This window comes from Syngnathus scovelli, chromosome 7, assembly GCF_024217435.2.
Source record: "Syngnathus scovelli strain Florida chromosome 7, RoL_Ssco_1.2, whole genome shotgun sequence".
Lineage (NCBI taxonomy): Eukaryota > Metazoa > Chordata > Actinopteri > Syngnathiformes > Syngnathidae > Syngnathus > Syngnathus scovelli.
Window position 1 is genome coordinate 10,306,447 of NC_090853.1, and position 231,054 is coordinate 10,537,500.

The 231,054-nt window shown below is 40.5% G+C and overlaps 14 protein-coding genes and 4 long non-coding RNA genes across 37 annotated transcripts in view; 10 read left to right on the forward strand and 8 right to left on the reverse strand.

The window, feature by feature from the left end:
- The first annotated feature begins 4,920 nt into the window (after window positions 1–4,920).
- Window positions 4,921–14,935, forward strand: bace2 (beta-secretase 2). The gene is made up of 9 exons (XM_049724881.2): window positions 4,921–5,439; window positions 9,894–9,982; window positions 10,214–10,430; window positions 11,084–11,215; window positions 11,405–11,539; window positions 11,721–11,822; window positions 12,114–12,263; window positions 12,348–12,516; window positions 13,304–14,935. The coding sequence occupies exons 1-9, from the start codon at window positions 5,143–5,145 to the stop codon at window positions 13,543–13,545; spliced, it is 1,533 nt and encodes a 510-aa protein (XP_049580838.1). The 5' UTR covers window positions 4,921–5,142; the 3' UTR covers window positions 13,546–14,935.
- A 79-nt stretch (window positions 14,936–15,014) lies between these two features.
- Window positions 15,015–19,763, reverse strand: LOC125971839 (transmembrane protease serine 2-like). Of its 2 annotated transcripts, XM_049724882.1 has the most exons (13): window positions 19,625–19,763; window positions 18,959–19,076; window positions 18,669–18,761; window positions 18,476–18,592; window positions 18,216–18,345; window positions 17,578–17,688; window positions 17,456–17,499; window positions 17,166–17,328; window positions 16,932–17,083; window positions 16,442–16,543; window positions 15,740–15,876; window positions 15,497–15,649; window positions 15,015–15,361 (listed from the first exon to the last, which is right to left on the reverse strand). In XM_049724882.1, the coding sequence occupies exons 1-13, from the start codon at window positions 19,637–19,639 to the stop codon at window positions 15,344–15,346; spliced, it is 1,353 nt and encodes a 450-aa protein (XP_049580839.1). In that variant the 5' UTR covers window positions 19,640–19,763; the 3' UTR covers window positions 15,015–15,343. The 2 variants fall into 2 exon arrangements, with proteins under 2 accessions (XP_049580839.1, XP_049580840.1); XM_049724883.1 differs by lacking the exon at window positions 16,442–16,543.
- Window positions 19,764–19,964: 201 nt separating this feature from the next.
- atm (ATM serine/threonine kinase) lies at window positions 19,965–41,718 on the reverse strand. 2 transcript variants are annotated; one of them, XM_049724879.2, is made up of 63 exons: window positions 41,581–41,718; window positions 40,639–40,753; window positions 40,399–40,517; window positions 39,934–40,079; window positions 39,645–39,809; window positions 39,365–39,530; window positions 38,998–39,236; window positions 38,613–38,782; window positions 38,354–38,523; window positions 37,903–38,274; window positions 37,066–37,245; window positions 36,870–36,971; window positions 36,533–36,767; window positions 36,328–36,459; window positions 36,129–36,254; window positions 35,923–36,012; window positions 35,653–35,830; window positions 35,309–35,502; window positions 35,142–35,221; window positions 34,878–35,033; window positions 34,722–34,797; window positions 34,398–34,540; window positions 34,183–34,294; window positions 33,932–34,102; window positions 33,321–33,496; window positions 33,003–33,246; window positions 32,737–32,852; window positions 32,414–32,540; window positions 32,080–32,303; window positions 31,778–31,952; window positions 31,295–31,453; window positions 31,044–31,176; window positions 30,866–30,961; window positions 30,631–30,802; window positions 30,405–30,546; window positions 30,045–30,221; window positions 29,780–29,957; window positions 29,611–29,707; window positions 28,806–28,964; window positions 28,524–28,632; window positions 28,236–28,324; window positions 28,059–28,161; window positions 27,737–27,885; window positions 27,558–27,662; window positions 27,362–27,481; window positions 27,058–27,292; window positions 26,537–26,707; window positions 26,298–26,417; window positions 25,944–26,161; window positions 25,486–25,693; window positions 25,244–25,369; window positions 25,031–25,171; window positions 24,448–24,586; window positions 24,214–24,296; window positions 23,507–23,647; window positions 22,791–22,907; window positions 22,272–22,421; window positions 21,814–21,979; window positions 21,529–21,615; window positions 21,295–21,409; window positions 20,857–20,920; window positions 20,576–20,718; window positions 19,965–20,394 (listed from the first exon to the last, which is right to left on the reverse strand). In XM_049724879.2, the coding sequence occupies exons 2-63, from the start codon at window positions 40,708–40,710 to the stop codon at window positions 20,214–20,216; spliced, it is 9,249 nt and encodes a 3,082-aa protein (XP_049580836.1). In that variant the 5' UTR covers window positions 40,711–40,753; window positions 41,581–41,718; the 3' UTR covers window positions 19,965–20,213. The 2 variants fall into 2 exon arrangements, with proteins under 2 accessions (XP_049580836.1, XP_049580837.1); XM_049724880.2 differs by lacking the exons at window positions 19,965–20,394; window positions 20,576–20,718; window positions 20,857–20,920; ... (13 more) ...; window positions 26,537–26,707; window positions 27,058–27,292 and having other exon boundaries at window positions 27,396–27,498.
- A 261-nt stretch (window positions 41,719–41,979) lies between these two features.
- On the forward strand, window positions 41,980–72,306 carry npat (nuclear protein, ataxia-telangiectasia locus). Of its 2 annotated transcripts, XR_007482685.2 has the most exons (18): window positions 41,980–42,183; window positions 42,387–42,505; window positions 42,600–42,660; window positions 42,739–42,811; window positions 43,075–43,115; window positions 43,758–43,994; window positions 44,065–44,134; window positions 44,247–44,370; window positions 44,459–44,550; window positions 44,642–44,723; window positions 44,787–44,883; window positions 44,987–45,100; window positions 45,190–46,788; window positions 46,864–46,964; window positions 47,038–47,131; window positions 47,765–49,050; window positions 49,620–49,786; window positions 71,946–72,306. XR_007482685.2 is itself a non-coding variant. In XM_049725431.2 (17 exons), the coding sequence occupies exons 1-17, from the start codon at window positions 42,147–42,149 to the stop codon at window positions 49,698–49,700; spliced, it is 4,308 nt and encodes a 1,435-aa protein (XP_049581388.1). In that variant the 5' UTR covers window positions 41,980–42,146; the 3' UTR covers window positions 49,701–50,254. The 2 variants fall into 2 exon arrangements, 1 of the variants encoding a protein (XP_049581388.1); XM_049725431.2 differs by lacking the exon at window positions 71,946–72,306 and having other exon boundaries at window positions 49,620–50,254.
- Window positions 50,030–52,110, reverse strand: LOC125972133 (uncharacterized). The gene is made up of 3 exons (XR_007482691.2): window positions 52,066–52,110; window positions 51,862–51,976; window positions 50,030–50,867 (listed from the first exon to the last, which is right to left on the reverse strand). It is a non-coding gene; the product is annotated as an uncharacterized lncRNA (long non-coding RNA).
- On the reverse strand, window positions 53,278–68,090 carry LOC125972089 (gastrula zinc finger protein XlCGF57.1). Of its 6 annotated transcripts, XM_068651458.1 has the most exons (5): window positions 67,933–68,090; window positions 67,378–67,502; window positions 65,499–65,900; window positions 63,093–63,474; window positions 61,945–63,013 (listed from the first exon to the last, which is right to left on the reverse strand). In XM_068651458.1, exons 2-4 carry the CDS (start codon window positions 67,475–67,477, stop codon window positions 63,353–63,355), a joined length of 624 nt encoding a protein of 207 aa, XP_068507559.1. In that variant the 5' UTR covers window positions 67,478–67,502; window positions 67,933–68,090; the 3' UTR covers window positions 61,945–63,013; window positions 63,093–63,352. The 6 variants fall into 6 exon arrangements, with proteins under 6 accessions (XP_049581413.1, XP_049581411.1, XP_049581404.2 ...); XM_068651457.1 differs by having other exon boundaries at window positions 63,093–65,900; XM_049725456.2 differs by lacking the exons at window positions 61,945–63,013; window positions 63,093–63,474; window positions 65,499–65,900; window positions 67,378–67,502; window positions 67,933–68,090 and adding exons at window positions 53,278–55,613; window positions 55,838–55,950; window positions 56,935–57,894.
- A 1,161-nt stretch (window positions 72,307–73,467) lies between the features above and the next one.
- vmp1 (vacuole membrane protein 1) lies at window positions 73,468–83,452 on the forward strand. 4 transcript variants are annotated; one of them, XM_049725494.1, is made up of 12 exons: window positions 73,468–73,529; window positions 74,036–74,138; window positions 74,402–74,534; window positions 74,754–74,844; window positions 75,161–75,271; window positions 77,575–77,742; window positions 77,935–78,066; window positions 79,266–79,346; window positions 79,434–79,550; window positions 80,269–80,330; window positions 81,915–82,014; window positions 82,558–83,452. In XM_049725494.1, the coding sequence occupies exons 2-12, from the start codon at window positions 74,060–74,062 to the stop codon at window positions 82,699–82,701; spliced, it is 1,218 nt and encodes a 405-aa protein (XP_049581451.1). In that variant the 5' UTR covers window positions 73,468–73,529; window positions 74,036–74,059; the 3' UTR covers window positions 82,702–83,452. The 4 variants fall into 4 exon arrangements, with proteins under 4 accessions (XP_049581451.1, XP_049581452.1, XP_068507561.1 ...); XM_049725495.2 differs by lacking the exon at window positions 73,468–73,529 and adding an exon at window positions 73,543–73,646; XM_068651460.1 differs by lacking the exon at window positions 73,468–73,529 and adding an exon at window positions 73,754–73,866 and having other exon boundaries at window positions 73,933–74,138.
- Window positions 83,453–83,907: 455 nt separating this feature from the next.
- On the reverse strand, window positions 83,908–87,077 carry tubd1 (tubulin, delta 1). 2 transcript variants are annotated; one of them, XM_049725491.2, is made up of 8 exons: window positions 86,784–87,077; window positions 86,340–86,427; window positions 85,687–85,903; window positions 85,394–85,625; window positions 85,085–85,249; window positions 84,546–84,674; window positions 84,281–84,464; window positions 83,908–84,148 (listed from the first exon to the last, which is right to left on the reverse strand). In XM_049725491.2, exons 1-8 carry the CDS (start codon window positions 86,932–86,934, stop codon window positions 84,034–84,036), a joined length of 1,281 nt encoding a protein of 426 aa, XP_049581448.1. In that variant the 5' UTR covers window positions 86,935–87,077; the 3' UTR covers window positions 83,908–84,033. The 2 variants fall into 2 exon arrangements, with proteins under 2 accessions (XP_049581448.1, XP_049581447.1); XM_049725490.2 differs by having other exon boundaries at window positions 86,280–86,427; window positions 86,784–87,076.
- Window positions 87,078–89,203: 2,126 nt separating this feature from the next.
- rps6kb1b (ribosomal protein S6 kinase b, polypeptide 1b) lies at window positions 89,204–96,927 on the forward strand. Its single transcript, XM_049725486.1, has 15 exons — window positions 89,204–89,380; window positions 90,576–90,619; window positions 90,694–90,814; window positions 90,892–90,960; window positions 91,821–91,968; window positions 92,706–92,763; window positions 92,882–92,982; window positions 93,419–93,509; window positions 93,622–93,712; window positions 93,807–93,914; window positions 94,005–94,067; window positions 94,510–94,587; window positions 95,161–95,268; window positions 95,358–95,470; window positions 95,853–96,927. Exons 1-15 carry the CDS (start codon window positions 89,312–89,314, stop codon window positions 96,106–96,108), a joined length of 1,518 nt encoding a protein of 505 aa, XP_049581443.1. The 5' UTR covers window positions 89,204–89,311; the 3' UTR covers window positions 96,109–96,927.
- A 33-nt stretch (window positions 96,928–96,960) lies between these two features.
- Window positions 96,961–102,172, reverse strand: slc33a1 (solute carrier family 33 member 1). 2 transcript variants are annotated; one of them, XM_049725479.2, is made up of 10 exons: window positions 101,938–102,172; window positions 101,787–101,818; window positions 100,890–101,357; window positions 100,647–100,800; window positions 100,211–100,406; window positions 99,936–100,135; window positions 99,674–99,858; window positions 99,488–99,605; window positions 98,956–99,171; window positions 96,961–98,867 (listed from the first exon to the last, which is right to left on the reverse strand). In XM_049725479.2, the coding sequence occupies exons 3-10, from the start codon at window positions 101,312–101,314 to the stop codon at window positions 98,694–98,696; spliced, it is 1,668 nt and encodes a 555-aa protein (XP_049581436.1). In that variant the 5' UTR covers window positions 101,315–101,357; window positions 101,787–101,818; window positions 101,938–102,172; the 3' UTR covers window positions 96,961–98,693. The 2 variants fall into 2 exon arrangements, with proteins under 2 accessions (XP_049581436.1, XP_049581437.1); XM_049725480.2 differs by lacking the exon at window positions 101,787–101,818.
- Window positions 102,173–105,762: 3,590 nt separating this feature from the next.
- On the forward strand, window positions 105,763–116,307 carry gmps (guanine monophosphate synthase). Its single transcript, XM_049725467.1, has 16 exons — window positions 105,763–105,920; window positions 107,478–107,650; window positions 108,049–108,163; window positions 108,841–108,938; window positions 109,316–109,419; window positions 109,588–109,781; window positions 110,451–110,616; window positions 110,742–110,893; window positions 111,041–111,214; window positions 111,528–111,633; window positions 112,018–112,133; window positions 112,274–112,399; window positions 112,990–113,105; window positions 113,207–113,337; window positions 114,327–114,499; window positions 114,718–116,307. Exons 1-16 carry the CDS (start codon window positions 105,894–105,896, stop codon window positions 114,817–114,819), a joined length of 2,073 nt encoding a protein of 690 aa, XP_049581424.1. The 5' UTR covers window positions 105,763–105,893; the 3' UTR covers window positions 114,820–116,307.
- Window positions 116,308–116,453: 146 nt separating this feature from the next.
- Window positions 116,454–123,403, forward strand: vmn2r1 (vomeronasal 2, receptor 1). 2 transcript variants are annotated; one of them, XM_049725457.2, is made up of 14 exons: window positions 116,454–118,380; window positions 118,739–119,030; window positions 119,324–119,566; window positions 119,667–119,858; window positions 119,927–120,052; window positions 120,155–120,330; window positions 120,460–120,580; window positions 120,746–120,973; window positions 121,056–121,179; window positions 121,385–121,545; window positions 121,614–121,809; window positions 121,901–122,133; window positions 122,379–122,578; window positions 122,665–123,403. In XM_049725457.2, the coding sequence occupies exons 1-14, from the start codon at window positions 118,133–118,135 to the stop codon at window positions 122,984–122,986; spliced, it is 2,862 nt and encodes a 953-aa protein (XP_049581414.1). In that variant the 5' UTR covers window positions 116,454–118,132; the 3' UTR covers window positions 122,987–123,403. The 2 variants fall into 2 exon arrangements, with proteins under 2 accessions (XP_049581414.1, XP_068507442.1); XM_068651341.1 differs by having other exon boundaries at window positions 118,770–119,030; window positions 122,665–123,400.
- A 1,693-nt stretch (window positions 123,404–125,096) lies between these two features.
- Window positions 125,097–174,153, forward strand: kcnab1a (potassium voltage-gated channel subfamily A regulatory beta subunit 1a). Of its 4 annotated transcripts, XM_049725497.2 has the most exons (16): window positions 125,097–125,287; window positions 125,601–125,711; window positions 127,409–127,856; window positions 158,507–158,550; window positions 162,571–162,608; window positions 164,136–164,215; window positions 164,472–164,516; window positions 165,351–165,395; window positions 165,479–165,522; window positions 165,935–166,021; window positions 167,564–167,649; window positions 167,952–168,072; window positions 168,156–168,250; window positions 168,492–168,612; window positions 169,673–169,761; window positions 169,918–174,153. In XM_049725497.2, the coding sequence occupies exons 3-16, from the start codon at window positions 127,597–127,599 to the stop codon at window positions 170,005–170,007; spliced, it is 1,245 nt and encodes a 414-aa protein (XP_049581454.1). In that variant the 5' UTR covers window positions 125,097–125,287; window positions 125,601–125,711; window positions 127,409–127,596; the 3' UTR covers window positions 170,008–174,153. The 4 variants fall into 4 exon arrangements, with proteins under 4 accessions (XP_049581454.1, XP_049581455.1, XP_049581453.1 ...); XM_049725498.2 differs by lacking the exon at window positions 125,601–125,711; XM_049725496.2 differs by lacking the exons at window positions 125,097–125,287; window positions 125,601–125,711; window positions 127,409–127,856 and adding an exon at window positions 132,598–133,372.
- Window positions 173,990–175,760, reverse strand: ssr3 (signal sequence receptor, gamma). Its single transcript, XM_049725526.1, has 5 exons — window positions 175,537–175,760; window positions 175,166–175,292; window positions 174,572–174,670; window positions 174,325–174,456; window positions 173,990–174,231 (listed from the first exon to the last, which is right to left on the reverse strand). Exons 1-5 carry the CDS (start codon window positions 175,667–175,669, stop codon window positions 174,165–174,167), a joined length of 558 nt encoding a protein of 185 aa, XP_049581483.1. The 5' UTR covers window positions 175,670–175,760; the 3' UTR covers window positions 173,990–174,164.
- A 4,503-nt stretch (window positions 175,761–180,263) lies between these two features.
- Window positions 180,264–195,007, reverse strand: LOC125972134 (uncharacterized). Of its 2 annotated transcripts, none has more exons than XR_007482692.1 (3): window positions 194,867–195,007; window positions 188,808–188,943; window positions 180,264–188,011 (listed from the first exon to the last, which is right to left on the reverse strand). It is a non-coding gene; the product is annotated as an uncharacterized lncRNA (long non-coding RNA). The 2 variants fall into 2 exon arrangements; XR_007482693.2 differs by lacking the exon at window positions 194,867–195,007 and adding an exon at window positions 194,318–194,457.
- Window positions 194,571–197,786, forward strand: LOC125972135 (uncharacterized). The gene is made up of 3 exons (XR_007482694.2): window positions 194,571–194,838; window positions 194,914–195,040; window positions 195,111–197,786. It is a non-coding gene; the product is annotated as an uncharacterized lncRNA (long non-coding RNA).
- Window positions 197,787–202,406: 4,620 nt separating this feature from the next.
- tiparp (TCDD-inducible poly(ADP-ribose) polymerase) lies at window positions 202,407–219,418 on the forward strand. 2 transcript variants are annotated; one of them, XM_049725466.2, is made up of 7 exons: window positions 202,407–202,719; window positions 203,631–204,612; window positions 213,167–213,356; window positions 213,626–213,813; window positions 215,213–215,512; window positions 216,847–217,104; window positions 217,816–219,418. In XM_049725466.2, exons 2-7 carry the CDS (start codon window positions 203,651–203,653, stop codon window positions 218,003–218,005), a joined length of 2,088 nt encoding a protein of 695 aa, XP_049581423.1. In that variant the 5' UTR covers window positions 202,407–202,719; window positions 203,631–203,650; the 3' UTR covers window positions 218,006–219,418. The 2 variants fall into 2 exon arrangements, with proteins under 2 accessions (XP_049581423.1, XP_049581422.1); XM_049725465.2 differs by having other exon boundaries at window positions 202,408–202,719; window positions 203,626–204,612.
- Window positions 219,419–221,708: 2,290 nt separating this feature from the next.
- The window catches only part of LOC125972132 (uncharacterized), a 65,844-nt gene continuing 56,498 nt past the window's right edge, over window positions 221,709–231,054 (forward strand). Inside the window, exon 1 of the long non-coding RNA XR_011087058.1 lies at window positions 221,709–224,999. This is a non-coding gene — a long non-coding RNA (uncharacterized lncRNA). The remainder of the gene's footprint in view (window positions 225,000–231,054) is intronic.

Sequence of the window (231,054 nt, forward strand, 5' to 3'; positions counted from 1 at the left end):
AACGACATGACACTGAGCCATGTGAACAACACAACTAGCTAGTCAATATTTTGTCTGTAGCTACAGGGAAGGTTGTGGGGGAAAAAACTTTTGTTTAAACAACCCAAAATAAAATAGTGATAGAAATTTTAGAGCGAAATCTTATACTGAGAAAAATAATAATAATACAGGGCTGTTTTGTGGAGTGGAGGAAATAAGATTGTGGGATAGGCAGCTGATTGATAAGAGAAAGGGGGAGCGAATTTAGGAAGGATGTGAAGTGGAATGGTTTTGATGATTTGTACTCTCTGTGCATATAGAATCTGGTCTCCATCCTCTACTGCTTAAAAACTAGAAAAATCAATATCCGCTGTGAACAGTGTTCCTACATGAACTACATCATTTAAAATATAAGACATCCAAAACATGATTTCCCATCCATTTTCTCAGCCTCATATTTCTGAACTTATGCACCCCCCCTTCTTTCAGCCTGTGCTCTGACAAAGACTTCAGCTGAAGAATCGAATCAGGGTTGTCGTTAAGATATCTGACTTTGCAGCTTCGCAACTCAATCTGACTCGGGGTTGCAGCGTTGCCTAGTAACGATAGCACAATGCTGACCTTATCTATGTGGTCATAAAAATGTATGAAGAACCCCCACCCCATCGCCTTGTCTTGAACCTCCTCCTTCAAGCTTCTGTTCAGCTTTTCCTTCAACAACGCTACCACCACCCTCAAAGCCCTTATCTCCCCCACCATAGAACATCTTGCCAAGGGATAAGCCCCCTCTACCCCAGTCATGGCAGGAGGAAGGGCGAAGACTCACACACTTGAGCCTTTTGTTAAAAACACAATCTGCAATATAGTTGAACAATTCATATGCACCCAGACCAGCTCAGAAAGAGCACCAGTGGGTGGACGTGGGAGGCAGAAGGATGGAGATTGCATGCTATGAAACTGATAGATAGGTGTAGGAAAAGAGGGACACACTCAAGCACAAAGGAGACAATAGTCTATATGCACCACTGCAAGGGCAGATTCGCAATACAAGGTTAGTTTTTGCAGTCATTTCCCCTAATGGATTGTGTTTATCAACGCACTAGTAAGACACAAACCTAGTTTCTATCGACATGAGTCCTTAAGGAGCCAAGTTCAGCCTCTCTAATTGGCTCTCGCCATGTAGCCCCTATTCTAATGAGGGAAAAAAACTCCAGGCGTTGCACCTGAAAGTCACAATGGGTGTATGAGTAGGTATGAAAGTAAATTGTATTTATAAAGCACTTTTCACAGAGAGAACTCACGAACAGTCGAGTGTATAAAATACACTATCACAGCAGATCACATTTTAAAGTTAATATGAGGAAAAAAACGAATCGATCAAATCAAAACAAAGCAAAAATAAAAATAAAAGATGGAATCATGTAAACTGAAGAGGCAGCACTTTGCTGAAATTTGCTTTCCAAAATTTGGTGTGGATGGATTGCAATGCTCTTTTGTTTTTAATCTTATGAGAAAGAGCTTTGTTGTGACACATTGGGCCCTATTTTTGTGCCCTGTGCATGTTAAGTGTGAGACACAGTCTAGAAAAAGTTTTGATAATTCTGCAGACGCAGTTAAGTACGTTTATAAGGAACTACAAGAAGAACTCCACAAGCAGATGATGAAACTTGGAGACCACCTGTCCCAATTGTGCTATTAAAACTCCAACAATGGAATTTGTTAGTCTTTCACAGGCGACATACAATGACATGCAAGCTTTTCTACATAATTTCATTAACAGCCTCATCTACATGTAGAAAACACAGACATTGCTCCTAGAGCAAAGAACTCTAATGAGGACAGTCACAGCTTCACAGTCCACTACAGCAGCAACATCTGCTCTGAGGCATCCAACGCATCAGGTGGGTATCTGAACAAACACAGATGGCATGCGTATGTGTGTGTGTCTAAGTGTGTGTAGCATTACAGTAACAAGGCAGGCTGGTGAGGGCACGAGTGGTGCCTTGAGGCAACAAGCAGCAGGGTGGCAGCGATCCTGACTCCCATGGCGCCGTGTTATGGTGCTAGCCTAAATGACTCATCTTCATGTCACTAATGCTTATCCTATGAATGAACAAACAGATACACAACAGAAAAGGCAACACCACTCTCAGAAGTGTTCAAGACTCGTGCTTGCTTACTCGGGCAAGCTAACAACAGAGAGGCATTGTTTTGAATTAATCTGTTAAATAAAGACTATAATAGCATGTGTTGCCAGTAATTGAGCAGGTGCACGTGATGTTTGGCCTGTCCTACTTGTATTCTTCCCAGGTTCTCATCATTTGAACTATTTACTTTCCGGCAGTGATGAGTACCAACGCCTTATTAGCAAGCTCGGGCTGTGGAAGAGACAGCTCGTTATGAACAACATGCAGTACCTCAATAGAACGTGAGGGACTTGGAATAAACATGACCCCCAAAATGCGTCTTTTTAACGTTTCACATGTAGACCACATACAAGTGCATGGGTGATAATTCAGTATGGTATTAAAATGCATATTCAGCAAATCTGAGATCTGTGTAACAGCTGCGATCGGATTTCTTGACAACCTTTCTGTGTGGAGCCTATCCCGTCTGATTTTATGCAAGAGATGGAGTACATTGTACTGGTTGCCAACCAATCACAGTCAACGTGCCGAAAAAATACTAACAATATGGTGGGACATTCGCTTAAAGAATAAATATTAGCATGATAATATTGTTTGAATCCACAGCAACTATGCTGTCCAATACTATATAGTCCATTATTTCAATGTTGCAGGAGTACAAACCAAGATGATGCTTGTGTACATATACGATGCCATAATATAGCCCACTCTTCTCCTCTCCCATCAACAGTAATGATGGCAGCTCAGGATTAAGCACCGATGTCCCAGTAAAGGAGATTTGCACTGGACCACTGCTTCTCCTAATCTGCCTAATTTCTTCATCCACAGATGATCCTGCAACACTTGAGGCCTAAGAATGGAGTAGAGTGCCTTGTTGTGGTCAATTGTTGAATTGCAAGAATGAGGGTCTTTTGTCAAATCGATTCATCATGATACTCTCATGGGGCTAATTGCACTCATATATTTCGACTTCATCATAATCCCTGTTTGGATTCTGAACAATGACAATTTGGTTGTCAATCGAATATGATATGGTAGAGAGAGACAAAGAGAAATAGCGAGAGAGACAGAGAGAGAGAGAGAGAGAGAGAGAGAGAGAGAGAGAGAGAGAGAGAGAGAGAGAGAGAGAGAGAGAGAGAGAAAGGGAGAGAGGGAGGGAGGGACGGACAGACAGACAGACAGACAGACAGACAGACAGACAGACAGACAGACAGACAGACAGACAGACAGACAGACAGATAGATAGATAGATAGATAGATAGATAGATAGATAGATAGATAGATAGATAGATAGATAGATAGATAGATAGATAGATAGATAGATAGATGTTGTGAACCAGCCCCCCACCCCCACTCCCTTAAAAAATGGACATTCATGATGAAACGCCAAATTATGTGTCCCATGCTCAGTAGCACAAGTAAGCGACACATCCTTGTTCCTCTTCATTATGATGCTTTCAGACCATGGAAACACGACAAAATATCACAAATTAAGCAGGAAGTACACTTCAATTCGTTCATTCACAAGACCCAATGCATGACAAGCACCACACGGGAATAATGTCACAGTATTTCCTTGTATTTTTGAGGTTATTGTAAACATGGTGGTTGAGTCAAGAGAGTGAGAAAGATGACGGTGAACATGTGACAAGTCTAACTGTGGATTCATGAGGAATTCACAGTGAAACAGTGGATGTCTCTGTGAGGAATAGACAGCATAGAAAAAGGCCTGTGACATTGATCTTGCTTAACCGCTTGCTGGGAGCCTCATTTACTTCCTTAGCATTTTCTTTACATCGGAAAAAAAAACTCTTGACAGATAAGGATGTGGATAACCACCATGTCTAAAGATTTGTGTAAAGATGAATGACAAGAAAACAAGTTTTAAAAAACTCAAACTCAAGATAATAGACACATGTTACTAGACATAACCTTGGAAATCATCAAACAAAACTTATTGTATGAAGACATTTAAATGTTGCTAACATACTGCAAGGCTTTAAAATGTGTTTCTTTGTGGAGCAGTTTTGCCAATTGATGAGCTTCCAATTTTTAAAGAGTATTTTTGTTGCCACCTTTTGCCAATTTTAGTGACCTGATTCTATCAATTGTTAGCATTTTTGTTGAGGCAATTACTGTTATACAACAAATTACAACTACTGCTATTACTAGTATATTATTTTCAATGAAAACAACCTCCAATAATTAAAATACTCAGTGTGAATCAGATAAAATGATTTTAAAAACAAAATTTAATGAGGTATGTCTTTACTGTTACTTATTGATTACATTATTTAGAAACGGCTCACATGTTTCAAATAGCAGGGAATAAGGACCGAAAATTGGATCAAATTCATTCATAAGACTCTTTAAACTAGTATCAATGGATTAAAGGGTATTTGTGTAACTTGTGTTGTCTGTAGGCGTGTCAATGGAACCATCCCGAGATGTGGCGTGAGTTCAATCACATGGTTTCGTTTACTGACTTAAGGCACATAAGCAATCAAGCTGGGCTAAATTAAGATCAGGAATTCCGCCTTTCTGACTACAGAATAAAACATATTTTATGGGGCAATATACAAAAACAACTTTTAAAAAACAAACGCACCCAGATTCATGATGTGTGTGTGACAAATATTTTTTGTAATTTATATCTAACCCACTTGTATGATTGTAATTACTTCTTTTACGTAAAGTCTTGAACTTGTGGATGAATTTATATGTTACCCTAGCTTTTGTTTTGAAGGTACACACCGGAAGTGTTTAATGTTTTAGTTAAATGCGTTTCTCCCAAAGACGCAAAGCATGTTGAAGTTTCACTTTCCCACAGTTGCAATTCTAAATATTGACTGCATAGTCACAATGAGGAAGTGAATAGTTTCTACTTGGCGTACGGATGTCGGCAATGATGGCGTTTCAGTAATGGCTGCACGACAAACTTAGGAGCCAAACTTTTGCACTTGGAATCTCTCTCACCCAGATCTGGCCTCTCTAAATTCGGGAAAACAGCAGTACCATGGCACACGGCGCTTACAATCCTATTTTTGCATTTGTTTGCAGCATTTGCCTAATCGGCGTGAGCAAGAGTTATTTGTCCATACCTCTGAAAATTTACCCGGGGAAGTACAACGTGTCCTCGCACGTGGGTTTGTCCGTCACTCGCCTCGTCGCGCTCGCTGCTGATGGGAAGGGTCTCTCTCTGGCTTCCGATCCCAGTGGTCAAGTCAACTTTATGGACATGGTGGGTAACCTGCAAGGGGACTCCGGCAGAGGCTACTACATCGAATTGTTGATTGGCACTCCCGCACAACGGGTAAGTGTCGTTTAAGCTCTCAATTAGTTCACGTTTCCTCATTTGATCTATATAAGTCAAAACCTCAATCATTACTCCTCTTAATGTTTGTTTTTTGTTGTGCCATCATCCTCAGAGGTTGAAAAAAAGCAACAAGTCTCATTTGACAAAGTAAGATGTAGAAACTACAACTGTCTGTTTTCAAATGCAGGAGTAAAAGTAAAATGTTATTAAAATAAATACTAGTACAGATCCCTGAAAGATGTACTCATTTCTCACTAGTGCAGGGAACACCTTTCATAACTTTATGAATTCACTGCCTGCCAGTCATTGGTAAAAATGTACAAAGAATTTCACGATGGTTCCAGGACTTGTCACAAAAGATCTCAAATCCAAATTACAAGTTTCCGCCCTTCAGTGTGGGCCAACAACAGAGATCAACGAGATCCTACAGTGTTTGTTTCAGAGAGTGCATGAGACAATGTAAATTGTGGACGTAACTTGTGGCTGTTTAACAATGCGTCTTCTTACAATGCTGCGTGCATCTGACAGTTCCTGGTCAAGAAGAAATCGCCATGATGGAGCAACCTCCCTTATAAACTGACGTTGCTCTGTGTGATTTTAATTAATTACTTAAATACATAAATGTTTTAACCTTTTCCGGGTTATCAGAAGGACCCATCTTGAAGATGTCTGTCTGCATGACCATATACCGCAACATAATAGGGCACAGTTATTTCCACTCTAAGTTGTGGAACCTGTTTTGTTGTTCCATTACGTGCGTAGTATAGTACCTGCCCCAAGAAAATGAGGAAGAACCACAAAAGCAATCCGTTGTTAATCGGAATTTCCAGATTTTTTTAACACCTCTACTGTATACATTTCTTACATTGTCTTGAGTAGTTTTAAATTAAAAGAAAAGCTAAAAGATATTTAGAAATACACAAATTCACACCAATTACAAATGAATAAAATTTCTTTCCACATACTACTACTCATACGTGGAGACTCAGCGTCAAGTTATTCCTGAAAATCAAACTTGAATATAAAGTTGCCAAAACACAGACAACACCCGCAACATTGTGCATACAAATAGTAAAACCTTGGTTTTTGAAAGCCAGCTGTCAGTGGCCTGAAATTGAGTTTACAACAGAGTTACAGTTTCCATTTTTCATGCTTGAAAACAGGAGTCTAAAAACGGAGGGCCTCCACGTGCCTGTTAAGCTATGGGATGAGCAAGTAGATCAAATCAGAGAATTTAGAACACAGGGCCCGGTATTATTCACAACACATACTGTGTTGATTTTAGTTGGTGTGCATGCGTGTGTGTTATTGTTGCTTTATATCGTAGATTAATTTGAACAAGAATTGTTTTGATGATCTGCCATATTATCAGTACAGGCATGAAATGGTCATTTCGGTAAAGCCCAGCTAAAACTGTAAAAACAGCTATGTTCTCTCTCCCTCCTACTTTTTGAGCCATGTTTTCTGAAAAATGTGGCTGCTAGATTTTACAGCCACTATGCCATTCATATTAGGACTCTCCACTGCATCAATCAAATAAATCATTTGTGTACATATAAATTAAGAGCAGAATATTATGTCAAAACCATAGATTTTAGATTATTTATATGCATTTCACATGCATTTCATGTTGTGCCGCTTGACACAATGCAAATGTGTGTACGCGAGCAACATGTGATGCTCTCCAGCTCTCTTGCCGACATGCTACAGATATCGTTTGATAATTTAACACAGAATATATTGTCTTATTGTTCTTTCATAAATCAGTATAAGCAGTATGGTGGGATAGTGTGGTGTCTGTGGAGTGCACGCAAAAGCTGCACTTTACAGCCTGGAGGTGTGTACGTAGGTAGACTCAGCCCCGCTCACATGCGCTCACATGATGTTGGCCTGTGAGAACCACTGTTTCTTAGCAGGCAGCTGACCGGGATTACGAGGCACCCATGAGCGCTGAGCTGCCCCGTACTTGCACTGAGCAGCCACTCTCTAGTCTTGGTTCTGCAATCTGCTTTTCATTGCGATTAGACAGAAATATGCTCGTTTCAACGACTTTGTTTAGCTTACTTGATATGTAAAGTGCCTAACAAGGTCATATTAAAGTTTAAGGGTGTTTAAATGGTCCCGGGCGGATTGGGCTATTAAAAATACATAATGCTTCAGGGTGTTGTAGGTTTAACTCTGTTTTCTCGTTCTGGCGAAAGATCTCATTAGTAATTTCACACAGTCTTCTCAACCGTGTCAAGTTACACAGATGAGAGCTTGTGAAGACACTTAGCACTTGAGCCTCCAGTGTTGCTGCCCTGCTTTGTCAACTTCAGAGCTGGACTTGCTTAAGTTTAATTTCAACACAACTGTAGGAATAAAATATCCACAGCAGGTATATTTGTGTTGGATGACACGATAATTTGTATAAACAGCTTTTGCTTCATCGTGGTATGGTTTGGGCCAGTATTGTTGGCTTGCATTTCAAAAGCGGAATGGCCAGTGCTCAGTTTGTGAGCAGTATTGCAGAAGAAAGTGTGCTGACAACAATGAAGAAATACTTGCAATCTGTTTTTTCTCAATTGTAATTTTTTCAAATCCAACTTGGCACACTTTCATATGTAATCCTAGATTGGAGACTTTTTTTTTTTTTTTTTTTTGCTGCAATGGTACCTTCGTATGATGACCCGGTCACCTTTGGTATCTGACCTTCATTTCATCCAAAGTCCTAAGTGCGCTATGCGTGGGTGGAAGGAGAGTGCTTGGAACTGGGAAATCAAATCTGCAAAGTTGTTTTGAGTAACAGTATTGACTTTGTATTTGACTTTAATTGCATCCCACTTAAAACATCTCTTCTCACGACACTCCTCTGGAGATATAAGAGGATAAAAATTAGCCACTACACGTTGGATCACATTTATAAATATAGCTATAAAACATCCATATGATTTCACAATATTGTGTTAAACCTTCAGTGTTATTAATGTGAAATGATAATGTGATTACGATAACAGCGGCAGTGTTAAATGAGGCGCTGTCTAAACGAGCCACTAATTGTCACATCTGTTAGCTTGTGGCGGCGACACGGGTTGAGGCGGCGGCGGTGGCGGCTGGAGAGCTCCGCATTCGCTAATTGCTACAAACAGGTGTCAGATGCACATTGTCGCCACAGACGCCACCAATTAGACAGTGAGAGATCAACTGCGTGTGACTGCAGGCCGCTTCAGCATCACAGTGGGAGTGTTTGCCTGAGGCGCAGTAGCCAAGCAGAGTGAGGAAAGTGCGACCCGAGAATACAGCACAGGCGGATCACCATGAGGAAATGCCCAACGCACTATTTCACTCCCCTGACTTGTTTGGCTGGTTAAGACCTATGGCAGTGATGCCATCCAAAAATCACAGTTGGTATTTTACATGACGCAGTTAGCGCATGTGGACCAGTGCCACTGCAGTGAGTGGGAAGCGATAAGCAACACATTGACGATAACAACCTACGTCAAGGAAGTTAAGGTGCCAAGACATTGTGTGACAATTGGACAGAGCATGAACCAAGGAAGAATTCTTTGCATTTAGGAACGATTGTTTAAAACATAGCAAGAAACTTTTTTTCATGGCCTTGCTGATTGAAATAACTCTTAATTGCGCTTTGTTTTTATACATGTTATGAATAACAAAGTGTTATTCTTACCTGAAATAACTCTTAATTGTGCTTTGTTTTTATACATGTTATGAATAACAAAGTGTTATTCTTACCTGAACAAGACAATGCGAGGAAGTAGTTGAGATTGTTCAAAAAATAGGCTATTGGCATATGCATTCTAAAATCCCCCTGGAACCGGAAATGTAGTCAGCTAAGGTTGAATTGAGCTGTGCCTGGTGTTGATGCCCAGCATTCTAATACTGTCACAGCCATAAATGAGGGTTGGCAACAGATGGGTTTTTGAACTTTTTTTTTTAATTTTATTTTTTTCCTGGCCTGAAATCAGCCAAGACTTTCTGCAAAGAGTGGCTTGTGGGTAAAATCTTGAGTAGCTCCGTGGCTGAGTTACCGTATTAGGTTAATGACCCCATCAGGGTAAAGGGACACTTGCATAAGGGTGTTAATGTGGCCTTCCATTTAGTGGTGAAGGTTAAAGACGTCACAAGCAAATTATTTCCCGCTCATTAATTTGATGCCTGGAAGACAGCATTATCTCAACTGCAGTTAGTTAGCCGCTTGCCACTGTGTGCATAACACGTACCGGGAGAGCTGGACACGTCGCACTCTCATGCCAGAGCCTGCAGTCTGTTATGGTTGACTTGAGGATAACATTGAAGAGTAACCCTTACAAGCAAGGTGGTTTGGTGAAACTTTATCTTAAATAATAGTTTGCCTGACCTGGCAATTTGTGTGCAAATTGAGGTGGGGCAGGGTTGTAGCCCAAAGGCAATGTTTGTTAACGCAGCAGCTCCTATTTGGTGTCTTTCAGCTGAACATCCTGGTGGATACCGGCAGCAGTAACTTTGCTGTGGCCGCGGCGCCGCACCCATTTATTACTAGCTACTTCAACACTGCACTGTAAGTAACTGGAACATCTTTGGAAATGTTGTTCGACTGAATGAATGTAGTGATTTGACGCTTGTGATGACTTAAGTCACAAATTTTATCCATGATTTTCTTGTGATGTCACCGATTTGTCCTACAGATGCAAATATTTATTTATACGGTGACATGTCGTAAAAAGTTACAGAAAATGAAATTTAGAACTATCGTAACGTCTGTTTGAATTTGGCTACTGTCTGTGTGTAGCTCTAGTTCCTTCAGGTCAGATGGCCAAAGTGTAGCTGTCAGGTACACCCAGGGAAACTGGATGGGGGAGCTCGGTGTTGACCGTATCTCCATCCCCAATGGCCCAAATGGTACCATCAGTGTCAACATCGCTACCATCTTGTCATCTGAAGGCTTCTTCCTACCTGGGATTAACTGGCAGGGCATCCTCGGACTAGCCTATCCCATGCTGTCTCGGGTAAGTCAAATAAGATGTGCTGCTTCGAAATTATCAAACAAAAACAAAAAACGATGTGATATTCGATTAATTTAAACTGGTCACAGTGTTTCATCATTATACAGCATATATAATGCAGCCTGATAATATACTCTGGAGACAGAAGAAAAAGCATGAGTATGCTTTTGGGCCATTGCAAGCTGTCCAATTTCTGTAAATTTTATGTTTGTGGGGGAGGAATACCTTTTCCATCAGTGCTGATTAAAACAACTTGTGTAGTGAAATGATACCAACACATAATGATATTGGCATTATTCAAATATAATAATAATAATACATAAAAAATATCAATTATACCAAAAAAAAATTATAAAAATAAAGCGTGCGTAAAATGAAATTTAGGCAATTTGAATGGATTACCTTTGCTGTAATCAAGGGTGCTATGTGATGGAGGAGTCGTTACAGCTTAATTTCGTTCCCGTACCACTGCCTTGTGGCCACATCGAATGGGAAAATACATGTCAAATAAAGCAACCGTTGTTGTTTATGTAATTTAAATGTTTGGGAAATGTCCTGGTTCCGTCAGGAAAATAGCATCACATCGCAAAAGCTAAATGTGCCTTGACTAGCACAAATAAGTGATTTTGTTTGCTTTTTTGTTTTGTTTCAATCAGCCAGATCCATCTGTGGAACCATTCTTCGACTCTGTGGTCAAACAGCTCGCTATCCCGGATGTCTTTTCCTTACAGATGTGCGGGACTGGAATTTCTGCTAGCAGCGTAGTCGACCCTCCGGGTGGTAGTCTTGTGAGTAGTCAGCAGGGTTTAGCGCACAGAGGAATTTGAGTTGGAAATGATAAAACATCACAAGGATGGATTGTTAAAAAAAGAAAGTGACTTCATGTGGAGGAAATGGAAGTGTTATTGTGCAAACAAGCCATTGCCAAATGTCTGATGACAAAGTGTGTTTTTTTTTTGTGTGTGTGTATGCTTCAGATCTTGGGTGGGGCTGAACCAACTCTCTATCGGGGGCAAATGTGGTACACCCCTATAGTTGAGGAATGGTACTACCAAGTAGAGGTTCTAAAGCTGGAAGTTGGTGAGCAGAACCTGGACCTTGACTGCAGAGAGGTGATTGTTGGATTCAGTGAAATAGCATGCACAATAAGTAAAACTAACAAACAATTGACATTTTAAGATGTAATCAACCTAAAGCACATGTTCAAATCAACAAAAAGAGCCTCACCAGAAGAAAATTGAAAGTATGCTGAACTGACAAGCTGTACTTGTCTGTCTCACCTTTCCTTTTCAGTATAACATGGATAAAGCAATAGTTGACAGCGGCACGACGCTACTGCGACTTCCCGTCAACGTCTACAACGCAGTGGTAGACGCCATCACACGCAGCTCTCTGGTACGCCAACATCTTTCGACAGGCAATGATGAAACATTTTGTCAGTGCAAAAGAGATGAAGGGGCGGGATGGCACTGTCACTCAACGATGCAGTTTCTATAGCACAATTCAGAATGTACTATACAGAATATGCTAAGGGGGGGGGGGGGGGGGTTATCCTACATTCTATCTTTATTTCTTATTTGAAAATGCCCAAAACATGATGGACTGTTAATACATCAATGCCATTTAATAGAGTATTTAGAGCTCTTGTGTTGCTAGTGGGACATTTTTTTTCCTTCATTCATTCAGATCCAGGAGTTTTCATCAGGCTTCTGGGATGGGACCAAGTTAGCATGCTGGATGAGGGGCGATACCCCCTGGCGATTTTTCCCCAAACTATCCATCTACCTAAGGGACACCAACACCAGCGAGTCCTTCCGTATCACCATCCTTCCTCAGGTACAGAGATGCAAGCACGGAGCTTCCTCAAAAGATTCCTAACCAGTCTATCATCATCACTGTTTTTATTTTTATTTTTTAAAGATGTACATCCAGCCAATCACAGATGTGGATGGCACGCTAGACTGCTACCGCTTCGGCGTGTCGTCATCTGCTAACGGCCTTGTCATTGGAGCGACGGTTATGGAGGGTTTCTACGTGGTGTTCGATCGGGCCAACCGTAGACTGGGCTTTGCCCTCAGCAACTGTGCCGGTGAGCAAATGTAGAAAGAATAGTTCCTGCAGTCGAATGGTCGCATTTCTAGAGAATTTCCATCACTGGAAAGCTATTTTTAGGACAAGCTCCCGGGCTACTCGTGAGGTCCTAATGGGCTACCTGGTGTCCGTGGGCACCACATTGGAGCTCAATACTATAGTTACTTTACTTTAAGGCACAACCTATTACACCATCAGCGATGCATTGCCAAATTTAAAGATTCAGAACCATTTTTTTAGTGTGCATATTTTGTTGAGGCATGAGAAGTAGTTTGGCTCCTGTGTTTGTGGTGTTTCTGCTTGAATTTCTTTCCTGTAGTAGGAATGTTTTCTTTCCTTTCTATTCTGCCCTCCCGAAACACGCCGTGTGTCGTTGGGCAGATAGCGAACAGTTCTCTCAATGAGAGGCTAAGTGTTCTTTGCTTTGAGCTGTTTCGTAGTCTCCATAAATCATGGCAATTATGCATCATTATACAGGATCTATTGCTTCAGAGATGGAATAACAACTTTGTTTAAGCATAATTATTGTATATATACTGTCTCATCTTGTACCTCTAATTGCCAACAAATTAGAGACAAAAGGCGTGGCTGAAGAGCTTATGGCCAATCATTCGTGCTGACCTTATATCTTAACCCAGAAAAGCTCATTTACCTTTACACTAAATGTAATTGTTTTGAAGTTTCATTTTTAAATAGGGACTGCCTGTATACTGTTATTGTGACTTTCAGCTTTTTCCAGTTGCTACATTTTAATAGTGTGGGCTTCCTCTGATGTTTTCCCACAGTGAGTGGTGGTGTGGCTCTGTCCGAAATCGACGGGCCCTTCTCGGCAGCAGACGTGGCGTCAGACTGCTCCGGCCGAGCGCTGAAGGAGCCTCTCCTTTGGGTGATCTCCTACGCGCTCATGGCCGTGTGCGCCATCATCCTCATCATCCTGCTGCTTCTGCTGGTCCTGCCTTGTCGACGGCGGGGCTACTCCGGGGAGATAACCGACCAGTCCTCTCTGGTGCGACACCGTATCAAGTGACTGAGAGCGAGGGCAACAGGCGCAAATGGGCGGGGTGCAAGCGAGCAAAGCGCCACCGCTGAGGTGGTGGGAAAAGAAGTGAGGCTGCACAAGGTTGATGTGGAAGCATCCACCTTCTCTGACAAGGACAATCCTTCTGATAAAATCTCAAAAGACACTGTCACAGGTGTAAGATGAACTTGTGGTCTGTAATTTAATTTTTGATTGTTCATCAGAAGTGCTGCGTCTATGTGGATGGTTGAACCAATCTTTGAATCATCAAAACATGCCTGCCCTCAGAACCGGATATTGGAAGAGCAAGCGGTGCAAAAAGCACTGAAACATTTAACAGTTGCACATATCAAAAGCTAGAATGGTCATAGTGCAGTTAAAGTTCATGCTGAAATTTTAAGCCCACTATGCATAACCTTTTGGGAGTGGAGTACATCACACATCATTAAGCAAACAAATCCGAATAATTTTTGCTACGTACGTATATTTAAATGTGCCTTTTGCCTGAGATCTGTCCTTTTTAAATCCACTCCCAAATTATGGTGAAATGCATGTTGGATAAGCAGGTAGGGCAATTACTGACACTTTGGTATTATTGGAAAATATGTTTACATTGCTTGTAGTGCCTTTGAAAACGCTTAGTGTTTGTCCACTTTTAGACAACAACACTGTCATGAAACAGAGTCCACCATGCTTACATGGCTTAACGCAGACCCAAAACTCCACAAGCAAGGGGCTTCATTTTTTCTTCTGGGAGTATGTCAGAACTGTGCCAAAATATTCTCTTTTATTTTTTATTTTTTTAAATAAACTGATCCGCCATTGTGGTTCCAGTCTACACTCATGGAACTCAGCTCAGATCAGTTCAGCACTTGACATTTTGTTACAAGAGTCATTATAGAAAGACTTGACAAGAGTGCCTCAACATTCTGACCTGAAAGGCACAAAATGGGGAGCTTCACCTTTCTCTTAACATGACCGGTTATGGTTTGCGGTCGTGAAGCCTAAATTACCATATGGATCTTCAGTCAATGCTGTGATGTAGTCTTAGTGTAGTTTTACTCATTCTGTCTATGTTCAATTTATTACTGAAATTATTTGAATGCGAGTTTAATCTGAATTTTGGCACACGCTGCACATTTGCCAAAAAAAAAAGCAATATTTCGTGACTCGAGCACAATCAAGGCTACACGACAGATCCGAAACATGGGTCTCAGCTTCTTTTCAAACCTAAATGTTCTTACGCCATCTAGTGGAAAAACTGGCGATTGCAAGCAACTGACTCGTGATGAACGCGAAGCCAAAGCCACTACGAGTTCTTGAAAATTATTTATATTATGTAAAGTGTATTTTTCAGTACTATAATTTCTGTAAATAAAGACCTTATTACCACGTTGAATACCAAGTTAATTGTAACTCTGTGCTTGACTGTGATGAAATAATGATCCTCATTCACAAGAAGAATGTCTAGCCAGTGATTGATGATATGAAACTCTGGCAAGGAGTATTTATTTTCTAATATGTGACGCCTGTCTACCTCACCTAAATTGAACATACTATCATTTCACATGTAAAGTTATGCAAGATATGCAGCAGTTGAAATGTGACATCTTTATCAGATTCAGATTATGGCTGCACCCACTATGTACTAAATTGTAGGTTTAGGAAAATAGCGATAACCATTAACTTATTCATAATAATTCCACATAAAGCACAAACAAAAGGATGCATTATGGAAATAACTTACATTATGTTGGCAATGAATAAGAACATTTAATCCAAGTGTAAAATTGATGAGGTCATGTCTTCAGTCATCTTGATTTTTCTGCAAATACAAAGAGTTAAGGTGATCATGAAAATTTGTCCTCATCAAAAAATAATAGGCTTATGTTGATTGATCATTTTGAGATATTGTCAGTCAATGGTGCTTTTGCATCGGTGTATAAACAGATACAGTTACCTTCATTTGATGGTATATCCAGTCCAAAAAATAGGTGACATTGCTATAAACACCAGGTTTGTTCAGGTCAGTGCAACCTTCTGGCCATATGTTATCCCCAACAAGCCACCATGAGCCATCCCTCTGGCACAAAAGAGGACCACCACTATCAGTCTGAAAAACAAAACACGAAAAAAAAAAAAGTCAGAATTCACATTATCTGATGATTATGAATCAAATATCAAATGGAACTGCAGCCCTTACTTTGCATACACCCAATCCAGTCTGCACCCTTTTGGCACACAGCATGTCCTTCGATATTTGTCCTTTGTAAGTCATGGAGCTGTTGCATTTCATAACATCCATGAGGGAGACCTGAGCCTCAATCAGGTATGGAGAATCTGAGGCACAACAGATGTGCAAATATGTCAACTTCACTAAACTGACTTGAATTACGCTATACAAAGCGGGTGACACGTAACTCTTGACTTTTTAATTGCTTGCATAGTTGCATCCACATAGTTGGATCTCCTTTGCCTTATTTTTTTAATGAATATATTTAAGCATTAGAATTATATTAGGAGAGTGAGTGTTTATAATTTTGACAGGTGTTTTTTTTTTTTTTTTTTTTTTTTTTTTAAATACAATCGCTAGATAAATCGCTAATTGCCTTTTTGAAAATAGTCACCAGAGGTCGAGTCAATAATTAAAGCGACGCGGTGTAGCTGCCAGCTTCGTGGAAACACCCTAGCTCCACCTTCAGTCATCATGGCAACAAACGCTCTCGACTCATCTTTTTCATAAAACAGAATTACCCGTCAAAACAGAAGAATTGCAACCGAAGTCAACATGTGGATGTTTTATGATTCTTGCTTTATGGTAGTAACTCTTGGGAAACCTGACCATCCTATTTCTCCTTTAAGACAGCTACATTTTGTGTATTTTCCATTGACTAAGCACTCTCACCTCCATCGGCTGAAACACCATATCCTGTTGTCCAACCATTTAGTGGGACCGAGATGTTTAGACCAACATTAGGAAGGCACACGGGACCAACATTACCAGAGGCTGCCAAGGCAAAGCCATACAGTACATCAAAAATACATAATTGAGCAAATTAATCTATTTGATTGAAGTGCAGTTTTTATTGAGAGGATATATTGAATGCTTGTGTATGGGTGAAACAATTGATCAGTTGATTTCTTCAATTGTTACTTCCATGTTACTTTCAATTATTATTTCCCTTTTGGTAATTCAACGTGGTTGATCAAAGTTTTGCACTTGCTTAGGAATGATGACCAACATTCTGTGGGCTACTTGAGGTTGCTAATGGATGGATAAATTCAGATAATTTATTCTGTATAGACATTGCCACTCGTGTTTAATGTAGTATTTTGGCAAATACTGTCAAGCGGATGGCGTATAAGAAACTCGGATGAGCTTTGCTGTCTCTTACCTGTGAAGTCCAAAGGTTTGCCCAGCCTCATCAGAGCAATGTCATTCCTGTAAGTAACTCTGTCGAAGCCTTCATGAGCAATGACACGGCTCACAATGCCCAAAGGTTTCACAAGTCCTGCATACACTGACCAGTCTCTAGGACTGGAAGCCCTAGTAGAGGAGATACCAAACACAACAGCATGGGTACAAAGGACGATGTCCATTTCGATTTCAGCTCCGGTTGGGGACTCACTTTACTGCACAATGGGCTGCTGTGACAATCCAGTAGGGGGAAATGATAACGCCACCACAGTGGTGGGAGCCCGCAAGTCGCAGGCTGACCTGCCATGGCCATGCTCCGAGGGAGCCGTGCTGGCCCCGAGAGGAATTGCTCGAATTTCCTCCACCTGTACAATCTGACACATTTTCATCCTTACATTATTTTTCTATACTGCTTGTCCTCATTAGGCTTGAGGCCGAGCTATCTTGTTAAAAATATTACAACATATATTACAACTACATTCCAAGTATTAGAAGCTATACCTGTACATCGCAGAGTCACCACAGTGTTGTTTGGGCACACGTTGCTGCAGAAGGTAAAGAAAACAAGAACTGAGATGTAGTTAGTTTATTCTGCATGTTTTTAAGTTACGCATTCTACCAACCTGACAGCAAGCTGCTGCACTAAGGGTAAATGAGGGTTCGGGTTGGATTTCACCATCACGAATGCATCATCCGAGTGTGCCTCATGTAGGCCTGATGTAACACTTGTGCTCCTGTCAAAATACATTATAGGAAACACAACATAATGCAAATGCATCCTTTGAGAACAAAACACTACATACCTTCTTACCATAATATGGATGTACTAACAGAGGGCAGCTGTCTTACGTTGCCAGTTACTGACAATTTTTGTTTGGTTTGTGCATGTAGCATTTATCCCAGACTTACCGGTAAAACAGTTTACCGCATATTGTGGAATTTTTGCCGTGAGACAAAAAGAAAGATGAAAAGGCCGAAAATGAATCAATGTATTCAATGCAAGTGCTTAGCGAGTGGCAACGCAAGATGAGCATCGGTGGCTTCGCTTCTCTCTATAGTGAGTAAGCGGCATTGTTAGTCCATCATATATGACGCTGTGCTTTTTACGAAGTCAAAGTCAAAGTCTGCTTTATTGTCAATTTCTTCACGTCAAGACATACAAAGAGATCGAAATTGCGTTTCCTACTATCCCACGGTGACAAGACATATTACACCCAATTGGTCCACGGACAAACAAAACATTCAAGTAACAAAACATTACCCGCTGTATCCAATGTCCCGGCAGCTTGCTTGGCCCAGCTGGGCTGTCCAGCCATGCGAACAAACAGTCCTCCATTGTTTGGTCTGAGTTGAGAAGATCTGAAGCAGGAAACTGGAACCATAAATCCTCACTGGCCACGGAAAGAAAACAAAGCAGAGTGGAAACTTAAATAATGGAATGAAAACATTTTAGAAATAGTCTCTCATTTTGAGTTTGCTAGCCTACAACAATCAGTTTTCATGATTATATTAAATTATTACCACAATGAGCTTCATCTTGGCCCCCTGGACAGTCCACCACGCCATCACACCACTGAGACTCCCACACACAGCCTGTATTACTACCGCATGGTATTCCATGCACACAGGTGGAGGAATCTGCAAGAAAGGAAAGCGTAGAGACTTGAAGTCATAAGATGAGTGTTTAGTCTACTGGGGAGGAGGACGTACTTACAGTAATAGGCCAGGAGGATACCCACTAGGAGCAGGAGCAGCAGCAAGCAGATGACGGCAACCACACTACACTTAACACACCTCTGCTTGAAATCTCTCACAAAACAAACAAATTATGATTAAGTTTTAGAATTTCCATCACAATATTAAGGATCATGAGCGCATTTGAAAGGAATTTGTGTGTTCAACTAAATAAACCTTGCATTCTCATTACATAAGTAAATCCGTGAGTAAATTGAGAAGAGATAATCATTATTTCAGTAGTTATACTTTGTTTGAAATCTCAAGTACCTTTTTGTTGTGGAGTCGTGAGGGTAATTTCAGGCAGGGACTTTGGGGCCAAATGGTGAACATACTGAGGCTTGATTTCTGACCGATTAGGAGGACGCTGCCCGTCAATGGCCACCCACTGAGTAGTTCAGAGGAAAACTTTAATCATGAGAATCTTTTTTTATTTTTATTTATTTTGTCAAATGCACAAGCCTCATGTTATACAGGAGCATTCTTTAGAGTCTAAAGAATGACCAGGAGGGCAACTAAGGATGATTCAGTATCAGAAAAGGAAGAAAGCAATGAAGTGGTGATGGATCCAACATACAGGTACACACCACACACTAGTACACACCACACACTAGCCCAATAGTACATCACATGATTAATTATTTTTTTACAGTAGTAAATAAAATATTGGTAAAATAAACTATTAGATGCATTTCTAAAGTTTAGTTTTATTTACCTGGCTCATTAATCTGAACAGAATAAATTATGAACAAGAGTTTGAAGACAGTTGTAACACAGAATTGATTAACAATTAAGTATTAAATGGCAGACATCTGAACAAAAAAGGACAAAAGGCATGTCAATAAGGAGGGTGTTACACAGCTTACGAGTTGTAATGGCATAATAAAAGCATTTATTTGATTTAATCATACACAAGACCTTATTAAAACAACTTACCCGATGGGTGCTCATTTTTCGTACTATGTCCGTCAGTTCAAGAATATTTTTCTGTCAGGATAGATTAAATGCCCCACATTCAAATCTGTTCAAAACTAACTATTGTTACCCAATGGAAAGAATAAAATAGTATTATTCTTGAATAGCGGCTACTTCTAAAAAAGGTCTCTCACTAATGTCACTGGGCTGTGTCACCAGAGTGACCAAATGAATGATGGTGAGGCTACGTGGACACGCCTTGTTATCTGACATCTAAAGTTTTCCACCTCAGCCTACAGAAAGCACAATGAGCTTTGTTCACTTGTCTAAACACCGGGCCACGCTCGAGTGCACAGTCCAAACACTCCAAATGTGTATTTTTTTTTTAAACTTTATTTTATCTGTATGTAATATAATTACTAAGTAAGAGGATCATCACTATGTATGACATTTAGCAAGGAAGTCAACTTAAAAACATTCAAAGTGCAGTAAAGAATTTAAAATTGGCAACAAGCAGCACCTTTGCAAACTTCATAATGAACAGCTTTCCATTTGTAATGTAAAAATGAAGGTACAGAACAGAATGTAAGAACCTGTTCTGGTGTACCATCTACACCCAGGCCTGCCAGCCCGGGTAGAGCCTGCTAAGGTTTTTGGAGTCCATGGCCTGTTGGATGAGCAGATTAACCTGCCCACCCACTGAGAGCACTGTGCCTGCCTCGACTCCCTTCAGTTTTTCCTGCAGTCGCAGCAGCACTCGCTCCGCCACTTTGTTGAAGCTCTGGCTGTCACTGTGAAAGGAAGAGCATGTGTGCCACATGGTGTAACACATTTATGGCCCAGGTGTGCCTTAGACTGTCCACCGTAATGTAAATGAGATCATATCTCGAAACAATATATATTGTACAAAATATATAATATTGTTATGACTGTTACTGCATTGAGCACGCAATAAAACAAATGATGCGGCACCTGTGTTTACGATGGTTGTCCAAGTCGTCCCCTCCCATGGTTGAACTGAGCGTGGCGTTAAGCTCCTGCTGCTCGTCATGTTGCAGGTTAAAGGCTTTTAAGGGGCTCATGGTCCAGTCGAACAAGGGGTCATAGAGCAGAACCTGCATGACGGAAACCACGTAGGGTCACACACAAGCACAACATTCACTGGACTTATATTTCAATAAAAGAAACATTAGACACGTTTTATGTCAGTGTGAATAATCAATCAGTTGGGTGTGAGGGAGTTTTTGAGGTACCTCCACAATGGTCAGCAAAGCTTCTTGAGAGCCTCTCATGACCTCCATGGTCTTCTCACAACATCTGAACAGGAGGGAAATTACAGTTAACAGTTGTTTGATTATTAATTCACAGCTAAATTAAAAGTGGATTGGCTATTTATATTAGATTTATAGATATTTGGAATCAGTTTATCATGAATCCAATGGATTTGAAGTTTTCAAAGGTATTTTAATTTACTGAGATGCACATGTAGTCATTATGTACAGTTTCCACTGGCTATTTGACTCATAATACCTCATGCTGTAAAAATGTACATTGGTATTTCATTCTGCACAGATAAAAAACAGTATTTCACTACTTCATTCTATCCCAAAAAAGGAACCTGCTAGAACAATCACCACCAGTCACATTTTAAAAAACAGTCACAGTTTCCCCCATCAGTGCCTCCTCCTAACCTTCTGAAAACTCCCTCTACTCCAGTGATGCCCATCCCATCCACAATGTCCCTGGAGAGCCTGAAGGGGACGGTCTCTGGAGTGGGCAGAATCTTGCCTTGCTCAAATGCCACACCTGCACGGAACCATAACGCAGCATCACGGTCAAAGGTCGTGGTCGTAATGATAGTCACTCAGTGTCGGATTTATACAATTTAATGATCCTCATTGGAGAATTGATGATGATGTACATACCTAAGTCAATGTGCACCAGTTCGGCGGTCTGCTCATCAATCAGGATGTTCTGAATGTGTCGGTCACCGAGGCCAACGATGTAGCCGACTGTTGGTAACAAAAACAGCCATATTATTCACTCGCCATTTCAAAACATTACATCTTTGCCATTGTCATGATAAAAACATAGATCTTACTGAGGCTACGCCCACATAAATGTGGGCTACTTATCATAAACTGTTCAGCATCCAAACAGCTGTTTGGACTTGGCGTATATCAATTAAAGGTTAAATTGTTTTTGAGTACCAATGGAGGAAGTGGCCACACTGCGGGTGTAGGCCAGCCGCTTTTCCATCCACACTGCGGGGTCCACGAAGCGTTCCATGCAGAAATATCTGAAAACAGGCTTGAAGTTTTTGCACACCTCCATGTAAGCATGCAGCTTCTCGTCAAACCCATGTGGCTGTGCTTCCTACAATGACAGATTAATTCACAAAGTGAGATTTTTTTCGTTTCAATGCATAAGAATTATGGTCATGGGCCCTGTCTTCCAAAAATAATTTCATAAACTATGAAGGGGTGATTCCCAACCACTCGGCAGCAGCACTTTTGTGTCGAGTGAGAGATCATCTTGTGTGCTTCGAGAGGTTGTCTAATTTCATTTTTGTTTGAAATGTTTGGTAGGCCGTGAGAGTTTTGTAAAATATGTGCCTTGGCTCAACAAAGGTTAGGAAACACTGTCCAGAGCAATGATTATAGGGTACCATCATCTTCTTGCGGCAGGCGAGGTTGGACACGTCCTGTGGTCGGTATCGCTTGTGGGCCCCTTTGATGGGGTTCGCCAGGAACTCTCCAAGGGGAACCGTACCGGAGCACCATTCCAGAACCCCGCTGCACTGAGAGAACGGCACCACCTTGAAGCAAGCATAAAATTATCATTCCTTTATAAATATCATGAAAGGAAATACAGCAGGAACTTCACTTATGACAGATTTCAGTCTGTACGGTGGTGACGTAACCTGAAAGTCACAACAAGCCGTAGTCGTTCACTAACTAGATGTACTAACGAAACAAAAAAGAAACTTCCTCGTGGTGATTGATTGATTGATTGATTGATTGATTGATTGATTGATTGATTGATTGATTGATTGATTGATTGATTGATTGATATAAACTAATTAAATGAAAATGAGTATGTATAACTTTCTGCATCTCATAGAGAAAGGAATTATCTGTCACTAATGTAGGTCAAAATATGAATCTGAGCTATGAAAGTATGAGACCTTGTATCTTCTGATGTTGAGCTTCCTCTTGCGAGTATCGGTGTTGCGCTGCAGCAACATGGAGCACATGGCAAACACCTGCTGCATCACCGCATCTTGCCGCAGGTCGTCTTTACCCTGTTCACAAAGAGAGACAATTCTGATGATCATGTGTTTTCATTGTTAGAAATTATTCTCATTTGTTCACAATACCAAACACTAAATAAACATTGTACAGTTATGGAAATTTACAATTGTAAGAGAAAATAAGTCACTATTCTATTATGACTGTGTCAAATAGTAAATGATTAGCTTTTAGGTTCTTCCACATACACACATTTAAAAACATACACTCCACTATTGGTGATAAAGGTGCAAAAAACTATTTGTCATCTACAAACTTAGTGTTTTCCTGCACAAAGAAACAACATTAATTATTAACAGAGGGCAAAATGAGAGACGTCACTAATCAAACAGATGAGTACCTGGGACTAAACCAGAATAAACATTTAAGAAAAAGAAAAAAAAAAACACTTTTGTGACTGGCACTCAGTATAACCAGAACATCAAAGCCAGATTTTGAAATGAGCTGGAAACACACACACACACACACACACACACACACACACACACACACACACACACACACACACACACACACACACACACACACACACACACACACACACACACACATACACACACCCAGCAAATACAGCAAATAAACATCCACCCACCTTTACCAACTGCCTTCTGAGCTTGCCATCAGAGCCGACACAGTCTATGATCTTGGGCAGGTTATTTCCTCCAGCCAGGTGATAATGAGGCATGAACGAACGGACAGTCACCACGTCATCATAGCAACCCGAAGGATCAACCTATTAGAGCAGTATAACAAATGGTATAACTTTTCCAAAATATTTAAACAAATCTGGTAAATATGGTGTTGCCATTTATGCAATACACGTGGTTACACTATTGTTGAAAATAATTCTTGAGTCAAAGATGGGGTACAGTAGACCCATAGAACTTGAATGTTTTTGTGGTTAAAAAAGTGGAAATCAAACTATAAAGCTAAATGAAAATGTAAAACAAACAAACAAACAAAATCATTTAAGTAGGGCAAGTTTGGACATCAGAGAATGGCTGATTTCACTTCTACGGAAGAGGATTAGGGCCAGTTTAGAAAAAATAAAGGCAGGGGTTTCTGTACATTCCTCACTCCAGGCATGTATTTTTTTGTTTGATAAAGTCTTCCAAGCAGGTCACAATATAAGTGCAGTATGTATAGGAAAACTTAACGGTACTCAATGGGGACTTATTTCCTTCACTGTGTATGTTTTATGAAAATAATATTTAAAAAAATAATTAAAATTAAAATAATCAATTAAAATTCATTATTTCAAAATTATCGGCCTCCCCGTGTTCAATTTCCGTTGAGCACCTTGATCTCAAGAGTGGGAATAGCAACGTCATCCAGGTCTTTAATTTGATGAATGGGCTGATCTGCAGGAATGGGAATTGCCTCTGTGATGAATGAAACAGAATTGAAATGAGTGCACTGTTACTAGACATTAACTGTACTTAAGTATTCCTAACGTCCAGTACAGTGAAATGCTGTCCACCTGAATTGTTTGTGGAAAATCTGTACTAGTTTATCTTTGACTATTTTACTCACTCTTCTCTGTCTTGTGCCTGCTGGCATCCAAATAAGCAAGTGTGATATAAGCATCACATAGTCGCTCGATATCCCGGATCATCTTGCCTCTCTTTTTCCTGATGGCATCGGTGATCTTCCGGGCCATATCTGAACGTTCCTACAAGTCAAAATATACTTTAAGTTGAACTGAATCCATGTATTTGTTTTTCTCAAACAGTTGCAAACAAATTCAATCTGAAAAGACACCACACTATAAAAACCAACCTATGAAATCTACCCAGAAAATTTAGTGTAAGAATTTGCAGCCACTTCAATTGGTTAAATTTAAATAATATATTTGGGGTAATGGGAATCTTGACTCAAGAGCTATGACACATTCTACAACTAAATTACTCATTAAAATTGAACAAAAACATTAAGTACTAAAACTGCCATCAATGAATTAGTCAGTTTCTGCTTCCGCCGTGTCAAAGGCCGTGCCGTACGCCTCTCATTCACCAAATATAAAGGGAATGAGAGGAACCACCTCCATGGGCCACAAAGATAACTATTGGCTATGTTCACAACTATGCAAAGCCCATTTCTAACTGCAACGTCCTACCATATCAAATGGCGATGACTGATGTGGAACACTCTTAGTTAGCCGACGAGTACAAAATTGTTCATCTTTGTTGGCGTTGACCAGGGCAAAGATGATAAACAGTGTATGATGTGGATGTTCAAGGCAGGAGCGGAAGATCAACTGTGAGGAGACAAAATAAGTGTAAAAGCAGTAAAGGTCACAACAGAAGTCATGCATGTTCACATCACTCACGTCACTAAGGATGTCATGGAAGCCCACATCGTCCCCTATGCCAGATGCCATCTTGGTTCCCATACGGGCAGCAAGCTGATACATAAGGGGTAAAAACTTGTAGGAGGGGATCGTCTTCACTCCTTTCTGCAACATGTGACAGAATGACGACGAGTCCAAACTGCAAACTCGTCAAATTGATACGTACACCAGACCATACAAGCCAAAAACTGCAGAGAAACATCAAATTTATAGTGACAAACCTTCATCATGTCATTGACTGGCATAATGTCAGCATTTTCCAGCCAGAGAGACGCCAAGCGAAACACCCAGGTGTCATGCTCCTCCCCTTGCTCTAGACATTGTATGTAGTTCTCTACTGCCTTACACAGGTAGAGCTGTCTGTCTGTCTGCAGGTCATGAAGGGCCCTCTCATCCAGCTCCAGCTCTCTTTCAACCTTTACTGTATACCTGGTGACAGAAGAAACACAAGTGCATTGGCACCAATTTCAAAAGCTTGTAAATTTGGGAGGATCTAAAATTAGCTTGGATTGCTAGTGGAGTGAGGGAGAGTCTTCCTCAGCGTGTGCATGTACACATACATAAGCAATAATAAACAATTTGGAGAGCATCACTGACTCATTTTTCCCCACTTTTCCCTATCTACGTAGAGCGCAAAATAAAACACAATGAAAATCGAAATACATGTATTGTTGCAAACCTGTTTTTTATGACGTTACGCTCTTTCATTAGATCCACTTCTTGTTTAGCTTTCTCCAGCAAGGCTTGCTTATTCTCAAACTCAGATGAAGTCATGTATTTATCAATGCTCTGGTACTGGGCGTCTGAAAAACGAGCCAGCGACAGGAAGGCCTCCATTCGTTCATTCTGAAGCCGGGCGTCCAGCACTCCAGACTCACGCTCAATTACCTCAACAGCCTGAGAGAATATTACAAAAAGACACATTTACAGCACTGGTGAAAGGTTTTGGATAAAATAGGACAGGTAGTTTTGGGGTTTTTTTTTTTGCTTCATGAGTTCAGATAAGTGGGCAAAAGTGCAGGCAAGCTCCTACCCTCTCTAAGTACTTCTCCAAAATGACTCCAGGACTTTCCTGGCATGTTTCAGCCAGCCAGTTACCACAGAGCCTGAGGCACTCAGTGTAGATAGGTGCCAGAGCAGGATTGAAGTCAATCTGTGAACAGACACAAAAAGACAACGAATAAGGATGACTTTTTTGCTTAAGTTCTTGTTCTCCTCTAATGACAGCAATGAACGGTTCAAGGTGTGAAGAGAAGTTTTGAGTTGTCTTACTTTTTCCTCAAGCTTCTGTACCATCTGTCTCAGGAGGCCAAGAGCCAGACCCTGTTCTCCCTTCACCCAGAACACTTGCGCTTCCTCCAGTTGCCACGGTGATACGGGTGATGCTTGTCGGTGTCCTTCAACTCCATGCTGCTTCATCTGAAACACTGCTCGCTCTGCCAACTGGACTCAGGAGGTGGCATGTTGACAAAAATGCGAGGGCTACAGTTACTCATACGATGTGAAACCTTCTTACTAAGAGTTAGTCTGGGTCGTGGAGCAATGAGAATGCCAATTAAAATTGCATTTTTGGGTAAATTGAAGTTGAACCACACCTACATGATTGATATTTTTGCCACTGAAAATAATGAATGAATGGATAAATACTCCGAACGCTAAGAGGTTATCAGAAAAGATCATTAAATGCATCAGCATCAGGTCACCCATGGTTACACAAACCAGATTAGGGTTTATCATCCAAAACATTCTATAGTGAATTACAATTCTCGAATGTGAGTTTCTGTGGACGTTACCTGCGTGTTCCCTGCTTTACGAGCCAGCTGGCACATCTCCAGTAAGTGGTCGGTAAGCACCAAGCTGAGATACTGAGCAATGTCGGGGTCCAGCGCCTTGGACATCAGAGTGTTGTAGGACACTGACCGAATGGCCAAGATGGGCTCCACCAAAGCAAACTCACTGTTGGCTAGCAGCTGGGAATGCTGCCGCCACTGGTTACACACATTCTTCACAGCCAGCTCTGAGAATGGTCTGATGGTGGTAAGGATTAAAATTGCACTTTTAACAGTTTTAAGACACACACTAATATTCCGCTACTACCTTGAGAACAGCAGTTTGATGCTCTCCAGCTCTCTGATGCTCTGCAGGTTCCTGAGGGTCGGGTACAGTGACGACACTGCCTCCAGACTGCCTCTGCAGAGCTCCTCTACTTCTCTACCCCTTAGGGGGAAAAAAGTCTAATTCTTTGACCATCTTATTTTATGACATCACATCAGTACCTAAAAAGGCAACTCACCTCGCCCGTTTGAGCGTATCATCAAACATAGAGAACTCCTTGTCCCTCAAAGCTTGCAAAGCAGAGAACATAGATTCGTGGAATCCTGGCTTGTGTTTGTCACCACTGACATTCATGAAGAATACCAAGTTATACTTCACTTCATAACATACAATTAAGGCCCATCTCTCTCCCCTCACCTCTCAGACAGATCACAGTCCCACTGGGTGTTCCTCCAGGCAGCCTGGAAACGGAGCTCTCTCAGTTCAGCTCCCCACTCCACCCCTTCACTCTCCAGACCCCTCATGTAAGTGGTAAGGATGCTACTCAGACCAAAGTTCTGCAGACCCTGTAAGAGTCATACATATGTGAGAGACAAACATAAAATAAGTACAATGCATGGACACACATCTTGGGCCAGAAACAATTTAAACGGCAACTGTGTGCTGATCTACATTTAAGATGAGTGAACGAGTGTGCAGATGATCTGCAAATTGACATGGGCTGGTATATTTAACTTGCCTCAACAATTCCCACTTGTCGAGTGACATCTGGCAGGGTTGAGTGAAGGTCATATGAGGTCAGAGCTTTCCCCCACATAGCTTCATGCTCGTATGTTCGAATCCTGCAAAATCGGTTTGACAGCAGCTGAGAACATGTCACATTGAAAGGGATGCCTGATTACATGATTTTTAATACCTTGTTAGTGGACTGGTCATTGTTTCTCCTCCACAGCCATAAAGACTGTCAGGCTCTCCAATGCTGCGGTAGACATCGATTAGCAGCTCCTATGATTATGTTAATAAATGTGTTACATCATGCTAAGATAAATACAGCTTTACTTCTCCTGCTAAAAATCTAATTCAGCCTTCTAATGTGATGAATTAATTTAATAAGCAAAAAAACAAAAAAAACAAAAACAAAAAAGTGACCAAAAGGAAACCTAGTAATGTTCCTCGAAAGTGTCGTATCAGACACATGGCTGACCTGCAAGCTGATATTGGAGTCCTTCATACTTTTCTCAGTCAGGCTGGCGATGGTGACATTTTGGCTGTTCTCTTCAAAGTTGATCTTGCGTGTTGCTCTTCCTTTAGTTCTGCTCATTCAATAGAGATCACAGAACACAACCAAAATATAAGTGTGAAAACAAGCAATGTAGCATCTCTCAGAAAATTATTAAAGCCATTGATAATGAAATTTATCAACCCACAATTTCCAGGGATTTTATCAAATGACTTCATGATAACTAATCTAGAGTACTGTACATACCTGCTGCTGTCCTCCAAATTAGCTTTAATCTTATCCACATATATCTCAGTGTAGAGCAGAGCAGTGAAGTGAGCAGAGCATGACTGTGCAGATTTGGCCACCTCCAGGTAGTTCAGGTCCAGCCAGAAATTGGAATCACACACTGTGCCACAAGACTCGCTATAAAATAAACATGCAAGTAATGGAATAAGTGTCTGCAGACTGACAGACCATTAAAGCGCTCGATACAAATTATTGAGTCTGTGCCCAGCTATAAAGTCTAATTTTCTATCATCTGAAAATGTATCTGTGAGCGAGTGGTTCTGAATTTGCCCACATGACCATGGAAGGGGGGAGTTATTTGTGTTTTCCAATGAATCTGCATAGATCTACTACAAATGATGTGTTAGGCAGCTGTTTGGTGACCAAGTGCTGTCGCCACATTGGAAAATACAGTCGGATCTTTATAGGTGCTTGACTATACAGTGGGCTTTGTGCAAGCATCTATCATTTACAGTCTAGCAAGTGACTGCTCTGTAGGGAGTCTCAGAGTTTCCAGTGGCTGGTTGATTTTTGGTTGCTCAACATATAAATATAGTGACAAATTCACCAAGTTTGCACCACTATAGGCCTCGCTTAAGCGCAACGCATTTGTTTAATCCTTAATCATCACCTAACACAATGAGCAACTTCAACCAGTGTGAAAAGAATGTCACCTTTGAGACTTTTATCACATGGGAGCTTTTTTAAATTGTGGAAAAAATATATACAATATATCTCTTTTAAATTAATACAGTTTTAGTTTACAATATATATAAATAAAAACCTCAAGGGTCTCTGCTGGTGTCTCAGATAGTCAATAACTGCCAGCATGGTACGCAGAGATGCCTTGTCGTACAAGCCTTGGCTGGCGGAGTCAGTCTCTGCAAGAATAATTTATGCTAATGACACAAAAATATTACAAATCACTGTTATCTGCTGTCAAGGCATTATACCAGAGTCAACATTGAGTGGTGTGGTGGAGCGGCTCGCAGCCTGAGCACTTCTGGAACAAAAACTGAAAAAGTCCTGGATATGGGAAGAAAGCATATCTCTCCAGGAGCCCTGATTGTCATCCAGGAGGATAGAATGAATGATGAGCGGAAGCAGCCTCTGGCAACAGTCCAAGTTCACCTATGGGCAGAGAAGGAGCACATCAACCAATGATGACACAAAGGTGGTATTAGAAAAAGTTGAAGAGTTGCTTCTCGGGCTGCTTACCAGACAAAGAGGTCGAGACAGTAGGAGAGCCTCACTCTTGACTCCTCCGCTGTCCAGCAGGGCGGTACATAGAGACTTCAGCCAGACTGTGTGGCTGCCCATCTGTGGGATCCAAAATTCTTGGTTCTCTAGCTTCTCCCTGCCCTGCGAACGTTCCTCAGCACTCACAGCAGCCGCCTGACAATGAGAACAAACAGGGCTAATGCATAACTACAACATGGTTCTGTTTGAAATATACGCAAAGGAATCAAAGGATGACAAGCAATAGATTTGTCATGATTCAAATAGTCCTTTGTGCAACCTTGTTAAAGCCATCAAATGAGCACATTCCATCTGTGTTTTCAGTTTACACAAACCCACCTTCCTGTTGGCTTTTCTAAATGGATTTAAGTATGCCAACATAGAGTCTCTACTTTGTTTGTGCTGCTCCCAAAAGTTGATACCAGACTGAGTGGCAAGGATGTCCTTCACAGATTGAGTCGCTGCTTTCCTCACATCAATACTGCCACCAAATCACAAAGTGGAGCAGTTATGCAATAGCTCCCTTCACTTTGACACATTTACAGACATTAAAGTTACCCCTTACCATTGGTGTGTGAGAGAGTCATTGATGCAGTTAAGGATGATGTAAACACACTGCGAGGCAGTGGACGGGAAGAGGCTCACAGCCTTTTCATAAAGCGGATCTCTGCCGTGGAGCAAGACGATGGTGGAGAGATCTACAGGGCCCAGTTCTCCCAAAATACTTCCTGTGGCCTCTGGAGGACATGTGATAGTTTGAATATGCAAAGCACAGTCCCCATACGCTTGAATAAGCATACCTAGAATATCAGCTCCATCAGGGTGGTTGGTTGCCATCTTACAGAGCTGCAGCAGGTTCAGAACCAATTTTACTAGGATACTGTTGGTGGGTTCCACTAAGATGGAGAAAAACAGAACGTATTAGAGATTGTGTCTAATAAACATGGGACATAACACTAAATGAACCTGGTGTCCTACCATGGCACTCTTTGAGTAACTGTTTTATCTCATCCTTGTGGTCATGTAGTTTTTGGGAGAGTTGCTCAATTCCCTCAAGTCTTGTCAGGGGTAATGAGTCAGAGGGCATCACAGACAGGAAGTGTGATATCTCCTGTTGATAAAAAAGTGAGGCAGTTATACAGAATATCACATAAATTATTATCAAAATATGTCTAACCACAAAGTAATCATTGCTGTCACCACAACATAAAATACCAGAAAATTCTAACCTGTCTCAATGTGAAGGTCCCAGAATTATATTTGAGATTGTTCTGGACAGAACGCAGCTCTTGGAATTTAGGTAGGTCAGGAAATGGCTCTAATTTGCAAATGGCTCCCTTCAATTTGTGTTGATTTTTAATTATAAGAAAGTGCAATACACCAAGCACCTAGAGGCCCACAGAAGAGACATCAATATGGTGAGGTTACGTCAAAAGAATATATTACATTGCATAAAAATTCCCCTAATTATAAATAACATATCAATGGAACATGTCATGATTCGAGGTATATTTCATCCTGTTTGCCAAGGCTTAAATTATCATTAATATTTCTTTTGACTTTTAAACATCCATTCATTATCTGAACCACTGCTTGAATATTCAAAAGGTTTAAAGCAACTTTCGGAACCTTGTGCAAAAATATGTAACAACTGAATTATTCTGTAAAGCATTGAGGTCAATGTGTGACTTCTTTTAAGATGAAAAGCTTACCTGCTGTGAGATAGCTGGCTGGCTGGTCACCTGTGCGGTGAGAGTACCAACAATGACCTTTAGATGGCAGTCTAGAGCATCATCACAGAACTGCAGAGCAGTCTGACACACCACAGTCAAGAGATCACAGCACAGGGACAAGCTTCGGATGGAGACCTCATCACAAGGAACTGGTCTGGGGCGGGGAATGTAAACAATTTCCTTTAATCAAAATTAAGCCATTTTTTGAAGTCTTGTCCTACACAACTAGCAAGATTATGGAAGCGTGAATAGAGTGTGCATGTGCAATACTATCAATTGACCTGTGTGTATCTGCATGCACCAGCCAGCTGTTGATATGGTGGATGAGCGTGTAGATGATGTCCCTGAGGACAAAGGCCCAGGCTCCTCCAAGACCATCTTTCACCTCCTTGAGCAGTAGGTTGACAAAGAGGTGATACATCAGGAGGATGCGATGCCGCTCGTAACCGTTTGTTGTCATTGCTGCCTTTTCACACACCGCCAGCAGAATGCTCTGTATAGATATCTGAGGAAGATAAGAATAAAAGGGATATCTTATACAGAACATCTTATATAGTACACAGAATCTATGATAAACAAAATAAGTAGTGTTATAATCAGACAAGAACATCTTACTGGAGTTTTTGACAGAATGGTCACCAGGGACTTATGGTTTGCGCTATGGCATTTGCTGAGATAGTCCAGTGTAGCTTTGATGACATGAGAGCTGAAGTATGGTGGGTTTGGGACAGGATCCAATTCCCTAAGAAGAAGTTAAAATTTGCCCTTTTTAGTAAGCTCTGTATTCAAACAGTCATAATATTGTGTTACGTAAGCCAAGTACTTGAATCCAAATTATACAATGAACAACTTAGTAATTGAAAAACTAAGTACAAAATGCAGGTCTGAACAAATGGTTAAAAAAATTAAAAAAAATGAAAAAAAATCAACACTCTTACCCTATAAAGCGTTTCAAGTCTCCTCTGTCTCCTTCAGCGGCACCCCCTTCATAGAGGGTCATTAGCAGTTCAACAACAATCTCTGGTAGATTACTGTGGATCAGGCTGTCAATTTGCTATGGAAAATATGAGGAGGAATATGAAACATAGTATGGTAAATGACATTCATTAATCATCGTATAACCCTGCATGAGAAAGCAGGTGATGTAGAATGTATCGCGACGTGGTTAACACGCAATGGGCTAAGGCTATAAAGTCAGCTTTACCTGTTTGCCCAAACAGTTTGCGTCTTTGAGTAGGTCATACACACGATGGGCCTTCTCCCTCTGCTGTGCTACCCGTTTCTCCGGGCCAGACAGCGCAAAGTATGGCAGAATGTTGACCATGATGTTGGGGAAACAGTCAGCTAAAAGCTCTCTCCAGTCCCTCTCGAGATACCGACCAATGGACTTCACCTGGTCGAAGTCATCCAGGAAGACAAGGTGCGGGATGAGAACCTGGTAAGAAGAGCTGCAAACAGGCAAAATTATGTTAAACAAATGATTGTTAATATTGAGAGGCATATTCAAGGGTTTTTTCCTAACCTATAGAAATCTTTGAGCGTGCCATGGTCAAGTAGCGTGAAAGGGAATGATTCAAGCGTGTAGCTGTCATCAGACTGTCTCTGGGAGAGCCACTCGGCGACCAAATAGTACAGGTGAGAGCTGACAAATGTCTTGATCTTGTTGTAACCGAGTGCTCTGGATACACTACACAACATCTGTGACAAAAACAAAATTGTTGTAAAGCCTTTTCATATATTTTTTGAAAGATTATACACTCAGTGGCCACAGCCTAAATAACACTAACACAATGTAATGAGGTACAAGAACTGTAGTAAATAAAATGTTCTCTTATGTCAAGGGGGTACGCATTTAAGTAGATGTTCACTTAATTTCTGTCTGATAGCACTACAAATTAGTACGATTACAATAATAAGACTAGTCATTCATTTATACTGTACAGCTTTTCTAATGTAATACCATTCAATTACAAGTTTTTATTAAACTGCAGCTTAATGGAGTTTGATGCTACGTTAAAAAAAAAAACTACCTTTTTGAATAACTATAATTTTTAAAGTCCTTGAAAGAGCTGCAGATTAAAGGGTTATGGTTAGGTAGGTTAATGTTATAACAAAGCATTTCTGGCAATTTACCTTCTTAATGAGGTGCTCCTCTATATTATTTTCCTTGTATGACTGGAAGAGGGCAAACAGGGTCTGCTTCTCACAGACTGGACTACAACACAGCACGACTGACAAACTCTTCAGCAAGGTGGCCTTACGGTTGAAAATCTCATCCTGCTCGTCATCGGCTGAGTTGCTTTTCTGAATTTGAAACCAACAAATTATTGCAAATTAAAAAGCATACAAAACAAAAGAATAATAGCGACAACCAAGTCTCATACCACAGGTTTCATGCCCTCTTGAGCTTTCAGGTAAATATTCTCAAAAGCTGCTTGTTGGTGCGGCAACATCTTTCTCCCGTCTCTGTGTTCTGGTCTCATGTCCAGAAACAACCTGGATGCAAACCACCACAATAAAAAGGCATTTATTGCCATATAATTATTTGTCACTAAGTGACTGAGTAGTACACTGAGCTAGTTTTACAGCTTTACCATACCTTTCCAATGACATTGCCACAAGCATGCGGACTTGGTGATGGGAATCTGCAAGAAGAGATGGAAGGATGACGGACACTGGACGGTCTTCTTCTCTTTCAGGCTCCCTGATGCTCAATATGGCCCACCTGCAACATGGGTCAGCCTGGCAGAGTACACACAAGATAATTTTAATCTTTACATATTGAGGAGCCTACTAAGCGGAAGCAATATTTTTCCCTTAAAAGCAAAACAAATTAATTGAATGAATTGTCTTGCAGTATATCATCTAGCATTTCCTTGGCAGGATTGTAATCTAAAAGCTAGCATCCATTCTAAAGGCTTACCTCTAATAACGTGATCAGACATCGCACTAAAGCAGTTCGGACAGTGGCCGTGCATTTCCCCGTTTGGCTCAGATAACTACAACAGAATACCAGCATAAATTTTGTTTCACAAACAGAAACACCACCTGGTGATAAAATATTTGCAATGATACAGACCAGAACCCTGACACCACTTGTAGCAGGGACCCCTGCACATGTTTCATCTCCAATTGCATGTTGTGGGTTCTCCCCAAGCTCCTGATGGAGGGCAATAAAGCCAAAAGAAGTCTAACACACATCTCTTGATCCTGACGATGCCGAGAGCACAGGTCCCTGAGAAGATAAGTAGAGTGTGTTAGTTAAAATACATATTTTATGTTTTACAGACAAAACTAACTAACAACTAGTTCAGAGCAAGTAAAGGCAAAAATGTTTCCCTACGCCATAGGACGGAGCAGGGAGTCAAACTCTTCAGGAGTAAGAGAGTCCCCAGCAGGAAGCTTCTTTAACAGGATGAGATACTACAAGGAGAGAAGAGAAACTTTTTTCTTTGAGTGCTTGTGCTAAAAAAAATTGCGGGAGAATATCTACACCATTATGATACCTACCATGTTGACATGGAGGGCTATGCTAGGGTCAATCTGCTCCATCAGCAGCAAGAGCTTACGTCGCACATCTTGGGGTTTAAAAAGTTGGCCATGGACGGGCTCGACTGAACCGCACTTAGACAAGAACTCCAAGATTCGGAGGAGAGCAAGATCCTGGTGGGCCAAATGCTCATCAGCCAACAGGCTTTTTGCACCTACAGAAAGGACACCATTGAATATCGGTTGGGGTTTAAACTCATTTTGTGTATGTGCTAATCATATGAATAATATGGTGAACGCTGCTTTGTGGAATTCATCCTTTATTTCTACAATTGATATCTAACTGTGAAGAGATTTTCTCTTACCTGGTCCACCTGACACTTCATTGTCATCTCGTCCCCTGAGTCTCTGTGTCCCACTGTGGGACTGCTCATCATCAAATAGAGGATCGTCGTCTTCATGCTGAGCTTTTGTCATTTCCAAGTCATTATCGGTAGGTTCGTCTTCATCCATCAATGCAGCTCTGGGAGAAACACTGCTAAGCTGAAGATATAGAGATCCTCATTAAATGAAAGTCTGTCTTACACCCTAAAACTACGCTAAGCACTTTACACAAAAAGGAGGTCGTCTCTAACCATGATTTTATAAATTTCTGCCAGCTCATTGATAAGGCTCGCTGGGAGAGTCATTATGAAGAGACGAGAGGAGATTGTGCAAACATTTTCCTATTGAAAAGAATAAAAAAAAGTTGCAACTCATAAGGTGAAATAAAAAACGTTTTATTCTCTTATAAAATATAAACATGGTAAACAATTGAACAAAAAAAAAAAAAAAAGATTACCTTGTTTTTTGTTGTGGCAGAAATAGTGCACAGCCTCATGACAGACTTCAGTGTGGTCATGGTTAACGCCTCAGTCATCTTCACTTTCACGCTTGAAATAAATCCACTTAACTCCTGCGCCAGTGTCTTCAAACAAAACATACTTTAAGGACACAAATCTAAAGGAATTGATCTCCACGTAAAGTCTTTGAATGCTCACTTTAGCTTTAGTGAATAGCTGGGAGCATCCTGCCTCATCCTCAGTCAGACAGCCTGTCGAGATGTAACCCGCTTGAACACTTGTCAGCAGGCTCAAACAGCGCAACAGGCACTCTGGAGGGGTAGACTGAGTCTGTGGAAGGTCCAACACGGTAAGTCTTACCATGACAACGGCATACAAACATGTACGCAGTTTCAAAACTCACGTCAGGAAAGTATCGGTTTAGAAGGTTGTCGGCGACACAAAGAAGAGACTGCTCCAACTTCTTTCTGAGACTGGAGATGACCGTGAAGTGCCAATTTGTTGATGTCACCTTGGACTCCTTGTCAGACGCTCTGCTTTGTGTTAACTGCGTGTTGAAGCTGAACTGCAAGTACAATCTCTCAACCTCGTCTAAATCCTCATCGACATTCAGTGATGTCGACTCTTTTGAAACAGCACTAAAGAAAAGAGCAACTGAAATCAGAATACTTCAATAAAAGATCATTTTCTGACATGTTTTTTTTTCTGTATTTGTTGTGTCACTGAACATTACTGCTCACCTCTCAACACCCTCAGAACCGAGAAGGAAATTCAGGCCAGTGCGGGTATCTTTTAAAGTCAAGGAGACCAGGATATTTGCGATTAGATTGTGAGGAAAATCACTGTAAAACACCAAAATAGAATGAGAACGTTAAGGAAACTGAACCATAAAAGCGTGACGGGAACTAAGACTATGAGGGGAAAAAAAACAGTAACCTGCAAATGATTGGATGAGGTCTGGAACTATCCTCCATCTCATCGCTCTGATCTGTCATCAACAACCAGCCTATGAGGGTTTCCTTGAGGTTAAGTGACCCTGATCCATCTGGGAGTCCCAGATGCTTCTTAGGGACTGGACACTTCAGAAGAGCCTGGGCCAAACAAATCACTGCACTTCTACAAAGAAACACACAGTCAAGAGCTACTCGAAAGAATACTAACATTTATAAAAAAACATAATAATAATAAATAAAAAAAAAAACATCTTGCTCCTCATGCCTACCTCATCTCATCAGTACAGCAGTAATACTATTATAATGCGAATACAGTTATATTGCTGCTGTATATGTTGATGCATTTGTATTCATTCCTTTGCCTGAAAGGTTAAAGCACTGCAAGATGTTAATTAGATTAGCATTTAGCTAGCGGCCTGAAATTGTTTTAAATACACAAAGTGCAATCGTTTTTGTTTTATGTTTAGCTTGACAGTAAACTTCAACCGGGAGAGGTGTTAAATAGCAAAGCTTTTCTTTTTTTTTTTTTTTTTATTAATTGTTTTTCTAAACTGCTACTACTATTGTAAAGTGTGTTTTGTCCACTGCCACCATAGAGTGCTCATAATCTAAACGTTGAGTTCACAAGTCAAAGAAAAAAAATTAGCTAAATCACAACTCGTATCTTGAAAAACCCATAAGTTGGGTCATTCATATGTCAAAGCCCGCCATATTATTATTATATTTATGTATTGTGGTCTGTTTTATGTTTTAAATCAAGATAGCAGTATAGAAAACAGACATGTATAATGTTTCAGGAGGACAATGAGGAGTGACTCACTGGGATGGTTTACATGCCGATTCTGAAAAGAGTTTCCAGAACTCTCTATCCATATTGACCAGTCCACCGTAGACAATGGAGACCAGCAGGTCAAGGCTGAGCACTTCTAACTGGGGTGAGCCCACACCCCGCAGTGACAGAGGCCACACCCGACTCCATAGTCTGTCCAAATCTGGCTTGTAAACTCTCATCCTTTCTGGCAAATGGGCTTGACACCGGGCTACTTCTCGTAAACAACGCAGCACATATGGCCCCCTTTCTCCTCTCCGGTGTTCGGCCAAGAGCTGGTGCAACACTGATAACAGTGGGACAATCACTCGGCTGGGCACCATAGATGGGTACTTTGATACGAGTGCTTCCGTGACCTGCAACCTGAGATCAAAATTGAAAAAAAAAATTCTGTCTCTCAATAAATCATTAACACGATAAAATGTGTGTTGTAATTTCATACCACGGGATGATATCAAAGTCGCTACACTGAGGTTGCAGGCGGTCCAAAAGAACATTCCAACTGAGGTCGATTCGCCGTCGCTTGCTTGGTGTTCCACTGAAGGAACTAGCCATCAGGGAGGAGGCATACGTCGCCTCTGAGATTTGAGAGTCTTTGTCAATACTGAAAAGCTACAAAATGCAGCAAACACATGAAGATTATAGTATCAATTATGCAAGTTGAATTTAATTGCTCAAATAGCGGCCATCATCTTTGTTACCTGGTGACAAATATCAGCTGTGAGCTTGATGATGTTGTCTTTGACGTCGATGCGTCTCATGCCAGTGACATACTTCCCTCTGCTACCAATATGACTGATTTCTCTCACTAATGTTTCGTAGAGGTTATACATCAAATCCCGCCACTTGGCCCAGTCTTCGGCATGCGCACCTAAATAGTAGAATAACTTTATATTTACAATTCATTTACTGTACAAGTACCCAAAATACAGAAACAATCAGGATCATATTGCACATGATAAGGAACCACAAGTTAAAAATACTTTCAAATATAAAATAAAAACGTTCAAAATACTAAGGAAACCATGTAGACTGTTTTCTGTGGCCAACATGCACATGTAATGCAACAAGTCTTCATTTAATGACCTGTGTCCTGGGTCTTTGCTCCTTTGGGATGGTGTACGCAGAGCTGCAAGTTGAAGAACTCCACAATCCCCTCTTTGAGAGAAGCACTGGGCCTCATGTTGGTCCAGACATACAGTATTGATGGTAGTATTTCCTCACCGAGCCGACACACCCTCATCCGACAGTTCTTTGCTACAGCTTTCAAGAAGGTGTTAAGCGCTGAGATGACATGCTCCAGAACAGTCAAGTGCTTCTCCTGCCTGACGAGAACAAAGTTACATTCAGATACAGTACCATATTTGCCAGCAGCCACTTAGTCGGGAGGAAAAGCCGGTCATATTAAACATAATACGTTTCATAGTTTCAAAAGGTTACAAAAGTTACTCACCTTGCATTGAGAAATGCTTTGGAAAAGAAGCCAAACAGGTCTCTGTTGAATCCATCAGTCTGCACGCACAAGCCCTGCACCACTGTGTTGATGACCCGACTTACAAGAATGCGGTTGATGGATTTGGATGAGGAGATGAAAAAGCCACTGAACACATCCAAAAGACCTTTCACAAACAAAAAACATCAATTGATCATTACCAGGCATAAATGCCTGTTGTTAAATTTCATAAAACTAAATATATCATTGTTAAATGTATTGTATAAATTTTTTCACTGACTGTGCCACTGCTGTGGAGTGATGTCACACCAGTACTTGCGAACAGACAGGATTTCCTTTAGGAGCAGGCTGCTGTAGTCTTTGCCATAGGCTGAACAGCTATATGAATTTTGAAGAACCTCAATCACATGCTTAAGAAGCTCACTGCACTTTAGCCGCGGCCCACCTGAATAGCGAAAGAAAATTACACTGTAGTACCCACCACACATTGAACAGAAATGTAACATACTCATAAGCTCTGCAAAAATAAAAAGGAAACGTACTACCTCTTGCAAACACAGAGTCCTTACGTTTGTTTGCGTAGCCGACAAAAAATTTCATCAAACTGCTTATTTCAGCCATCTTCTTCTGGCGGATGGCCAGCGTAGTGCTGGTGACGTTGGATTTACTCTGTTTCATGGCTTCGGTCTCCCGTTGGAGGTAACGTTGCAGAAATCTTCAATAGCAAAAATTAAAGATGTGCAGTCAAATGCTCGGATTAAGATTCAAGAGTTTTTTTTCAAGATTACATAATTCAACTAGTTTTGGCAAATCACAGCTACAATTTATAAATATCAAGTTCTACCCACTGAAACCTGGGCATGCCCTGCAGTGGTTTAGAAATTCAATTTTGACAAAAGCAGCTCTTTGCTGCCATCTCGCAGCATCTATAAGCAATTAAGAAATATGATTTGTGTTAGATGACTCCATTTAGCAAGTTTCAAGGGAATACTTAATTCCTTACACACTCTCAAGCAGAAAATCCAGAATAGTACCTGAAAACAGCATCCCATGTGAGCTGTTTGGAGCCTTTGGTTTTAAGCCCCGAGGTCCGATCAAGTTCTTGCACAATCTCTGGTGATCGAATGAGCTGTCTGAAGTGTTCCGCTTGTTTCTGAAGGCATAAATCATGAACACCAACAAACAATGGGTCAGGTGGACCTGGACCATAAATGCAGCTGTGGGGATCATACTGTAAATACGTATATTTTAAAATGCCGGTGTGACTAGAGTACCTTCCTCTCTGTAGCCTTGTCATTCTCCAGTCCCCTGCAGCACACCAAGAGATCAGAAAGAACCAGACTCATAGTGCCTCAAGTGGACAATAACACTGCAAACAGATGAGTCCACCTACAACGACAGGGTGTTAAGAATGTATCAGTCCAAATAATTTCTCGGTCTCAGGGCACACCACCAGACAAAAATGTTACAAAATGTGAAATAATGATGTTGTCGTCTTAGGTTTGTACAAAATTATTATAATAAGGTAATTACTCAGTGTAAAGCACAGGTGTCAAACTCAAGGCCCGGGGGCCAGCTACAGCCCGCCATATCATTTTATGTGGCCCGCGAAGACAAATTGTGCATCAATTCGTGTGTCATTACTAGAATTGCAAATTGTCTTCACTTTTAATATTTTTTTTTAAATATTTGACCAGTTTTTACTCATCTGATTTGAAAACGAGTTGTTTGTCAATTTGTTTTGCAGCTTTTACTGTATATAATATGAGGTGCTCATACATTTATTTGGGTTGACAGTCATAATGGCTCTCCGAAAGAAGCTATTGTAGTCATCTACAATGCGGCCCGCGAAAAAAAAAAAAAGAGTTTGACACCCCTGGTGTAAAGCCTCTGCCATTCAGTGGAAGAACGTGTATGACACAAGTATCGATAGATAACCAATATATATTTGGAAGTAAGGAATAATATTTTGTGGACGAATTAGGTGACGTTGGATAACTTCTGCAACACCCATGAAGAGCTCTCACCTCACAGCACACAACCATGACACGGCACGCTTTCCATGATAACGCTAGTCACTGCAGAAAATTACTAATGCACATAGAGATAGTTTGATTAGCAGTTCTAGAAAGAGTCATAACTTCTATTGGGTCTTGTCCAATCCAAAACCAAATTACTTCGAGTCATAAATTTGCTAAGCCGTGCTCTCAGCTCACCTTTCGTCTCTACAGACACTTTACCAACGCCCCGTCACATATTATGATACAGTTCAGGTGGTACAGACGAACTTGCTGTACATCCCACATCATTTCTATTTAACATGTGTACAAAGCACAACAGGAAATTCCCGCCTCTTGAACCACTGAAAATGAAACGCAATTTCCGGATTATACGCCACTTCCTAAAAATGACATTGACGTTTCCGTTTATTTTATGAATAACTAATTAATATTTATACAAATAAAACAATGGCAAGCTATGTATTATTACTGTATAGAAGAGTTGAGCAATTACACCAATGAAAAGGGCGGTAATCGAAGTCGAACGGCAAACCTGACGTAGAACTACAAACTAGGCTTGGAACTACAACTTCCAGTATACCACAATCTGGTAAGAATGACTTCCGGGTCCAATGAGCTTGAGTTCCCCGCCTTTTGAGTACAACGCCTTCCCAACAATACAGATGAAGTCTAAAGTTGGACGTTATAAAGCATCTTTCGTAGTGGACATGTAAATGAAGTACTGGAGGCGATTTACTCTTTGAAGCAATCTGCTGGCAGCCATGTTGCTGCCATCCGACGTCGCTCGTCTTGTTCTGGGTAGGTCTGATCAGAACGAACGAACAAGTTGTAGCTGTAGCATTAGCCAACATAATTATAAACACAAACAGGGTTGTCAAAAGCTTTCGCGCGTCAGCTGGGCTTTACAGAACTAACAAGTGTAAAACAATGTTCAACGTAGCGTTTTGTTTTGGGGGGATTATGTTGTGTCCAACTGTTAAAATATAGTTTTCTGTCATCAGGCTATCTTCAGGAAGAAGGTCTCTCCGCTACAAGCCAAGCATTCATTCAGGAGAGCCCGAGCCTGAAAGAATATGCAGAACACACCATGGGAGATGGAGCTCTCCCTGCTTGTGTTTTTGTAAGTTGCACGCATATATACAGCCATGAAGATAAGACAAGTTGAAATTAGATATGCTGTACATCTCACCATGTCTGTTATCTCTACCCCGTAGTCTGTCTTTGGAAAGGGACTAACAACGATTTTAAATGAGTATATGGCTGCAAAAGCAAAAGGTATTCATGCCACCTTTAATATAACCAGCTAATGTGTCATGTTTTATTTTCCTAATTTCCCATTCGATCTTTTTACAGAGACTTGCCATGAAGTACCTGCTATGTTGACATCATTGTGGAAAAAGCTGGATTTTACGCTCAAACAAATCAAGTAATACAAATTATTACCAGAGTATGGGTGGTTAGCAGTCAGCCTTGTTCCAGTGTGGTTTTGAATGTTCTTTCCGTGCTTGTGATGACATTCTGAACTTCATCTCACAGCCATAAAACATGCTAGATTTACTGGAGATTCGAAGTTGCCTTGTCCAAGAAAAGCAGTTCAGAAAATGCATGGAGGATGGAGTTTTATGATATTGTATTTATGGTTTATGATATCATCTTTCTCAAAACATAAACATTTGATCTTTATCTCAGGTCCTTACAGAGTTCTCCAGCTATAGCAGCAAGTCAGAGAGGTGAGTAACTAAAAATAAAATGGGAATTTCTGGACGCTTTGCATATACTTTTGAACACAATCTATCTCAGAACACTATACCACCTCCGTTTTCCACTTCCCAAGGAATTTTCCCAAAGGATACAATAAAAATTGAAATTATGTGTTCCAGCATCAAACCTTTTGTCTCAGAATTTATTCTACTGGGGAAGTATCGTTCTTACCTGTTATTCAAATAAAAAAAATAAGATGATCACTCTGTGATAAATCATGTTGACAAAAGTAATAATAATGGTGTCGAGAAGGAACTTCTGAAAGCAAGCCAGATTGGTGCATTGCACTCTTTAACACTCGTAATCATACAAATGTTTAAAAAACTGTTATACAATAAATTTGGTACTAATAGTAATTGAAAACAGCTGAATGGTGTCAATTCAGATTTTTATGTCTGTGTAATGGAGGTTTAGTTGTTGCTGCTGCTTTAGCTGCTTGTCGCATTACCAGTAGTCAAGTATTTGATAAGTTCCATTGCCAGTAGCCATTGTGCTGAGATCCTGTGTTTGTCATCCTATAATGATCCAAAAATGGTGTGATTGATTTTTAAACAAATTATAAGCCCAGACCTAAACTAAACAGTTATGTAACTGGTCTTTTTCCATAATAGCACGTTCACGCATTGGACTGGCAAACTTGGCGAAACAACGAGGTTTGACGATGACGTCAACGAGCAGTCTTGTATGTTCTTCGGAAGCATCCTTAATCAGCAGCCCGGCACTCAGCACACAGAGTACGCTCAGCCACTCCATCCCTGTGAGCTACAGTTCTCCCCAAATCAGAGCCCCTCCGGGTACTGCAACAGCTCAGCAATTCCATGATATTAGCCAATCACTCAATATACAGAGTAAGTGTCTCATAGCGTCTTGGTATGTAAGGAAAAAATAAATAATAATTACCATGCTTGTCTCTTTCAGGAGATTGCCCTATACTAGTTTCAGAACAGCGACCAAATCCTGGACCAATGTCTCCTGGGCGACGGAAATGGTAAAGAGAGCTGTTATATTTATATGCACGCTGACAAAATACTCTGATGTTTTTAAATAGAAAGATGTATTAGTAGTGTATTAAACACCGCAATCATGTGTTCTGCCCTCAGGGACACTCCAAGGAAAAGGAGCACTGCTCTGGGGTGCTCCAGTGGTCCTGGAAAGTCGAGTACACCTGCCAGCAATGTTACTGCTGAACCACAACCTGAAGAAGTCGTTGATGAGAACTTCCCTGTAAGTATATGTGCATTCCGCTTTTAACAGGAATAATGAGACAGATAGTTGTACAACTGCAAATTTCACACCAAATGTATGTCCACAGCAACTTGTGATACAAAGTGCTCGTGATAAGATTCTGGGAGACCGGTCATTACAGGAAAAACTTGCTGAAAATATCAACAAAATTCTTGCAAAGTAAGTGTTAGTTGTTTTTGCTTTTCAATGTAATGTGACACATATTAAAATGCATACAATATTTTCTTCTTGTTTTCCTGTCAAACTTTAGTGAGCCAACTCCCCAAACAGTAAAGGCGCCATCAAGTTCGATAGAAGAGGACCAGTCAATTGATGAGATCCTGGGATTACAGGTGCTCAGTCTCTGTCCTTAAATAAATCATATATTGAATATTAACCTGATTATTTTTATTCAGGGAGAAATACATATGAGTGAGGATGCAATTCATGATATTTTGGAGCAAACGGAATCGGACCCCGCATTTCAGGCCCTGTTTGACCTCTTTGACTACAGTAAATATATATTGTCGTCTTTGTTTTGACTGTAGTAAAACATTTCAATATATGGCATGGCTCTTCTTATTTACGAATGCATAACGCTGATTTTCCTTTGCAGATAAAGCACGAAATGATGGAGAACCAGGAAATATGGATATGGACAATAAGACAGGAGAGAATGATAATGCCGGACCACCATCTACAGTCGGGCAGCTTCAGAGTAACAATCCAGGTACGATGGTCAACTAATTTCAGAGCTGAACTTAAAATCCATCAGGTAACGACTAAGATGAATCATGTTGTACTCTTGTCATTTAACAGGCACCACAGTACAAGAGACATCAGATTTAACAGCGGCAACGGTGAAGAACAAACCTATCCAAGAACGCAAGACCAGAAAATCAAACACTCTGTTGAAAAAGAGTGTAATCGGGCCAAGCAGCAGATCATCCCAGTCAGACAACAGTACTGAAAATGAAAAAGAAAAAGCTTCACTCTTTAGTAATACTGTTGATGCTTCACCAATGGATATTGACAGCACAGTGGATACTTCAGCTATCTTGGAGCATACACCCACTCTCGGAGAACTGTGTGTCACTAAAGACAACGTAGCCACCACTATGTCCCTCATGGACTCAACAGCTGTCCTTTCATCGAAAGCCACTCCTACGGCGGAACCAGTCGTTCGTGTGGCAACTCAAAAGGGAAGTAAACAAGAACAAGGCTCTCGAGTTGAATCTTTGGCATCTTTATCTTCGCAGGGTGATGAGCCTGTGTTTTTGTCTCCTGATCAAGTTAAGATGAGTGGAAACCCCTCTCTTACTTCAGTTGCAATCAATGGTGGAGCAATTCAGCCTCAGATGAATGTCTCAGTAACGCCTCAGTCATCCATGAGCTCATTTTCTTCCGCAGACTCCACTGTTGCTAACAACACTGCAACAAATATAGTAACAGCTTGTCCCCAGCTATCTTCCTCTCTCAGCACACCTCATACGGGTATACTTGACTCATCCAGTTTTACCTCCGCCACATCCCCAATCTCTGGAATGCTCGGCGCTGCTCAATCTAGCTTGGCCACCTGCGATAACAACACCCCAAGAAAAGATATGACAGATTCCAATAATGTGGTTTCTTTGAAGATCATCATCAGTGATAACCCAGATGACATTCCCTCAAGTGATAAAGCTTTGAATCAGGCAATTTCCAGTATTTCTACAGAAAAGCTCCCCACAATCTACCTTTCTTCACCCGCCAAGTCCCCGAGAGAACCTGGCACACCAAGAGGCACTAACTTGGATGAAGCCGCACTGGCGGTGCATGGCTTACAAAGCTCAGAGGCACTTGCTAATTCCCCTTCCAGAGCTGGGCCACTTCTCCCATTTCATCAGTTAACCTCAGCAACACAAACACAACAGGCCAATTCAGTTAGTAGAGCCGGAGCACTAGTTCCATTTCATCAGGTCACATCAGCAACACCTAGTAGAGTCGGAGCACTAGTTCCATTTCATCAGGTCACATCAGCAACACCTAGTAGAGCCGGAGCACTAGTTCCTTTTCATCAAGTAACGTCAGCGACGCCTAGTAGAGCAGGAGCACTCGGTCCATTTGATCAGTTAACAGCAACAACACAAACACAGCAAGCTCATTCACCTAGTAGAGTTGGAGCGCTAGTTTCTCCTCATCCGTTACCGACGACGACACAAACGCAGCAAAGCTACATTATTCAGCTACCCTTGGACACTGCTAACCCTGCGCTTCAAGGAGCGGGTACTAGCTATTTCCTCATGACGGAACCCCTGACAGCAGATACTTCAAGCAGACAGGTGCAGGTGCCTGCAGGTTCCTCAAAAGTACCTCTTTTGCCCCAAAACAGCCATTATAGTGTTTCAGCAGCAACTCCTCCACAAAGCCTTGTCACTGGTAAGCGACGCCTCTGATCCGTTATCATTTTTATCAGCTGCATTAGCGAGTGCTGATGTTAAAAATTCTTCACAGGGTCACCACTCATCTTGCCATCACCTGCTAAGCCTATGATGCTTCCTGTCTCTGTTGTGGGGCAGAATGCGACTGGAAATGTCCAGATGGTGGCTAATCAGGTAAAAGAATATGTTCTGACTTCGATTCATTCTGCACAGAATGAGAGTATTGATTGGGAGTGTTGCTTTACAGGGTGTTGGAATACCAAACCTAGTGCCAATGCAGCACACAGTAACTTTGGATCCCAAACTTTCGATGGTTGCTGGTAACCAACCCACAACTGGTGGTAAGTACTAGCTGTCTTCTTTGGCAAACAGATAGCTGGTAGTGATATACAGTACATTGATTTCAGAATGGCTCTGAACCCCCATATGTTTGAAAAATAGCTTATCACCGTACCTGCTCACCGCAGCTATAATCCACGCTTTTCCATCTGTGAAAGCCGGTATGATAGACCGCATACTCTCGGTTCGGCACAAATGTTTTCTTTTGTTTTGTTAAGGTTTGGGCTTTAAAAAAAATCTATAATTTTTTTGTTGTATTTTTCCAATGCATTTCACTAGAAAGAGACTTTTTTTTACATGATCTAAGACCGAAATCAATATGGGATCAGGATACCGCGAGTACTAGGTACTCCAACTATTGTCACTGCAGTGTTTTGGTTCCTTTTATGGTGTTGTTTGGCCTGCTGAGAAGCACGCCTGGATGGTTGTTAATTGTCTGAACAGAAAATTGCCGTGTTACAACATTTGGAGGGACATGACCAGAAATGCAACAGTATTTTAACTCTGTCCTCTGGACAAATAATAATGTTTGACCACCCCAAACTGAGGTGACTAAAGTTTAGCTGGCGCAGTATTGCACAGTGGAAAAGCAGAATGCGTGCTCATTTCTCTGACCTAATTTCTGTGCATTCTAGGAATTATGCTCAATGAAGTCACACAGAATTTGCACAATGCAAATCAGCATCACGAATCAAAGGATTCTGGTTCCAGCCATAAGAGAATTTTATGTTTTGAGTCATCTACCAAAATTCAGCCAACAACTTCTAAACCAACAACGGCCACCTCTTCAGCTGGGAATGTGTCAACGTCACTGTGTGTCACGCAGTCTAAAAAAGGTCGTGCACAAACGACCCGCTATACAAGGCCTACCATCCTCGGTGGCAATAAGCACAAACGGAGAGTCGAGACCGTGAGGTGCTCGGCAGATCCCAAAACTGGTGGAAATTTGGATAAGAATTTCCCTTCACAACAACAAAATTGCGATGCTAACATCCCACATCAAAACCCTCAAATTGCAAGTGGGAGCAGAGTCGATGTGTCTCAGACTGAGTCAATAAAAAGCTCAGAGCCAAGAAACAAATTGAAATCTACAACAGGGAAACACAGTCCTAATGAAGTTGAGGTAAGTGATGAAACTAAGCCAAAGTATGATAGCTCAGAGTCGTCGTCATCCAATTCTGCACTAAAATCGGACAGTAAGAAAAAAGTTGACAGCAACAAGAAAGAGCCTGCGGAACAAACAGACGAGACCATGCATACTCCGCGCCAACCAAATGTGATAGCCGACAAAGAAAACAAAACAATGGGTTGCTCGCCAGTGCAGCAGCAGCAGGCCACTCACACGCCAGCAGACATAGCACCTCCAGCTGTCACACCTACGTCAAGTTCCCAATCCACAGCTGCCAAAATTCCCTCAAAGACCATCTCTCTGGCCACAAAGGCAGCGGAGCTTCTGCAGAACATTCAAGGGCTCAACTCTCCTCCCAGACCTGCTAAGAGATTACCGGTAGGACTCAACAGCCCAGATCTTACTGGTCCACGAACCCCAGGGACTGCTGGTAACCCAGAAGAGTCGATGAAAAGTCCAAGAACTCCCTTGCAACAGAAGAAGGGTAAAGATGCAGAGGGAACACCTAAGAATCTTCTTCCCCATAACACCCCAGACGTCCCAACCTGCAGCCCCGCCAGTGAGACTGGCAGTGAAAACAGCATCAATATGGCTGCTCACACGCTAATGATCCTGTCCCGTGCCGCCATCGCCAGGACTGGCACTCCACTCAAGAACAGTTTGCGTCAAGAGGCGGGCGAAAAGTCTCCTGCAAACTTGGAGAATTCCAAGAAACGGAAGCAGTCCCCTTCCACAGCAACTCCCCCTGTTAAGAAGTCTTTAAAGCAATCTCCCACTAAAAAGCAAAAAAAGGTAAGGCACGTCTACTGGTATTATTTTAATATTTATTTTTAAGTAGCCTCTTAAATAGATGGTCTTTCTGTCATAACTTGAAATTTTAGTCCTGCCATTTCAAGCGGAGTGAATGACAGAAAAATCTAGACTTCCTCCAGGTGGTGCAAGACCACATCAGAAGATTCTGGCTGTTCTCTGTAATATCCTGACTTGAAACAGTATTTGGTTAAAAAATGATCACTTTGCAAATGAGAAAAAAAAAAGACAAGAACAAAAAGGCCACGCACAAACAAGCAAGTATATAACACTATAACTATTGAGTTTGTCACACTCTGATGAAGGCGGAAGAAACCGCCGAAACATGTCAGGTGAATAACCTAAAACCATTTGTTTGATATAAAAGAAACCTGTGAAGTGATTATTGAGTTTGTTGTTATGGTTTTGAATTTTTTATTTATTTTTATCAGAAGACTGACAGGCAAAAATTGCATGTTCTGATACTGTTGTTATTAATGGCTGTTTGATGTAACCTTGGAAATGATTTTTTAAATTCTCATCTAATTCCCACTCTGTTTTGAATCCTGCAGCAAAAGAAAAACCTCATAAATTGTTTCCCACATGACTTGGATGTGGATAAGTTCCTTTCTTCACTTCACTACGATGAATAAAAGCGGAACGGGAAACGGCCGCTATAACATGAACTACTTGAGTTACGTCCAGGAATAGAACAAGCCATCTGATTCATTCGTATAACCTAACCTTGTCAATTGAAATCAATCTGTTTTGCTCAATTAGGCTTTATTTTTACCAGTATTGTTGACTTGCAGTAGTTAAGCAGGCATGGCACTTTTTTTTCCATCATCACGCTTGTTTATGATACTGTTTAGCAGCAGTAGTTGTATCACTTTGTATAGTTGTTCGTTCTCAAGGATGGTTCAGCATTTCTTTGGTCAATATTTGACTCCGGTTTGATTAAACCAACTGACAGTTAAACATGTTGCTGTGTACAAATACATTTTGTAATGTGTTTTCCAATAAATGTATTAATCTGTTTGAATTTGATTGTTTTATCTTAAAAAATGTGATGTAAATGAAAAATATGAAATGGAAATGCAACATTTTAGAATGTAAAGTTTGGGAGCAAAAATACAGTATATCTCGAGCCTGTGATATTAACTGATTGTATTTTTGCTGCGCAATAAAGTTGGCTTGCAGATTTTTATTTTGTGTGTGATAACAAATGTTAAAACATCTGTTTTTAAATACACTGGAATTATTTTATTTTTTTTGTTCTTTGCTGTAGTCTTAATCTGAATTGCAATGTGTTGCGGTTGGTTGATAAATATGGCAAGCAATGATTGGGTCATTAAAAATTTGCTAAAGGATCTAGTTAAAAATGACACTCGCTGAGATGCTGGCAGACATGTTTTGTTTTAGTTTTTTAGTTTTATGTTCTCTTGATCAAACGTAGATGCCCCTTTGACAAAACAAAAACTGTCAGTACACGATCATTGACCGCTCGGTGTTATTTGAGAAAAACACTAATAGAATAGAATTCGAACACCCACCCAAAATCCATATTGCTTAATTGTGGGTGCATTTGTTAAAAAATACAATAAACATGTTTTAGATCTTATTTTACAATTAAACTCGCAACCTCTACGTAACAGAGAGCCATGGCTTTGCAACAACAATGGATCCAGGTTTCAGGATGACAGCACTTGAGAACCACTGAAGTCAAGCACCTGACTGACTCACATTAAAGATACTTACCCAATGAGAGACACCATTTGTTCCACGATGTGCTTGCTGAAGGTGATGATAACAAACAGCTTCTGTTGACCAATACAACAAAATGCTGTAAAGCAGGAGAATACATCTCGCGACATTGAACTTTTGTATGACATCAGACCAAGGCTAAAATTGACAACAGATCTACCGATGTTTACTAATTGCAAAATCTAAATGTGACAATAAATTCGCTTTCAAGCTGCCAGGAACTTTTTGTGGTTTATAGTGTTAGTGGGGGGCATACTGCAATATTCTTCTCCACTCGTGAAAGTGATCAGCATTTGAAAGTGTGACACATAGACCCCCTGGACAAATCTAGACAGGATATGACTTGTAATGGCCTCCAGGCTCAAAGCATACACACAGACAAAGCATTTTAGTAGGCTAAACTTTCTTCAATAATGTCCACTTTACATCCTCTTGAACCCCCTGCTGTGTGACAGGACCCTTTGTCAGAAATTTGTGATGGTGAGGTCACTGTCTGGTACCACCCAGGGATGGAAAGGTATAAGACTATAAGACTGACAAACGGAGTCAATCAAAGACTTATCAGCCATTTGTGGAGAAGACTGAAAAATGATCTCTTTAATTGGCAAGCTTCTGGCTTCTTTTTTTATCTATTTTTACTGTTTGTACTCTTAGAGTCTCAGAGTCATTACTGTGCAATAACATCCTGCTCTCCACACCTTTTTTGAATTGTCTACACTGTTTGTACTATGTGTCCTCTCTGCATCCATTGCAGCCTAGTCATGCTAGAAGAGGGACCCTCCCATCTGTGGTCTCTTCTAAAGGGTTCACATTTCCTCTAGCTGGAGTTTTGAGTTTTTCCTTGCCCTCTTGGGAGTTTAAGATCAGGGGATATTTGAGAATATTTGCCATTTTTCACATGTTTGGCATGCTCAAACATGGCAAATAAAAACTCTTGAATCTTGAATCTTGTTATCCTGTCTTAGTTTTTTATCTACTGTGGGTCATGGTTACAGCACAATTAGTGTTTTATTTTGCCAGCTTCTGAGCAGGTTGAATGGAGGCACGAACCTGTGTGTACATCTTAATGATGGCTTTCCCAATGAGCGTGGCCCCAAAGAAGGTCCAAAAAGGAACCAGGAAGTGTCCACGTGATTCCCACCAAGTCAAAAAATGTATTTGGAATCTAAAAGGACAGATATCAAATGGTTTGAAAATTGTCCCCTACATAATGGTAAAAAAAACTACAAAAAGATGAACACAAATCTTTCCTACCGAAGCGCAAGCCAAGATCCTAAAGAATCCCACTTTCTGCACCATTTTTGCTCTGGTAACAAAATCCTGTAAGAGGAAAGAGGAAATTGTACATAATTAAGTTACAACATTGCTGTAACCAGATGTGTTCAATTCTCCTTGGGTGTGCCACTCTTCATAATAACGTATAATAAACAGCATTTTAAAAACGGTATGCTGATTCAGGACAAATGTAGTAAACACTAAATCTTTTTTTTCAACTTCACAATATCAATGCGAGTAAATTAGGGTGATTTAACCATTCGCTTTTTTTTTTATTTTGTGTATGGCTATGCAAAAAATATTAGTTTCAGTTGGAATAATGCTAAAATAGTTCAATTTAATATACATGTCGTATTTGTGTTTAATTTTTCCATTTTACTATACAAAATGGAATACGTTTCAAAATATTTTCACTCGCTTGTGCGTTATTGATGCTTAACCCAAGCGCAGTTTTGTCATCGTCGCTTTACTTCCTTCTACGTAATGATGACGTTATTTGAGAGAGGTCCCGGACGCCCTCTAGCGAAGGACCGTGGGACGTTTAATGTTGTTGTTGCCCTGCAAACAAACCAACATTGCGCGCAAACAAAACAATTTTGTGGATGTTCTAAAAAAAAAAAAAAAAAAAACTCAAATAGATTTTAATAGCATACTAGCGTGCGTTTGTCGTGCATGTTGTTTAACAGTAGTGTTGACTAGCCAGAAAGCTTGAAGCCGCTTGTGCGTCATTGATGATGATGATGTTTGAAGCCTTGAAACTTTCTATCCATGCGCTTCACAAAAAAAGTTAAGCTTGTGAGGTTTCATACGCAGACTGGCGGCCAAAGCCTTCATTGTCCAAATTAGGTCTGATATTTGATGGTATCAAATGAACTAATGATATGCTGTTTAGGATACTTACCCTACCTGTCGTAAAATGTTGGGAATTACTCGCATCTCATGGATCTCCATGACGCGTCATCTTTCGTCATCAATATCATTCTACATAATTCCATATGATTCAATACTTTTCCACATGTTTGTACTAAGTTCATCTTGTTTTTCCTTTTTAATCACTTCACTGGTTTCTTTTATATCAAACAAATTATTTTAGGTGCATTACCTGACATGCATGTCAGGTAATGCACCTAAAATAATTTGTTTATAAAAGTGAAGTGACTTTTCCACATGATTCCACATTGTTCAACGTCATTCTGTATCATTCACTCATTTTATTTAATTAATCCAAGGCATTCCACATGCTTTCATATTTTGTCATTCAGCATTTCTACACGAATTGCTTCATCTGCTTTTACTGCAAAATGAAAAGCATTGGCCTCAGTTTTGGAGGAGAGTTTTAATCATTGTGCATTGTGCATGAACATGAAAAGCTGAACAAAACTAAACCTTAAACATTAATAGAAACTAAGCAACTTGCTCTGAAAATGAATTAAAATTACAATTAGAATCCACAACTAAACACAAAGTAAACATCACTTATAGTGGTAGAGTGTCCGACCTGAGATTGGAAGGTCATGGGTTCCAACCCCGGCCGGGTCATACCAAAGACTATAAATATGGGACCCATTACCTCCCTCCTCGGCACTCGGCATTAAAGGTTGGAATTGGGGGGGATAGATCACCAAATGATTCCTGAGAGTGGCACCGCTGCTACTCACTGCTCCCCTCTCCCCCAGGGGTTGGATCAAAATCACATGGGGATGGATTAAATGCAGAGGACAAATTTCACCACACCCAGATGTGTATGTGACTATAACTTTAAGTATAATGAAAATTACAAAACTATTATAATCCCAAGACCAGTTAACTAGGTATATTATCACCGATGCAAATACCCACGAACAACAGAAGGTGAAAACATCACGGATCCTTGCTCATCCCCCCAACACACTCGGAATTCTCATTAGAGATTCTTTGGCAAGTGACTGAGCAGGCAACAGGGTTCTCGCCAGTGTGGATTCTTGTATGACCATTTAAGCTTCTCTTCGCTGAAAAACCTTGGCCACAAACTGAGCATGAAAATGGTTTCTCACCAGTGTGGATTCTTGTATGAATTTCTAAGGATCCCTTACGACCAAACATTTGGCCACAAACTGAGCAAGAAAAAGGTTTCTCGCCAGTGTGGATTCTTGTATGAATTTCTAAGGTTCCCTTCTCAGAGAATCTTTGGCCACAAACTGAGCATGTAAAAGGTTTCTCGCCAGTGTGGATTCTTGTATGACTTTTTAAGTTTCCCTTCTCAGAGAATCTTTGGCCACAAACTGAGCATGAAAAAGGTTTCTCGCCAGTGTGGATTCTTGTATGAATTTGTAAGTGTCCCTTACTACCGAATTTTTGGCCACAAACTGAGCATGAAAAAGGTTTCTCGCCAGTGTGGATTCTTGTGTGCCTTTTTAAAGTTCCCCTCTGAGAGAATTTTTGGCCACAAACTGAGCATGAAAAAGGTTTCTCGCCAGTGTGGATTCTTGTGTGCCTTTTTAAACGTCCCGTCTGAGAGAATTTTTGGCCACAAACTGAGCATGAAAAAGGTTTCTCGCCAGTGTGGATTCTTGTATGAATTTTTAAGTATCCCTTACTACCAAACTTTTGGCCACAAACTGAGCATGAAAAAGGTTTCTCGCCAGTGTGAATTCTTGTATGTGTCTTTAAGGTTCCCTTGTCAGAAAATATTTGGCCACAAACTGAGCATGAAAAAGGTTTCTCACCAGTGTGGATTCTTGTGTGCCTTTTTAAGTTTTGCCTCTGACAGAATATTTTGCCACAAAATGAGCATGAAAAAGGTTTCTCACCAGTGTGGATTCTTGTGTGCGTTTTTAAAGAGCCCCTGTGAGAGAATTTTCGGCCACAAACTGAGCATGAAAAAGGTTTCTCGCCAGTGTGGATTCTTGTGTGCGTTTTTAAAGTGTCCCTCCGGGAGAAATTTTGGCCACAATCTAAGCAGGAAAAGTTTTTCTTTCTTGTGTGCCTTCTCATGTGTTGTTTCAAACTACTGCTATGAGCAAAAAAAATTCCACATTGAGAACATTGTCTGTGTTTGTTTTGAGACTCATTATCATCATCATCAGCAGCAGCAGCAACAGCACCAACAGCAGCAGCAGGAACATGTGACAACATGTCATCATTATCTGATGATGGAGGTGCTTGTGATCCCCCACAGTGGTCTCCATCACCTTCTCTGGTCATTTGTAGACTTGAACTGCAGCTTGGAGGCTCCGCCTCTTTGCTCACCTCATGTTGACCCTCATCTAAACTCTTCAAATGGACACCAGTCAATGGCATCTCGCAGGCCTCCTCCTCCTCTTCCTTTTCAATGTCATAGGAGTCTTCTCTCTCGTTTTTAATGTCGCAGGAGTCCTCTCCCTCCTCTTTATTACAAGGCCGCTCCAGATCTTCCTCCTCTTTTATGGTGCAAAGAAACCTCTGCTCCATTTGTTCATTGAAGTGCTGGACCTCTTTGGCCACATCTTCCTCTTTAATGCGAGTGCGCTCTGGCTCCTCCTGCTTAGGACTAATAGCTTCACTAATGTCTGCAAAACAAGACAAACACACATGAAAGTTACAGTTGAAGAGAAACTAGTCAAACCTACTTTTTCAATCTGCCTATCACACATGATTTTGATCAAATTCTACCAACAATAAACACTGGAAGAGGATTTATAATAGAAAATAGCCATGTACTGACCTGCTCTGTGCAACACAACCTTGTCAGAGAATATTTGCCCACAAACTGAGCATGAAAAATATTTCTCACCAGTGTGGATTCTTGTATGCTGCAGCCAAAGAGCTTCCGGTCGTTGACGACTACGGTCCTTTTCCTCCAAGTACTTTGCTGCGGTCCTTGCAAACATTTTCTCGCTGCAACCACTGTCCGGTCTAAGTAGGAACATACATTAACTAACACACTAAAACAAAGAGAAAACAACTGGTACACTAATCTCTCGCTACTTCGCCCTTCACTTATCGCGGCCTCACTATCACGGATTTTTTTTTAAATTTATATATATAAATTTATACACGACAGTCGGCCAGCACGCAAGAGCAGAGAGGAGCCAGACAGGTTTACACTTCAAAAAAGGTTCATAAAAGTCTTTTGCGTATATTGCAACAATATCATATTAATTGTACTCATATTTTCTTATTTACGTATTTAAATAAATAAATAGGAATGTTTCTGCAAGTCAGTTTGACTTTAAAAAAATACAAAAGTGTTTAAAAATACAAAAATTATTTAAAAAAAACAAGTGTATAAAACTACAATAAAGGTTCATAAAAGTCTTGTGTAGATGTATATATTTACTCTTATTTATTTTCTTTCTTTCCCCCATTTATTTAAATAAAGAATGTTTATGAAAATCAGTTTGACTTTAATTTTTTTACTTAAGTGTTTAAGTAAGTATACAAAAACATTTTAAAGTACAATATACAGTGTTTAAAAATACAATAAAATACAATAAATGTTCATTAAAGTCTTTTATGGATATTGTAACAATATATTTTCTCTATATCGCGGATTTTCACCTATCGCAGGTGGTCCTGGAACCAATTATCCGCAATAAATGAGAGATTACTGTATTACTCTCGGTACAGGCAAGAACCAGCATGCGATGATGGCTCATTTGATAGCCAACATTCGTCGAGGACACTGCTCAGAGTGGCAGCCTTTGCAGCTACTTGACAATAGTCAGTTGTATGTCAACGATAATGGCAATAATCAAGCTAAATATCATAAAGTTAGCACTGTGGTAGCTACCTTGCTAAAAGCAGCGAGCCGCACTTCTACACTGCAACCAAGCAGTACTAGGAATAACAATGCTAACGTGATAACTTGGGTCCAGAGTCGTAACTTACCTCTTTCGTCGTTGCGGTTGTAGTGTAGCTAAGGTTAACTTGTCACCACATAAGTTGCGTGTTTATCTGATGCAGCCGAATAGAATGCAGTAAGCTTCTGTTTCAGTCCTTAAACCATCGTCGTGGGAGTCGCCGATGGTGTAGGGATGCACTTGCTTGCATTGTGTGCCGACACCATGAATTCGATTCCCACATGTGACTGCGTGAATGTGTGTGTGTGACTAAAAGGGAAAAAAACAACATTGTAGTCGATTTACTTCCTGTTACGTAATGATAGTCATTTGAGAGAGGTCCCGGACGCCCTCTAGCGAAGGGCCGTGGGAAGTTTTTGTGTTGTTGTTGCCCAGCCACAAACCAACATTTCGTGCCAAAAAAAAAAACCTTTTGTGCACTTTTTCCAAAAAAACAACAACCCACAACTCGAATAGATTTTAATAGCATACTAGCGTGCGTTTACCGTGCGTGCTGTTTAACACTAATGTTAACTAGCCAGAAAGCTTGAAGCTTTCCATCCACGTGCTTCGCAAAAAAAGTTAAGCTTGTGAGGTTTCATACGCAGACTGGCGGCCAAAGCCTTCATTGTCCAAATTAGGTCTGGCATTTGATCTGTTTGATTATTTAGAAGTTAATGCCGTGGTATCAAATGAACTAATGATATGCTGTTTAGGATACTTACCTTTTCGCTGCAAAATGAAAAGAATTGGACTCACTTTTGGAGTTTTAATCATTGTGCATGAATATGAAAAGCTGAACAAAACTAAACCTTAAACACTAATAGAAACTAAGCAACTTGCCCTGAATATGAATTAAAACTAATTACAGTTAAAATCCACAACAAACAAAACAAAATAATCAAGTATAATGAAAATTACAAAACAATTATCAACCCGAGGCCAGTTAACTATAGTGTCATCGATGCAAAAACTCATCAAGTCTGCTCAAATAGAAGGTGAAAACGTCACGGATCATTGCTCATCTCCCCACCACACTCGGAATTCTCAATAGAGACTCTTTGGCAAGTGACTGAGCAGGCAACAGGGTTCTCACCAGTGTGGATTCTTGTATGACCGTTTAAGCTTCTCTTCGCTGAAAAACTTTGGCCACAAACTGAGCATGAAAAAGGTTTCTTACCAGTGTGGATTCTTAAATGAATTTTTAAGTATCCCTTACGACCGAACTTTTGGCCACAAACTGAGCATGAAAAAGGTTTCTCGCCAGTGTGGATTCTTGTATGAATTTGTAAGTGTCCCTTACTACCGAACTTTTGGCCACAAACTGAGCATGAAAAAGGTTTCTCGCCAGTGTGGATTCTTGTATGAATTTGTAAGGTTCCCTTCTCAGAGAATCTTTGGCCACAAACTGAGCATGAAAAAGGTTTCTCGCCAGTGTGGATTCTTGAGTGCGTTTTTAAATTTGCCCTCTGAGAGAATTTTTGGCCGCAAACTGAGCAGGAAAAAGGTTTCTCGCCAGTGTGGATTCTTGTGTGCGTATTTAAATTTCCCCTCTGAGAGAAATTTTGGCCGCAAACTGAGCATGAAAAAGGTTTCTCACCAGTGTGGATTCTTGTATGTAGTTTTAAGGTTCCCTTGTCAGAGAATATTTGGCCACAAACTGAGCATGAAAAAGGTTTCTCGCCAGTGTGGATTCTTGTATGCTTTTTTAAGTGTGTCTTCTGACCAAATCTTTGGCCACAAACTGAGCATGAAAAAGGTTTCTCACCAGTGTGGATTCTTGTATGTTTTTTTAAGTGTGTCTTCTGACCAAATCTTTGGCCACAAACTGAGCATGAAAAAGGTTTCTCACCAGTGTGGATTCTTGTATGTCTTTGTGAGGTTCCCTTGTCAGAGAATATTTGGCCACAAACTGAGCATGAATAAGGTTTCTCGCCAGTGTGGATTCTTGAATGTCTTTTTAAGGTTCCCGTGTCAGAGAACATTTGGCCACAAACTGAGCATGAAAAAGGTTTCTCGCCAGTGTGGATTCTTGTGTGCGTTTTTAAAGATCCCCTGTGAGAGAATTTTCGGCCACAAACTGAGCATGAAAAAGGTTTCTCACCAGTGTGGATTCTTGTGTGTGTTTTTAAAGGTTCCCGCCGAGAGAATTTTTGGCCACAAACTGAGCATGAAAATGGTTTCTCACCAGTGTGAATTCTTGTGTGCCTTTTTAGAGATGCCCTCAGAGGGAATTTTTGGCCACAAACTGAACATGAAAAAAGTTTCTCTCCAGTGTGGATTCTTGAGTGCGTTTTTAAAGATCCCCTCGGAGAGAATTTTTGGCCACAATCCGAGCAGGAAAAGCTTTTCTTTCTTGTGTGCATTCTCATGTGTTGTTTTATATTACCACTATGAGCAAAAAAAAATCCAAACTGAGAACATTGTCTGTGTTTGTTTTGAGACTCATCATCACTACCTAATGATGGAGTTGCTTGTGATCCCCCACAGTGGTCTCCACCTTCTCTGGTCATTTGTTGACTTGAGCTGCAGCTTGAAGGCTCCGCCCCTTTGCTCACCTCACGTTGACCCTCATCTAAACTCTTCAAATGGACACCAGTCAATGGCATCTCGCAGGCCTCCTCCTCCTCTTCCTTTTCAATGTCATAGGAGTCTTCTCTCTCGTTTTTAATGTCGCAGGAGTCCTCTCCCTCCTCTTTATTACAAGGCCGCTCCAGATCTTCCTCCTCTTTTATGGTGCAAAGAAACTTCTGCTCCATTTGTTCATTGAAGTGCTGGACCTCTTTGGCCACATCTTCGTCTTTAATGCGAGTGCGCTCTGGCTCCTCCTCCTTAGGACCAATAGCTTCACTGATGTCTGCAAAACAAGACAAACACCTATGAAAGTTACAGTTGAAGGGAAACTGGTCAAACCTATACAAGACCTTTTTCAATCTGCCAATAATTTTGATAGAATTCTACTAAAAATAAACACTGGAGGAAGATTCATAATAGAAAAGAGCCGTCTACTGACCTGCTCTGTGCAACACAACATAAGGCTGCAGCCAAAGAGCTTCCGGTCGTTGACGACCACGGTCCTTTTCCTCCACGTACTTTGCTGTGGTCCTTGCAAACATTATCTCACTGCAACCACTGTCAGGAATAAGTAGGAACAGACGTTAACTCACACACTGAAACAAAGAGGAGAAGACAACCAGTACAGTAATCCCTCGCTACTTCGCCCTTCACTTTTTGCGGCCTCACTATCACGGATTTTTTTAGAAATTTATATTGGGGACGCGACAGTCGGCCAGCACGCAAGAGCAGAGAGGAGCCAGACACGTTTACACTTCAAAAAGGTTAATAAAAGTCTTGTGTGTATATTGTAACAATATATTTACTCATATTTTTTTTATTTATTTATTTAAATAAATAAAAATGTTTCTGCAAGTCAGTGTTTAAAAATACAAAATTATTTAAAAACAATTAAGTCTATAAAACTACAATAAAGGTTCATAAAAGTCTTGTGTAGATGTTCATATTTTATTTATTTTCTTTGTTTCCCCATTTATTTAAATAAAGAATGTTTATGAAAACATTATACGTATAATTTTAAAAAAAAATTAGTGTCGTGCGTACAATACAACTGTTTTGCTTTTATTTTGAAAGGCGTCGCACTTCCGTGTAGCGTACGTGTATGTGAGCTGTGCGTGAAGGCTAACAGTGCGAAGTAACGCTGCCCAAGAAACGTGTGCTGACCCTCAGAAAAGAAAAGTTGACAAGGAGCGCCGTGTTTTCAACAAGACATGGACTGCCAAGTATTTCTTTACAGAAATGAAAGGTAAAGCCATGTGCCTGATTTGTGGTACACAGGTCGCTGTGTTTAAAGAATATAATTTGAGTCGCCACTACACGACCAAGCATCAGAAAAAATACATCTGTCTGATAAACAGGGCGCATCAGAGGCTGATGCATTGCGAGCAAAACTGCAAGCCCAACAAGGACTTTTTATCAAACTTCACACCCAGAGATGGAGCGTCTTTGTCATTTGAGGAAAAGTTAATGAAGTTAGGAATAAATTGTACTGATTAATAGTTGTTTCATTTGACCTTCACAATTTCACATAGCTTAATATAAATATAAACAGAATAATTGTATTCTTCTAATTACGAGTACCAACTATTTAAAATAAATAATTTAGTGCATTTTACAATGGATGAAAATTGAGCAGGTTTAAGTTATCGTAGGTGTGGCCCTCTGACACAACTCAGGTTTTTCATGTGGCCCCTTGTAAAAATTAATTGCCCACCCCTGTATTTGACAATAGTCAGTTGTAAGTCAACGGTAATGGCAATAATCAAGCTAAATATAAAGTTAGCACTGTGGTAGCTACCATGCTAGAAGCAGCGAGCCGCACTTCTGTACTGCAACCAAGCAGTACTAGGAATAACAGTGCTAACGTGATAACTTGGGTCCAGAGTTGTAACTTACCTCTTTCGTTGTTGCGGTTGTAGTGTAACTAAGGTTAACTTGTCACCACATAAGTTGCGTGTTTATCTGATGCAGCCTAATAGAATGCGGTAAGCTTCTGTTTTCAGTCCTTAAACCATCGTCGTGGGAGTCGCCGATGGTGAAGGGATGCACTTGCTTGCCTTGTGTGCCGACACCATGAATTCGATTCCCACATGTGACTGCGTGAATGTGTGTGTGTGACCAAAAGGAAAAAAAAAAACATTGTAGTCGATTTACTTCCTGTTACGTAACGATAGTCATTTGAGAGAGGTCCCGGACGCCCTCTAGCGAAGGGCCGTGGGAAGTTTTTGTGTTGTTGTTGCCCAGCCACAAACCAACATTGCGTGCAAAAAAGACCCAATAACATTTTGTGCACGTTTTCCCAAAAAAACAACAACCTCCAACTCGAATAGATTTTAATAGCATACTGGCGAGCGTTTGCCGTGCGTGCTGTTTAACACTAATGTTAACTCGCCAGAAAGCTTTCAGCCGCTTTGCGTCATTGATGCCAGATGAAGCCTTCCATCTCATGGATCTCCATTTCTTAAGGTGTATCACATGACACGTGTCATCTTTCGTCATTGTTTAATATCATTCATTATTCCGTATGATTCAATATTCATCCACATGATTCCACATTGTTCAATGTCATTCCATTATTATTCACTCATTTTATTTCACGAATCCAAGGCATTCCACATGCTTTCAGTTTGTCATTCAGCATTTCTACACAAATTACAAAATCTATTTTCACTGCAAAATAAAAATAATTGGCCTCACTTTTGGAAGAGAGTTTAAATCATTGTGCAGCTCAGCTTTCTATTTCTCCCTGTAGTTGTCTTATTTCGCTTCGGATATGGTGTGTCAGGCCCCTTTTTGATTGGTTAGCTTTTTCCGGTGCAGAGTGCAGGGCTGAATCAGAACACAAGCGCCAGGGAAAAAAAGTGTCTTGCTTGCTTCTTATTTTTCTTCTTCAAGATTCAAGAGTTTTTATTCGCCATGTTTGAGCGTGCCAAACAAGGAATTTGACTTGGGTAAATCAACATTTAGGTGACTAACAACGCTCAGGACATGTGAAAAATGGCAAATATTCTCAGACATCCCCTGATCTTAAACTCCCAAGAGGGCAAGGAAAAACTCAAAACTCCAGCTAGGGGAAATGAGAAACCCTGAGAAGAGACCACAGATGGGAGGGTCCCTCTTCCAGGATGACCAGGCTGCAATGGATGCAGAGAGGACGCAGTACAAACAGTGCAGACAATTCAAAAAAGGTGTGGAGAGCAGGATGTTATTGCACAGTAATGACTCTGAGACTCTAGTGGTGAGTTCATCAGAGCAACAGCCTGGGGGAAGAAGCTGTCTCTGTCCGGAGGGGAGTAGTTAACAAGTCTTGGCAAATATGGGGGCAAAAACCTTAACATTAACAAACATGAAAAGCTGAACAAACCCCAAACACTAATAGAAACTAAGCAACTTGCCCTGAATATGAATTAAAACAAAATTACAGTTAAAAATAAAATCAACATCAAGTATAATGAAAACTACAAAACTGTTATCATCCCGAGGCCAGTTAACGATATCATCATCGATGATAAAACTCATTAAGTCTGCTAAGGTGAGAACTTCATTGATCATTACTCATCTCCCCAATTCTCAATAGAGACTTTTGGCAACCGACTGAGCAGGCAACAGGGTTAGGTGTGGGCTCCTGTGGACCTGTTGGGTCTAAATACGATTAGACATTAAATCACTCGCTGGAATGAAGAGGAGAAGACAACCAGAACAGGTTTACTCGCGAGGAGAACGATAGAGAAAGCAATCTCAGTTACAACCTCCATCAGTTCTGAGTCCTTCCTCCACGTGCCCCTCTTTTTAATGTTATGGTTGCCCTGGTTACAGAGGCGTTGCTACACTAAAGGGAGGGGGATTGTGTCTGTAGCAACGCTGATTAGCAAAAGAATGTAGTGTGGTGTGAATTAGCACTCCGCTGTTGGCTCTTGACCCCCCGCAGAGGCCGTCCGCAGCTGTCTTCCTTCACAGTTGGCTGACTTGTCCTCGAGGTCAACAAATGCCCTGACGCACGTTGATTGCCGCTTTGCTGTGGAACAAATGCAACTAGACCTTTGCTAACTTTATCTACTTGGTAATTAACACACAATAGTAATAAGTAACTTGTCCTATACATTTCAACACACATTAAGCAAACGTGAGGTAACCGGTATGCAGTTCCTTAAATAAACATTGAGTAAATATGGGATAACTTTTATGCAACTACTTCTAACTGTATGTATCCCTTAACAAAGAAAAACCGGTCTGATAAACTACAATCTATGAACCAAACCTATATCTAAATAGAAGGAATGAAGTTCCTGTGAATCAAACAAAGAACATTTCACCTATGCAAATAAGCCCTGCTCATTGTTAGTGAAGGCCTCTTACGGGAACCAAAACACACAGACAACATAAGGACAGGAAGGATACAAATGGCTGACAGGGATCAAAAGACATCCCTATCACTAAAAAGGAAGAACCTAGATAAAAGGAAAGATAAACTCGTAAAGGCGAGGCCTCCAGGTCTGGCAGGCCAAAGCTTCACTTAAAATTATTCCAACAATTACTCATCTCCCCAATTCTCAATAGAGACTTTTGGCAACCGACTGAGCAGGCAACAGGGTTAGGTGTGGGCTCCTGTGGACCTAATTAAGCTTAACTTGTGAGAGAATTTTTGGCCACAAACTGAGCAGGAGAAAGGTTTCTCACCAGTGTGGGTTCTTGTATGACTTTTTAAAGATTCACTCTGAGAGAATCTTTGGCCACAAACTGAGCATGAAAAAAGTTCCTAGCGAGTGTGGGTTAGGGTGTGCATTTCTACGTTTCTCTTGTCAGAGAATTTTTGGCCACAAACTGAGCATGAAAAAAGTTCCTAGCGAGTGTGGGTTAGGGTGTGCATTTCTACGTTTCTCTTGTCAGAGAATTTTTGGCCACAAACTGAGCATGAAAAAGGTTTCTCGCCAGTGTGGATTCTTGTATGCTTTTTTAAGTGTGCCTTCCGACCAAATCTTTGGCCACAAACTGAGCATGAAAAAGGTTTCTCACCAGTGTGGATTCTTGTGTGGCTTTTTAAAGGTCCCGCCTGAGAGAATTTTTGGCCACAAACTGAGCATGAAAAAGGTTTCTCGCCAGTGTGGATTCTTGTATGAATTTTTAAGTATCCCTTACTACCCAACTTTTGGCCACAAACTGAGCATGAAAAAGGTTTCTCACCAGTGTGGGTTCTTGTATGACTTTTTAAAGATCCACTCTGAGAGAATCTTTGGCCACAAACTGAGCATGAAAAAGGTTTCTCACCAGTGTGGATTCTTGCATGAATTTCTAAGTGTGCCTTACGACTGAATTTTAGGCCACAAACTGAGCATGAAAAAGGTTTCTCGCCAGTGTGGATTCTTGTATGAATTTCTAAGTGTCCCTTACTGCCGAACTTTTGGCCACAAACTAAGCATGAAAAAGGTTTCTCGCCAGTGTGGATTCTTGTATGCCTTTTTAAGTGTGTCTTCTGACCAAATCTTTGGTCACAAACTGAGCATGAAAAAGGTTTCTCACCGGTGTGGATTCTTGTATGAATTTCTAAGGTTCCCTTCTCAGAGAATCTTTGGCCACAAACTGAGCATGAAAAAGGTTTCTCGCCAGTGTGGATTCTTGAGTGCCTTTTTAAAGGTCCCCTCTGAGAGAATTTTTGGCCACAAACTGAGCATGAAAAAGGTTTCTCACCAGTGTGGATTCTTGCATGAATTTCTAAGTGTGCCTTACGACTGAATTTTAGGCCACAAACTGAGCATGAAAAAGGTTTCTCGCCAGTGTGGATTCTTGTATGAATTTCTAAGTATCCCTTACGGCCGAACTTTTGGCCACAAACTAAGCATGAAAAAGGTTTCTCGCCAGTGTGGATTCTTGTATGCTTTTTTAAGTGTTCCCTCCGAAGAAATTTTTGGCCACAATCTGAGCAGGAAAAGCTTTTCTTTCTTGTGTGCATTCTCATGTGTTGTTTTATATTACTGCTATGAGCAAAAAAAAATCCAAACTGAGAACATTGTCTGTGTTTGTTTTGAGACTCATCATCACTACCTAATGATGGAGTTGCTTGTGATCCCCCACAGTGGTCTCCATCACCTTCTCTGGTCATTTGTAGACTTGAGCTGCAGCTTGGAGGCTCCGTCCCTTTGCTCACCTCATGTTGACCCTCATCTAAACTCTTCAAATGGACACTAGTCAATGGCATCTCGCAGGCCTCCTCCTCCTCTTCCTTTTCAATGTTATAGGAGTCTTCTCTCTCGTTTTTAATGTCGCAGGAGTCCTCTCCCTCCTCTTTATTACAAGGCCGCTCCGGCTCTTCCTCCTCTTTTATGGTGCAAAGAAACTTCTGCTCCATTTGTTCATTGAAGTGGTGGACCTCTTTGGCCACATCTTCTTCTTTAATGCGAGTGCGCTCTGGCTCCTCCTGCTTAGGACCAATAGCTTCACTGATGTCTGCAAAACAAGACAAACACATTAACAATGAAAGTTACAGTTGAAGAGAAACTGGTCAAACCTATACAAGACCTTTTTTTTGGTATGGCGCTGATGTGAGTGGAAGCCTCCCAGCAGTGTTTTCTCTTTTTCTCTTTATTTCCTACTTTTCTCCTTTTTCTTTCTGTCTTTTTTTCCCATTCGGCAATGCTGGTGCCTTCTACCGCACCTCGGTATCGCTTTGGAGCGGATATTTTTTTTTACCCTGGGAAAAATCGGTCGAGACCGGCGTGACCCTACGACTGCTTCCTGCTTATCCGGCCGGTACTGACCGGGTCCCTCGCCTTGGCCTCGCAGCCGCGACCCCTGTGGTGAGTCCGCTCCCTCGTGCTCGTCGGAACCAACGACCTTTGCCGTGCTAGCCCCATGGTGACTGTTGGGTTGACAACATTTATCTGAAATCAATCTCAGAGGCGGTAGGTCTTTTTGGCTTAGCGTTTTCTCCTGCGCAGAAGGGCGCACCCCAGACACAGCAAGTGTGGCTGAGATTCGCACTCTGCTCTGAGTTTAGCCGTGCCTTTATTGAGAGAGAAACAAAGGGGCAAGTGTACATGGTCGAATAGGTTTCCAGACAGGAAGAACATTCCATAGTTATATCCCATTACCACAGAACACAGGGGGTACTCTTATGGACGGGGCAGTATGGACGTCTCATGACCATTAGCTCAACAAAGACGTAGTCTTTAGTGCCTCTGGGAATACATTGCTGTGCCGTACTCATGACTTCAACTTAAATAAGACCTTTGTCCGCTTCAGCCGTCCCATGACAATCTCATGATCTGCACATGTCTAGCTAACTGTGGGGCTTATTGTATAGCGCGGCTAATGACTGCCATATGCCCCCAAGTCATTTTCACGAGGCCAGATTGGTCACATACTGCGGAGAATCTTGCACACAAAAGTAGTTACATAGAATCCAATGATAAAAAGTATATTATTTCCAACAGTGACCATCTGCGCGCCCAGGACGCTGCTCACACGTTTGCCTGTTTTGTGATGTTTTCACCGATTCACGACCACGGTCCATTGAGAGCCGTTGAACTTGACTGCCCTTACACCTGTTTATGGACTCCGTGGAGGCTACTTTGTGTGTTTTGGGGTGTTCTCTGATATTGAGGGGAGCTGGATGGCCGCTGTTACTTTTTTTCCTTAGTGTTTTTGCTTTGCTTTGCTGGCTTTTATCTTTCGCGCTTACTGGCTTTCTTTGTGGCACTGTTGTGTGGCAGCCTTATGAGAGCCTATTGAGTTGTGCTCATGCCATCTGTGTGTCTTTTGTATACCCGCTCTGTGGTATGAATACTGCTGGGGCCTGAATTTCCCCACCTCCGGGATCAATAAATGTTCAATCAATCAATCAATCTGCCAATAATTTTGATAGAATTCTACTAAAAATAAACACTGGAGGAAGATTCATAATAGAAAAGAGCCGTCTACTGACCTGCTCTGTGCAACACAACATAAGGCTGCAGCCAAAGAGCTTCCGGTAGTTGACAACGGTCCTTCTCTTCTACGTAATTTGCGGTGGTCCTTGTAGACATTTTCACACTGCAACCACTGTCAGGTCTAAGTAGGAACAGACATTAATTCACACACTGAAACAATGAGAAGAAGACAACCAGTATTTATTAAACCCGCGAGTTTTAAAATCATCAGGCCTGACCTGCCTGCCTGCCTGCAACCATCACTGCTAATCTAATTCACACACTGAAACAGAGAGAAGAAAACCAGTATTTATTTAACCTGCGAGTTTTAAAATCATCAGGAGTATGCCTGCCTGCAATCCTCGACTTTGAGTATTCCCACGGTACAGTATTACTCTTGGTACAGGCAAGATCCAACATTCGTCGAGGATAATCAAGCTAAACATCATAAAGTTAGCACTGTGGTAGCTACAATGCTATTAAAGCGGACCGCACTTCTGTACTGCAACCAAGCAGTACTACAAATAACATTGCTAACATGCTGCTAACTTAGGTCTAGAGTCGTAACTTACCTCTTTCGTCGTTGCAGTTGTCGTGTAGTTAATGTTAGTGATTCGTCACATAAGTTGCGTGTTTTATCTGATGCACCCGAACGGAGGGCGATACGCTTTAGTTTGAGTGCGAAAACTAGTGTTGGGTCGTGAGTGAGTGATTCGTTTAAAAGAACGTACGTTTTCAGTGAACGAGAGTCAATGAATCACTTCCTGAAGTGATTCGTTCTTTTTACAGCTCATCGAGAGAATGGATTAGTGAGTGAAGGAGTCTGACTTTTCCGTTCGCGAACGAGACAGTAAGTGAGTTGTCTTGCTGTGCATCAACGGATCAGTAAGTGAACGTGTTGCGTCTCCTGGCGTGAGTGAACGTGAAGTATGTGAGCCAGAATGTTGATTTACAATTTTCCAAGGAAAGAAAGACCTGTTTGCAACAGCGGGGGGATTATGCTTCTCTTTGGGAAATCTTTATTTTATAATACTTACAGTAGTTTTAAAAACATATGTATGCATATATACGCCGAAATATTTTTATCCAATATATCTACTGCAATTTCACATTAGATTACTGGTTTGAAAGTTTATTTTACTATTATTATTATTATTTTATTTTAATAAACCTTTATTTTAAAACTTGCTTGAGTGTTTTCTTGTGAATGACTATTAGCAGCTAACAGAACAGTGTGGGGAGGGGATTCTTTTAAACGAATGGTTTGAGTGAACTGATTCTAAAGATTCAGGTCACTTAAGAACTAGAATGCACATCACTAATATAGACTGCCTCCAGGTGGTGCAAGACCACATCAGAAGAATCTGGCTGTTCTCTGTAAAATCCTGACTTAAAACAGTATTTGGTTAAAAAATTCTGACTTTGCAAATGAAAAAAAAAAAAGGCAATGAACAAGCAAGGATATGGTTTTGCTTTTGGTGCCAGCAGTCACCCAAATACCACATGTTGGCACTATAACTATTTAGTTTTTTTACGATGTTTTTTTTTGTTTGTTTTTTTGACTGACAGGCAAAAAATGCATGTTCTGTTTCTGTTGTTATTAAGGGCTGTTTGATGTAACCTTGGAAATGATTTTTTTTTTAATTCTCATCTAATTCCCACTCTGTTTTCAATCCTGCAGCAAAAGAAAAACCTCATAAATTGTTTCCCACATGACTTGGATGTGGATAAGTTCCTTTCTTCACTTCACTACGATGACTAAAAGTGGAACAGGAAACGGCTGCTATAATATGACCTACTTGAGTTACGTTCAGGAATAGAACAAGCCATCTGGTTCATTCGTATAACCCAGTGGTTCCCAAAGCGGGCGGTACCGCCCCCCTGGGGGCAGTGGAAAGATCTGGGGGGGCGGTGAGGACGAAGGGGGCGGTAGGGGGGCGGAAGTCCGAAGTCAGAAGTTGAAGGGGGCGGTAGGGGGGCGGCAGTCCGAAGTCTATATAGTCACTACATAGACAGCATAGACTACAAAAGCAAAAACTCAGGTTTGTAATTTCAAGCTTGTAATGTTCAGAATTTTATCTTATAATACAAACCGCATTCTGGCAGTCAACATCATCTTGAGTTCAAGTCAACATGAAATTGGGGACTCGCCAGAACGCGCCGTGTTGTGTTGTGTTGTGTTGTGTTGTGTTGTGTTTGTTGTGTTGTGTTGTGTTGTGTTGTGTTGTGTTGTGTTGTGTTGTGTTGTGTTGTGTTGTGTTGTGTTGTGTTGTGTTGAGCTGGTTAGGGTGGTGCATTCACTGATATATATTGTTACGAATGTACATATATGACTTTGTACCTGTGTGTGCATGTGTGTGGGCATATATGCGTGTTCGCGCGTGTGCCATTGTGTGGGTGGCGAGGGTGGCGTGCCTTAGATCACGTCCGCCACCATTTTCTGTGAGTAAATGGGAGAAAATGAATACGTGAGAGGGTAAACTTGCTTTTCATACCTTCAATGTTGTCATTTTTATCTTTAAGTAGGCCTATATATGAAATGCGATAAAATGCTGTATTTTACATGGTTTTTCTTTTTTGTTCCAGAATAAAGTATGGCCTTGGTACAGCAAACAAAAAAGAAGTGTCGGCGATATAGTGTGGAGTATCTGAAATATGGATTTGTCGCAGCACCACACAACCAACAGCAACCAATGTGTCTACTGTGTGATCGAGTGTTTTCAAATGAAGCTATGAAACCTTCGAGGCTTTTGGAACATTTGAAGAAAATGCACTCTGATAAAGCAGACAAAAACTTGGAATATTTTCAGTCACTCCGAGACAACGGCACTTTACAACAATCTACTGACGGTTTGCGAGCGTCATACAACATCTCTTTGCTGATTGCTAGATCTGGTAAGCCTCATACAATTGGAGAAGAGCTTATTCTACCAGCAGTAAGAGAGGTTCTACACACTGTTGTACACAAGTCACCTGACCAAATTATAAAAGCTATTCCTCTCAGTGATAACTCTGTTCAGAGAAGAATAGATGAAATGGCTGAAAATATTGAAGAAACATTGTTTGACATGCTTAGGACAACAGAATTTAGTTTACAGTTAGATGAGTCCACTCTGCCAGGCAATGAATCTTTGCTTCTTGCTTATGTTCGTTTCGTCAAAGATGAAAGCTTGGTTCAAGAGCTGTTATTTGCGAGACAGCTTGAAACAGACACAAAAGGGGAGTCAGTATTTCGTGTCGTTGATGATTTTTTCAAAGAGAAAGACATCCCACTTTCTAACATCCTTGCTTGTGCAACAGATGGGGCACCATCAATGGTAGGTCGTCATCGTGGCTTCATTAGTTTCTTGAAAAAAGCTGTACCTGGAGTACTTACAGTGCACTGTGTAATCCACAGGCAGCATCTGGTCGCAAAACACCTGAGTGGTACACTACACAAATCAATGAGTACTGTTATCACAGCAATAAATAAAATCAAGGCACATGCCCTCAATTCCCGACTGTTTCAACAGCTATGCACTGATAATGATGAAGAGTTTGAACGTTTAGTGTTGCACACAGAAGTTAGATGGCTGTCAAAGGGAAACTGCCTGAGACGTTTCTATTCACTGTTTGATACAGTTGTTGAATTCTTCCAAGACTCCAATTCTGTTCTGTGTGATGAACTAAGAAACATGAAGCATGACATTGCTTATTTGGCAGATATATTCACAAAGTTCAATGAAGTTAATTTGCAGCTGCAAGGACATGATGCTAACCTAATTAAAGTCAAATCAGCTATCTCCACCTTCCTGGCCAAGTTACAGTTATTCAAACGAAACATAGCTCGCCATGCACTCTCCCAGTTCCCAAGCCTCTCTGAATTGGATAAGGAAAAAGGCATACCAGACGATGACCTTCAAGTGTATTGTACACACCTGGATGAACTGCACAGAGACATGTCTGAGAGATTTGAGGACATTTTATTGCTTGAAATACCAGACTGGGTGATCAGTCCATTCCTAAATGTCGACGGTGAAGAAACTGGAGTGGCAGAGGAAGAACTGATTTCAATTCAAAATGACATTGAGCTAAGGCCAAAGTTCAAAAAGTCATATCAAGATTTTTGGTTACAAAAAAAAATCTCTGACTGCTATCAAGTGCTGTGGAACAAGGTCAAGATGTACTTTATTGCCTTCCCAACATCATATTTAGTAGAACGGGGCTTCAGTGCAGTCACCTTGCTTCTTTCCAACCAAAGAAACCGACTGAAAATTACTGACCGCGGGGATCTACGACTTCTTCTTAGCGAGTTCCAGCCTGATGTTGAGAAGCTTATGTCCCTGCACCAAGCACATCCATCCCATTAATATTAAGTGTGAGACAATGAAGGTTACTGGTGGAATGTTTATTTACCATTCTATGTTGCTGAAACAGTTAAAACTGCTAAAAAAAATAAATTGGTTCACAAATACACATTTGTGTTTAACCTTTCTCTTTTCAAATTGCAGCATACCAAATCTGGGGGGGGGGGGGGTACGCTAGGAATTCACTGGGGAGCCAAGGGGGCGCTAGCCTGAAAAAGTTTGGGAACCACTGGTATAACCTAACCTTACATCTTGTCAATTGAAATCAATCTGTTTTGCTCAATTAAGCTTTATTTTTACCTGTATTGTTGATTTGCAGCAGTTGAGCAGACATGGCACTTTTTTTCCATCACCACGCTTGTTTATGATTATGATGCTGTTTAAGCAGAAGTTGTATTACTTTGTATAGTTGTTCGTTCTCAAGGATGGATATTTGACTCCGGTTTGATGAAACCAACTGACAGTTGTTTGCTGTGTACAAATACATTTTGTAATGTGTTTTCCAATAAATGTATTAATCTGTTTGAATGTGATTGTTTTAGCTTAAAAATGTGATGTAAATGAGAATTATGAAATGGAAATAAAATTTTAGAATGTGAAGTTTCGGAGCAAAAATACAGTATATCTCGAGCCTGTGATATTAACTGATTATATATTTGCTGCGCAACAAAATTGGCATTTGTTGCTTGCAGGTTTTTATTTTGTGTGTGATGACAAATGCTAAAACATCTGGTTTTAAATACACTGGAATTATTATTATTATTACTATTGTTCTTTGCTATAGTCTTAATCTGAATTGCAATGTGCTGCGGTTGGTTGATAAATATAGCAAACAGTGATTGGGTCATTAAAAAATAGCTAAAGGATCTAGTTAAAGATGACACTCGCTGAGATGCTGCTGGACATAAGTATTTTGTTTTTGTTTTATGCTCTCTTGATCAAACGTAGATGCCCCTTCAACAAGACAAAAACTGTCAGTAGACCATCATTGACCGTCCGGGCAACAATGTGGCTTCCCACCCTCACCTCCCCTCTGAACGCCCCTGCTTCAGCCAACGTTCAAGCTTACAAGTCCACCCTGACCTTACATCCCAAATCTTACTTTGTTAAATCTGGCATCAAAGACATCATAGACCCATTTACAACAAATGAAATGAAGAGCAACTATTTTCATTGAGCGCCGCAAAGCATCGTCGCTAGTATCACTATAATTTTCACATTAAAAGCATATGATTTATTGATTGATTGATTGATATCTTTATTCCGAACATCCAAAACCAAAAAGAAAAAACAAAACAAATCACACTCTAAAGTGCCACATATAAGTCCATACAACAAACAAACAAAATATAAACCAACAAACAGAAAAAATACATAAATAAATAATAATAATAATACATAAGTAAATAAATCAATAAAGAATGCTCGAAAAGGAGTAGGAAGAAGCATAGCTTTTTAGATTCCTACCCCTTTCTCACTTTATCCATTAAACCAATGATTCAACATATACTGTAATTCTACAACAGAACACTTTCACACTTATTTTTCTGTTTCATTTTAACTTGTGTGTAGCCCTTTGGCACTTTTAGCCTTTGTACCCGCTAAACGCCATATTTTTGTACATTTAAAAAGCCGAGTGGACTTTTCTCAAAAACCAGAAGATCGCTTGAAAAGTAAGTACTAACTGTTGATAATTATTCCACCAAAAATTCTGTGCTTTTCTTTAAAAATATATTTATTACATATTTCTGTTCACGAGCAACCACATAAGGTTTTATTTTGACGTCCCACGTTTGTTTCCGGGTGAAGAAGGCAGGAAATAGGTATGGCTGTCATTTCATTTGAACAAGTACCACTCGATTATTTCCATATATAACGCGATTTGGGCAAAACTATATCTACCGGGAACATAGAAGCGTTTTTCATATCACGATTAAGAGGTTCGTTTTGACCTCTGAAGTGCATGTTTGGTTGTAGCGTTCAAAGGTCCCACTCTCACCGGGTTGGCTAACCGGTTAGCAAGTGGGGGTGAAGAAGTGTGTTGCAATCATGTCCCATAATGAACACTGCCACTGCCTAGCTTAACTAGCAAGGTTATTTCTGGCAAGTGTTGACGAAAGAGTGTGGTGGCACTCAGAAACCTTTCGTTTTCTTTTCCTAATATATATATATATATATATATATATATATATATATATATATATATATATATATATATATATATATATATATATATATATATTGTGGTTTTAAACACTGCAGTCGACTGACACTGTGGTTGCTCGAACAACTTGTAATGCTAATGTGTTCTCTGTCTTCCTTGTCGCAGAATTTCCAGGTAACATTGACTGACATGGCAGCCAATGGAGACAGTTGTGACAAACCTCAAAGACGCACAGGAACTAAAGAAAAACAGAATGGCAACTCCACAGGTTGGTGATTAGAAATATTCCGATTTATTATTGCGAAATTCAGTTCGTTTAATCGTTGTCACACAACTCCGCTGTTGTCACGTGATTGCAAATTGATGATTGCGCAAGTCAGCAAGCAGGTCGATTTTTGGTTGTAAAAGTCACAGAACAGAATTGGATCAGATGCAGTATGCATTCAGCATTGATCATTGAACATAATGTAGTAATTGGTGCAGATGCAAGTACAGAACGTCTGGATCATCAGAATTGTGGTTTGTTTGCAGATTCAACTATAAGAGAGAGGCGACAGAAAGATAAGGAAGAGCGCCTGTCTCTTGTGTTATGGAGGAGACCTGTTATTACACTACATTACTTCCTTCTAGAGACCTTAATCAAGCTAAAGGAGTGGACAATAAAGTAAGAAGCTCAACTGGTTTTTCTCCTTTTTTTTTTTTTTTGTCTTTTTTTTTTTTTTTTTTTTTTTTTAAATCATCTTTTACACACTTGACTTTTTACCCATGTAATGGCAGTTTGTTGACTTTGTCCTCCTCTTGTGTAAAATTCAAGAGTCCATGACCTAATGAAAAAGACAGAATTAAAATGTGACGATTTTTGTTTATGTGTTCTCTTTCTCAGGCTTTGGCAACGACGAAGCATTGTGTTCTTATTTTTGGTGTTATGTAGTTTCTTCTCTGCCGCCTACTCCATAGAAGGATCACATCAAAAAGTAAGGTTGAGTTTTGTCTGTGCGTGTGAGTGAAAGATAAACAGCACCATTCCTATATCACCAGTTTAAAGGTTACAGATAAGTCACCCTTTAAAACAGTTCCATATACTGGACACATTTGATTAATTATTTATTTCTTACATGTTTAGATCGTTGTTGTTAAATATTGTGATTAAATCATTAATACGTGCAGCGTTTTTACACATTTTTATACTAACCTCAATATAATTTGAAGAAATGTGTTATGTAAGAAGTGTGTGTCAAGATATTGGTATTCATTTTTCAAATCCAAATCATTGTTCTTTTTGTTTTTTAGTATGTCCAGTACCTAGAGAAGAAGTTCCTCTGGTGTGCGTACTGGGTAGGTTTAGGTATTCTGTCCTCTGTTGGCCTTGGGACTGGTCTGCACACCTTCCTTCTTTATCTGGTAAGATTCCAGTTATGTTTGGGAAAGATGGCACGCATGGTATTTATCTTGCAAATATGAATGCAGGATTTACTTTGAAGTTTGAACATCATGGAAAAATACAGTTGAACAACAGCCACTCTACTAATGGCTGATTTTCCCAGATTTTCCAAGCACTAGCAGCTAAGGTTGTTGATTGGGACTAATACCGTCACTGTGTGATATACTGATTAAATATAGGCCCTATTTGATAATGGGAAGCGGGAGGTTTTTCTCAATTTGGTGTTCGCCTGACATTTGTTTCGAAACACACTGCTAATGGACATCTAGACATACAACACAGCTCTCAGGTTTTGCAATTTGGTTGACTTTTGTTATTCATTTAGCCTTTCATGGAAGTCTGATCAGCTCAAGAACATTTTCCGTTCTTTGAAATATGGATGAATCACAGAAAACTGCTCTGCAGAAAGTTTTGACCCATCAAGTTAGAGCGAGAATCGTTTCTTGAAATACAGTTCTAAGAAGCCATCTTGCTTCGTCTTGCAGTGTATAATTGGATGGAACAAAGCGCTTTCAACATTTCCCAGAAGTATAAAAATGTTCCAGTATTTAGTCTTAGTTATGATACTACTAGTATATTCTGGTGACTTTTGATGCTGTCATGAAGCACATTTGTCTCCCAATGAGTGTCTTTTTATCCATTGTTTTCGTTGGACAGCGACTGGGTACTTTTTACTGAATATCCCTACAAAATATTTAGATTGGCTCCTCAGATTTCTGCTTCACTTCTAATTTGACCTTGATTTTCATATTCCGTACTCATTGTTTACCCCAGTAAAATATCATGTCCTTCAACAAGCAGTTGCTGAATGACCGCGCATAACTTTAAAGTGGTGGGATTTTTTTGTGTGTGAGGGTGTGTATGTGTGTGGTTCTTGGGAAAGATGAGGAATCCAGAGATGCAAGCAGATGGGGAGGCTATAAATTGGCTTGGTAATATGTGCTTACACTGGGCACATGATTCAGCTATTTCCATCCCCTTATTTTTTCCTTTTGTTGTTTCACACAGTTTCTAGCTTACAAAGCACACAAGGAGATCTGAAAACATCTATGTTAGTGGTCGTGTGATTCATGTGGAGAAGGTGACCTAATCTGGTCGCCCATCTCTGTGTGTGTGTGTGTGTGTGTGTGTGTGTGTGTGTGCGTGCGTGTGTGTGTGTGTGCGTGCGTGCGTGTGCGTGTGCGTGCGTGCGTGTGCGTGTGCGTGTGCGTGTGTGTGTGTGTGTGTGTGTGTGTGTGTGTGTGTGTGTGTGTGTGTGTGTGTGTGTGTGTGTGCGTGCGTGCGTGCGTGCGCGCGCACGTGCCCGTGTGTGTGTGAGGGAGGTTTGACCGCCAGTATGAAACATGGCTTCCATTATCTATTTTTTTGTTTTATTATATTATTGGTGGCAGTGAAGAATGTCAACCAAAAAAAAAACTGTTTTAATGGAGGCATATGTTTGTAAATAATTTTGTTGGGGTGTTGCTACTGGGCCTGAGAGTGATTTTATTTGGTGGATGGGGGGTGGTGGAGAGCATTTTCTCACCACCAGTGTAATCCCCCAAAGACAATGATGGCATCATTTTGTTCATGGAAAGGGGATTTAATCAGATGATTCTCTTATTTTGAATCACAGTCTTCATTTTTGGACGTTACTACAGATTCCTTTGAAATACATAAACACTATCAATGGCTAAATTGTTTGTTTGAATTCTTTCTTGTGTGACATAATAGCGCAGCTTCAGATTGCAGGACAGGTTGCCGTCATCACGGTGTAATCGTACACTGTCCGTCTTGTGTCAGAGTTGCTTCTCTCACTTGAAGGCGGCATAATGCAGTCGCTGTGGTGTGGCTACAGGTGGGCCCATTCTTATTGAAGCCAGGTGGTGAAGCCCAACAACGCATCTTTTCAGACATTTAAGATGACATGGCAGACTACACTTTGTGACTCAGCCACTGTCTGTCTCTAGCTTCAGGGAGGTGATACTGCTTGTGTTCAATAATTTCGTATTGTATGGATGTGCTGAAAATATTATTGAAAAATTACTGCACCGGTCCAAAAACATGACTTTTAAAAAAAGTTCCAAAGCATTTCAGCCATAAATGCCCATAATATATAATAATTTGTTTGATTTTTGCATTATATTTTTCAAAGTAAACTTACCATAGCCAGCACACAACTTTAGCACTCCAGTACTTCCCTTGCATTGTTCATTTTGTCCCCTAAGCTACAAAGTAACATACAGTAGTAGATTGAATGTGTTTATTTTTTTGTTTCTCTAAGGGCCCTCATATAGCATCAGTGACACTGGCAGCCTATGAGTGCAGCTCAACAGATTTCCCAGAGCCTCCATACCCAGACCAGATTGTGTGTCCTCAACTTGCAGGGGCTGAGGGAAGTATCTCCCTCTTCTCTATCATGTCGAAGGTCCGCCTGGAAGCCTGCATGTGGGTAAGTGGATGTTGTTTTTAATATTGGGGAAAAAGTGATGGTTAGTGCCAGGAGCAGGTCACACAGAATTGACCTCAGGCATTTAGGCCAGCATTTCTACCGGCGCAGAAATACGGCCAACCTTGTTCTTACCAAAATCTCAAGTGCGTGTTCCTCAGAAAGCTGCAGTTCATACCTCATGTGTCTTTTTAGGGTGCAGGCACTGCCATCGGAGAACTGCCTCCATACTTCATGGCCAGAGCAGCACGTCAGTCTGGGGCTGACCCTGAAGATGAAGAATATGAGGAGTTTGAGGAGATGCTGGAGCAAGCTGAGAACGCACAGGTCAGCGTTGCAAACAGGCATTGTTAGTGAGGTGTAGGCACTGTGAATATGGATTTATCATAACCTCAATTTCCTCTTTTACCTACATATTATGCACAACACATATGCAGCTTCTATCAAAACGGGTAGTCCTCATAATGCCAACTGACCATGAAACAATTGTCCAGTCATTGGTCCCATACTGCCACGTGACTTCAGTGAAGCCCCTCCCTCTTTACGCTTCCAGTAAATCCTTGTGTGTGCGCGTGAGTCACCCTGAGCACTGCTCCCCCTTTAATCATCCTCCGGGCTTTGTGCTGTCTGCATTTCTCCCGCCCTCCCGTCTCTTTTCACGGGTCTCTAATTTGAATGACAGACAGCTCTGTCAGGAAGCAGGTTCACATGACTGGACACTGCTGAGATCAGATGCTGACTCAGCGGAACGGTAATTGGAGAAACCTGGTGTACAGTACATTTTCACAATCGCCATCATCCCATCTCTCCTCATTAGATCACACTTGATTGCCACCATAAGAAAACTTGATTGTCTTATGTGTATTGTATGATGATCATATGTACCACCATTTTCTCACGACATATTGTACATTCAATGCAATACAATCAGTTTTAATGTGGAGAGGACATTGACCTTGATTGATTTAGTTATGAAAGATCAATTCAGTTAGATTTCTTTGGTTAATAAATGAGGAGTTACTTATGAATGTATGATATTTTATATTTAATATCTACTGTATATGACACTGTTGTTAGGGAGGGAAATAAAAATGTTTGACAGGTATTGGAATTTGAAATGAATTGAATAAATTATAGATTTTAAATGTGTATATTTTATGTATTTTGAAACGTATTCCATTTTGTATCGTAAAATGGAAAAATCGTATACAAATACGACATGTATATTAAATGTAACTACATATTTTAGCATTATTCCAACTGAAACTAACATTTTTTGCATAGCCATACACAAAATAAAAAAAAAAAGCGAATGGTTAAATCACCCTATTTTACTCGCATTGATATTGTGAAGTTGAATAAAAGATTTAGTGTTTACTACATTTGTCCTGAATCAGCATACCGTTTTTACATTGCTGTTTATTATACGTTATTATGAAGAGTGGCACACCCAAGGAGAATTGAACACATCTGGTTACAGCAATGTTGTAACTTAGTTTTGTACAATTTCTTCTTTCCTCTTTCAGGATTTTGTCACCAGAGCAAAAATGGGAGTCCAACACATGGTGCAGAAAGTGGGATTCTTTGGGATCTTGGCTTGTGCTTCGGTAGGAAAGATTTGTGTTAATGCTTTTGTATTTTTTTACCATTACGTAGGGGACAATTTTCAAACCATTTGATATCTGTTCTTTTAGATCCCAAATCCACTTTTTGACTTGGCGGGAATCACGTGTGGACACTTCCTGGTTCCTTTTTGGACCTTCTTTGGGGCCACGCTCATTGGGAAAGCCATCATTAAGATGCACATACAGGTTCGTGCCTCCATTCAGCTTTGTCAGAAGCTGGCAAGTAGATGCCAACTTCTACCAAAATAAAACACTAATTGTGCTGTAATCATGACCCACAGTGGATAAAAAACTAATACAGGAATAAAGGATGTATAACAGTAAAAACAGATTAAAAAAGAAGCCAGAAGCTTGCCAATTAAAGAGATCATTTTTCAGTCTTCTCCACAAATGGCTGATAAGTCTTTGATTGACTCCGTTTGTCAGTCTTATAGTCTTATACCTTTCCATCCCTGGGTGGTACCAGACAGTGACCTCACCATCACAAATTTCTGACAAAGGGTCCTGTCACACAGCAGGGGGTTCAAGAGGATGTAAAGTGGACATTATTGAAGAAAGTTTAGCCTACTAAAATGGCTTTGTCTGTGTGTATGCTTTGAACCTGGAGGCCATTACAAGTCATATCCTGTCTAGATTTGTCCAGGGGGTCTATGTGTCACACTTGCAAATGCTGATCACTTTCATGAGTGGAGAAGAATATTGCAGTATGCCCCCCACTAACACTATAAACCACAAAAAGTTCCTGGCAGCTTGAAATCGAACTTATTGTCACATTTAGATTTTGCAATTAGTAAACATCGGTAGATCTGTTGTCAATTTTAGCCTTGGTCTGATGTCATACAAAAGTTCAATGTCGCGAGATGTATTCTCCTGCTTTACAGCATTTTGTTGTATTGGTCAACAGAAGCTGTTTGTTATCATCACCTTCAGCAAGCACATCGTGGAACAAATGGTGTCTCTCATTGGGTAAGTATCTTTAATGTGAGTCAGTCAGGTGCTTGACTTCAGTGGTTCTCAAGTGCTGTCATCCTGAAACCTGGATCCATTGTTGTTGCAAAGCCATGGCCCTCTGTTACGTAGAAGTTGCGAGTTTAATTGTAAAATAAGATCTAAAACATGTTTATTGTATTTTCTAACAAATTCCCCCACAATTAGGCAATATGGATTTTGTGTGTGTATTCGAATTCTACTGTTCTTAGTCTGTTTTTCTCAAATAACCCCCACAAAAATACAACTTGCACTCCAGAGCACTCCAGAGCAACATGTTTTTTTTTTTTTTTCCCATGATGAATTTTTGATTATTGCGACTTAAAGTCCTAAAAATATGGTAACTGCGCTCACTGGAGGGGGAAGAGGGGACGGGTGTCCGCATTTCCCGCCAGACATTTGCATCTCTGCAGTATTGTTGGTCAGGCATGTGAGGTCCCATTCAGACATGTTGATATGACTCACACAGTTCAACAATATTCCCTAGCAGTGTGGGGAAACTTGAACCTCGACTTAAATAATTAAAACCGTCTGCCACAATAGCTACCTTATAGCTAATTTATCTTGTGTGTTTTGGACATCAAATGTAATATCCAAGTCATCTGCATTTGGACTCTAGTTGTAAACAATATTGCTTAAAAACAACGGTGCAAAATCTACCCAGTTAACAATATTGTCAAAGTGAAAACTGTATGATGTCAAGCCATGATTAGGTCATATGTTATTGGAAATTTTTTTTACGTATAATAAAAGAAAAAAACGATAGTATTTTGGTTATTTTCTGATCTAATCTCAGCATAGTATAACAAACACCACAGTATAAAATCATCTCAAATTAACCTTACGCCCAATAAATAACTTGTTACAATGCCCACAAAGAATGGATGGACTTTGATGACACTCAGACCTCAGTAGATGGCTGAATAGGGATCCCACTTCTGTTTTGGGAAATCAGTGACATTCTGATAGAATCCTGCTGACTCGCTGTGATGCACGGCCTATTGTAGAGTATAATAACATGACGCGGTAACAAGTCAGTCTAAGTGAAATCAGCCATCATTGATGTTGGTTAGTAGTGTCTAGTTTTGCTTGGTCGAGTCTAGACAGTAACCTTTTGTACTAATCCTATATTCAGTGATTCACTCACTTTTATTATTATTTTTTTTTAAATAAATAAATTGCTTTTAAAGCACATAAATCATGGGCCCATTGTGTTTTGCTCCGTCACCTGAAGAGATAGCATACCCAGCCTAATAAGGATGCAAGTATGCCTTGATTAGATGTATTTGCACCCAGATGGTGGTAAGGGTGATGACATCATGTCGAGTCACTTCCCGGTTGAAGCGGCTGACACAAGAGCCTGAGGAGAGCTAAGGAGTATAAAAGGAGGGCTGAGGACCAAGTGCTTCAGTTGCCTCTCCTCCTACTGGACTCACATGTAGGATGGCTGCTCTTGGAATCTTTGCTTGAAAATGAATAGAAAAAGTCTTTTTGTTCCTTTATAGATATCTGGGTAAGTACAAATAGTCATTCTGAGCTCTGTTTTGATTTGTTTTTTGCCAGGTCTATACCCAAAGTAGGACCGTCACTCCAGAAGCCCTTCAGCCAGTACCTGGAAGCACAAAGGAACAAGCTGCATCATGGCCAAGGAAGCAAGTCATCGGTAAGGACAACCTATTTCATTTGCACACAGTTATCTTTCATCTCACATGAAGAACTTTGGTTACTTCGGGTTAATTACTAGACATGATAGTTACATGGCTCGGCACTTGATTATGTCCAAAAGTATTTTAACACTAATGTGGGTGAGGCTACATTGTATTATTTTATTTTTTCCTTTATGCCTGTCATCACAATGGCGTTTAAGTACAATAAAAAGTTTAGATATATATGTAATTATAGACACAATTCCTCAATTTTTAGAATCTCCATAATGTTTGAGTTGCTATTAATGAGAAGCAACTTTTCAAGGCAAGACCAGCTTATTTGTATAGCACTGTATTTTAAACTGTGAAAACTCAAAGGTTGCTTCAAAATACCACAATATTCTGGAAGCGCAAATGCTGACTTGCATGATAGCTGGGAAGCATTGTCTAAGTTATCAGAAAAATGATTTGTCTTTGCTGCATTTGTATAATCATGAACCTTTCATTTTGCAGTATTCTGGTGTGGTAATCAATGATCTACTGTCACTGTTGCTTTCCAGGATGATAACTGGCTTTCCTGGCTGTTTGAGAAGCTGGTGCTGGTCATGGTCTGCTACTTTGTCATCTCCATTGTCAACTCCATGGCTCAGAGTTATGCCAAGCGGCTTCAGCAGCAAAGGCACTTGGTGGAGAAAACCAAGTGACAACAGGCGGTACAGACATCCAAGAAGTGACTGTGCACCTGCAGCCGTGTCCGCTCATGACTTGCCGCCAAACCTCACCCTCCACGCTCAGAAGGCTGCGCGCTCCAAAGCGGACTGTGTCCTTGGTATGTGCGTGTCTGCATTTGAACATCCGTCTCATCATTTTTGTAAATTGTCTCGTCTCACTCACTGTGCGCAAAGCACCCGGTTATCCTGCTAATTTAATGGTCTTACTTTCCGATGATTCCATACTTTGACCTCACACATGGAGTGTTCGGTGGTGGTGTCTTCTGTGTACAGGCACTGCCTATCAGATGCGATGCCTTATGCAAGGATGGGAAAGTCTTGACTTCTTCCCTTGACAGTAGTTCTTGACTTTTTATTTAATTTTGTAATATTAATGTATGAGTGGTTGTTGATTTGTGTGCGGTGTGCTGCCAGGATAACTGCTCTTTTCAGGGTTGGGATATTCATATTTTTGACTTTATTTACTGGAATTGTCAGTTCTCCAAAAAAAAAAAGGAAAAAGCAATATCAATGTAAATTGTGTTGTTGGTTTGCACATCGTGTAGATAACTTAATCATGGACTTTATGTATTTGGATTCTAATACTATATGGGCAGGAGACACCTTGAATCCAACAAATGACAGTTTGCAGTGACACTGTACTTTAAGGCAACTAGAACCATTTCTAATTCTGTTATGTAAAATTAGACATTGGATTGGATCATATATAAACTCAATAATGACACTGCGTGATTCATTGCTTTGCTTATTGTTAGAAATGTATATGTCTCTTGAAGAAATGATCATCTTGGAGGTAAGTGAACAAATTAGCACCGCTTTCCACAGATGGCTGCGTCCAAGTTACGGTTGGTATCAGTGGTTCAATGTTGGCCTCCTATTCTTCATAATTCTTGTTTCAGCCTGCCAGTGACCATCAAGTGTCCACCTTCTCAGCTAGCTTATCAGACTGGTGTTGGCTGTTAAGTCTCACGTGGCAACAGTGGTCTGTAAGCTGACTGAAGTTGTGGGTCATCATCAACTGCCTTTCAATTATTATGTAGCATGTACTGAACTTGGGGTAATGGACTGTCTTTAATATAACCCATGCTAAAGATGTTGTTTGAATTACTAGACAATAAATCGATTGACAATATGTGAGTGTTGTTCCTTTGAAATTGCATTCTGTTGTATTTCACATGCTTCGAGCAACAAAATGATTTATTAGACCTATAGATAAAAAAAAACTATGTACAGTATTTACAGCATGCATGCATTGTTCATGTGTTTTTGGAGTCCTTGAAGTAAAAACACAGCGGCCATTCTGTTTTATCCGTTACAGCCAAGTTGACTGTAGCTGGAAAGTATTTGCTCTACAAAAGCAAAGCTTTCAAGGAAATCTTCTTCTGAGATTCCAAACTTTGTGTACTGATGGATGTAGGCCCTGCAACAAAAAAATAACACAATAACTTCCACAAAAAAACATGACAAGAATGGTCATACACTGATATTTGATACTCTACAATATTTTTTTTAATCTAACCATATGAAGAACAACTAATGTGGTTAAACCCACCTTGCAGCAAACATACTCCAAGCTTTTCTCACTATGTTGTCCAATGGTTCGATCAGAGCTTGACTGTTGCTGACCAACGTAGCCGTTTTTTCGTACTTATTAAATGACACTGGACATTTCCAAACGTTGAAAGCGTCTTTCGGCGAGAGCCACGAGCTGTAAAGGGCTGCATCGGCAAAGTTACCTAGTGTCGTGGAGTTTAGGTTCACGTTAGTACTTTGAACAAAGGTGTGAAATGTGTACATGTTGAACTGATCTGTCCAACCTGTCTCTGCACTGAACACGTCTTTGCCTCTCAGTATGAGCAGATTGGCCAAGGAAGTGTTGACACTGGATCCAGTCCGAATCCTGTTCCGCTCTGAGACAGCCAATGGACGTACCTGCCAGTCTATACCTGTCAACGTATTATATCATATAAGCTTCTGACAGATGTGTTAACAATGTTAACAATAATGCTAAAATGGCAAATGTTTTTTGTAGGATTGTGACACTCCAGTTGCAAAGTCCTCACAGATGAGCTACTGCTGCTCCAATCACTACAATAACTTTTTCAATTCATTTATTCAGGAGTTTACATATTTTTGAGTGACGAGTCTCATTTGCAAAATTCATAGGACTGTTTTTCCATCTAACAAATTGTTAAAAGAAACTTAATAAATTGAGTTGGGCTGTATTCATATTGAGCATGTAAATTCATGAACATGAAATCCTGTTGCGACCCCCCCGAAACAATTCATGCATTTTACAGACTGGACTCTCAATTAGCCTTGAGAATTAACAGAACCCTTTTTTGGCTACACTTGCCTTCCTCCATCTTGGTGTTGGAGATGAGCATCTGGCGCAGGTGTTTGATCAGAGCTGGCCATCTGAAATTGGTGAATGCGATGGAGGAACTCGGCATCTGTGGTATGGTGCTCACACTGAGCAGCTTGTACTCTGGGTGGCACGCGAGGGCGCTCACAAGTTCACCTGAGGGCAAAGCAGAGATCAACTACTGTATGAATAAAGATCTTCAACTCACTTCATCACAGTTCCATGGCACCGAGATGTGTGAGTTCACTGTCATGTGTTAAGTCTTGGAAATGCAAATCAATCATGCAGTGTGTCTCTCACCAAGAGGATTCCTGCTGTAGACTCCGTTGGAGTCAGCAGTGAGCACAGGCTGAAGGATGGTGCCCAGCTGATGAGCGATCACCATGTTGATATCAGCAATGGAGATGTCTTTAATATGGAGCAGCTGACTGCAAATCCTGTGCACCGTGTCATTCTCGTGCACCAGGAGACCATCCGACAGCTGGTAGAGGTGACCCAGTGTCAATACCGAGTTGTAGTTCTGGACAATCACCTGAAAGCCACACAGTGGTTATTCCTTTTTAACAGCACATCTTCATACCAAGTCTTCATACCTCGCCTGTGCCGTACGGCCAGGTTAGGTGGTTGACAATGAAGGATTTGGGGTAGACGTCCCGCAGACATTGAGTGACGTAGGTGCCCACTCCAGAACCCGTCCCACCCGCCACACTCATCATGGCCAAGAAACCACGCAGTCCATCACAGCGCTCCGCCTCACGCCGCAAGATATTTTCCATCGCTTCTCTGTGACGTGGGCCCTGGATGTAAAACCTGGAGGCAAGTTTTGAGCTAGTCATGCAGAATATTACTGAGGATTTGTTTTTATATTTAAGAGTACATGACTAAAAATATATATGCATTTATTTTTTACAATTTAAAAAAACAATCACAGCTGCAAGAAATGTCCTAATTCAATTACAATTGATATTTAAACAGTCCTCTTCATTATGCGGAGTTGTCAATTATGTTTGGAATGTGGGAGGAAAGCAGAAAAGCCATTGTTCGGATTCAAAACCTAGTTATGCTAGGACACTATGCAGCCTGTGCCCATACCCACCTTTTTTTTTCTAATAAAAAATATACTAGTTAACTAGTTGTAATTTACAATTACACTTTTGACATAAATCATAAAACGTGGCCAATTCACCCGTTGGCCCAGTTGTTCCCACTCCCCTGCCACTGGTTGAAGCTTGATGCATCGTCATACTTCCACTTGCCAGATTTGGCAGTCTTGCTGAAATTCTGATTGATGACCTTTGGCTCCATGTCAATCAGCACTGCCCTGGCAACAAGATCTAAATCAAAGATGGAAATAAAAAAGTATCAATCTGTGGTTGTTGTCACAAATAATATACAGTATTTAAAATGCAATATTTGAAACTACAAATCCCCTTGAAAATAATCCTGCTGTAGCTTGACACTATTCTAGCCTTCTCTGCCACTGTCATGCACTCCCGGAGTTATTCTTCCGGGACCCTCCGCATCTACTTTCGGGTTGTGACATCACGTGTGTCTTGCGACTTTTCTGACACAAACAAACATGATTCGACGGTTTGCAACATTGCTTGTTTTGAAAAACGTAACAGTACAACTATCAAGGGAAAGTGGGTAAAAGTCGATATAAAATGACACGCAATAGGAGACGTGTTACCTGCATCCTCGGTTTGGTAGAAAAAGCGTTCACAGCTGGCAGTAGCGTATGTTTTCTTCTGGCATGCTTGAACGTCATTGTAAAGGGTATCAAACAACTCCAGACCTACTTGATTGCCGCACTGACCCAACTGAACCGTAACCACTGACATCCTTTTTTCAATATAAGATGCCTATTTTTACATGGAGGCAATTGGCTACTGATAACAACTACAGTTGGTCATGTTTAGATTTGGAAGCGAACCCGGAGATGTGTTTCACGGTTGCCGCCACTGCGACAGCGGAATTTCCGTCACGAAAAAGTTGTACTTTCAAACTAAATGCAAAGTAGGTCAATCAAAGACGCGATCCATAATTGTACTAAGTTCATTTTGTTTTTCCTTATTTAATCACTTCACTGGTTTCTTTTATATCAAACAAATTGTTTTAGGTTATTCACCTGACATGTTTCGGCGGTTTCTTCCGCCTTCATCAGTGTCACAGATGTGATGGTGACGCGTCTTTATCAGCTGATGGATGAAGGCGCGGCTCACCTGTCAGATTTGACAGGTGAGCCACGCCCTCTGCTGTCCATTCACCTCTCCAGAATGCTGTTCCAGGTTTGAGAGAGCATATAGGCTCCCTCATCCCTGTTGATGGTTCTCGGGCCCCGCTTGCGGATCTCGATAGCCTCCCTGATCCAACGCTGATGTTTATTTTCTTCAGTGCGGATGACTCTGGCCTTCTCCCAGTCCATGATGTGGTTTTCTCTTTTGCAGTGATCGGTTATGGCTGACTTGTAGTGCTCCTGTTCTGCTTGTAGTTTTATTGCTCTTGTTTGTCTTGTTGCCGTCTCCTTCTCACACTCCTTCTTGTGTTCTATTTTTCTTGTGATGAAGTTTCTCCCTGTCTCTCCAATGTATGATTTATTGCATGATTTGCATGGAATTTCGTATATGGAATTGCATTTGTTATCCGGGTTGACTTTGTCTTTTGGGTGGACCAGTATTTGACGGAGTGTTGTATGTGGTTTGATAGGTGTGGTTATGTTGTGTTTATTCATGGCTCTTTTGATGCGTTCCGTAATTCCTCTCACATACGGCAAAATCACCATTCCGCTGGGTTCTTGTTTCCGTGTTTGTTTCTTTCTTTTCCCCTGTGTTTTGTATCCTTTGTTTTTTACCTGTTCTGCACCTTTGGTTATTGCCCATTGTGGATACTGACATTTTTTAAGTGCCTGTTGTATGTATTGTTCTTCCTGTGCTACGTCCTCCGGATCCGTGATTATTGTTGTGCGTTCGTATAGTGTTCTGACAACTGACAGTTTATGTATAGTGGGATGTTCTGATGTCCAGAGGAGGTATTGGTCGGTGTGTGTGGGTTTTCTGTGTACTTTTATTTTTATGTCTCCGTTGTCTGTATGGTGTATGTTGATGTCTAGAAAGGCTATGGCTTGGTCTGTTTCTTCTTCATGGGTGAATTTAATGTTCAGCGTTGGATCAGGGAGGCTATCGAGATCCGCAAGCGGGGCCCGAGAACCATCAACAGGGATGAGGGAGCCTATATGCTCTCTCAAACCTGGAACAGCATTCTGGAGAGGTGAATGGACAGCAGAGGGCGTGGCTCACCTGTCAAATCTGACAGGTGAGCCGCGCCTTCATCCATCAGCTGATAAAGACGCGTCACCATCACATCTGTGACACTCTGATGAAGGCGGAAGAAACCGCCGAAACATGTCAGGTGAATAACCTAAAACAATTTGTTTGATATAAAAGAAACCAGTGAAGTGATTAAAGACGCGATCCATTTGAGAAATTCAGCCTTTACAAAGATTTTATTCATTTGGTGAGAGAAATGAAATCATTTAAAGTATTTATTAACGCTTGCAAGTGATACACATACAGCAGTCTGTGATACAATCTTTGGGGGGGAGACATGCACAAAGCAGTAAGTATAAAATTATTAAATCGTTGCATACTTTTACATTTCATCATTATAATCATCATCATAGAGCTGCTATGTACTTGTATACAAAAATAGTTCTGCATAAAGATTTAATTTGAGGAAAATAAGATCATATTTTTTCTAGGGGGTGTAATATTACGTGAATAAATTTAATATCTTAATCTAGGAAATAGACTAATTTCTTCTTGCTAAATATAAGATTTTCTTTTCTTGTAAGAATAAATCTCCCTTTTTTACTTTGGCCTTGGAGTATATTTTCAAACTACAAGCGCGATCATTTACGGGTACATTCATATGCACAATAAAAAAAATAATTCCGATGTGTAGCCACCACGTTTAGATCGTAAACAAATAATTTAGGTCGGCGAGGCGGGGACTTTTGACTCAGAGTTCATTGTTTTGTGACAAAATGAAAACAAACAAACAAAAAGAACGAAAAAAAGGTTACCGCCCACCGCCCCTTTGGTTGTGCACAGCACTGCGCATGCTCGGTGTAGTAGCCGGTCATGGCGGCGGTGTGTGTTTGTCCATGAGGTGGGGGACGTAATTCTTGCGGTCTGTGACAGAGCGAACCGAAGCGCTGCCATGGCCGGAGTGTTTGACATTGATTTGGACCAGCCGGAGCAAAATGTCTCCGATGATGAGACTGACGAGGTACTTTAAAGCTTCTGAGCGGAGCCGCTTGGCTTGTCACAGCAGAAACTCTTAATGCACAGTAGCTAGCGAGCTAGCTGTTAGCCGCTTTTCTGCCTGCTCGCCTGCCAACCACCACAGGCCTACTCCCGCAGCCGGAGTTCCCGGGCCTCCTCACGGGTAGCGTTAGCTCAAGCTAACATGCGCGCCACTTTCAACCCCGCACATCTTTCAGAGCAGCCAAATTAGTTGACTTGGATTCTGCCTAATAGCTGCTAGTGGAACTGCGACGCTGTTACGTTTAAATGCCATCGCTGTCATTTTGGAGTTGTGTAAGCACAGCCTTACTTGGCTACTGGGCAGTAGTGATAAATGTGTCTCAGTGTGCAACAGTTTATTTTGGCAGTACTGTAACAGAGTGGCTCTGTGTGGAGTTCTTACTTGTAGTGCGGGAATCTGCCCAAATGCACTCCACACTACTATTGCTTGTATGCAGAGTACTACATTTCCCTAGGACAACACTACTGCCTGCTGTTAAAGGAATTTCATAGTTAATAGTATTATCACAAACTAATGTGAATTAAAATCAAACTTATATTTCAGATTAGTTTTTTTATTTTTAAAAGCAAATGAGTGTTTAAATTTAGATTGTTGCTGAACGTCTTGCGTCACGTTGATTTTCAGGAAACAGTGATGCACTGCAACAGCTCATGTTTATCATGAACAGAAGCACTTTCACTTTAAATAGACAAACCTCATTTAATGTAATATAGTAAAAGCATATAGCTGGCTTCAAATCATCACTTTGCAGGAGACCCTCCCAAAACCGCATGTTGCTTATCTTTTATGTTCCTCTTTTAACATCATAGCATCAAAGACGACAAGCCGTTTTTAACACTTAAGAATGGTAAAAAATTGTAAATATTAAACCTACACATGTGGACTGACCAATAGTATAGATTTATGAGAAAATACTAAATACACAAAATTGTGACATCTCCACCCACCTTTTACTACTGTGTTGTTACGTTTTTATATACTTTATTGTTTCCATAAATGTTAATGAGGCCAAACATGACATTCACTGTGTGCAAAAATGTTATCCGGAAATTAAAAAAAAAATGTCTTGATGTTAATGCATAGGTAAAAAGGTATTGTTTTATTGTCCACCTTGCTATTTTCTTTGTTTCACATCAGTATCTGCTCTTTCTTCCAGGCACAAATCAATGACATCATGGACCAGTGCAGCGGATTTGAATTGTAAGTATTGAATTTCGTTGCTCACCAGAGTTTGTATGACCACATGTTTTTCTGTATTGGATGTCTCTTTGCAGTAACATGGAAGGTTGTGAGAAGATAGAGATATCAGAAGATAATGTCAATCAGGGGACAGAAAATATTAGACCAGAGTGTTTTGAACTGCTAAGAGTTCTGGGTAAAGGCGGTTATGGAAAGGTATGTGTTGAAGAGGCTATTTGATTTTTCAACTTTTCTTTTGACAAGCTCATAAATAACATTTCCTCTATTCACAGGTATTTCAAGTTCGAAAAGTCGTCGGAGCCGCTTCAGGCAAAATATTTGCCATGAAAGTCTTAAAAAAGGTATTTTTTGTATCCTAAATCCAAGTTCTATAAATATTCCAACACAAAGCAAGCCATGCACGCGCAGGCGAACAGAAGTTTCAAGCGATATTCTGATGGCTTGTATGATGTCATGGATTATGACAGATTGAAATGCGAAGCTTTGCGACTTCAACATCAGTATTGAAGGTTTTTAACTTTTGAGGTGCCACTGCTTGTGTGTCCTTGAGGCCTGTGGTTGTAGTGTTAAAAAAATTCTGGGCCAGTTTGGAAGTTTGCCATGTGTGTTGCTGTGCTGCAGCCTTGGCACCGTCAGCGCGCTTGCCTCAGATGATTCTGCTTGTTTTCCCCTTGATTGACCCCAACAACCCCAGTGACTTGTTGAAGACCGTATTTGTGAAGTTGCAAATCATTCTTTTTCATGTGGTGTTACGTGTTGAGACTATTATTATTTATTTTGAATTTTAAAATTGGAAAAATCCGCGTGTGTACCAGGCCCAAGTTGGTAATTCCCAACCACTGTGTCATGAGAGACTTCAAGAATTTTATCTTTCCCGGCCAGCCATGTATTGTGACGGCCTCAACAATGAAATGCTCTTTTACTCACTCGCTATATGATATGTTGTTTCAGTGCATATTCCTTTAGTGACTTTTTCAGTGAGGATTTGTCAAATATGGCTCTCTGATTATTTACTCATAAAAAAAGGATACACATTTGACTCTACCATGTTAGCAATCATTAACAAATGTCACTATCTATGTGGAGGTGGATCAATGACTCAGCTCACACCTCCCACTTTTCCAGTTAAGTGAGCAAACTGTTTTATTGGGTCTCATAACAACTTCATGTTTTGTTTTTATTGTGGTTGGGTCTGTGACAGGCAATGATTGTACGCAATGCCAAGGACACAGCCCACACCAAGGCGGAGAGGAACATCCTGGAAGAGGTGAAGCACCCTTTCATTGTTGATCTCATCTACGCCTTTCAGACAGGCGGGAAGCTGTACCTCATCCTGGAGTACCTGAGCGGTCAGTGCTACAATGTGCACACCTGACACACAAATATAGGAGAGTAAGAACACAATCATTTTCAGGATGTTCATCGACCTGCAGTTTGTTCGGATTCGAATGCCGTTATAAAACCTAATATCCATGCAGGTTTTAAGATATCAACTTTTGTTTTTAGTTAACTAGCATAGAAGCGTCAAAACAACTTACTAGTTGACGTTACAACAGTGTCCTAACACACTTAACTTGAACTACAAACGTGTGATGCCTTTTTGCCGCTGGGTGTGACTTGTCTTTCACAAGTGTAAAAATAGATTTCAGTATTTCGAATATTTAAAAACAAAGCACGTAATTGAATATCCCTGCCGAACACGCTAGTCTACTATGAATGAAATCTGCTCGTCTCACTTGTTATGTATTACATATGATGTCTTGTGAAATTTGCGACCGTCATGCATCTCACACTTGAGTAGCATATTTCCAATTGAAAATTGCCCAAAGTCAGCTGGAATTGGTGCCAGCTCACCTGTGTGACTCAAATGAGCACCATGATGATGCATTATACTACTTTAAAGACATTTAAATGTCAAGTTTTCACCGCTATTATACGCTGGGTTGCAATCATTGTACTGTCTTGTGTTGGTGCTGTCTAAAATTTGTGGTGGGAAAAAATGAAGCTGTGCTTGTCTGCAAAGGAGTCAAGGGCGGCTACCAGGTGATGTGTGCATTCACTCATGCCGCTGTGTTTTTCCTTGCAGGAGGAGAACTCTTCATGCAGCTGGAGAGGGAGGGAATTTTCATGGAAGACACAGCTTGGTGAGAAGATTTTTAAAAATTCGGGGGGGGGGGGGGGGGGGGGGTATGTTCTGTGAGGTCATTTATTTAAGGCTTGAAATATGAATAGTGCGACTAAGGTTATTGTCTTTCCTTGTAGTTTTTACCTAGCTGAGATTTCTATGGCTCTGGGTCACCTGCACCAGAAGGGCATCATCTACAGAGACCTGAAGCCTGAGAACATCATGCTGAACAATCAAGGTGTGTGAGAGTGTTAAGATATTGGTTCACAAAATCGTGCGACACCAACCACTAGATCAGTGCTTTCCATCCTTCACTGAGCCAAGAAACCCATTTTACATCCGAAAAATCGCACAGCACCAAATAAAAGTGTATGAATACTGCGATAATTATCTTATGCATCCAACAATAACGGCAAGATTCCACCACATAGCGCCAAAGTAATGTGTCTTGAGCAGAAGCCAGAATAGAATTGAACTTAAAATCTTAATTGACGTTACACAGTATGCAACAAAATAAAAGTCTTTCAGTGAAGAACGCTAAAGAAAGTGGATTCGCAAAAACCAAACTGCAAATATTTGGGGGTTCACCATATAACTGAAAGAGCTTGAACAAATTAGATGTGAAATCTAAACCTACATATGTGTGTGCGTGCGTGCGTGCGTGTTCCTTCCAGGCCATGTCAAGTTAACAGATTTCGGACTGTGCAAAGAGTCGATTCACGACGGTACAGTCACTCACACTTTCTGTGGTACCATCGAATACATGTAAGTAACTCCGCCCCCGCCTAACACTAATATGTATGGACAATTTTACTTTTGGATCGCCCACAAATTGTTTTCTGCTTTTTGAACGAGACATGCCTTCTTATTGGTACAGGGCCCCGGAGATATTAATGCGAAGTGGACATAATCGAGCCGTAGACTGGTGGAGTCTGGGCGCTCTGATGTATGACATGCTCACCGGGGCGGTCAGTGTGGCTCACAAAATTGCCTTTTTCCAAATCCTTATGTAGAACCAGTCCTGCCCGTGAGTGAACAGTTATTTTTCACCTCCGTCTATAGCCGCCATTCACTGGCGAAAACCGCAAGAAGACCATCGACAAAATCTTGAAGTGCAAGCTTAGCCTGCCACCCTACCTCACACAGGAAGCCAGAGACCTCCTGAAACGGGTAGCGTTTTTTTTTTGTTTTTTTTTTTATCTCAACGTGTTTCTGCAAAGTTTGAATATGCTTTTCTAATGACTTCAAATGTGCGTGCAGTTGCTTAAGAGAAACGCCTCATCGCGGTTGGGAGCAGGTGCGGATGATGCCAAGGAGGTGCAGGTGAGCATCCATTTTAAATTAGAAGAGGTGCAACTTCTGTGAATCGTGCGACATGTCAGCATTAAGGAAATCTTGCAAGGCCTTGACATACCTCACTAGAGCTCGGCTCAGCCGGCATTCGACTTCAGGCGACATGTGAAAAGACAGAGCGTTCGTAACGAGGGCTGTTAAGAACGTGTGAAGAGAAAGTTTGGTCTGCTGTATGTTCATTTGTCTCCATGAGTTCATTGATTTCATGTTCAACTTAAGTGTTGAGGGTTTTTTGGGGTCAAAAATTAGCACGTGAGGCACATCTGCAAGGCGACTTTTATTATGCTCTCCTCAAGAATTTAGGAATCTGCACTAGCAAGTTTCTCCAATTCAGTGTGTTCTGCATTAAAGGAACAGGCAAATGAATTGTGTCTCTACTACGGCATCAATTAACCGTCATCATGTCCCACAGGCACATCTCTTCTTCCGACACATCAACTGGGAAGATTTGCTGGCTCGGAAAGTTGAGCCTCCTTTCAAACCTTTCTTGGTGAGTAGGGGGCCACGTGTTGTTTTAGACTGGACCCGTTTTACTTATGCAGGCTCAGTTTGTTGTTTACCGTTCCTATCCACAAAATGGCATAATGTAGTTTTTTTTTTTTTTTTTTTTTTAATAAATCTCTAGGTCATGACAATAAAACGATAAGTTTAGCAGTAAGGGGTTCTGTGAGTAAGGGTTCTGTTCTTGGTGGCATTCTCACGCCGTCCACTGTTTGTTTTATAAATTGTAATGACTCTAGATAGTGATGTGTGACACTAAATTGAGCTGGCATCCCTTAATCTGGTTGTAAATGTCGAGGTGTGAGTTTTGGCCTAATCCTTGCAAGTGTTTTCATTTTGTATTTAGGTGATTGACTGCTCGTCCCGTTCAATACACTGAAAGTCTGAAAATGCATCATCTTATTTTTTTTTTGAGCCATGACACATCCAAAGCTTGCTTGTAATTCAGATTTTGGCTTGTCATACAAAGTAGAACAATTTATTTGGGGGACTCAAAAATCAAGATGCCAATGTGTTTCTCTGAATGTTTTTATTTATGATGCCTTTTCCTCTGACTTTGCAGCAATCAGCTGAAGATGTGAGTCAGTTTGATTCTAAATTCACCAGTCAGACGCCGGTCGACAGCCCTGATGACTCGACGTTGAGTGAAAGTGCTAATCAAGCTTTCTTGGTAACGTCTGCTCATTTGGACTCTTTGGTTTTTTGACCAGAAACACTCACCTTGCTTCCCTATATAATGTGCCGCATACGTTCACACAGGGCTTCACCTATGTGGCTCCTTCAGTCCTGGAAAATATCAAAGAGAAATTCTCCTTTGAGCCAAAAATCCGTTCGCCTCGGCGATTCATTGGCAGCCCTAGAACGCCTCTCAGGTAAAACAGCTTGATGTTGTCATCTATCATAATGTGGTCAAAGCTGAGTAAAAAAGAAAAACTGACTGACGTATAGAACTAATCATTGTCATCTTTGTAAAAGCTGAATTTTTATACATATTGGCTCTCATTAGATTCTCGGGACTACATTCAGTTTGTACAGTCTCTGTAACCGTTATGGAATCAATTTGTGAAATTTGCACTGCTAAAAGGTATATGTTAAACCCCCATTAAAATAGTTCTAGTATTTTTAAAATTTTTTTTTAAGAAAACGAGGATTCATAGTATTCGTCATGTCAATAATTGTGAATTGCCAGTGAATGTTTACATTGTTTTAACTTAGCATTTTGTCATGCCTTCTACTCCCCTTCCATCCTTTCAGCCCAGTAAAATTTTCAGGAGGGGACTGCTGGCTACGGAGTTCCCTCCTCTCTAGCGGAGGACCGACTCTCCTCCAGTCTTCTCAGGACCAGGCTATGGAAGTCTCCACTCCAGAACAGATGGATGTGACCACCAACTCGGAAGCCTCGGCCCCTCTTCCAATTCGTCAACCTGCCGGGGTCAACCTGGCTCAGATGAAGCATCAAGCATACCCTGTGATGGCCAAAAGGCCCGAGCATTTACGTATGAACCTATGACCCAACTCCCCTCCAATTTATTTCTTGACTTTCTTTTGTTGATATTTTTAAGAAGCAAAGCAAAAACGTACGGATGCTAGAGACAATTTCAATCAAATCTTGCCCATCCACACACTACATGTGCTGTCAGCCTGGCGGTGGGATGCTGATCCGGGAAGCCGGTGTGCCTCGGTTCATACATCAGTGTTACCATCTTGCATTGTCGTCGCCACATTTCTGGTTCCCCGTTTGATCCCCTCCCACATCTTACTGAGCTGGTGCTAGGAAGGACCGAAGACATTCGGAGGAGCTCCAGCAAGAGATATTTTTTAGCAAAAAGAGCAATCTGCTGTACAAGAAGACATCCAAGTGCTTTATGCTGATTTAGTGAATGCCATTGAAGTTGCTCATGTTGCTGGCAGACAGCAAATGATTCTCGATTCTGTGAAAAAAAGATGCAATTTGGTCTATAGTAGTGGCTGTAGCTTTAATCTAATATTGTGCTATGCATCAATTATGAATAAGAGCCTAAATGAAACATATCAATTATGTTTGGATTTTTTGCCATTTGGAAGGAGGGGCATTACGGGTTCGATGTGCTTGGAGACCCATACAAAATTAATCTACCCCTCTTAGGATGTCTGATTGCATTATTGTCATTTAACATAACACGAATAAGCATCCCACTGTCACTGCGCCCAGTGACATCTGGGCACTTTTTCCAGTTTGAATGCTCTCATAAATTTGGGCTTATTCGCTACCTCCAAGCTCACTTGTTTGGGAGGACATTTGAAAATTCCTGGTTAAGCAAGGGAAATTATAATAAAATAGAAAAATGTGTGTTGTTTTTGTGTCTTTCGTGTGTGACAGCACTTCACAGCCACAAGTTAATGTTTAATGACATTGGATGTATTTCAAGTCACTTCTCATATCAGCCTCAAGATAAAAATCTACACAACGGTCCAACCCTGTTTCCGTCATAATTTGAATTCTAGATTTTAACACAAGACATCTTTCTTGTGACCAATTAAACCAACCAAAAAAACAATTCAAAATACCATATGTATTCTCAAAAGGCATTTTAGGATGACTTTTCAGTCATTAGATTTAACGCAAAGCTTGCCAGGCTTTGTGGGATGGGCATAACCGATTCAATGATAATGGAAGAAATTCAGGCAAATTATTGTGTCAACAAAAAACGTTCAAAAATACTCAAGACATGCCAACATCCAACCCCAAGGCGAAGTGGTACTTTGGGATAGGAAAAAAATTAACTAGTGGGAATCTTCAAACAAAATCTTGTATGCTCGGTCTCAGAAACAAATCAGTGGGTCATTGTCACAATTCATACATCTTTAGTAGCTTTTGACTTTTCATTTGTAATGGTGATGTTCTACAGGTGTAAAGCTGTACTCATTTTTTAACTTCTAACAGGCAACTGCATAAAGTGGCAGAAAGTGGGTTTCAAGTATGCATGCAACACAAATAAAGGTGTTAACCCCCCCAAAAATTTGTTAAAAAAAAAATCAAAAACAATGGTTATCTTGAGTAGACCTTCATTTGAATCTTCCCAGTTGAAAAGGCACACGTTATGTTATCACATGACAAATCAGATCCAAGTGAAGAAGAGCAGTGAACCCCCCCCCCCCCGCGCACAGAGAGAAAAATAATCAAATACTACACATAAAGCATTAAAATTGAGCTTACAAAATTCAAACACCGAACCGGTCTATTAGAATTTGCAGGGTTATATACACCAGCATCCAGAACATTGATAAAAAATATAAATAGAAATGACACTCCTGTTCCAGTAAAGAGGTCTAATCCCACCTGGTTGGGAATTACAGACCTGTAACAGTAAGGTAAAAGATGGAGGGGGGGGGGGGGGGGTTGGTCATTTACAAAAAAATGTAAAGTAAAAGGTGTTACGGCTTGAGCAAGTGTAGTAAAATTCCAGTGAGTCACTAAGTGCCACTTTTTCCTTCATAGTTTCATTGTTGCTATTATATTCAGGTGTGATTTGTATATATTACATTAGAGCACAGACTGCAACACAAAATCCTTGTCCCTAATGATGTTAGCTTTCTTTTGGCGGAATACTTTGTGTATTACAGCCACCTTTTGTCCAACTGCAGTAATGCACCCAAAAAAATTCAACTGCCAAAAAGTTCCAAGCTCTGCTGTTCTTGGTCCGTTTTAGTAAAATCAACTTTCCCCAAAAAAGCATCATCCTACAGGGCGAGTGTGCGTGTGTGTGTATATATATGTATGTATTTTCAACAATTTCCCACCAAAGCACACAAAGAAACTATGTGATCCACTTAAAATTGTTGTTTCTTTCCCATCAGTTAATAAAGAAAACTAGAAGGTGATCCGTCAGGTATGTTGCATAGTTTTTGGGTGGGACTGTGAACATTCTTTCCTTAGGATGGATATGGTAGTGGATCCTTATTTGATAGTGTTGGAGCCAGCTGATTTGGTCATGATTTGGTCACTCCTCAGCAAAGAAACAAAAGGCCCGATGCAAAAAGATAGCAAAATTAAAGGGTCCAGCATTCAGAAGTTGATTTGCACGAGGAGGAAAAATTAAAATAAATAGGACTAATTTAGTCATCAACTGCAACTCTGCATCTCCACGCAGCTGGACTGTGATCCTGCAGCCTCTTCAACTTCGGCCCTAACCACACCCACCAGGCAAAGCCAATCAGCATGCATACCACTGACTCCACATAGTAACCGTCTAGCGTTGTGACGCAGGTGCCACCTTCCTTGACGCACAGCTGGAAAACAAGAGTCCGTGCTGCATTCAATACATTCAGTGCACGAACAAAACAACGGCGTCAGATAGACGGCAGAAGACACACTTACCCCTGCTGCCTCCGGCGAGGCACAAGTTTGCTTGACAGCGCCCTGACACTCCTTGCTTGTGAGCGGATCCACCAACCAAAGTGCAAGAGTGGAGGGCCAGTTTCCTCCCAGGTTAGTGACCGTGTTCAACAATGTCATGTAGGTTCCCCCTATGAGTGGGTCACTCACTTTTGCATGGAAGGCCATACCGGCGACATACATGCTGTATAAAGCCAACTGTAGGCAGGAAGCTTTGGTTAGTACCTCACATTATAATTTTTTTATTCAAGTCACTTTATGAGGGGGGGAGAAAAAGTCTTAGTTTGATGGGAATAAACTTGTAATGTTCAGGGGCAAATAATTTTATAAGTCACAATTTTCCAGGAGTTTTATATGTTTTATGAGGGGGGGGGGGGGAGACAATTTTAAATAAAAATGACTATAATTTTGCTAAATTGTTCATGTTTCGTTAAATGACTGCAAACTAATAATAACTTAATTGAAATGATTTTATAATATATTTCAAACTAATTTAGACTGCTTGACTGCTCACCTGGTGCACCGCATAGCTGAGCAGTACAACAACGTAGTAGTAAACGGGGAAGCCTTCTTCTTGCCGCACACTCGGTGTCCACGCAACAAGCAGAGCGAACCCCAGGCCAACCATTAACCTGCCACAATATAGCCCTTAACAAAATGTGCAACCAACAGAACAGTGCACTTGCGTCTGTGTTACAACCTTAAAGGGTAGGCTTTGTAGAAGACATCCAACGGTCTGGGCCCTGCTGTGTATTTACTGATCACCACCGGTAGAAGGATCTGCAGCGGCACCATAGGCACGGCCAGCAAAGCTAACTGCGCCTTTGGAACGCCGGCCTCCACCAACTTCAGACCTGTCACCGCATCAGCTGCAGAAAAGCCGATCTGTCACAAGAGGCCAAAATGGTAGTTAGCCTCTGTGGCACTCTTGTAAAGGCAAATTCCTCCACAAGAGTGCTTACTTTGGCAGTGAGCAGCAGCAAACAGAAGGTGAAGACGGCCGGCATCTTGACGATAGTGAAGAGCAACTTGTAGGTTTGGAAAACCCCCTGCGTCTCCTCAGGATCTTTCCCCCTGTCTTTGCTAGGCTCGTTCTCACTTTTCAAGATGGCCACCAGCGTTGTGGAAAGCAGGAACACCACTCCCCAGAAAAAGAGGAAGTCTGCAGCCAAACAGCAAACATTAGATGTTGAAAATCACAGCAGTGTAGCATTGAACGACATGCTAAGGAAGTTACCTGCCAAGGTGACAATTCCAATCTCCTTGGGCTCTGTTCTGAGGTATTTGTTGCAGAAATCGGCAGACTCCAGCGCCAAAAAGAGCACGTTACCCAGAAAGTAGCCAGCGGTCTGGCCCACCGAGTTACACGTGGATGCATAGCCGACGTTCTCTCGCGATAGCATTGTTAGCGCCCAGCCATCGACAGCAATGTCCTGACAAAGACAGGAGAACAGTGTCTAAGAAAAATGACTGCATCTTACATCTTGCAGTAAAAAAAACATCCTTTTCTTGTTTTTCTTTCCTTCTTCATTTTATTCTTAGAAAGTTTAAAAATTCATTTCCATGATTCAAAGATGGTATTCTTTCAGTATTTTGTCTCACTAATCTGGTAGTGACACTTTAACAATAGAATTTGAATATGTCGGCATAGCATGACGTTTATGGATAGCTACCTGCGTGGCTGCCAGAAATGCGAGCATAAAGAAGACCGTTGTCAGCGCAACCACATTCGGGCCTCCCTTGCTCTGCAGCAGTGAGTCAACTCGTAGAGAAAGGTAGAGCATGAAGAGGCCCAGCAGGTACTGCGTGGGTACCAGCCACGATTTTCTGTAGTGACATGGGCATGACTATAGAGGCTCAACTTTCATAAACCAAATTTACAGTGCATTTTAGATGTCCATGAAATGTTTTATTACCTTCTACCAAACTTGGTGAAGTAGAGAGCATCCACCAGCGGTGCCCATAAAAGCTTGAGACTAAATGGCCAAAAAACAAAGCTAAAGACAGCTTGGTTCTTGTAGCTGACGTTCTTACTCTGTAAAATCAGCGGAATGCTGCCAGCCAGTCCAAGGGGGATCCCTTGCAGCACATAGAGGAAGAGAAGAAGCAGCACGTTCCACAACTCGGTCCGAATACCTCGACGCACTTTGGGCTGCATCTTCTCCTCGGAGTCTGACCCTGCGATGAGGTTGTCTGTTACCCCGTCTACTTCTGTCTCAGAGATGCTCATCGGTGTCATGGCACCGTCCTTCGAGCTTTGAGAATGGTGGAGGGAAGGACAAACTTGCTTTCTCTGCCGACCATTCTTATATGTAATTAGATCGTGATTATGGTCCTCCATGGTAACATTGGAGTCAACGAAGAGTGCAGTGCAATCAGCAAATCTGAAATACAGTTTTAACAAATTCACTTTATTTGACTTAAAACAAAACAAAAAAAGACAGCAAAGCAAGTTTTCTCGCTCTGGGGCAAATATGGCTGATGATATGGGCGGTGAGCTTAAAGTGGTATTCAGTTGCTCATAATATTGTGTGACTACACTTTTTTTTTTTTTAATGTGCATGGAATCATCTGGCCAAGTTGTGTTTTCAAATTTGACATCGTCCAGTTTTATGTAACGTCAACCTTTAACAATTGCATAAGGCACTTTTGACTTTGTATTACGACATAAAAAAAAATAGCAAGGTAGGCTAAAGATGGTTTTATCAAACGGATACATTACACTTCCTGTAGAGTAAATTCCAAAAATACATCTTTAACCAGGGAGGTCGGGGGTGAGGGGGGGAATGTCAATTATTGGGTAGCATGCATACCTGATTGCAATGGCAGCGGAATAAGCGACATGCTGAACATAAAGAAAAGCACACGAAAAGCCAAATTACACACACATTTGTGAAATTTGTTGGGCAGTGTATATTTTACAAGACAAAAGCAGGCTACACACGAAACACTTAAAGAGCTTACCGTAGGCGTTTGACGATTCACAAAGGTAAAATTTAAACACTGGTGTCAGATGCACCAGGAAGTATACTTGTGCGCCACGTTCAAATGTGTCCGATTCACTACAGCTGACGTGTCAAAACTTGAGCCAATTTGTTTCCGTTTTTGTGACTGCCTGTACCGATTGAAGTACTGTCGTGATGCTGAAGCGCACTTTGTAAAGATAAATCAAGCTCAACGTCGTTGTTCGCTTGCATTTGTTTCTTTTGCCAATTGTTACGTTCAGGGCGGGCCAAGTTATTGCGATTGTGATGTCATCAAACGTTAAAGCGCAAAGGATTAATACTTTGACTACATACTTGTTACAATATCAACTAAAAAAACTGCTAAATTGAGAAAATTCTGATATTTCCTATTAAAAATTTTTTTAAAAAAAACTCTTGAAGATTAGTGTTCTACCTAGCTGGACCGATACATAGGTGGTGCTGAGAAAATAATTTATAAATATACAGTAGAACACGTGTCAAACTCAAGGCCCGGGGGCCAGATATGGCCGCCACATCATTTTATGTGGCCCGCGAAGACAAATTGTGCATCAATTCGTGTGTCATTACAAGAATTGCAAATTGTCTTCACTTTATTTATTTATTATTTTTTTTATATTTGACCAGTTTTTACTCATTTGATTTGAAAACGAGTTATTTGTCAGTTTGTTTTGTAGCTTTTACTGTATATAATATGAGGCGCTCATACATTTATTTGGGTTGACAGTCATAATGGCCCTCCGAAAGAAGCTATGACTACAATGCGACCCGCGAAAGAAATGAGTTTGACACCCCTGCTGTAGAATATAAAATGCTGGAGGGACTTACCTGGGCCTCCACGTATTTCCGATTTCCTCAACATCCCAAAACATGCATTTTAGGTTCATTGACAGCTTTTACTATTTTAGCTATTTTAAAGTGATGTGAGTCCATGAGAAAGACAACACAATTGAATCAAAGTTGAACAATGAGACACAGTGTTGGCCCAAGTCGAGATGACAACTACTGATACAAAGACACAAAATTTAAATTTGAATTTTTGAACCATGTAATACTGTGACTTGTGTTTTGTTCACAAAAACAATAACAGACTTTGCAAGACAGACAGATTTTAATCCAGAAGAAATTATGCACATATTCTTTGACAACTCCGGGAATCTTGTACTTGTCCACCATAAAATCATCATAGGTTTATTTCTAAGCAGAAACATTCTCTGCCATTGAAAGGCCATGACACTGTGCTCCAGTCAAAGGTAATGAATGGCAGCACGCTTTGCCTTACGGTTGCTATAAGCGCATGTGAAGCTGCTTATCACCCCAGATGGCATGTGACAGGACGCAGGCATGTTTGAAGATCAGCATGTGATGAGGACAGAACAGGCTGGATGGATCATAACCACGTGACCGCGTGTCTGTCGTTGTTGCCTTTCACTTACAGTCACTTGTTAGTTGTTTGATTGCATGTCTACTGTTGAATCCTTCTGACCCTTTTGAACAAGTAGTATTTTTTTTTTTTAACTGAGTAAACACTCGGGCATTATTTTTCAGTCGAGTCTTGACATATTTCACATGTGCCCATCTTAAATGCTCTTACATTACTCAAACCTAGAAGAAAAACATCGTTGACCCGTTGATGGGATGTCCTATTGTCAAGTTAACGCATTGTTGTGCTGTAGAAATATAAAATACATTATTTTACTTACCACAAATGAGTCTCTTTTTGATAGAATATATGTTGTAGAGTGTGTGGGAAAGAAGTGGGGTGTTAAATTGACTACAGTATTTTTTTGACTCTTTATATGAGTTAAATATTTAGCAACTTGTTTTGACTGTTACGTATAACACAAAATGGTGTAGTAATTTAAAGCTACATACTAGTGTAGTGTAAAATCAACACTGACGAGTTGTTGACTAGTGTTAAATTTCAACTACCATCAGAGTTGTTTTAACTCCCACTTAAATCAAACTTTTAAAAGTGTTTTTCGACTACATTTAGTGTAGACCAATATAGACACTTTTGAAGTGTTAAATTTAACTCCATAAGTGTTGAAATAACTTCGAATTCCATCTGCAGGAGCATGTGATTGTTTTGGTCAGGCGCCTTTGATTACTACAATTAAAGAGTTATTTGACTATTGACAGCAAATAAACAGAACCGTGTCGTGTCAAATCTTGGATGACAACCACCGTTTGTCAGCAGGGACACTGAAGACGTGGATGGGACAGATCCCAACCCATTGTAAAACCTGTGGAGATGAAGCTGTGACTTTCTAAGTAGCAGCCAATAAACTTGAAACAACCGTTCATCATGTGTATTTGACTTTACCTGCTATTCTTTATAATGAAATATTAACCATCTAAATTAGAGTCAGTTATTATTTTTGTAAATCCGCAATTTTACAAATTCAGCAGCAAACACTGACTCCCCCACTATGTCTTTACGACTTGTCTGCAATGTGTTAAAAGTGCAGTGGGTTGATCGCACATACATGTGCATGCTGTGTCATCCTGAGAAGTGTTGGCAGATTCCAAGCACACCCGACTTTGAATTCCCTTTTGCTCAAAAACTGTTTGACAAACTGTCTTGAATAGCTCCACGTAATAAGTAATGCTGTTGTACAACCCTCCCTGTGCTTTTTTGAGTGGGAAGACTATAAAAAATGTGAAATAAATATTGCACTATTGTAGAAAGTGTGATCACATTTATATTCATCATCAGCACCAACCAGCCAAAACATTTTGCCAAGCACAATCATGCCTTTGCAAAGATGATAATGCTCCCTTTGGCCTGACACACTGAGAGGTATTGATTGAACATATCTTTATTGTGGTTGTAGTTTGAAGTGGTCATTGCATCCTTCTGAAACCTCTTCCAAATATGGAAACTCTCATTACGACAGGAGACACCAATTACATCCATCGGTTTTCAATACCGCTTATCCTCATTAGGGTCACAGATGACTTAAGAGGAAACTTTTAAACGCTAAAAAACAACTGATAACTGGTGTTAAACAAAGGGAAAAAAAACTGAAAATGCAAATCTGTGGGTTCCGAACTGCAACTATGCAGAGGTCGACTGTTGTATTAAATTGTAATACTACTAATACCGCTAGATGACAGACATATGTTAGTTGCTGTTTCTTAGTTTAAGACTTAAACTGCCTTAAACAAGAGTAGGCCAATTTTCCTCCCTTGAGAATATGCAGGGCAAACAGTACTTTGACATAAAATTTGAAGTTAATTGATTTTTTTTCGGGGGGAAAAAAAAAGAGTTCTTTCTCTTGATGTTATTTTCTTGTTCAGCAGTTTTGTGCCGTCCTTGAATGGTCAATTTCTATGCAAAATTGCCCTTTTCACTGGGAGAAAAGATGCCTTATTTTTATGACATGAGTGCATTTTTCTGCAGGTTGGGGCATGCATGGTCCGATGTGGCCCCCAGGAACACTGCTGAAAAATTTGCATTTGAGTTGCCCATATTTGCACGACTGTCGGACATTTCTGCACAATATATACGAACATAGGCACATCTGGCATTTATGTATTACTGAGCCAAAAATACTAATGTACATTTAGGTACTACAAGGAGGCTACTGCTGCATGACAACTGTTGTCCGCAATTAAATGAGTCTTCAGAAGTAAAGAGGAGGAGGAGAGACGCTGAGTCCATTTGATAGCAAGAAGTCAGTGTGGTTGGTTGTGTTTTGCTCGTCAATCAGTCGGAGCTGCAAGTGAGCGTCTCTCTCTCTCTCTCTCTCTCTCTCTCTCTCTCTCTCTCTCTCTCTCTCTCTCTCTCTCTCTCTCTCTCTCTCTCTCTCTCTCTCTCTCTCTCTCTCTCTCTCTCTCGCTGTTCCCCTCCTTCCCTCTCTCGCTCGCTCCTACCGACCGCGTACATCAAGGCGAAAGAGGAGCACTCATTCCACCACACAGCAGTCCTCCATGGCTATGTGCAACGGAGACAGCAAGGTCGGTGGAACCGGTATCAGCAGCCGTCGCTGCTATGACATAACTTGCTCTCGTGTGGTGGTTTCACGTTGCCATCTCTTTCACCTTTCACTACGGCCTGCGTTGATTTGCGTGGAAAGTTGTTAGAGCGTGTTTGTTAACATTGACCACCGGGGGAAGGAATGTGCACGGGCGCCCCGTGCCTGTTGCCGCTTTACGTGAACGTGTCACTCCCAGTCGCTAATGTCGAGGGTCGTCAATTAACTAAGGTTAAGCACACATGAATATTCGACAACGTTGTCCTCTAATACCTCTAGTTTGGTGTAAGGCTGGACCCTCACCAGCTGAAGATACCGCGTGGGTTTAGCATAGCTCCGCTAACTTAGCTCAGCTCCTTCCAGTACGTGCTAACATGCTATGCTCGTTACTGTTTATTTTGACTGTCCACTAGGATGGGACACTGTCATAATTTGTTACCTTGAGTAGCTAAATTGATAAAATAGTACGTTTACTTTTGATTGCTCACGAGAAAGCATTGCTACCCGTCCATTGATGGTGAAACTTAACGTTTGGCTAGCTAATTTATGTCGTACGAGCACTCGCTGTCACAAACTTGGAGCAATAATAACGTCAAATCTTGACAGTTTGCTAACATCGTTTGCGGGCTTGAGTGTGGTAAATACCTCTTTAGTGCCACAATATTATTAATAATCTATGTATCCCCCCGCTACAAGTGTTATTGACAGTGGTAATATTTTGAGGGGCACTTCACTGATGTGAGAGAACCGAGCGTAGTATAAACCACGTGGGTTTATGTTGCCTCCCTCTTCATTTTTCATAATCGAATTGCATGTCAGATTTTATTTATACAGATTAATCGACCCGTGCATCTCATTAGGAGTTATCTGGCAAAACTGTGTTTTATGAAATTGTCATAAACATTGACATTTATGAGCCTTTTTTTTCTCTCTTTTTAATATGTATGTTGTCCTTTGTTGTCTTGATGACTTGTATCTAGCCATAGTTGTTGACAGTCATGGAATAAAGACATGTTCCTGACTTCTGCCACTATAAAAATGTAACCCCCCTAACCCGGTGTTGAGTAAATATTGGGACCAATACACATATGAGGAATAAGCATTTGTTTACTTGGTCAGAATTATGCTGTTCTGGTGGTTGGAAGTGATTCTAAGATTTAAACTGCATGCAAGCAAGACCAACTACTAAATACAGTAATTTTGCTGGGAATTTATTTGGTGAATCTTTAACTTGAAATATGAAACACTGTTGGGCAAAGTGTTGAAATATTTTAAAATCTTGACCAAAGTATTCCATAAATGCATATTTGCCTAAGTGACATCCTCTTGCTCATGTGATTCTCTCTCTTGCTTGTTTCACCATGTTTACTAAGACCTTGTCAGTCACATGCCATTGATAAGGACAAGCTTAACATAATCAAATTACTCTGGTAAGCGTAGAGGGTAGAAATGGATCGGAGTTAAATCAAGGAGTGAGTTACCAATAATTAAGATTTATATTTTATAGGCAAACATGTGACTTTGTGACTGTGACTCTCAGCTGCAGATTGGCAGCGTGGAGCAGAATGGGTCACATGAGGGAGCCGTGGCCATCCTGGATGCTGGTGCCCAGTATGGCAAAGTCATTGACAGACGTGTGCGTGAGCTTTGTGTGCGCTCAGAGATCCTGCCATTGGAGACACCGGCCTTTGCGATTAGAGAACAAGGTTACAGGTAAATATATTAAGAATTTTGTATCTGTCTGACGGACACTGTTGTTTTCTTGTTAATCAGTTGGTAACTGATTTCTTACTGGGTCAAATTGCTACTGCTCTTATAATCTTTATTGTTCAGGCAATGGTTTGAGTAGAATTCAACAACAGACTAACTTTAGCTTTTGGGATATATCATTATAAAGCCACAACATGCCAAAGAAAAAGTAAGTCACACACCCGGAATTAAATATTTGTTTGATAAACCAACAATAGGTGCCGGGGTGTACGTACTGCGTTGTTGTGTGACTTTAGTAAGATTTTGAATTGTGCAACTTCCAGGGCAATCTGCTTTTAGGGTTTCAGTGTAATACTGTTCTTCTGCCACTCTTATGTGTGCTAATGTCCCTTTTCTTGTAGGGCAATCATCATTTCAGGGGGCCCTGCTTCTGTGTATGCAGAGGATGCACCATGGTTTGACCCTGCAATATTCACTATAGGAAAGCCTGTCCTGGGGATTTGCTATGGAATGCAGGTACATGCAGTACAAATCCTATGTTTAGCTGCAAGTATTACCTTAAAAAAAAAAAAAAAAAAAAAAACCTTAGCTCTGCAAGTATCACCATCATTACCAACATCAAGTAGTTCCAACTAATAATGGGGAAATGAAGCTTAAAATTAATACTAAATAATGATTCAATTAAAATGAGATCATATTTTCTATATAGCTATAAAAATAAAAAAGTGAACAGAATTGTTTAAAAGCATTTCTTAAAGATTAAATGCAAATGCATTGAACTTATAAGTTCTTACTTAAAAGTGAAGTGGCTCAGGCAGCTGTTGTATCACATACCACGAGAGGGAAACTGCATGCAATACCACACAGAGAATCACTGTCTTAAGGCATTTATTTATCCAAGTAAGGAGATGTTCTGTGTATTCACTCAGAGTATCTGAGTAGCTTTCACTTTACCACAATTTCCTGGCTGCTGTTCTGCTCGCATGGCCCAGCTGGGATTTCATCATTTTGCTTCAAGGGCACATTGAAACTAACTGAGGAAGATAAAACCATCATTAGCTCTCTTTTCCCAGGCAGCTTGGAGGTTTAAACCATCATCTCTCTAATCAAAAGCACATTTCTCCATACAGCATGCAGTTATCACATCAAACTAACAAAGTATTTTAACATTATTATCTGTGGTTGATTTTCAGATGATGAACAAAGTTTTTGGTGGAACAGTTCACAAAAAATGTGTGAGGGAAGATGGGGTGTTCAGTATTGGAGTGGACAACACTTGCTCACTGTTCAGGTACTCGTTCTTTTCCCTTTATAAGACAGTAAGTGATACGGTGGTGCAGGAGGTGTCCAAACCTTTAAATACAGAGGGGGAAGCTTTGACATTCCTAATGTTGAAATTAACAAAAAAATAAATTCCCCCAGTAAAAATGTAAATAGGTAAAACATGTTTTGTGTATTAAACCCATTTGTTTAAAATAAATAAATAAATAAATAAATAAAATAAAACCAGACAAAAAAATAGCTGAGTAAAGCAAAAAGTGAAAAATTTTGGGGTTGTCAGTAGCCCTGTTATCCCACTCGAATGGATCCCTCCAGAACAGAGCAGTAGGTAAATGACATGCAAAGGTGACAGACTAAGTCTGTACTTGTCTGTGTGTATGTTATCAGAGGGCTTCAGAAAGAGGAGGTGGTTCTTCTGACTCATGGAGACAGTGTGGATAAAGTCGCTGATGGCTTTAAAGTGGTGGCCCAATCAGGAAACATCATTGCAGGTGAATGTTGACTTCAACTAGATTTGATTTAATTTATACAAATGCTTTTTGTTTTAAATGACGAGGGAAATGCCACAATAAAGAATGGGCAAATATTAATTGCAGTGCTTTATGAAATATTTTATGACAGCTTTTACTAATAGCCTCTCCATGTTTACTGGTTACTAGGTATTTCTAATGAGCAGAAGAAGCTGTACGGTACTCAGTTTCACCCCGAGGTTGACCTGACAGAGCGTGGCATGGAGATGCTTCGCAACTTCGTCTTTGAGATTGCAGGATGCACAAGTAACTTTACTGTCCAGAACCGCCAGCAAGCCTGCATCAGTGACATCAGAGAAAAAGTCGGCACGTCCAAAGTGTTGGTGAGCATAACATTGAAACAAGACACAGGGAAGTAGTGACCACACCAGTCAAGGCAATTAAACAATCAAATGAAACAGGTCTGTCTGAAAAGTGCCTATAGACTTCCTAAGTGCCTTTATGAACTAGGCTTCTTCTCAGGAGGGTGTGGAGATAAGTCTTTCATTTAGTGGCAAGTGAACCCATGTTGCCTGCACCAAAGTCAGACGAGTGTGCTATCATGACACCATCAGTGCCTTGGCGGCTTGTTATATTTCATAAAATTCAAGTACATTTTAATGTTTGTCTAACTGGCACATCTTTGATCTTATAAGGCATGTCTCTTGTTTCTTGACTGCAGTTGGGTAACCTGAAAAAATGCGATTGCTTGCAAAAAAAAAAAAGATTGAACATTAGTTGCCTGCATTTCAATCATGTTTATCAACATGAGCATTGCACAAAATATATTCAGTTTGATACTGTCGCCCGTCATATAGCCGTGTAATTCATGGTACATCTCATATTTGTGGAATTTCTTTGGTGTAGTGTGCCATGACAATCTTGTTAAGTAAAATACAATCCCAGTCTCAATACAGGCTAAGAAAGACTGTACTGAAGAAGGAGATGTAGTGTTTGATGGCGGCAAGACTTTTTCCTATCTCTGGTGATTTGGTTTGCAATAATTGCCTTAGGTGCTGTTGAGCGGTGGCGTCGACTCCACTGTGTGCACTGCCCTCCTCAACAAAGCTTTGAACCAGGACCAAGTGATTGCGGTTCACATTGACAATGGCTTCATGAGGAAGAGGGAGAGCCAGAGTGTCGAGGAGGCACTCACCAAATTAGGCATCAAACTTAAAGGTGCGTGTGGTCTGAATGATGGAATATGTTTTTTGTTAGCCTCGTGTCAAGTGTCTAATCAATGCTGTGTGATCTTTACATAACCAAATAAATGTTTTGATTTTCCACCTTTGCCAACTTTTCAGTGGTGAATGCCTCACACACTTTCTACAATGGGACAACAACACTTCCCATCTCAGAGGAGGACAGAACACCTCGGAAACGGATCAGTAAAACTTTGAATATGACCACCAACCCTGAAGAGAAAAGAAAAATAATTGGGGATACTTTTGTCAAGGTACATCTTTAAGTTAATGTATTTTACATTTACATACTTCTATTTTGAGATTACCAACCTAATTTACACAATCACGTGTATGCCAGCTTGCTTTTACTTTTTGTTTGATACTTGGGTGACATTTTGTGGATTGTTTTTGTTTTTCAGGTGGCAAATGAGGTGATAGGAGAGATGAATCTAAAACCAGAAGAGGTTCTCTTAGCCCAGGGCACCCTGAGACCTGATCTCATAGAAAGTGCCTCTCATCTTGCCAGCGGGAAGGCAGAGGTCATCAAAACACACCACAATGACACCGAGCTCATCCGCAAACTCAGAGATGAGGTACTTCAGAGGCAGAAATTATGTAGCAATAATTCTGTTAATATGTGTGCGCATATAGCCTGTCTCTATGTACGTATAGTTAGTTAAGAAGGAGAAAGTGATGTGTCACTACAGTGGAGACTTTGCCAATTCATGACCAGTGTTCCCTTGACCCCGATTAACTTTGCCAGCTAAAATAGGTTCATACTGTGACAAAACTTTCTTTTTGTATTGCTCAGCCTTTTTTTAAAAAAAAAAATATATAACAGAACTGCCAACCTAAACATGTTTGCTTTTGTAAAAATGCTGAATGGTCTGGTTTGTGATCCTGCAGGGAAAAGTAATCGAACCGTTGAAAGATTTCCATAAAGATGAGGTTCGAGCCCTTGGGAGAGAATTGGGCCTACCAGAGGAGATAGTCTCGCGACACCCTTTCCCCGGCAAGTACATAAACGCACATAAAACACACCTACTGAATGTTTTTTTTTTTTTTTAAAAGTCCTGACATAGTTTTTCCAGATCAGTACGCATTAAAACACTTCTATTTTATTATGGATTTTTTTTCTCTATTTGATTCTTATTCATGGCCTCCAAGTGTTTTCATGCAAATATGTACAATAATTACGATTTTCTGTGTTACCGGAGGTTTATTGTCTTGCGTCCAAAATCACCTTATGTCACCATGACCAAACTTCATCACAATTGCAATTTGCATGAACAAGCCATTCATAAAATTACTGATATCTCATTTTTTAAAATTTTATTTGCAAGGCTAGGTTTGGTCAATTCACAACTGTAGCTAATTCTTTTTCCTTCACACACAGGTCCCGGCCTGTCTATCAGAGTCATCTGTGCAGAGGAGCCATACATCTGCAAAGACTTTGCTGAAACCAACAATATCCTCAAAATTGTTACAGACTTTTCTGCTAGTGTCAAAAAGGTCAATAGTTTAATCCAATACATTTCCCACCACGACAGAATAGCAAGACCATGAATTAAAAGTTCAGACACGGCATATCTTGTGTAAGCTGTTGAACCCAATGATAGTTTTCAGGAATCTTCTTTCTCTCTCATTTCCAGCCTCATACCTTGCTGCAGAGAGTCAAGTCATGCATATCAGATGAGGAGGAAGAGAAACTCATGCAGATCACCAGCCTTCATTCACTCAATGCCTTCCTGCTGCCCATCAAAACTGTTGGCGTCCAGGTGATCAGTTTACTATTTTTTTGGTCACAGGCAGGTGCTCTACAGTTGAATTTGAACTTATTCATCATCTCTTGTTTAGCATTTAGCATTTCAGTAGACATAATCCCCACCCCTCACACACACACACAGACTCAAAGTTCCTCTGATGTTTCTATATTTGGTCTCCTTCCTCCGTCTGGAAGACTTGGAGACGTGTGGTTCACATTTTGTATATCTGAGGGAATGGAAACTGTGTCAAATGTTATAACTTAGTCAAAAACCTTATTATACTGTTCTTAAAAGTGACTTTTAGCATTTGTGAAAGATCTGTTCTTAAGTTTGCCGCTTTTAGAAGACTTTTTTTTTTTTGGGGGGGGGGGGGGGGGGGTTTCCTCATTTCCCTCTTGTTTTCGCACTTAAGTTTTAATTTTAGCCTAAACCTCAAAAGTTTGGTAGAGACAGTAGACAAACATTGTAAAGTTTAACTCCTCATGGATCTTTGTTTACAGATGTCAAGGGATGAGTTTTTTTTTTTTTTTTGAGCGTGGGGGTGAAGGTTTTATTTTTGTATGTTCTTGTTTCCTTACTGAATAAGATATTTTCTCACACAGGGAGATTGCCGCTCTTACAGTTATGTGTGTGGCATCACAAGCAAAGAATCACCTCACTGGGAATCTCTCATGTTCCTGGCCAGACTTATCCCTCGCATGTGCCATAGCATCAATAGGTAACACACAAAGTAACTATAGATGTATTTGATTAGCATTCTATGATAAGTGGAAAATTCATACCTATACCATGTTTTTCAATACTCCCTTCCCCTTTCAGAGTTGTCTATGTATTCGGTTCCCATGTGAAGGAGCCACCAATAGACATCACTCCCACTTTCCTGACCACAGGCGTTCTCGGCACCCTCAGACAGGCTGACTTTGTTGCTCATTCTATCCTCAGAGAGTCTGGTGAGTGTTGTGGTTTGAATCAATGTTTCAATCTAGGAAAGATGTCATTTTACACACTCTACTTGAAATGAGTCAGTCGAGAGACTAGGGCTAGGAAATTATTCCAAATTTATACGCGATTACGATTTTGGATTCTCACGGTCATAAAAACATTCTAATGAAAGAAAAACAATATGTTGAACGACGGGATGTTTTTAAGTTCCTCTATTTGCCAAAGCACCATGAATGCAGTTGGTAAAGACCATGTAAAATGCTATTGACATTCTAAGGGTAAATTAGCATGGATTTACGGGTGTGATATTGCTTCAATTAACCAACACATAGAGAAAGCCAATACCGTACTTGTAGGCATGAATTCTTTCTAATTTGTGAAAATGAATTATATCAATAAAGCTCAATTGCAACTTGCTTTCAATATTTTTTTTATTGCTATTTTTCCCCAAACTTATTTTTACTTACTTTTTTGTTCTTTCAAGTCACACGCACAGATGCATTTTCAACAATGCAAGGAATTTTTTGTAGCAACACACATTTCCACTTGATATGGCACAAAACATGACAGCCAGGGTCCCAAGTTCATAAAAGTCAAACTAAATTGGATGAAAATGCTTGAATTGCTCATGTTTTATCATATTGTACCTGACAATGAAAGTGTTCAAGGGTGAAGGGATGAGCAGGCATGGGGGTTGACGGTAGATTGCAGTAGTTGAATAAATGCAAAGTTTTGAAATCAGCAATTAATTGATTTTCATAATACTGGTTTTATTATCAATCAAAATAATTGTATTTTTTCCATAATTGCCCAGCCGCACAAACTATTCTAAATAGTGAAGCATGTGCAATACAACCTGAAGAATGTGTGGGAAGACACACAAGTTTGCCTTTGAGAAGGCACACAACTTGACTTGCTGCATATTTGCATCCACAAGGGGAATGTCTCATAGCTAGAAGAAAACGAACTGTAAAACCACTACTACTTCTCCTCTCAGGATACTCGGGAAAGATCAGCCAGATGCCGGTCATCCTTACCCCTCTGCACTTTGATCGTGACCCACTGCAAAAGCAGCCATCCTGCCGACGCTCTGTCGTGGTCCGCACGTTTATCACCAGCGACTTCATGACTGGCATCCCTGCCACGCCGGGGAACCAAATCCCTGAGGAGGTATGGCAAGGTTCACGGTTCCGGAAATTGTCTTAATAAATAGCAGTGGGTTTAACGCGCATGGAGCAGCAACACCTCAAGCCTCACGTCCGTATGACTGGAATTCAAAGTTGGAGGGCGCTATTCAGCAGTTTTTCATTTATTTTTTAAAATATGGTATTGGTGCAGACTATGTAAAATGCATATCTGATCTCACAGCACTGTCTTTTCCTCCCCAGGTGGTGCTGAAGATGGTCAACGAGATCAGAAAGATCCCAGGTATCTCTAGAGTCATGTATGACTTGACCTCCAAGCCACCTGGCACCACAGAGTGGGAATAAAAAAAAAAAAAAAAAGAGAAACAACATGAAAGTGATAGTAGACAGACACAAACACACACATCCATGTATACGCAAACACACACAGAAGTTATCAGAGAAGGCCAGGGAACTCGTTCCAACCTTTCATCTCCCCCGTACACCCCTTCTCCCCCTTTTCGTCAACATTCCCATGGACAACAGACCAGGTTGTGATTGGCGTTTTTTATGCCCTTGTCTTAATTTTGGCGACAGGGATCGATTATAGATCTTTTTTTTCGTCCACGTTAAAAAATTGGTTTTAAAAAAAAAAAAAAAGGTTACCCTCTGTTGTGAGTCAGTCATCACAATGGAGTGACAGGATGCTGTGAACATTCAAGACTGTGGACTTGAGGTGCATCGCGTGGTGAACTCAGAAAACTAATGTCTTGAGAAGAGTAGAAAGAGGGTTTGTTCATCCACGTGCCCTGCCGCATCGTTCAAAGTTGTCTAACTAATTGGTCTGAATATGTTCATCCACTTATTTTCACCTACCTGTATACTGCTCTGAGGACGGTTGCCTGTCTGAAGTGGATCTGAACTGACAACCCTGTGTGACCAATTACCATTGTGTAAGCCGCTCTCTTTTGCCAAAAGTAGATGCTGTTGTCCTTGGTGCCCCCTAATGGTCATTATGGAGAACTGTTAACCTGACTATCATAGCAAGTGTGAAGCTGTGCAGGAGGCCAAACTTTTGGGTAACTTTGTTATGTGCCTGTTTTTTTCTTTTCGTTTTCCTTTCTCTAATGTGACCAGTTCTGGACTGATATTTCCAGAATATAGTATAACGCTTTTCATTATGCTGCATTACGTATGCTTTTTAAACAATAATTGCAGAGCTCATTATACTTAATCATTTATAGATTGCGGTTGTCTTTTGTTGCTGCTCTTGTGTCGAACAAGAGTGCGTCTTTGCACATTTGTTGCTTTTTGAACGTAAAGCCTCCAAGCTTTATCAACAGAACCCAGTCATGGGAGGTGTGGCCATATCAAATGCTTCACTTTGTTGTGTGTTTCCAGCTCCATTTTAAATTTCTATTAGGAATTGACAGCTACTTAAATCTTGCCGTCTAAATGTCACACGCGGCTCAGGTTTAACTGAGTTGGAACAAAAAGTCATGGTCAAGCGGTTTGTGCCTCTAATTTTAATGGCAATGTTACCCTAATGCAAATAGTTTGACACAATTAAGTGTTTCTTTCTGTCTCTCATCCGCCTTCTGATGTATTTTTGTCAAATTCCTCCATGGGGGAAAAGTAGCTTGATATCTTAAACTTAATTTTGTAGTTGAATTAAATTGCAATATTCACATTAAGTTATGCAATTGTGTGTCTCATGGCTATATTTTGATGTCATCTTGCTCATTCTTTTTTGGTAATGTGCCTCAAACCAAGCTACTGCATGCAGTTTCAACAACAAATGAAATTTATACAAAAACTGAGCTTTAATAAAGATCTCCATGTTCAAACCTCTCACTTCAGCACCATCCTCTGTCCAGTATGTGGCACCATATAACTACCGATCATTCGATTGATTGCTATCTATTGCTATCTGTCTGTCCCTTTCTCTATAGCCTGGTGTGATATTGGTGACTTAGTTTTGGTATTTTTGGTTAAACTGACACTGACACACCTTTTTGGCACAGCATCTCAAAGGAAAGATACAGTTGCACATTTTTAATGCATGAAAAATTCTGAAAGGGAAGCTCTTGCTGATTCAAGTTAATCATCCATCTTCATTAAGGTTCAGAATGTGCTGAAGCCTATCCCTGGTAACTTTGGGAGAGAATAATACACTCTCAATTGGTATGATTGGACATGCAGCCATTCACATTAACATACTGGACGAATTGAAGCAGTTATTCTCGCAGTGTGGTACAAGTGATGTATGGGCTCCCTCTAGTGGAACGGGCTGATAAACATGTTGAATATGCAATGTATTTTCGTTTAATTATTAAATATAGTTTTATTCTTATGTTTAAACAGTGTTAACATTGAAGATTTTAAATGTTATAGCATTGCACAATATTGTATTATATTATCTTGGATAGTCAAGTACTTTTTTGGAAGGTTTAAAATGCCTGATTTAGTCTTCAATTAACCCAGTGTAGGATTTTGGATTGTGGTAAGAATCTCAAGGTAGTTATTTGTCATAGATTAAGGTTTTTTTTGTATGCCTCCCCACACACACGCACACACATCCATAATGTCAATAAATTGAGGTCTGTGTTGCATAAGGAAAGTGTTTCTGTGTGTTGTGGGTAACAGGTGTTTATTTTCCCCTGGTGACTGAGCTGCAAGAGCAGGCAAGTTGTCAGCCACCACAACACGCCTTCAAACTCAGGGGACACTGGTTGATATTGAAACTGTATCTTCACTCTGATGTTGTGTACAGATATCATATTACCACATGCGGCCAATTAACGTCAGCCTTATGTGCGGCTCACTTGTGTGTCGCCTGATGTGTCTCCCCTTAATACAGTATAGATCCTTTTTGATAATAGAGGTATAATATATAGAAGTTTTCATTGAATATATAAAAGACCCACTATCCTACCCCAACAACAAAGAGTTTGAAGCAAACAATTAGTTTTTTCCAGCGCAAAGGGCTATCATGCATAAAAATTACCATTCAAGGATGGCACAAATTGCACAACAAGAAACCAACATTCAGTGTAAGAACTTGTTTTGTGCATTCTTTCACAAACAGTAACTCCCTCAAAATACCAACAGCATTGAGCTACTATGTCCGTCAAATCTCAGAAAAAATTATTAGACTTACTAAGTTTTGTAGTTTTGGACAATATATATGAAAGATCCAGTGTAAATGCAACTGAGACATATCTGCCATCTAGTGTTGATTGGTGATATTACAACTTGAAACTACAGTCGACCCCTGCAGTTCACCATTGTTTTTCTTTCCCATTTTTTCTTCTTCCCATGCATTTGATTTTGCCCAGTTTTCTTTTGCCTGCATTTCCTTCCATTTTCTGTGAAAAACATTTATATAATGTTTATCAGCATTTTGGGGTGAATTGTTTCAATTTTTTTAAAATAATGAAATAGCCACAGAACGTACCTATAGTTGGCGCCCCAAGATATAACACGATACAAAATATAAGATGGGGGGAAAAATATTTTGACTCACTTTCTTGAATGTAACTTCCATATATCGTTTTTTTCTCTTTCAGATAAACTGAATCTCCAGCTACCACCTGTCACCTCTCCCTGGAGAACCCAAGAAACACCTGATGCACCTTCCTGGCTGCTTTCCTCAATGTCCTGACACAACAAAGCTCACATGATTTGTTTGCACTGCCTTACCATGGAACCTTGTCGCATTTTGCTCGGATTAAGCGTCATTTTCTACTTTTATGCCTCTGTTTCTGCAGAGGCCTCTTGCAAGCTGAAGGCCAGGTTCAAGCTGAGTGGCTACAAGGATGTGGAGAAAAAGAAGGTCATCATTGGCGGGATGTTTCCTGTCCATATGAGAGTTGCTTCCAGCGCTGGCAGCACTTCACAACTGCCTGTGTCCTCTGGATGTGAAGGGTGAGTCAACTTGTTTACATGACGGTTCAGTTTGTTTAAATAAAAAGTATATCGTGTTCGAGGAAATTGTGTGTGTATGATTGGCCAAACTAAAATATGCTAATTGTTTCAAGCTCTTCAATTACTCCTGAGAAATAAAAGGGTAACACCTCAGGGATCAATTAGGCCAAATCGCTAAAATGATTTGCGCTCAGTAGCCGTAATAAGAATGAAATTAAATATTTATAAAATCTTGTTTGGGTAATCAGCATTGGATTATTATCAATTTCAAGGCTTCTAAACTATTGTATAAACATTTCTGAAGGGGGAACAACCTAGTGAAATATCATTTGAGCTTCATTCTCCCATCACACGCTAGAATGAATTACCGAACTTTCCGCTGGACCCAGACCATGCTGTTTGCCATCAATGAAATAAACAACATGGATGAGCTGCTGCCCAACACCGACCTGGGCTACGTCATCTATGACTCCTGCTTCACCATTTCCAAGGCCGTGGAGGGCACCCTTACATATTTAACTGGCCAAGAGGAGGCCGTGCCGAACTACCGCTGTGGCACGGGCCCCCCCTTAGCTGCTCTTGTTGGGGCGGGAGGCTCGGACCTGTCCATCGCCACAGCCAGGATCCTCGGACTCTACCATTTTCCACAGGTAAATAACTATATGACAGCAGCATGGAATAATTTATTATAATTATAATAATAATTATAATTTTCAGAGCACAATAATTTATTGAATGATTTGTTTGCATTTGGACTAAATTGGAAATGATGTGTTTGAGGTTCAAACTGTCATCATTAATTCATGAGCCAAATAACTGTTTTGTGTATCGCCCTAAGGCTAAAAAGAGGTCACTGAACTGAAGGTTCATGGGATGTAGTTTCTCCAAAACCTTGGTGAATATCTGGATTTTACAACTTCGTCTTCGTTCAACTATTCTTTAGGTCAGCTACTCCTCATCCTCCTCAGCCCTGAACAGCTGGTTTCAGTTCCCGACCTTCCTGAGGACCATTCCCAGCGACAAGCACCAGTCGGACGCCATGGCCCGGCTGGTGCTGCACTTTGGTTGGACTTGGGTCGGAATCATAGCGGCAGACGATGACTATGGCAAGTACGGAATCAAAGACTTCAAAGAGCAGGTAGAAGATGCCGGCGTCTGTATCTCCTTCTCTGAAACTCTGCCTAAGGTATGTGATTTGTGATATTGTGCTTAATATGTGATTTTGTCCACCTTTGGTTTCTTGTCATTTGTCTCACTTTGTGTTTCTCTAAAAATGACTTCTACAGGTGAATTCTCCTGAAGACATCCATCGGATCGTCCAAACCATTATTGAGTCCACGGCAAAGATCGTTGTCATCTTTTCCTCGGACGTAGACCTCAGTCCTCTGGTGCTTGAGCTGATCCGGCAAAACGTCACCAATCGTACTTGGATCGCCAGTGAGGCCTGGGTCACTTCAGCCCTTATCAATCAACCTGGAGTAAGAGCCGAAAGTTGTCAAGCCACCGTTATCACCATTTTGACATGCGCTCAACTATTTGTGCGCAGGTGAGCTCTGTGCTAGGCGGCACGATTGGCTTTGGGGTGAAGAGGGCCGACATTCCTGGTCTTCGGCGACATTTACTGAATCTGGATCCTTATGCCGATCCTCTCACTGAGGAATTTTGGGAGACGGTCAGTGTAATACCGTAACTGAGCTTAGTGTCAATCTGATACTTTGTTGCAATGTTGTCGTTGTTTAGCTTTCTGTACTTTAACTTGAAATGTGTCTTACAGCTGTTCAACTGCACGTTAGACTACGGCAAAGCTTTAAGAGACTCCAAAGAAAGGGCCACGGTGTTCAACGGGACAATGTCGAAGGCTTTTCCCGCCGGTTTGTGTACTGGCAGTGAGTCATTAGCTCAGCTCAACAACACCTACTCTGACATTTCTCAGCTCCGAATCACCTACAGGTGACTTCACACTCTAGCTTCTTGAGTTAAAGACTCATTACCCAGTCCCCTATCAAATGTAGGTTTTGTCCATTGTAGTCCTGTTATTATTATGGAGTTGTCATGGTAGGCTGCAATGTCTTGCCACAGTGTATACAAAGCGGTGTATGCCGTTGCCCATGCTCTGCACAATCTGGAGCACTGCGAGCCGGGACACGGGCCGTTCATTGGGATCGGCTGTGCTGATATCACCAAGTTTGAGCCGTGGCAGGTACGTGACTTTCTGTGTTGTCCAATCAATCCTTTATACAGGCCAAACTTGGCAGATAACTGGTATTGTTCTTTCTCTCCAATCCATTTTTTGCTTTGCCATGTTTGTGTTTGAGAGAGGTGGCCACTTGTGTGTGTTTGATTGAAATCTGACATTTGTTTATAGCTGATGTACTACTTGAAGAATGTGCGCTTCAAAGTGCCACACACAGATGAGGAGGTCTACTTTGACGGTAGAGATGTGGAGGGATATTACGACATCATCAATTGGGGACTCGACAGTAACGGGGGAATATTATATGTGACTGTGGGGCAATACAATGCTTCCTTGGCCCCAGAGGAGAGGATGACCATTCAGAATGATTCCATTGTATGGAACAATGAAGCATTGGAGGTCAGTTGCACACTGTTCACAATTGACTTATTTTCAATTTTTAGGCCAGGAAATGTTATGCAACTGCATCTGTGCTTTTCAGCCACCTCGGTCAGTGTGCAGTGAGAATTGCAAGCCCGGCACGAGGAAAGGGATCCGACAGGGAGAGCCGGTCTGCTGCTTCGACTGCATCCCGTGTGCCGATGGCGAAATTAGCAACATGACGAGTCTGTATACCATGTCCTCTTGCTCCCCAAAATATAAAATACACAAAACATCTACCTTAACGCAATCTAACTCCAGGCCTTCGTTGGTTCATAAATTTAATTTGATATGCTGTCAAATATGATGACCTCAGTGGCATTTGTGCAAATTAAAATGCATATTTTTTCAAAACCCTTTGCAGCATCTCCTCATTCTTGTTGTGGACAGATGCCCGTGAGTGTGTCCTGTGCGGTGGTGACTACTGGTCCAATGACGCTCACGATGCCTGTGTGCCAAAGATCATCGAGTTCCTGGCTTTTGGAGAGCCACTTGGCATCACTCTTATCGTCATCTCTGCCTTTGGAGCCCTTGTCACCTTTGCTATAGCGGTGAGAATAAGTAATAAAACTTGCAAAGACTGCAGAGCTGCATTAAAAGTGCTGCTTCTGATTTGTAGGTGGTGTTTGTTGTACATTTTGGCACTCCTCTGGTGAAAGCCAACGATGCTCTGCTGAGCTTTTCGCTGCTCTTCTCGCTGATGGTGACCTTCCTCTGCTCCATTGTTTTTCTGGGAGAACCTCAAAATTGGAGCTGCATGACCAGCCAAGTAGCTCTGGCGCTGGGCTTCGCACTGTGTCTTTCCTCGCTTATGGGTAAGACGAGAGAAGTTTTCGAGCCAATTCCAGTACTGTCTCCTGTGTGATAGACTGTTTGTACTCTATTACCTCTATCATTCTACACCAGGCAAAGCAGCGTTGCTAATGCTGAGAGCGCAGGCTATAAAAGCAGCCCGTGCCAAAGCCAAAGCTGCTGCCAAAGCTGCCAAAGCTGCAGCTGAAGCAGCAGCCAACAGTTGCGGCCCTGACGTCATCGCAAGCAACACAACAAACCTGAATAGCCTCGCTGCTCGTGTCAAGCCTGACATCCTCACATTTGCCCACCAGAGGGTGATAGCTGCTGTGGCAACGCTTATTCAGGTAAAAAATAAAACGTGCATCTTTATCTTTGAATTATTTTTATTGTGACCATCCAGATTTTTGTCATCTTGTCTTCCTGCACTGGCCTGCCCATCCCCATCTTACGAGAAAACTGCTATATTGATTGGCACAGAATTCCACCAAGACCTTTCGGAAAACACTGTATTAGCAACTACAGTTAAATAATCAATCATATCTTTGATTTTGTAGTGTCAGCGATATTGACCAAACAACTTTCCATACAGGCTTTAGCTTGTACTGTGTGGCTCATCGTCCTGCCGCCCTATCCCATGAAGAACACTTCAGCTCAGAATATAAAGATTATTCTGGAGTGCAATGAAGGTTCCGTGGTCTTCATCTGTTGTATCTTTGCCTACGATATCCTACTGGCTCTGCTGGCCTTCATTTTCGCTTTTCTGGCTCGAAAACTGGAAGACCACTTCAGGTGGGAGAGGAGTACAGTTCTCAGGTTAAGCAACATAACAGTCATAAAAGTTTGGTTTCATGCAAATGTCTAATGCTGTGTTCCAGTGAGGCCAAGTGTGTGACCTTCGGCATGCTGGTTTTCTTCATCGTGTGGATATCTTTCGTCCCAGCTTACCTCAGCACACGAGGCAAGTTCATGGTGGCCGTGCAAATTTTTGCCATTTTGGCCTCCAGCTTTGGCTTGCTCACCTGCATCTTCTTGCCAAAGTGCTACATTCTCCTGCTCAAACCTGAACGCAACACTGAGGAGATGATGAGACCCCGCGATAAACCACGCGATGGAACCTCAACTGGGACGTCGGCGTCACTCGCTACCTACGCCACTGAGGTCAACTCTACAATCGCATCAACCCCCATTGATGATTAGGTGACAGATAATAGGATGTGGTGTAGCTTGACAGGGTGAGATTCAATATTATATTACATAAAATGATAATTAAGGTCATTAATTCACTTGGCCAATGGAAGTAAAGGTCGCTTTACTTTATCCCCGACTTGGGGCCCAAGACTTTATTTAGTCCCAGTGGTTAATGTATGAACATGTATTTAGCCAATTGCACTCAGGATATCAACACACTGCATTTATTTATATGTAGATTATAAATAGTATCATATTTTGGACTTTTATGTGTACTGCTCAAGCGGCATTACGTAGATACTTTCTGAGAGGCTGTTCAAGTCTGATGTTTTACAAAAACAAAATAAAACTCTAATCTATAACAAATACCCAACATCCTATCATGACTCATGATCATCATTAACTTATTATAGACAAAGTAGAAGTCAATGAAAACAAATTAAAAATATTTAAACCAATGTTAAACTGAAGAAAGCAATACAAGAGCATTTCGACTAATATATTGTATGTGCCCCAGAACAACAGTATCAATTGCCAGGGGCAATATTGGGAAATCAAGAAATTTTAATAGTGAGATGACAATAAGAAGCAGAGGAGAAATTCATTTAAAGTGATTTATGGACGTAAAAGCTGGTGCATTTTAATTTTCATACTGGTGCAATTTTGGTAAACCGCATCTCAGAATCGTACATGTAATTGTATTGTTTTCATAAATATGACAACAGCATGCCCTGAACCCTCTGAATCGAACCCTCCTTATAAACAAACTTTGTGTCAATTTCCTGCATTGACACCAGAAAGTCAGTTTCTGCTTCCACGATGTAGACTTGTGCCTTCCCTACGCTGGATTTAGGAGGAATGAGAGGAGCCACTGAGCAAGTTGGCTGTGTTCACTCCCACAACGGCGCAAACACAGGGCATGTCTACAAAGTTACCGAAGGGAATTAAACTCCACCCATAAAGTGCATTTTGTGCGAGACTTACACTTAGCTTGAAAATAGGGCCCTAAGAGATGCATATATTCCTCATAATAATGTCCTGGATGTTCACCTAGAGTTTTGTTTTACAGTGTGGCACTGCTACAATAGTACGTTTGTGAATTCACGTGTTCATGAGCACCTGCTTTTCCAGGAATCTGTGACGTGTGTCCAATCAAAGTTGTCAGTGTGTACGATCATAAATTCTCCTGGTGACAGAGCGCTGAAAGAATGTGTTTAGAATTTATTGCTCGCTGACAAGCTGGGGCAGCTGCTAAATCATGTTAAAAGGTGCACATATGCGCCATCATGAATGTGCTGCTTGTGTCGTCTCTCTATTATGTAAATGTAGCGCCTACTACGCTTCTTTTAGGGCAATGCATTTGATTGGGCAAGAGGGCTTTATTCATACAAGTGAAATTTTCATGGCAAAAATATGGATATTTTCTATACTGCTTATTCTCATTAGGGTCAAAGCTGGAACCTGTCACAGCTGACATTTGGCAAGAGAATGCCACTATTTAATTTAATCAGAGGGCACTTATAGTCGCCCATTCACACTCATATTGACATTTCTGGGCAATTTAATTAAATTTATTTTTTAATGTCATCTACAATTTATTTTTTGGATCGTGGAACGAAGCAGGAACAACCGGGGAAAATGTACGTAAGCATGAACAGAAAATTCAAGCTCAACACAGAAATTACTTAGTCGAGATCCAAACCAAGAACCTTTGACTCTGATGGCAGGTGCTCATGTCCCATAATGTCCTACTAAATAGGACAGTTAAATATTAGCTGCTGAAGCTTTCTCAAGAAGAAAATGCTAGCAAGAACCCGCAGTAATATATTCACTTCTGTGTTAGCCGAGAGTGGCCATTGCTTCCTAAAATATCACATGCATGCCCAGTTGGGTTCAATACAATTAACTATGAAGGTCAAAGTAACTGATTTGCACGTTTCCTACTGGTGAAGCCGGGCGGTGAACTTTCACACCTTGCTTGGATTGATCTGAATTTGTTCCTCCACTTGTTGATTCAAGTTACACACTATGATGAGTAATAAAAGAAATTATCCTCACCTGTTCGCGGCGCTCAAGCACACTGTAAACACGATCAAGGGATCATTGTGAGAGTGCTTGCATAGAACACAGTGCAGTGGTGTATTGCAACTCTTCAGTTAAACTGTCTTCCTCATGGCTCAACAGAGTAAAGAATCTTTTGAGCCCTGGATTAGTGTGTGTGGTTGTGATATATACTGGGAAATATCATAGAATAAGTCATGCAATGTTTTTTTTTCCTGCTGGAACAATTTGGCACCAGTCCATGAAGTTGTAAGTATTTTCCTAATTTTGTTCTTAAGAAGATTCTAAGGTTGACACTGATCTTAAACAGCAAAAATATTGACTACTTCATGATGTAAACTCACAGATGGAGGCTATAGAGATAACTGTTAATATATGGGCAACTTGGGCCATAAAAATTAGCATTCAAGAACAGCACTAAATTGCTGAACAGCAAAGCAACATTGCGTGCAAGGCCACACAAAAATAAACAGTTTAAAATTGGTTGAGCTACTATGTTTTTCCAGCATGTCATTCCAAATCTGCAAAACAAGTATTAGATGGCATATTGTTGTCATGAAAGGTGACGGGGAGAGCTCAATCGGTGCTGGCCTCTACCACAAAAGTTTTTTGGGTCTGCTGTCTCAAGTTTCAAAGGCTCCTCGAGTTGGGGACATCGATTCATTCAGTTGGGGTAAGTTAAAACAAACAAATATAGGGCCTTTTTTTTCAGTTGAGTGAACATGCCACTATTTAGGATCTTAATAAATCAGGCCCCAGTTGTCTGTACGAAACTGGCATCACCCTTATTTTGTGTATTTTATACATCAAGCTGAATTCCTGTGCAATTCCAGAGCTTGCATAAGAATAAAGGAAATGTAGGCTGAAGGTTTGCCACACTATTACATAATGGCACATGGCTTTTAAATGAACAGTTTCTTATAAGAGGATGTGTGCTAAAGTAACCCTCTAGGCTACGACGATAGAGCTGCTGAATTTTGGCACCAACACGAAGTGTATGTGTGTGCTGGTTTAACCTTTAAAGGGGGACTAAACACAGGCAGTTTCTTTGCACCTTTTTTTGTATGTGCCCCCTATTGTTCTTAAGATGAATATCCTATTGTGTTTGTGGAATAAAAATGTATCTGATTAATCCTTTCATTTTATCCAGATCACGGGGCTACTCTTTTGGCTAATACAGCCTTCTGCGTCATGGGACCAAACCCAGACAACATGTACCATTTTTGCCCATCTTTCCCTTTTTTTTAGGATTTATTAGAATAAGAAATATTGTTTCACATTTCAAATGGCCGTGTTTGATGTAAAGCATACATTCACCTACATTGACAAGTCACATTAACACCAGTCACTCAAAACACTGGGACATTTGGTCTTTTAACTTTCTACATTACATGGGGGAGCTGCGGCTCGGCCCCCTTGAGGACACTGCCAGGACAATCGAGGGCACCTCTGACATCCATTTTTTTTTTTTTTTTTTTTTTCATTGATTTTCATATTATGTATTACTTGTGCACTCTCTGCATCCATTACAACCTGGTGATCCTGAAAGGGGGATCCTTCCATCTGTGGTCCCTTCTCAAGGTTTCTCATTTTCCCCTGGCAGGGTTTTTTTGAGTTTTTCCTTGCCCTTTTGGGAGCTTATGATCAGGGGATGTTTTGAGAATAATTGTCAATTTTGGCTATGTGAAGCCCTTTGAGACTGTTTGTGATTCAGGGCTATACAAATAAACTTGACTTGACTTGACTTGATTAGTGTAGAAAGAGAGGTGGTATCCTGTCAATCGCATGGCACATGTAGACAAACAAATATTCACACCCACATTAACACCTTCACAGTTTAGAGTCTTCAATGAAGCTATATATGCATGTTTTTGGAATGTGGGACGAAGCCGGTGAAGCCCAAAAAAAATCAATGGTCCACATGACCTAAGCCACGCTATTTGAAACCCAAAGCTCCAAACTGTTTCATAGTATTTTCAGAAAGAGATAGTTTTTAAGTTGTAGATAATGGATACTGATGTCCCAAGTTGTGCTTGCGAGAAGTCACATAATTTATACCGAGTAGGCAAAGTAATCATGCAATTTGTGTTCCTCACGCACCATCCCAGAGTCTTGTGACACAAGGAATGGTGTTTAAAGCCTCAGACCTCCAACAAGTCTAGAAGGTGTGTAAATATAGAGTTGTCATTTTAAAAAACGATGAAATGCGTTAGTGTACATGTAGACATCCATCCTTCAATGTACTTGGGGTAAATGTACTTAGGTATACTTAAATTTAAACTTAAAACCATGCGTGTGTGCTTGTCCTGGTACAAGTGTATGTTTGAGTGTATTGTTGACACCCTGGCATGTTTGTCTCCCTCCTTTTAGGCCAGCGCAGAGTGATGACGAGACAAGGAAACCCGGATCCTGTTTCAGGGTGGATGGGGCTATAAGAGGGTGAAGTGCACTCTGGAGCAAACATGCTAAACGAGTCTAAGGAAGTCGTGAGTCTTTCCGACGGCGGAGGATGGTGAAAGAGTAGATAAGATTGGTCCAACCGAATACCACTTGGAGTCATGATAGCCGCTCGGAGCAGCGGAGGCGGGGGACACCAGCCTCCCCCAATACACCGGGAACACTCTGTGAGCTCTGCCGGTGGGACAAAAGGTCACGGTAACTCCACCGAGGTCAAGTGCAACGCCTACTCTGGACGACAGGGGGCGCCTCATCAAAACAGAGCAGCGGTGCTTAGAGAGATGGAGAGCAACTGGTACCTGAAAATGTTTGGACTGCGCAAAGAGGAAACGATCACTCATAAGACGGGTATGCCCTACAGGTGAGAACCTACAATACACATTCCATACTGTAAGAAAAAAGAATGGGTGGAATATCTGATAGGCTACACACATACACACAAATCTGAATAAGACAAGGGAGACAAGTATGTGTGTGCGTGTGTATGTGTGTGCGTGCGTGTGCGTGTGTGCGTGTGCGTGTGTGTGTGTCTGTGTGTGGAGCATGTTTGAGATGACAACACACAACAATTACATAACTGTGACTCCTCCTCTAAACCTAGTGTCCAAAAGTGATATTATAAACTTTGGTCCACTTCAATCATTCTGACTGGCAAGTTAAAAAAAAAAAATGCTGTTTTTGTCTAGTGTTTTTGTTTTTGTAAGAAAAAGAAGCTAGGTGAACAATTGGCTTCGTTCAATAAGTTTTCCTGGGTCATTTTTATTGTGAGTTGAACACACGCTTCAGCTTGCTTCCTAATTGGCTATCATGTTCCGTTTCACTTCCCAATTAAAAAGTCTGTAGCTCAGCCAAACTTGGCCTTGACCACACACAGAAGGATTTGCGTTTGCAAATATAGAACAGGGTTAACAGTTACGAATAGCAGTTCTAACTGTTTTCTGAACAGGGTGGGGAGAAAAAAAACCTTGACACACCCCATAACCACAGGAGAGTAGCTCAAGATCATCTTTTTGAGACATTCAGTAATCGGTCCTTTACGGGCTTATTTAGAAAAGCTGAATTTTTGTCTGATTGTTCCTCACTTTAACTGATAGAGTGCCAAAGTATTTTGGGGCAAGGCTGTCAGGCTGGCCTATCATTTCATTTGTGAGTGTTGTGTGTCGCCAAAGTCTAACCCGACTTAAGGATTGTGTCACCTGATCTCGCTCTGTTGCTAATAGGCAGCATTCGTCCTGCTGCATTTGACCGTGTTGATGTTGCTTAACACCATGGCGACAAAACATATTGAGGTGGCGGAAGCGTGGGATTGGTTACCAGTGGTGACGTCGATTCAGAGATGCTGATCACAACCTCAACTAATGAAATTCAGAATATAATAGTCATTATCTCATGTCTTTGTTTTCTCACGTGTAGATAATGTGGGTCCCTTCCCTTCTTCCCACACTCTGTTTTTTGTTGCAAACTCTTAATCGCTTTGTGCCCCTTAGCAATCATCTAAGCTTAAAACCCCACATTCATTTTTGTCTCCAATGGCCTTCCCTCTTTCATAGTTCTCTACTAATTTTGGCTCTGTTCACTAACTCATTTAGAAAAAAACTGAGATATAAAAAAAAACTTAAAGATGCAATAAAAAATCTCTTTTGGCACATTTTATATTTTCAAAAGAAGAAGGAGGAAATCTATCTACCACTTAGCATTTAAATATATATATTTCAAATTTTATGTCTATATTAGTATCTTAGGTTGTTCAAGGCTATCTTAGCCGACTTTGTCTGAAAGTCAATCGCAATCAGGGCACTTATAACGACAGCAACCATTCCCACTCACATTTACACTGTCACTGAGTGGGAATTGGATGTTGCACATAAATCAGCAAAGTGAAACATTACACCAAGAGGGACATTTTTGGAAGTGTGTTTCTTTCTTTAAAACGTTGATGTCATATTGAAAGCAGTGCTTCAAATTCCTCCATCAATCCTACTTAGCCAATTCCAACTGACATTGAGTGAATGGAGGAGTGTATTTAGTCATTTACGGGCCCAAGGCAAACCCAATCACGTGGCAAGCACATCCTACGTGTACTATAAAGATTTTGAAAATGAATCTTTATGAGTGTGAGTTTGAAAAAATGCTCCAATTTCCTATGCTAAAACAATCCTGTTATGAAAAATTTTCCTAATGTCACTGTCCAATTCATATCTTCTGCATCCTTTTTGATTGACACTGCCAGTCGTGCTACTGTACAAAAGGCAATGTGGTGTCACCATGAAAAGGTTGAAACCTTTGCACTGCTTGCGGTCCTGTTGCTTTCTTGTCTTCCGCGCTCCACTGGGAAAACCCTAGGAAAACCTTATCAAGGAGGGACGGCGTAGCAATCCAAATTATTCCCATTAACTGAATATATATTAAAAAACTAGGGCAGAATATAACCACAGATTTCCCAGGGATCTTTATATGAGCTAAAAATAGCTTTTGTGCCTTGTCCCCCAGTGTCAAGAGCAATTTATGCCAGTTCAATTCTACACATAAATGTATGCTGTACCCGACCGTTTAATTTTTGGGGTGAAATTCTTTCAGATTATATTTTGTGCACATACATGTAATCTAAATTAAATTTGTTCACAATTATAGCAGAGTAATAAGTTGTCAGTTTTCCATTCTTTTTTACTCACAAGTTGTTTTAATATTTTTTTTAATTAACGGTGAATTTATAGTTCGCGGCTGAAAAAAGATGTAGAAATGGTCTGAACAAGGGTTTACTTTGGGTGAGTGAAAAAATAACTTTGCAAACATCAGTAATGTTTGGATAGCTTTTAGTTTAAGTGTTAAACATATGATCCCTACCGTGCTCTTCAGCATCATGCGGGTTTAGATCTTCAGTGATAATAACGTTGGGCTTTAGTCAGAAATGTAGGCCACCACATTGGTTTTAAATAGGAGCAGGACAGCCCCTAAGGGCTGGAAACTGATCACTGGCTTAATTATTGCTGCCATAAAGCCGGCTGAAATAAAAAGAGCGTTCTCATTTAAGTTCACTATATACTAAGATGATTTCACACTGAGGAATCGAGTACATAGCGTGGAACATACAGTAGCTTTAGACACAGCTAAATACCATAATATTTAAAAAAAAAAGAATCATTTTCCCTCTTGTGTTACCACTCAGCTTAGTTGCTCTTTATCAAAAATATGCATGATACTGTATGAGTTTCATGGTTGTATTGGGAATGAGTGTGTGTAGGTGGTGGGGCACAGAATAAAAGCTTAATTAGTCTCATGGAGCATGAATCTGATGTAGAAATAAAAATAAAAGGATATAGTTATGATTCAGTTCAATTTGATTACAGAATAAGACATATTGAGGATGGGGAGTGGGAAGTTTTGGGTTTCCCTGCGACCCGACCCTGGATAAGTGGTAGAAAATGGATGGATGTTATAAGAAAAGTGATATTCAACAGAAACCATAGAAAGTTCACACAGTGAACAAATTAAGCCCCCAAGTCATTGCATATTACCCAAGTGCCTTTTATTTCTATTCACTACCATTTATTCATTTAAATAGATATGACAATGAGCGAAAGGTAACAGGCCATTTTCCCCCACAGCCCCATCTTCTGGGTCTTTTGTGACTCTGTCCCACTTGCTGCAAACACAAAATTACCACTGGTGTCTATTCTTACAACTGTAAACACAGTCAGTCACGTTGCATAGGCTCAGCTGACATTATTTCTGCCAGGCAGGATCAATTTTTCCACTCTTCTTACTGGACAATCGACACAGCTGCCCCTTTGTTAGGCTTGAAACCACTGAGTGACTGAGATTGTGTTTAAGGTATAATCTTTATATGTGAGGAAAACCATCACATTTTATTTAATTATTTTCCTGGGCTTACCTTTGCATCACAGAAGCAAATACACATTTTTAAAAAAGTTTTATTACATACGTTTTCAAGGTCTGTCATACAGACACACTGCTACAAGTTGTCAGAGTACAGTTTTTATAACAATATTGTCCCCTCAATATTGTGTAACATTCAACCATGAATGTCAAAACCCTTGGCAACAAAAGTGAGTACACAGACTGCTCCTATTTTTCCCTCCCAGGGTCGTTATTTTATTTTATTTTATTTTAATTGATCAAAAATCAGTCAAGTCTTTTACTCAAGGAGATGACACAACCTCAATTAAATATGTTTTTAGTGTTTTTCAGTACCGGTATTTGATCTTTAAAATCTATTTTGACTGGCAACATTCTCGTGCTTCCCCCCCCCCCCCCCCCCCCCAGCCCCCCTTGCTAAAATGATTATGACAAGAATCTGCAAAACAGCAATTACAATTTAGAATTCCACATTTGACATTGCGTGTCTGAAACCAAATCTCATTTGCAAGAATGACACTTGTCCCAAGTCGTGTAATCCTCTGGGGAACCAGACATTATTTCATTGTCTATTCCAAATAAGAGGTCAGAGGTGTGAGACTCCATGTTGTGCAAGCGTCTGTTAGTGTGCATGTGTGAGACAGTGAGAGAGAGAGAGTGAGGGGGGGGGGGGGGGGGAGAGATAAACAGAGCAGAATAGAGGCTTCCCCCATGATATTTTGTGGTTCACTTCATTACAAAAACATTGCCGCCAGACAGTGTGCAAATGCGCTGAACATTCTGATGGCGGCAAATGTGCTTGTCTGTATGTGTTATCGTAGTGTACTTTGTTTAGGAAGAGGAGAGATGTGAATCTTTGCTAAAAAAAAAAAATTAAAAAAATAAAAATAAGAAAAAGAAAACAGGTGTAGATGAAAGCATTACTTTGGATTGGGGGTGAATATGTGTAAATAATAATAATAATAACACCTTCAAGATGGCACATTCCAGATGAGGAAGCTGAAAATGGGTGGAGGAAATGCTGGAGGAGAGTCAAGGGAGGAGATCAGGAGTAAGTGACAGGGAGGGAATACTGGGACACAAAAGGGGGATGATGGAGGAAGCGAGGGTGGGTGAGAGGATGAGAGGAAGTAGGAGAGAAAAGGGGTAAAAGGATAGCGAGAGAGATAGAAAGAAAGAAACAAACTAGAGTGAGAGTGAAAAGGGGAGGGAAGGAGTGAGGGAGGAAGGGAGGGTGGAAAAAATGTCCCAGATTCCCAGACCGTTTAATAGGGAGCAAAAGCAAAGTGTGCTTCTAATGCAGACTGGCTGTGCAGGGGGCAAAGTGACAGTGTGTGTGTGTGTGAGTGTGTGTAAAGTGTTGGGCGTGAAAGAGAGCACAGAGAGATAGAGTGCATCTATGTGTTGCTCTCTTCATCTGCATGTGCATATTGAACACATGTGACAGCCCTCTTGGAGGGGCACATGTGACTATTAGCAGCTTCATTATGGACTTTTTCCACATAAACTGGAATTTCTGGCATTTCTTCCTTTGATTTTTTTTTTCCCAAACAAGAGGATTAATCTATGTGGGAATACATCCAAAGACACATCACTCACTTTGCTTTGAGCATTACTCACATGCCCACCATCGTGTGGGCGGTGGGCCTACCTGGATTATCCCCAGCGTGCGTGTTAGTGGGACCTGCTCACAGCAAACTTGGCTGAAGGATCAAGTGAGAAGATGTATCTGTACAAAGCAACTTGCCCGGATATCCCCAACCCCAAGCAGAAGGCTTCCAGAAGGCAGAGCACGGTCCAGCAGGCCCAAGGCCTCGGTCAGGGGAGGCCGGTGGGTCAGACGTGTGCGGGATCGGGCCAGCGAGCATGCATGCCTCTCATGCTGTGGAGCGCCAACAAACCGCACAATACCAGAGAGCTCAAAAAGCTGGAGGAGTTTCTTAACTTCCACTCGCTGTCGCTGCGCGACTCCATTAAGAGCCAGACGGGCATGGCGTACAGGTAAACCCCTGTGCGTGTGTTTATGTGTGTGCGTGTGTGTGCAGAACCCTTAAAATGTACAGTTGCTATTTCTGAAACTCAAAAACTCATCACGGTTGCAACAGATGGTTGTCTCCTTCCGTTGGTGAATCCAAAGTGTATTCGCTTATTTATTTGCATTGATACTTCCACCTCAGTGGTTGCATTTGTTAATGTTGAGAGTAGTTGACATTGTTTTGTAATGACAAGGGAATCGGTAGTGTGGAGTTTCACTACGGGGGGATGAATGGATTAATGATGAATGGACAATAGCAGTTCTTCCACTAAACCAATCTATAGTCCCATATGTCTATTTTAAATAGAGATTTTTGATTATGCAACGATCACAGCACCACAAGGAATATTGATTGATCCTCATATAGAACCCAGAATGAACCGTCCAAAAGTCCAAGTTGTTTTTCTTTTTTTTAAATGTTGGAAAATGTATGCTTCATTCTTTTGAAGGAAGATGTAGCTTGTCTTAAACATGTAACTTGTCTTCAGTGTTTCAGTTGAGTACTCACTGTCTTAACAAATTATACAAGATGCATACTGTAGTGCCGCATGCAAATGAGCAAATTATGGTCATTGTCTGTGAATGGAACATCTGGACATACTAGAAGAAATTGCATTGCATTTTTTCTCTTTTTTTAAAAATCTAAATCTACCTTATAAAAATGTAATTTTCAATACAAATATGATACTCTTATATGGGTTAAATGTCTCTGACATGCTAATTAACTGAGGTAACATAATTAAACACAGATCTAAATATGATGCAGCAGTGCAAAGTGCATCCACAACAATTAAAAACATTGTCAGATTAATAACTGTGACAGTGTCAATTCAAACAGAATATCTTTGTAAAAGCAAAATATTTGATCCAGCTCTTGTTTGTGGTCTATGAAAGTGCACATGTGGCTAGATTCTTGACTGTATCTTTTGAATAATAGCATTTATATTTCAACCTATTTAAAGTATAAAGCTGCCTGGAATTAAGAGTTCCGTACACCATAAAACCATGAACACTTAACCAATATGTACTGTAAAAAATATAGCAACAGTTGATTGAACAACACAATAGTGGAAGGAGAGTGGCGCTGATAAGGCAGTTGCAATTGACAATTGACATAAATTCGAAATGAAAGATGAAAAATAAACCATGAATATGACTTGGGAGCACAAAAGACACCAGCTTCTTCTTACATCCAATCATCATGAAGCAAATAATCTATGGCGAGGAGCCCTATCAACTGTTTCTGTCCTTAATTCTCCCAACATATTTGAACAACTATCAATGAAGGCAAAAATAACTTGACCTTAACATAATCCATTGTTGTGTTGGTGCAAAACAAATGAGAATCTGAAACCGCAAAGCCCTCCAATCGCTGCGCTGGCAAGGTGTATTCCTTTTGGCTCGACCTGGCTTTAGGAGCTCATATGGCCGTGCGCCGTTAGCACGTCGCCCTGGGATCGTGGCATACGTGCGTTCAGGAGTGTGTACGGCATATGTGTTGGAAAGCTTATGTTCAATTCCTTGTACTTATGTATGTATCACAAAGCAGCTGCATTCCCCAAAGGCTTGTTTGTAATTCACAGAAACTTTGCGGAACCAGAGTGGATGTTGATCTATTCGCGTTCATAATTATATATATATATATATATATATATATATCCATCCATCCATTTTCTGAACCGCTTAGTCCCCACGGGGGTCGCGGGCGTGCTGGAGCCTATCCCAGCCGTCATCGGGCAGTAGGCGGGGGACACCCTGAACCGGTTGCCAGCCAATCGCAGGGCACACAGAGACAAAGAACCATTCGCACTCGCACTCACACCTAGGGACAATTTGGAGTAATCAATCGGCCTACCAAGCATGTTTTTGGGATGTGGGAGGAAACCGGAGTGCCCGGAGAAAACCCACGCAGGCTCGGGGAGAACATGCAAACTACGCACAGGGAGGGCCTGAGGTGGAATCGAACCCGCACCCTCCTAACTGTGAGGCGGACGTGCTACCCAGTGCGCCACCGAGCCACCCTATATATATATATATATATATATATATATATATATATATATATATATATATATATATATATATTCTTATTCTTATTTGCATATATATAGTATATCTATCTATCTATCTATCTATCTATCTATCTATCTATCTATCTATCTATCTATCTATCTATCTATCTATCTATCTATCTATCTATCTATCTATCTATCTATCTATCTATCTATCTATCTATCTATCTATCTATCTATCTATCTATCTATCTATCTATCTATCTATCTATCTATCTATCTATCTATCTATCTATCTATCTATCTATCTATCTATATATATATATATATAGCGAGAGCATCAATTCCCGAATTCCTCCAAAAGTTCATAAAACTTGCAGTATGAAGTTTAACAAGCGGTCCCAACAATACATAAAGAAAACGAGAAGATCAGAAGATCCGACTCTTTTGTTAGAGGTTCCACCATAGTTTTCTTTTAATTTTATACATATGTGTCAATTATTTCTATACATAAACAGGTCAATTGCAAGGTGATGATTTTACGCAATCAAGTGCCACTCAGTATTCTGGGTTACTTTGTGTCGCTGTTATAGGAGTGACCAAAAAGGGATGTAAATTAATTAAACAGCTGCATAAAGATAGTACATCCGCTTTTAACCAAAATGCTAATAGATGCTCAAATTAATGCCTGCAGCTTAACATTTAATCATGCCAAATTAAAGTGGACACCAATTCAATCAAGTTGCTGACATGGCTTGATCACGCGCATGATATTATTGGAAAAAGGAGCCTCGTGTTAGTAAGGGCCGTGACATTGAGGGGATATTTAGACCTCTGGGGTGCACTAGGTGACATTAGAAAGCATATGTTGTGTGTACATGGATGTGTGTGTGTGTGTGTGTGTGTGTGTGTGTGTGTGTGTGTGTGTGTGTGGTGACAATCTGGATGGTTGTCAATCCATCAGATTAAATGAACTGTGCTGACAGAGCAGAGTGTGAAGGTGACAGCATTAGTGTCATTTCAGTGGGTCTGTCTCTTTGCTACTACTTTGCTTTCTGTCTTCTGTCATTTAAGTATTTATAACTCAGTTCACAAGTTGTAAATTAACAAGGAACCTTTTCCAGTTGGATTAGCCTTTCCACCTAAGTGGGACAAAGTAAAGATGATGTTTTAGCATGAGTCAGACTTGCCATTGAATTGAGCAAAGAAGAAAAACACTTTTTGTCATACATGACGGGAAGGTGTAACATAATAATTATTTCTCACACTCTAAAGATACAAATAAATAAATTAATTTGTGTAGTGTAAAGTGTATTGAAGTGTCTAAAAAAATGTGAATGTCTGGCTGGTACTTGATCCAAGAAGAGCCTTTGAAATATTTGGATCTCGAGCTGTACTTTTCCTAATCTCTTTTTTGACGAGTCTAAGAGGGGCCAGTGCCAATATAACCCCTCACTCAAATTTAGTATAGGCCTAGTCAAGGCTCCTCACATTATAGAAATTTTTCTTTAATTGAGACTAATTTAAGAACCTTTTGTTGTTGTATTAGCTTTGTTTCTAAGTAGGTTTATCTTTGCATTACAGTACACACCCCATTTTCAGTTTCACATGGTACGTCCTAAGAGTCTATGATCTAAAATCTATCCATCTTCCATATTGCTTGTCCTCATTTGAGTGGCGCAAAACAAAGGAAAACAAAAGAAAAAAAAGAAAACAAAAGTAAAACAAAAGAAAACAAAAGAAGACAAAAGAAAAGAAAACAAAAAACACGTGCCTTCAATTAACTTACCATATGGAACGTGCCATCTCGTTTGATTGCAGTGATTTCCTACAGGGCAGTTTTGTCCAGGCTTGTTTCATAAGTCATTTTCTTTTGAATAATTCTGTTACCATCGTTCAAAGGTAATTTCAGATTTGCATTGGTAAATTTGATTGATTATGATTATTATAATCATTATTTTTTTTCCATCGACAGAGTGGTATCAACAGTTTTGCCTTTGGGGGTACATTACATTAGTCAGTGGAACCTGTCAGGATGAACACGGTTCATCCTTGGACAATAGTCATGTTTTAATTTGTTTACATGAAAACCTAAAAGTTGTGCAATTTCAGAGCTGTATTTTTGATCAGTTCCCCGTTCCCAATTTCAGTGCAATTGAAATAAGCAGCACAATGAGTTATTGGTTAATATGTTTGCCTCATGAGTTTGAATGTGTCATGCTGTCTAATGTCAGCAAAGCTATAGGCTCCATCTCTCCTGCGACTTGAATGAGAAGAGTGCAGTATAAAAACTAAATGAATGGGTGGAATTAAGGTGTCACTAGCTCAGTCTTTCTCTCCCGGCAGAGATGTATAAAGTAATTACTAATAGATGTTATTGAAAGGGCAGAATCTTTTAGTGGTTGCCTGAGGATAACATCTTGCTGCCCGACACTGCCCTGAGCAAGGATGGCATTGTGCCTAAGTAAAACTTGCACACATACATTCTTTAATTGAAATGCTTCAGCTGCTTCAAGGTGACACTGTATCCTGCAGATTTTGGCAAATGACACCTACAGGCTGTAGCTCCCTGCCAAAAAGCGCACATAAGATCAATATAGTAAGGGAAGATGTCTCATTTTGAGTGATAGAGCAGAACATAATTGGTGCCATTAAGAAGGAGGGAAATGGAGAAGAATATGTGGGTGCACATGCTCACTGGGATGCTCAAGTATCTACAAAGCAGATTGACAGGGCTGCTTATTGCGAGACTTGCCGTTAGAGGGAGCCGTGGTCTTGCGATATGCTATTGATGCCTGAGTGTGTGCTTGTGTGTGCATGAGCAGAAGAGTGTCAGATTGAACAGCAGTTTCTGTGGACACTTTCACTTCCTATGATTAATTTTAAAGGTGGATCTAAAATTAACACTGTGACAAATACAAGCTCTACTGTTACTGCACAGACATCACCTTAAACAGTATTGTATATTTCCCAGCAGTGCTTTGTCAGTGCTCGTATTGATTGCCAGTCATCTAATGTCAACTCCTGATGATGCATGGGATCGGTCTTCTGGTGTTGTGTGTTTGCTCGGAGAAGAGGAATTGTTTGAAAATGAAATTCTTAAAGGATGCCGGTGTGCTTTGCTGGAGTGTGACCAATCGTAGATTGAAGGAAGATCTTTCAAGTCACAATTCAAGAGAAAATAAAAATATCCTTCCAGAATACATTTCTGCTCCCTGTAGCTGGTGTGGCTATTTCACCCGTAAGGAAAATTTTGGTTTTAAGTAATCGTCCCCATATTGCTCTGCCTGTTTCCTCCTTTTTTCTGCATCTTTCCCTTTTGAACTTTCCATTATATGGCCATGCATTACATTGAATGGGTCACTGTGTAGCCTTACACGGATACAAAGGTAAGACTTGTATCAGCACTTTAGTTCTGTCTTTCCAGACTGCAGTAAAAAAAGAGCCTGTGTGTGTGTGTGTGTGTGTGTGTGTGCGCGTGTGTGTGTATGTGTGTATGCGTGCGTGCGTGTGTGTGTGTGCAATTGGATTGGATTGCTCTATGTTACACTATTATAACTTGTAAGCAAAAGCTACAATGTTTTCCCTTCTGGCCTATTTGAAGAAGAGAGCGACGAATCACCTCAACAAACCGCCTATATATACGATCCTACAGATATTGTACAGACATAATATCGCAGCATTCACACACCGTGACGGCACTTTGGTGCAGCATTGCAGTGTGGATGCAGCAATTTGGGACTGCTCACTACAGTCCTCCAAAAGCAAAGTAAAATGTAAAATGTCAGAAAACAAACTTGAAACTGCTTCCCAAGACGATCCTTGAATATATCTTCCATTTTCAAACAATGAGTCACCAACCACGTAACCTTCCTGTTTTTGTTAATTTTTAACATTTATTAATCAATGATCTGCATCAACACAAAATAGACATTATGATATAATTTTCATGATCTGTTGGCCTGTAAAGGGTTTATACATTGTCGTCACATTTTCAGTTTGACCCCAGATTGTTTTAGCCGTATAAAATACACACAAAATACAAAATAATAATAAACAAAAACAAAGTAACTTTTAAACAAACTTTTTTTTTTTACATTTAAATGTCATATTGACCCAAGTGTTTAAAAAAAGGTTAGTAAATTTTAAACAGGAAGTCAAATAAAAAATCTTTATACGCCTCAATCTGGCCAAACACATACTGATTAATATTACATTTGTGGAATATAAATTAAGCAGGAAACTCCATCCATTTTATCCATTTCAATGATGCGGACAATGCAAGTCAGTCAGGCGACAGATGCAATCCAATGTTCCCCTGAACATCCCCGTCAATGACGGAAATTCCCTTTCTGTGTTCAACCACGGCACAAATCCCCGTGCACATCCCGGTGTTTAAAATCAGATACATCCAAGCGCCTTCATCGTCATTTCTAGGTGCTGACTTCTTCCCCTCGCGCTTGTTGATAATTAACAGAGCCAATGTCAAGCACCTGTAATTGATATGAGAGCTCTCCTTCACACTCACTTTATAGCCTCCCATCAACTTGGCGTGGGTTTTATTTTCTGCTCTTCCATGATTGAACTAATTCTACTGGAGCCAAATCTCAACAGATTCAGCTTCCGGTTCATTGAAACTTCCTTGGACACTGGAACAGAAGCATTTTTTTGTTCTGCCGGTCCCCACTCCCTAAAATTACCATGCAATATATTTATACCTATCCACAAATTTTATTTTTTCTGAAAAACAAAACACAACTCACCCTACAGTTCTCACTAAGTCATGTTTAACCAACACGTCACAATGGACAGGGATTGGACAAGAAAATAATATTTCTATGCCATAAGGGTGCATCCCAAAATGCCGAGTTACGGGCCTACCAGTGCACAGTCTTGAAAAATACCAAAATAAAGAAAATTCTACCTATGAGCAGTTAGATTGAGATTTGCACTAGATTTGCACTTAGAATGAAATTAAGGGCCATGGAGTTGAAAAAAAAAAGTTACCTTGAGCGTTACAAAAGTAAATGGTACCAATTAACTGAAATGGCACAAATTCTCTGAAGGGAACAAGAAATATTAAATTGCAAAACGCGGTACGGTATTGTATTGAAAGCACACATCTCTGAATTCAAATATGCGCATATGTACTGTAAAATCCCAGAAAAAAGTAATTGCTTAAAAACTCTATTATGTAGGCGGATCGCAACAATAAGCCAATTGTTAACATAGATGATGATCCAGTATTTTATTAATTGTGTGTTTGAGATGAATGTGGATCAAGCATTTCAAATGTGTTCATTTATTTATTATTCATTATTTTAGTACTTACCTTTTTACCTTTGCTGCTAGAGTCCATGTGTGTGTGAGTGTGTGTGTTATGCAACACTGCATGACAACTATAAAAGTTGTTCAGCAGAAAAGTCTTAAGATTTAAAAAGTGACGTAAAAAACGATTAAAGCCAAACGGGGTTTCTGCCATCTGGCAAAAATGTACTTGCCAGTGCGTGATTTTATTCGCTATGAATTTTCTGCTCTGTTGAAGAGAACTGCTACTGTATACTTGCGCACTCGCACACACACACAGACAGACAGACACACACACACGCACGCACGCACGCACGCACGCACGCACGCACACACACACACACACACACACACACACACACGCACACACACGCACACACACACACACACTTCCATACTGTTTCCATAGCAATGCTATTAGCGAGATGATACCTTTCAGTGGTTGTTGCCACTCTTCAGCGTCGAGTGTCCATATCTGAAGAGTCTTAAACTGTAACGTGGGAGTACATCCTCATTAGGCTGCATTGTCCAAATTGGATAAGAACTATTATGGCAAGCATTTAGTCATAAATGACACAAGTTGACCTTTTTTAAAAGTTGTCTTCATCTTCGTTTCTCTGCCCACACAAGTCTAGTTTACTGCAGGAATCAATTCATTGAATGCGTTCCTAGTATTATCGTCATCTTTAATATATTTTTAAAAGCATCCCTGTACTGTGGTAGAATGTAGAGCAAAATATTTTTGCATCTGAAACAGAACTATCTTGATCACTATATAAAAGCATTTTACTACCAATTTGGATGGATGAAATAAGTTTATGAAAATAAAGTATTGCATATACTGTAGATAATTTTATTTATTGTTATCTTCTTAAGGGGACTGTTCAAGCTATTGAACATATACGTAAACATATGGCAGATTATAGGCCTGGCCTCGTTTCCCTATTTTTTAATTACCGTGAGAAATCATTAACATGGTCAGTGTCTTCACATTAATTATTTATAATAACATATAACAGTAGTATTATTAAAATTAATGTGAGGAAATTAGTTATTTCAGAAGTGAGTATCAAACTGGTAGCGCACCTCATTAGCCCAAAAGTAACTGGGAGATTTAAATAGATTTGTGGGCCCTGATTTGCCTCAAAGCTATGTTTGAATAAACCGTCGGCTGTTTTTTAATTTATTCAGGATGTGTGACGAGACACTATTTTTAATTCAAGAAATTCTCTATTTCTGTTAGGGAGCAATGTGGTTCAATTTTAAAGGTTAATGTCAATATAAAGTACAGGATGCTTTTTTTTGCTGTAGTTTTTCTTTCCTTAACACGAGTCATTGGTCAACCACTCAAGATTAAAAACTTCAATTTCATGGTGAGGTGTACAATTTTTTCCTAGCTTTTTTCATCTTTCTTTCCACTCGAGAGTGTCTTACAGCACCTGCACTTTATTTTTCATTACCTTGCTCTCTCCTCCTATAGTATTTATTAACTTTTCAATTTGTTGCCTCTATATGAAATGAAGCACAATTACAGTCTATTAAACCCAATTATGCAGCTCAGTGAAGAGTCACCGTACAATTTACTCACTGTACTCTGGCTGACTAACATACTGAGTGGGTAGATGGTGCTGAAAATGGGTGAGGCTCACTACAGACACATGGGATCATAGCCTCATAGCTTCCTAAAGCCAGGACCCATCACAGGCTTGTTATAACTTTGGCATCCACGCCACACAGCGTCTTGGCTGTCACGCTTCAAATCGTCCATGATTAAATCTAAATGCGTGTCATCATTTACATACCTTTGAGCTAGCCAGGATGCATGCCCTACTAATAATAGATTATTGCAGAGGTGATACAGTCATATACGAAGAAGGAACATTCATTCCAAGAGTCTGCTCCATATTCATACTTTGACATGCTGATTACATGACATAGCTGCATTAATGACATGATTATGAAAAGTGGATTTGAACTGCAGAGGCGTAATTTCTACACGCATCAAGGCGATTTCTTTTTTTTATTCTTGACTGTTGTTGAGTGACCCTCATGATGATAAAGCGGTTCGGAAGATGAATAAATGAATGAAGATGATGACATTGGGTGAGTTTAAATACTTAGAGCAGTGGTTCTTAACCTTGTTGGAAGTACCGAACCCCACCAGTTTTATATGTGCATTCACCGAACCCCTCTTTAATGAAAAATAAAATAATTTCTTTCAAATTCAAGACATAGATGTTTTTTACTGGTGCACAAAATGAACCGTCCATGAACGTCACCTTGTTCAAAGAACAAAACGATTTCTTGTTCAAAGAGCAAATTGACTTCTGCTGTTGCCTTTGCGAGACCAGTTCAGATATCCGTCATCACCAATTTACACGATAAATCAAGTGTGTTCCGACCTCCGCAGTGGAGGCTCTGCCGAACCCCTGAGACAGACTCACCGAACCCCTAGGGTTCGATCGAATCCAGGTTAAGAACCACTGACTTAGAGATTGGTAATGCAAATAATGTCAGTGTCACAAATTGTCAAAGAAAACAAGTAACCCATGGGGCATTCATATCAACAGCTTTGATCCAGTCATCTTCAAATGCAGCCTCTGAAGGAAGCAACCCTTGAACAATTTATGCATTGGGCAAAATTTAATTCCAAATGCTTTTCACTTGAAGCATTACAGCAGTGTCCACTCTGAATGCCAAAATCCCCCTCACCCATACAGCTGCCACAACCGCTTCAGTCCATAGCTCAGTGTGAGAACAGTTCAGCCCTTTGGGCAGTTTGCGGTCACATGACACACGGCTGATGTTGCCCTGTCTGCTTGTGTCATAAGACGAAACTGAGAAAAGGCATAATACTCACCAAACTATATGGGTACCTCCCCTCCCCTCCCCTCCTTTTCCACAACTTGCAAAATTCTAGAATTTACTTAGCACTTGGAGGATTTAAAAATCATACTTTTGAAGCAATATACAAAACTAATAGATATGACGGTTAGGTTGAAGTGGAACAGCATAACCCTCTCATTGACATTGTGAATTGTATTTACATGAACTGTTTCAGTAGCAATAATGTCGTCAATGACTCCTGCAGAAAAAAAAAAGAGGTTTTGAGGGTAATGAGTACAGCAGAGTGGAATAATTCTCAGTAAGTCGTGTCATTGGACAATGGCCTTATACTGCAGTGTGTGTCGTGTGTGCTAGTTTTGCGGAGTTATAAAGCAGCCTGACCTCAATGTGTTGCTGTTTTGCTTTGTTAGCTTTGTATTTTACACACTCCAGCACAGTGAGTCGGTCTGCATCCACACACCACTCAGCACTTTTCTGCTTCTCATTTCTGGGGGTGCGGGAGGAACATAATCGAAGTGGACTAGAGAATAAAGTATGATGGGCTTTAGTGGAATGTATGTAGATGCTTGGGTATCCATACTAAATAGAAGCGATGGATTTAATCTATCTACTGTATATGTGATTTTTTTTTAAGCAGTACTTGCCGAAGTAGCTCCTCTGAGATACAAATGACAAGACAAGGCTGAAACAAGACAAAATCAATTATCTCCTTTCTATTTAAATCAAATATTGCAGATCCAAACAATGGGATTTTATCCCCATTATACATTCATTCATGCAATTGTAAATCCAGAGACTGAAAATAAAAAATACCAAGATATGACACAACATACGCCTTGCAGTACACCCCGCTCCCTCCTTTCTTTTCCATTTTTTAATTTAAAGCTTGCCATTATCTGCCTTCACTCAACATTCTCTATTGTACTTTATTTCCTTACTGCTTGCTTGATTCACACAAAATTGCAAAACAGCTTCTAAATAACCACATGATTGGCTGATTCACCTGTTAAAAAAAATACAATTTCATTTTACTGCCTGCCGCTCTTTGCCCACAAGAAAAAAAGGAATGTGGTTATTAAAAAAAAAAAAAACTCCGCTACATCTCAGTCATTACATGATGGCACAATTAGTTGTGATTCACCTCAGCTCGATTTGCCAGTTGCTTGAAGTCATTTTCTCTCTTCACATTTTGAAAATCCAACATGTTCCCTATTTCAAACCTCCAACTCTTGCCAGTTCACTTTGATTCGTGGCTACCTGTGGGAGTTCTATGTAGAGCATGTATGAGGGGATCGAGAGAGGAAATGATGTTTGCACTGGATTCTCCAGTCAAATTCTGGCTTGTGCAACATTTAAGTGATTTTTTTTTTTCAAGCATTGGATGATGCAGTCCTTTTTTGCTCCACTTCAAAAGACAGTGCCCACAGTGCTCTTTGTACTTGGAAAACATTCAAAGAGAGCAGGGACAGGCAGCAAATTAAAGTGACTACTCAGGGAAAAAGAATAAAAATGGACAAATAGAAACAGAAATAGAATGTGAGTGATTGTTCAAAGCTGTGGGGCAGCTGAGGAAAGTGTCACGAGTGAGACAGGTGCACAGCGAGCTGAAGAGGAAAGAGAGGAGTGGGAGGCGCGCTGTAACGCAAACCTTTTGTCGATGGAGCTGCTGAGGAAAAACAAGAACCAGAGGAAGCACTGCAAGTGCAACATCCGACCTAGCTGCAGGTTTGGGGGACAGCGGGAAGTCTGTTTGAAGATCCTGAGTCAGAAACCGGAAGAAGTGGAAGTGAGTTGGTAAAGTGCTGATGACACCTATGAAACCGTGCACCCTGGTGGGACCTCAGCACGACTCCCCCACCCCCATCTTGTTCCCTCCTTCCACTCTGACCCTCTCCCATTCACCCTCCTCCTCTCTCACACACCATCACGCGCTCCAGAGTGAGAGCTGCACGAGCGCAGCATCTCTGCCTCTCTCTCTCTCTCTCTCTCTCTCTCCCTCTCCCACTCTCTTGCTTCCATCGCTCCCTCCAGCTCCTCCGATTGACATTCTGCAGCTGGAAGCGGCATTAGAGGCACCAGACTGGTGAAGAGAAAGTCCACCGAGTGGATAACTTGCAGATTGCACAGTAAGCAAATAAGAAATGCCAAGTTTTCGAGGCTGACCTTTTCGTTTCTTTTCCTTCTTCAAAGAAAGGCTTATTAGGAGAGTGTTAGAAAAGAGCTTTATGTTGCTTCATCGAGCAAGCTGATGCACATGGAGACGCAGAAAACGAAGACTCCATCTGTTTCCTGCAAAACTTAAGCCTGAACATACAGACTTTTCAAAAGAAGACAGGATTGAAGAGAGTCTGATCTCCCCCACCGCTGAGCCCCAGTCATGCAGGTGTCCATCGCCTGCACGGACCACAACCTGAAGCGGGGCAATGGCGACCACAGCAAGCAGAGCGCCACCAGCCCCAGTGTGGTCAACCAAGCCAGGGCCAAGTTCCGCACGGTGGCCATCATCGCTCGCAGCTTTGGCTCCTTCACTCCACGGCACATTTCACTCAAGGAGTCCACCGGGAAACACACGGGCATGAAGTACAGGTGTGTCTTTACCCACCTGCAAATATTTGATGTTCCATTATTGTTTGATGTTACCGAATGATGAAATAATTTGTACCCTGCAAAAGGCGAATTTATCCTTATCATTCCATAATTAACTAAAGGAAAGCAAAGCAGTATGGGCTCACTATTTGGCCAGGTCACTTAGCTGTTATTATCAACAGCTATATAACATTTTTATTGACAAAAAGGAAACGTTGGTAACTTTGAGTATGGTATTTGACAGATATTTTCAAATGCAACATTGGTTTCAACCACAATGTGAGGAGACTTCAGTGAGGAAGCTTCTCATGTCAAACATGACAAGACTTGTGAATACAAGTTGCCCAGATTGATACGTGATGGTTCTCATTAGGAAGCAACTTTTTTTTCTCTTTCCTTCCGCCTCTCACCTCATTTTTTGTCTTTCCTCGCCAACACTCTAATGTTCCACCTGCTTTCAAGCACCATGAATGGAAAAGAGCTCATAGGCTTCTACTTCTCTCCCACGCGAGAAAAACACACCCTCATGCCTTTTTACTGTGCTTGGATGACACAGATCTGCAGCGTGGGCAGAACGTCTGAATCCGATTTGACCTCTGCCAACTTGTGTGTTTGACTTTCTCGGTCTCCAGCTGAGAATCCTGTGTAGAATGCCACTTGCATATTCTTATGCTCTTTGCAGTGTATTTGTGTGGGGGTGTGACAGATTGCAGATGGAAAGTGATGTTATTAAGGGATTTTATAATTGATGGTGGCGATCAATGCAAGTCTTTACTAAGACAGGGAAGGTACAGCGAAAATATTGAGATTTGCAGCACATGCCATTGTCCGTCCATTAGTTTTGTTTTTCTCTCTCTCTCTCTCTGGTGTACGGATGAGAATCATGCAAAATTCAAGTTCTATAAGTGATAGCTTTGGAATGCGGGTCATTTTAAGAACACTGTCCATTTCTTTTAGAACCCTACTCACTTACTTAATGTATTGAGAATATGTAAGCCAAGTTAGCTGTGGTGCAGCTGGGCCAGTAATGAGAGCTTTGAGACAGGTTAGCATTCTATGGGTTTGGTCAAACTTTCTTAAATTGAAAAAAAATGCGAGAAGCAAGACAAGACATTTTATTCTTTCATGGTGGGTCAGACATTGAAAGACATTTATATGGCTACAAATAATTAATTGATCGTCACAGAGAATCTGAAACTACTGCATTGAGTGGCTCACGTCTCTCAACATGGATGTGGGTGACAGATGGGTGCATGATGCTTTTTGGCAGAAAGTGACGAGAGGTTGTATCGAACAGTCAGCTTTGTCAACAAATATGATTGACGAGTATTCTTATACCTGCCAATGTTGAAGATGTTTCAGATCACACTCAGATTTGTTTTCTTAAATATGAAATCAGATGACTCTCCAAAAAGATGCATAAATGTGCATGTGTCTTTGTAGTAGACAATAACTACGCGCTGTACTTCTAATTGGGTTTAGCATATCATTGCAACACAAGCTAAGGTAAATAAATAAATGCTGTCTACGATTTTAAAACCTAAAAGGAATTCATGACCTCACGCTGAGACCTTTCTTTTAAGGGCCTTTCTATTTGCAAAATATTTAATTGTACAGACTTTGTATTTACTTGTCTCGCTACAGGTCAATCTAAGTGGTGGTTAGGTCACTTACTCACACTGCTGTTTTTTTCCCTTTCCTTTTCCTTGCCAAGGGTAACTCAGGGGTTCGCAAAACAAATAGTTTTATTTTTTTCCAAAGCGCCAAAATTCTACAAAAAATGCAGATAAAGGTTCTGTGTACTAACAAGGATCAGGTGGAAATATGAAAAAAAAAAAATCCCAGAAAAATCATAAAATACCCAACAGTCATTAATCTGTCTCGTTACCTGGGATTCCAAGCATATCGTTCACTCGCTCGCTTAGCTACATTTCAATCATTACCCTCCATTGCCATCATGGTAACTTTGCCATAAGCATGTTAAATTATGAGGAAGACTGTACATTGTTTTACATTGATCAGTGTGCATTCTTTCATTTTGCTGCTTTAAAGAAAGCTGTTTGTCAGTTATCCTTTTTGAATTTTCTACAATTTGAACCGTAACTCATTTGCAAAGGAGACTTCAGGAGTAGTATGTTGGATAACATCAGTTTGGTTATTTGATTTTGTGCGACTTACGTACCTGTGGGCCATGTAAGCGGTGTTGTTTGAACACCCCCTTTGCTCTTTTAATGCTATTTCAAGGATTTCTGTTCAATAATAAATCACCTTCAGAGCCGTTTTCCCCTTTCTACTACAACCAAAAGCATGTTCAAAGGGGCAGTCATCTGACAAGGCCTCGCTTGGAATAAGTGCGCTTTTCCTCCCAGTCCAGTGAGTAAACAGCGTAGCGGCAAGATGCTATTTAACAAGGTGCACTATAACTTTATGGGATTGATTGTTACACAATCCATCTGACAGCAATCAGACAATGCCTGGAGGAGGTGTATCCTGGTAAACACATATTGTGACTGCTGCAGATGGCTTTAATTCCGTGGTGGCAATGAAAACACTTAAGATGGGAATTACAGAGTAACAATACAATATTATTAATGTTTGGCCAATACCAATGGTTGAATAAACGCAGCCAGTGTGAATCCCAGTATAGAACTGGACTCATCTCCACTCATGTCACAACAACCAGCACTTTCTAACGTTCGCAGTTCTTCGGAAAAGAAGAAATGAAGGCAAAAAAAATGTAAACAAAATAAAATTCATATTGTTTTTAACTTTAACACAATTTCAGCATGATATCAAAGAATAAACTAAACTATAAAACAATCACAGCTGAAAGTATGTTTTTATACAGTCAAATGGGTAGTCCCATAATTTTCTCTCATCATTTGTACATGTTCTACTCAGGATCTTCACATCCTGTCCATTTTGCAGCGAAGCCTTAATGACACTTCCTCTGCTATGATATTTGCACTGCATAGTAATGCAAAAGGCCACATTAGTGATGCATGTAAATGAGTTAGTGCTTGATATCATTAGCGAAGCAATTGAGCAGCGATGAAAAAGTTGATGGAACCTCATGGACCTTTTCGGCCATATTCTAATATGGGTGACATAATTCGTAAAACCACACAACTAACCAAAGCTCTCTTGTTGCCAAGAAAATCCTATCCTTTACTTTTTTTGTTCTATCATTCACATTGATAGATAAATATTTGCAGTAGTATTTCTGGTTGTATTCATGTCCTTGTGAGTAACTAGACATTAATGTCAGACAAGAGGTCAAAAGAGATGGATGCAATGTGATATGAAGCATCAAATGAGTCATAAATTGCATGCTTCTTTGAAAACTCCGCATCAAGACATCAGAAAGCTAAAATAAAGAGCATCAAAACGAAAAAGCCTTTGAAAAGATGTTAATGATGTGTTTGTGTATTGGTTTCTAGGCTACATTACAGAAAAAGTGACTGGGTGTGTATGCATGTGAAGGCCATGTAATTGACTTTCTGTCTCCATGGAGATGCAAATGACAGAAAAAACTGTGAGCGGGAGGCTTTCTGTTATGTGGGTTTTTCTCACGTGTGTTTGCGTGTCTTAGCAGCGTTTTTACGGTTGTGTTTGTAGTTGTGAGGTTAAGTCTATACAAATGTGGTGTGAAAAAACAAAACAAAACGAGCTGGTAGGAATTCGTTATTTTGTTCTCAGCCGAGCGAGGGGACTGTGTCATCGTTTAGAAGCTGTTTTTGTGCATCCACAAACACATGCACGGGCTAATGGCACAACTTAAATGAAAAGGAAATAGAAAAGTGTGCGATTGTAAAGTACGTGTGGCATTAGATCCAGTGAGTGAAACAAGATGAGAGGAAGTGATTGAGAGCTGATAGATATATTCCATCATACCGTATGCCAGGGACCCCACGCCCTCAGGAAATTGTCAAATCCCACCAAGATTGATTTGCTTTGCTCCCTCTCCACTTTCTTCCCATCTGGTTATGTGTCAGCATTTAAGTAAATCTTTCCAATTAGTAGTTTGACATTGGCACACTGCTTTTGACATTATTGATGCTTCTTTTAAACTCAGGGAATTCACTTGAGTTCAATGAATAGACTTTGAGAGGTAATATAGAATCTATCGTGATGGGGAAATGAAGCTTCAAATTTGCTTTAGTATGTACCAGTTGTATTTTTTTTTACTCCTCTAGATGACACTATTGGTTTAAAGAAAGGCATTTAAATTTCATTGAACTTCATGAAAATAAAATTAATGAATTTCCCCATTTAGGATCCATCCATCCATTTTATAAATGCTGATTCCGTTGAGGGCCGTGGGTAGGAGGAGCCTATCCCAGCTGATTATATTCTGGACATGTCAGCAGTCAATTGCAGGGCACATTTACAGACAAACCATCATCACATTGACCATCACACCCTGACCTACAAGTCAAGTCAGCAGTCAACCATTTGACTGTTCATCAGCAGAATGAATTAACAATTAATATTGAAAAATGATTGCTCTCTAGGATCACATCCTTGAATCCGCAAGACACAAACTTCGGATCAGATTGCTCACTCACAATGTTGCCTTAGTGTTTTAGAGGCTCTGTAAGTCTTGTTCTCTTGCTTCTTGCAGTTGAATCTGATACATTCCCACAGCCACATCCTAACTTCTCTGGCACTAAAGGATGTTTTTCTTTTTTTTCTTTTTTTTTATGTCAGAATACCCTTAGCATGTATCTTGATGAGTTCATCACAGAGACAAAATAGTGGATGCTAACCTGCATGTGGTGATATTGGGACAGTAAATAAATAACATTTCTTTCACCTTAATAGTTTGAACATCCAACATCTGTTGCGCTTAATTGCCTTTCTATTTCTGGCCATCCCACTATTTTTCTCTGCCTCCAACACTTTTCTCAAGGGCCAAACATGTGATTAGTGTCGGATACAATTGCATGACACCATGTTGCCGACTCTAGCTTTATTGAACAACCCCCTTCCTATTTCAAGCCCCCTTAGTTGGCCTGCAATTACAGTTCCTTCCTAGCTTTATCCCTTCTCCTGCCTTGATCTTTGGACCCACGACAATGAGATAACGTGTGTTGACAGACCTTTGGGATAAAAAAAGCAAGAAATGTCTAGAAAGACAAAGGAGATAAAGAAGGCCCTGGAGATCCCGATTATTATTTTTTTATTTCGTGACAAAAACAGGGCTTCATTAAGTTGTAAGCACATTATTAAAGTGCTTGCATGGCCTCATTATGGCCATATTCATGTCCATTCCGTGACAAACTAATGAGCACATTCGATCAACACCTAGAAAGCACATAAGGGAGGAATGAAGTATTTTCACTGTGTTCATTTTTTGACTGCACTTAACCCAAACATGAAGAGGTACTTTGGTCTGACAACATACTTTAAATTTAAAGTATGTCCTATTTTATTTATTGTATTTGCCTCTTTGCTTCTCAGATGGTTGCACTCAAATGCACTGGATCTCATTAGATTGTGCAGGTGTGCCTAAAGCTGAGGCTGAAGGAGCATACATCAGTTCAAACAGGTCAAATCTAAAAGGCTGCAGTGGCTATAATAATGGCTGCTGCAGTGAGGTCACAGCCGAGTGAGCGAGAAAGCGACGTAGTGAATAATGCAGTGGTGAAGCTTAGTATGGTCAGTGTCTATATGAACTCATTAGTAGTTTGCATTCATTGCATGCAGCAGACCTCATTTTGATGAGAGCATCCAACAGCATCATTGATGGACTGGTGGAATTTTTAAACATGATAGCTCAAGGCATTAGAGAGACCAAGGTATTGGCAGTTTGGGATACTGTGTGTTGTTTGCATTCACTACAAGAGAGATTTCAAGATTTCTGGAAAGTGTGGAGTTGGGCTCTCTTTTGCAGCTACAGTATAAGTGTCCACATTTCTGTCAAGGCTTTAAAATGAGTGTCCTCTTTGCAATTGTCCAAACTGCCCTGTTTCAGAATCAAGATCCACTCTGGGAAATCCAGTAAAGAATAAGCTAAAGAAAAGGTTAATCATTAGTTGATTTAAAAAGTATAGATACAATTTGTAATACAGATGTGTTTATACCTGGGGGGTATTTCATTGCCACCAAGATTGTGTTAGGTATTGTTTTGATCACTGTGGCGTGTATACCCTAAATGTCAAATGCTAGCCACGGTATTGTAAATCCCAATGTTTTAAAAAAAGTGAGCGAGCTGTTACAAAAGCCCCAAATATATAGAAGAACCTAGCGAGCTGTTACAAAGGCCCGAAGTATATAGAAGAAGGAAGACCTGATATGCATTTGAATATGCATTATGCAGATAGGAAAATGAGGCCAAGCACTTGCGGGAAAATACACGAGAAAACAAGACTTACTTTTTGCATATGATTGCAATGTATAGTCATAGACCTAATTGATAAACTAATTGATTCCCTCTAGAATACTATTACTGGTTGGTTCAGTGTATTCATCTACTAGCAATATATGTGTGTGTGTGTGTGTGTATACTATATATAAACAGCAATAACTAATTTCTAGAAAAATATTGTATTCATTCAGTGTGAGAAATTGATTATGTGACACGCACTACTCAATATCCACTATCAGACAATTGTTTTATGTGTGCCAATGTGCAGTATATAAAGGAGTAATGAAAATCCATCCAGCAATTCGGCTCATTAGCTCCTTGGGACTTATTGTGTCTCCATCAACCACACCAGTGGCCACAAAATGTGCTGGCTCTGACTTTTCTCCAATTCCCATGAGTAGATGTCACCGATGGCCTTATGAGAGAATGCACATGCTGGTGTTTTGCTCTATGTGGGACATGGGAATGCTTGTAAGCATAAGCATTTGTCTTGGTAAATCTAACACAGTTTATTAATCTGTTTATATGTGAAAATTTAAATTAAAGGTATTTTAACATCATACAGAAAATATGTGCAAGCACAGCATCGCTGTATCATCTGCGTATGTTAATTTTAATATTCCGTCTTCCTTGTGTTTTTTTCGTCTGTACTATAACTGAATACTAATTGTGTCATCCTTTTCTTTTCTGTTTTGTTTATTGAGCAAAAGTAATAAAACACACAAATTGGAGTGAAAAAGCATTTTGGAGATTTAATGTGTAAGCCAAATGATGAAAGAAATAATTATCAATTTGAATAATTGATTAGAAGCCAGGTCTTATTGTTTAATAGAAGTTTGGATCAAAATTGTTTTTCCAGCATGAATTAAATCACATGAATGGATGATGTCGCGTGCTTTTATCTTTTGTCTTTTAACTGTGTCAGCTGTTTCTCTCCATTCGCTGACTACAAACTAAATGAATTCCTCCTGCATAATGGCACAATTTAAATATTGAATTGTTAATAAAATATTGAATTCCATAAGAATTTAGTAAATAAAATCATGCAAGACTAAGATATAATAAATAGATTGCATTCAAACTGGAAAGCACTAGTTTGCATGTCCGCCTCACAGTGCAGAGGTGGTGAGTTCGATTCCGGCTCCAGCCTTCCTGTGTGGAGTTTGACTGCTCGGATAGGCTTCAGCACACCTGCGATCCTCGTGAGGATAAGCGGTTTGGAAGATCAACCTGCTACCGATGAGTATTCATGTCATTCATGAGGCTGTTGCGAAAGTACTATTTAAACGCAAAGTCCAAAGGAGCCACACTGTTTAACCATAATTGGATCTGACAATGGAAGTAATATAACATGATAATTTATGTCATCCAGCAGATTGTCTGAACAGACGCTCACATACGTAGAAGTACAAACATTAATCTGCTTGAGTTCTGCAAAATGAAGACTTGTGGATGCTGGGTGGTAAAATAAAAACAATGCAAAAACAACAGTTGTTAAAATTGCGCTAAAATGTAACCACAGGTTGACAGAGCATTCTTGTTTTTTGCTGGTAAGTATTTGTTGTCTTTGAATTGCAAAATTTTCATCACTTTTTGGCACCATATAAGCCTTGATAATGTCACTATGTAAGAATATAAATTACATGGTGATTTGGAATACAATGTGTGTGTATATATTATTTTATACAATACCCCATATTCATTGAAAGTTTAAGTGGTAACAAGAATTATTACCAGTGACACAATGTTTCTATTGTTGAATTTTAAATAACGTGAAAGTGATTTATTACATTCTCACAGTGTTATACTCACTCTGTGTTCTGCTCCTCCGCTTAGCCTCCATTCATATTCCTAACACTTTGAATTTCAATTAGATGTGTTCTCCTCAAAGTGATCCAAAAAGAACACTGAATTATATTATATTATACTTATGTGAATACCTTAGTAAAGGGTTGAAATGGGATTGGGTATGTTTTTTATTTTTCTTCCAATAAAGTAAACGTCACTTTTTTTTCAGCCATCATGCACTTACTATACTGAATTTTTTTTCATCAACGGTTAAAAATAAAAAATATATATACAAATTGATATTTTGCACATCTATGTAAATACATTTAACTATTTTATCACAAGTGTGTGCTAGCGTTAGTCACAGAATATCTAACTAAAAGACCTTTGGTCACCGAAGACGGGTACATTTCTTTTTCAACTGAACAGGAATAGAGCAAAAAAAATAAATAAAAATAAAAATAAATAAAAAAGTAGCAGCTCTAAACATGATCTGAACCATCCACATGACTGGCAATTATCTTCACCTATAATGTAACCTATTAGACTGAAAAACTGAGAAAACGCTGGACAAAAGACGACAGTGGCTGTAACTCTAGTCCGATTGTGATGAAGCACAATCCAAGGCAAGTGAATAAATAATGGCAACCCTAACACTAACCTCAAAACCATGAAAGTAAGGGACAAATGTAACGCTCGAAGGAAAATTGCAGTTAAATACATGAGAGACCCTGGAAAATCAGGAGGATTGGCCAGTGTGTGCTGCTCCCGCGTATTCGGATTTATTCTGAATCCAAAGACAGAACAAAAGCAATATGTTAAGCGGATTAGGGAACTCTAGTGTAGACCACTGAGAAATCTGTGTCCTGGTGTGTCATAAAAAGGATATTTTATTTAAGCCTTGGTGGCAACAAGGCTGCGGTTAGCTCGGGGGAAGCAGCAGTCGAGCTGAGCAAACTCGATAATGAAACCATAGGGAGACACTGAGCCAAAAGAAAATCCAGAATCGGGGAGAGATGAGGGCAAGGCGACACGAGCCGCTCAGGGTGCTAAGTGATGAAGAAAAGTTTACAAGGCTGGTTCGATGACCTTGCGGAGAGGAAGTGGAAGGTCATTTGAGGGGTCTTGATAATTGGAGTCATGCAGCTGGTGAGGATCTGCTCTGGATTCAAACGACATAACACGTTACAGTCATCATAAACAAGCCCCTCAGATTCACAAGGCGACATTAAGTTACAAGCAAGAGTAAGAAACCTAACATTTTGGAGTGTCACTCAAGTCTGTCTCCATTATAGAATGTTTTTGTCTGTTTTGTATTGGAAAACATACAAACAGGGCAACCAGACAGAATTACAGGGTGATGAAACAAAAGAGCAGAACACAACCTTCCACCCATTTTGGTGCTCTCAGTAGTTTTATATTTTCAGCAGTTCATTCATCAATAAATGATGAACACGGTATGTTGCACATGACTGCTTGTAAAATCTCTTGGAAGTTATCTAAGAAAGTCACTTGTATTCGATTCAGGGTTTTAATTAGACCTTAAGGCACACACCGATGCTAATACAGTATTTTTCACAGATATCATTCAAAACATATCTGGGGGAAGAATTTCAGATTTGCAGGTCGTCAGCCGGTACCACCCATTTTTTTATATTGCGTTTTATTGATAGCATCGTCTTACATGTACACAATAAAAAATGGGAAATTTCCAGTATGTACCCTGTGATTGGTTGATGATCAGTCCCAGGGAAAAAAAAAATTGGGATTTATTTCTTAAACACATTTAAGAACGAAATGGTGAACGAAATAAGATTTTCTATGTTGTGATTGGTTTTCTTCCACAATTGTTTGTTAATAAAACTGTTTTTTTCCTTTTTTTTACTATGAGCCTTCATTTTTTTTCTAAATCTCAATGGTACTGTACGTAACTTCCTGCATCTGTGGCTCACAGCTCTTTGAAACTAGTCTTACTGATGCTAAATACAACTGGGTCACAAAACAGCTGAACGAAGAGATTCTTACAAAGTGTTTATTTATTGAGGTCTAATCTCAGGATGCATATGGAGCTGACTCAACATGGATTTAAATGAGGGCCAATTCATTTGGCTCAAGAATGATGCCCACTTTGATTCTGGTCATTTAATTGGATGTCTTGGGCTGTCCACACACAAAATAACACACCGTCTTTTCATATTCGGGTCTGTCAATTTCTTCAGTTGTTATAGTATGATTAATGTTTCCTTTCTTCTGTCCTGGACAAAAAGTAAGTCTCCAACTTCCCACTGCATCACTGCTTCTTTTAATTACTGAATGATGCCTGTTGTCAAACGCACGCATGCTTTATTTCATCTGTGACTGGTGCAATTTATCATTGTCCCAAACACTTTTCTTTTGTCACCTCTGCATTTCCTTTTATTTCTAAATCTAGCTACATCGAGCCCGCACGATATTGACAGCCTGTATGACAGCCGGAACTTTGTGATAGTTAAAAGAGCTTTTAAGGTTGTCATCCGCAGTGCACTCAATTGAAATGAATGATGTTGGATTTTGTTTGGATTAACTCATTACACAGTCAATGAAAAATAGAGCAATAACATACTCCCAATCAGCAAAGTATTGGTAATTTACCTCAGATGTTTTTAGTCTCATATAAATTAAGTATACTGTATTACTTTGGCCAATTGACAGTACTATGATCTCATTTGTGGTGCAAGCTCAATTGCGTGGAATTGTGACGGTTATGATGTTAATACATTTTCTGTGATGATTCACAAAACTTCCACTATTTGTCCATCAACCTTTATTGTTCATTTACATGGCACTGTATTCAAATGTCAGAAGACTTAACATGATGCATATGGACTTAGTGGTTTGACCGATTGCAGTTTAAGTTAATTGGAATTATCATCCAACGTTATTTTGCTATGAAGCTGGGGAGTAAACCATGCATCAAAAAGAGTGAGGGGGAAAATCTCCCTCACTTGCAACAAGAGACAAATCGCATCACGACAGGGATATAGAGAAAGTCATTACTGTCCATCATGTAGCAAATGAAGACGTGTTTAGGTAAAGATGAATAGCTTCATTGACAAGGGAGGCTTGTTATGCTAGATCTGTTTGGAAAAGCGATTACAGGGGTTTAAAATTTCAATAAATATTTGATGGCCCAGGATGGCTGCCCACTGTGCGTGCGTGAGTGTACATGCGGCGCACTAAGTGGAGGTGGTGTGTGCGGCCTCTAAGTATTTGCAAGAGCCTTTTGAGACACATTACAAATAATGACGGCAATGCATCTTACAAGTGGGGAATCTTATTTTCTTCTACCCCGTCTTTATCTGCATCTCCTCATTGGTCATTTGCTTCAGCGCTGTCGTTCATCCAATCCTCATCACACCTCTCCTGCTCATATAGGCTTACTGAATCAATTAGATGACCCAAGAAAACTTAAAAAAAGTTGGAGCACCTCTAATGATACCTTAAAGGTCAAGCAAAATCCCTTCCGTTGCCGGTTGACTTCTGATTTGTTTACCCCTTCAATAGTAAATTTCTTACTGAGATTGCATAATTGAATGGAGAATAATTGCCTACATGATTATATTAACTTTCTGGACTATCACCCTCTTTGGGTTTGATGAACAATCATTTTCAACTATCACGGGAGTGAAACAGCCACTAACACCGGACAAAAGTACTTGGAGACTGCTGGAGTCGATACAAAATCTCATTAGGTAGGTCTTAGCTACAAGAGACGTGTTGGGCTGTCATGATGTAAATCCATGCGTATCAATGTCAGGATGCGATGGGATTAAACCCACAAACACTTTTTTGCTGCTGGTGTGAAGAACTGTCTTGTGGGGATCTAGTGCATCATCAAAAATTGATTATCTTAGGATGGTTTTATTCGGATGTCCAATTAAGCATTTCGATATGAAATGGCAGTGAAGTCATGTCAGTAATAAATCACTTCAGTGATTTTGACAGGCGAGTGAAAATGGGAGATTGGTGAAAACTCCAATTATTTTGCTGACAGGTAAACAGTTGCTCATTGCAGATGTGATGTTGTCTGATGACGTGAGCCTAATGAAAATCTCGGAATATTGGATTGACAGATATTTCTCTGAAACGGTGTGCATGCAAATGTATTTTAAAGTACCACTAAATTAAGTAATTTTCTCCTGTGATTACAGGAACCTTGGAAAGTCAGGACTAAGGGTGTCGTGCCTTGGACTTGGTAAGTAAATTTCACCTTGCCCTTGTCTCATTCAATGAATAAAGTCATTAAAAATATTCATTTTGTGAATAAAAATAAATCTGTAGAGATTCAAAGTCAACTAGGATGAACAAAAATGGAAATGCATAGCAGATTAAGATTTTCTAGCGAGGTCCCTCTCTTTGGAATAAGTGTCCCATATAGCCCACTACCTTTAACAAAAAAAAAAAAAGAAAATCCAAATCCATTGGACATTATGAGTGTGACAGCTACTTTGCTTTTGACTTGTTTGCTTCACATTAGTCTAAGTGGTCTGCTTCAATTTGATGGAGCTGCGCAGTACAGAAAAGGTCAACCGAATGGCAGCTGTCTGTCACACGTTGCGCCTTGGGTGGGCACGATGATGACAGGGCGAGACGGGCTATAGAGAAAAGATGTTGTCGACATCAGGCCGGATGTGCATATGTACTTGATTTTGAAAATACAAAATGGGACTTGTTGCTAGAGGGATAGCCAGTATGTTTTCTGTGTCCTGTCAGGGTGCCCTTGTACGAGGCACTAAACGCCCCCAAACTGCTAAGGGGAACAACACAGTCAAGTTGCCCTTCACACTGACATCTTTCCCCTGAGTGCATGCCTGTTGGATGTTTTTTGTGCATACTGCATGCATGATTTTCAACAAAAAGACAACAGTGTAAAAAAAAAAAGAGAAAAAAAGAAATTAGAGTCATGCCTCCAACATCGAACGCTCCAAAAGTCATTTTACACCTGTTGTTTAAAACATTAATAGTTTTTTTAAATGATTTTGATAATATCTAAACAATGAATAAATTGTTTTTTTTTACTTAGGGGGATTTTTAATTCTATTCAATTTAATTTACTTTGAATCTTTATTCAATTTTTCAAAGCAAGCAACTCAAAAGTTCAGCATCAGCTTTTCAGATGGGCACAGTACTGTATGCCTCGTTTTCCCTGTTGTCATCTGCAGCTCACTTCTTTTTATTAAATTTTAATTTAGTCTCTAATTGCATGATGTGAGCCATTCAACGCTATTAAGATTTCCCAGACAATGAAAAGTACTTATACCACATCCAGCATGAAATGAATTCATTTGTCAAATAGAAGCAACTTCCTTAGTCCCAATAAAACTGCTCCCAATTTAAATGAAATTGAAGTTATTATTTTCAACAAGGGATTGGCCTGGAGTGTCGGATGGTGTTGTTGACAAAATGAAGTGATTTGTGTGATCAATCCAAATGTTCTGTGCATCTATTCTTTCACAGCAAATCAGAACGGCCACTATAAGTTTTGAGCTGCTTTACCGCGATGTCAACATATGCTAATTGGTTGTGGACTGCGCACATCCAAACACACACAGAGACACGAGCTCATAATCAGCATTATCAGGACCATCAGCACTTGTACACGAGCTCATTATTTTTTTCCAATTATGATGCCTACTTGTCACAGAGGAAGGAGGGCTTTAATTAATGCGTGCCATCGACTGATGAATGCTTGCAATATTTTGCCCTGGACGGATGAGAGGACGGATGGGTGCTGTGGAGGACAAGTTACTGCACCTTTTCATCCTCTAATGGACCCTCTCACTCACTGAGCGTGTCAAATTTTCACCTCCCCAAGTTCTTTCCTTTCACGCTCTCGTTTCTGAAGACGCTGACTGGCAAGGTTCGTTTGTAAAATCCAATGAAACTCATTTTACTTCATTAAGCTTAAGTAGGAAATGATATTAGCAACAGCTCCTAGTATGATGGCGTCTAATTATAAATTAGTTCAAAGTACAACAAAAGTTCTAAACCAAAATAAATGAGATGTCCTGTGAATATATAATAAGCATAAAGGCCATAATGAATTTATTTGTACTGTTACCTCATAATCCCTAGTTTATATAACCAAAAAGTCACTGACGTGAGTTGTTGAATTTTCAGCCAAAGTGTAACATTATTTTTAACCGGAGTTATGCTGTTTATGTTGCTCTCTCCGCCCACTGAAAGCATAGTCGAAATGTAGACAAGACAGAAAAAAAAAGCAGTCAAAAGGTGATTCAAACGTTGTTCTGAAGAAGTCAATAAAAATTGAAGAGGCAGTGCAGTAGACACCCCAAAAATAGTTGTTGTGTTTGTGTTAGCCAGAATGCTGATGCAGTCCTTGTTTAGTCTGTTTAGGAATTTGGCATTTGCGATTTTGTATTGCTTCACCCTGAGGCTTCAATCCTCAGGGAACAGGCAACCATTTCCGGTTTCAGTTTTGTGACTATAACTTGCTCGAATCAGGTGTAAATTTTGAACCTGCTTTCTGACTTTCAATCCTCTCGGTTTCAGGAGCAAGCCTCTCAAAGTTATCCGATTCACAATTGTTGCATAGCAACCTTACGTACATCCACCGGCGCAGTGAAAAAGAAATGTTTGACGTTCACGGGGATTCAATTTCCATCAAAGAGCAAAAACTCTGCTGATCCCTGATGTGCGCTGGCCTTGACACTCCAGCTCTGCAGGGTTTTCATCCCACACTGAGCCTCCCACTCAGACACAAAACACCAACTGGACATCCGTAGCAGTAATTACAATTCTGCCACACTGGAAATAGCTTTAAGGGCTGACTGAAAAGACTCACGCGCCTGCAGAGAGATGTTCAAAACACACTTTTCACAGGTGAGTGGGAAATGTAGACAAGAAATATTGACTGCAAAGACACTCCACTGTGTAATCACATAATGGCTGTGGACATACAATAGCTGAGACTGTCGTGAAGTTTCCATGGTTACTGACCTCAACAATTTCTCAAATCAACCCCCATCACCAGTGATGAGATGTTACACATGTCGAAAACAGCAGGATTTGCTTTGCACTTCCACAACGCATCCAAGGGAATTATCTGTAAATGAGACTAAATCACAGCTCAGAGGAACTGTTCCAATCCAAATGTGTGGCCTAATAGCTTCTGTTGTCATAAAGTTGAGCATGTGCTTAACTGCCTTTTTACTAGGCCTTGTTCATCCCTCGATGACAGTGGAGCAGCACAAGTCAACAGTGGACATATAAGAGTTGTTATGTGTGGGAGTGTGAAAGGAAACATTGCGACATGGTGAGATTATGTTGTTATTTTCTTTCGTGTTTGTCCTCATTGGTCGCAGAGGAGCTGGAAGCTTCACCAGATGACTCTGGGTGAGAGGTTGCTCACATCGTACAACATGTTTTCTTCCCTAAGGCACGATTGAGTCTAATGAATTCTGCTTAGGAACAAAACCCGGAACTGGGAGAAAATAGAGTTTGCTTATTAGCTAAAAGTGTAGTTGCATAATTAATCATCAAGTACGCTGTTTGTGTGCGAATCTAATAAATAAATAAATAAATAAATAAATAAATAAATAAATAAATAAATAAATAAATGGATGGTTCGGGGAAAAAAGAAACATTTGTTGGTTCAGGATTTTTTGATGAACAAAAGGAAAAGTACATAAAATAGGATGGCGGCAGGTCACCTCTCCAAGAAGTTTCAGCTTTACTTCTTTATCTGTGTTCAAGCAAATCTTACAATCCCCTGAGCAACACTAAAAACCATGCAATATTTGAAGGTTTGAAGTAGACACAAATTGGCGTTCCTGTCGCAGACGATTTTGTGGCAATGTAAATTTCTGGATTACTGCAACAGTTTTGAATGGGAAGCGTTTTCACACACATCAGAGCTATATTAATAATTCAGTGAGGGGATTTGCTGAGGAATTTCTCAGCTTGTGGTGTCTTAACCTTTTGCATGTCATCACCATTGTTTACGTTCTAATCAGCAGCGCGTATTATACACGCTGCAAGATACGGGAACACCCGCTCACTCACATATGCATCACTATTATAAAGCCCTAACAGGGAGTTACACTATTAATCATTCATAAAATTATACAATTTTTCTCTTTGGGACATGACAGCCTTGATAGTTTACACTCGTGTCACAATCTACAAAATGACGCATGTCACAAAATGTTATTTAAAGTCTAATTGCAATTGTCACTTTCTGTTTTTTCGCCAGGAACGTGGGTGACGTTTGGGGGTCAGATAACAGATGAGGTATGATGCTATTTTTTACCTTTCTAATCTTTCATGATTTTATTAAAGAAGAAAACTGCGAGATGACCGCTTGTGTTGCATGCCCAGTTGCGGCATCTCTCACGCACATGCACGCACACAGTGCAAGAGACACACAAACAGTACATTTATGTAACTATATTATTTGTCTTACCCTTAAGACTTGACGTGCAATGGAGTCACATGTCTTCCTCCCAGCCATTATTCCCGAGTTCAATGTCACTGGTGACATCCTGTCTCTTTCACAGTTTGAATTCCAACCAGGTTATGGAAATTGTATATGCACCGTCCAAGCCCGCCGCTGGATAATCTTTGAGAACTATCCAACAATTAGTCCTTTGCTGATTCAAAGTACTAACATTTGTCTTGATTACCATTATGTGTGTATCCTTAGAAACACCCCTTCTTTTATTTATGTTGACATCAACAGATCTTCCCTATGCCTGATTAGGCTTAAAGAGGGACAACCACACAAGCATTGTTAGACAATACCTGCTGGCAACGTTTTATTGTGATAAATGATCACTTTCTCAACATGGTGGACTTTATTGTTGCCCTTTAATTAAAGACAATTTGTTTCTCTGTTTATATTAAAGCACTTGGTCAGCAGATACACAATCGGGATTAAGCCCCTCTATAATGTATCATGGTGATATCTGCAAAACAAAGGCTTGTTGTACAGATGGCTAGTCTTAAAGACATCATTGAGCGCGTTTGCATCATTAAATAATGAATGTGTTATCTTTACTTCTCCATGGGCAGCAGAACCAGCAGCAGCAATCACAGATGATAGTTTAGACAAATGATAAGTTGAAAATTGGAATTGTGTAGTCATGAAGTTGGCATGTGGGAGGTTTGAGTAGCCTTTTTTTTATGTCAACCAAGAAAATGTATTCTGGTTTTCCTCACTGGATGATGCATATCTTCCATTCAAGTGTTCCCACACCACCTGAGAATAAACAGCAACAACAACCTAAACACAAAACCTCTCCACAAGTAGCTCTGCAAACTCACAGTGACTCTCGAGTGATGAGTCAGTATACGAGGTGTGTCAGAACTTGTTAAAAATCATTACCACCCATTTTTATGCATTTGTCATGTTTTCATCTTTCATCATAAATATATTTAATGGGACGCTATTGAATTTTATTGCTGATCCATTTGGCCTGCAGCAAAAACGCTCCACAAGAATGTACACAAAGAATATTTACTGCAAACTTTTGGTGGAAGCCTTCATCAATTACATATGACAGTAAGATTGAACTTAAAGAAGAAAATGCAGTTATTGCTGCATTGCTACTTGAGCAGAAGGAAAAGTTCCTTTTTTTATATTACTTGGAAAACAAAATTGTATCAAAACCACAATTGCTTTTATTGTTTGTCAGTATTTTGCATTCAAATATGAAGGTGGCATTGTCTTCCTCAGTGTGAAAAATCAATTTGGGTACATATATATTTTGTCTTGTGGAATTGAGCTTTTCGTCCTCACGGTTCAACTTATGTTGCCAGGTTGCAGAGCAGCTGATGACCATCGCCTACGAGAACGGGGTCAATCTGTTTGACACAGCTGAAGTCTATGCGGGCGGCAGGTGGGTGTTGTTCCAACTTCTCAGGTTTTCCGCACTTATGCTCCAACTCACATGTAACAAGTATTCGATAGATGTCAACGGAAATTGAATTTTTCTTCAGACTTTGTGCTGCTTTCAATTTACAACAGCTCAAACATACAAAGTACATACCATTGGGACAAATCCAAAATCGACATTCCTCTCATTGTGTATTACTCGTAAAAGTACATGAACTAAATCGAAATATCGTTCTAGTGATTTTTATTCTGCCTTGCAGGGCCGAAGTGATTCTTGGAACCATTATCAAGAAGAAATGCTGGCGGTAATGACAGTATTTTAATTTATGAACACAATCCATTTTAGTACTGTGGCTTGAAAAAAAAAATCAAGAACAAACAGTCTGTGAATGTAATAATGAGGACAAGAAAGCCAAAACAACTAAACTTAAACTGTGACTGTAGACAGCAAAACATTTGATTTGAAGACTAGAATAATAATTTCGAGACAGACAGAGAGACGCTGTATCGATCTTGAAGCTACGGAAGACGATTAGGGCCAGTGAAGAAAAAACGCGGGGTGACAGGATTCTGACTTTTTTTCTCCGAATTCTGACTTTAAAGTCAGGATTTATGGTGAGGATTTCTCAGAATTCTGACTTTGAAGTCGGAATTCTGACTTTATTCTCAGAATTCGGAGAATAAAGTCAGAATTCCGACTTTGAAGTCAGAATTCTGAGAATAAAGTCAGAATTCTGACTTTATTCTCAGAATTGTGACTTTATTCTCAGAATTCCGACTTTAAAGTCGACTTTAAAGTTGGAATTCTGGAAAATAAAGTCAGAATTCCGACTTTAAAGTCAGCATTCTGAGAATAAAGTCAGAATTCTGACTTTAAAGTCAGAAAATGGGAATCCTGACTTTAACGTCAGAAAGTGGGAATTCTGACTTTAAAGTCAGAATTCTGACTTCATTCTCAGAATTCTGACTTTAAAGTCAGAATTCAGACTTTAAAGTCAGAATCCTGTCACCCCTCGTTTTTTTTTTTCTTCACTGGCCCTAATCCTCTTCCGTATGAAGCTTATTTACCACTGAGCTTAAAATCAATACAGCAAGCATCTTTCCATGTTCCTTTTATTTTATGTTTTGCTATTTTGTAGGAGATCCAGCTTGGTCATTACAACCAAACTTTACTGGGGAGGAAAGTAAGTGAGGATTTCTACGGTGCAACTTCTTTCCGCCGTGTTAGAAAACTTTACAAATCTTTTTTTTTTTTTTTTTCCATCAGAGCAGAGACAGAGAGAGGACTGTCTAGAAAGCACATTATTGAAGGTATGGATCAAGCATTACAACTTGTCGATCTTTTTGCTTTTATTAATCTAAATCAGGGGTGTCAAACAAATTTTTTTTCACGGGCCGCATTGTAGTCATAGCTTCTTTCGGAGGGCCATTATGACTGTCAACCCAAATAAATGTATGAGCACCTCATATTATATACAGTAAAAGCTACAAAACAAACTGACAAATAACTCATTTTCAAATCAGATGAGTAAAAACTGGTCAAATATAAAAAAAAAAAAGATATTGAAAGTCAAGACAATTTGCAATTCTAGTAATGACACATGGATTTGATGCACAATTTGTCTTTGCGGGCCACATAAAATGATGTGGCGGGCCGTATCTGGCCCCCGGGCCTTGAGTTTGACACCTGTGATCTAAATGAACCCTCACGTGTGCTCCGCAGGTCTGAAAGGCTCGCTACAGAGGATGCAGTTGGAGTACGTCGATGTCGTTTTTGCCAACCGCCCTGACACCAACACGCCAATGGAAGGTGAGGCAGCAACCACACCAGGGTTCTGTGAAATTGCAATCACGTCAACATGTCTATTACTTAGAGTGTAATATCAACTTCTACTGTTCTGGGAGGTGTTTCTACAAAATTTTAGAGTCAAGGATAACAATCTCCGTTTAAGTTCATTCTACAGTTGCGCAATAGAGTTCTGGGTTCTGTTAGGTGGGGCAGTAGCTCACCTCTACGTTCTTGAGCTTTAGGTTAGAGTCCCGCTGTGGACAAAAATATGGCAACTGGTTGTTAGACAGACACTTGTTTGCTACTGTCAAGGTGCCCTTGGGGACCGGCCCTCTGCCCCCCCCCAGCTTAAGTGGCGCTGCACTCTGTGTGTACCCATTTCACGCTGGCATCTCTTTTTGCATGCCTGAGTGTATTTGATTTGGTTCGCTGTCAGCTCAGTGCATGTTGAGTTTCCCTCTAAGGATTATTTCGGGAAAATTTCAATATATTTTGAATTCAATCAAAAACTACTACAACAAAGTCTTCCTAACGTGTCTTTATGAAGCTTACCTTGTGCATGGGGTACTTTGTCTCAAATGTTTAGAGGTATACAACAATTCTAATTTCCATACAGTGATGAAGCACTGATACTTCATTTAGTTCTTTTGTAGAATTAAACCTTTGGTCCATTTTCTAAAGTTTTCTCTATGTCTTTTGCTTAAATACAACCCTGTACTTACCTTCTGTAGAAACAGGAAAATAAGTGTGATGCTATCCATGAGGGAGATTGCGGTGCAATTAGAGTGATGCCGGCTTGATGATGAATGGCCTTAATGACAGTCCCAAGTCTGAGTTTTTGTTGGCTCATGCTGTCAGCACAGTTTGAGGCTAATTGCATCATTAGAGCTGCGGTAAGCTTGAACATAAGCCTCTCAACGTGAGATTGTTAGGATGGTGGATTGGGATTGGTAACGAGTTGTCAGAAAACGGGATTGAAAAATGCAACCGTGCATTGTGTGCTGTCCCGTCTGGATTCATTTGTTTACTTAACATTTTTAGAGAGAATACATTGGTAGACACTTTACGCAGTCCCACTCACAATTCCTTTTGTGAGGCCAAGATTGAAGATATTTATTGTAGCTCTGGACGATAATGTAATACGGCTATAACCAAAACCATGATAAAAACATACTGCATGAAAAAATTTAACCAAACTAAATGATTTCTCCTTAGCAAAAATCAATCTGTTGGAAATGTTTTAAACCCATCAGCAAAAAATGACTAAAACACAAAAAGCAAATTTTAATTTTTTTTACTGCCTACACATCAGAAAGAAAATACTTTTGAACCAAAGATATCGGTGAAAACCTTTTGTTTTAATACAAAAAAAAAAAAAATCTTCCTAGAGCAATATATTTTTCTTAAATGTGTGAAAAAGCCATCAGTGATTAATTAATACCGAAATTTGGCATTAGGACATGCCCCCCCCCCCCACACACACACACACACACACACAAACACACGTTTCAAAATACTATCCCACTCACTGCAGCCAACTAACAGTTTGCTCTTATCTGACAGAGATCGTCCGGGCCATGACCTATGTGATCAACCAAGGCATGGCAATGTACTGGGGAACATCTCGATGGACGGCCATGGAGATCATGGTATAAAAAAACAAAAAAACAATTTACTCTACATTTGCAATGCAACATTTTGCAATAAATAGCCATTGCTGACCAAAATTAGAATTAGTCTTGATTCTACTAAATTAGAACAAGTACAGTAACAAAGATTGATTTGTTGACATATGAATTAGTGGATGATTGCCACCATTTGGTCAGCCCTCTCTAATCCATCTGTCCCATCACTTGCTTCTTTCCCCCTTTCCTCTCTTCTATAGTGACAAAGAAACAGACTAATGAGTCCATCCGTCTTCCCAATTCTTACTGCGTCTTTGTTCTTGCAGGAGGCGTACTCAGTGGCAAGACAGTTTAATCTGATCCCTCCGGTGTGTGAACAGGCCGAGTACCATCTCTTTCAGAGGGAGAAAGTTGAAGTGCAACTGCCTGAACTTTATCACAAGATAGGCAAGGACTCTTCATTGTCATCCTGTCATATTTTCTACCTTTCTCAGTTCTTATGTTAACGTGCCTCTTGTCTATGGCTGCAGGAGTCGGAGCGATGACTTGGTCACCGCTCGCGTGTGGCATCATCACAGGGAAATATGAGAATGGTATTCCTGAATCTTCCAGGGCTTCCATGAAGGTATGCACACTAATTGGATTTTGGTGAGTTTTTTTTCTCCTGGTTCTTCCACAATGTTAGGTTAATTGAAGATGGATGAAATTTGGAGTGGGTTTAAAAAATATAAATTTCAAATGAAACGAAGAAAAGTTGAACAATACAACCTTAATTTTATGATAAATTATTTCAGAAAATTAATGAAAATGTATTTGAATGAAAAAGTCCCTCTGCCTTTTGTTTTCCCTCTTTCTCGCTATTCTAGTCGTATCAATGGCTTAAAGAAAAAATTGTGAGCGAAGATGGGCGAAAGCAGCAAGCGAAGCTGAAAGAGCTCAACCATATTGCAGAGAAGCTGGGCTGCACGTTACCTCAACTAGCTGTGGGTGAGCCAGACCAGCCTGTCCGCTGCGTTCATGTTTGCCAGAATTATACTATTGCAATTAAAAGCTCAGAGTAAACTAAGAACACCAACCCTACAGATAGAGTCAAAGACATACAATTGTACCTAAAACTATAAATGACCCTATTAACACATTTTTGGAGAGATGAGCTGTCGTTCGATCAACGTATTATTTGTATGTATTTATTTTACTTGTGAAAAAAAAAATCACATTTGCACAGTAAACGGTGGCAGAAAACTCAAATGTAACACACTTCACATCAAGCAGCAGTTTATATTTGTTTAAATATCATAATTTCTGGACTACAAGCCGCACCTGAATATAAGCCGCACCAGCTAAAATTTGTGGGAAATCCTGTTTTCTTCATATATAAGACGCACTGGACTTTAAACCGCAGGTGTTTTAAATGAAATGTCCACATTTCTATTACCTGTATTAACAAAAGAAATCCTCTTACAATATCATAAAAATCATGACAAATCCATAGATAAGATGCATTATAAAATGTAGGGTTCAAATTGTACTAAGTTCATTTTGTTTTTCCTTATTTAATCACTTCACTGGTTTCTTTTATATCAAACAAATTGTTTTAGGTTATTCACCTGACATGTTTCGGCGGTTTCTTCCGCCTTCATCAGAGTGTCACCTAACAAGTGACTAAGTGACACTCTGATGAAGGCGGAAGAAACTGCCGAAACATGTCAGGTGAATAACCTAAAACAATTTGTTTGATATAAAAGAAACCAGTGAAGTGTAGGGTTCAAAGTTTGTGCAAAGAATAGTGGCTTATAGTCCGGAATTACAACACACAATTGATGTATACTGTCAAATTTAAAATGAAACAAAGAGAATCGAAAATTGTATATTTAAACAAAACACATGCCCTCACAAGATGCAGCTTTACATTATGGGAAAGTTATTTTAAAACTCAAACATGGCAAAATAACCAGTTCTAGATAATAAAAAGTATAGGTGTGCCACCAAGTGGGAAGCATTCATGATTGCTGCAGAAGCTCATGCTTCCACCCTGTGCTGTCTGCAGCATGGTGTTTAAGGAATGAAGGTGTGAGTTCAGTCCTGTTGGGAACATCCAACCCTGAGCAGCTCACAGAGAACCTTGGGGCCATACAGGTGAAACCTTTTCCTTTCAGCTTTTGCACATTTTAAAACTGTCCGTCATCCATCCAACGATTTTACTCATTAAGGTTCCGTCCACGGTACTCTACTTTATCGTATATATGTATATTTCTCACTGCCTCCCGGTGACAATTATGTGTCCCCATCCAGGTCCTTCCCAAGATGACGTCTCACGTGGTGTCTGAAATCGACCACATTCTGGGCAACAGGCCATACAGTAAGAAGGACTACCGCTCCTAGACGTTGCTTGTAGGACCACCAAGAGGTCAAGGTTGCTACAGACTTGTCATGCTGCTACTACAGACCTGCTGTGGCCTGCCTGAGATTGGAACAGACCCCGCATTGCATGACTTGGTCCATGTGAGTCGTCTTGCACGGTTTCAAGAGGCTTACCTCAGGTGCAACCTGACAAGCCTCTCATTGATGCTTTTAGTTTAGCTTAGTCAAAGTGGCCTGTTTAGCATCAGTCCGGAACATGTTGCGGAACATGTGGCGCAGCCTGTTCAGGACAGTATTCCTAGAGCAGGCATGAGCATAATTTTGTGCTCTATGGCCACATTTGATTTTTTTTTCAGGCCTAACATGCACCGAGTGACGTTGCTGATTGCAACACAACTGGACAATTGCAAACCAATTGGTGGCACGATTGACCCTGTCACCCCCACTGTTCTAATTGCCACGTTGTAAAGAAAGAAGTAGATTGTTGTAACGGCTGTAGCTTGATTATAATAACACAAAGAGAGGAAATCGGCAAGAAATAAAGGCGCAAGTGTGGATATTTATATATACAATATACACATACGAACTGTTTTGATATGGTGGAAGTCATACGTACTTTCTTGATTGCATCTCTGAGTTGCAACGCTGTTCATCTCTAATTTTTTAATCACAACAAAGATGCTTGACCAATAATGAAAATTTGTTTTAGAACATCCCGCGCGACAGTTCAGTTGCATTTGTTTGCTTTCCTAAGTGTGCAGCAAGTGGTCATACGGGCCACGTCATTAGTAGATGAAGAAAGAAAAAAGTTACAATGTGAATGTAAAATTATGTAAAGAAAAATAGTTATATTTTAATAATAAAAATTCATTTTCAGTTTTGGAATTAGTAGTCCTGCAGTGGTTTGAATGGCAATTCTTAGTCAGTGCCACAATACTCAGTCAGTGCCAGTCCCAAACTGGCATAAACATGTCTGGGTTGTGCCAGGAAGGTCATGTTTTGTAAAAACTTTGCCAAACAAATGATACGAGTAACTTACTGTGGTGACTGCTCATGGGAAAACCCAAAAATTGCATCTTAATTAAGTCAATAATAATTTAGGGACGAACTCTTGATTTTCCCACAAGAATAATTTATGTCGGTAGTCCTCGGTACAATTTTTTACATGCTTTGTTATGTTATTGACGGTTACGTGAATTGAATGAGATGCCATTGATTTGATGAATTACAATTTATTTTAATTCATTAATTTTTTAGGGCAAACAGCTAAATTAATGCAGCAAATATCACAGGCTTACTCTTGGTCATGTGAATGATTGGTGGGTTGGATTAAAGAAAAGCATACATGGTTGTACAGTATGTGTCCCACATAACATAGTCAGCCCATCCATGCTCTCAAGTGACGTCTCTATGTAAGTATGGCGAATGGCATATCAGGAGCATTTCAAGAAAAAGTGCCTTGCATGAAAGTTAAACCTCCATACAGAACAGAAGATCCTGCATTTATCATACTTTGCCTTTCACACAGAAAACAGCAAAGCACGATATTGGCATGATTGAGCTCGTATTCAAAGACAGTGAAGAAAGAAACAGTGAATATAAAAAGTCTTCATACAACTGTTCAAATATATACTGTCTCAGAAAATTAGAATATTGTGATAAAGTTCTTTATTTTCTGTAATGCAATTAATAAAACAAAAGTGTCATACATTCTGGATTCATTACAAATCAACTGAAAAATTGCAAGCCTTTTATTATTTTAATATTGCTGATTATGGCATACAGCTTAAGAAAATTCAAATATCCCATCTCAAAATATTAGAATATCATGAAAAAGTATGCTAATAGGGTATTCAACTAATCATTTGAATCGTCTAATTAACTCGAAACACCTGCAAGGGTTTCCTGAGCCTTGAAAAACACTCAGCTTGGTTCAGTAAACTAAATCACAAGTATGGGGAACACTGCTGATCTGACTCCTGTCCAGAGGGCCATCAATGACACCCTCCATCAGGAGGGTAAGACACAAAAAGAAATTTCTTTAAGAGCAAGCTGTTCACAGAGTGCAGTTTCAAAGCACATCTACAAAAAGTCTGTTGGAAGGGGGAAAAAATGGCATTTAACAGCGGTGTGTAGGCTTGTTTTCTTTTTATATCTACTCTATATGAGTCAAAAGTTTCACCCTCTTGCGGCATTCTCTCTCATTTATGGCTCTGATGCGACTTTCAATGTGGAATATTGATGGGACACCTTTGTGCACTTGTTCCATCTTCTACAGAGGGAGGACATGCATGGAAGTGTAACTTTCTGATTATTTTTATAAGCAGTGTGAAAGGGGCTTTAATTTGAGCATTTTGCCCACTTGTATGGTCCCAAATGATTCAAACCTGCTTGTCTTAATTAATTCACACTGGTTACATCAGGGGTCACTAACCATTTTGAAGTATTTCCTGTGTACTGATTAATGTGAAGGTCTACCAGCTCTACACATAGTTCTGGAATTTGCACAAACTATATTGAATCATGTAATTATTAAAGATTAGTATTAATCAATGATAATCTGGAGACAAGAAATATTTCTTTTTTTCAATTATTTACAATCTAGCATACAGCTTGATTGTGTGCAGTCAGTAGGCCTATATAAAAAGGCTATGTAGTCTTAATATGAACATAGATGCATGTTTTAGTCTGCTGCTTCGGTTTCACAAAGCACAATTAAAACAAGTGGATTACTGCTGAGTCCCCTCCCCTAACCTATTACAAAGCATTTCACGATTCCGTTGGCCAAATGTAAAAATGTCGCTCCCATGTGGCCAATGGAGGAACTGAATGACAGGAGAAGTAAAGCCTATCCTTCTAGGTGCATTTATTTTCATAGCTATTTCCCCCCCATCTTAGTTTCAAGTGAAATTTCACCTGATGGAGCAAACATGGCTATTTGCGTAATAATTCTGACTTTATGTTAAAATGGCTGACACTGCAAGCATTTTCATGGGTACTGTAGTGGCATTTGGAGCGGTAGTTGAATTATCATGTACAATTTATAGAATTCTAGGGTATGCCGTGAAACAACAAACATCCAGAAGCCTTGTACATTTGAAAACTGTAAAACTGTACACTACTGGATGTGGTTATTGGTTAATACAGTGTTTGATGTAAATAGTTAATTTTGACATTGCAATGTTGAGTCACTCATTCTCAAAGTGTATGCTGAAGGACATTCAGGTTGTAACAATGAAACAGCTCACTGGGCTATTTCGTTTGTAAGAAGAAATTATTCATCGACAAGTTACTCAAGTTGACACGTCTGCTCTCGTGGTTGTTCATATGGAGAATATAGCGCCATGTAAATCTGACAATTTATTGGTCTCTATATACCAGTGGCTGTCAAACTGTGGTCAGTGTTTGCACATTACTGTATTTGATCATTTTGTTCCAAATGCAGTTGTTGACAATCTAGGCAGAAAAAAATAGATCAATTAAAAAGGTGGGTGATTTGTCATGTCACTTGTAAAAGGCAACACGGCCTGTCCTACGTAAACAGATTACGTGTGGAAAGAAGACTTATCTGTGGCAAGAAGACTTTGTGTAAACCACTCAACTGTGTGCCTTGAGAGCCCCCAAGGAGGATGAGTTTAATTATGCTACTGTGAGGGGGGACAAAAGTTAATGTTAAGATAGTCGAAGAGACTTGAGTAGTCTGAAGAAACGTTATTTCATTTAAAACTCAAATACATATTTCCATTCTTGTTTATACTGAAAAGATATCACTAATTGTGAATGGGAGCGCAGTGTTAATTGAGACCATATCAAACATATGCGTCTTATTCCACCTGCATACCATTTATCTGTAAATAATGAGATCCAGAATAAAGGCTTTGCCAAAGGAAACAAAGTCTCTAATTTTTTTTGTAGTCATACAGTATCTGAAAATGTATCATCAAAACTAGCAGGCTGACCAAAAAAGAATGAAGAAAATGATCCATCAACACACACACAGTGATCAAATATGATGAGTTGTTTTTTTTAATTGTTACAAAAAAAGATACACCTGAAGAAACAGCCTCCAGATTTTTGATCATGAATTTCATGAAGTTGAAATGTGGTTCCTCATTCCCAACTTTAGTAAAAAGTACTCAACCCAAACATCCCACCCTCCCTCCCTCCATCATCATCATCTACTTGGATCCGGTGGAGAGCAGAGCGATAAGTCCGGAGGAAGCGCCGATTGACAAGATGTAGTTGCTGGGGGGAGGGGGGGAGTGCGTTAAGGCAAAAACTCCCCTTCTTGTTTGTTTGACATAAAATACTTTTGTGCAGGATGATAAGAAAGGATACACAGCAGGGTTGAAGTTCTTGAGCAGGAAGAAGGATGCCACGATGACAAGCACCAGGAAGAGGGTGTTGTTGTAGAAGATGGAGAAGGTGGTGGCCTCGTAGTCAGCTACCTCATTCTTCTTCCAAAGAATCCTGAGCAAATAGAAATAAAAAAAAAAAAAGATATATATCGTGAGAAAGGGACAATGTCGTCTGCTATGTGCATTAAAACAAAAGTACTCAAGTCTTTTTCAGCAGCACATTTTACCTCTCATCTTTCTCTTTGCGAGACATCTTGCGATTGTCAGCCTCGGAAAGCTTCCTGGTGACCTCCCTGGAAACAGCATCCTCACGTTTCTGAGCAACTCTGAAAGGAACAGCAAGGAAAATTGGACAAGAATTGGTGAGAAAGATTGTTCCGAAACAACAGCTGTAGCTGGTAATTTGTGCAATCAAAGCAATCCAATCGCAACACAAGTTTGACAAGTGCCTAATTTATGCCCGACTTGAAATAGATGTCTCCTGCCCCTTGCCTCGAAATAAAAGGACACTTAATGACCTTTGCAACAAACATGACCACCACGTGTCATGGTAGGTGCCGGTAACGCAACACATCTCACATATAAAGTAGACATGGTATGTGTAGAGCTGATGTTGGGGTTAGAGGAAAAAATGTGTTCCTACACTCTGGACACATGAGCAATTGATACCAATGGGTCGTTTTAGCATCAAATTCACGTAATGAAGAAACAATATTTTGTTACTACAGTACACCAATTGAATATTTGTCTGTTCGGTGTCCACGCATTAGGGACACTGTTTATATTGGTCGACGTGAAATACGGTGTTCTGTCCATCTTACTTGTGCTTGAGAACAAACTTGACGTTCTTGTAGGCAAAAGCCACAAGGTAGGTGCTGGCCAGAGTCATCACAGTGTACAGGAATGCAGACTGGACAAGATCCATGTGCCAAATCCTCCAGAACAACCCTTGGAACACACAGGAACCAAATCAAACACATTTCAGTGATTTGCTTTTTATTATCTATGGAAAAGCCTGCCGTAGTAACAGTTATGCTAACGTTATCTGATCATTGCGTTATAACTCACTTGTAGAAAATTATAAATTGTACAAAGATTTACTATCGTGTGCGACGTCTTTTGATTATTTATTTGAAGCTTGACAGTGTCGTGGAGTAGCATTTAGCAATTAGCTGCTGGAAAGTATACTCACAAATGGGGATTGCAGAAACAATGAAAGCATTTGCGTAGAAGAGCGCGGTGGACTTTGTCGACAGGTTTCTACTGAAGTCCTGGAGAAGAAGATCTTCCTCTGACTGCTGTTTATTGTTGACTTTAGGCGCCATAACTGTGAGGAGTGATTGAGTTTCCTAGCTGACTGCTCGGCTGCAGACACAAGAGGACTGACACGTCGCTAGGAGAGCTCAAGAGGGACGCGTCAGCATTAATCCGGAAGTGTACCGCTCGCTTTCTTCTTTGGATTCTTCGCTCAGGAACGGGATATAGCGTACACTTTCAGCGTCGCCCTCTACAGGTAAAACTGTTTATTTCATATAAATGCCTAAAGTCGAAGAAGAAAAAAACTGGCTTGTGTAGTACCTGAAAATGATACTTTAGTAAAAATCCAAGCATTTTAACAGAAAATAATATTGGAAGTAGTCACCCGGTAGAAAATTATTTCAGTAAATCTTAAAATTATCTGACATTTCCTGTATAGCTACATAAAAAAAAAAAGAGTGGTTAGAAGAATTTTGATTGATTGTTTTTATTTAATGTAATTCTATTTTTATTATGGGTTCATATTTAGTTTACATGAGTGGCTTACAGTCAGTAACGGCCCTACAACTAAATAAAAACTGTAACTATAATGAAACATCCAAAATGCACGACACGCACACGCGCTCACTCGCACACGCACGCAAGCACGCACACGACAACATTATTTCATGACTTGAAAGATGCTTAACCTCCTTCTATAAAGTGGCACTCAACTTTCTCTTTCGAGAGGGCCAACAAAGAAATCAAACATTAAAAAAATGACACAGCCTTTCTCTTCTTGGCAGAAATGTGACTTCATCATGACTCATGCGTATTTTTCTGCTAAAGCAACTTGTGTTACTGCAACATCAGCATTGTTGGACTCCCTCTGCAATATTACTTGGACAGAATAGATGCTCTAAGAGCAGAAAATAAACCTGATGCTTGCATGACACATGATTTCAGCAGCCATTCATCAATGCATTCACTCTCTTCTTCCTTCCCAACATCCTGTCAAGTGTACTTCTCTTTTTATGAATTAATGGAGAAGTGTGCCTCTCTTCTTCTTGCTATTCACATTCCACAAACTAGAATTTCTTTGCCACAAAAAACACAATGCATAATGCTTTGATGTCTATTGCAGAGATGGGACCAAGTCACACATATGCAAGTCTCAAGTAAGTCTCAAGTCTTAACCTTAAAGTCTCAAGTAAGTCCCAAGTCATTTTTTTCTTGATCAAGTCACAGATTATGTCAAGTCAAGTCAAGTCAAGTCCTTAAATGCATAATACTTTGATGTCTATTGCAGAAATGGGACCAAGTCACACATATGCAAGTCTCAAGTAAGTCTCAAGTCTTAACCTTAAAGTCTCAAGTAAGTTCCAAGTCATTTTTTTCTTGGGCAAATCAAGTCAAGTCAAGTCACAGATTATGTCAAGTCAAGTCAAGTCCTTAAATAGGTCAAGTCAAATCCAAGTCAAGTCACCTTATTATTGCAATTTTACCCACAGAATCTGATCTTATTAATGTAAAAAGACAAGATATAAGTAACTTTAAGTAACCATCATTGTCCAATGTGTCTAACCTGTTTAAAAAATATGACAATAATTTGGATTTGCACTGTAATTACTGATATTCAGTAAAATACACCATTGAATCAAACAAAAAAGAAATTACCTCATACAATGATATATTGACGGCTCAATCTAAACAAATTAACATCTGCAGACAGTGTCTGACACATTTGAGTTCCAAATATGAAAATAGAATCTGAAAAAAATCTGAAAGAAGAAACACATTAAAGAGCATTAGAAACATTTTATGTTTCATCTGTAACATCTGGAGACACCAGAGCTTACATATCTTGCACGGTGCTGTCCGTCTTTTGCCGTCATAAAGGTAATTACGATAGCTGAAGGTGATGACTCGCGGTACCGCTCCTGCTCCCGCTGACATGTTTGTGCATGTCTGATATAAAGGGGCGTGATTCTCCAATAAACACGTTAGGTACGTAGAGAGGGCAAAACTGATTGATTGATAGGGTAGTGATCCAATTAGGACAACGCCATTCTCAGCCTGCGCTCCTACCGTGTTATCGATATTATTTTTTTAAATGTATTATTAATTTTATATTCAAACTGAAAACGTAAACTAAATAACACTGAAGTCATTCAAGTCATCCTGTCTCCCGAGTCTTTAACTGCCAAGTCCAAGTCGAGTTTTTTTATTTTTTGTCAAGTCAAGTCACAAGTCATCAAAACAGCGACTCGAGTCGACTCGAGTCCAAGTCACAGTGACTCGAGTCCCCATCTCTGGTCTATTAATATGCAAATGTATATGCTAATGTGTTTGGTGCCAGTCTAGACGGCGCCAAGATGGCGCCGGCCGAGACGGCGCCATTTTGGCTGACGCCAAATGTGCATGCTAATGTGCTGGCGGCGCCAGCCGAGGCGGCGCCATCTTGGCTGGCTGGGGCCATTTTGGCTAGCTGTGGCCATCTTGGATGGGGATCTGCAGGGCTATGTGTTTTAGGAGCCAGGTGTTGGTGCACCTAATTTGACATTCAATAGTTTGCGGGAGCCGTTCATGTGCACCTAATTTGACATTCAATAGTTAGCGGGGGCCGTTCAATAGTTTGCGGGCCGTAATCATCTCCAAGAGTCGAGTCGTTTAAAAGCCTGCATTTACTGAGAGCTGAAGGCCGCTGAAGGCCGTATATTTCAGTATATTTGATATGCCTCCAGCATATTTTGTATGTTATAATTTGTTTAGATCGTTTTATGAAAGTTGTCTAAGTTAAAACATGTCCTGACTAAAAAACACATGATACACAGAGTGATTGTGGCCATCTTGGATGGGGATATGTAGGACTATGTGTTATAGCTGCCAGGTGTTTGTGCACCTAATTTGACATTCAATAGTTTGCGGGGGCCATTCATGTGCACGTAATTTGACATACAATAGTTAGCGAGGGCCGTTCAATAGTTTGCGGGGCTGTAATCGTCTCCAAGAGTTGAGTCGTTAAAGCACCGTCAATGTGTTGAAAAAGGTATCTAAAGGAGAGAGGCCAGGTGTTGATGCACCTAATTTGACATTCAATAGTTAGCGGGGGCTGTTCATGTGCACCTAATTTGATATTCAATAGTTAGCGGGGGCCGTTCAATAGTTTGTGGGGCCGTAATCGTGTCCAAGAGTCGAGTCGTTTAAAAGCCTGCATTTACTGAGAGTTGAAGGCCGCTGAAGGCCGTATATTTCAGTATATTTGATATGCCTCCAGCATATTTTGTATGTTATAATTTGTTTAGATAGTTTTATGAAGGTGGCCCGGTGGCGCACTCGGTAGCACGTCCGCCTCACAGTTAGGAGGGTGCGGGTTCGATTCCATCTCCGGCCCTCCCTGTGTGGAGTTTGCATGTTCTCCCCGGGCCCGCGTGGGTTTTCTCCGGGCGCTCCGGTTTCCTCCCACATTCCAAAAACACGCTTGGTAGGCCGATTGAAGACTCCAAATTGTCCCTAGGTGTGAGTGCGAATGGTTGTCTGTCTCTGTGTGCCCTGCAATTGGCTGGCAACCGGTTCAGGGTGTCCCCCGCCTACTGCCCGATGACGGCTGCGATAGGCTCCAGCACGCCCGCGACCCCCGTGGGGACTAAGTGGTTCAGACAATGGATGGATGGATAGTTTTATGAAAGTTGTCTAAGTTAAAACATGTCCTGACTAAAAAACACGTGATACACAGAGGTGTGGTTTGAGAGGGGGGTTGGACCGGCTGTGACTATATTACGGCAGAGTGTGAAACGGCCAGTTCACAGAAAAAAGCTAAGCTAAAGCTTTGGAGTTAAACTGCAAACCTGAAGCCCAAATCATGATAGCGGAGACACCGGTCAGTATACATCTTTGCCGTAAAGGCCCTGATGGGTTGTTAGATGCGCCTAGGAAAAAACCTATGTATCTTAAACGTATGCAGCAGCCTCCGACAGAAAAACTTGAGCAAAGCTGGCATCTGACTCTGAGGGGATTTAAATTTCTTTTCTTCATGAGAAACGAAGGGGACTCTGTACCAGCCAACGCCTGTGAGACAGCCATCGGAGAAGGAGGAAGAATAAGATGGCTCAAAAATGGCCCGCCATACGACTTTTAGCAATTTTCCATTTGTGTCGCCCAGGTCTGCGTCTGCGCTAGAGTTGTCTCGGGTCGACCAGAGTGTAATTGTACAGTTCGGTACAGTTTGCACACCTTTGGAAAGCTTTTCTCCCGTCCCGTTCGCCACAGATGTAATATACTGTATAATATAAATATACTGAAATATACGGCTTTCAGCTCTCAGTAACTGTAGGCTTTTAAATGACTCGACTCTTAAAGATGATTACGGCCCCGCAAACTATTGAACGGCCCCCGCTAACTATTGAATGTCAAATTAGGTGCACATGAACGGCTCCCGCAAACTATTGAATGTCAAATTAGGTGCACCAACACCTGGCCGCTAAAACACATAGCCCTACATACCCCCATCCAAGATGGCCACAGCCAGCCAAAATGGCGCCATGGCCACAGCCAGACAAAATGGTCCCAGCCAGCCAAGATGGTGCCGCCTCGGCTGGCGCCATATACATTAGCATACACATTAGCATAACAATACCCCATCCAAGATGGCGTCAGCCAAAATGGCGCTGTCTTGGCCGGCGCCGCACCAAACTCATTAGCATATACATTTACATCACAATAGACATCAAAGCGTTATGCATTGTAATACCGATGTCAAGGAGGAGGCAATTTTTGCATGACTATCCAGTAGTCTTATTGGTCTGTTTGTTAGTGTACAATTTGGTAGTTTGTTTATTTGTTTGAAGAATCTATATAAAAAAATGATGTGATCCACTGATATCCATCACATATACTTCACCTTCAGTTGTTTGGCAATTATGTATTTTAACAGCACCTACAGCGCTGGAAAATTTTTGGATTTGTACATAGTTTCCTTTCTATTTTGTTAATGGGCACTTAGAACAATGTTTCCAGCTGAAAAAAAAAACTTTGTCAGCAACAGTGGCAATGTAAGAGCTGTCCTCTGGCTTCAGCAGTGAGGGGCCGACTGTTTTGAGAAGATGTTTTGTGGGGTCATGTGACTGCCTGGCGCTGCCGTTAGATTTGTCAAATGGGGTCAAACGTCACTGGTGGTTGGGTCTGATTGCTGAAACACAGTCATGTGACACATGTCTCTCTGACAAACCAAAATAAATTGATTCCGCATGCATTAATAGAGAAAATAAAAGTAGCAAGTGGACTGTAGCTCAATTGTTCAAGTAGTCTTCTTAACAAAATCATTCAAGTAAAAGTAAAACGTATTGTGCATCAAAACTACTTTGTTAAATGCAATTTATAGATTAATGTAATGGAATCGCACATTTTAAACATCTCTGTAGCTATGTAACACCTTACTTAGGGCGACAGCCAATTTTTAAGTTTAATTCCATCTGGAATGCTTCAAGGCCTGACCTTTAAAGCGTCCATCCTGCTTTTCAATTTTCCTGAGTGCTCCATTGCATACAGTATTACAATACATGGGAGCTATCCATTACAATGTGGCTACGTGCAGAATATGAATGAAAATAGAAATTATATGTTCATGATTTCTCCAGTAGTAGGTAAATTCAAGTATTGAATTTGAAAATGACTCAGGAACATTCCAGTAACCATTTGCACGAGGTCATCATGAGCTACACACGACTCCTTTCTCGTCCTTATGTTGTCATCCAAAGCTTGCCACTGATGTGACACGTTGTTTGCTGCTGTGGACCAATTGGAAATAAGCAGACAGACATTTGACCTGCTGCTGCCCCCACATCATAGCTTAGCCCCCCGCTGCGCTGCTCTCTTTCTTAACTCTGTTTTCAGCAAGCAGCGTGTGTGCGTGTGAGCCTGAGAGCGAGCGTGATGCATCCAGGCAGGTTTGCGTGATGTCCCTGTCTTTAAATGGGGGTAGAGCTTAAGGATTAGCTGTGCACTTCAGGGGTGCAAGAAGGAGGAAACTAGGAGAAGCAGGAAGAGATTCCAAATGGCCTGCCAACACAATGCCAGGTTCACTCACTCTCCCTCATGTTGATTACTTCGGCTTTGGTGAAACCGCAGGCACACTGACCAACGCACGCACGCACATGCACACGCTAGACATCCTCAGTATAGTGTGCCTGGCAATAATGTAGCCCGCAGTGTGTGTATGACAGATCACCTAAAGTAAAGCCCTTGTCTTCCTTTTCAATGACTTTGTGACGCTTGCCTGAAGCTAAGATGGGGGAGTCCTACTTTACATCTGCATGCCACTACGTCTGTGTGTGCGTGTGTATATGTGTTAGTGTTTCAGGGTAAATAGTGGTGTGACATTAGCCTTCTCAGGCAATAGTGATGTCAAATTACATTGGAAACGGGGTGTTGGGCAACCTTTTATTTGTTCTGATTTTGCAACAATAATATAAGAAAATGCTGTTACTTTCAAATTATTATTATTATTATTTTTATGTCAATAATAATAATAATTATGTCTGATTGGTTGTTTTTCTTAAGGTATAGTGGTTTCATAGAATTAAAGGAAGATGGGGCCAAACAGGGTTGCTCTTTTTTTTTTCTTTTTTTTTTTTTACTGATATACTTACTGTCAGGTCATACTAGCACTTTTAACAAATATAAAATACAAAAGATTTTGGGAAGAAGCTGCATTTCCCCTTTTAACTTTAATATCAAATGTGTGACTGCTTGTTTTCTCTTCTTTTAATAGGCCTTCTTTTTGAATATGTGAGGCAACAAAAGTACAAAATGTTAAATATAAAGCAAACCTCTTGTGTAAAACCCCTTTGATGCTCACTGAACTGAACTGAAGAGACACTAGATCACCAACCACTATTTCATAAATGACAGCAGTTGAAACCGTTTACCCATCTGAAATGTTGGTCAACTTCCAAATTGCCTCGAGGCATTCAACCTCAGAGTGGCATTGTGTACCCCTGGCTAGCAGTGAATAGTACTGTATGTGCATGTCTCTTATCATATTTAATATTAAGCGTCATATCAGAGGTGTATTGAGTTGACCCTTCAGAAGCAGAAGCAATGAACTGAAAAAGCGACACACCACCACTCATTAAAAATGACATTTTGCTTGATGCCCAACAAATGATTTTGTACATTTGGTTTCAAGTACAAGCACACAGACAAGTGGTCACATGCTCCATTTGATGGTTCGAAGCAAAATAGAATTTCATTCATGTTTTATCGCTGACACGTGTCTTGTGCTCCAAAGTGAAACGGCTCACAGAGAAGGAGCTCATGGGCATGTCTTTTGTTTTCCTTCATTTCCTCCACAAGAATGGGCACATTCCACAGTGCACAGCTTTCTTCTCCTTATTAAAGCTGAAAAGGCGCTAATGGAGTCCATGACTGTGACTTTCCTCATAAAATGAGACTATAACTAGATCAGAACAAGCAGCATTTATGTCTCGCCACAAAAGCACCTAAAATTACTTTATATTGCAGAATAACACAACAGATTTGCACGGCTCTTAGTTGAATGCAGTTGTGCAGTTATTTCTCCCAGACGCGTCACAAAGATTTTCACAATGTGGGCACAGACGGAAAAGAAGTGAAAGCATATTTCTTAAATGGATTGCATCTGGCATGTTTGCTAATTGATATTTTCAACTTGAACACATCATAATTTCTGTTGATTACTTGTGTACCTCCTTTGTGTCCTGCATGTGATTACTGAAGTCTCTATTCATGTTGGCTCAATGAGAGGAGAAAATGTTCTGTTATAGTTGAGGACAGTGGTGCTGTATTCACTTGTAAAAAAATGAAATGACCACTAACCACTAAAAACAAAACAAAAAATCCCAGTAACCACAGGGACATTTGGATCTACTATATTAAAATTTTGCCGCAGATAATGTTCATGGCAGCAGGCCTAGAAATGTATCTGCCTCACATTTATGAGGTTTAGGTTTTGAATCTCAGCAGGGATACCAAAAACATTTTTGGTTACTTCTTATTCTAAATTAGTCCTAATTCTGAATTTAGTGCGCAAACATCCAAAAGTGTGGATTAACAAAAAAGAGTGAAGAACATTATATCCCTTTTAAGGTGTGAAATTCAAAGCTAAATGTGCCAGATCTCTATAGAATAATCAACAATGCTGCTAATGGCCAAACCACTTTGATTATGTTACATGAGCCAAACTACCCACCTCACCTTTGGCGTAGTCAAGTTTAGCCTAAATGGTTGCAAATTCTCATTTGTAGTGCATATCCTTGTGTCCTGTGATTAATGATGATTAATGACCACTCTCTGTTGGCTCTATCGGAAGAGTACGTGATCTGCTGGAGTTGAGGATGTGGATGTTAGAGGGGGTTCTTTTTAGTGAGATGAAGGGATGAAAAGGGAGTGGAATACTTATCCTTTAAAAGACATATGTTTACACTTTGTGCCTACTTTGGCCATAAAATGTTTCCTCACCTCCTAGCTGTGTGCGTGTGTACCAGCACACAGCATGCACATGTGCTTGTATACGTGACCAAAGAGAACAAATGTAAACTTATGTTAGCAGCCCCACCCTCTTCCATTACCACACACACACACGCACGCACGCACGCACGCACGCACGCACGCACGCACGCACGCACGCACGCACGCACGCACGCACGCACGCACGCACGCACACACACACACACACACACACACACACACACACACACAGGCACAACTAATTAGTCCTTTAAAAATCAAGTGTACTCTTGGGAGGCAATACATTTTTAGCAAAGCAAAATTATGCTTTTTTTTCCCTTTTAGCAGTGCGAACGTGTTTCAGAGGTGTGACTCACACTGTACGTGTGGAGGTGTAGAGATTATTTATTGGGTCAGCCAGACACGGGCGCTGAGATACATAACTATCCGGATTGCGATGACACAGGCTCAGCTTCCCGCAAAGTTATGGTGACCCTCCAGGCAGAGCTCAGTCCCAAAACAAACCCTCACGTGGTTTCATTCCTTCGCTTCGATAAACCTCAGATTTCACTGGGTGCTCATACAACAAGCAGATAAGAACAGGCTGCTCTGTTTTTGTTCATGTGAACGCAGACCATGCAATCAATTTGCATAGTTCTTTACGATCATGAGTTCAATTTGTTACAAATGATAGCCTTCAACAATAAGAGTAAAGAACCCATTCTGTTTCACTCTGGATCTGGTTGGTCACTGCTCTACTCAACTCTAATGTACTGTAGAGATGTATAATGGGCTGGAATTACACTGTACTGTATGGCTCAAAAGTTTCTGTTTTGGGGACATTTTAGATATGTATCAAAAGCTATGTGAATTGGAAAAAAATTGGATTGTATCTCTTCAACCAATTCATGGTGCACACAATTTCTGTCTAGTAAATGCTTAGATGGATGGAATCTGGACACCTGCCATTGCAAATACAGCGTTAAGTCACAAATTGGCATTAGCTCATCAAGTTTGGCGTTAGTGAAATACACCTATCTATGGCATATACACACACTTGCATCTTGCCAAACGACACAAATAAACACACCCGCTGTTACAGAGACAGCTTAGACAATTACTACATCAATCCACCAGAGGCGTGTCCATCTTTAAACAAGCAAAGTAATTGAAGAGAGCAGCCAGAGGAGTCATGAGGAGTTTGCCCTTAGTGATCAAACAGGGCAAGACATCAGTGTTTATTAAGTGTGTTATTTGTGTATTGCTTTACATTACATGTTGTCACTGTCTAATGTTGATGTGCAGTTACCCACATGTGATTCTACAAATGTGGTGCCATTAGCGGTCCTCTATATTTTTATTTTTTATCTATCCAGTATGATACACATAGTTCAGTTGTATTCAACTTTTAAGTTATTTTAAGTTATTTAATCTTTTAAAACGGTTTCTTTTCAAACTTTTATTAGGGAACAATTTTGATATAACTTAATTCAATAATTTTAATTGAATCATTAAGAAATTTTGAGGGGGGGTTCATTTTCCTATCTTTAAGTACAGTTAACACATGGGCCTTCCGTGCCGTTATATTTTGATGTTGGTCATTAAAATGGTATTGGTTAGGCAAGTATTTTTTGAGGTCGTACTTGGTGTAAAAACCTTGAGAATCAATGAACTAGTCACAAAATCAGTTAGGTAAATTAGAATTGGGTTCTTGGACTTGCAGCGTAAATCCACCCTTGGAATGGAAGACGTGGAAATGCTTAAACCTTTATTGGGATTTTCACCCAAATTGAAAAGTTTCTTACTTGACACGTTCCGCCCTGCCACAAAGTTTCATGTTTTGTAACAGTGATCAAAACAATCCGCCTAGTCTCTACACGTTCACGCTTGGAGATGCTCTCTACAGAATGTGTTGTGTGTATGTAGACAATGTGTAGCGACATGAGGGCTAACCTGCTGCCAGCTCAGTTTGCATCCGAAGCAAAGCGGCAGCAAAAGATGTTGACATTTTGGCAGTGGAGCATTTGGCATCTGAAAGGTCATCACAGTGGATTTGAGAGAATTTTGTGTTTGTGTGCGTGTGTGTGTGTGACCACTTGCCTGCCAAAAGCATTTAAAAAATGTGTCTTTCTTATCAATTCTGTGTGAAAAGAGCAGCAGAGGGCTATAAACAAAGAAGCAGGAAGTGCTGGACACAGCACAAACAAAGTAGTAGGAGTCCATGCCAAACACACACACACATGCATGCCTGCAAGGATGCACACACATTTATATTAGTACACACTTGCCTTGTGCCGTATCATGCAGGATGTATTTGAATGTGTGTAGACTATAATGTAGAATTAAAAATTTGCTGTATTCAACACAGTGAGTTAGTGGTCTGCAATTCTGAGTTTGCTGGTTCGATTCTAGGCTCAGGATCTGTGTGAAGTTGACATATTTTTCCCGAGCTGGTGTGGGTTTTCTCCAAGTGCTCCGGCTTCCTGCATGCATGTTGGTTGACTGATGACTTGAATTTGTGTGAGGATGTGAGTGTGATCTTGAATCTGTTTCTACGTGCCCTACGATTGGCTGACGAGTTCAAATTCAGCTAAAATAGGCTCCAGCTCAGCCATAACCCCAAAAAGGATAAACAACCCAGAAAATGGCTGGATTGCAAATGAAACCTAGAAATCAAATTTTCAGCGCTTACTTTACTATATTATTCTTTTACAATTAAATTAAATGAAGCATTCAGGTATAGACACCACATACTCACCAATGACAACCTAATGAGATTCTATACAAGAGTAGTATTTTTTTTAACAACTTTTCAAAGACAATTGTGCTTTCTTTTCCTTTCTATTGTCAGATGGACATTTATTTAAAAATATTGTGGCGATGCGGTATTTATCAAAACTATTAGCACAATTGAATGAATCTACAGTATAAAATAATGTACGTATTTCACACCACTGCAAATGATTACCTCTCTCTCGGCGCCTGTCAAAGTTGCAAACATCATTATACACAACAGTGTGCACTATTAATATCTTTCACGTACTGCCCTTTTCCATTCCATCAGAGAAAAACAAGAACAGCTGATTCCCACCTGTTTAGATTATTTAGATATTTACTCTGGCTGTGAATACACAACATACAACCGCAGGGGCAGAGAACAGACTTTTTGTGAGAATGTTCTGAATATGATAATTTCAGACCTAATGTTTTTCACCTGTCTTTCAGAGACTGTTATGTGATTAAAAGAGAGACGGTTTGGCCATTGGTTGACTACCCTGGAATCAGCCGGGTGAATGTTCCGGACAAATGTTTATTCAGTGCTTGTCATAGTGACTTTGGAAATTTCATTGTGATGGTTGTTAGTTTCACTGAACTAGGAATTGAAATTCTTATAGGAGACTGTTTAAAGATAAACATCCACTTGTCTAGGTCCTAAAAATGTCACATTTCAAAATCATGTGGGATCTCATTTTCAAGTCTGCATGCATTTTTCCTGTGTGCTGTAACGTGCGGTTACTTGCTGGATTTCCCTGCCTGAACACACTGTACCATCAAAGCCCTATTGATACAATCAATTCAGTAACTATTCGTCAGTGGTGTGAAATATCTTGGGGCATATGTACATATCTCCATACATGGAGTACGTTTCAAGAATGGTACAAGCGAAACCACTTGATTTGGTTTGGTTCAGTGGGATTACGATTCAATTTGATATGGTAGCTTTTGGTTCCGATTCAACCCACTAGCTTTGCTTAGATTTTGAAGTGGGCCTTCATAACACGTGGCGGCGCATCCCTGTACCAGATTAAAGGATGTTTTTCGTATGTGTTTGTTTGCAGCTGTGCTGTTGGCTATAATTTCTGGTGAACCTACCAACATGCTTGTGATGTGTTGAGTTCTGATGTGTGCAGCACACCATATGGAGAAGCCTCTGTAGTCCTCTGATGCTGCAGTTGCAGAACATGTGTGAGATAAAGCAATTCTTCTTGAGTTATTTCTTAAAAGTAGTCTGCATTTCTCTGTGCTATGTAAAATACTTCAATGTGGATGTTCTGCCTAGCCAAGTGAGCTGAACATCAGATGCTCAACAAAGATGATGTTTTTTGGGGGGTAGTTATATGTAATTAGTTTTGAGCACAAATATAATTCTTATTATGATTGAATATACTTAGTTTTTTTATTTCTGTATTATTTGTGGGAATAAAAGGTTGATACATTTTGAGTAACAGAAAACTACAATTCACCAATTGTCAACTGGTTGACATTTTTTTGTGAGTATGACCAAATGGTAATATAAAATAAATACATAAAAAGTGATTGTTTTGGTTCATATAATCAATGTAAATTGTAGTTTTAGTTACTTATTTTTTAAGTTGGTTCATTTGTATTATATAAGTTTTTTTTTTCTATATTTATTTTTAGCTTTGTTTCATTAGTGTTCATTAACTATAACCTTGGTACTGACAATATGATTCCAAATACCAATGTCATTTAAAGCATTTGCAGAAAAGGGAAAATGGTAACAATGCCAAAAAGCAAGAAGAGGGTGTTTGTTTTCTGATCAGTTTTTTTTCCCATGAGGTTGACGTGACAAAAATGAATTTGACACCCCTGTTCCATGTCTCACCCGAGTTCAATGTGCGGTGAAGTGATACCAACTAGGCAATATTAACCACTGCTAGTTTTGCATATGGATCATCCTCGTAACACTGAAACATCTGGGGATGCACCAAACAAACTTACCCCGATATATTCCTTGGCTTTGGATGTTACAGTTTTGTACTCCAGCCACCATTTTGCCGCAGTGGCCTGTTTTCTTGCTGACCTCAGTCTCCTCTTGAGTACAATTTCTCTCTTTACTGCAGCCAGCAGTCACATTCTGAGAAGTAAACAGAAGACTATTTTCAAACGGATGGCCCCAAATCAAGCCAACTAAATGGAGTCATTCCAGTGTTATGCAGTTGAAAAGCAGCGTTATTTGACTTTGATATCTATTGATTGTATTGTTCAATGGAATAAGAAGGCACAGTGAAAAATATCATTCGGCTTTTTACGCACAAGTTTACCAAACACCTTAATCTGACTTTATCTGCTGGTGTGCATGTGTACCACTTGGACTAAACTAGAGGATGTGTTGCATGTGATGCATGTGAGAATCAAGAGTTCATGTCCAATTCCCAAAGGAGAAGTTGACATGTTTGCATGACGGAGTGTGAAGATTTGTGTGTAAGTGATTGAGACAGAGGCTACACTCTCATGGGAGGAGTTCTGTGCATGTTTGCAAGTGAGCACACAGGCAATAAACGTGTGAATGAATGGGCTGCTAAATGAGGAATGGACGAGAAGGTGGGCCAAATGTGCAACTGCTTGTGTGCGTTTACATGTGTTAACAGTTGTCCTAATGAAATGTGAAAGCCCTCCAAGTCACCTCTGCCAACCACACTAGCACTGCTGCATTGAATGCTGTCTCTTATCTCAAACACACAAGCACACATGCATGCAGGGCTTGTGTTAACATGGAAGTGTTAGCGTGGAAAGAGGTGGGTCGCGGCCTCTCTCTGTCTATCCTGCGAGGCGATGCTCTCCCTGGGCATGTTGCTCGTACAGCTGGCAGTCCTGGAGCCTTCAGACGCGCACACATGCATGCAGCCAGAAGCACGCTAAGCAGTAGGTCATGAAGCTGCTGGCATGAAGAATAGACGGCTCTGACACCAGTAAGGCAGACAGCCTTTATGACATGCACGAGAGAGCATTACCAGCATAAGCATGGCGTGTTCCATTGTGTCTGTCCTTATTTGCACATTAATGCCGGAGAATAACAACTGCGGAAACGACAGAAAACCAAATCATGTATTTGGTAAAGGACCTTTGCTTTTTTTAGTTTATGCATAGAAAGTATAAACAGTTTGATAGCTCGTGAAAGGGCACCTTGTCACTCTTCATGTCTCTAGCCTCATTATTGCTTCATTCTTAAAACGGGGTCCACACATACTGACAGTTGGGCCAAATTTGATCATTTTCAGATCTTTAACGGGAAAGTTATTGACAAAATGAGTGCATGTCAGTTTATGAAGTCACAGCCAGAATCCACTGAGATAAATCCAAGTAGCAGCAATTGCAAGTCTGCACAGGAGAGCCAAGAAGAACATACCGGTCTTTGTTTACAGCTCAGTTGACTAACTTGATGTGTGATTATGTGCTTTTCCAATTGCTGCAATTCACCTGTTGGAGATCACCCAAAAATTCTTATGCAGCAGCTTCACAATCTGAGTGGCTTAGTGGAAAATACTGTTATTGTTCAGTAAGGGTGAAACAATATTAGGATGTTTTGTAGCATTTCATTACTCCATTACAAATTATCGTTTTTACTTTTTGATGTTGAGACCCAACATAGACAAACAGAGAAAATAAAAGTTGTCATCCAAATTGATGTTTAGGTAAACAGAGCATTCAAAGGAGAGTCATATTGCCTTCTTTTTCTTCTAAACCCCATATCAGGCTGTGACAGCTTCCTGATACGATGTTGAATGTTCCTGGAAGCCTCCCAGTAATTCGCTGAAAGACAGCTGGGGTTGGGAGATGAGGGTCAATGTTGCAAGATCACATCTCACCCATCTTTCTATCCATTCATCTGTTTTATTATATAAACATTTGATGTTTGCTCTCATAAGATTTTCATGTATCCAATCTAATCTAATGAATGATAAAAACATCATTAAAAACAACTAAATGAGTCCAATATACAGTATATTCTAGCCAGTAATTCTATTTATTGAGGCTGGTTCTTCTTTTGAAACAAGTGTCGGAGGTTTTACCTCATAAAGATGAGGTAAAAGAAAAATATGCACGTCACATGAGCTATACTGTGGTCTTGTATAACATCATGCATGACAATGGATGAAAATGGCTCCACCGCACATACTGTACATTATCCATAGAGGTCGGTAACCCTCGAGTGAATCATGGGGTTCTTCGAACAAAGTCGGTAACAGGCTAAACATTTTCCACATTATCGCCCACTTCCTTCCTATTGCTGAGATTACTCCCACTCCCGTCTCTATTTCAGAGTCCTCCTCTCATATTTACGGCACGCTTTAGAAAGATGCAGTAACTTCTTTTGTGCTGTCTAATAACTCACTGTCCTTGATTTTGGTTAAAACCATCTCATTTTATTTCATGTTCTCTGTCGTTGAACTGCTTCTAGATTTGACCTCTTAATTAAAACATTCACAGTTGACACATTGTTTGAAAATGAGAAATGAGAAATCATAAGTCTATCACTGCTTAAAATATGTCATTTTCTGTGAGCACATTATGGAAGTAACATCTGTTGAACTTGTGACAGGAAACTTCACATTTGTTACTGTCCTTATTGAATTGTATTGAATAACAGTTGTTCTATTCCAGGATAGAGCCCAGTGTTGACTGCAAAACCTCTTGTTGCTATGCAGAACAGACCGTTCGATTATAGCTTTCTCCCGCGGTCTCTTAGCAAGGCCGCAGTGTACACACTCAAGCATTGTCCTCGACATTGTTCTATGTGTGTCTGCGCTTGCATGACAACCAGTGTTAGATATTAACTCAGAGCGATGGAGCAAAAGGTGAACAGTCACACGTGTTTGCACGGGTTTTTGTTTAGTTCATCATGGATGACCGCTGGTGTATCTGCACACAGCTGACCCGATAAAGGTGTTGCGCATGATCTTCTGTTTATGTTTGCAGTACATACTGTGTGTGAGACACATTTACCTGATGTGTCACAGCAGTCAATCACCTCTTTTCCCGGCAATGGAATGATGTGTTTACTGGACCAGTCTTTCCCGGTTACAAACCTAAAGTGTCACCACCACTTCTTCAATTGATATACATGAAACATAACCTCAAGCCAGAGGCTTTTATTTTTGCTCTCCTTTTTTGCTCCTCTTGATGAGGAGGTAGCAAGAGAAAGAAATATAATATGACAGTGGTTGGTATCTGGGCCTTAGTGAGCACCTCTTAATACAACTGCTATCGCGTCAAAATTATAGAACCCCGTTAATGCAACTGTGATACATGTGCCTATATTCCCTGGAGCAAAACAAAACCAATATTTTTCTAATAACATGACAACCAGTTTTACTCCCCAAAGTTAGCCGTAATAACTTCAGTCAATCAGAAGACTGAAGACTAACCCCCCCATCACATGCACCGCTGTCACACACTGTGTTCTCACTCCTCAGCTATTGTCAGTAAGTACAACCGTAGTGCTTGTTGTGTCATCACATGACTATAATGAGCCGATCACACCATTTATTTACCGGAAGAGATTTGCAGCGTTTAAAGACATGTGGCATGGCTTGTTCTAAAATTCTAAAAGTCAAATCAAAAAGTCATTTCAAAATAAATGATTAGACCAGTACTTTTCTATTCTTCCAGGAACCAGGTCAACCCTGCTGCGTCTCATATGTTATGAGACTGTGGCTTTAATAACATTAAGCAGCACTTCCAAAACAAAGCTATCTTTGACTAAACATCCTATGAACTCACAGACCAGAAGAACTCGCAGGATAAGTTCAGAGGAGCAACATGGCTGAAAAGCAAATGAACGTTCCCTCCGCATAGCATGGAAGCTGCCTTGCACAGTTTTTTTTTTAACCACCATTGCTTAGCACCAGTGATGGCAAAAACAAAAATGCCATTATTACCATGAATGGGAAATCGACCTTGTTTGTCATGAGGCTGTGGAAGCATATCAACGAAAGTGAAACCATGTGTCTCTTTCCTGGCTACTCAGTACTCAGAATTAAAAAAAAAAAAAAAAAAAAGAACAGCGCGTACTGTACACACCTCCCAGGCCACAACCACTAATCTCCTTCTGTACTACCTCATGTCACATTAATGGTGAGAACAGGAGGTCTTTGGTTTACGATGGTCTCGACATATGACATTTCGATCTTACAAACGGTACGCAATGAACTCGCTTTATTAGCAATGTAAGAATACATCATCGCATGGGATTTGACGGCACACTCGACTCAGATACCACCGTGCTTTATTGACCAGAAGTACTCTTACAAAGTTTTACATATGTGTAAAGTTAAGAATGTTAAAATGTAACTTGCTGTATAACATTGTCTGTACAGGTATTGGAGCATTTTAGCATGGCAAAGGTTACAGTATTGTTTCCAATTCCATTATTCCCTGCTGAAGCAATGGTCTGGACAAGGGATGACCAAGGTTTCTTGAAACACTTGAAATAAAACATTCAAATTGAAGATCACAAGGCCAAGTCTTTTCTTGGGAACATAAAAAGCACCTCCAATATGGATGTTGTGTATTGTGGAAGCTTGTCACCTGATTGTGTCATCAGAAATGAAAAAAAAAAATTGCTATGTCTTTTGATTTATTTTTATATACATATACACTTGGTGAATAGGTCTGTAAATCTTTCATACATATATTTCATGGCAATCTGGCAAAACACAATTATCAAACTTCACACTGACCTTGTCATTTACCAGTAATACCAAGCAAAAAGAACACAACCAAACGTCACAAGATCTAACTCATGATGACAAGAAGAACAAAAGGCCAAGGGTTAGTATATTTTCACGTCTTCTTTTAGAAACCTATTCAATATGTTCCTGGAATGACTCAGCTTTGAAGAGGAATGAACACCATAGACTTCATTTTACGGTCAAGGCAACAATCAGAAGCAGTGCATTATCTACGGGTGATTCTTGTTAATTCTGTGGATAGACCAGTAAGTGAAACAAGAAAAGAATACTAAGATACTTTTTACACTTTTAGAGGACAATAAATACTTGAATCAAATCTAAAGGTTATAATTATTTTGCCCCTTTTATTTATTATTATGTAGTTATTAAAAAAAGCCTGATGTGAACTGATTGCATGAAGAATGGCATCCACCTGCATAAAGTTATTTAGTGAAATGAATGAAATGCTTTAAAGATATGACATTCACTTATTTATCTAAATAAAAATTATGAAGAAGGCTTGCCGGAGATGAAAGTGCGTTATGATAAACGAGAACAACAAATTGGAATCAGCCATCTTTGTTGTTTACATGTGCCTCAAACGCTTTGAGGTCGTAACTAGGAAATTCCCAGTGGGATGAATCCGACTTCCAACTTTCCTTTAATGCAGCATGAGGAATGCCCTCCTGGTTCCTGTGTTTGGACATCCAAAGGTCCACTGTACTTGAATCAAACAGAGCATTGTACCAGGCTAAAAGAAATGATAACAAAACTCACACAAGTACCGTGCAGTCAGTCACATGACCCTGGGAATTTTCAAGTGACTGCTGCACGCTGCCAGCCAAATGACGAGTGTAAATGAGCTGCTTGCAAAATGAAACGGAGCGAATGAGACTTGTGCCTATGACGAAAAGGTTCACTGACTGAGAAAGGAAAGCAGCGAATCATAGTGCGTGACACATCCGCATACACAAACACACACACACACACACACACACACACACACACACACACACACACACACACACACACACACACACACACACACACATACATAACACTCTTGGAACAAAGTTAAGCTTGTGAAATCAGCTGATGTAGGGAAGGGAAAACTAAACAGGAACCGCTGGCTGCGAGAACAGAAATGGGATTATGGGAGTATTGTAATCCTATTACACAACAAGGTGGACAATAATGCTACAGTACTGTTTGGCCATAAAATGATACTTTTATCGTAGACCAATAACTGGTAGAGCCTATGTGAAATTGTGGATGTATAGAGGAGAAGAACGCACAAGGTATCTGTGGCATTTCAGTCGTACAGACCTGCTGGGCTGGTTTGTGGGTCATTAAAATTCCTTTGGTTCTCTCAGCGCTCAGCTTATCGGAACCCTCTGTTTGTTCCCCATGCGACGTGTTGGCTCATGTCCACCCACCACCTGCCCAGCCTCTCCGTCCACCTTCACTGTTATCTCCCTGTGCCAGAGAACACAGCGTTCTGTAAGTCTTGGAAAGTTTACAGTCCATTTCCGAGTTAAACTTACTAACTAATGGAAGATTTCCCCTTTAGGTTTCCACACCCAAAGTTGATCACCACTTATTTTTTATCTCCTTTCATTCCATTTATCTATCTTATCGATGTGTGTTTTGTCTCTTACTTAGTTGGAGCATAAAAATCGAATCATCTTTGGTGTCACTTGTATGATAAGCAAGTGGGCAAGCAAGGTTATGCGCCCAGGGACTTTCTCACAACAACAACAATACGATGAAGAATGGAGCTGACATTTGTTATTCTGAATAAATAAACTACGTGCCAACAACATGGGGAAATGATTGTTTGAAAAAAAATCTCTGCTGTCTGCCTTCATGATGCATGCACATGAGAACCAAGTGAGTAAATGTGCTGTAGAAGTATGAAATGTATAAAAGTACAGCGCTCATCAAATGTCAAATACTATAAAGTCCATGGTTTCATAACATTGTGAGCATGACATTATAATAAGATTGTTTGCATTGAGTTTTTATGTAACATTGAGTTGTTTTATATTTGTATATTTAATGTGTTTTAAGTTTTGCATCCTTCTCTTACATTGCTATTGTGACAAATCATCAGATTTTTTTTTTTTTTTAACCAATACTTTAGATTATATCACAATTGCTGTTGTTGGCTATTGTAGTGCCATTTTGACTCATGTCCAACTTATGTCCAAAAGGTGACGTGGGAAGGCATGTTTAAATTTACAAGGAAATAAATGTATTATTATCAGCTAAAAGAAAGCAGCATATGGCTGGAAACTACCCGTTTAAGAAGTGAAGGAACAGTTACGTATTTGTAAATGTATTTATTGCTGTGATAGCCTCTTGTGATGAATCATCAGGTTTTCAAGGTGGTCCCTTCACCTATGATCCATATTTGTTTTTCTCTGATTTTGAGTGCCACCATACCCATAAAAGCCAAAGCTAGGCTCCTTCCAATATTGATACTGCACATATCACATGTGTGATTTGTGTCACTCAACTAGTGTCTTAATTGTTGAATTCCAGAGTATTGCGAAAAAGTGGACAGAATGAACTACGTCACCAATCTCAGTTATTAGTGCATTCTGTTTTAGAAACAACAGGCTTCGGTGAAATAAGATCGGCTGACCCACACTACACCACACACACAGCCACACACACCCTCCAGGGCTAATCTCCTATAGCCCACCCCCACCTCGACCCAAAAGTCAGACCATGCCTTTGATCAACATACATTGTCAAGGCACACTGGGTGACCTGTGTGTGAGAGAGGCACAAGAGGGGGTTGGGAGGTCCCAACCTCAAGTGCCGGATATAATGTTGTGCTGCTTCCTGCCCTCAAAGCTCTGACCCAGGGAAACTCAGCCAAGGAGCCTTGTGTTTAGGTGACCCACGACCTCTGCTGTGCCCCTCCTCTTCACCCTTTCTGGTTCTTCCTTATTCACGTTTGCTACTCCACTTGAACCTTAACCAACACTAGTCTATTGGTAGTGATCATCACACACACACACGCATGCACGCACACATGCACTCACACACACTCATTCACACAAATTCCTGTAAGGTCTCCATAGCAGCAGAAATCCTTGATAGCATGCTTTGAACTTGGATTGGGTGGGTAGGTCATCGGGTTCTTTCACCAAAGGACACCGAGATGGTCGCACCGTCTGTTTTATGCACATTTGAAGTCAAAGTGTGGTGTGCAATAAAGATCATGTGGTCGCTCAACATGAGATTGGGCAGAGATCAGCACTAAAAGTGACCCTTGCTTTTTCAACTGTAAAAACCCCCATTACGCATGCTTCTCCATGTGACTCCTTCTATAACACGCACACAGACAATACCTGCAGGAATGTACACTAAACACTTAGTTAATTGTTCTTGCAGGTTCCACGCACATCTCTTGAACAGCCTGTTTGTTGTGAAATTGTTGCTTTAAGTAATAGGAGAGCATTCTTTGCAAGTAGACCAACTGGTTTAAACAGAGTTAAGTGTTTTCCAGTTTCTAATAGTTTTTTGGGATATTGGTGAACATTGGATTTATTCAGATTTTGAAACAGAGTTTCCTATTGGAAATAATGAACAGTAAATTACTACAATATTGAGAGTCGAACCATCAGTAACAGTTATTAATGATGCAGGCAGTGTTTTCAGTAATATTTTATGATTCTTAAACATCACGCAGGTGTAGAACAAAAAAAAAAATATTTGGAAAACAATCTTAAAAAACGTAGTCTTAAACTGAATGAAAATGGTGTACGGTACAGTACAGCAATATGAAGGTGAGTACCGTATTTTAAGCACTATAAGGCGCACCTAAAAACCTTAAATTTTCTCAAAAGCCGACAGTGCACTTTATAATCAGGTGCGCCTTATATATGGACCAATATTGAGCCACTACAGCAGGTGTGTTCAAAGTCCGGCCCGCGGGCCAAATGTATATATCTTATATATGGACAAAGTTTTAAAATGGGCCATTCATTGAGGGTGTGCCTTATAATCCGGTGCACCTTATATATGGACGAAGTTTTAAAATGGGCCATTCAGTGAAGGTGCACCTTATAATCCGGTGCGCCTTATAGTGCAGAAAATATGGCAGCATAGCAGCTCCACCAGCATTTACTTTGTCACACAGGCCAACCCAAAGAATGAGCAAAACACATGGCCAGGAATAATTCTTTGTCTTTGTCTATGTTTGCTGCTGAGGTTTCTTAAGATGTCCTCTGAGTTGTCATGTGACATCATCCATGATGATGTTCTGACTGCTGAACTGTGATGTTTTGTACAGGTGCACCACCCCCCATTTGATAGGTATGACCAAAGTATGACATTATCTTTTCTTTATTCCTGCAGTCTCACAAGGGAACGTGCATTCTTCTCTGATGATGTTCAGTATCTCTGTATTGGGTTTCACATGCCTGGCCTCCACACATTTCACTGTGGTTCTCTTTGGTTCTGGAGGTTTGCTGGTTGTAATCAGAATGATGCAGAGGGAACAGAGAGTGTGAGCGACCTTATGCGGCCTGTCTGCATCAGCGTGTTTGACAAAAGAATGTCAGTTGCACTAGTGACAGCCCCGTCGATGTCAGCACTGTTGTGAACAATACTAGTTTATGTGCTGCAATCAGGCTTGGAGTGGGAATATCCACAAATTTAAGTAGCCGTTAAAAGCAAACATTGGTTTCACTTTGACAGCATCTTTAGTAAATTTCATTTGAATCAATTGTATGCTATATGTGACCATTTATTCAACTGATTCATATAAATAAATATGGCTTTGTGATTGACAACCTTTAGAAAAGTATTTGTTCCGCAATACTTTATATCAGTGCTGGAAGTAACACTAATGCAAAACATGCACAGAGTGACATCAGTGTACCAGAACATCTTACAGGTGTGATAAAAGAAGTGACATTTTTTGTCATGCTTTATGGAAAGTTTATTTTTGAAACAAAGAATTGGAGCAACTAACACATGAGCTGATGTGGAAAATTTGTCTCAATTAACTGTTTGAAAGGGAATGAAATAAAAAATATTGAATCAAAATGGACTTTTTATAGAAATTTACTAAGGGCTCTATTTTCATAGACAGGAGCATGTGCGCTCCACGTAAAAACTTCTTTGTCCTGAGGCAAGTCTAGTTTACCGCATTTTGGAATTTGACCTATCGCGCTATGCCTTGCTGGGTGTTCCAGTGGATCGAGGGCGTTTTCCATTACACACCCCAGGCACACCTGACAATGAAACCAGGTCCAAGTCGGGGCAGGTTGTATAACATGACTTTGGTAGCTTTGATCCAGGCGCTGGTATACAGATTCATTCATAAATATGACAACGACATACATTGAACATTCCGAATTCTGGTCCAAGTTAATGAATTGATTGCGTCATAATTTTCGTTTTTAATGATATATTTTTAAAAGCACGTTAAAAGTGTTAATGTGTTGGGGGGGGGGGTGTGCACAGCCGCAAACCTGTGCTCTGAATTTAAACACTACCTAAATGTTAATCAATCTGGTTTATGTTGTTGTTATTTTTACATTATTGCTGTATCATTGGTTTAATTTTGGTAAATGGTATTTGAGGGTTTTCGATTGCTATGGATTGTGCTTGAGCGTAAAAAAAATGTTGTTTTTTCCATTCACTTAAGAATCTATTTTCCGTTTATTTTGAAACCCGGTGCCGATGGTGTCAAAATGTTGGTATTGAATCAAAATGCAATGAAGCGTTTATTTTCTCTTTCAAATAAAGACCCAGCATTATTTCCCATAGCACAGAACCGTATCTAGCATAAAAGACGTATCAAGGCTGAGGGGCTGAAACATACCTACAGTTATATGTGCAGGCATGTGAACAGATAAGATCCAAAGCACTAAAACATGTCAGCCTACCTCACAGTTAGGAGTGTGCGGATTTGATTCCACCTCCGCCCCTCCCTGTCTGGAGTTTGCATGTTCTCCCCGTGCCTGCGTGGGTTTTCTACGGGCACTCCGGTTTCCCTCCCACATCCCAAAAACCGGCATGGTAGGGTGATTGAGCACTCCAAATTTCCCCTAGGTATGAGTTTGAGTGCTGATGGTTGTTTGTTTCTGTGTGCCGTGTGATTGGCTAGCACCCGGTTCAGGGTATCCTCCGCCTACTGCCGGATGACTACTGGGATAGGCTCCGGCACGCCTGCGACTTTTGCTATTTGCAAAGCCAAACAATTTGACTATCTTTTTATTCCAGTGTGAATCCACTGTGGCTCTGACGTCTGACCTCATTTTTGCTTCACGGCTTGACCTTTGACCCCCTTGTCAGACAGTGATGCAGCTGATAAAAATGTCTGCATGCTATAAACACACCCAGCAGTCATCTTACTGCTCTGTCTCTGCTATGACTACAATATCTCTGTATTAAAGGATCATTGCGAGGCTTTATTTTGTTTTTGTTTGTATTTCATGTGCTCAAAGTGCTACTTGACATCAGCAAGTTAGCCTTTGATAAAGCGTCCTCTCAGACAAGTTATGGCTTGAACAATGGCTCGTCTGTATGCATGTCATCCAAGGAAGACTGCTCCAGATCTATTGGTATGCATTCAGGCAATTACTCTTTTATACATGAACGACTCCCTGTTTATAATGGGCAAGCCTGTACTTTCCCAATGAACGACTTTCATTTCCATTGCTTTGACAGCATCAGTACTTCACTGGAATATGGCTGCACGTCATTTGGCTTTTTTTTCCTGACAGCTCAGGCTACAGCTTGTGCAAATAATTTGAAGTCAAAATCACTGTGACACACAAAATTAAAAGTTTGTCCTTATCTTCAAAGTTCATGGACTTAGGTGGGAAGGTTAAAAATGTGTGTAAATAGTGATCAAAGTGTTATTTAGAAGGCATTGGCCTTCTATAGTGTACTACAAAACACTCTCGCAAATGTGGGCCATTGATGTAAAATTGCCAAATATCAACACCCCAAAATTTAATATTTTGCATACAGTAGTTTGATGGTGCATTATGTTTATATTTAAAAAAAAACAACAACATCCAATTAATTAAACTTTTATTTATTTGACTTCATTCGAAAAGCAACAGAAAGTGCATCACAAAACAAATGTTAAAAGACTCAAAGATTTGCCTCCCATCCAACTGCAGTCTTTGAGCTCTAAAGATCCAACAACTATGAGTTATAAGAGGTACAGTTTAAAAGATTGTTCAACTCATAGCATAGCGGCCGAGGCAGACTGCAGACCAATGAACATCTAAAACAGTTTATTCACAAGAATTCAGCTACAATTGAGTCTAATCATCATCAAAACTGTGAAAAATGTTCTTGTGTTCAGTCAGAGCAGACACCGACACTCCATTTTTGGTGCTCACTGAATGACCGAACGGCATTCTTGAACAACACTGAGTTTCCAATCAGTCAGAGTGAAGCAGTGCGGGCTCGGAGCGTATTTTCGAACGTGCTGTATTTTAGTGCGATGCAGGCTAGATTTTATGGAGTTCCTCCGGTGCCAGCATATGAGAAAAATGTCAACTGATAATCAGTACCTTCAATTTACTAATTTGTACCCTCAATTTAATAATCTCTCACCCCACTTTAGTAATCTGTACATTAAAAGCAAACCTTGATATCTGCCATTAGCATCATTGAGCCAGAAGTCGACCAAGGAGAAGGCAAAGCAGACGGAATAACGAGTCAGCAGTATACCGTTCAAGAGATTGCTCGCCGCTAACTACAAAATAGCCTGCCACTTATCAGAGGTAGCATTTGCATTAATTTTCATATTAAAACAAGTTAACTTAGTTTCACACTTCAATACCTGTTCAAAAACGCAAGTATAATGCTATCATACAGACTCTGCATGTTAATTGTTTCAGGATGCAACAGTTTGCCTCCAGAACAGATTGATTCTATTTTTATTTCCTGTAAGTGAAAAAAAAATGGATTGTGAAAGGTTCTACCTTGTTTTTCCTTGAAGGTGAAAAAAAAAATCTGAAGAAAATGTAGAAGAACGTGAAAGGTTCTTTATTTAAAGTAAAATAGTCTACCGTATAAGAGGGAATGTTTTCTCTCTTGCTATAATTTGTAAACACACGTCATTCCTGTGGTTGTCTTCTCGGAATATATAGTCAGAAAGTAATTACTCCAGAATTTATTTAGTGCTCATTAAACACCCTTCAGAGAAATGTGTATTTCTAAACAGCAGCTGTTTGGTGGAACTGGCTTGTCAGCAAACAATGAAACTGTGGCCACAAGGCCATGCAGCTTAGCAGGTTCCTGAAAAAGAAAAATAACTTATGGTTAAACGGAAAGTGAATAGTAGCTGTCTTGCAATATATTGAGTAAACATTGCAGCACCACTTAAAATGAAATACTGTGTCTTTCTATAAGCAGTCCTCCAAATGATAAAGTAACAAGTTGATAACAAACAAAGCAACAAAGTAACACAATGATAAGAAATCCCCTCGCTTTTCCCAATTCAACTTTTTGTCTTTTGTCAGTTCTTGATTGAAGACGTATGACTGCATAAGTGTAAAAAATGTTGATTAAACCTGTTGTATCATGTATAATGTCCTATTTCAGTGCCTAGGCCTGGTAATATGCTATTTTGTGCGTGCTTATATGTGCAATTATACACAGTAATGTGTGCAGCCACCTTTAAGAGGTTTCAAATTGAGCATCAGTAGTACATGGACCAGACAATTGGCCATTGTTAATGCAGGACCAAGGGAACAAAGGCGCCTGCTGGCTCCCACCCTCGTGCAACTTCTTCCGGCCACCACTAGACGACTCTTCTGCTCGTGGTGCTCAAGTCCGGATCTTAAGTCCCACCTCCTGCAGGTTAGGAGGCGGATCTTGTCCAGGCAGAGGAGATTCAGCGCAGTACCGCACAGCGATTCCTCTCACAGCTGAGCTGAGTTCCTCTCCTTGTGCTTTCTGATCTCTCTGATATGCCAAACGGATCAAGGATACAAAGAGACGGACGGACATGCGGTAGATAGAGGCAGAGCATGAGAGCGGCGGGGGCAGTAGAGAGACACGACGAGGTTTGCCCGGACTACCGTTTTATCCGCGCACAGATATTGTGGAGCTCTCCGACCGGGCTCCGCCGATGTGCTCGTCGGTTGTAACCTACCAAAGACCACCGAGACCCGAGTGACTTTGTCGCACAGGTAGGGGAGTATTTTTGTTTATTTTTCTACGGGTGGGGGGTGTACGTGATGCCGATGTTATTTAGGAATATACTCAAGTCACGACCTACGTAGGCCGTAAGGAAGCCTCGTTTCGAAGGAAGAAACGTTTCTTAAAAGAAGCGGGTAAGCTAACGAGCAAGGTGGGTGAAAGAAGGCAGCGCCGGGTGCTCTGGTGTGGAGTGGTCTTTGTCGCTGTTCCGCCGCAGTGGATATGGTCTCTGTGCGTGTGTGCGTGCGCGCGGTGCGCTACGTGCAAAGTTGCGCGGGGGTAGCGGTGTGTGCACGGCACGTAGCCGACCCGGAGCTGCGTATCGGACTCTCGTGATCAAAAATACCACGTCCCGGGAGAGAGAGAGAGGGGGGGCAGTTCCGTGCCACAGTTGAGATTTTATCTCTCTTGGAGCAATACCGATTTTTCTAAGTCACCCAGAACGTTCCAACAAAAGCGGCTTTATACAATTTTCACAAGATAAGGAAAAGAAGAAGAAACGAAGTGAATTCTCTTCCCCCCTCCCACCTCACTTGGATGAAGTCATACATTTTCCGCTTCGTGTGCTGCTTGCCAATAGCTCGTTTTTCCCAATTTATTGCTTGTACGACGCGGTTGTTTTGACGTTATTGTCCAAGTGCGATCCACTCGGTTGTTTCATCGTCGGGTCGCAGCCGCAGGTGTTAAATGCAGTTCAAGTTTCGTTTCAGCGCACAGACGGTGCGGTGCGGGCTCTCTTTCCAGGAAAAGAAAGGCGAGTTTTGAGTTAGCAGCGAAGAAACCGATTAATCATTGCTTTATACGCCAGGATGACTTCACTTTGGAAAAAGACTTCAAACGTAATAGACATGAGTGACCTTTGATGACTACCTTATTTATCTTCTTTTTCCACTCAGGACAGCCGAGGGTTAGGTGTGCAACATGGATAAAACTTTGCACATTCTCCAGAAATCCGCAGAGGGTGTACCGACTGGGATCTCGCTGGATGTGAGCTTAAATGTGGACGAAGGGGAAGACTTTACGGAACAATCGATTGTGGGACTCACGGACAAAATACCTTTGGTGAAACCGTATTTCAAAAAGAAGCAAAGGAAAATCGACACCAAATGCCTACACCGCGCCTTGGAAGAGCCCATCCTGACGTCTCTGCTCAGCGGCGACATGCCGGGGGATGGTGTTTTTGTGCCGCGGAGTCAGGCTGGGCGCACGCCGGGGAACCTTTGCGCGGCTGTCGCGGCCAAACAGAACTGCATCGGCCCAGTGTGTGGCCTCAAAGACTCACCGGTCGCTGATGCTGCCGCAGCAGGGACTGGCGATGTGGAGATGGCCGATACTACTGCGGAGCTGGAGGAGACGGAGCGGCGGGGGGAGCGACCCAAGGCAGCCCTCAGGGCTGCGGGAAGCACGGGGACAATAACATCAGCCAGCAGGGATGTCCCTCCCATAGTCGCACCCCAAGCTTCTCACCAGGAGGGAACCATCAAAAGTAAAGACCGCTCAACTCACCCAAATCCCCCCCCTGTTAAAGACTTCACTGCCCTCCAGGACTCCCACCCTCTACTCCTGCAAGCCCAACTACCTGACAAAGGAGTGCTTTTTCAGGATAAAAGTGAAGAGGCCTCCTTGGACCTAGTGTTTGAACTGCTCACTCAGCTTCAGTATCACACACACCAGTCGGACTCGGTGGACATTTGTGTGGATTTCCTCCAAGGACAGTGTGTTTACGGCAGTGACTGCGCCCACCACCACACCGTCCTGCCCTACCACTGGCAGATCCGCAGGAGCGACACTCAGACGTGGCAAAGCATAGCCGATGAAGCCCAGGAACAGCTGGAGAGACTCTACTGCAACCCGGACAATGACCAAGTCAGACTCAAGTATCAGTAAGTGTCTCACTTTCATAATGATTGCCTCTAACTGCCCTTGCATTACCTGTGCTTGTGTTGTTTCTCGGCACAAGTCTTTGCGTTTTTATTTTACAATGGCTCTATATTCACTGAAAAGGTGGAACAGACAATACCCTGTCTGAAAATATTGTTTCATCTCATTTTTATCCCTTTTTTAAGTTCAAAAGCTTTAAATCAAACTTATGTTTCCTTTAGATTTCAACTGTAATTTATGACAATTTAGCTTCTTGTTGTTTGACTCTCACCTTAGTCCCTTTTAGTCCGGGTCGCCACAGCGTTACTGGCATGATATGTTTACTTCGGATGCTTGAGCATGTAAATGAAAATTATAGTTGAAATAAATTATGTTAGGCGCATATACAATTTTCGTTCATGTCAAAACTTGGCAGCTCAAGTAATGGAATGTAAATGGTGCTCATTTTGAATCCAAATAGCTTAACGTTTAATCCATATCCCGTTTCTTCTCAAGATAAGGCAGAGTTTCCCTAACTTAGTTGTTCAATTGTCAGAATGAAATGCAGGTGCACACTCTCATGCCAAAAGGCTCTTTGGATTGTTTTTACAAATTAGTAATGTCTTCTAATAATTCATGTTGACGTTATGCCACTGAAACATGATATACTGCAGCTTCATAAGTTCGAGTAGATGCATCACAATAGAGGTCTATAACACATTTCGAGTGCCAGATACTGTCATGTTGCAAGTATTTCCAAAGGATACTGCATGGTAAATGAATAGGTGCCAATGTCATGACGACAATGCTGCAGTAAGCTGATATGCTGCTTGTTGTTTATAAGCAACGTCTCATTCATTGTGTTGGAAACACTGCACGCTTTCCTCTTTGGCCTCACCAGTGCTGACAAACTGGGGGCTGCTATGCACAAGTGGAAGTGGATGTAAATCTGGCTTTTATTTGATATATGCACATGGAAAAAAAGGACTTGAAACCCTTTAATATCATTTTAAGCCTCTAATTATATGCGCGAGGTTGTTTTTTCTATTATTGTGTACAAAGGTAATCTATCGGCTCCTCACCATATGACTTCCCCTCTCCCTACTGTGATATTTGTGATTCATTTCCTGTAAGTCAGCCCTCTGCTTGGCTGCAGCTCTGTCCTAAGCAGACTTTAGAGCACTCATGGCAGAGCGTGGTGAACTTCTATGACCCCCCTGTGCGGTCACTGACACAGCCGCACTTGGCAGCTTCTATCCCTCCCTCGGTCATAGACATGCACACAATGGAGCACACACGCACACACTCACACATGCACACACACACGTACACACACACACCCTCGCTCTTTCTCCCTGCTCGGCACGCAGATGCTCACACGAACGAGAAGAGGGAAGCTCAGTGGCTCACACGCATACCGTTTAGCAGACAGAGATAAACCTCTCTTTCACTCTCCGCTCACACGCCCACAAAGTTAACGCGCACACATATACAAGCACTTAGCAAAGCAATGTTACGGTGACATAAAGGAGAATGCCGTTTGCTGCGGAACTGTACTGTATGCATTCAGTCACACACAATGAGAACATGCACGGTGACCTTGTTCGAAATGGGAAAAGTACCTCTAAGAAACCGTTTACAAGAGTTTTGTCCGTTTAGTTAATATTCCTTTGTGTGCTGTATGCAGCAGGAACAGTACATCTTTATTAGGTTTCGCTGCACCTCCGCAATCAGAGTACAAGAGGTGCCAGAAATCTCTACATAAGCTAGCATACTTCTTCCCCACTACAACATGAATACTAAAAAAAAATTCAAATTAATTATAATATTGTCAAACTAAATACGTTGTTCTATCGGTATCTGGCTGATCCGCAGTAGAATTCAAGGTATCATGGTAATGATGCAACAATAAACGAAAATCCACTGGTTTGTTTATTTTTTCACTAAGGTTGAATGCCCCTTTGGCGATTCACAAGGCATTTCACTATGTTACCATAGTACTCATTTTGTCCTCTACACTTTAACAACATCACTTAGGACCAGTCTCACAAAGATGGATTTGAAGATTAGGGGAAGATCCTAAGATTCAACCCTGGGTTTGCAGTATTAGGCAGGATGTGCAGTTGTGTGAAATTAGTTGTTAATATATAAACAGGTTACTGTACTTTCTCCACTATAGTCAATTTTACTTATCAATCACAATCCTTCGAAGATGTTTAGTGTCTTATAGAAATGCCAGATCCTTTGGTCTCCCTACGGCCCGCCGTACACTGAGCGAAGTGCCTAACAACAATTTGTCCAAAAATTACTTGGCACTTTTGATCAAATGTTACTTAGAATCTGAGACATTGCGACACAGTTCACCAGCAATCAAGCCAGTGGCCCACTGTCATCCATTGATGAAAACTAGTTGCCGAACTGCACACCCTGCAGTTCAGTCGGATTTGGCCACGTCGGTTGGTGCGCTATGAGTCAAAAGAGTTGTTCAAGAGTGTAGTCAGTGCTTCATCATCTGAACCCCCTGAAACTTTCATCCATTGTGTTCATTTTTAGCTCTGCTTGTATGCACAAAGATTTATGTCAGAGTTGTTGGCTTCAACCAAAGCTTTATGCAAAGTGCTCTTCAAACAGGATATGCACCTGCTGATGTCAAACCAACTTCGGCTATGAGTGTTTTCCGCCCTCATTCTCCCAGACAGGCTCAGCTGGCTCCTGTGACAGAAACTGCACATGACACAAAGATTGGAGCATGCAAGCTCATATAAATGTACGCTTTTATATGGTTCACAGTCATCTTTTCTAAGCCGTACATTTGTTGTCTGGTTTGGGTTTTGTTCATACAGGAAGTAGGAATATCACCTCACTCCATAAAGCAAGTTTGACTCGGTAGCGTGAAAACGCTCAGTTGAAACACATTCATTCCACATGCACGTGACCCCTCACTAAAGCATGACAAATACCTCTCCCAAGTCCAACAACTTAGCAAGTCTGGCTTGTTTAGGCAGTTATTTTCAGGTAGTACATCAATTTGTGATTTTCAGGGGATGAAGGAAGGGTTGGTCTTAAAATAAAATTCCATTTCCCTCCCACAAGGATCCCAATATTTAGGGATACATTAGATGTTTTTTCCCTACTGATATTGACAACTAACTTCCTGCCTCTCCAAACTTATACCCATTACCAATACCAGCGAAAGAGACACAAGTAGAAACAGATGCACAGCTACACGTGAAAAATTAATTTCCATGTAATAATCGACGGAGACACAGCTGTGTGACATCTGGCCATGGAAATACTGTCACTCTTCTGTAAAAAAAAAAAAACACATACGTACATATGTCTTTTTTTTTGTTATAATTTTTATGTTAATGGAATGTCTGGAACACTGGCACTTAATATAAACATTTAAAAATAAAAAAAGACAAAGTGATTCTAACACATTGATAAATAAAATCATTTGCATCAAATAGTTACTAATGTTCAGTGGGTTTGACAGTGTTTTTCTTCCACTTCTTTCTGTTCAATGCCAGCGTCTTAGTGAGCATATTATTGCTCCTCCGAGGACTTGCATGGCAACTGTCTTCGTTAATGTAGATCAAGTTGTGTTTTACAGTTTGCAGACAATTTTGCCTCATTTGCTTAAAGCTCAAATTAGTCATCAGTTATCCACGCAATCATCAAAACTGTGAACTGCCTAATTGATTATTACTTAAGTATTTTGCCCATCCCTGGTTGGAGAGTTCATGTGACCCTCGTTGTCATTGCCCTCGTTGTCATTATAAGCACATATTCATGCGAAAACCAAGCTCATTCACAATGCCCGTTTGTTTGCCCACTGTGACTTCACACCCCAAATGGCCTAAAAATAACCCCCAAAAAGCTCATTTCAGCCACTTTGGTGAACACGACTCAGGCAAGTGTATGTCTACACCACCAGCGAGTCCTCCTAAAACCTGATGGGTCAAAAATGGACCTATTCGGGTCAATTTGACCTGACCCTAACAATCTCGAAAGTTGTTTAAAAGTTATTGTTTGATTTATTTTATCTTAATTTAAAGTCTTTGTGATCAACTTGGGTCAATTTGACCCGACTTTTGGGGTTGTTTAATAACCTAGATCGTAAAAAGTTAGATCAAACTGCCCCAAGTAGTGGGTCAGTCAATTTTGGACCCAAATTAGTATTGTTGCTGTTATTATTTTTGACCCAGCTGTTTGTGTAGGAGTATAAAATTTAATTATGTGGTGTTTATTTTCTCAGTGATCAATAAATTCTTATCGTCAGTGGTCAATAAATTCTTATTGTCCGTTGTAGTAAAACAAGAAATTTGTTATCTATCATGCGGTTGGTTATATATACTTTTGACATTTATGTTAATAAGTGTAGTATTTATTATCAGGGCTGACCTTTGACAGGTGGTAAATTGCGTCTTATGATCATGTGCTTATTGTGGCTTTGCGATTTTAAAAGTCGATCCTGTGACTTCATTAAAGTTCTGGTGCATTCAGCGCTTGGTTCTGTCAAAGCTTTTTGCTGCGCTAGCCGGGTGCCGCATCTCTTTGATGATGTTCTATGAAGGCTCAATTCGACTGGTCTATTCATTAGATCATGCACATACGCACGCCCTGGACGGTCACTGTGGTTACCTCAGTTAAATGACCAATAGACAGGTCAAGAGCGGTAGTTGAGTTAATAAACTTGACCGTCGTTATAGCAACGTTTCTGATTCTTATAAAGTGTCGCAAAGCGAGTGTGAGTGCTGCACTGTTCCCATGTGTGAATTATCCGCACTAAAGGTTAATCCCAGCCATATGACAAACAGGAAGGAAAGGTTTGCTTATTCCACCGTGAAGTCATGAACTCAGCAGTGAGCGGGAATGTTGACGTCATCACTTCAAGTTGGACAAGTTACACTGTATTAATCCCGGCAGGCCAGTTGTTGGTTAACAGCATTATACTGCTGAACATGTGAATTTTTAGATGCAAGAGAGGGTGTCTGTACTTTCTGAACACAGCATGTGATGTTAGATTTAGAAAACAGAATGTCTCAAGGCCATTTCCTGTAGTATGCGTGTGTGTAATAAGGGCATATTTTCAGACTTGAAAGACAGCCTGCTAATTCTCGCATGACCTCGTGACAAAGCGTGTGTGTGTCTGCGTGCGTGTGTGTGTTTGCGGGCGAATGAGAGCTCGAGATAGGGCTCTTTTGTTAGCCAGGTGATAAAAGGCTTGGTTGTCATTAACTGACATTAAGAGTCGCAGAGGACTAAGGGCAAAGTGACCTGACACCACACACTGTGCGTGTGTGTGTGTGTCTTGAGTGCATGTGTGCAATTTTTATGTCAAGGCACATTGATTTATGTCATAAATTTCATATAAAATTAGATTGTTTTGTCTTTTGTGTTTATGCTGTTGCGATTGTGCAAACATGAGCTGTGTGTGCGTGTGTGTACATGCACACCGTGAATCAGCAGGGTGAGGTCAGGTGTAGCTCAGCCTCTGTTAGTCTTAATGTCCTTGATGGATGTCCAAAGGACAACAATTATTTATTAATGTTAACTGAAACAAACTGTGATGTCCATGTTTTGATTCTATCCGTCAGTTTGGACTGTTTGAATGTTTGGACTAACCAACAATGAAAACAGTCAGTATTAAAAGTAATTAAAAATGCGGTTCAGGTATGCTGAGTCAAAATGTCGTAGAAATATTAGACACTTTGAACTAGTGTTAGTCAACACATCCTTACTATATGAATAAAATTTCACCCTGAAAACAAAGAGGCAGTTCTAACCATCAAAATCAACATGAAAACATTGCAGATTGTTGATCATTGTCCAAGCCCTCTCAAAATTTTGTCAACAGCAAGATAGCATTTACACACTCTGCCAGCAAACAAACATCACCTTATAAGTAGAAATTCTAAAAATGTGTCAGTTTTTAAAATTGAAAAGCATGACATCAGTCTGTGCGCGTGTGCTTGTGTGTCGCGGGCGTATTGTGCGTATATTTGTGCGAAAGAAGCATTTGTCAGCAGATCTTATCCACTGTTTTATCGGGGCATGTCTGGATGAGACTTGCATGTGTGTACATGAATCTGTCTAAAGAATGCATGTGAGTGAGCGCTTTTTTTTGCTTGTCTGTGACGTTCACACTGGCATGACTGATGCTGGTATGCAGGTTCTTGTGTGGGTTTGTATGTCTGTGTGAGTAGCTGTGAGAAAATTAAAAGGCATATATGTTCATGCAGGGGTGGGCATGGGAATTAACAGCTTCCCCCCCCCCCCCCCCCCCCCATTACTGTCAGTTTTCTTAACTTTATTTCACACGGGGGGCAAGGCTTGTTCTTTTTCCAGCAACAGTATCGCAGTACAATTAACATTCAGCTGCTTGGTAAGAGAGCAGGTTTGGCCGTTTTTTTTGTTGTTGTTCTTCTAAGCCTGCCTCCACACCTTTAGCACACCTCGGTTCAAGTCAGCAGATGTTTTATTTGGTGTAACTCATCAAGCTGCTCTTGCCAGAGTGAGTGCCAAAAAAGTCCCGTTCCAACATTTGATTAGCCTCCGTGTCCCGAGCACCTCGTTTGAGTGCACTTAATTTAACCGGCGGAATTTTATTTTTGGAACATTACAAACCAGTTAGGAGCAAGGGAGGGCAGCTAGAGCTCAGCGGAACGTCGATGAAAATCACTGAGTGTCCTGACTGCTGTCCAAATATTTGTCTGTTAGGGCCACACGGTGGGAGACACAAAGGGAATGTGGGAGGGGGGAAGGCTGCCTGTAAAGTGCACTCTGTATACTGATAATAACATTTGAAAATACGGTTGTTCAACAGAATATACTGTACGTGTTCAAACAGCAGCTGTGTGTATGTGTTCAGAGGTGGGAACATGCAGCTGCATCCGGAGGGCTTCCATACAAAACAAAAGGAAAGAAGCAGTCAATCAAAAACACAGAAACAATTACGAATGTGCTTTTATCTGAATCCACTCGCCTGTGCTTTGCATGTTCCCGCATTTCTTGTTTTTCACCCAGCTGCATCCTTCTTCTTCCTCTTTCTCAGTCCACAATTACAGTCACAACTTTCGATGTCATCGTCAAACATTTTGAAATTACTGGAACATGGTTTGAAAATTTGGATGAAGCTCTTACTGACTATTCTGACTCTGCATTTTCTTAGTGTAATAATTCCAGTTTTACTTCCTCTTGCAAACATTTATTCAGTCACATGATGGCCAAGTAGAAACGCTGAGAATATGCAGTTTTTGCAGTGCATACAGTCGATCGAGAAGTGTGTGGAGGCATGACTCAACACCTTGTTTTGTCATGCTGTTGTGCAGTGGCCGGTAAATGAACCCATTGGACCACAACACTCATACATGCAATGTTATAAAGAAGTCCTTGCTTCATAATTGATTCGATGATTACATTTTACAGCCTACGAAAACCCTAAATTTACCTGCTCGAGAAATTTAAATATGACAGGAAGTCTGGTGTGAGGTTTACCTGTTTTGCTGATTGTGAGAGTTGGTTGGGCAGATACCGGATTTACCAGGAATGCAGTTTGTGAAGTAGGCCCACTGGACACGATCCAGTGAATTTGCACATGAATGGAGAAGGTGTGTTGTGTGTTGTTTGAAAAAGCTGTTTCATCTGTTTTTAGTGAGAACATGGCTGAGCGCCTTCATCCTCTCACATGCATCTAGAGTAGACCAGACAGTTTTTGCTTTTAACTTGACAGACTCACATCATTGTCAATCAATGGGACAATCAAATGACATTTAGCGTGATTGTTTTCTTGATGCTTTCGTGTGTATGTGTGGGTTCACGCATGCGCACGTCATCACTGTCTGTGGCTTAGCGTGCCAGTATGTATACATACTGCCCATATTTATGCAAGTGTTATGTCTGACCCAGAAGCGCTATTTGCCAGAGGCCATATGGCAGACTAGTGTAGATAGACTACCCTCCCCCCCACACACACACACCCAATATGAGGTGATGACCCGCACTTCGTGAGACAGAGCGAGCTTAAGAGAGGTTATGCATAAGCTACAGTATTTTTTTCCAATATTCACGAGGCTAAATGCATTTTTGAGCAACGACTCCATCGAACTGGAAATCACTTTTGTTTGTCGTTCCAAAAGCAATGCTGGATCCAATTAAGCCACATATTATACCGTTATCATACAACACATGTTAGCAATTAGGCTGCATTGCTAAACAAATTACTAGAGAAAACGTTTGACTCAATGCAGAAGTGTTTTACATTGCGAATTTCGTAACCGAAATTAAAGCTAAATAAAGATTATCAATCGCACCGTGTGATTCATTATGTATAAACGCTTTACATGCTGTGCATATTTTGTGTTTTATTTATGGCACTCATGAGTTTCTATTTGTTCACTCCCAGTCTTATTTGTCCAGACTGACTCACTGTCACAGCCATGTAGCTCTTAAACACGATGTTAAGCCTACTTTGTGAATTGCAACCATTTTACAACAGAGGGGCATGCCCCATGAATTCAAATGATCGAGATTTGTCTTCATTAAAATCTTTCTTTTTTTTGCTGTGTGTTTCAGGGGCTCTGTGTTTTCCCTGGACTTTGGAGCCATGCGGGTTTGTGACCTGAAGTTTGATCGTGTCCGCCGACTATCCACTCCCGCCAATCCTCTCGCCATGCCCGCGATAAACCCAAGCCCCCCCCTTAGCTGTCACACAGTGTGGAAGTACTACTGCAGAGACAACTTTGGCTGGAGGGAATACTCAGAGGTGAGGCACGCTCATGACCATGAGGGCAGACACATTAACTCTGCCTCGATCAATCAGTTAGCCAGCGGCTGTGATGGGATCAATACAGGCTGATCCCAATACACGACAATGAAACTTGTTACGCAGCCATTATCAGCCATTTTTTCCCAAACAAATCAACCTCATGTGAGGTTATTATGACTTCCCCCATTTCCTCTATTGACTTGTGCAAAGAAAAACACTCTAACTGATCTTCTTTTCCATGTCCATCTTGTCTTCCTTTCCAATAGCCTGTGGTGAAGCTTATAGAGAAGGCAACTCTGAGGGGTCTCAAGGAGGTGCGATTTATTACGCTCCAGAACCAGTATATCCTAAACATCAGGGAGGGCTTCCAGCAGAATGCCATGTTTGGCTTCAGGCGGCAGATCAAGAAGCGGCCTATGTTCATGTCTTCGGTGATGCTCGCACCCCACCTAGAGTAAGTAAAACATTGAACTTCTGTTGTGTTTACCATCCAAATAATGCCATGTCACAGACATTAGCGAAAGTCCATATTGAGACTCAAAACTTGCTTGGTGGACGCTGTTAAACAATTTCAATTAGGTGGTTTTATCAGGTCACCAAATTCTCCTGTGCAATGCTGTTTTCCGAATGCAAAGGTGGAACTGGCTTAGTGAGACAGGAACAGAAAAATATCTAAAACAAAATCTTCATTGGAAAAAACAAAACAGGAAACCAAGGATAGAAATAAGCTGATTTGAGAGCTCCCACTTCTCTTTGCAGCCATTTTCTCACGTAGCGGTATGACTCCCACCTCTCGCTGCAGTGATAGTCCAGAAGAATGTGATAGCAAATTCAAAACAAGTGTCATCTCACCTCATTTGCAGAGTTTTTCACGTCCTCGGCAGCCCGCCAGTCATCTGCTCTCATCCCACACTGAGCGAATTAGAACGAGCTGTTTGTTCAGGATCTGGCAGCTATGAAAAGGCAAAATGTATGAGTGTCAGAAATGGAGGAAAGAAGATGAGATGGTGGGTGCAGAGGACGCGCAGAGGCAGCGAGTGAGAAAGCGAGGCGTACGGCCAAGAAAGTGAAAGATGGAGAGGGCGCTAAATGGTTTCCAGACCGGTTGAATGGAGTGTGAAACGTGACTATGAGCTGGAATTTGGACTGAGGGATTTTGTTCCTGAGAGTTTCCAGTGAATGCAGTGTCCCAAGGGTTTAGTGTCCAAAACAAGTTTGTGTTTTTGTGTGTGTGTTTGGGTGTGTGTGCGCGTGCGTGTGTGTTAGTCTGTGTAAGGCCTAAAGGTTGAGGTCATTTGTTTGAGTGACACTCTCCCTCCTTTCCACTCGACCGGCCCCTTATTATTTTTTCATTTCACAATTGCTTCGTGTCAATTCTTCAAAGCCCCGCGGGGATCGAGACGCCGATCGCGGCGCGAGATCGAGACCAGACAGACAAGACGAGGAAAACTGTCAGTGTGATTTAGAGTCAAATTGATCAAAATCTTTTGACAGCACAACCCAGCTCACGTTCTTATGGCCGATGGCTCTGGCTGCATTTTCAGTGGTCGAGCAGGAAGTTGACAGACAAATCGCCAATAGTGACCCACATGACAGACAAAATGTTTTTTTTCTGACCGTGCTGCAATCTGTAATTTGTGTCTCGCTTTCTCGTCTGCTGTTTGGTTTTCTCGGCTCAGCTAGTGGAAGGCCGGGCTTGAATGTTTATTAGAATATTCAGCCATTTGTAAACATAAGCAGCATGGTGTCAATGATGCTTTCAATTTGTATATAGATGGTCATAAAATATACCCTAGTCGTTATGATGCATGTAATGTAATTAGATGCAAAACAAACTGTATCTTCTGTTTTAGGACTTTGGGTGGCATCTCTTCATCTCCACTGTCTAGTTCTTCCTCCTCTTCTTTATTCGCCTCGACAATGGAGGCGTCGCAGCCACTCTCCCCGACGACCACCAACCCGCCAAGCCTTTTCCCTGAGACGTGGTTGCCCATGGCCGTGAGCCAAGACTTCCTACAGGTGCCGGTGTCCCGCGACGACCGCAGCTACAGGACCGTGTACAGCTTGTTCCACAAAACGGTGGCGGAGACCAAGTTCAGGATCATTAAGATACTCCGGGTACAAAACCCCTTCCTCTGGGAGAAGTACAAAAGGTGAGTTGTGGATTTCACCATCAGTCCTTTTCACTCAGCCGTTCCCATCTAATTTGTTGCGGGATTAAGGATGAATATAAATGTGTTTCACTGCTGAATTCTACCAATCAAGCAAAGCAAAAAATGTCAAGATAACATTATGGTTTCTCAAATTTAACTTTGAGACCATGAATGGGCATTTTTATTGGGTTACTGAAGCACTATGTTGTTGATCCTTATGCTTTTTTTTACAGTGAATTTATTTGCAGTGTATATCAGTGAATTATGAGTTGCAAAAGTTTGGATTGACAGAGGGCTTAAACGGAAAGAAATTTGGGAAATGCTGCAACAATATACAAATCCAACTAAATGCTTTGTCATTGACCTGTGCAGGATGATAATGACGCAGTCTTGCATTTAATCCCATTTTTTGCTGCGACCAGAAAAATAAAATGCACCAGCCCTGTCCTCAGCATATTTGTTGCTGAGCTGAACGAGCGTTTCACACTCAACTTGATTCTCATAGAGACGTGATTACATAGCGCGGGCTTTGAAACGCTGCAAAGGGGAAGAGGAAGAAAGGACAAATGGAACTTGTGCCGGTTGGGCTTCGTGAGAGCAAGCTGGAGTTGCGAATAAAGCGGATGGATGGGGTGATGTTTGGGTGACTGTGATGTTCCGTTTCTGAGCGCAGTGGGCAAGCCGCTGTGTGGTGGTAGGGCGGGTCCTATCAGGGGTGACACAAACACACACTCAGACTGGTACTGCAAGGGTTTCACAATAACTGACGTTGTGTCATTCCGAGAGCGAGGCCCCATTCTGAACATCGCTTGATTACATCCCCTGTCTTGTTTTGACAGAGAAATCCTTCATGGCGTGTGTGTCTAATTGTATGTGTGTGTATGTGCATTTGCAGTCGAGTAGGCGTGAAGGCTCAATCTGGAATGCACAGTGCGATATAAAATTTGATGGTAGCAAACTATAGGGTGTGTGTGTGTGTGTGTGTGTGTGAGTGTGCACGCCCGGCTGTTTGGATGCATGCCGTGGCCATCTGTGTCAGGTCCCAAGCTGCGGGATCACAGCAGGTCATGCCAGGGTCACCGCCGAGCTGGCTTTCCCCTGCGCATGCTCGATTGATCCCCTCGCATCAAATGAGTTGTGTGCGTGTGTTGCTCAAGAAATGGATTAGGCCGAATGTTCTTACTAGTTTTAGAGCAAACACGGTCGTGATGACAACTTTGGGATTCAAACTTTATCACCTGCTTTTGTCTATCAACATGTTTTTTTGCACGTAACGTTTAACACAAATTATTTTATGTCAATGTGTGACCCAGCTTCTTTGTCCACTCCAACAGGAAGAAGGAGTATATGTCCAGGCGTATGTCCGAGATGGACCGGCTGCTGAGCGAGCGTCACCTCTTCCACGGCACCTCGGCAGACGTGGTGGAGGGGATCTGCAAGCACAACTTTGACCCGCGGGTCTGCGGCAAACATGCCACCATGTTTGGTCAGGGCTCCTACTTCGCCCGAAAGGCCGTTTACTCACACAACTTCTCCAAGCGCTCTGCCAAAGGAGTCCACTGCATGTTCCTGGCCAAAGTGCTCACTGGCAGGTGTGTGTTAGATCATCAAATCCAAATAGTGTTTTTTTTGTCTTTGGTGTTAGGTCTAGGGGACAATCACCTATAAATTAATTTTAAAAAGCAAAATATATTTGTAGTATAACGAAATGCATATCAATCCCGTCGTGCGGAATCCTCACATCTCCATCACGTTTTCCACACTTTAGATTGGTCAGTCATTTAAAGAATTGCAGATGCACATGGAGACTGACCCAAAACTATCAATAAGTAGAAACTATTAAATGGACATAATGTTGACATAGGAGGTTTGCTACCTGTGAAAAGAACCACCACCACAAAGTCAAGTCATTCAAGACAAGTGAACTGTACACTGATGTTCTCGCTAATGCTTTGAAGGTGCACGGCGGTAAATATCCTCAAAGTAATCTATTTTATTTATAACCCCAGAGAGCGCTGCCAAGATTTCTGGTTTACGGCTCCTTAGGCCTACACAAACAAATAGTGTAGTTGCATGGACTCAATTCATATACATTCACCGCATAACATTCATGCTCTGATGCTTGTATTATTCAAGCTTCCTTAAGCACACAAAAGAGCGGCAGCCATGTCGTCATTAAATTTAGACGAGTCTCCTTCTAGATGTTGAATTATTCTGCAACTCTCCAGACAGTGGTTCGTCTGAAAACCACGTAATGCTCTTAATTGTCTACATGCACTCCACATGCCCTCGTCTCTGTGCAGGTTCATCGTAGGAAACCCTTCAATGCGGCGACCGCCGCCCATCAACCCCCGCGACGCCTCCAGTGACTTGTACGACTCCTGCGTGGACAACTGGGTTGACCCTCAGATCTATGTCATCTTCAACGACGACCAGAGCTACCCGTACTTCATCATTCATTATGAGGAGGTACCCAGCACGGTAGCCCTCTAAGCACACTTTCTTTTAGGCTGCTCAGGTGGTTAGCCTCCTTTAACTTCACCTAACGGCTTAAAGCAAAAACACTTTCAAACAAAGCTGTCAAGTGGATTCAACGGGACTGGGCTCTGTTGTCAAGATCCACAGGCAAGTCCAAACCGGACTCAACTGGATACAACTGGACCGTTGAGGGGCAACAGTTTGTCACTCACTCAGCGCGTTGTCACATTGACATACACGAGATAACACCCTTAAGACCGCATTACTAATTACAAGTAAACATTGGATTTGGATTGAAACCCCTATAGCTCCTTTTTCAATTCACTCTACCCAAAACTGGATCACATAAAATTCACAAGAGTGTACATCCAGTACACGGAGAGCAGAACTTACTACTTTATGAATGTGTGCATGGAAACGTACTGAGCATTCAAAGGTGGATGGCAGCTGGCAACAGCCGTGCTTGGCTGAAGTCTTAAACCACGTAAACTTAACTAGATCATTCAAGAAAATCAAATATTATCCCCCTTAATCTTTTGCACCTAATCGTTTGGCTGTAAATGAACACAGTTCCATCGCAAGTCACACCGTAGTAGATGGTTGGCATTTTTGAGTTGAGTATTTCAAGGAAGCACCAAGCAACTAAAGCTTCCAATAACTCGGACCACACCGTTCGTTAAAACGAAACAAATTTAGAAAAAAAAAAAAAAAAAAAAACCTTGTGTGTTTTCCCTGCAGCTGGCCTCTAAGTTTTTTCAAGTTTCAAGTCGACGTATTGCGTGTTTCTATTTAGTGGACATAAATCTCGGGGCCTCTTCAACCCGGTCAGTGGATGAGTGTTTTGAGAAAGACTTTTTCCAAATGGACATCGACGTACTGTAAACCTCCAGGCGGAGGACTCATACGAAGTTGCAACTGTTCCTGGTTGGCGTTGTTGCCTTGGCGCCCACCGCTTTAGTTTCCAAAAGGGGGAATTGAAGTGTATGGTTTTCATGCTGAGGCCGCAGCAATGAAACATCTCTCTCTCTCTCTCTCTCTCTCTCTCTCTCTCTCTCTCTCTCTCTCTCTCTCTCTCTCTCTCTCTCTCTCTCTCTCTCTCTCTCTCTCTCTCTCTCTCTCTCTCTCTCTCTCTCTCTCTCTCTCTCTCTCTCTCTCTCTCTCTCTCTCTCACTCTCTCGCACTCTCTCGCACTCTCGCACTCTCTCTCGCACTCTGGCACTCGCTCTCTCCTCTCTCTGTCTCTCTCTCACTCTTTCCCACTTTCTCACACACACTATCTTGTGTTCAGAGACTGTAGACAAGTTTGATTGAGACAAACTGTACAAACGTTCTTTGTTTATATTTGAACTTGTGTGCCTTTTGTTCATAAAAAATGTTTATTTATGTTAGTTTAATGTAACATTGATTGAATAAAAAATGTAAAAGCAATTATGCTGTAATGTGGTTTATTTTAATGTGACATGTTGGTGATGAAAATTTCGTTAATTTTTTGTTAGATATTCTACTGAACACACAATGTTTTGGCAGATTCATACAGGCCACCTTAATTCAAGCCTAACAGTAAACCCCAAAACCTTTTTTTCTTTTAAGAAATTGAAGTAAACAACTAGAATTTGATTTCCCAATAGCTCAAAACTATTTTTTCAGATTTTCTTTTTTAACATATATTTGATAGTACAAAAGGGGATTGCAGCTGTCGCTAAACTTTGTTTTCAACAGAACATGAACTTGATTGAATCAAGAATGCCTCAAAGAAATCACCACTCAATAACATATTGCGTGCCTTTGCACATTGACAAACAAACCAAGCAAGTATTTGGATATTTTTGGAGGCAAACACACGAACTTCCCATCCTGCTCCTCTTCACGGTCTTATATTATTTATGATAAGCGATGCAGCTGTCATGTTAACTATTTAAAATCCTTTAAAATATCCTCACTGTGACACTACTCTCAGAGATTGTTGAGAGAATTAATGGTGTGATTATTGGGTGCTTTCTGTCAGTAGAGAACCCTTCTCCACCCCATCACACACTCTTTTAGGCTACCCACCCAAAGCCGTACCCAGTGGGGTATGACGTGAGTGCCGTGTCTAATGCGGTCGGGGCGGGGGGGTCATCGCCGTCTGTCCCAGCACAACAGTACAGCTTGTTGACGTGGTGGACTTTTGCAGACTTACAGAAAGACAAAATCAATCAAAAGAATATCGAATGTAGAAAATTGAATATAGAATGATTTTGTACAGACCCTGGGGTAGCATTCCCAATGTTTTGGTTACTTAATGGAATTAGAACTAGTACTTTATCTAAAACAAAAATTGTAATTCAATATTTAATGGAATATTTTGAGAATTTCAATTCTCTTCTATATATATGTAAATATAAAAATGGAGTGAGGCAATGAAGTGGTGGGGGTTTAAGGCGCAGTTATTTTGCTCTCTTCGTGCTTCCTCGCTGGGCTGCGTGCCTGTCTGCTCCTCTCGTGTGCATGCAAGCTTGCGCAGGTTGCCCTCTGTTTGCCCCCATCTCCTTCTCTCCTTTGCTCTCTCATCCCCTAGTCCCTCATGCCTCACCCCTCCCTCTGTTAATCTCTTATCCCGCCCTTCCTTCTCTTCACCCTTCGAACTCCCTACCCGACCTGCCCCCTCTCATCGGCTCTTAACAGCTTAAAACTCCTTTTTGCCCTCTCATATTAACAATTCTACCCCTTCCCTCTCTCTCTCTCTCTCTCTCTCTCTCTCTCTCTCTCTCTCTCTCTCTCTCTCTCTCTCTCTCTCTCTCTCTCTCTCTCTCTCTCTCTCTCTTCTCTCTGTCTCTGTCTCTGTCTCTCTCTGTCACTCTCTCTCTCTCTCTCTCTCTCTCTCTCTCTCTCTCTCTCTCTCTCTCTCTCTCGCTTGCTGTCTTGGTAGCTGCCTCTCATGAGTCATACAGCGGGCACTGGCTGGGTTTGTTTGCCTGAATGCCCTCCAGGAATTGCTGCCGGCGCACAGAAAGCACTTCTTTGTAAACCTGCTGGTTGAGGTTAGCAGAGCAAAGCAGGAGATGATGTGCAAGAAGGGAAGGAGGGATACGTGCACTGAGAAATGTGTATGTGTGTGTTCCACGTTATCTTCCATGTTCAATTGCTGCCGACCAGATGTTTCAATATTTTTGCTCAAAGTGTGATTCTGACATCTGCCATTGTGCCATACTCATCCTAAATGAAAGACTGCTAATCCAAATCGTTTCAGGTGGATTTAGAATGGATTTCGATCTCATTCTGCGACTCTGCTTATCACACTCTCCAATCTAAATTATTCCATGTTCTTTTTCGTGGAAATGAGAACGACAAACACTTTTAGTGATTACAGACTACAGAAAAGGCTCCGGCTGACCTAATCAGAATAACAACGTACATTGTTTCTAATTTTGCCACGATTTTCACAGATTGTACAATTTGACCCTCTGTCTGCTGCACACATGAGATCAAATGCACTGTTTTTTTAAGGTTTTAATAATTTTCTTGAAAACAACGATTTTATACTAACGCAATAGAAATAACCTTTCGTGATGTATCACAATCGAGTGTTCATGTATTCGACTCTGTTTTGTCCTTCTTTGTGGAGTCTGCATGTTCACCCCATGCTGTGTGGGTTTTTATCCAGAAACATGCCTGTTAGGATAATTGTACTTTGATATGTAGAGAAAGTACATTGTCCATTTGTGTGAGTGTGGACACGTGGACTATATGCAACAGTACTTCTGTATTTAGTTTCCTTGTATCGTAATTTTCGGACTAAATGTCGCTCGGTATATGGCGGTATTAGCCATAAAATGCACAGTAACGTGAAAAAAAACATATATAAGTCGCTCCGGAGTACAAGTCGCATTATGGGGGAAATTTATTCGACAGAATCCAACACCAAGAACAGACATGAACGAGCAACAAGAGGCTAAACGATAGGTATGCTAACGTGACATAAACACAAACGAAGAGCTGAGAACGGGCCTGACGTAACATTCAGAGTTATTAAAAAAACTATTACATAAATAACACATTTATTAAACCATTTGTGTCACTCCAATTCATTAAATCCATCGATCATCCTTTGTCAACAATGGGTGGGCGCCGCTGACGGCGCTTGCGCTTCAAAATATTCCACAGGCCCATATAACGATATATAAATTATATATCAAATAACTATTATATAAGCAATAATATTATCAAACCATCTGTGCACTCTAAATCATTAAATCTATCGATCAAATTCCTCGTCCTTTGTCAACAAGGCTGCGTCAGCCTCGTCGTTATTCCACAGATCTAGTATATAACTATATTATAGCGTTAACAAAGTACAAGGAAAGACGTGGGTTTGGTAAACGGCTCTTTATTTAACAAAACAAACTTCCAGGCGTGTGGCGGCGTGGACTTCCAGCCACGGAGGTGGAAGAGAGATCCATAGAATAGGACCGGGCGTGCGTAAAAGCCATGTCCGAGCCCCATCCACCGTCCCCGGACAGCCACCCGGCCGGCCCACGACTTTCATCCACGGAGGTGAAAGAGAGCTCCGTAGAGTAGGACCGGGCGTGCATAAAAGCCATAATAGTTTTTCAAACCTTCTGTGTCACTCCAAATCATTAAATCCTTCAAACTCTTCGTCCTCCGTGTCACTTACAAACAAAGCCGCTAATGATGCCGGTAGTACGTGGGGCCCTAAGTCATCCCGTGATCGAATCTTTGTCCTTTATGTAAACAACCGCTGCGCCACGCCACTGACGTCACTTGAAATTCAAATTACAGTAATCCCTTGCTACATCGCGGTTCGTTTATCGCAGTTTAACTTTTTTTTCTTTTTTTGAATTTTGAAAATTTGTGAAAAAAATTCACATATAAGTTGCTCCTCAGTATAAGTCGCCCCCCCAAACAATGAAAAAAACCGCGACTTATAGTCCGAAAAATATGGTGATTGCCTCGTGACAAGCTGACAACATTGGAAATGTGTTAAAATACTCAATATAGTGGCAAACCACCGTATTGACCGTCTTTCTAAAGTACGGTAAAACCTTTTGATGCCACCTCAATAAGTATCAGCACCAAAATATTGAAAGTTATTAAATAGACAACCTCAGGTTTTCACATATTTAGTGACTGAGGTTATTTTTCAGTCCGATGGCGCCCCAGTAGCTTGTCACATTGATAGCAAACACAATAACGTGGTCCCAATGTCAAGTTCCTCTTTCCTCATACACATCCATATTTCACACACATGCGAGCCCAGGTCCACACTGCTTGAACAATGCCCAGCTGCAACCAATGAACATTCCAGATGCTGTTTTTTCTTCTTCCTCCTTTCCCTCTATCATTTCAAATTTCAGCTCTAAGCCTTTAAGAGAAGCAGCAGCCAAGTATGGTCAGGCTCATGTCATGAACTTTGAGCGACCTTCAAAAGCGACAGCTAATGACCTTGAAGACCCAGCCTAAGGCTGAGCTTTAGGCACCATTATGGATGAGCCCAGAAGAAAGTATCTCGGGCCGATGTGTGAGCCTTATGTTGTACGCGTACGAGAGCCAGGGAACCGTCCACTCTGACCATTACACTCATTTTACGGTTTGGACATCCTCAAAAGAACTTCCTAATTATCTCCAACGCATCTTTTTATGTTCTCATTTTGCCCTGTGCTCTTTTAATACTTCCTCTAAGTACAATAAAGGAAACCATAGGAAACTGAGTACTTCGGCATCCAGTTTGTTCCCTCCAGTCAGCTGTTTTTTAATCTCCAAACAGGCGCAACCTGACAGTTAACAGCGAACAGACATGGACATTGCAGACAAAGTATTGGGACATTGGGCTATTAAACAAAAGTGAAGAGAATCTCAAAGGCCGTATATAATCTGTTCTGGGATGATTGGATTCGGAAGCAATTTATCCCACAGGAAATAACGGAAAATAAATGAATCAGTTCCATCAAAAAATAAACTGTACATGCAGGTACAATCCTTAATGAGGAGCCATATTGTGCCATTTTATCACAAATGAAAACAGATCCCAGAAGTCTTGTGTGTGTGACATGATTTGCTTAACAATACCCCATTTATCAGGAATTAAAGCAAAGTTAACACCATCTCCAACAGCCATGTTTAGAGCAGCAATTTTTGGCAGGTTGGTGGGAGGGGAGGCTGTCCTGTAAAATGGAATTGCGCCAATGCTCACCTCTGCTGCCTACTGTGGGCTGTGTCAACACAAATGAGACTGAGGGAACTTTTTTGCACAGCGGAGTAAGACTTGCACTTATGGGGCATAATGCGTCTTCACATGGTTTCAGGATTTACATTTGGTTCCCGATGTGCTTGTTTTACATTTACACGTCAAGGCGACTCATTGTGCTTCACACAAGTAAAGACAACATTTATAGGCACAGCAGTTTCATTAGGACATTGAAAAGGAAATCAGAAAAAAGTATCTTACAAAATATACTAAAATGTACTTTGACAGCATTAAACATCAACAGAAAATTTTGAAAACATTTAAAAGTAAAGTAAATACATATATAAGTGGGTTTCTAAAACAATGAATTGTGGATATGAATCATAATTCTGATTTTGTATGACGCATTTCCGAAAAACTTTGAGTTTGACTACGACCATGTCTTCCTTTTGTCCCTTGCGACATCTTCAAATGCAAGCTAACTTGAGCTGGATAGACACTTGCGTCCTGTAACGTCCACTGTGCCACGCTCGAGAACTCCCAATGATGATCAAATGACTCATTCACTTGTTCACTCTCACTGTTGTTTATCTGTGCAGATACAAATGCAGGCCTATCTAATTCTTCCACAGTTTGTATGGCTCCTCTCACCATCACCTCTCTGCTCCACCGGCCCTGCTGTCATCTCCGGTTTCCATAATTGGAGTTCACGGGATGTGAGCCTTAGATGTGGAGGAGGCAGGGAGAGCGACATGAGTGACAAAGAGACTTGAGGAGCAGGCCAACTAGGAGGCCAACAGGCGGAAAGATTCTAATCAAATTGAGGTAATGTGTTTAGAGTACTGGTCTGCACTGTGGAGTTAGTCAAATAAACCCACGATGAGATTGTTTGTAAGATAATGTTTTGGTGAGGTTACTTTGGGACATAAGACCACTGGAACACTGGTTAGGTGTAAGCTGTAGGACAGAGTTTGATCAAACTAAGAGCTGGGATCAGCTTTTTGAAGCTGAAACAGTGGAGGAATAGTTATTTGATACGTTTCGAAGATTGCTTATTTTTGAAGAAATTAATAATGCACATTTTATGTTTTTTTTTTCTTGTTTGTGGAAACAGACAGCATAGCAGTCAAAAATGCATAAAAACACAATGTACAAGTTTTGAAATGTGCATTTCTCTGAGTAAAATTAATATTTGATTCCATAGATGAACATACATAAAATCTTGTTGGCAAGCAAAACAATGCAACTTTTGTAGTTGTTTTCCAGGTTGTACACAGCTCAGGAAGGATTTTGGACAATTCCTCTTTGCAGAAACTCTCTCAATCCTTCAAGATTATTTGCTGCTGATCGGTAACTTGAAGCTTTTCTCTTTGTTGAGGTCTGGAGTCTGACTAGGTCACACTCAATTTACTCAAAATGCTTCCTCACAGACACAATTTTCAAAGTTGACAGTATGGCTCTCTTCATCGTGATAAAGGAACTCTTGAGTAAAAAGAAAAAAACAACCTCATAGTCTTTCCACGGCCATGGTTGTCTTTGCAGATGCAGTTTTTTTGTGCTATCCTTAGATTTAATTATTTCCTTCAAACATGACAAGTCGAGTTGATGCCGCCAAATACTGTAGGTCAACTTTGGTTTTGTCTGACCATTGCACTTTTCCCTAAGCTGTCATTTGGATGGTAACTGGCAAATTTAAGACACTTTTGTACATGCCTTTTTAAACTGGGGGACTTTGTGAGCACTGTGAGATTCCAGCCTGTTACAGCAAAATGTACGACCACGTTTTCTCGTAGTTTCTGAAGTGCCAGTTGATTTCAGATTAGTTCTTCCCGGTACCTTAGCTTCCTTGGAATTATTGTCACTCCACAAAGCAGATCGACATGGCGCTCCAGACTGAGGTCAGTTGATACTCATTTTGTGTCTTGGACTTTAGAATCACCAGGCAACTTGTCACCACTCAACCCCAAACATTTTGCAGATGGTTTTATTACACATACCCTGCCTGACATCTTGGGACAGCTCATGTGCATGGTGGTTTTTGAGAAGGGAGTGGAACAAATGGATTCGTACAAGTGTGGTTTCTTCACATGACCGATTGATCTCAGCTCATTAGAAAGTTGGTTGTGCACAGACAGCTGTGTGGCACATGGGCACCAGCCACCATGCTGATCCAATAAAATAGGACTCAATAAAATGCACAGCATACAACTTTTATATTGTGTGTTTTATATGCATTTAAAAAAAATATATATTTTTCTAATTAAGGACCATAAAAGTTAGAGGCTACAAATGCAAATCTTCAGTCGTCAATGTTCTAATATGACAATTTTATTGCATTCTGCTCTTTGTTTGTCCTAATAGTCCTAATCTTTAAAATATCCAGTTTGAGGCAATTGATCTTTTTCTTTTTTTGCCCCTCCCATGCTTGCAGCTGTTCTTTTTCGTGAGAATCCCGACGCTTCCGCTCTCACCCATCAAAGCCTGCGTCATGTGGCGATTTAAGGAGGCTTCCGATCAAGGAGTTATTTGACAGTCTTTAACATAAGCATGCAGCGTTGTATGTTTAAGTCTAAGCATGTGCGACTCTGTATGTTCATGCGTGCGCGCTTCAGACTGTGTGTCTGCTTGAAGTTCAAAAGGTTAATTGTGCCATATGGAGCGTGCGTGCATGCGGGCGCATGTATGCCAGCGTGCATGCAAACTCTGCTCGTCTGTGCCGAGTTGAAAAGGTCAGTCGTGCTGCAGCGCTGTGGATCCTGACTCAATAATTGAAGCTTAACAAGCACGTTAAAACATCATGATCCTCTCTCTCGCCGACGGCCTCAGTCATGAGAGCAGCAGAAACTGCCAAAGTAACATTTTTCACTTAGTCATTCAGTGCTTGACTGTATGTTGTACTCCAAATTGGCAACACTATTGGGTAAATCTACACAATCTCATTTAATAGCTGGAAGAATAATTGTGTCTTCACAAAAAAAAAACGTGTTCAATTCTGATTGTCACAGTCAGAGAAGTATTCATTTAACACCGTGTGTTGCCACACTAAAACTTAACAGAACATCTTAATAAAAACAAATACTTTTATATAACTCATCCCAAAACAAATTAATCTGACTCCACATGACATTTTGTAGTATTATTTCAGTTGTTGTGTACAATTAAATTTCTAAGCATTTTAATGAAGTACATAATATAAAGAATATTTTTGGTCCCAACCACCTTGTTGTCGGTTTGATCCTATAAGTATTAAGTATATTAAGTATTAAGTATATGTTGTGTATTTAAGCAACGTATGCACTAAGTCACAAGTTGATCTATGTCCTGATCATGTGTCATCAGTAAATCAATGAGAAGACGTTGTGAAAGCAGTACGTCAAAGGTAGAAACATGCTCTACAGTAATGTGAAGTAATTTTCTTGTGTAACTAAAATGATAATCAGCACTTATTTGTTGACATAGTTTTTATCATATTCAAATATTTTTCTCATGTAATCCCGACATCATACTTGTAATGGTACAAGTTTGAGCTTGCAAAAATCATTTCTTTTTAATCAGGCCTTTTCTCATAAAATTGGTTTACTCAAAACATTGACTTTTCTCGCTAAAATATTGCTTTGCTCTTGTAAAACCACATCCATCCATCCATATTCAGGCACCCTTCTCCTCATGAGGTGATATGTGATTTTTGTTTCTGCAAGTCACATCTTGCTAAAGCTAACTTTGCATAACACTGAGTCATAACAAGCAAGACAAGGGTGGCATTCATGAGGATTTACAAGTGAGCAGTGACATTAAAAATAAATTTCAAATATGAGTCTACTTCTTGAGCATGACCATTTGTTTTATCTTCTGTCTTTGCTGCTTGGTATTACCCGTAATACATTGAGGATTTTCTGCATGACTCATCTCTAAGAAGAATGCAATACAAAACCAGTCAACTGATTTTGAAGTTATCGCTCGTGACTTCTTTGTTGTATATTATCATACCTTTAGGCTGACTTACCACAGGAAGATAAGTATTTTATTATTATTAAGCTATCATTACTGCATAAGTCACTGATGGTGTCGGCCCTACACTGTAAAGGTTCATTTGCCTGACTTCCATGGAGGCAGCGTGGGCTCACTTGTGATAGTGAGAAGAAAAGTGCTTCCCATCCGTTTCCATCCAGCCAGCCATTTTCCATAGTGCTTGACCTCATTAGTGTGATGGGTGAGTTGAGAGATAAGCATATGAACAGGGTGAACACAAAAGAAAATGTAGATTTAATAAAGCGCACCGCATTTATTTTGCAGAAATGTGCCAGTTAAATAATAAAAGGCAACACATTCCTTCAGAATATTAATATGATGGATCTGGGTCAAAGGTCAGTCCCTTATTCCAAGACATGCCTGCTCCCATGTGATAGAGGAAGTAACTCTGTGGGAAAAAGAAAATAGGCGGCCATTTGAGTATCACATTCAATTGTGGTTGTCAAGAAACGTTTGCGTGTACGATGCCTTCGTTTTATTCTCTGCAGAAAGAACAGCTTCCAGTTGTTGAAGTATGTCTGTGGGAAAACAACACGTTTTTTTAATGTCTTATGTGGAAAATGTATGACAGCTTGTAGTTGGTTTGTCTTTGACAGTTACAATTTGCCATGACATTGGACTTTGTATGCTCCAAAAGGCCTGCAGCCAACTCAATGGATGAGGAAAAGCAGAAGCCATGAGTGCAGTAAAGACAGACTTGTCCCCAGACCTCAACCTTGAGGGGGCACAAGAAATGCTGGGGCTCTGTGATTATTATCAAAAGCCTCTTTAGTTGCCAACCCCAATGGACTATGTCCCTCCACATTTGTACTGTGATTGTAGGGAGCGGTAAACATGTAAAGTCAGACTTCTAATGTCAGCTAATATCTGAAAACTGACCGTCACTAAAATATATGTTTACATCTCTATTTATGCTCACTTCAACCTCTGACAATATTACAACGATTGCCCCAATATTGTATGGATAATAATTTTCAGATTAAGGCAGAGGCTTATGTTGCTTAATGAGGAAAACACTTGGTTCATAAAATCCAAAGTTCTACAATATATTGTATTCGACTTTTAAAGGTGGCCGTGTAAATAAAACTTTTCCTTTCCAAATGTGTTGATGTGTTTTATCATGAATGAGTTCAGAATGGCCAAAGTGATAAGAACACTCGTACTGGGCAGAGCGGAAAAAGTAAGAAAGAAAAAAAAAAGATCAGAGGAAGAGTGGGCACAGTTTTGGGCGGAGGGTTTGAGACGTGTGTACGTGCGGCATGATGTGTGAGCCTTGGAGGTTGGACGGGGCTGAGAGAACAGGATGCACAGCCCCTGAGGAATGTGTAGAGCTTATTGCAGTGATGTGAAACTCATCCCACCCTCCCCTGCCTCACTTGCGTTTCTCGGTCTTTTTCTTCAGTGCCCTTTGCTCCTTTCCCTCAACCCCCAAACTGCTCGTGTGGTACGAGGCAGTGGTCACATCGGCAGCACGAGGTTGATCTGTAAACTGAGATAATGCAGCAAATAGAATGAAAGCGACTGAAGTGGGTGCGAGAGGGAGCTTGCGGGATTTGGAGTATTATATAAAAAGGTCCGATTACTTTTGAAGGGAGAATAGGCAATGTCATTATCACTGTGTGCCATCAAACTTTCTGTGACAACTCTCGTGTTGACTCCATACTTGAATGCGATACATTATATTACTGCTGCGGTAACACGAGTCACATGCAGTGTCAACAGAGGCGTCTCAGAGGAGCTGAATGATTGAAGCTTGAGCTTTGCTCCAGATTCATGAAAAAACTTTTACACACCTGTGTTTTTTTACAGAACACATATACAGTATGATGCAGCTCCTTTGCAGCAGGCGCTATTTCTTTTCTAGCTACATGGCCTTGGGCATGTTCCACACCATTCATTTCAAACACATTCTTTTCTAAACTGGGCTTCCTATGCTTGACTTTAGCCCCCAAACAGCTGCTCTCCATTCATCCTTATTATTGCAGAGAACAGAGCCTTTAAGAGAACAGCCCAGTTAACAGCATGCAGCTTAGCCCAGCACTGCTAAACTAGCCTCAGCAGATATGCATTCCAGCCCTGTGCAGTCAGCCTGTAAACTTTTGTCGCATACTTGGCAATTTGTGACTCACCTTTCATGCACTCCACCTTGTATTAGAGAGCATCATGGATGATATGCTTTTATCTTATATGTAATCACAACCAACACATTCAACAAACGCAAATACTTAAACCTCTCGCTCTCTTTGGAGAAATATGGATTGCGTCATTTACACCTTTTTAAAATTAGCAGTGCTCACAATCCAGAAATTGGACTTTGGTGTCCTCAAAAGAATGTCTCTTATTCTTGAGATGTAAATGAGCAGCAGACTCTGACCCTGAAGAAGCTGCTCACTGTTTGTCTGATGGTGTTAGTGGGTTTGAAATGCATTGGTTGATTATGTTTGAAGAAAATCCTTCTGGGTTTCTCTGAAAAAACAATATCCTGTTTCTGTCATCAGGTTTAAGAGATTTAATTCAATTTTCAAAATTCAATTCAACTCAAATTTTTGGCAGATTAGACAAAGCCCCAGTTTGGATACCCACAATTAGTAGGATGATGTGAGTCTGCTCCTTGTTAGGATTTTCTCTGATTTGTCCTTGACGATTCTGTTCACCCTTAGCTTGTTTTCTAGTGTGTGATGGGTAGATTTTTAGAAGACCTCAATATTTACATCTTAACAGGTGAACCCATGGCACCGCCGTGTTTTTGCATGTAGAAAACGTTTGTTGTATTGGAAGTAAGTAGTGCGACGGCTAAATCGAAGTAGATCACATACCTGACCTGGAGTAAGCTTGGTCAGTGGCCAGTCCA

Bases quoted from the DNA above. Each gene is read 5' to 3' on its own strand.
- bace2 (XM_049724881.2), top strand. From the start codon at position 5,143: ATGGCACACGGCGCTTACAATCCTATTTTTGCATTTGTTTGCAGCATT. The intron at 9,983-10,213 runs GTAAGTAACTGG...GTCTGTGTGTAG, and splicing joins AGCTACTTCAACACTGCACT to CTCTAGTTCCTTCAGGTCAG. The intron at 11,823-12,113 runs GTACGCCAACAT...TCATTCATTCAG, and splicing joins CCATCACACGCAGCTCTCTG to ATCCAGGAGTTTTCATCAGG.
- LOC125971839 (XM_049724882.1), bottom strand. The intron at 18,346-18,475 runs GTAATAATTTAA...TTCCGTGGCCAG, and splicing joins CCAAGATGAAGCTCATTGTG to TGAGGATTTATGGTTCCAGT. The intron at 17,500-17,577 runs GTTGGTAGAATG...TACCTTCTGCAG, and splicing joins GTGCAGCAGCTTGCTGTCAG to CAACGTGTGCCCAAACAACA.
- atm (XM_049724879.2), bottom strand. From the start codon at position 40,710: ATGAGTCTGGTTCTTTCTGATCTCTTGGTGTGCTGCAGGGGACTGGAG. The intron at 39,531-39,644 runs GTCAGTGAAAAA...TGTTTGTGAAAG, and splicing joins CACTCCACAGCAGTGGCACA to GTCTTTTGGATGTGTTCAGT. The intron at 32,304-32,413 runs GTAAGATGTTCT...TATCTTCCTCAG, and splicing joins CCATTCTGTCAAAAACTCCA to ATATCTATACAGAGCATTCT.
- npat (XM_049725431.2), top strand. From the start codon at position 42,147: ATGTTGCTGCCATCCGACGTCGCTCGTCTTGTTCTGG. The intron at 42,184-42,386 runs GTAGGTCTGATC...TTCTGTCATCAG, and splicing joins CGTCGCTCGTCTTGTTCTGG to GCTATCTTCAGGAAGAAGGT. The intron at 44,371-44,458 runs GTAAGTATATGT...GTATGTCCACAG, and splicing joins TCGTTGATGAGAACTTCCCT to CAACTTGTGATACAAAGTGC.
- LOC125972089 (XM_049725447.2), bottom strand. From the start codon at position 60,001: ATGTTTGCAAGGACCACAGCAAAGTACGTGGAGGAAAAGGACCGTGGT. The intron at 59,743-59,898 runs GTCAGTAGACGG...CTTGTTTTGCAG, and splicing joins TGTTGTGTTGCACAGAGCAG to ACATCAGTGAAGCTATTGGT.
- vmp1 (XM_068651460.1), top strand. From the start codon at position 74,003: ATGCTAATGTGTTCTCTGTCTTCCTTGTCGCAGAATTTCCAGGTAACA. The intron at 75,272-77,574 runs GTAAGATTCCAG...TGTTTCTCTAAG, and splicing joins ACACCTTCCTTCTTTATCTG to GGCCCTCATATAGCATCAGT. The intron at 80,331-81,914 runs GTAAGTATCTTT...GTTTTTTGCCAG, and splicing joins CAAATGGTGTCTCTCATTGG to GTCTATACCCAAAGTAGGAC.
- tubd1 (XM_049725490.2), bottom strand. From the start codon at position 86,934: ATGTCAGTGGTTACGGTTCAGTTGGGTCAGTGCGGCAATCAAGTAGGT. The intron at 85,626-85,686 runs GTATGAAGACTT...TGTGGCTTTCAG, and splicing joins GGCCGTACGGCACAGGCGAG to GTGATTGTCCAGAACTACAA. The intron at 84,465-84,545 runs GTTGGACAGATC...CCACGACACTAG, and splicing joins CGTGTTCAGTGCAGAGACAG to GTAACTTTGCCGATGCAGCC.
- rps6kb1b (XM_049725486.1), top strand. From the start codon at position 89,312: ATGGCCGGAGTGTTTGACATTGATTTGGACCAGCCGGAGCAAAATGTC. The intron at 93,713-93,806 runs GTCAGTGTGGCT...CTCCGTCTATAG, and splicing joins ATGACATGCTCACCGGGGCG to CCGCCATTCACTGGCGAAAA. The intron at 93,915-94,004 runs GTAGCGTTTTTT...ATGTGCGTGCAG, and splicing joins CCAGAGACCTCCTGAAACGG to TTGCTTAAGAGAAACGCCTC.
- slc33a1 (XM_049725480.2), bottom strand. From the start codon at position 101,314: ATGGAGGACCATAATCACGATCTAATTACATATAAGAATGGTCGGCAG. The intron at 99,172-99,487 runs GTGAGCAGTCAA...TCCTGCCTACAG, and splicing joins TCAGCTATGCGGTGCACCAG to TTGGCTTTATACAGCATGTA. The intron at 98,868-98,955 runs GTAAGTGTGTCT...CTTGTTTTCCAG, and splicing joins CCTCGCCGGAGGCAGCAGGG to CTGTGCGTCAAGGAAGGTGG.
- gmps (XM_049725467.1), top strand. From the start codon at position 105,894: ATGGCTATGTGCAACGGAGACAGCAAG. The intron at 105,921-107,477 runs GTCGGTGGAACC...TGTGACTCTCAG, and splicing joins TGTGCAACGGAGACAGCAAG to CTGCAGATTGGCAGCGTGGA. The intron at 110,617-110,741 runs GTGCGTGTGGTC...CCAACTTTTCAG, and splicing joins ATTAGGCATCAAACTTAAAG to TGGTGAATGCCTCACACACT.
- vmn2r1 (XM_049725457.2), top strand. From the start codon at position 118,133: ATGATTTGTTTGCACTGCCTTACCATGGAACCTTGTCGCATTTTGCTC. The intron at 119,031-119,323 runs GTAAATAACTAT...ACTATTCTTTAG, and splicing joins GACTCTACCATTTTCCACAG to GTCAGCTACTCCTCATCCTC. The intron at 121,810-121,900 runs GTAAGACGAGAG...ATTCTACACCAG, and splicing joins GTGTCTTTCCTCGCTTATGG to GCAAAGCAGCGTTGCTAATG.
- kcnab1a (XM_049725496.2), top strand. From the start codon at position 133,095: ATGTATCTGTACAAAGCAACTTGCCCGGATATCCCCAACCCCAAGCAG. The intron at 164,517-165,350 runs GTAATGACAGTA...GCTATTTTGTAG, and splicing joins ATCAAGAAGAAATGCTGGCG to GAGATCCAGCTTGGTCATTA. The intron at 168,251-168,491 runs GTATGCACACTA...TCGCTATTCTAG, and splicing joins CTTCCAGGGCTTCCATGAAG to TCGTATCAATGGCTTAAAGA.
- ssr3 (XM_049725526.1), bottom strand. From the start codon at position 175,669: ATGGCGCCTAAAGTCAACAATAAACAGCAGTCAGAGGAAGATCTTCTT. The intron at 174,671-175,165 runs GTAAGATGGACA...TGTTCCTTTCAG, and splicing joins AAGTTTGTTCTCAAGCACAA to AGTTGCTCAGAAACGTGAGG. The intron at 174,232-174,324 runs GTATCCTTTCTT...CCCTCCCCCCAG, and splicing joins AAGAACTTCAACCCTGCTGT to CAACTACATCTTGTCAATCG.
- tiparp (XM_049725466.2), top strand. From the start codon at position 203,651: ATGGATAAAACTTTGCACATTCTCCAGAAATCCGCAGAGGGTGTACCG. The intron at 213,357-213,625 runs GTGAGGCACGCT...CCTTTCCAATAG, and splicing joins GCTGGAGGGAATACTCAGAG to CCTGTGGTGAAGCTTATAGA. The intron at 217,105-217,815 runs GTGTGTGTTAGA...GTCTCTGTGCAG, and splicing joins GCCAAAGTGCTCACTGGCAG to GTTCATCGTAGGAAACCCTT.